General features: G+C 45.4%; 2 protein-coding genes, 2 long non-coding RNA genes, 1 other non-coding gene and 2 pseudogenes across 10 annotated transcripts; 3 read left to right on the plus strand and 4 right to left on the minus strand.

Moving 5' to 3' along the window:
• The first annotated feature begins 56,007 nt into the window (after nucleotides 1-56,007).
• On the plus strand, nucleotides 56,008-188,456 carry SLC35F3 (solute carrier family 35 member F3). The gene is made up of 7 exons (XM_027962132.3): nucleotides 56,008-56,196; nucleotides 78,850-79,174; nucleotides 170,509-170,728; nucleotides 177,553-177,678; nucleotides 180,256-180,448; nucleotides 181,946-182,035; nucleotides 186,975-188,456. The coding sequence occupies exons 1-7, from the start codon at nucleotides 56,121-56,123 to the stop codon at nucleotides 187,208-187,210; spliced, it is 1,266 nt and encodes a 421-aa protein (XP_027817933.1). The 5' UTR covers nucleotides 56,008-56,120; the 3' UTR covers nucleotides 187,211-188,456.
• Nucleotides 62,421-62,492, plus strand: TRNAG-UCC (transfer RNA glycine (anticodon UCC)). The gene has a single exon. It is a non-coding gene; the product is annotated as a tRNA-Gly (tRNA).
• On the minus strand, nucleotides 114,566-115,457 carry LOC105604913 (zinc finger protein 42 homolog; annotated as a pseudogene).
• Nucleotides 161,261-165,899, minus strand: LOC121817946 (dnaJ homolog subfamily B member 13-like; annotated as a pseudogene).
• Nucleotides 178,260-203,579, minus strand: LOC121817952 (uncharacterized). Of its 2 annotated transcripts, XR_009598556.1 has the most exons (6): nucleotides 203,463-203,579; nucleotides 192,068-200,062; nucleotides 180,837-191,715; nucleotides 180,179-180,518; nucleotides 179,128-179,263; nucleotides 178,260-178,593 (listed from the first exon to the last, which is right to left on the minus strand). It is a non-coding gene; the product is annotated as an uncharacterized LOC121817952 (long non-coding RNA). The 2 variants fall into 2 exon arrangements; XR_006058034.2 differs by having other exon boundaries at nucleotides 180,837-200,062.
• Nucleotides 203,580-209,732: 6,153 nt separating this feature from the next.
• Nucleotides 209,733-221,429, minus strand: LOC132658651 (uncharacterized). The gene is made up of 2 exons (XR_009598561.1): nucleotides 221,363-221,429; nucleotides 209,733-217,456 (listed from the first exon to the last, which is right to left on the minus strand). It is a non-coding gene; the product is annotated as an uncharacterized LOC132658651 (long non-coding RNA).
• A 5-nt stretch (nucleotides 221,430-221,434) lies between these two features.
• Nucleotides 221,435-230,273, plus strand: LOC101113195 (cytochrome c oxidase assembly factor 6 homolog). 5 transcript variants are annotated; one of them, XM_012104987.4, is made up of 4 exons: nucleotides 221,490-221,637; nucleotides 221,794-221,971; nucleotides 222,299-222,458; nucleotides 229,978-230,273. In XM_012104987.4, the coding sequence occupies exons 2-4, from the start codon at nucleotides 221,967-221,969 to the stop codon at nucleotides 230,071-230,073; spliced, it is 261 nt and encodes an 86-aa protein (XP_011960377.1). In that variant the 5' UTR covers nucleotides 221,490-221,637; nucleotides 221,794-221,966; the 3' UTR covers nucleotides 230,074-230,273. The 5 variants fall into 5 exon arrangements, with proteins under 5 accessions (XP_042096749.1, XP_011960377.1, XP_042096747.1 ...); XM_042240813.1 differs by having other exon boundaries at nucleotides 221,490-221,532; XM_042240815.1 differs by lacking the exons at nucleotides 221,490-221,637; nucleotides 221,794-221,971 and adding an exon at nucleotides 221,435-221,480.
• Nucleotides 230,274-233,039: the final 2,766 nt, after the last annotated feature.

A 233,039-nucleotide genomic window follows, 5' to 3' on the forward strand; every position in this document is an offset into this window, starting at 1 on the left:
AATGGCAAGCCTCAGGCAGAGGAATGTGCTAATTTCTTTCTTCCTTCAATCTGCAGGTGGACAGGGTTGTGGACAAAGGCACTTTAGCTCACTGGTCAGGCAGAAGGGCAGGATTCTCTGCCGTTATGTATGATTATAATAACAAAAGCAATGGAAAGCAAGTCAAAGAAACAGTTGCAGCATGGAATAAGAATTGACTTCTCCCTGCACTACTCACACCTCTGCAGGAGAACCAGTCACTGTGGTGGTGGCGAAGTGCTTCTCTCTTCCATTCAGTTCTGCCCATTAAAATTTCACTGTGTTGTGCAGGACCCTTGAGTGGGCACAGGCTTCTGGTTAATAAAGGCTGTAGCTAAACAGGCAGTCTTAAACAAAACAAAACAAAACAACTATTTGGCTGCACCACATGGGATCTTCTTTGCAGCCCAAGGGCTCTAGAGCCCAGGCTCAGTAGTTGTGGCCCCATGCCATTTGGGGTCCTCCCAGACCAGGGATCAAACCTATGTCCCTTGCATTGAAGGGTGGGTTTTTTAACCACTGGACCACAGGGGAAGTCCCAACCAGGAACTTTTTTAAAATTATTATTAATTTTTTAATTGAAGGATAATTGCTTTACAGAATTTTGGTGTTTTCTCTCAAACCTCAACATGAATCAGCCGTAGGTATACATATATCCCCTCCCTTTTGAACCTCCCTCCCGTCTCCCTCCCCATCCCACCCCTCTAGGTTGATACAGAGCCCCTGTTTGAGTTTCCTGAGCCACACAGCAAATTCCCATTGGCTCCCTATTTTACATATGGTAATATAAGTTTCCATGTTACTCTTTCCATGCATCTCACCCTCTCCTCCCCTCTCCCCATGTCTGTAAGTCTGTTCTCTATGTCTGTTTCTCCACTGCTGCCCTGTGAATAAATTCTTCAGTACCGTTTTTCTAGATTCTGTATATATGTGTTAGAATACGGTATTTATCTTTCTCTTTCTGACTCACTTCACTTTGTATAATAGGTTCTAGGTCACTTTCACTTTTCACTTTCATGCATTGGAGAAGGAAGTGGCGACCTACTCCAGTGTTCTTGCCTGGAGAACCCCAGGGACGGGGGAGCCTGTTGGGCTGCCATCTGTGGGGTCACACAGAGCGGACATGACTGAGGCAACTTAGCAGCAGCAGCAGCAGCAGGTTCATCCGCTTCATTAGAACTGACTCAAATGCATTCCTTTTTATGGCTGCGTAATATTCCATTGTGTATACTTACCACAGCTTCTTTATCCATTCATCTGTCAATGGACATCTAGGTTGCTTCCATGTGCAAACAGGCACTTTTAGAACCAGAAGGTGTGAAGAGGTTTGCGAGTCTCTTTAATGACCTAGCCTGCAGCATGCTCTTTGGGAGCTTGCCTGGCTCCAGAAGGTGCTCAGAGAAACTATTGAACATTCTCATGTCTGCATTTTATATTCTTTCAGTTGAGCAGCTCATGTGCTTTGAGGAGTTGGCAGATTCTTGACTGTAATCAATCCATGAATATAAATGAGGTGCTAGCTTGGACAGTTTGGTAATGACGTTGATTGTGTCAGTAGCTGCCAGAAAGATAATGGTGATAAACTCCAGTTTTTGAGTGGCTTAGGCAGTCTAGAATCACAGCTTCATCCAGATTAATTTTTCTGTGACACACAGGATCTTGTCAGTCTTGGTTCTGCTGCTGCTGCTAAGTCGCTTCAGTCATATCCGACTCTGTGCGACCCCATAGACGGCAGCCCACCAGGCTCCCCCGTCCCTGGGATTCTCCAGGCAAGAACACTGGAGTGGGTTACCATTTCCTTCTCCAATGCATGAAAGTGAAAAGTGGAAGTGAAGTCGCTCAGTTGTGTCCGCCTCTTCGCTACCCCATGGACTGCGGCCTACCAGGCTCCTCTGTCCATGGGATTTTCCAGGCAAGAGTACTGGAGTGGGGTGCCATCGCCTTCTCTGGTCTTGGTTCTAAACTACGGCAAATACTGTTAAACAGCACTGAATTGCAGTCAGTGCAGTGTCATTTCTCTTCTCCTCCAGACAGCAGAACTGTAGACCACTGTCTCTTCTTGTGAGCCAAAAAATGTCAGCATTAGAATGGACCAGGAGAGTGGGAAGGACACAATTAACTAAGACACACCAGTGCCACCACCAGCCCTGATGAGAGAAAAAGCATGAATCTGTTAGAAAGACAGATGTCGAAATTCTAAATAAATGACTGGCAAATCTAACCCAGAAGTATATTAAAAAGAGCAATGTAGCATCAATCAGTAGGGCTAATCCAAACCCTAACCCTATCATTTCATATTAGGAAAGCTGTTCATGATCTATTCAGTACTAATGTATTATCAGTGAGCTATTAACATGTATTAACATGAGCTATTCAATACTTATGTATTAACAATGAATATCCATAGGATTCTCTTCTTAGATGCTTAAAAAGCATTCAGTGTAAGAACTGACTCCCGATTTTAACTCAAACGGTTCTCAGTAAACTAGAAATTAACAGATACCTCTTCCCTCCAGCAAAAATGTATGTCTGAGACCCAAGGCCCATACTGGGGGCATTTCTATTCCTACTGAAGTAAAAAGCAGTCAAGGACACCCACTAGGATTGTCCTTATTTACTGTTATCCTGAAAACTCTGACCAGTATAGATAGGACACAGAAGTAAGAGCAAGGCGTTGGACAGGAAGCTGAAAGACTATAATTTGTGGACGGTAATGACTTCCCAGGTGGTGGTAGTGGTAAAGTGAAAAAGTGAAAGTCTCTCAGTCCTGCCCAATTCTTTGCGACCCCATGGACTGTAGCCTGCCAGCTCCTCTCTCCATGGGGAGTCTCCAGGACAGAATACTGGAGTGGGTTGCACACCCTCCTCCAGGGGATCTTCTCAACTCAGGGATCAAATCCCTGCCTACCAGTGCAGGAGATATAAGAGGCACAGATTTGGTCCCTGGGTCGGGAAGATCCCCTGGAGGAGGAAATGGTAATCCACCCCAGCATTTTTGCCTGGAAAATTCCATGGACAGAGGAGCCTGCCAGGCTACAGTCCGTGGGATTGCAAAGCGTTGGGCATGACTGAGCATGCAGGTGCGTGAGTGCCTGCACGCACACACACACACACAATGAATCTCTACCTGGAAAAGCCAAGGGAATCAATAAAATCTGTTAGTGTATAAGGGTAGCTCAGCTGGTAAAGAATCTGTCTGGAATGCAGGAGACCCCGGTTTGATTCCTGGGCCAGGAAGTTCCCCTGGAGAAGGGCATGACAACCTACTCCAGTATTCTTGCCTGGAGAATCCCCATGGACAGAGGAGCCTTGTGGGCTACTGTACATGGCGTCACAAAGAGTCAGACACGACTGAGTGACTAAGCACACAACAGCATGATAGGCAGTGTAGTAATAAATATAGCTGATGGTGACATAAGAAATTTGAAAAAAATAAAATGTTTTCCTACTTACTAAAAATAACCAGTAGGAAAGACATTAATTCTCAATCCTATTCAAAGTAGACACATGTAAAATGTTTAAAATAAACTAAATCAGAAGAATGTAAGATCTATGACAAAACACGAATAAATAGGAAGTTTCTCACCCTTGTGTATCTGAAAGTGGGGTCCAGCTGCTCACCACTCAAAAGCCAATAAAGAGTCAAGGTTGGTGGGAAGGAAAATTTGGTTTATTTTGGCTGCTGGCAATTGAGGTGGGGGGAGAGCAGACCCCTGACCAAAGGCCAACTCCCCCTCCTTCCTGAGAGTCAGCGGGCAAGAGCTTTTATAGGTGTGGGGTGGGCTGGGTTAGGTGCAGAAACAGCGCAGTCAGCCTCGACAAGTCATCCTGAGATTGGCCATATGGTGGTCTGACGGGCGTCATCTTGATTGTTTTAGGTGCAGTTAATCCTTAGTTCCACGGTTGATTTGTTTCCTTTCCTTTGAAGCCAGTTCTTGGAATTGAGGCAGCTGATGTCATGGCTACAGTCTGGTGGTCATGTAGTTAACTTCTTCCACCTGGCAGGGGTTTCAGTATCTACAAGACAACTCACAGGAGATGGCTTAGAATATTACCTGTAGCCCTCGAGGAGGAGCTAAAGTCCTTAGCTTTGCTAATGACTGAACTGTTAATTTGGTCTCTTGGATGGTTTTCCTTTGTTTCTGCATGTCCTCATTTCTCTGATTAAACTAAGTGTTTGGCTAAAGTTTTTCCACAGACAGAAGTCAGTCCGAGGATATGGTGGCGGGGCAAGGATGCAAGAGTCCTGCTCAGTTTCACTTGCGTTGCAAAATTCCATATTATACAGATGCTTACCAGAGTTAGTCTGATTTAAATAGTGCTTAATTTATGGATTATCATTGGGTTTTTGCAGGGAGGAGCCTGAAAAACTATCAAAATTCACTTGAAAGCAAAAACAGAAGATAGTCAAGAAACTTTCAAGAGGGGAAAATGCTAAGGAGATATTTGCCTTAACGACTTTTCAAATATCTTTTATAAAATACCGCAATTAAAATATTGTGGTATTGTCTGAACATACATATTTTAATAGGATGGAAGATAGATTCATGAACAGGTCAGAATTAAAATAATGATAACAATTACTGAAAAAATGCTAAGAAATGGATGGATTTTTATTCAGAAATGAAAGAGAATTGTATTTCATTTGTTGTTGTTTAGTTGCTCTGTCGTGTCTGACTCTTTTGCGACCCTGTGGATTGTAGCCTGCCAGGCTCCTCTGTCCATGGGATTTCCCAGGCAAGAATACTGGAGTGGGTTGCCATCCCCTACTGCAGGAGATCTTGTCTTCTCCAGGGAAGGTCTTCTTCCTGACCCAGGGATCAAATCTGCGTCTCCTGCATTAGCAGGCAGATTCTTTGCCAGTGAGTTAATAACTCCAGGCCTTAGCAAAAGGGACCAGGGATGCGAGTGCAGGAAAGTCACGGAGATCAGATAGGCCCCGTGCAGCTTTCTGGGAGGATAGCAAGTGATAAGGCTCCAAGCCCTGTGTAATGAGCCAGGTCTGCTGGCCTGAGGCTCCTTCCACGTATTTCCCTGTGGAACCCGGCGTGTGAAGATGGCTTCCTCTGGCCATGTTTGTGCTAATTAAGAGTGAGGTGTCCCACATGTTGCTTCTCTTGGATGTCCATGTAGTGCTGAGTGTAGTAATACCTTGAGAAGGTAAGTAGTCATCAGAACGGTGACCTAGGGCTCGTGCTGAGCGTCTGTAAATTCCAGGTCCCCATCACAGCTGTCCTACCTGTTTGCAGACAGTTTTGCTCCTTGGAGATTCCTCTGCCTTGCAGGTTGCTTTTGATGCCTTTGCCCCCGAAGATTGTCTTTATTTCTAAGGCTTCACAACATTTTGAACTTTCCTCAGTTTTTTTTTACCCGGCAGTATTCAATATTTCTATCACAAATTGCCCTGTATAATTGGGTGCTGATGCAAATATATTTGTTCTCTCCTACACAGCGAGGGGGGTTGGGAAAGTGGTGCATCTCTTAGCTGCTGGACGATGCTGATGCTCGGGAGGAAGTGGAGAAAAGCCAGGGGCTCAGGGTTGGTTGCAGGCAGGATGGGGAAGGAAGACCAGAAGGAGACCTCCTGCAGGGCAGGGCCTGCTCCTCCGAGGCAGCGGGGTGAGGGTGAAAATGTGGCTTGGGGATGTGTGCGGGGAGCTGGATGCCTACTGCTCTGGTGATGGCGATGGGCAAGGAAAGCACAGAGACCAGTGAGAGGGATGTGCTTGCAATTCCTGGAGGAAGGGTAGCCTGGAGCCTCCGTCCATTCCGTATGAAACCCCCTCATCTTGATAGATTTCCCAGAGGAACTTCTTTCTATAGGGGAGGAGACCAAGAGCAGATTAGATTTTTCAGCTAACCCATCAAACATGCTGGACATATTTTTAAATGCAAGTCCTTTTCTCTCCCAAACCACCTCTGAACTGAACTCTGATTCTCCTCCAGCTCTGCCAGCCCTTCCTCCTGAGAGGGTCTCTTCCTCCTGAGAGGGTCCCAGTGTCCTCTAAATCACTCATCTTTTCTTTGCTCAGCACCCAGGAGGGGAAGAGCTTATTCAGAAACTGTCAGCTTCTCTCAATTTTAAAAATCAAAGTAATATTCCTTCAGAAAAGAAAGAGGAAAAAGATCTCTCCTATATAATGCATAAGAAAAAAAGGCTGACTAAAATGCAGGAGAAACTGTATAGAGAAGCGATCTCATTGGTAGAAACGTTCCTCTCTCTCTCCCCTCCCCTGTTTCTTTTTGTCTGTCCCTCATCCCTCCTTCCATCTCCCCTCCACCCCCAGCTGTGAGTGACAGCTGAGCTGCTCACCACCGCTGTTGCCCCAGGCACAGTCATTAGAACCCTGGTCATGCAGCTTACCCCAACAGTTCGACTTTAAATACAGGTGCCCAGGCTTTTCCAGTTGTCATTTTGCCTTCTTGTTCAGCAGAAGACAGGGTTGCTTCATTCCTGCCAGCCCATCCCTGGTGGCAGAGATGAAGAAAGAATCCTTCTATCTGAATGGGACATCCAGTGGGCCAGTTCCCTTTTGCCCTCTGTAGGAACATCACCAGCTTATTGCTGGCACTTTTCTCAAGCACAATTGTGTTTAGCATCCCCGAGACACTGAGAAAGATATTTTGCTGACATTTTGCACGAGAAACTATGATATTTTAAGACAGTCTTTTCTTTATTTTACAAAAATAACATCGTATAAAAAGTAGCAATGTCTTTCTGAAAAGGGCTCCTAATTTAAAAAATGAAAACAATCATAACTCCATCATATTGTCTGTAAAGAGAAGAGCATCTGAGCTGTTGATAGAACCCCTCTGTGAGAAGCTGTGGCCCTCAGATACAACAACTAGGACGGCCTCCTGAGAGAGTTGCTGGCTTCATTTCGTGGCCAGCATATCTCTAGCCTCAATTGAAAAAAAAAAAGTCCTTATTTTTTAGAGCAGTTTTAGGCTCACAGTGAAATTAAGAGGGATTACAGCGAGTTCCTACATACCTTCTGTTCCCCATCATCACCTAAAGTGATGGCTTACCTTAGGTTCACTATTGGTATTGTATATTCCGTGAGCTTGGACCAATGTGTGATGGTGCGTGTCTGCCATGATTGTGCCATAAGGAAGCCTTGATTTTAATACAAGGGAAAATAAGAAAGTCCATCTCCACAGCCAGCGGTTGCCCCGGCAGGGAGGGGTGCGGCGTCTTGGGTGGGATGGTGTGTGCCTATCACTCGTGGTTGGAGGCTTCTGTTCAGCAGGACAGGCTGGGATGGGGCCCAGGAATCTGAAGGGAGGATTAGGGGGGCCCTGAGGCCACAGTTCCTGAGCTTCTGTGACCCTCCAGGTTCCTCAGGGCAGAAGGGAGCAGGGGAAGCCCCTCTGACCTTGAGCAGCAGAGCATCGTGTCAACGGCAGTTAGATCTGGGACTCTTGAACGATTTTGGATGAGGTGAGGCCTCTTGGCTCACACTAAGGCATTTTAAGGTCTTCTTTTAAAAATGCTTCATCTTGAGGTTCCTTTCTGAATTTGCATTTCTTCAGTGCTGTTGGTTTCATGGGATTAAAAAAATATCCCTAGGGGTCTTCCCTGGCTAGCCAGTGGTTAAGACTTTGAGTTTCACCTGCAAGAGGCACAAATTTGATTCCCAGTCCAGGAGCTAACATCCCACAGGCTGTGCAGTACAGCCAAAAATAACAGAAGAAGAAATATCCCCAGACAAGCAGCAAAAATGTAAGAACTGCCTGGCTCCCCAGTCCAGTTGCATGCCCAAGGGAGACAGGATTTTAAAGGATTTTTCACCTCCCCTTACTGATGTCGGCTGCCCCTAGCCCATAGGAGGATCACTTAGGATTCTAGGTCACTCGGGGGTCCACCTAGAGATGGAGAGATGGTTCCTGTCCCCGGGAGTCGGACCCATTGCAGGGGCCCCATCAGGACCACATACCATTGCGACTAGAGGATTCCTCATCGTCCTCTCCCTCCACCTCAGACCCCGAGCACATTCCTGCCACTCTGCCAGCTGTTAGCTGCAACTATGGCTAGAATCACGATGAAAATAATAACTAATACTTTAGAGCTTCCTGTCTGGAGCTTTTTATGTGTCATCCCATCTCATGACATCCTCACAGCACTTCTCGGAGAAAAGTGTGACTGGCATCGATGTTTTTCACGTGAGCCCTGAGGCTCAGAGAGGCAAAGGAAGTGCCCAAGGTTCCCATAGCTTGCAAGGGCTGGAGCCCTTGTGGGAAGACACACAACCTCCAGGGAGCCCCTCAAGAATGCAGATAAACAAGTACCATAAAGAGGTGCTGTCCATATCCATGTGTGGGGTGTGGGTGAGTTTCTCCAGAACAGAACTATTTTGACACTTTTTTTTAACTTTGCTTGCAAGGGCTCTTTGTTTTGGTGTGCAGGGCTTTCTCTAATTGCAGCTCGAGGGCTCTAGAGTTTGAGGGCTCAGAAGTTGTGGCCCGTGGGCTTTCTAGTTGTGGCGCTTGGTCTTAGTTGCTCCGAGGCATGGGATCTTAGTTCCCTGACCAGGGATTCAACCCACGTCCCCAGCATTGACAGGTGGATTCTTAACCACTGGAACCACCAGAGAAGTCCCCCGACACAGACCTATTTTGATCCCTCTTGGCGTTCAGCTCCAGACTTCTCATGTCAGGAATAGTACTTGTAGTGGAGTCTTGCAACTACAGAATGCCTTTAGCTTTTCAGAATGCTTTCACGTCCATTATAAAATAATAACCGTTTGAAGCAGGTCGGGCTGCCATCTGCAGCCCCCTTCCATATCCAGCAGAGGGGAAATGATGACTGAATATACCCCTTTTGCCAGGAAATCACATCGTTTATTTCCCTCCCACACACTACTCGGTGAGGTGGATGTCATTGATCAGATGAAAAATGTGGGGCATGTTAAGGCTAATTTGGCTAAGGTTCCCCAAAGGAGCTGACCTGCTGCCCAGCCCATGTTCTGTCCCCTAGTCCAGAGGACCACAGACTTTTTCTGGAAATGGTCAGTATTTTAAGACTTTGTGGGCCATGTGGTTCCAGCTCTGCCATTGCAGCCCAGAGAGCAGCCGCTGACAGTAGCTAAGCAAGAAGGTATGGCCGTGTCTGATGAAGCTGTACTGACCAAGACAAATGGCAAGCCAGACCCCGGTCCACACAGCTGTTTGGAGACAAGAACCGCTGATATAGCTGAACTTCCCTCAGGCCGTCCTAAAGCCATAGCCCCAGGGCCCTGCGCCTTAGGGCCAGGATATGACTTTCAGACGAGCTAAAGGTTTGTTGCACCTTGGTGTCACCGAGCTTTTCAGAGAACCGGAGGTGGCCAGGGCGCTCCCTCTTGGTCCCTGCAAGTCACCCCACACGACCCAGCCAGGCTGCAGTCACCTCTCCAGGGACCTCAAGAGCCCTGTGTCCTAGTTTCCCATAATGAATGAGGTGGAGGTGCCGGGCTGTGGCTCTGCCCGTCCTGGAAGTATTGGTGTCATCCTGGCCACCGTGCCTCGGCATTCCAAGTGGACAGGACCGCTGGCCAGAAGGTCACCGTTATTTACAGCAGTGGCTCTCAATGACTCTTGGCGTGTGGAACACAGCGTCTGTGATTCCATTGCTGACTACCTGCCCAGAAATGCAGGGTGAAGGTTCAGGGCTGCAGTTCACCATTCCTGGTGGATGGTGAGGCTGGAACGGCTGTAGGGCGAGACTTTGGGGTCTCAGGAATCTGACCCACCCCTGGGGACTCTTTCCGATCAGATGACTTGAGGCTGGAGCAGACACACAGCCAAACCCCCCACCCCTGCCTGTTGAGGGGCTCAGGTGTGGTCCATACGGAGGAGGGGCACGACTGCCCACCTGCCTTCACTGGCCCAGGGGTCAGGGCTGTGGGTACTATACCTGCACACTTAGCATCAGGACCAGGGTTGGGTTTCTGGATGCCTTAAGCATAAAGGAAATTCTGATCGAAGACCAGAGGTGGTTCTTGGAATCCACAGAAGTATGAGACAGCCAGTCTAGGAGGGGAAATCAGGACCGCCATGATGCGTGACCCTCAGCGCAATGGCCGCCTTCAGGAACCCAGCCCCACAACTCCTGGTCTGTGTGTCTCGGCCGGTGTTCCAGTCCCCAGCAGTAGGAAGTCAGCTGGCCTGGCTGTGGTCAGGTGTCTCTCCTGGATCAGCAGCTAGAGCTGGTACTGATGTCCCTGTAGACAAGCCCCCAGGGGAGGCCCTTCCCCAGGAGGCATGGCTGCCTTTGGAGGGCTCCTTTCCTGCTGTGTCAGAGCTGTGGTCAGGGGGCTGGGCTCTCAGCCCAGCTCTGTAGCCAGTTAGTGATGTCGCCTTGGAACAACTGTCCTCCCGCTCAGTGTTCCCATCAGGGCCTCTGGGCTCTGGCATTTGGTAGCCGAAGGGGCACTGATCTCTGCCTGGAAGCTTTGTTGGACCCCCAAGTATTCCTGGCTATGACTGGCTGAGAGTAATGCCCTGGAAAGAGGCATCCATCCTTCTCCCTGATACCTTGATAACCACAGGAACCACAGTCCCACTGCAGGAGTCAGCCACCCACCAGCTTCACGGAAAGTCCAGGCTCAGAGGCCGCTAGCCTTTGGTCCAGCGGATAACTGCAGAGCCCCACACATACCCAGTAAGGAGAGTGAAGTGTCCCTGAGAGACACCTTGTGTGACATACGTTATCACTTTCTGTCATCAGCCTGTATATGTCTTCTCCAGCCCCGCCCTCAGTCTCTGTGATGGCTAATTTTTGTGTCTACTTGGCTAGGCATATTACTCAGGTCAAACACCAGTCTAGATGTTGCTATGACTTAAAAAAAAATTATTGATATACAGTTGATCGATAATGTATTAGTTTCAGGTGTACAGCAAACTAATTTAATTATGTGTATATTTTTATATACATGCATCAGTTCAGTTCAGTTCAGTCGCTCAGTCATGTCTTACTCTTTGCAACCCCATGAACCACAGCACACCAGGCCTCCCTGCCCAACACCAACTCCCAGAGTTTACCCAAACCCATGTCCATTGTGTTGGTGATGCATCCAACCATCTCCTCCTCTGTCGTCCCCTTCTCCTCCTGCCTTTAATCTTTCCCAGCATCAGGGTCTTTTCAAATGAGTCAGCCCTTCACATCAGGTGGCCAAAGTATTGGAGTTTCAGCTTCAACATCAGTCCTTCCAATGAACACCCAGGACTGATCTCCTTTAGGATGGACTGGTTAGAACTCCTTGCAGTCCAAGGGACTCTCAAGAGTCTCCAGCACCACAGCTCAAAAGCATCAATTCTTTGCGCTCAGCTTTCTTTATAGTCCAACTCTCACATCCATACGTGACTACTGGATGCATACATACATATATATATATATTCTTTTTCAGGTTATTTTCCTTTATAGGTTATTACAAGACATTGAATATAGTTCCCTGTGCTATACAGTAAGTCCTTATTATTTGCCTGTTTTATATAGAGAGGTGTGTATATGTTAACCCCAAACTCTTAATTTAAACCTCCCCCATCTCTTCCTCTTTGGTAACCATAACTTTGTTTTTTATGTCTGGGAGTCTGTTTCTGTTTTGTAAATAAGTTCATTTGTATCCTTTTTTAAGATTTGACATATAAATGATATTATATGATATTTGTCTTTCTCTGACTTTACTTAGTATGATAATTCTAGGTCCATCCATGTTCCTATAAATGGCATTATTTCATTCTTTTTATGGCTGAGTAATATTCCATTTTGTATATGGACTACATCTTTATCCATTCATCTGTTGATGGACACTTAGGTTCTTTCCATGTCTTGGCTGTTATAAATAGTGCTGCTATGAACATTGGGGTGCATATATTTTTCCAAATTACAGTTTTCTCCGGATATTTGCCCAGGAGTGGGATTGCTGGATCATATGGTAACTGTGTTTTTAGTTTGTAAAGGAATCTCCATACGTTAAAGTTCTTTTTAGATGAGATTAACATTTAAATCAATAGACTTGGGGAAGAGCAGATCACCCTCCATGACATGGGTGGGCCCTATTAAACCGACTGAAGGGCTTAAGAGAAAAAAAACTGACCTCCTCCAGGAAAGTGGGGATTCTGCCTCCAGGCTGCCTTTAGACTCAAACTGTAGCACCAGCTTTCCCCGGTTGGCCGGCCTGCAGATTTTGGATGGGCCAGCCTCCACAATCACATGGCCCAGTTCTTTAAAATACCTCTGGACAAATGTGAAGCCCTGTGTTTCAGGCCCTGTACTGGGGACATCACCCGCATCCCCATCTCATTTCCTCCTCACCGGAGCCTTGTGAAGCCGGTGGCCTGCTCCGTTACTGAGGAGGACACTGAGGCTTCCAGAGGATAAACCATGTGCTGGGAAGGGAAGTTGTTCAGGCTCAAGCTTAATAAAACTGATGCCTAAAGCAAAGCTGTTTCTCCCTCACCATGCCGCCTTCCAAGTAGGGACTGAAGCCCAGGGACGAGCACAAAGGTGAAATTTCAGCCAGTGCAGATCATGCATTTTGGCCAGTGGTCCATAGGAGGCTTCCTGGTAGTTAAGCCACCAGCTGTCAGGCAAACCCCGGGGTATAACGTGTCCATTCCCACAAACCCAGCCCCAGGTAGACAGCAGACCCCTCTCAGGCATCCACCCCTTCCTGGGCATAGAGACAAAAGTTCAGGCTCCCTTGGCATCCCCCATGCTCTCGCTGTAGCCCTGTGCATGTCCTGGCCCCCAGGAGCCCCAGAATCCAGCTTCAGAGTTGCAGGATCCACAGCACGTACAGACCAAAAGCTGCGGAGGCATCTGGGCAGAGTTCAAGGAAGTGTATTTACAGCAAGTACTTACACTGTCAGTAAAGCATCACTTCCTTTCCTCCCAAGTCATTCTGACGCGGCCCTGCCGTGGGGACAGTTGCCCTCTGAGGATCTTGGCAAGCCAAACACGCCCTTGCTGGGTGATGCCAAGAGACAATTAAGAAATTTAATTTGCACATTCATGCTTAGCTCACTTCGGAGATCCTTCTGTACATCCTGTGATAATGTAAGTGGGTTAAGTATCTCACAGCTTCAAGACTCCTCATTTTGCACAGTGGTTCTCAAACTGTGGCCCTGGTACCAGCAGCATCAGCATCTCCTGGGAGCTTGGTGGAAACACCCATTCCCAGTCCTCTCTTCCGACATCCTGAGTCAGAAACCTCCGGGATGGGGCCCAGGAATCCGAGTTGCAGTGTGCCTTCCAGGCGACTCTGATGGATGCCTCCCCAACATAGCCATGTGTGGTGCTCATGGGACCACTGAGGGACATCTGGAGAGTAGTAACGCCTCAGCCCTGGCCTCAGAGGTCCTGCTTTCTTGATCTGGGGGGCACCTGGGCACAGCAGCCGTTCTCAGACTAGGCGATGTCTGTGAAATCACCTGGAAAACCTATTGTTCAGTTGCGAAGTCCTGTCCAACTATTTGCCACCCTGTGGACTTCAGCATGCCAGGCTTCCCTGTCCTTCACTGTCTCCCGGAGTTTGCTCAGATTCATGTCCGTTCAGTCGGTGATGCCATCCAACCATCTCATCCTCCGTCACCTCTTCTCCTATAATGCATGTCTGTTCCATGGCTGGACCCTCAGGGATTCTGATTCTGTGCAGCAGGGCTTGTCCCAGGAATCTGCATTCAGAATACACTCCCTAGATGATTTTTGACATGGGTGGTCTGCCAATCTTAATCTGAGAAACACAGGCTCCAAACACCCAGCTTGGGATTTCCCTAGTGGTCCAGTGGTTAAGAATCCATCTCCCAATGCAAGGGACGTGGCTCAATCCATGTTTGGGGAACGAAGAGTACACATGCCACAGGGTGACTAAGCCGTCGAGCCACGCCGTGAGAGAAGCCCCCACGCTGCCATGGAGACCCAGACCAGCCAAAAAAAAAAAAAAAGGCACCCAGCTGTGCTTATCGCCACTCTGATTCATAGAATACAGAACACGGATATATTCATTTCCTAGGGCTGCTGTAACAAACAGCACAAATCTGGTGGCTTAAAACAAGAGGAGTTTGGGGTTTCACAATTCCAGAGGCCAGAAGTGAGCAGACAGAGTGTTGTTAGGGCCACATTCTCTTCAGAGTCTTTAGAGGAGGATTCTTGCTTATTTCTTCCTGTCTCTGGCCACTCCAGGAGGTCCTTGACTTCCAGCCATGAAACTAGTCTCTGCCTCAGCCGAATCCCCCGTATCTCTCCCTCCGTGCGTCTCTGTGTCTCTCCTCCTCATCTTATAAAGATGCCACGATGGTTGGATTAGGGGTCTCCTGGCTCCAGCGTGATCTTAACTAATTGGCAACTTCAAGAACCCTATTTCTAAATCAAGTCACTTTTTTTTGTTTTTCTTTTGGGCTTCCCAGATGGCTCAGTGGTAAAGAATCTGCCTGCCAATGCAGGAGACTTAAGAGATGCAGGTTCAATCCCTGGGATGGGAAGATCCCCTGAAGGAGGGCATGACAGCCCTCTCCAGTATTCTTGCCTGGAGAATCCCACAGACAGAGGAGCCTGGTGGGCTACAGTCCATGGGGGTGCAAAGATTTGGATGTGAGTGAGCACACACTCATAACTAAATATGTATATTATATATTATATAAATATGTATATATATATAAATATGTATGTTATACATATATATTTTTTTCTTATTCATATTCTTTTCCTGTCTAGGTTATTACAGAATATTGAGTAGAGTCCCCTGCACTGTCAATAAGTCCTTGTTGATTATCTATTTAAGATATAACAGCGTGTATCTGTTAATCCCAAACTCCTAATTTACCCACTCCCTTTCCCCTTCGGTAACCATAGGTTTGTTTGTGAGGTCTGTGAGTCTGTTTATGTTTTGTAAATAAATCCACTTTATCATCTTTTAGATTCTACATGTAAGTGATATCATGTGATGCGTGCCCTTCTCTTTCTGACTTACTTCACTTAGGATGGGAATCATCTAGGTCCATGCTATAAATGGCATTGTTTCATTTTTAATAGCTAAGGAGTGTTCCAGTATGTATGTCCCACATGCTCTTGATCCATTGCTCTGTTGATGGACGTTTAGGTTGTTTCCATGTCTTGGCTATCGTGAATAGTGCCGCTATGAACCTAGAATGCATGTATCCTTTTGAATTGGAGTTTTGTCTGGATATATGCCCATGAGTAGGATTTCTGGATCACATGGCAACTCCAGTTTTAGTTTTTTAAGGAACCTCCATACTGTCCTCCATCGTCTTCTATCAAGTCACATGTTGAGATGCTGAGGGTTAAGATGTCAACATCTCTTTCTGGGGGACACAGTTCAGCCCCAACCATGGGCCAGGTCTGGGGGAACTCCGAATGCTCAGGTGCAGGAGGGAGTGGGAGAGGTGGGTGGAGTCTGAATGCTCCAGATTAAACGCGATTCGTCCCTGCCTCCTGCCCAGGGCAGGGCCAAGAAAGCAGGCACTGGGCCGTCTGCACCCGGCTCTTCTGCCACCTCTCCAGCCCCGTTTGCTCCGTGTGAAATCTCTTGGCACTTATCTCCTCTCTGCAGAGCAGATAGCCCCGCCAGGCAAGAGAACAAAATGACACAGAGATCTTGTCTGGGTTGGCTTTTCTTGAACAACCCCAGGGCACTCAGGTGTCCAGGTCATCCATGAGTGCAAGTTTGCAACTGACAGTGGCCTGTGTCCTGACCTTTCAGCTAGATCCTGATCAGAAATATCAGGATGTCTTGCACTGCAGTCCCACCTATCATTCTCTAACGATTTATTTGAGATCATGAAGACTCACAGGATGTTGTGGAAATGGGATGAAGAGGACCCACGTGCCGCATGTGTACCGTGAGCTGAGGAGTCTAATGTCTAGCTTATCAAAGAGTGGAAATTCCAGTTCATCATCACATCAAGGCTAGGGGAGTGGCTTCAACAGAAGCTGTGAACTTCTGTTCCCAACTTCAAAGCTCATGAATGAGAATCATGAAAATATCAAACATCTTCATGCTACCATTACCCGCCAGGCATGGTTCTGGCAGTGTATGTGTGTATATGCTCAGTCATGTCTGGCTCCATGGACTGTACCCCACCAGGGACTGTACCTTGTCCATGGGATTCTCCAGGCAAGAATACTGGAGACGGCTGGCATGCCCTCCAGGGAATCTTCCCAATGCAGAGGTTGAACCCATGTCTCCTGCACTGCGGGCAGATTCTTTACTGCTGAGCTATCAGGGAAGCCCATTGCTCACCGTAGGGCCAAATTGGGAAGGGTGGGATATTTGATATTACTCCAAACGCAGTCATCATGAGGATTAGAAAGTCCTTGGGAACTTTCAGGATAAGACTTGGAATTTTTAAGTACATTTTGCCTTGACCAGGCTGGGCCCTGGTGGCTCAGAGGTTAAAGCATCTGCCTCCAATGAGGGAGACCCGGGTTCAATCCCTGGGTCGGGAAGATCCCCTGGAAAAGGAAATGGCAATCCACTCCAGTGTTCTTGCCTGGAGAATCCTATGGATGGAGAAGCCTAGTAGGTTACAGTCCACGGGGTGGCAAAGAGTGGGACACAACTGAGCGGCTTCACCTTGCCTTGTCCAAGGGCCATTCTGACCATAGTCCCTGCCTTTAGGAGCTGTGCAGCCACCTGCTAGGCCATTAGGACTCTTTCTGTGAAAAACAAGGGCTTCCTCTTCACCCTGACAGATTCATCACATCTGAGAGTAAGAAGATGGGCTTGTGAGTGGTTTCTCCCCCTGGACCCTGAGCGAGGTGCCTGTGGGCACTGAAGAAGGGGAACTTCCCTTCTGTTCTCATATCTACTGCTGGCATCTATAACCTTCCTGCCAAGTAGCACAGGGCTCTCCAGGTAATTAGAATGAGAGGCCTCTTCCAGACATTGCTGGACTGGGTGGGGCTGGGGTGAGGCTTAGCCAGCAGAGGCTGGGTGGGTGCAGCCTTGTCTGTGACGACCTCAGACGGAATAGAACTAAGGCCATGGTTTCAGTGAATAGAAGAATTTTAGGGAATGTTCCAATTAGGCTGCAGGTCCATATTCTTGACCCTTATCTTGATGAAGCTGACAGATGGGAACTTGAAAGTGTCTTAATGTGAAGAAAAAAAAAAGACATAAGTTTTAAAAATCAAACCTTAATTACTGGGACAGCAGGCTTGATTCAAATGCTCAGTTAATATCCATTTTCTTATCAGCACTGAATTGGAACACATCCAAGGAAGAATAAGTTATAAGCCCAGGGACATGGCATTAACACTTAAAATTTGACCAATTATGTTAAAAATAACTTCACAATTCAAGTTGAATTAAAGAAGAGGATAAGGGGAGGGGTATGTAGCAATGTGAAGCATGCCAGTTATCTGAGACAGATTGCAAAGCCTCTTTGACTTCAGCAGTGGAATTCAGGAGTACTTCCGTAGAATTAATAGCTGGAAGAGGCGTTGAGTGTGCGGGTTCAGTTACTCCCCTGGCGCAGGTGCAACCTGGGTGACTGCAAAGAGGTCCTGTGCTGCTGTTGCCATGGTGCCATGTTGCCATGGGAAGATGCCCTGTCCCTGTGCTGGCGATCTCCTTGTGGCACCAACTCTGTACGTCTGTGACAAGGATGTGGGACCAGTCAAGGGGGGTGCCTGGGGCCCCTGTTTACCCTGAGCTTATGCCAAGGGCAAGCAGAAGACTTCTGTCAAGATCCAAGACCCAGTGGAGGGCTTTCCTGATGGCTCAGTGGCATAGATTCTGTGTGCAAATGCAGGAGACATGGGTTAGATCCCTGATCCAGGATGACCCCACTTGCCTTGGAGTAACTGACTGAGTCTGTTCTCTCAAGCCTGGAAGCCGCAACTGCTGAAGCCCACACAGCCCAGAGCCCATGCTCCGCAACAGGAGAAGACACTGTAGTGAGAAGCCCGACACCGCGGCTGGAGAGCGGCCCCCAATCACCAAAGCTAGAGAAAGCACTCTCAACAGTGAAGACCCAGCACAGACGAAAATAAATCAAGATGTTTAATTATTTTAAAAAGACCCAGTGGAGGTGGAGTCCCTACAGGACTGCTAGGCCCCCCAACCCCGCTTCTTTAGTGTATGTCAACCTGACCTTGTATCAGTGGATCAAAAAATGGGCAGTTGGAGGAATTCCCTGATGGTCCAGTGATTGAGACTCCATGCCAAGGGCCCAGCTTCAGTCCCTGGTCAGGGAACTAAAACTCCTCAAGCTGCACAGTGCAGCCAAAAATACAAAATAAAACCAACAAAACAGTCATTTCAGCCACTTTGGATGCATAATAGTTTATAAAATATACGTATTTATATATAATGCATGGTGCATTATAATAGCTACTATTTATTGAGCACCTGCTATATGCCAAACATTGTTTATATTGATGTATTACAGACCCTATCTTTTTAAAACTTTATTTTATTGAAGTATAGTTGATTTATACTGTTGTGTTAATTTCTGCTGTACATCACAGTGATTCAGATATATATATATTTATTTTTTCATATTGTTTTCCATTATGGTTTATCCTAAGACACTGAATACAGTTCCCTGTGCTATACAGTAGGACCTTGTGGTTTATCCATCCTACATATAATAGTTTGCATTTGCTACCCCAAACTCCCAATCCATCAGTCCTCCTCCTCCCCTCCCCCATGGCAACTGTAAGTCTGTTCTCTAAGAACATTGTTAGTCACTAAGTCGTGTCTGACTCTTTGTGACCCCATGAACTGTAGCCCACCAGGCTCCTCTGTCCAAGAGATTTTCCAGGCAAGAATACTGGAGTGGGTTGCCATTCCCTCCTCCAGGGGATCTTCCCTACCCAGGGAATGATCCTGCGTTTCCTCCACCTCCTGCACTGCTGGAGGATTCTTTACTGCTGAGCTATAAGACATCCTCTTATTTAATCACTCCGATGTCTCTAGGAGAGAGGTGGTTATGGTCTTCATTTTTCACATGAGGAACCTGGAATTCAGAGCATCAGCCACCTGCCTGAGGCCAAGTACCAGGTGCTGAATCAGATTCCACTCCACTGCGTGCATGTATATGAATGTCTTAGCAGATGCAAAAGCTCAGACCTCCCAGTCAGAGGCCCTGTAGAAACCCTATCACTGAGGAAAGCTCAAAATGTCTGCAACCTGAAGGCTGTACGTTCTCCTTGATGAGCAGGAAGTTCTGGAAGATGTTTGTAGGAAACGTCATCCTTGATAACCTGTCAACGTGATTCAGGGAACAGCCCGATACCTGCCCAGCAAGAGCAACGTCCTCACCTGAGCCACATGGGGAAAGCTTTCACTATCAGGGACCATCAGGCAGAGAATGAGGGGGAGAAAGCTGAGATTCTTGTTCAAAAAATATTTCAGTCCCAATGGGAACTGAGAGAGATCTTATCACCTGATGGACCAGCACATTTGGAGGTGGATTTTGCTTCTGCTCACCATCCTGTATTTTGTTTTTGAGTGCGTGCTTAGTCATGTCCGACTCTTTACGACCCCATGGACTGTAGCCTGCCAGCCTCCTCTATGGGATTCTCCAGGCCAGAACACTGGAGTGGGTTGCCATTTCCTCCTCAGGGGATCTTTCTGACCCATGGATTGAACCTGCGTCTCCTGCAGTGACAGGCAGATCCTTTACCGCTGAGCCACCTGGAGATCTCTTGTGAATTTCAGAATTTTCTTGGGCTCAGAAATGGGCCTACAGCTTCTGTATCTCAAGTGGAGATGTCACCATCGTTACCCTGTCCGATAAACTTTTTTCATTTCTATGCCTCTCATTTCTATATATTATTTTATTCAGATTTCTAATCAAGGAAGTTCCAGCAGTATCTACCCTGGGAAAATCCCCTTCAGTTTAATCAAAAAGAACACTCTGTATTAGCTATTTTATTCTCTCATCATGTTTAGAAGAAGGAGGACAATTAGTTTCCATTCTTATCTGCTGGCTGTGTGCGTGCTCAGTTGTGTCCGACTTTTTGCGATCTCATGGACTGTAGCTCCCCAGGTTTCTCTGTCCATGGAATTTTCCAGGCAAGAATATTGGATTGGGTTGCCATTTCCTCCTCCAGGGGATCTTTCTGACCCAGGGATCAAATCTGCATCTCCTATGTCTCCTGCACTGGCAGGTGGATTCTTTCCCACTGCCCCACCTGGGAAGCCATTCTTAAAAACCATCTTAATTTCCTCTTGTGCATTACAGGCAGGAAGAAACGTTCTTTTACCTTTGGGTGAAGAAAAGGAGACAGGGCAGGAGGAAGTCGGTAATTAGGGCCGCTCTGCAAGCCTGTTTATGTCATCCTGTCTTGGAAGAAAAGCTGAGTGCGTATCAGTTGGTTAGAAGGGAAGTCTGGGTAAGCCGGTGGTCTGAAACGCTGTCTCTGGATTCTAGGTGGCAAGAAGGCACGGCCAGAAACTCAGTGGTCCCCAGCACGGCCAGGTCAGGGCAAAGGGAAAAACCCCAGGACCAGCGCGGGAGTGTAGGAAAACAGGGATCAGACCCAGACACACACCACGTCCTCTTTTTATTCCCAGAGCAGCCTCTTCCTTCCTTCCTGTTTGAAGTCTCTCCCTCCCTTCACATCTGCCAGGCTCCTCTCTCCCAAGCGCAGCCCTGAGCCCATCCTTACCCTTCAAAGGATTCAGCCTTCAAAGGGCTTCCCAATAGCATGTGCTGGGTACCCATCCCCCATCCACCCCAGCCCTATTAGCCAGAGAGGTTAGAGGGGCTCAGAAGCAAAGTCTGACCCTTTTCTGTGACGTCGATGAATCTCCTTCCTGAAATGTGCTGAAGTTCTCCATGAGGCCCGTTCCACCAGGAGGCTCTGAGGACTTTATGTACACTTCTGCTTTGCCCACTCCAGTATTCTCGGGCTTCCTTTGTAGCTCAGCCGTTAAAGAATCTGCCTGCAATGCAGGAGGCCTGGGTTTGATTCCTGGGTTGGGAAGATCCCCCTGGAGAAGGGAAATGCTACCCACTCCCCACTCCAGTATTCTGGCCTAGAGAATTCTATGGACTGTGTAGTCCATGGGGTCACAAAGAGTCGGACACGACTGAATGACTTTCACTTCTGCTTTGGACGGTAGGTTTGTAGTCTTTGCCAAACGAGGGAGAGTTTCATGGCCGTTGCTGATGGCTAGTGATCAGCGTTTGAAGTAGATCATTTTTTTTTTTTTGAAGTAGATCATTTTTTAAACAGAATTGTTTTTTTTGGCTGAGCTGAATCTTCACTGCTGCACAGACTGCTCCCTAGCTGTGGCAAGCGGGGTCTGCTCTTGAGTTGAGGGACGCAGGCTCCTCGTTGTGGTGACTTCTCTTGTTGCGACAGCGCAGGCTCCAGGACACGCTGGCTTCAGTAGCTGTGGTTCTCGGGCCCTAAAGCCCAGGGTCAGTAGTCATGGTGCACAGTCTTAGCTGCCTGGCAGCACGTGGGGATCTTCCTGGATCAGGGATGGAACCCAGGACTCCTGCATTGGCGGGCGGATTCTTTACCAGTGAGCCAACAAGGGAAGCCTGAAGTTAGTTCATTTTTGAGAAAAGGAAGCTGGTCCATCTCTTCCTAGAGTGTCTGGATGCTACTCTCTTCTATGGAAAAGCCAGTTTCCAAGCAGGCATAAAGAGAAGATCTTTGCGATCTTTGTTGTGATGATGAGAAGAGAGTCAGTCCCAGGAAACCCGGGTTCCATTTGGGAAACCGGCAGCCCCCTCCTTGGCCATAAGTGTGCTGAATAAGTTGGTCCTTCAGGCCTTCCCAGTTTCCACTGTTTTGAGAGAACAGCATCCCCATCAGAACAGACTGGAAAGTCCTTTCAGAAAGTCAGCCTGCATCAGAGCCCTGTGCACTCTGATGGCTCCCAGAAGAGCACCCAGCCGGGGAGCTGACAGGGAGCCCCTGAGCGGCCTTGTCTGTCCCAAACCATCTCCTTCAGAACCACTACTGCTCAGCCTGGGCACCTGTGAGAAGCTCAGACTTCTGGGCCCACCCCAGATGTACTGAATTAGAGCATCTGCAGGAGGTCATCAGGAACCTGCTTTAAAAATTCTCTCCAAACAGACCCATGGTTGCTAGCGGGGAGGGGAACGGGGGAGGGAAGGATTGGGAGTTTAGGATTAGCAGATGTAAACTATTATATATAGCATGGATAAATAGCAAGGTCCAACTGTATAGCACAGGGAACTATATTCAATATCCTGTAACAAACCTTAGTGGAAATGAATATGAAAATGAATATATATATATGTGTGTGTGTGTGTGTATGTATAACTGAATCACTTTGCTGAACAGGAGAAATTAACACAAAATTGTAAATCAAGTATACTTCTCTCCGGGTTCTTGTTATAGTCTCTAAACCCTGATAATTACTGTTTCAGGGGTTCTAAGTAAGCTTTTCCGCATACCAGAATGGCTCCATAGCTGAAATTCTGTCTTTGGAGGATTACCCTTGGGGATCTTGCATGTTGGTTTGAATTTGGATCTTCTGAGTCTTCAGGTTGAGTCAGAAGTGCTGCTAGAGGGGAAGCCCTTTCAGACCAGGTCCTAATGACGCATCAGCCTCCACAGTGCCTGTGATATTCATGGTCTGGTACAGATTTTCTCTCTTGCAAGTCATACTATCACAACTGCAGTGGTTCCAGTTATGTTTTCTCTTGCAGTTCTCACAGCTAAAGCAAAAATCAGTTCATGGCTAATTTATAGCCACACATCATTCAAGGCACACTTTATTCATCAGACTTAACTCTTTCCAGAAACTAAATCCAGGCCCTGAGAATACTAAAATACCATTCTGGCAGCCTGTTTCAAAACAGGAATTCCAGCAGTGTTTGAGCAGTGCTAACATTTTAGTAATAAGAGGACCATCCCCCAGTGTCTTACAGAGTCACCTGAAAGGCGCTGGTCATTTGGATGAGCTTTTTCCAGTGTGTATAGTGACAGTCCACTGTGCACTTGGGATGCTTGTCACATGAAGCCTCCAGGTTCAGTGGGGAGAGGCAGTACCCAGCCCCCACCCCGGCACCCAAGCCCCCGCCCCTGACATCTGCGACTGCGGGCGTCAGAATCAACTCTTACTAGAATTGCACTTGGAATCAAACCTTATGATTTTTTAATGATAACTGACTGTTTTCAAGCAGCCTTCATATTGTTTCTATCATTGAACTTCACAGCAACCCTTTAAGATAGGAGAGTTGTCATTTTCTGTTTTTTAAATAGATTTTTATTTTAGAACAATCTTAAGCTCAGAGCAAAATTGAACAAAAAGCAGAGTTCCTATCTACTCCCTCCCCGACACATGTCGAACCTCCCCCATTATCAACATCCCCACCAGAGTGATACACTTGTTCCAGTCAGTGAGTCCATACTGGCACACCGTAATCACCCAAAGTCCATCATTTACCTTGAGGTTCACTCTTGATGTTTGACATCCTGTTTAGACATTTGGACAAGTGTCCAATGACGTGTGTCTGCCATGTTAACATGCTGGCGTGAAGGTGCCCTGTATTCCACCTGTTCATTCTTCCTTCCCACAAACCGGCGGCAACCACTGATCTTTTCACTGCTCCACAATTTTTGCGTTTTTTGGAATGCCCTACAGCTGAACTTCCATCTCCTTTTGATGGACCTGGAAACTGATGCCCAGAGATGTGTGTGACATGGTTAAGAACCTCAGTCTCAGGACTCCTAGACCCACACTCCCTCCATGAACCGCTGCCTGTGCATTGCCTCAACTGTGATGACCTCAGACTCGAGTAGAATAGAACTAAGGCGATGGTTTCAGTGAGTAGAATTTTAGGGAATGTTCCAATTAGGCTGCAGGTCCATATTTTTTATTCTTATCTTGATGAAGCTGACAGATGGGAGCTTGAACGTATCTTAATGTGAAGAAAAATACAGACAATGTTTTAAAAATCAAACCTTAATTATTGGGACAGCAAGCTTAACTCAAATGCTCGGAAATGCTCAATTCTTACCCACTTTCTTATCAGCACTGAGTTGGAACACGTCCAAGGATGAATAAGTTTTTATGAGTCCAGGGACAAGGTATTAACACTTAAATTTTGACCAATTGTGTTAAAAATCACTTCACAATTCAAGTGCAATTAAAGAGAATAAGGGGAGGGATAGATAGCAGTGTGAAGCCTGCCAGCTGTCTGAGACAGACTGCAAAGCCTCTTTGACTTCAGCAGTGGAATTCAGAAATACTTAAAGGATGAATAGCTGGAAGAGGCATTGTGTGAGCGTGCTCAGTCACTTCAGCTGGGTCTGGCTCTGTGCGATCCTACGATCCCACCAGGCTCCTCTTTCCATGGGATTCTCCAGGCAAGAATACTGGAGTGGGCTGCCATCCCTCCTTCAAGGGATCTTCCCGACCCAGGGATTGAACCCGTGTCTCTTATGTCTCCTGCATTGGCAGGCGGGTTCTTACCACTAGCACCACCTGGGAAACCCAGAAGAGGCATTGTTGGAGCACAAAGGAAACACATACATCATTTTACTGGATGACATGAAATTCCCCTCCATAGTAGTGAGGAGGTGAAGCAGATTCTGAAAACTTGGATAGGGGGAGCCTGGATCATCCGAGTGTGAGTCTTCACTTCAAAGAACAGAAAGAAGCAACCCTGAAGAAAAGTGAACATGTGGGGGGCCAGCCAATGTATTTCATAGTATAAATTTACTTTTTTCCTCTTTCTTCCTTATTTTTTAAATTATGAAAGTATGATACCACATTTACAGGAGACTTGGAAAATACAGAACAAAAGTTACATATAGTTACCTATAGTTCTACTATATATTACAATTATTAAGTAGATAAATTAAGATTTTTTATTTGGAGTTTCAGTATCAAGCTCTCAAAAATTAATAGGCATACAGAAAAGTAGAAGGGTATAGTGGTCCTGAAAAGCACCATTAACCAATTAAGATTTGTATAGTATTCACACAACAATAGTATAAGTTTGAAGCCATTCACAATACACTGCAGATGGTGACCGCAGCCATGAAATTCAAAGATGCTTGCTCCTTGGAAGAAAAGCTGTGACAAACCTAGACAGCATATGAAAAAGCAGAGACATCACCTTTCAGACAAAAGTCCATATAGTTAAAGCTCTTGTCTTTCCAGTAGTCATGTGCAGATGTGAGAATTGGACCATAAAGAAGACTGAGGGCTGAAGAATTGATGCTTTTGAGCTGTGGTGTTGGAGAAGACTCTTGGGGTTCCCTTGGACAGCAAGAAGATCAAACCAGTCAATCCTAAAGGAAATCAACCCTGAATATTCATTGGAAGGACTGATGCTGAAGCTGAAGCCCCAATACTTTCGCCACCTGATGCGAAGAGCCGACTCATTGGAAAAGACCCTGATGCTGGGGGAGATTGAGGGCAGAAGGAGAAGGGGGCAACAGAGGATGAGATGGCTGGATAGCATCATCAACTCAATGAACATGAGCGTGAGCAAACTCCAGCAGATAGTGAAGGACAGTGGAGCCTGGCATGCTGCAGTCCGTGGGGTCGCAAAGAGTCGGACACGTCTTAACAAGTAAGCAGCAGCAGATGTGCACCTCAGGTGTGTACTGAGTTGCATGGCACAGATGAACCTAACTGCAGGGCCAATGAGATGCTGACACAGAAAACAGATATATGGCTGGGGGTGCGGGGCTTGAGAAGAGGCGGGAAGGGGAGGGGGGGATGAACTGGAACTTAGGATTGACATACATACGCTACCATGTGTAAATAAATAGCTAGTGGGAAGCTGGGCGGGGAGTTGAGCTCAGTGCTCTGCGATGACCTAGAGGGATGGGATGGAGGTGGGGTGGGAGGGAGGAACAGGAGAGAGGGGATATATGTATACATACAGCTGATTCACTTCATTGTGCACTGGAAACTAACAACGCTGATTCACTTCATTGTACACTGGAACTAACAACATTGTACATTGTTGTACGTTTATAGAACTTCCCTGGTGGCTCAGACGGTAAAGCGTCTGCCTACAATGCGGGAAACCCGGGTTCAATCCCTGGGTCGGGAAGATCTCCTGGAGAAGGAAATGGCAACCCACTCCAGTATTCTTGCCTGGAAAACCCCATGGGTGGAGGAGCCTGGTGGGCTACAGTCCATGGGATTGCAAAGAGTCGGACACGACTGAGCAACTTCACTTTCACTTTGTACGTTTACAGCATTGTAAAGCAACTGAAATGCTAAGTCATTTCAGTTGTGTCCAACTCTTGGCAACCCCATGGACCACAGCCCACTAGGCTCCTCTGTCCGTGGGATTTTCCAAGCAAGAATACTGAAGTGAGTTGCCATGCCCTCTTCCAGGGGATCTTACCGACCCAGGGATGGAACCCTTATCTCTTATGTCTCCTGTATTGTCAGATGGATTCTTTACTGCTGGCACCACGTGGAAAGTCCCAAAGCAACTATACTCCAATTAAAAAAAAAAAAAAAAAGATGGGATGATGGCTCCTTTCACTCTGTTACTGATGCTTTTATCCCTCTCTTGGCTTGAGCCACTCATGGAGTCCTGCTGGTTTTCATTTCCACTCTCTGGGAAACAAGACTTTCAACAAAGCCTCCTGTTTACATACTGTAGGCTCGGGGGCCATGTGACACTGTCTGGAGACAGCATTCGCCAAGAGGTCCCCATTAAGAGATGAACGGAGGCCCTGGGGTAGGGTCACACAGTCCACTCAGCTGCCTGCAAGGCTGCCCATTCATACTCCTGGTTTGTTGTAAAGCATCCTTCAAGCAGGGGATGGTCTCGTCCTGCTGAAGTCACCCTCGTATGGTATTGACCAAGTCCTGGGTTTGGCTGCCATGGCTAAGTGACTTTGAATCGACCAGCATTCCTTTATATGACGTGGTCAGCAGAGAGTCAGTGTAGGGATGGTGCCAGGTCTCAGGGGAGCTGGTTGTGCAGCAAGTTCCAAGCCATTGGCTGATTCAGCCCCCTACTCTGAGAAGTGGGAAAAGCAAGGTACCCTCTCCTGGTGCCGCTTCCTCCTCCCAGTCTTTCCAGATTCTCTCTGTGGGCCAGCCTGGCACCTGTTCGATCTGAGAGAACCTGAACCCGGAGACTTGCTTTGTCCTGTGGTAGGTACAGAGGGTAGACATGCCATCAGGATCACTGGTGACAATTATGATTCTTCCCCATCAGCCTGTTCACGTATATGCTGCTCTGTTGACATAACTTACATCTGGTGAGTCTGCCATTTCAGCCATTATTTTCAGTAACTGCGGAAATAGTGACTCAGTGTGTGCAAAGTGCTGGGCTAGGCGTTTGGTGAACATGCCTCACCTAATCCTCATGGCACCCTTTTCGAGGTCATAATCTCTGTTATTATCATGATAATAGGCACCGTGGCAGGGGGCCCAGGGGCAAGCCTGGCACTTGAGAAACAGAGGCTGTGCCTCTTCCCTTTCTCTCAGCTCCTGCTATGCTCTCTGCTCTCTGGCCTGGCTCCTGTTCTTCCTTCTCTCTGGTTCCTGCTTCCTCCTCTTAGCTACTCCAGCTTTCCTACCCTTCCCCGTGTGGCCAGCTCTCCTGGCTCTGGACTCCAGGGAAATTGATCTGATACACACAGCAACTCCTCTATCAGAAGGGGAAAATCAACCTTGTGTCTCTAGTTTCTCGACTCTGGAGCTCTTGTCACTATCCAGAGGCACCTCTTTAGGGGCCCCAGTTATCACCTGCTGACCCCACCTGTGTGAAAGGTTTTTACATCAGATGCCGTACCTAAAGCTTCGGTAGGTAAACAGAGAACCAGCCAGGCTCGCCCATACAAGCACAGGGTTATCAGAAGGTGACTCAGGAGGGGAAGAGAGAGGATCCCAGACACAGAAAGTGAGGATGAGCAGCTTCTGGATACACAGAGGGTCAACGAGACCTGTTCAGGGCTTAGGAATAGACGTGAGCCCTTCCATAAGAAATACTGGGCATCTCCAGACTCTCTCTGTGATAGGGAGTGACTTTATTTCCCCAGGGCATCCCAATCCCAGAATGTTCCAATTCTGGTGACTTTTACCCCATTTCCCTGTTTCCTACCATGCCCAGCTCTGCAGAAGAGCAGTTAGAAAGACAGACAACAGGGAGCTCCCTAGCAGCCCAATGGTTAGAACTCCGTGCTTCCACTGCAAGGGGCATAGGTTCCATCCCTGACTGATCCCACATGCCTCGCAGCACAGCCAAAAGAAAAAAAGAAAAAGGCAACAGGCGTGTCTGCACATTTGGAAAGAGCATATTTGCCCGGAACCACATAAGCAACCTTCCAGCCAGGTGCCTGATGAGCTGGAGACACTCCTTTCTGAGCAGGGGATAAAACAACAGCTCAGCATTCCTGCTTCTTAAAGCTGCACGAGGCTCTCAGCAGGGCAAGGAAGACCAACCACAAGGAAGTGGACCAGTGGGAAGGGAAGTAGCCAGAGATCGCACGTGGCCAGAACCCTTCCATTCTTTGCTGCTTCCTCCATCCTGTGGCTGTCCTGGCCAGGCCTTCCCAGGAGCATTTGCCAAGATGGCCTTTGTCAAAGAACTCAGAAACCATCCTGGTCCCCCACTCCTTCCCTCCAGCCTCCCCCAGCCACAGAACGATTCTGACTATCACACCAGAAATTAACCTCTTGCCTCACTGCCATCCCATTCCCCCTGTACAATGTCTTGATTCAAATTTGGCTTTATTCTACCCACTTTCCCCCACTTCTGGCTCCCAGCATGGCCCCAGCAAGGGGCAGAAGGAAATAAAGGAAAATTTTAATAATCCAGATTTATCAAGGCCTTGAAACCACGTGGGCTCGGTTCCTAGCTGAGAAACTTGTCAGTGTTATCTGAAACCCTGTCCCAGGCTTGAAGTCTTCAGAATGTCTGTCAAATAAGACGTAATGCTCAACTTTAGGTGGTGTATTTTTTTTCAGTCAACGAGTAAATGCTCAGTGAACAGTCACTGAATCAAGGAATAAATGAGAGAAGGAGGAACAGCCTGGTGTGGGTCACGAGGTGGTGCAGGGAGAATGGAAGGCATTTGCTCCCCTATGGAGAATCCCGGGGTGGAGGGTGACAACTCAGTGGAGCCTGGGCTGTGCCTGCCCCAGAGAGCACTGACGTCCTCTAGAGCATCTGCAGAGAAGCTTCAGAATCTTCATTGGCCTGGACTTCATATCATTGATTCCAGGAGTGAGAAGAACCAGATCGGGTTGTAATATGAGTGTATTTGCAGTAAGCTGTTGTGATGAAAGACCAACAAGAAAAACACAGACAGCTGAACAACACCCACGTTTTTTTATTCTGAAAAGATTAAGTGTGTTTACTCCTGTGATATCCCGTACACACCAAGGTCATCATTAACACTGAGCTGTTAGGAATGCCCTCCAGGTTTTCCCCTCACCTGTAGCACACTGTAAATATAAACAGAAGGATGTGTTGACACGTGAATACCAACTCACACCCCAGAGGCTCTGGAGAGACTTTTTGGTAGATTGTTAAACCTAGTGAGTATCAACTCTGGTAGCTCAGCTATCTCAGAGGAAAAAGAAAGGAAATATCTAGAACAGCCCTCAACCGATGTTTTCATGTCTCAATTAAGACCTTTTACTCAAGTAAGAAATGAATTCCTATGAAGGTGTTTTGCTCATTTTCCTGTTGATTACCTGGATGAAGTGTTTCTTTTTAAAGATGAAACTGTTGCCAGGAAACTGATGGATGGGATTGCACTCCAGTCTCATAGGTGCTTTGGAGCTGCTCTTAGCATCCCCCTTCTGAGCAAATGTATATTTTAACTTCATTTTTGGCTGGACTGGGTCTTCATTTCTATGTGAGGGCTTCCTCTAGTTGTGAGCGGGAGCTCCTCTCGAGCGCTTGGGCTCCTCATTGCAATGGCTTGTCTTACCATGGAGCATGGGCTCTGGCGTGGAGACTTCAGTAGCTGCAGCACGCCACCTCTGGAGTGGGCTCAGTACTTGTGGCACATAGCCTTAGTTGCCTCAAAGCATGTGGGATCTTACCAGACCAGAGATAGAACCCGTGTCCCCTGAATTGGCAGGAGGATTCTTAACCACACAGGACCAGCAGGGAGGCCCTGAGCAAATATTTTGAAAAAGCACATACCAGAAATCCTAATAGTTGAAGCTACACTAGAATGAGTTTCCATATAGATGTCAAAGTACTGGACTTCACTTGTCTGTACCATTGCAGTCAGCCAGCCCAGGGGGGTTAACAGCTGGTGGAAAACTGGGGCCATGTGGACATCAGAGTCTGAGGATCACAGTGAGCAGTGTAGAGTCCGTGTTTTAGCTGACTCACCATCCCTTTACTGATATGTACTCAAACCTTTCTCTGATGGCTCAGATGATAAAGAATCTGCCCACCATGCGGGAGACTGGAGTTCGACCCCTGGACTGGGAAGATCCCCTGGAGAAGGGAATGGCTACCCGCTCCAGTATTCTTGCTGGAGAATTCCGTGGACAGAAGAGCCTGATGAGGTTGCAAAGAGTTGGACAAGACTGAGCAAGGAATTGCATTGCACGTAGACAGTGGTACTGTAATCCTTGAACTGGATGGTCTAGAATTGTATGTCACTCATGTGCGCTTAAACACACCTAGCAGTATGCAGAAGCTGGCTCATGCAAGCTCACTAGGGGCAATTGTACACATCTCCTTCCAGTTCCATGTTCAGTGACTTCACATTGATAACCTGAAATGGACCATAGAGTTGGGATTTCTGGATAATAATATTAACAGTCTGTCAGTTACACAGAAGGTTCAACACAGAAACACAGGATAATCACTCTGTGTTGAGCCTTCTGTGTAACTGACAGACTTTTCTAGTAGTGGCTGCACATTTTCCAGTGCTTCCAGCAGTGTAGGAGGTTTTCCTCTCAGTTTCTCCACATCCTCTCCAATCCTTGTTGTTGTCTGACATTTTGGTTCTAGCCATCCAAATGAGTGTGAAGTAGTACCTCGTTGCGGTTTTGATTTGCATTTCCGTGAGGTCTGTTGATGCTGTGATTATGCTGTGAAGGTGCTGCACTCAATATGTCAGCAAATTTGGGAAACTCAGCAGTGGCTACAGGACTGGAAAAGGTCACAGGATTGGATTTCATTCCAATCCCAAAGAAAAGCAATGCCAAAGAATGCTCAAACTACCACACAGTTGCACTCATCTCACATGCTAGCAAAGTAATGCTCAAAATTCTCCGAGCTAGGCTTCAACAGTACGTGAACCAAGAACTTCCAGATTTAGAAGTTCAAGCTAGATTTAGAAAAGGCAGAGGAATCAGAGATCAAATTGCCAACATGCTTTGGATCATAGGAAAAGCAGAAGAATTCCAGAAAAACATCTATTTCTGCTTTGTTAGCTATGTCAAAGCTTTTGACTGTGTGGATCACAACAAACTGGAAAGTTCTGAAAGAGATGGGAATACCAGACCGCCTTATGTGCCTCCTGAGAAATCTGTATGCAGGTCAAGAAGCAACAGTTAGAACCGGAAATGGAACAACAGACTGGTTCCAAATTGGGAAAGGAGTATGTCAAGGCTGTATATTGTCACCCTGCTTACTCAACTTATATGCAAAGTACATCTTGCAAAATGCCGGGCTAGATGAAGCACAAGCTGGAATCAAGATTGCCAGGAGAAATATCAACAAACTCAGATGTGCAGATGACACCACCCTTATGGCAGAAAGCGAAGAGGATCTAAAGAACCTCTTGATGAAAGTGAAAGAGGAGCGTGAAAAAGCTGGCTTAAAATTCAACATTCAAAAAACTAAGATCATTGCATCTGGTCCCATCACTTCACGGCAAATAGATGGGGAAACAATGGGAAGAGTGACACACTTTATTTTCTTGGGCTCCAAAATCACTGCAGATGGTGACTGCAGCGATGAAATTAAGACACTTGCTCCTTGGAAGAAAAGCTATGCCCAACCTAGACAGCATATTAAAAAGCAAAGACATTACTTTGCCACCAAAGTCCCGTCTAGTCAAAACTATGGTTCTTCCAGTAGTCATGTATGGATGTGAGATTTGGACTATAAAGAAAGTTGAGCGCCAAAGAACTGATATTGGAGAAGACTCTTGAGGATCCCTTGGACAGCAAAGAGATCCACCCGGTCCATCCTAAAGGAAATCAGTCCATTCATTGGAAGGACTGATGCTGAAGCTGAAGCCCCAGTACTTTGGCCACCTGATGCAAAGAACTGACTCCTTGGAAAAGACCCTGACTCTGGGAAAGATTGAAGACAAGAGGAGAAGGGGACAACAGAGGATGAGATGGGTGGATGGCATCACTGACTCGATGGACATGAGTGTGAGCATGCTCCGGGAGTTGGTGATGGACAGGGAAGCCTGGTGTGCTGCAGTCCATGGGGTCACAAAGGCAGACACGACTGAGCGACTGAACTGACCTGAGGTCTGTGGATGCTGTGCATCTTCTCATGTTGCTTTCATTGGCCGTTTGTATATCTTTTTTGGAGAAATGGATATTCAGATCTTTTGCCCTTCTTTCTTTTTTCTTTTTAAAGATCTCATTGTTTTGAAGCAGTTTTAGGTTTATAACAGAACTGAGAGTAAGGTACACGTATTTTTTACACACCCTCAACCCTGATACATAAATAGTCTCCACTATCAACATCACTTATCAAGGTGGCCCATGTTTTACCAAGAATGAACCTACACGGACACATCATAATCACTCAAAGTCCATAGTTTACTTTCCGACTCACTCTTGGTACCGTACGTTCTATGGGTTTGGACCAATGCATATACCCATGTCCATCATTATAGTATGATCGTATCTTTACTGCCTTAATATTCCTCTGTACTCTGTATATTTATTTATCCCTGCTTCTAACAAACCCTGTCTCTGGCAACCACTGATCTTTTTTACCATCTCCAAGTTTTGCCTTTTCCATAATATCATATAGTTGGAATACTACCATAGGCCTTGTCACATCAGATCTTTCACTTACTAAGGTGCATTTAAGGTGCATTTTATGTCTTTTCATGGCTTGACAACTCATTTCTTTTAGCACAGAATAATATTCCTTTGTCTGTGAAGTCAAAGGGAAAGTTGCTCAGTCAGGTCCAACTCTTTGTGACCCCATGGACTATAGCCTGCCAGGCTCTTCTATCCATGGAATTCTCCAGGCCAGAATACTGGAGTGAATAGCCTATCCCTTCTCCAGCGGATCTTCCCAACCCAGGAATCGAACCGAGGTCTCCTGCACTGCAGGTGGATTCTTTACCAGCTGAGCTACCAGGTAGTCCATTGTCTGGATGGACCACAATTTATAGACCCATTCACCTATAGAAATATATGTTGGTTGGCAATTATGAATTGCTATCAGTTCAGTTCAGTTGCTCAGTCATGTCCAACACTTTGCAACCCCATGGACTGCAGCATGCCAGGCCTCCCTGTCCATCACCAACTCCCAGAGTTCACTCAAACTCATGATCATTGAGTCAGTGATGCCATCCAACCTCCTGCTTTCAATCTTTCCTAGCATCAGGGTCTTTTCAAATGAGTCAGCTCTTCGCATGAGGTGGCCAAAGTACTGGAGTTTCAGCTTTAGCATCATTCCTTCCAAAGAACACCCAGGACCGATCTCCTTTAGGATGGACTGGTTGGATCTCCTTGCAGTCCAAGGGACTCTCAAGAGTCTTCTCCAACACCACAGTTCAAAAGCATCAATTCTTCGGCACTCACCATTCTTTATAGTCCAACTCCCATATCCATACATGACCGCTGGAAAAACCATAGCCTTGACCTGACGGACCTTTGTTGACAAAGGAATGTCTTTTTCTTTTTAATATTCTGTCTATGTTGGTCATAACTTTCCTTCCAAGGAGTAAATGCCTTTTAATTTCATGGCTGCAATCACCATCTGCAGTGATTTTGGAGCCCAAAAAAATAAAGTCAGCCACTGTTTCCACTGTTTCCCCATGTATTTGCCACAAAGTGATGGGACCAGATGCCATGATCTTAGTTTTCTGAATGTTGAGCTTTAAGCCAACTTTTTCACTCTCCTCTTTCACTTTCATCAAGAGGCTCTTTAGTTCCTCTTCACTTTCTGCCATAAGGGTGGTGTCATTTGCATATCTGAAGTTATTGATATTTCTCCTGGAAATTTGATTCCAGCTTGTGCTTCATCCAGCCCAGTGTTTCTCATGATGTACTCTGCATATAAGTTAAATAAGCAGGATAACAATATACAGCCTTGACGTACTCCTTTCCCTATTTGGAACCAGTCTGTTGTTCCATGTCCAGTTCTAGCTGTTGCTTCCTGACCTGCATACAGGTTTCTCAAGAAGCAAGTCAGGTGGTCTGGTATTCCCATCTCTTTCAGAATTTTCCACAGTTTATTGTGATCCACACAGTCAAAGGCTTTGGCATAGTCAATAAAGCAGAAATATGTTTTTTCTGGAACTCTCTTGCTTTTTACATGATCCAGCGGATGTTGGCAATTTGATCTCTGGTTCTTCTGCCTTTTCTAAACCAGCTTGAACATCTGGAAGTTGATGGTTCACGTACTGCTGAAGCCTGGCTTGCAGAATTTTGAGCATTACTTTACCAGCGTGTGAGATGAATGCAATCGTATGGTAATTTGAGGATTCATTGGCATTGCCTTTCTTTGGGATTGGAATGAAAACTGACCTTTTCCAGTCCTGTGGCCACTGCTGAGTTTTTCAAATTTGCTGACATATTGAGTGCAGCACTTTCACAGCATCATGTTTCAGGATTTGAAATAGCTCAACCAGAATTCCATCACCTCCACTAGCTTTGGTCTAGGGATGCTTTCTAAGGCTCACTTGACTTCACATTCCAAAATGTCTGGCTCTAAATGAATGATCCCACCATTGTGATTATCTGGGTCGTGAAGATCTTTTTTGTACAATTCTTCTGCGTATTCTTGCCACCTCTTCTTAATATCTTCTGCTTCTGTTAGGTCCAGACCATGGCTATTAACTGCTATAAACATCTATGTGCAGGTTTTAGTGTGGGCATAAGTTTTCAACTTCTTTTGGTAAATACCAAGAAGCATAATAGTTGGATCTTATGGTAAGAATATGCTCAGTTTTGAATGAAACTGCCTCCCAAAGTGGTGTACCATTTTGCATTCCCCAAAACAATATGCGTTCCTGTTGTTCCACATCCTTGCCTGTATTTCGTGTTGTCAGTGTTCCAGATTTTGGCTGTCCTAATATGTGTGTATAGTGATATTTCATTGTCTTAATTTGCGTTTCCCTGATGACATACGATGTGGAGCATCTATTCATATGCTTATTTGCTGTCTGTGTATCTTTTTGGTTGGTGATGTCTTCTTTGGCCCATTTTTAAATCACCGATGCCTATTTTTTAGTGGAGTTGTCTTTTATTATTGAGTCATCAGAGTTCTTTATATATTTTGGATACTCATGCTCAGTTGCTTTGATCATGTCTGACTCTTTGTGACGCCATGGACTGGAGCCCTCCAGGTTCCTCTGTCCATGGGATTCTCCGGGCAAGAATACTGGAGTGGGTTGCCATGCCCTCCTCCAGGGGATCTTCGTGTCCCAGAGATTGAACCCGTCTCTTACTTCCCCTGCATTGGCAGGTGGGTTTTTTACTACTAGCGCCACCTGGGAAGCCCCTATATTTTGGATACAAGTCCCTAGTCAGATATGTGGTCTGGGCATATTTTCTCCCCTTTCATTTGTTATCTTTTTGGTTTCTTAATGGTGAGAAGCATATGAGTTTGCTCTTTTTCCTTTGCCTATCTTTCTGACAAAAAGCCTTAACAGATGCTCTGATTCAGAAGTTCCCTACTTTTCTGGCACCAGGGACCAGTTTCGTAGAAGACAGTTTTTCCATGGATGGAGGGTGGGTATGGTTTTCAGGATGACTCAAGCACATTACATTTATTGTGCTCTTTATGTCTATATTATTACATCGGCCCCACCTCAGACCATCAGGCATTAGATCCCTGAGGCTGAGGACTCTTGCAGTCTAATTTATCTGATTTCCCCTTGTGAAACCCCCTCTCCCAGACAGCTTTCATGTGGAGCTAGGAAGCACTCACATTGTCTTTTTTCTTAAGACCGAATTTTTTTTTTTCCTAGAGGCACAACTTCCTTTTCTAAAAACAAGTCACTTTAAAGATGTTCTAATTTACCTGAATCTTGTCCAAAGTTTAAAACTGAAGTCCAAAAAAGAGTAGCCTCTTTATTTTACCTCCAGAGGAGTCTCTGAAATGCAGGCGGGTCCCATCCATCTCAAATGCTCTCGGCTTCCTAGCAGCAGCTGCAAGACAGACCTCATCATTCTGGCCGTTTGCACTTCTACTGGTATATTTAGGTTGTTTCTATTGAGTGTTCCCAGAATAGCCATAGGCTTTGGTTTCTCTGCATCCCTTTGAGCTTTATTCCTTCCTGGTCCAAATTAAGAGTGATGTACTAGGCGATTTCCAAAACCCTTTCCACCTCGGAGGGTCTGTGTTCTTAATCACTGTCCATGCTCTCCTTTGCCTGGGCACACAGTGTCATCTGTAAGCCATACTCAGTGTAAGCAGGACTGAACTGTTGCCAAAATGCAGAAGAGGTCCCAGCTGTGAATCGGATTAGGCTCAAGCCCTCTGAATCCCAGTGCAATTCTATCATGCTCAATAGCTAAGTCGTGTCTGACTCTTTGTGACCCTATGGACTGCAGCCCACCGGGGTTCTCAGTCTATGGGCTTCTCCAGGCAAGAATACTGGAGAGGGTTGCCATGCCCTCTTCCAGGGGATCTTCCCCACCCAGGGATCGAACCTGCGCCTCTTAGGTCTACCTGCATTGGCAGGCGGGTTCTCTACCACTAAGGCCACCTGGGACTGTTCAAATTCATAGAGAAGTTTCCTACAAATGTATATTTGGATGAAGACAAATTATGTTTACATATATCCTTTCTTGGCAGGGTTGTGGGCAAATATTTTGCAATGAAAGTGACTTTTTTATCACAGTTTATGCTAATGCCTTAAGTTACCTTTTTTGGGTTTTTTGGGGGGGTTTTTTGCTTGTTATTTCCAGTTAGCTTTGAGGATAGTTGACTTGAACCCTCTGTGGTTTATTTTTCCCATCTTATGAATGATTCGAATAATGCTTCCAGGACCACAAATGAAGTGTACCTTAAATTCTGAGAATGCCACTACTGGGGACAGATTTTCCAGTTCCAGTCATCATGTCTGAGATGTTTTAGGCTGTTACTCATCCCAAATTAGAATTCTGCTATCAACAGAGTGTTTGATGCCAGCTCACTTTAAATAAGCAGTCAAGGTTAAAACAAAAATCAATGAGTGGCTCTTGTATTTCCCATAACCTGGACCCCAAACAGAACTGCACCAGGCTTGATTCTCACTGCCAAAAGTGGAGAATTCAATACTTGAATGCAAGTGTCTATGATGGTTTCCTTTTTTATTATTTTTACTTTTTTTAATTAAAAAATTCTATTGAAGTATCACTGGTTTACAGTGTTGGGTTAGTTTCTGCTGGACAGCAGAGTGATTCATATAAATTTTTTTTCATTCTTTTCCATTATGGTTTATCCCAGGATACTGAATATATTAATAGTTCCCTGTGCTATGCTGTAAGACCTTGCTGTGTATCCATCCTATATATAATAGTTTACATCTGCTAATCCCAAACTCCCACTGCTTTCCTCTTCCATCCGTCTCCTTCTTGGCAACCACCGTCTATTCTCTATGTCTGTGAGCCTGTTTCTGTTTTTTAGATAAGCTCATTTGTGTTTCATCTTAGGTTACAAATATAAGCGCTATCCTATGGCGTCTTTCTCCTTCTGACTTATTCATTTCGTGTAATCATCTCGAAAGTCATCCATGTAGCTGCAGATGGCATTATTTCATCCTTTTGGGGGCTGAGTAGTATTCCACTGTATGTATGTGCCATACTTTCGTATCCACTGATCTGTCGCTGAACATTTAGGTTGTTTCCCTGTCTTGGCTGTTGTAAATAGTGCTTCTGTGAACACGGGGGTGTATGTATCTTTTCGAATTACGGTTTTGTGTAATGATCCCCTTTTGATACTGTTTTTTTGTTTCCATTTTTATAGTTTTACAAGAAGAGTGGGTTTAAAGGAGGGGTAGAGTGGAGATGGAAAGGGGCATGTTTTAGACAGCGTCCAAGAGAGAAAGAAAGCTTGAGAGAAAGGGGGATATTGAATCGTGTCACATTTTGTACATTTGAGCTTTTAGGAAGCAGAGAGAATGGATCAGGCCAAATAAAGCCAAGCTGGGAAGTATTTTAACAAGCAATAGGTAATGGGTATGGTGATGGACAGGGAGGCCTGGCGTGCTGCGATTCATGGGGTCACAAAGAGTCAGACACGACTGAGCGACTGAACTGAACTGAACTGAATGGGTACTTTGGCCACCTCATGCGAAGAGCTGACTCATTGGAAAAGACTCTGATGCTGGGAGGGATTGGGGGCAGGAGGAAAAGGGGAAGACAGAGGATGAGATGGCTGAATGGCATCACTGACTCGATGGACATGAGTTTGAGTGAACTCCGGGAGTTGGTGATGGACAGGGAGGCCTGGCGTGCTGCGATTCATGGGGTTGCAAAGAGTCGGACATGACTGAGTGACTGAACTGAACTGAACTGAACTGAACTGAATGGGTATACACAAATCCATTAATAAAAACTGTGTCTAATAATAACTTTTGCCCCTTTCCCTGAAGCTGAGGTGATGGGGCAGCAGGGAACCCAGCCAGGTGCAAGGAGACAGCCATCTTCCTATCCAAGACAGAACGATTAGCCTTTCCATTAGCCTTCCAGCCGGCCCATTAGCCTTTTCACTCTTGTATACTCAAGGGTGGGCTTCCCTGGTGGCCCAGACAGTAAAGAATCATCTGCAATGCCTGAGACCTGGATTTGATCCCTGGGTTGAGAAGATCCCCTGGAGAAGGAAATGGCAACCCACTCCAGTATTCTTACCTGGGAAATCCCATGGACAGAGGAGCCTGGCGGCTACAGTCCTTGGGGTTGAAAAAGAGTCCAACACGACTTAGAGACTAAACAGCATCAGTACTCAAGGGGGAAATCTAAACCTACATTGAAGCAGGAATAAAAAGATGAGGCGGAGAGAGGATGAGGAAGGATTTCACTAACGTTGGAGCAAAGGCAGGAGCAGTCAGTCTAGGCAACTGGTCGCTGCTGAGCCCAGGGATGTGTGTTTGTCGCTTAGTTGCGTCCAGCTCTTTGGGACCCCGTGGACTGTAGCCCTCCAGGCTCCTCTGTCCTTGAAATTTTCTAGGCAAGAATACTGGAGTGGGTACCATTTCCTTCTCCAGGGGGTCTTCTCTACCCAGTGACTGAGCCCATGCCCCCGGCATCTCCTGCGTTGGTTCTTTACCACTAGCGCCACCTGGCAAGTCCCCAGGAAAGTACCATTCAGGTCAGAGGGGTTCAGTGTCTCTCACCAGCTCAAGAGCTTCCAAGGTCTGCAGTCCTTCTCGCCTGCAGGAAGAAGTCAGTGCTGTTCTTAAAGCACCTTTCTCATCCTCCCTTCTCTTTGCTCATTACTAGTATTATCTGAAAATTTACACAGTAAGGATACAAAAAGGATGTGAGAAAGCAAAATATTTAGAATACAGAGAATGGAACTGTATATTTATTTTTGATGTTATAATAGACACTTCTACAAAGACAGAGGAACAATGGACCTCTTAAAAGCATGGACCTAAAAGTGTTTTCTATAAAAAGAATAGAAATTGTCTAAATATTTTGAAAGAAAAACCAGCCACACCATTATTTTATGCTCTCCTGCGCATGAAGACTTTTCCTGTTTTTGTTAGCATTTTATCTGTTTACAAGAGACACATTTTTAGACCCTGAAGATTATTCTTAAGTATCAAAATTGATTTCAACCCCACCCCATCCTCTACTGAACTGAACTTCTAAAAGCAGACAAAGTTCTCCTTTAGAGAAGTCTGGAGGAGAAAGGGAATGAATCACTATTTTTATTTTTGGTGGTGAGAGGAAGAAAGAGGGGTAGCCTCTTCAGTTTTTTATCCAGTGTGATAAACTGTGTACATTGTTTTTTCTCCAGCACGTTCCCTATCTTATTGAATAACTTGCTTCATCAAGTGTGTTTTACACAGCTCTTTTGTGTAAATACACCGTACTTTATTTCCTGTTTCCCTGTGGTTGAACACTTAGGTTGTTTTCAACTTTTTGCTGATTAAGAATAAAACCTGGATGAACATCCTTGTAATATATCTCTATTCACACCAGATGATTTCTTGGGAAGAATTCTTTTTTTTTGGGGGGGGGGGAAGAATTCTTAAAAATGGAAATAGTGGGTAACAGACCAAAAAAATTTTTATTTTGTAGGAATTTTAATAGATACTGCTAGCTTTCAGAAAGGGTCTATTTTTGCTCCCACCAGCAGTATATTGATTCAAAGATAATCATCTTAAAAGCAAAATGGGGATTGACAAAAATCCAAGAAGAAAATTTGACTAGGTAATTTCAAAGGTTCCCGTTAACTAGCAAATTATGATTGTGTTGACATGCTGTGGCCAACCTAAACCAAACCTGGTGGTCTCACGAAGGAGTGCCCTGGACTGGTCACTAACCCATTGCCTCAAGCGTGCCCTTAAAACACTGAGAAGCTCATCTTTGTCAAAATGACAAGGAGTTACTTGTTTGAATATAGTTTTGGAATCTGGAAGACAGAAATACTCTAATACCAAGGAGCTAATTTTAGGAACAACCATTTAGGGGCTTCCCTAGTGGCTCAGATGGTAAAGAATCTGCCTGCCGTGCGGGAGACCCAGGTTCTGTCCCTGGGTCAGGAAGATCCTCTGGAGAAGGAAATGGCTACCCACTCAGTATTATTGCCTGAAGAATTCCATGGACAGAGGAGCCTGGCGGGCTACAGTCCAGGGGTCACAAAGAGTCGGACACGACTGAGCGACTAACACTGATGTGAGCACTGAACTCTCCAAACCCCACTGGAGCTTTAGGGACACCTCGAGGCTTGTCCCCTTACTCTACATTCACCGGTCATTTGGGAGAGAAAGGCTAACTGACTGCCTCAATCAGGAGTAGCAGAATGTAACCTCGAGACCTCTGGCCTCTTCTCACTTTTATCCAAAATCAATGGTAACATCTCTTTCAGCCTCCAAGCAAACAAGAGACTTGGTCTTAAGCAGGATTTTGGTTTGATGCTTTAAAAAAATGAGGTGTGTTCCTCATGTCTGATTAAATTGGGGAACATCTTTGTACCTTTGCCCTGCACCAGCTCCTCTGGTGAGCCCTGCAACCAGATCCCCACGTGCTCAGCACAAGCCAGTAGAAATCTCATGCAAAACAAGAAAGAAAAGGACAATTCTCACTGCTTTTTTGGGGGAAGACACAGTTGTTTCTTTGGGGCACTTTAGACTTTTTGGCCAGTGGGTCCCTTGGTAGTGATCTCTGATGGGCAGAGTGATCACGCTCCCTAGGGGAGCTGGCAGAGCTCCAGAGGACTTTGTCAGCTGTGCTCTGAGATGTGGCCTCGGTGTGTCATCCCACGGAGTGTCGCTGGTCAGAACTCACTGTCACGGAGCAGGAAGCACACCCCCAGAAACAGAATGTGCTCTTCATGAAAGACTTCCAGCGATTGGAAAGAGAGTTCCAGAAGCAGTAAGGGCAGAGCCACGCTCTGGTCCCTTCCCTGCCAGGGCCCCATCAGGGCCCCGCTTTCTGTGAAACCGGAGACCGAGGTGGCAGAAACAGCCAGAAGCCAGGATGGGACATTAGGGCTTCTTTTTTATTTTTTCTATCGTATTTCATATTTAGTTTTCTGCCTGGGCTGAGGACATCCTTTATTTTTTATTTTTAGTATCTATTCATTTATTTATTTTATTTTTTTGGCTGGCCAAGGGGCAAGGGGGTCTTCGCTGTGGCCCAAGGACTTTCTCTAGTTGCAGGGAGTAGGGCTGCTCTTCGTTGCAATGCGCAGGCTTCTCATTGCAACAGCTTCTCTGGGGCACAGTCTCTAAGGTGTGCAGGCTTCGGTAAGGGCAGCGTGGGGGCTCAGTAGTTTTGGCTGCCGGGCTCTAGAGTGCTGGCCCAGTAGTTGTGCATGCAGGGTTAGTTGCTGCTGAGCATGTGGGATCTTCCTGGACAGGGATGGAACCCCTGTATCCTGCACAGATTCTTGAACTTTGGACTACCAAGGAAGCCCCTTGAGGGTTTCTAAAGAGAGACAGCAACCTGGCCAAGAGCGAAGCCCTCTGCTGGGAGCAAAGTGGTCTCTTCTTTGGATGGAAGGAGAGGACCCCAATACCCAGAGGAAAGTTCATCCTTGGTGGGAGGAAAGAGCCAGACCAAGACTTCAGAAAAGCCAGTCAGCGAGGAGGAGGATTTTAGGCACGGGAATTCCAGGGTCAGGTCAGCAGCGACACTTCCCAGGAGTTTTGCTTGGTGGGGTGGATGGTGGACCTGGAGCTGTGGGTTGAGGAAAGGGCAGGTAAAGGTGCTATGTGGGTGAGGGGCGTGTAACAGCTAGGACTGGGAAAATGTGGGGGGGGGGGGGGGGGAAGGAGGCATGACCCCCCTGTGCCATCCCTACAGGGAAATGCAGACTCTGTGATTCTTGGAGGCCCCTGTTACTTTCATGATATATGGAGGGGCAGGACTCAGCCAGGCTTCAGGAGAGCTGAGCTGGTTCCTGGATCCCCCAGCCTACGTGAGGGATCAAGAAGAGCCAGGTCCTCAGGAGAGGAAAGAAGTCACTGGGCATCAATGCTGCCCTGAAGAGCTCACAGGGCATTTGTGTTGCCTAAGATTCCTTGGACGAATGGGTGAGACTTCCCCTGGTGGCTCAGACTGTAATGAATCTGCCTGCAATGCAGGAGACCCTGGGTTGATCCCTGGGACAGGAAGATTACCCAGAGAAGGGAATGGCAACCCACTCCAATATGCTTGCCTGGAGAATTCCATGGACAAAAGGAACCTGGTGGGATACAGTCCATGGGGTCCCCGACTCAGGCATGACTAAGTGACTAACACACACTTTTCCTGATTCCTGAAGAAACTGTTTCTGGGGCTGGTTCAGGACACCCATCCTGACAGAACTTGCCTCTTGCAGTCCTGCTGAATCTGCTTCTCCGCAGTGAGTCTCTAGTCCATCTCAAGCTGGCAAGTTCCAGCTCTTTCTGCTCTGGTGATTCTTCATTCCTTCCCTCCATGAGGCTTCCAGAGGCTCTGTCTGTGGGCAAGATCTCTCTATCAGGGCCTTCACAGCCCAACAGGGTAGGAGGAGAAGGCGGTGACAGAGGATGAGACAGTTGGATGGCATCATCGACTCAATGGGCATGAGTTTGAGCAAGCTCCCGGAGATAGTGAAGGACAATGAAGCCTGGTGTGCTACAGACCATGGGGTCGCAAAGAGGTGGACACAAATGAGCGACTGAACAACAACAAGGAAGCTGAAAAGAGTATAAAAATAGCTGCAAGATAGGGCAGAGAGGATCACAGCCTACAATGATACAAAGGGTGTTAAGAGCAGCTCCTGATTAGTCTGAGACATCAGAACTTCAGAACCTCTATCAGCCTCTCTTGGAGCCTGGTCCTCCCTGAACAGGATCTTGCCTGTGGGTCCTGACTGACACTTAGTAACTCAAGAGTGGAGAAATTTGGAACTTCGTTGATGGCTCTGTGGTTAAGACTCTGAACTTCCAATGCAGGGGCCAAGGGTTCCATCCCTGGTTGGGGAACTAAGATCCCACAAAAATGGCAAAAAGAATGAATGCATTAATTGCTGCATACTTGAGGAAAAAAAGTGTGGGTGGCTCCTTCCCAAATCCACACATTTTTCCTCTTTTAAGCTGAGTCTTAAGGCCAGTCCCCTTGTTTCACCCTTGGAAGCAAACACCACCAAGGGAGTCTGCCCAGGATATTGATGGGGATCTGATGTAGGTCAGTCTCCTGGTCCCCACCCTTCAGGGGAGGAAGATCAGAGGGATCCGGCAGGAGGCCAGCTGTGGTCGATGAATCATCCGGAAAACGGCAGGCGGCTATTTCTGAGCCAAACGCCACCCGATCTGCCTCCTCACCTTGAGTCCAGTGTCCTGGTCTCCAGAGCGCTCCCTCTGAGCTGGAGCCAGTGAGGGGCAGAGAGCCCAGGCAAAAGCCAGCCAGCACCTTAGTCACTCCTGTTACCTCGTGGGCGGAAGGCATGGTCTGGGAGAAGGGCAAAGCCAACAGTTCTATAAAAGCTCTAAACTCTGGGTCTGTGGATACCCGCTCCCTCCCTTCCTCCCTCCCTCCTGCCTTCCTCGTTCCTTTCTGCCTGCTTTGAGCACCTGCTTTGTAAACCATATACTGTATCCAGCCCTGGAGATACAACAAACCAGGGGTGGCCCTTCCCCATGAAAGAACCTAGAGGGAGAGACTGAAAATAGTGCCTGGCATGTGCTGAGCGCCTGCCATTTGCCACACACTGTTACAGCTACTCACCGTGCATCAGCTCCTTTGTTCTTCACAACAGCACCATAAGGTATCTGCTCGTTTGATCTCACTTTTAGGATGAAATGGCTGAGCATGGAGAGACTGAACAACTCACCCTAATGAAACCATATATATAAGCAGGGCCCCCTTCCATACTGGCTCACAGTATTGGGAGGTCCTTGTGAAGCTGGTACATCCATTTCCCAAGGCGGAGGAGAACCATCATTTCTTTTTTTTTCTTATTGGGGTTCAGTTCAGTTCAGTTCAGTCGCTCAGTTGTGTCCGACCCTGAGACACCATGAACCGCAGCACGCCAGGCCTCCCTGTCCATCACCAACTCCAGGAGTCTACCCAAACCCATGTCCATTGAGTCGGTCATGCCATCTAACCATCTCATCCTCTGTCGTCCTCTTCTCCTCCTGCCTTCAATCTTTCCCAGCATCAGGGTCTTTTCCAATGAGTCAGCTCTTTGCATCAGGTGGTCAGAGTACTGGAGTTTCATCTTCAACATCAGTCCTACCAAGAGCAGCCAAGACTGATCTCCTTTAGGATGGACTGGTTGGATCTCCTTGCAGTCCAAGGGACTCTCAAGAGTCTTCTCCAACACCACAGCCCAAAAGCATCAATTCTTCGGCACTCACCTTTCTTTATAGTCCAACTCCCACATCCATACATGACCACTGGAAAAACCATAGCCTCAACTAGACGGAACTTTCTTGGCAAAGTAATGTCTTTGCTTTTTAATATTCTGTCTATGTTGGTCATAACTTTCCTTCCAAGGAGTAAACGCCTTTGAATTTCATGGCTGCAGTCACCATCTGCAGTGATTTTGGAGCCCCAAAAAATAAAGTCAGCCACTGTTTCCACTGTTTCCCATCTATTTCCCATGAAGTGATGGGACCAGATGCCATGATCTTCGTTTCCTGAATGTTGAGCTTTAAGCCAACTTTTTCACTCTCCTCTTTCACTTTCATCAAGAGGCTCTTTAGTTCTTCTTCACTTTCTGCCATAAGGGTGGTGTCATCTGCATATCTGAGGTGATTGATATTTCTCCCGGCAATCTTGATTCCAGCTTGTGTTTCTTAGAGTCCAGCGTTTCTCATGATGTACTCTGCATATAAGTTAAATAAGCAGGGTGACAATATACAGCCTTGACGTCCTCCTTTTCCTATTTGGAACCAGTCTGTTGTTCCATGTCCAGTTCTAACTGTTGCTTCCTGACCTGCGTACAGGTTTCTCAAGAGGCATGTCAGGTGGTCTGGTATTCCCATCTCTTTCAGAATTTTCCACAGTTTATTGTGATCCACACAGTCAAAGGCTTTGGCATAGTCGATAAAGCAGAAATAGATGTTTTTCTGGAACTCTCTTGCTTTTTTGATGATCCAGTGGATGTTGGCAATTTGATCTCTTGTTCCTCTAACCATTTTGTGATAGTTTTAGGTGAACGGCAAAGGGACTTAGCTATACATATACACTTACCCATGTTCCCTTAAATCCCCCTCCTGTCCAGGCTGGAGAACCATCATTTCTTGAATACCTGTTGGGGGCTAGACATGGTGTGGTCCTTCTACATGCCTCATCTGTGCTGATACTCAGTTAGGACTCTGAAGTCCCAGGAGGGGGAACCCCAGGCTACTCCAGGTGTCCACCTAGGAGCCCCTGCCCCCAGCCATGCTGCTTTTCGAGGATGTCTGCCCCCTGTTGTCTGCCACTGAGCAAGGACAAGCTCTTGACTGGGATCCATAGAGGAAGCTACCACACATCCTGTTGCAGCCTCTGTGCACCCTCCATTGCTCGTCATGATCCCAGCTCGGGGCTCGGCATGACGACCGGGCCAGCTGGTGTCTAGTGGTCACGGAGCAGGCAAGGAGATGCCTGGACGAATGTGTCTGGAAGCCCACTGGTGACATCCAGTGATCCTGCTTCTTGGTGTCCTGCCCAGAGTTATCCAACCTTGACATTCCTCCTTAGAGAAAGAGGAGAAATCCTAGCGGGACACCAGTGAGCCCAGGTTTGTTGGTAATACACCTCACCGAAGCAGAGAAGGGAGAAGTGAAGACAGAGAAGGCTGCCCTGCACCTGCGCTTGAAGTTCCTGACAAAGGTTGTCAGTTATTCCCGCCAGATCAGGGCAATGAGCTGCCCGGTGCATGAGGGTTAATTTCTTTTAATCATTAGATTTTTTCTCCTTTGCAATGGTTGCTCCTCTCTGAAAGCTTCTGAATCCTGTAGACTGACTTATTTGGGTAAGAGTTCATTTCTGGTTCCTGGAGCTACTTTAAGTGATAATTTTGAAACTTGCATAACCACAGGAATAATCTGTTACTCTTCCTCCTTAATACTGTAAAGGACACAGTGTTAAATATTTCAGAGTGAATTAATTGAAGTGGTCTGTTTTCTATCTGTTGAAAATCTTGACTGGATTTAAAATTTTTATTATTTATCTTGAACAGATTAAGTAAATGTTTTTGCATAAAAAGAATGTTATTGTTAACAATATTTTTCAAATCACATGGATTATGACCCATGAGTGAAGTATAATCAAACCAACTTAGTTGATCACAATCAGTGGGTTTTTTTTTTTTTTTGCAATGAAAGAACAGAATATAACAAAATGAATAGGAAAAGAATAGCCAAAACATGATAAAAGGTATATTTTATTAAATATTAAAATCAGTTATATATATTTGTCTATGTAAAACATATGCCTAATTTTTAAAATGATATGTAATTTACAAATAGTTGATTCTTCTTTTGTATTATACAACTTTATGAATTTTGACAAATGTAAATGTACTTCTAGCTTCGTCCAAAAAGTGAGAAAACTACTTATAGCAAAAATCTGCTTAACTAAGTGGAGATATTCACAAAGAATAAGATTCATTTAAGATCTTTGGAGACACTGACATTGTTGTACCTAAAAAGATAATTTCACACACCACTGATTTTAAAGCCAAACAGCACCTTGGAGACTCTCCAGTCAATGGTTTTCAAAACTTTCTTTTTGCAGTGACAACGGTTTTTATAAGCCAGATCTACCATGGAACGCCAACAAGTAAGGTAGAGTTGCTTTGCACAGAGACCAGGAAGCAGTTTGAAAACCCTCTTGTGCCCAGATTAGGAAACTGAGGACAAAAGTGTCTGAGTGGCCACTCAAGGTTGGTCACTCCAGCTGGCAGGGCTGGAGTTCAGACTCAAGCTCTTGGCCGTTGTTCAAGGTCTTTTCCATGCTGTCTTGCATGGAAGCTCAAGAGAGTCATAAGTACAATTTAACCCCACAAAAGAGATTGGATGCCTCAGTTGAACTATCCTGTGAAAGTGTTTGTCGCTTCAGTCGTGTCTGATGCTTTACGAGCCCACGGACTGCAGCACGCTAGGCAACTGTGTCCTTGGAATTCTTCAGGCAAGAATACTGGAGTGAGTTGCCATTCCCTTCCAGGAGATCTTTCCAGCCCAGGGATTGAATCCAGGTCTCCTGCATTGCAGGTGGATTCTTTACCATCTGAGCCACCAGGGAGGCCCTATATGTATCCACATACCAGCAGAGAGGAAGGAATAGGCCAGTGACCCCTGTGGATGGCAGAATCGTGAGTCTGCTCAGGAAGTCAGGTTAGGATATTTGGGCAGCATGAGTTATTTAGGGAAGCTGAAGCCTGAATGTAAGCCCAGAGCTGGGAGCTCCATGCCAGGAGGAAGTGTGGTAGGCCTCCAGAATTTGAGAAATCAGCCAGGCCCTACATAGCATTTACTTCGGGGTGATTCACCCCCAGCTTATCTGCCTCTTTCTTCCTAACAGGCCATGAGCAGACCCCTACCTGTGGGCTGGAACTGAAATATAGCCACTTGGTGGTAGGAGAAGCCAGCTGTTTCATCTCCTTCCTTTCCTGGGACCCCTCTTTCACTTTTTTCTCTTTGGTTATGCAAGTGGGAAGTGGGGCGATAGCAAGAAGGCTGTTAGGGGCAGGTCAGGGAGTATACAAATCGGGTTTGTGGTGTGTAAATTCTGCATCGAAGGCTTGTTACCCTCGTATCTATTCACTGAACTTACTTCGAACACACAGAGACCATCTACTTCCTTTTTTTCCCAGCTTTACACATTTATTCACATTGCTTGAAGTATTCTATTACATAAACACATGGCAGTTTGCTTCTCTGTCGATAGACTTGGGTCATTTATAGTTCGTGGCTACACGGATCTCTAATACTATGGACACTTTTCTATGCGTCTCCTGATGTTGTTGCTGTTGTTGATGTTCAGTCCCTAAGTCATGCCTGACTGTTTGTGACCCCATGGACTATAGCACACTAGGCTCCTCTGTCCTCCACTGTCTCCGGAGTGAATGAATTTGCTCAGATTCATGTCCGTTGAGTCAATGATGCTACCTAAACATCTCATTCTATGCCATCCCCTTACCCTTCTGCTTGAAGTCTTTCCCAGCATCAGGGTCTTTTCCAGTGAGTCGGCTCTTCACATCAGGTGGCCAAAGTATTGGAGCTTCAGCTTCAGCATCAGTCCTTCCAATGAATATTCAGGGTTGATTTCCTCTAGGATTGACTGGTGTGATCTCTTTGCATTCCAAGAGACTCTCGAGAATCTTCTCCAACACCACAGTTCAAAAGCACCTATATATTTCCCTAGGGGGAACCTGCTGTCCAACACAGGGAACTCAGCTTGGTGCTCCGTGATAACCTAGAGGAGTGGGATGGGAGGGGTTGGGAGGAGATTCAAGAGGGAGGAGATATATGTATACACATAACTGATTTACTTCATTGTACAGCAGTAATTCACACAGCAACACGGTAAAGCAATCATACTGCAATTAAAAAATAAAAGGAGAAACACGGAAGAAAACAAAACCAAAATAGAGCAGAGAAGCTAAGCTATCTATTCTCTGTGAGTACACCATACCAGCTTGCCACAAACTGCCATTAAATATCCCACGTCCTCAACTGCATTGAGGGAAACAGAAAAACAAACGAGAGTGGGGTCAGAGCCAAAGAACACGCTTCTGTCAGACCAGTGGCCATCGGATGTCGAGCTGACGAAACGCTTGACTTTGATGAGTGAACCTTACATTTTTAGAAGATGGCAAGGAAGATCTGTTAATGAATACAACCTGGAAAATGTCATCCCAGATCTGCTTTCGGATTAATCTCTGTAATACTAAATTTAAGACAGTTGGATGCCCAATAATATCGTTCAGTTATTGGCTCCCACTCATACTCTCCAAAGGGACTTCCCAGGTGGCTCAATGGTAAAGAGTTTGCAATGCAGGAGACCCAGGTTCAAGACCCAAGGATTTTCCCCTGGGTGGGGAAAATCCCCTGGAGAAGGGAATGGCTACCCAGTCTGGTGTTGTTGCCTGGAGAACCCCATGGATAGAGGAGCCTGCCGGGCTACAGTCCTTGGTGCTGCAAGAGTCAGACATGACTTAGTGACTAAACAACAACATACCCTCCAAAAAAGAGGAGAGGTCAAGTGACCCATCCTCTGTCCTGGATATTTTTTATACAGAGTTGTTTCCACTGATATTTCAAGGATCATGTCTCTTTTTTGTTGTTGTTGAAAGAATTATTAGCACTTTTTTTTTTTTTTTGGTAATTTGAGATTTGGGTGTTGAGTGGGAAACTTGGTGATTTTCTGGGTATCCCTGAATTAGATCATTATAGCCTAGCTCCAGCATAGAGTTTTAAATTGTTTGAATTTTTAAGATACTGGTTTATACTCATACACCAGTACACAGTTAACTTTCTAGAATACTTTTATGTATGTGAGGTGTTAAATATGCATCCCCATCACACCTTGGAGAAGGAAATGGCAACCCAGTCCAGTATTCTTGCCTGGAGAATCCCATGGACAAAGGAGCCTGGCAGGCTAAAGTTTCTGGGATTGAAAGGTTGTTGCTGAACAAAAAGAGGCCAGGATTCTTGGTCTCCGGAGGAGAAGAATTCAATCCGGGGTCAGAGACGAGGCTTGATCGCTCAGAGCTTTTGTGTAATAAAGTTTTACTAAAGTACAAAGGAGACAGAGAAAGCTTCTGACATAGACATCAGAAAGCCGCAGAAAGAGTTACCCCCCTGCTAGTCTTCAGCGGGATGTTATATAGTCACTAGCAGTCTGTTAATGAAAGAAAGGAATGTCCCCTCACGCATAAGATGCATTTTGGGATAATCTTGGCACCAGATGATTCATCCCAGGCCATAAATTGATTAACTTGAATCTTGTAGAAGGGCAGATTACCATACAAATAGTTTTGTTTACATAGATTAGGGGAACAATATCTGAGTATAACATACTGGTTTGTCAAGTAAATTCTGAGCCATTAAGCAGAACCAACTTGAAGACAGAGTTTGGGGTAAATGCATAGTACATTAACATAGCTTAAGACAAATATTTCCATAAGAAAAATGTATTGGTGAACTCAAGGTTTGAGAATAGTTAACTTCAGGTGAAACCAGGTATCATTATGGCAACACAGTATTTTAAGAGAAACCTCCTTTTAAATTTGTATAGAGAAGGAAAAAATATCGCTCGTTTGTTTCCTCCTGCTGCTTAAGAGAGAGAAAAATGTCTGACACTTGCAGGCTATTTCCTCCATTTGGAGACCCCTGGCCTTCCTGCCTGTTACCCTCAGGATCACACAGAGTTTACATGACTGAAGCGACTTAGCCTGCATGCGTCACACCTACTCCCAAAAAGCTGTGCACTGAGGAGTATCAGTGTTCCTATGGAGAGTAGCAGGGCCTCCTGATTTGAAAAGAAGTGGAGGGGGCTTCCCTGGTGTCTGGTGCTTAAGAATCCAAGCTTCCACTGCAGAGGGCATGGATTCCATCCCTGGCCAGGGAACTAAGATTCTGCAAGCTGGTGGTGTGGCAAAATAAATAAATACACGTAATATTTTTAAAAGGAGTGGAGGAAGCTTGTTTTTTATGTGAAACACAACGTGAGGAAGCGCACAGGCTGATAGAGTTGAATAGAGAAAAGCACTCAGTGTTAAAGCTAAGGGGAAGAAGTCGAGCACCGATACCACACCACCTCTTCGATAAGCAGAGATCGAAAGCCGCAAGGAGCTGATGACCTCTTGGGTATCAAAGCGGCCTAGAGTGAAATTAATGGCAAGGGTATTCAGTAATGTTTAATTATCTATCATCAAAAAAGCAAGAGAGTTCCAGAAAAACATCCATTTCTGCTTTATCGACTATGCCAAAGCCTTTGACTGTGTGGATCATAATAAACTGTGGAAAATTCTGAAAGAGATGGGAATACCAGACCACCTGACCTGCCTCTTGAGAAACCTGTATGCAGGTCAGGAAGCAACAGTTAGAACTGGACATGGAACAACAGACTGGTTCCAAATAGGAAAAAGAGTATGTCAAGGCTGTATATTGTCACCCTGCTTATTTAACTTATATGCAGAGTATATCATGATAAATGGTGGGCTGGCTGAAACACAAGCTGGAATCAAGGTTGCCAGGAGAAATATCAATCACCTCAGATATGCAGATGACACCACCCTTATGGCAGAAAGTGAACTAAAGAGCTTCTTGATGAAAGTGAAAGAGGAGAGTGAAAAAGTTGGCTTAAAGCTCAACATTCAGAAAATGAAGATCATGGCATCTGGTCCCATCACTTCATGGGAAATAGATGGGAAACAGTGGAAACCATGAGAGACTTTATTTTGGGGGGCTTCAAAATCACTGCAGATGGTGACTGCAGCCATGAAATTCAAAGGTGTTTACTCCTTGGAAGGAAAGTTATGACCAACCTAGACAGCATATTCAAAAGCAGAGACATTCCTTTGCCAACAAAGGTCCATCTAGTCAAGGCTATGGTTTTCCAGTAGTCATGTAGGAATGTGAGAGTTGGACTATAAAGAAAGCTGAGTGCCGAAGAATCGATGCTTTTGAGCTGTGGTGTTGGAGAAGACTCTTGAGAGTCCCTTGGACTGCAAGGAGATCCAACCAGTCCATCCTAAAGGAGATCAGTCCTGGGTGTTCATTGGAAGGTCTGATGCTAAAGCTGAAATTCCAATACTTTGGCCACCTGATGCGAAGAGCTGACTCATTGGAAAAGACCCTGCTGCTGGGAAAGATTAAGGGCAGGAGGAGAAGGGGACGACAGAGGATGAGATGGTTGGATGGCATCACCGACTCAATGGACATGACTTTGGGTAGGCTCCAGGAGTTGGTGTTGGACAGGGAGGGCTAGTGTGCTGCAGTCCATGGGGTCGCAAAGAGTTGGACACAACTGAGCAACTGAACTGAACTGAGTTATATATTTGAATTATACTTAAGATTGCAATAAATAGAAAGTAGTTACCTAAAAGGGCTTCCCAGGTGGCGCTAGGGGTAAAGAACCTGCTTGCCAGTACAGAAGTCATAACAGATGTAGGTCCTATCCCTGGGTCATGAAAGATCCCCTGGAGGAGGGCATGGCAACCCGCTCCAGTATTCTTACCTGGAGAATCCCATGGACAGAGGAGCCTGGTGGGCTACCGTCCATAGGATCACAAAGTGTTGGACATGACTGAAGCGACTTCGTGTGCACACAAGCACAGATAACTAAAGAATCAGCTAGGCAGACGCTTGTTGGACATTTCGGTTGTGACCTGTGCAGCACAATGCGTTTGGCAGTCCAGACAAGCATGAGCATGACGAGCTCTTCTAAAACCACAGTGAAATGAAAGGAAATGGATTACAGATTGCTGTGTCTCCCACCTCAGCTGGAATACTTACGTGGAATTTTTACATTTTATAACATAAGAGAATAGCATAGCAGTTGTAGGTATAGGCTTTTTATTTGTTCAGAGTTGCTCAAGGGAGAAGGCAATGTCACCCCACTCCAGTACTCTTGCCTGGAAAATCCCACGGACGGAAGAGCCTGGTGGGCTGCAGTTCATGAGGTCCCTAGGAGTTGGACACGACTAAGCGACTTCACTTTCACTTTTCACTTTCATGCATTGGAGAAGGAAATGGCAACCCACTCCAGTGTTCTTGCCTGGAGAATCCCAGGGACGGGGGAGCCTGGTGGGCTGCCGTCTATGGGGTCGCACAGAGTCGGACACGACTGAAGTGATTTAGCAGCAGCAGCAGCTCAAGGGAAAAAATGGAGACACTGATGTAGAGAACGGATTTGTGGACACAGTGGCGAAAGTGTGGGACACATGGAGAATGTATCGCCATAGGTACAGTACCATGTGCAAAATAGATGGCTGGAGAGAATTTGCTGTCTAATACGGGGAGCCAAGCCTGATGCTCTAGGATGACCTGGGGGAGGGGGGTTGCAGGGAGGGGAGGGACTCTCAAGAGGGAGAGGATATGTATATAAAGGCTGATTCAAGTTGTTGTATGGCAGAAACCAACATAACATTGTAAAGCAATTTTCCTCCATTAAAAAATAAATAGAAAAATAAATAAATCCCTGCTCAGCTGGTTTGTATATTACCTGGGACATTTTAGTTCATTTCTCTTAGCCTCAGTTTCCCCATTTGTAAAACTAAGTAACAACAAATTTGCAGAGCTTTTGCGAGTAGAAAATGAAGTGATTTATGTAACACACAGCACAGTACTTGATACATAGTGCTCGTAAAGTGGGTAAGTTATGATGTGATGTTTATTTTATTTAGTTATTGTGTATATGGCAAATGTTGATTGAGGAAACAACACATGGGAATATTATGTTGAAAGGTCTTCTTTAATAGATGAGATTTTTCGAGTTTTTGGTTTGCTTTTTGTTTGTTTGTGCTTAATTTTTACAAAGAAGGGAATGGTTTATTGACTTACTGTGGTGTCATCTCTCTGAGAAGGCAATGGCACCCCACTCCAGTACTCCTGCCTGGAAAATCCCATGGACGGAGGAGCCTGGTGGGCTGCAGTCCATGGGGTCGCTGAGGGTCGGACACGACTGAGCGATTTCACTTTCACTTTTCACTTTCATGCATTGGAGAAGGAAATGGCAACCCACTCCAGTGTTCTTGCCTGGAGGATCCCAGGGACGGGGGAGCCTGGTAGGCTGCCATCTACGGGGTCACACAGAGTTGGACATGACTGAAGCGACTTAGCAGCAGCAGCATCTCTAGAGTCCTGGGGACAAGGTCCGAGTAAGAGGCTCATAGTGTGAAGGCCACCACTAGAGGGCCTTTCCTTTGCTAGAGCAATGAGGCAGCGACCCTGGGAAGCCCTGGCTTTTTGGAGACCCAGCAGTCATACTGTTCATTTCAGGAGTTGAGGGCAAGCAAATAACAAGAACCTTCCAAAAGCAACTGGTAGGAACCACTTCCACCAGAGATCTGGGAGCATGCAGATGGATGTCACCAGAGACACCTGGTAGGTTCCAGGCTAGGGAAACAGGATTGCTATAAGACCCCTCTCCACCTCTGCCATGCCACTGAGTTACCCTTATGGGGGATAAAAATGACATCGTAGAGTGGAACATCCACTTTGTGACAGGAAACCAGGTAGAGTGGGAGGTAAGGGCTTAACAATAACAACGAAACCTGCCTGGAAGCAGCACGGAGCCTTCAGATTCCCAGCGGAGACTGGGAGCAAAACCGATGGCTGCGTGAATGAGATGCCCATAAAGCCCTTCGAGTTCCTGGACCACACAAGTCCTGTGCGTCCTTTCCACAAGGATGATGGCTGGGCACCTGTGATGGTGCCTATCATGAGATAAACGTCCTGGGGACCGGGTAGTCACTCAGGGATCGCCCAGCCAGTGATGCAAGGGGTGTGTCATTACTTTTAATCAAGCATCACTGGCCAGTAGCTTACAGGCGGGTCAGAGTAGAAGCAGTGAGACCAGGGCTTGCAGAGGCAAAAGCTGCGGCAGAAACCTAGAATCTGGGCCGAAATGAAGCTTTCCCTGCTTCCCAGGCAGTCGAACCTCTCAGGACTGGGGCACCAGGACAGGCGCAGAAGTCCCACGCCTTTGTTTTCTGGAGGCAGCCTTGCTTCTCTGGACTTGGCACCGTCCTCAAGAGGAAAAAGAGCTGTCCAGGGGATCAGGCAGAATGACGTGCCCCCAGACTTCCAAAGAAGTTAATGCCAGCCTGGGAAAGCTTTGCCTTTTTTGACTCCTCTCGTAAACCAATACTTCAGGATTTTGCGCAGGGAGGAGGCTGACTCCCCATCCGAAGTCAGTAGCTCCCTGTTTAAACTTGTGAACCTCTGAGGCTAAGTTCTCAGGGCCTCGCCTTCCGTGCGCTGGTTTCAGCAAAGGACAGGGGCCGCCGGGGAGCTGCGGGCAGGCCCCCCGCCCGGACCGGAGGCAACCCTCGGGGCCGAGCTCCGAGGGAGGAAGCCGGGCTGCGGGGCTGGGCGGGCGGCCCGGGGCGGGGGCGGAGCAGGTGAGCCCGCGGGGTGGGAGCGGGGAGTGCACTTGTCCGTGACGTTGGAGTTTGCGGCAACCTCGGAACGGGAGGCTGTGCGCGCGGGTGCGGAGTGGGTGCGCTGCCGGCGACGATGCGCTCCGCGGGGCGGCCGCCGCAGTGAGCCCTGCGCGGCGACGGGAGCCCGGCCGGCGGCCCCGGGAGGCAGGGCCGGGGCGGCCAGCAGCTCGCGCTCCTCCCCGGAGGAGGCCAACGGGCCCGCGAGGCGCGCTCCAGCCGGCCCCAGGATGTAGGCGATCGGCAGCGGCGCTCCTGCAGGCTGACGGCTCATCATGAAGAAGCACTCGGCCCGGGTGGCCCCGCTCAGCGCCTGCAACAGTCCGGTCCTGACCCTCACCAAAGTGGAAGGTAACGGACGGGGGCGGCGGGGCCTGGAGCGGGGATCCTCGCACCCTGTTACCTGTGCCCCTGGGGCAGCGCCGCGCGCCTCCGGAGGTGGCGGCTCGGTTGCCCGGCTGCCCCGAGAGGCTCCGGGCTGCCCACCCGGCTGCCTCCTGTCCAGCACTTCAGCTCCTTCGAGGCCTGTCCGGAGTCCCCTGGGTTGGGAGCGTCACCCTCCCTCACCCCATCCCGCCCCCGGGCAGACCAGAGACACAGCTCAGAGAGGGCTGGCTGCCGCAGGCGGAGACATCCCGCCCAGCGCTCTGAGCCTTCCCCAGCCCGCAAGCCAAGCGATGCCCCGCTCCGTGGCAGGCCCAGCAGGTGAGCGAAAAGCCACCGGAAAACGTTTCTTTCCCCCTACTCAGGGGATCTGAAGCAGAGACCATAGCAGCTCGGGAGAGCAACCTTACTCAGACCCAGCGGACACTCAGCTGGAGTAAAGAGGACCTTGCCTTTCTATGGGGGAAGGAGGAACAACAGAGGGAGTCAGCCTCAGCCCCCAGCTCCTCCTCCCGGGAGGCCACGGTGGACTGGCTGAGTCTCCTTAGCCAGGTGAGGGCGGCGGAGGGACCGTCAGTGGGTTGAGGAAAGCAGACCCCTCCTTCTAGACTAAGGATCCCCGTGCAAACCTGGCTTCCCCTGTGACTGGAGCTTGGAGCTGGGACCTCTATGTGATGGTTTCTGAGGACCCTGTATTCCCTCCCGAGCTCTTATTCCTTACAAGGAGAGAGAGAATTTGAGAGGGAGAGGAGGCTGGCAGGGCACCTGCCAGTCATCCTGGTACCGTTGCCCCCATACTAGAGAGGAGGCCTCTGAGGCCCAGAAGGGTGGATGGACTTGTCCAAGACCTACAATGGGAAGTGGAGAAGCAGGAATGGAATCTCAGCTGTTGGAACCAAAAGCCATGCTTTTCAGAACATCACTTTGCACTAACCTGCAACTCAACAATTTCTTATATTCTATATATTTCTTAATACTTAACTATTTCTCCTTTCCTACCTTTAGAAGACTGTTGGGATTTTTTGTTTGTTTGTTTTATTCCTGCACATGGCTGTCTCTCCCATCCCCCATCCCAATTTTAGGAAAGACTTGGTATGAGTGAGCCACACCTCTGGGGTGGGGGTGGAAAAAAGTGAACGTGTTAGTCGCTCCATCGTGTCCTACTCTTTGCGACCCAATGGCCTGTAGCCCGCCACACTCCTCTGTCCATAGGATTCTCCAGTCAAGAATACTGGAGTGGGTAGCCATTCACCATTGCATATTCAAGCCTTCCTGAGGATCTTGCCCAAAGGTATAAGCAAGTAGGGGAGGGGAAGAGTTGGATAGTTGTGTCCCTTGGGGAAGCTGGAAGTGTCTTCTCGTTCATGGGGTCTTCATGGGAAGTGGCTCTGTCTTCACTGATTAAGTCAAATCGGTCAACCCTGCTCTCTAGTTGTGGGGTACCTCCCCCAGGCAGCTCCCAGCCCACCTTGGGCAGGACACCTCCCAGGGGGCACTCGGAACCAGGCTGGGCATGAATGGTGAGGCCTCCAGAGCTGGGCACTGTGACCTCATAGGTACTGCAGAGGGCAAGGGTGACTTGCCAGGCACAGGCCCCCCTCCAGCCAGGCCTAGGGTTGGCCTCCAAGGAGTGAAAATGGGGATTCCCTCCCCCAAGTCCCTTAGGGCTACGACCAGGTGAGCCTTGAGCCTACTCTTCACATGGATGACCTAGCAGAGCCCAGGTTTGGTTTCTTAATTAACATTTGCACATAAATGTCTGTGGATAATGGGAAGTGTATTAAACTAAGAATCAGACAGCTCAGGGGATTAGACTCCCCCCCTTGCAGTGTATAAATCATAAACACTGAGCCTCGGTTTCCTCAGTTGTAGAACAGAACTAACAATCTACCTCAGGGGACTTTGGCAAATGAATGCAGTCAGGTCAGTAGGTAGGTAGGTGACAATACCTGGCACATGCCTGGCACACAGTAGGTGCTTAATAAATGTCTGGCAATCCTCCGGTCACAGACTGTCTCACACCTTTGGTGAACCTTCTTGCTGCTCTCAAAAAGAGTACCTGTGTGGGGCATCTAGATGTTTTTGGAAGTATCTGGAAGCATCTGAAGAGTTCCAGTGATACCAGAAGACCTCCAGTTGCCTTTTTGTATAGGATACCTGTGTGAGTATCAGAAAAAGTCTGCAGGGCAGAGCTAATTAAACCTGCCCTGGGTGTGCTAGACTTTCATGTAGCTCTTTCTGTCTGTCTGCTTTTCTTCCCTTGGTATTTGTGTTCAGTTTGGTTTGGGGTCTATTTTTTGAAACCATTTGCATCTGTGTGCTTGTTTTGGAAGTGTTGAATCATTTTGTTTTGCCTTGGATGCACAAGATAAGGTGGTCCCCCTACTGTGGCTGTCTCTGTGTGGATGGCAGACAGGCTCCAGCGATGGAAGGCAGCTAGCAAAGAATATTTATTAGCTTGTGTGGTATGTCTTCTAAGGGGAGGCAAGAAAGCCCCAGCATGTGGTACATATAAAACCAAAATAGAAAATACAACTCTTGGTGGAACTCAAGCACAGGATGGTGGACAAGATGACTTCATTTACTCAACAAATACCTCCTCTGAGCCTGCTCTGTGTCCCTGGAAGTGAGAATAGGAGCAATGAGACTTCATTCTTTGAAGGAAGTTTCAGCTGAGTGGGAAAGAGACCCATAGAAATGAATAGGCAATCCAGTGCAAGGTAGTAAATTCTGGTTCAGAACTGAGGACAGAGAATTGCAGGGACACTGATAACTGGATAATCTGAGGAGGGGAAGGGGAAAGATCCTGAGGAGGAGGAAGAGGCCTTCCTGAGGAGGAGGAGGAGGAGATGGGGAGGCCTTCCTGAGGAGGAAGAGGAGGACTTCCTGAAGAGGAGAAGGGGGAGGAGGAGGAGGAGGCTTTCCTGAGGAGGGGGAGGAGGAGGCCTTCCTGAGGAGGAAGAAGAGGCCTTCCTGAGGAGGAGAAGGGGGAGAAGGAGGGGGAGGAGGGGGAGGAGGGGGAGGAGGCCTTCCTAAAGAGGAGGAAGAGGCCTTCCTGAGGAGGAGGAGGGGGGGGAGGGGGAGGCCTTCCTGAGGAGGAGGAGGAGGCCTTCCTGAGGAGAAAGAAAAGAAGGAGAGGGAGGCCTTCCTGAGGAGGAAGAGGAGGCCTTCCTGAGGAGGAGGCCTTCCTAAAGAGGAGGAGGGGGAGGAGGAAGCCTTCCTGGGAAAGAAGATGAGGAGGAGGAGGTCTGCCTGAGGAGGAGGAGGAGGCCTTCCTGAGGGGGAGATTTTTCTGTGGAGGAAGTCTTCTGAGGTAGAGTCCTTGCTATTGAAGTGAGAAACCCTGTCAGGCAGGGAGGGAGGGGAGGCTGGTCCAGGCAGACGGAAGGGTAAGTGCACAGGTCCTGCCAGAAAGCATGAGAAGGGGACTGCGCCTGGGCTCTGGGAGAGGCCTGGGCTCCGGGGGAGGTTGCGTCTTGAAAAGGGGCTTCCAGCCCGGCTGATGGCATCTGTCCTGTCTGACGGCACGCCTTGTTTTTTTTCATCTTCCTTTCCTGGCGTTCCCCCTGGACTCAGACACTGAATATTGATCAGCAACGCATCTTTACTTGGATTGTCTGTATTCACAACCAACTAATTCATGTTCAATAAAATTGCATTCAGTAGGAATTAATGGCTGAGAACAGGACAATAAATTCCCCCAGGAGGCCGCCATGGCCTGTGGACTGTATGTGGACTGGGTTTGGGGCCCACCTCTCCTGCTGAAGCAAGTGACTTTGGCTTGATGATTAAAGCTCTCTGGGAATCAGTTCTTTCAAATGGAAATGAGGGTGATGATCTGTCTCTAATAATAATGAGAGTAACAGTTTCCTGCTAATGAGTGTTATCGATAGGTTGCAGGCACTTTGCTGGGGGAGGTGGCTACATAATCTCTTTGCCTTCTAAAAGAAGCAAGCATTATTACTGCAGTTTACAGTTGAGGAAACTGAGGCATCTGGGATTCACTCATAGAAGCTATGCAATGAGAAATCAAGGGTACTGTCAACTCCCTGGTAGTCCAGTGCTTTAAGAATCTGTGAATCCGCAGAAGGCCTGGATTCAATCCCTGGTCAGGGAACTAAAATCCTGTAAACTGCAGCATGGCCAATAAAAAGTTTTAGATAAAATTCTATTAGAAAGAAAAGGAAGAAGCAAGGGTGCCAGGCTACACAGGCATAGTTGCCTGGCACTTTGTGCGTGCTCAGTACCTATCTGCTCCCATCACAGTGTGGCTTGGGGGTCTGGACCACTGCTATGGCTCACAGGGCCCACTGCTGTTGCCGTCACTGCTGCCTCTGCTTCAGGGCGGCCAGCCTGTCTCAGCCTCCCCCAGCCTCGATCTGGCTCCTTTGTTTATTCATTTATGACTTTGTTAGGTGTTTGTTGCGGCCGGGGCTTCTTGCTGTGGTGTGTTGCCCCGAGGCCTGTGGGATCCTAGTTCTCCACCCAGGGATCGAACCCATGTCTCCTGCCTTGGAAGGTGGATTCTTAACCTCTAGACCACGAGGGAAGTCCCTCTGTTTTTTGTTTTTTAAAAGATGGTTTGATTTATTTTACTTTTTGGCTGTGCTGAGTCTTTGTTGATTCTAAGGGTTTTTCCTTCTTGCGATATCCGGGCTTCTTATTGCAGTGACTTCTCTGGTTGTGGAGCCCAGGCTTCAGGGCATGTGGCTTAAGTGGTTGTGTCTCCTGGGTCCTGGAGCCCAGTCTTCATAGTTGTGGTGCACGGGCCTTGTTACTCCGTGGCATGTCTGATCTTCCCAGATCAGGGATCGAACCTGCATTGGCAAGCTGATTTTTTATCACTGAGCCACCAGGGAAGCCACCTGCTTTGCTTTTTTTAAAGGAATAAGACTGTTATTCGGGGACATGCAGCCCTGAGGGTCAACCTTAGAAACCTCTTGTCTTGAGAAGTATACTGCCAAAGGGTTCCCGTGCCCAAAATGTTTCCTAGGTTGCATCGCTCTAGGCCTAAAACCTCAAGGACAAAAATCACTCCTGAATTGATCCAGTGTGTTACCTAATATGTGCAAGAGAAGGAACCAGATATTACTGGAGATGCTAAGAGGAGCCAGTTATAATCCTTGACCCAAACAGGTGAGAAATGTCGCAAAGAAAGATTGCATGTTGGAAGGTAACTTTTCTCTTTGGTCGTGCCTCCTGCACATGAGATCTTAGTCCCTCCACTGGGGATGGAACCTGGGCCCTCTACATTGGAAGTAGTCCAGTCTTAACCGCTGGACTGCCGGGGAAATCCCTGAAGCTCGCTTTTGGCGGGGACACAGATGGCCGCTCTTGTCGCTCTTACCCTTGCTTTGTCAAAATGACGTAATCTAACAGGACACTGTTTCCTGCTGAGCCTGGATGTGGTCTCAGAACCTTTCTCATCACTGAACTCCAGGTGATGGCTATGTTTCCTTTCACACTGGTCTTCTGGGAGCATGATCGCAGCATCGTGGTAGAGGCCACGCCCCTGCCCTCTGCTGTCCTCGTGTGCTGTGCGTAGTTGCTCAGTTATGTCCAGCTCTTTGCGGCCCCCATGGACTGTAGCCTGCCAGGCTCCTCTGTCCATGGGGATTCTCCAGGCAAGAATACTGGACTGGGTTGCCATGCCCTCCTCCAGGGAATCTTCCCAACCCAGGGATCAAACCCAGGTCTCCTGCACTGTAGGCGAATTATTTACTATATGAGCCGCTAGTGAAACCCTGGTGTCATAGGTGAAAGGCAAGAACATGGGGTTCCAGGCAGAGGCGGCCCTATGGACCAAGATGCAGAGTTAGGAGAGGGTAGCATTTGGCAGAGACCTGTGGGAGTCTGGTGGGGACAGAGCTTACGTAGAAGTCAGAGGAAGAAGGTCCAAAGTCAAGGCTGGCCCCAGGCAAACTTGGAGGGCCTCTCGAATTCTGGGCCTGGGAGAGTAGACGGAAACTAGTAGGAAGAGGGAGGTGTGGAAGAGAAGGGAGACTGAGTCTGGGATACATGGCTATGATGTTCAGAATGAACCATGAAGGTGATTTCACCAATCACAGTAAATATTTATAAAGGAATTAGACTAGAATCAAAAACAGTCAAGTATATCACAGGCTGAGCTGAAGTAGGAGGGCAGAGAGGGAGTCATCCAAGAGGACTCTAAAGATGAAGATGCTTTAAATTCCCTGGCAGTCCAGTGGTTAGGACTCTGCACTTCCACTTCAGAGGCACAGGTTCAATTCCTGGTCAGGGAACTACGATCCTGAAAGTTGAGTGACATGGCTCCCCCTAAAAAAATTAAATAAAAACAAATAAAGATTAAGATGTCATTGGCAGTCACAGCTAGGGAGACAGGGGACGCGTCAAATTTAGATGAGACAAGAGTGAGGCCTTGGCAGCACCTTTGAGTGCAGGTGTTTGCGCGTAGGAGGCAAGGACCTGGGAGAAAGAGGTGGTGACGGCCCAGTGACAAGTCAGGTGGGAGGTGGCATTGTGGGGACGGACGGGCTGGCCCAGAAGCCTGCTGGTCGCAGACATTGGGGAGATGGAAGAGGCAGAACCCAGATCAAAGGGCATCGTGGAAATCCCAGGAAGAAAACCAAGAATGAGAAATCGTGCTGCAGTATCAAACAGGGCCAAAGGAAGCAGGTTTGGTTTTGTCTTTTGACCTCACTGTTCAGTTTGTGGAACTAGAACCCTCATCCTTGACAGTGAGAACACAGAGTCCTAACCTCTGGACCCCAGGACAGTTTTATAGAAACAATTTTGCTGGTCCACAAACCAGATTGCAAGGGGTGAGTGTTTGGCAAAGAAGAAAAGCAGAGGCCAGTAAAGGTGCTGGTCAGTAAGAGAGGGGAGGGGAGTTAGGTTCTCTTTAGGGGAAAGGGGAGAGACTTGGGGAGATCGGGTCAAAGTGTTAGTCATTCACTTGTGTCCGACTCTTTGCAATGCCATGGACTGATGATAGCCCGCCAGGCTCCTTTGTCCATGAAATTCTTGAGGCAAGAATACTGGAGTGGGTAGCCATTCCCTTCTGCAGGGCATCTTCCCAGGCCAGGGATCGAACCTGCATCTCCTGGTTGGCAAGCAGATTTGTTATCACTGAGTCACCTGGGAAGCCCTAGGGAGAGCTGATGTTTCTGTAAATCGGAGGAAGGAGTTTAGTGCCGGGGCAGGTCTGGAGTTGCCCCAGGAGAGTGTGATTAAGGCAGAAAAGACTGGAGGCAGAGGGGCTTGGGAGGACAGACCAGGCCAGAGAAGGGATGGTTAGCCTGGCAAGAAGGGAAGAGATGAGATCAAAGACCTCAGAAATGTCGGCTGCTGGGGAGGGAAGCCGAGGATCTGAGCTGATGACTTGGATCTTCTCTGTAATGTACGAAGTGGCACCATCTGCCAGAAATGATGGATGGAGATGAAGGCTCGCAGAGGTGAGAAAGAGTTCGGAGGAGCTGTGTGGGAGAGCCCAGGAGAGATATAACTCTTAAAAGCCTTTTTGGCAAGTGATCTATTCTCACTGGTTAAGACACCATGTCACTGAAGGGGAGTGTGGAGGAAGAACACCCTGTGGGCACAGGATGCTGGCATTTCATGTCCTGCTTCCCTACTAGCTAATTCTCACCTCCTGGAACCTGGGCTTCTCTTTTCTGAAAAGAAAGGGGATTAAAGTCGAGCTTCCTTGGCTGCTTCAGCAGAAAGAGTCTATGAGTCTAGTAAGTAGCTTACTCATTAGCAGGGACTGGTTTATCTAATGAAATCTCTTTACTGTCAGAGAGCAAGACTGAGGGAACAAGACCCAGGGCAAGCCAGAAATTTGATGTGTGTGTGTGTGTGTGTGCGCGCACATGTATATAAGTGTGGATGTGTGTGTGTGTGTGTGTGTGCGTGTGTCTTCATGCATGCTCAGTCCTGTCTGACTGTTTTGTGACCCCATGGACTGTAGCCCGCCAAGCTCCTCTGTCATGGATTCTCCAGGCGAGAAGACTGGTGTGGGTTGTCATTTCCTCCTCCAGGGGATCTTCCTGACCCAGGGATCGAACCCGAGTCACCTGTGCCTCCTGAACTGGCATGTGGATTCTTTACAACTGCACCACCTGGGAAGCCCCACATGTGTGTGTATATGTGTGCTTGTGTGTGTGTGTGTTCTTGCGTGTGTGTGCGTGCTTGTATTTATGTATATGTGTGTACGTGTGCGTGTGTGTTTTTCAGGGGTGGGATTTGGCATCTGGGCAGGAAGAAGAAGAAAAGTTAAATGAGTACTTAGATTCTATGAATCTTCAGCAGCAGCAAAGCAATGGACTCCAGACAATAGCCCCCCGTGATGGGGGTACAGAAAGAGGTCTAGAAAGACCCCAAAGAGGAGTGTGCAAATTTCCAGCTTTGCCTGGAGCTGGCCTGGGTGTTTCCACAACAAAGCCTCTCTGCCTGGGATGTGCTCAGCCTATCACCCTCAGCCCAGGCAGAGGGGTGGAGCGAAGCCAACGAGGACTTTTGATACCTTAAGCTGACCGCACTTGGGTCCTTGAGCAAGCACCCTCAGTCCTGCCTTAGAGATGGACGTTATATGACTCTGCTGAGAACCAGATATTCTAGAAGACAGTGCTCTTTGTGCATCAAGATGAGTTGTGTAACCACCTAGGCCACCAGTTAAAATATCGCCCTGTCTCCCTGCGCCCCGTTGGAGGGGGAGACTCCATGTGCCCCTTCTTTCCTGGGGGGCTGCGCTACACACAGTCTGCCTTCCTGTAACCCCCGTCTCCCTGTGAGGCACGACAGCCTGACTCCCACCACACAGACTTGGGAGAAGAGGAGTGTGTACATAAGTTGGTATTTGTGTGTGGGTCCCAGCAGTGCAGGAGTATCCCCTGATCTTTCTGGGGTGAGTGCCTGCTGTGCTGTGAACAGAAGCATGATGTGCCTGGGCAGGCAGTGGAACTCTGGAGGCTAACAGGCCACGACTGGCAGGTGCGGGGATTAAAACTGATCCCTTCGAGCCCAGGTGTCTTCAGACCACGGATCCAAACAGGCCCTTGCTCCCCTCCCAAGGTGGCCTCTTCCCTCCCCCAAGGCGCTAGGGCATTATCTCAAGTTTACCCGTATCCACTCACCTTCTCAGAAGTCATGTTTGCTTTGAGCTGTGAACATTCCAGAATTATTTTAATTCCACTGCAAGAGGCAGTGTGGTTTGGATATTGGGAGATATTTGGGGACCTCTAAGGATGTGAGGAGTGGGGCAGAAAAGCCAGTCTGTTCTCAGAGGTGGTGATGATGGCCAGGGAGCAGGCCAGATTTGGGGCTGATTCAGACCAGCACTGCGGCCAGGTGGAACTTCCAGTGAAGTTCCTTCTGCCAACTGGCTCCACCTCCTTTTAAAAAGCAGCCTTCCTTCACCTCCCAATTCTGTATCCACACCAGGGAAATAATTTTGTTTTTTAAAAACAACTTTGCAGATGCCATGTTGTCATCCATCTCTGCATGTTAATCTCCAGGAATTACAGTAAGTTCAGTTCAGTCGCTCAGTCGTGTCCGACTCTTTGCCACCCCATGAATCGCAGCACGCCAGGCCTCCCTGTCCATCACCAACTCCCGGAGTTCACTCAGACTCACATCCATCGAGTCCGTGATGCCATCCAGCCATCTCATCCTCTGTCATCCCCTTTACCTCCTGCCCCCAATCCCTCCCAGCATCAGAGTCTTTTCCAATGAGTCAACTCTTCGCATGAGGTGGCCAAAGTACTGGAGTTTCAGCTTCAGCATCATTCCTTCCAAAGAAATCCCAGGGCTGATCTCCTTCAGAATGGACTGGTTGGATCTCCTTGCAGTCCAAGGGACTCTCAAGAGTCTTCTCTGACACCACAGTTCAAAAGCATCAATTCTTCGGCGCTTAGCTTTCTTCACAGTCCAACTCTCGCATCCATACATGACCACTGGAAAAACCATAGCCTTGACTAGACGGACCTTTGTTGGCAAAATAATGTCTCTGCTTTTGAATATGCTATCTAGGTTGGTCATAACTTTTCTTCCAAGGAGTAAGCGTCTTTTAATTTCATGGCTGCAGTCACCATCTGAAGTGATTTTGGAGCCCCCAGAAATAAAGTCTGACACTGTTTCCACTGTTTCCCCATTTATTTGCCATGAAGTGATGGGACCAGATGCCATGATCTTAGTTTTCTGAATGTTGAGCTTTAAGCCAACTTTTTCACTCTCTCACTTTCATCAAGAGGCTTTTTAGTTCCTCTTCACTTTCTGCCGTAAGACTGGTGTCATCTGCATATCTGAGGTTATTGAGATTTCTCCTGGCAATTTTGATTCCAGCTTGTGCTTCTTCCAGCCCAGCATTTCTCATGATGTACTGTGCATGTAAGTTAAATAAGCAGGGTGACAATATACAGCCTTGACGTACTCCTTTTCCTGTTTGGAACCAGTCTGTTGTGCCATGTCCAGTTCTAACTGTTGCTTCCTGACCTGCATACAGATTTCTCAAGGGCAGGGCAGGTGGTCTGGTATTCCCATCTCTTTCAGAATTTTCCACAGTTTATTGTGATCCACACAATCAAAGGCTTTGGCATAGTCAATAAAGCAGAAATGGATGTTTTTCTGGAACTCTCTAGCTTTTTCCATGATCCAGTGGATATTGGCAATTTGATCTCTGGTTCCTCTGCCTTTTCTAAAACCAGCTTGAACATCTGGAAGTTCACGGTTCATGTACTGCTGAAGCCTGGCTTGGAGAATTTTGAGCATTACTTTACTAGCATGTGAGATGAGTGCAACTGTGTGGTAGTTTGAGAATTCTTTGGCATTGCCTTTCTTTGGGATTGGAATGAAAACTGCCCTTTTCCAGTCCTGTGGCCACTGATGAGTTTTCCAAATTTGCTGGCATATTGAGTGCAGCACTTTCACAGCATCATCTTTCAGGATTTGAAATAGCTCAACTGGAATTCCATCACCTCCACTAGTTTTGTTCATAGTGATGCTTTCTAAGGCCCGCTAGACATTGAATTACAGCAAAGGCTTAAGCAATTCAGAGAAGTACCTGGTATTTCTAATGTAGTCATCCATGACAGTTATTTCTTTCTTTTTTAAAAAAAATAAATCTTGTATTTTAGAATTGTTGTTGTTTAGTCGCTAAGTCATGTCTGACTCTTTTGCGACCCCATGGACTATAGCCTGCTAGGCTCCTCTCTCCAGGGATTTTTCAGGCAAGAACACTGGAGTGGGTTTCCATTTCCTTCTCCAGGAGACCTTCCCAACCCAGGGATCAAACACATGTCTCCTGCATTGCAGGTGGATTTTTTACCACTGAGCCACCAGGGATGCCCTATTTTAGAATAGTTTAGATTTACAGAAAAGTTGCAGAGATAGTACAGAGAGTTCTTAAATACTTCACATCCAATTTCTTCTATTATTAACATCTTCTATTGGTATGGTACATTTATCACAATTAATGAGCTAACATTGGTGTGTTATTATTAACTAAAATTCATTTTTATTCAGATTTCTTTGGTTCTTACCTCCCATCTTTTTCTGTTCTAGGATGCTGTCTAGCATGCCATATCACATGCCTCCTCAGTCTTCTCTTGGTTACGATGTGGCGGCATTTCTTCTAAGAGGTTATCACAATAAATACTCATCCACAACTTGTCACCACTTCCTGCACAGGGACAGTGCTCGGTCTATGCCTCACACCTTCACAAACACAGTGCACTCCCTGCTGTAACACGGTCAGGCCAGTCTGCTCAGGCTGCCATGACAAAGTGCCACCGCCTGGATGATTTCATAGACTATTTTCTCACTGTTCTGCAGGCTGGAAGTCCAAGACCAGTTTCAGTTTTAGTTCAGTCACTCAGTCGTGTCCGACTCTTTGCAACCCCATGGACCACAGCACACCAGGCCTCCCTGTCCATCACCAACTCCCAGAGTCTACCCAAACCCATGTCCATTGAGTCGGTGATGCCATCCAACCATCTCATCCTCTGTCGTCCCCTTCTCCTCCCGCCTTCAATCTTTCCCAGCATCAGGGTCTTTTCTAATGAGTCGATTTTTGCATCAGCTGGCCAAAGTATTGGAGTTTCAGCTTCAACATCAGTCCTTCCAGTGAACACCCAGGACTGATCTCCTTTAGGATGGACTGGTTAGATCTCCTTGCAGTCCATGGGACTCTCAAGAGTCTTCTCCAACACCACAGTTCAAAAGCATCGATTCTTTGGCGCTCAGCTTTCTTCACAGTCCAACTCTCACATCCATACATGACCACCGGAAAAACCGTAGCCTTGACTAGACAGAACTTTGTTGGCAAAGTAATGTCTCTGCTTTTCAATATGCTGTCTAGGTTGGAGAAGGAAATGGCAACCCACTCCAGTGTTCTTGCCTGGAGAATCCCAGAGACGGGGGAGCCTGGTGGGCTGTCATCTCTGGGGTTGCACAGAGTCGGACATGACTGAAGTGACTTAGCAGGTTGGTCATAAGTTTCCTTCCAAGCAGTAAGCGTCTTTTAATTTCATGGCTGCAATCACCAAGATCAAGTTGTAGGCCAAGTTGGCTTCTGGTGGAGGAGCTCTTCCTGGCTTATAGACAGCCACTTCTTTGCTGAGTCCTCATGCAGCTCCTCTCTATATGCACAGGAAGAGCTCCCTGCTGTCTCTCTTCCCATAATGCCACCAACCCTATCAGATCAGGGCCCACCCTTATGACCTTAGAGGCTTCAACTGCAAATGCAGCCGTTGGAGGTTACAGTCGTAATGTATAAATTGAAGGAGGACATAGACATTCAGCTCACAAAAGTCTTCATTTCATATTGGTGAACCCCAACCCAGAGTTCCATACACACTCAGGATGCTCCGAATTTAAAAATAGAGTCTGTCCTTTTGAAAACTTGAAGCCCCTCTTTAGTCATAGGCAGATGTGACCAGGGTGGTCAGCACCGATCACTTCCAAAGGGAAGAATAAGGAGGCTGTCCATTCCTCTGGATGCTTTGGGGCCAGATGGATGCTTGGAACTGCATTCAGCCCCTCACTACTCTGTGACCTTGGGAGACTAACTGTGAGGCCCTCAGCTGTCCCACAAAGGAAAAAAATATTTTGCCAACATTAAGGCAAGTTTTGGAAAAAGCTGTGTAATCTCCTGGCAGAGCGCATATACACTTGTGTTTAACTGTCACTTGGGGAATTCCCTAGGGGTCCAGTGGTTAGGACTTCATGTTTTCACTGCCAAGGACCTGGGTTCAATTCCCTGGTTGGGGAACTAAGATCCTGCAAGCAGTGCAATTGCATGACCACTCAGTCTGAAATAAATTTGAAAACAAAAACAAAAACAACTCATCACCTGCCCTTTGCTTCCCCGTGCCCTCTTCTTCTCCCTTACTCAGGGCCAGCTTTAATTATCTGTGGAGTCCATCTTTCCTGGGGCCCTTTGCCAGACAGGAGTGTGACTGATCCTTCATCATGCATGAATAATGGGAATACTTTCTGACCCAAAGGCCAGGAATACAAACAGAAGTTTGACAAGTGCAGGATATGTGACATCAGGATTGCTTTGGGGACACCCAGGGCCTGGGGTGGCTTTACACATGTGGCAGCCTTTTCTTCCCTTCCCGCGAAACCATGTCTTAAAAGAAACAGTCACACGTAAATTCACTGAGCAAGTATTTAATGAGCAGATGAAGTAAACAAAACCTGAACTGCATTTTTGGGAGATGAATTACACTTGCAAATGGCCATAAACAAAAGCTTTCTTCCAAGCTCCTGATTTTATAAAAGCGGTTTCTTTGGGTAACCAGGCCCTGAAAGGATATATGTGTCAGTGATCAGCAAATGGGGAAATCGCTCATCAAGCCCTATTCCCAGGGCAATCCAGAAAAAGAAAAGGGTGGGGGCTCTGTTCCCAGAGCAGCCATCAATTGTGTCTTGTGTGGGTCAGTTGGAGACATTGACCCATCTACGACGTGGATACTGTAAACCCCAACACTTGGACAGACAAGCTCCCCTAGGAAAGGGTGTGTGTCTACCTTTTGCCTCACAGCTAGCTAGCAGCAGCTAAGTTGCTTCAGTCGTGTCTGACTCTGTGCGACCCCATAGACGGCAGCCCACCAGGCTCCCCCGTCCCTTGGATTCTCTAGGCAAGATCACTGGAGTGTGTTGCCATTTCCTTCTCCAATGCATGAAAGTGAAAAGTGAAAGGGAAGTCGCTCAGTCTCGTCCAACCCTTAGCAACCCCATGGACTGCAGCCTACCAGGCTCCTCCGTCCACGGGAGTTTCCAGGCAAGAGTACTGGAATGGGTTGCCATTGCCTTCTCCTTATGCCTTACAGTACGTGTCAATAAATTGGCTAAAACTTGAGTCCATCTAACAGAAACAAAAACATATCTGTACAAAGACTTAAAGTAAGTCCCCAACATACAAACAAGTTCTGTTCTGAGAGCGTGTTCTTAAGTCTGATTTTTTCCTAAGTTCAACAAAGTAAGCCCAGGTACCCAACTAACATAATCTGCTATATTATACTGTACTGTAATAGGCTTACAATACTTTTCACACAAACAATACATAAAAACAAACAAAACATTTTAACTTTGCAGCACAGTACCCTGAAAAGCACAGTAGTACAGTATAACAGCTGGCATACAGGGTCTGGCATCAAGTGAACAGGCAAGAGTTACTGCCTGGAGGAGGGGGTGGAGATGGGAGACGGTGGAGCTGAAGGATCATCAGCAGTAGGAGACGGGGGGCAAGCTGCAGTGTTCTCACTCCTGACATTGATGGAACACACGTTCACATCTTTGAAAGTTTACAACTTGCAGGTTCATTGTAGGGGACTTACTGTATATATGAGTGTTCATAGCAGCGTAATTCACAGTAGCCAAAGAACTGGAAACTGTACCCTTGTCCATCAACTGATAACTGGATAAGCAAAATTTAGACGAGCCATATGCCCTACTATCCAGCTATAAAAAGAATGAACTCCTGCCGCATGCCAGAAGTGCCATGGAGGAACCTCAGATACATTATGCTGAGTGAAAAGGTGCAAAAGCTGACAAATTTATATGAAAAAACCAGAGTAGGCAAATCTCTAGTGATAGAAGATTTGTGGTTGCCTGGGATGGGGGCAGGGGCCTGGGGAGTGACTTCAGAGCACACACGAGGACCCATTTTGAGATGGTGGAAGTATTCTAAGACTGGATGGGGTGATAGATTCACGATTCTGTAGATTTACTAAGAATTGTGAATTGCACTTCTGAAACAAGTGAATTTTGCAGTTAGGAAAATTAGTCCTCAAAAAAAAAGCTTTGAAAAATTAACCATGTAGGTCTTACTGATGGAGGTGTCATGGGCGGTCTCTTCTCCTGTTCTCTTCAGGATGATAACCCCTCCACTTCCAGGAGGCTGGGACCAGGCCAGCCTGTGGGTTATCCTTGAGCCCAGCTCTGAGTCCCTTATCCCTAAGACAGTGACTCTTGCACTTTCTAAGTGCAGAACTTCCTGGCTACTTCTTCAGAGAAACAGTCAACAAGCATCTGCTTTTTCTAGGGGACCTCAGAAAAGAAGTATTTGTGTTCTGCCTCTCTCTTTTTGGCTGTGCTGGGTCTTTGTTACAGCGCATGGACATTTCTCTAGTTGTAGAACACGGACTCTAGAGCCCGCGGGCTCAGTAGTTGTCAAGCAGAAGGCCAGTGGGATCTTAGTCCCCTGACCAGGGATTGAACCCACATCCCCTACATTGGAAGGTGGATTCTTAACCACTGCACCACTAGAGAAGTCACCGTTTGTGTTCTCTCAGAGGCTTGGAGGAGCCATTTTATGGGAATTTGAACTCGACAGTGAGTGATTTTCCAATTGTTCTTGCTTTCTTGTTGGAGAAATGACTTTCACTAACTAAACCCATAAAGGCCCTCAATTCATAATTTTCTCAGCAAAAAACAATAGACACCTCATGGGACAGAGGACTTGCCTAGGTCCCAGAATGAGTTAGCCACTGAACCAGACCTCCAAGAGTTTCCTTCTGCTAGGTAGGAACACAGCCTCTAGGCACTGCTTGAGTGAAGAGTGCAAATTTTTCTAGATCCCTTTTAAGAGAGAAGTATCAGATGTGATTTTGCAGGTAGGACTAATGTATGGTTCCAGCAAATTGCATGACATGGAACACTGGCTCAAACAGTAAAGAGCCCACCTGCAATGCAGGAGACCTGGGTTCAGTCCGTGAGTTGAGAAGATCCCCTGGAGAAGGGACTGGCAACCCACTCTGTTAATTGATTATAATATATAATATTATAATAATTATTGGCTTCCCAGGTGATGTTAGTGGTAAAGAACCTACCTATTAGTGCAGGAGACTGAAGAGACATGGGTTCGACCCCTGGGTCAGGGAGACCCCTGGAGGAGGGCATGGCAACCCACTCCGGGATTCTTACCTAGAGAATCCCATGGACAGAGGGGCCTGAAAGGCTACGGTCTGTAGCATCACAAAGAGGCAGACACAACTGAAGCAAGTTAGCATGGATGAACACAGCTCAGGATGGAAGTTTACACACAGGTATGGTTATATCTTAGCGTGCCGTGGAATATGCATTGTGTGTAGGAGAACACTCTTCCTACACACACAGGTACTTTTCTCCAAAATGCTCAGTGGAAGCAGCTCCAGGGATGGTAATTGGGAAACGCCCACCTGTCCCCCAGCTGTTTGGAGTGAATCAAGTGGTGTACACAGGACGTGTAGAGACAACACAGCCAAAGGGTGATGCATGACGCCACAAAGACCACATCTGTCAGTACAACCATGCGGTCAGAATATATCATCTCCTTTGCACTGAGCCCAGAACCCTTGGCTCAAGTGCAAGGTTAGGATGGGCAACTCAAGATCATAAACAGAGGGCTTGTTAGTGGGAAGGGGGTCTTGGCGAGTGAGGATGACATAAAGAGTATTTTAGTTGGGTCGTCACGGTCAGAGGAGCTGAGATGGGACGCAGCATGAGGCTCAATCAGCCCTGATTTCTTTGTGACACTCTGCAGTGCCTCTTTCAGGGGTGATAAGGAGTGACCACAAATGCTTGGTTACTTGTGTTGCTGTGACCACGAAGGCACTGGTACGGAGGAGTCGCTTGTAATTTAGGAGGGGAGAGAAAATAAACCAGAATTTCTTGCACAGGAGTATACAAGAGGATTTTGAAAGGGGCAACTGGCCCCCTCGGTGTCATTCTTCCTTTCTGAAATCTGGCATCAGTTGGACAGCTGCTGAAAATGACCTTGAGAACGGTAGCATGGGATGGGACGTGTTTGCTGCCTTTCAGATATGGGAGCATAAACACATCTGCTGACCAAATTCATTATGTCATTCTATTTTTATTCTTTAATTTTATCTGTTTGTTATGGACACTGGGGCATGTATAATGTATGTTTACTTCCTAGAAAAAGCAAGTTCCAAAATCTGAATTTGCTAACGTCTCTTCTGCTAGCCTGGCAACTTCTCCTGCTGTGTATCTGGCCAGAGCAAGACTGGGCATTGCAGTGGCGCAAGGCAGTGGGGGGTTTCAGAGCTCACCATCTTCCTCACCACTCTTGGGGCAGACCAGGTCCTGATCCTGATCTTCACTTCTCTTGTCCTTCATCCTGTCTATCCTGCAATACCCAAGCCAAGCTTCTGCCTCCTCTGATCTTGCTGGGATCACGGCCACACTGGTGTCACTGTCTTCAGAGTTTGCCTCGCAGTCAAAATTTCTCCATTCGTAATTGTTCTGTAGTTCTTTCATAGATCTCTTTTGTCACTCCCAGATAGACTGTAAGTTCCTGAAGAGCAGGATGCAGCCACGTTTTATATTTATTTATTGACCGCCAAAGTTCTTGGCACAGGGCGGACGCTTCATCGTAACTTCCTAGCAGATTGAAACACTCCTAGGATGTTGCAGTATATGCAGCCCTGTGAGATTTAGAAACACGTGCTCTTATGCATCCGGTTAGATGACTGCTGGCCAAAAATACAGTAGAACCCCAGTTTTGTTGTGTGTGAATGTGTGTGTGTTGTGCAAAGATACAAATTTTGCTGGGGAAAATGCGGCAAAATGTCCAGTGATATCTCTAGGTACTAAGATTCGAATATGCAGTGCACTGTTTTTGTTTATACTATGAAATACTTTTGTAATGATTCTGTAAAGAATATTTTTAGTTTACAGGAGGTAGGTCTAGTTTAAAAGAAGTATTAGGAATGAGTGAGGTAATGAAATTGGTGAGTGATTTATCACTATATGAGACTCTAGGCCATGAAATGGAAAGTTTGCAATGCATTGGATTTGAGTCCCTCTCATTCTTTATGGTCTATTCCAGTGTTTCCAAAAGTACGTTCTAGGGGACCCCAGTCCTACCACAGGTATTATGTTGAAATAATATGGGAAGCATTCTGCAGCTGCCTTTTGGAAATCCACTACGTCTATTAGTCATGTAGCAAAAGAATCTGCTTCCCAAACTTCTGATCCTGGGATCCTTCTTTCTGATAATACTGTACCTGTTAATTGCATTATACTTAGGGAAACATAGTTCTATCTTATTGTTTAATAATAGAGTGCAGAATGTCTTTATTTTGCTTGTGTATTATCAATATGCCCTGGTCAAATGAGCCAAGAGGTTAAAAAGTTGGATATAATTTCTTTAATCCAAATATATAAAGACATTTAAATAGTCCAGTCTTTTAAAAGAGAGATTTAATTTTACACTTTTTATGAGCTCAATTTGTTTTGTTTGTTTGGCTGTTTGTTTTTTTTTTCCCCCCTTGCGGCATGTGGGATCTTTCCCATCCAGGGATTGAACCTGCATCTTGTCCACTGGAAGGCAGAATCTTACCCACTGGACCACCAGGAAGTCCTAACAGTACAATATGACATGATTTGGTGATTTTTCCCTCATTGTAACACTGCATAGCATCAGTCATCGCTTCATTCTTCAAGTTTTCAAACTTAATTGGCAAAACTGGATGAACATGTTAGGAGCCTGAATGTTTTTGCAGCCTCCTCTAGGTTCTATTCTTAAATGGCCAGTTAATACTGTGAAACTGCATTTCCTTTCTATGTGGACATTTTTCCTTTCATCTCCATAATTATCTTCTTGGTATGAGTTTCTGATAGTTGATGCTGGTGGTCAAGGTATCTCCCAGCCCTAACACTGCTTGAACACTCAGCAGTCACGGGTTGCAGAGGCTCACCCCAAATGTCAGGGAGTTAGTGTATACACTGAAACCTGTGTGCTTCTGTCTGAAAATGGAAGTTGTAAGGATTCACTGTGAACAAAGACACGATGACCTAGCGGAAGGGTATTAGGCAGAAGGAGAGGGATCTTCCTTGCTTTTGCGCCCTCTGCTTCTCCCCTCTCTGCAGCCCATGCCAGAAACACACAACTTGTTGGAAGCTCAGAGATGGTCAAGCATGTGGTTTTCCAAGTGCTTTCTGACTCAGATATATGCACACATGAAAAGGAAGAGGAGGAGGGAGAATAAATATTAAAAAAGCAGGCACAGAAGCACAATATGTTTACTAGATGGTGTCAAGGATTTGGGGTCAGTAAAAGACATTGTCTCTCCTTGGCCAGCCACAAAGGGTTTGGATTACCCTTGTCTAAAAGCGATATAACCCAGGACTTCCGTGGCAATCCAGTGATTGGACTCTGTGCTTTCACTGCTGAGGACCTGGATTCGATCTCTCGTCAGGAAATTAAGATCCCACAGGCTGCGTGGTGTGGCAAAAAAACACAAAAGAGAGATACAGCCAGACTTAGCAATTAATGCTAGGATTAGCTAACACCTATATAATAGGTCAGGAAGATCCCCAGGAGAAGGAAATGGCAGCCCACTCCAGTATTCTTGCCTGGGAAATCCCATGGATGGAGGAGCCTGGCAGGCTACAGTCCATGGGGGTCACAAAGAGTCGGACATGATTTAGCAACTAAATAATAACAACATATAATAGGCTACCTTGAATCAGGATTTTGCCTCATAGAATTATTATATTTCTGGGACTTTCCCTTGGTCCAGTGGCTAAGACATCACACTCCCAATTCAGGGACCTGGGTTCAATCCTTGCTGCTGCAACTAGAGATCTCACATGCTATGTTGAAAGCTACCAAGATCTTGAGTGCCACAACTAGGATCTGGCATGGCCAAATAAGTAAATAAATATTTTAAAAAGAATTATTATATTTCAGACAGTATAATATATAAAACTTGGTTTCATAGTATTCAGTTCAGTTCAGTTCAGTTGCTCAGTCGTGTCCGACTCTTTGCAACCCCATGAATCGCAGCACGCCAGGCCTCCCTGTCCATCACCAACTCCTGGAGTTCACTCAGACTCATGTCCATTGAGTCAGTGACGCCATCCAGCCATCTCATCCTCTGTCATCCCCTTCTCCTCCTGCCCCCAATCCCTCCCAGCATCAGAGTCTTTTCCAATGAGTCAACTCTTCGCATGAGGTGGCCAAAGTACTGGAGTTTCAGCTTTAGCAACATTCCTTCCAAAGAAATCCCAGGGTTGATCTCCTTTAGGATGGACTGGTTGGATCTCCTTGCAGTCCAAGCGACTCTCAAGAGTCTTCTCCAACACCACAGTTCAAAAGCATCAACTCTTTGGTGCTCAGCCTTCTTCACAGTCCAACTCTCACATCCATACATGACCACAGGAAAACCATAGCCTTGACTAGACGGACCCTAGTGGGCAAAGTAATGTCTCTGCTTTTGAATATGCTGTCTAGGTTGGTCATAACTTTCCTTCCAAGGAGTAAGCGTCTTTTAATTTCATGGCTGCAATCACCATCTGCTGTGATTTTGGAGCCCCCAAAAATAAAGTCTGACATTGCTTCCACTGTTTCCCCATCTATTTCCCATGAAGTGATGGGACCAGATGCCATGATCTTCGTTTTCTGAATGTTGAGCCTTAAGCCAACTTTTTCACTCTCCACTTTCACTTTCATCAGGAGGCTTGTTAGTTCCTCTTCACTTTCTGCCATAAGGATGGTGTCATCTGTGTATCTGAGGTTATTGATATTTCTCCCGGCAATCTTGATTCCAGCTTGTGTTTCTTCCAGTCCAGCGTTTCTCATGATGTACTCTGCATAGAAGTTAAATAAGCAGGGTGACATAGTATTAGAGCTATTGAAATTGCAATTAAGTTTAAACAGCTTCCATAGAGTACCATTTGACCCCAATATACTTTGTACCCATCTCCTGTACCACTGCAGGGTCTGCCGTCTTTCAGCTGAGTGCCTGGCTGATCATATAAAAGGCAAGTAGGCCATCTCTTGGAAATTCGCCCCCACCCATGGTCACACCTTACACAAGTTACAGTTCTGTTTAAATTTCCAGCTGACTGACTTGCACACAATCATGAATGGAAACCAAACAGTGGAAGAGAATGCCTTTTCCATTTTCTCATGGTCTGTGGGAACAGTGCTGCTGCATAGCCACGCTCTGAGCTGCAGCCTGGCTTCCAGAAGTCACACGGTCCTCCAGCCGATCATCAGAGGGCTTTTAGAGCACCAGCTGCCAGAGGCTGTGGTTTTTAAGTAACACTTCACAGTGGGACTGACGGCCATCAGCTAGGAGTCAGTAAGAGCAAATAGAGGAGTAAAAGGGTTGTTGTTCAGTGTCTCCTGCTGTATCTCTTTGCGACCCCATGGACTGCAGCATGCCAGGCTTCCCTGTCCTTCACCATCTCCCAGAGTTTGCTCAAACTCATGTCCATTGAGTCAGTGATGCCATCCAACCATCTCATCCTCTTTCGTCCCCTTCTCCTCTTGCCCTCAGTCTTCCCTAGCATCAGGGTCTTTTCCAATGAGTGACAGATACCTATTTCTTTTTTTTTAGCCACACCCCACAGTCATGTGGGATCTTAGTTCTTGACCAGGGATCAAAGCCACATCCCCTACATTGGAAGGGCAGCGTCTTAGCCACTGGATCACCAGGGAGGTTCCAGGACAATCTGTTTTTGCTCTCCATGCATGCTTTGCTCTTGGCATCCATGCCCTTAAGTGCCAGGCAAGGAGGAGCTTCTGTCACTGTAACAGGAGCTTCTAGAGGTCAAGGCCTATGACCTTCTCAGGAGGGAATCCCTAGCCCCTAGCACTGCCCACCGCGGGAGTTGCACATCAATCCCTGTGAGCTGAAATACTAGTGAAATATTTGGAAAAATATTTCAGCCACTCTGGGTTCTGGAGAAATGTTTCCACTTCTCCAGACATGCACAGAGATCACCTGCTGAAATACACATTCTGATGCCAGGGTTCCTGAGATTCCGCATTGCCAGCAAGCTGGGGATGGTGCTGATGCTGCCAGCCCACTCCTGAACCATCTTTTGGGGTTCAAGCTTCTAGAGGATTCTAGAGGAGGAGTAGGACACGACTTGGCGATCAAACAATAGCAATTCTAGAGGACCAGAAAACCAGAGGCGATGTCTTCAAGTTTTGTTTCAGGAAGCTGTCTCCAGGCCCCCATTCCCCCCACCCGCCCCCCAACTCTCCTCCCCAGGGTGGCGATGACAATGGCGGTGGGGGAGTCACTTGCCCTCTTGGCATCCCTCCCACCCCAACCCCGTTCGGCCTGGCCGCATGAAGGTGTGGAGGCCCCAGTTAACCTCTCCCTTCTCTGCCACCAGGGGAGGAGCGCCCCCGGGACTCCCCGGGCCCGGCGGAGGCCCAGGCGCCGGCGGGGACCGAGGCCGGTGGGAGATCGAGCCGCCGCTGCTGGAGATGCTCCCGCGCGCAGCTCAAGAAGATCTGCTGGGGTGTGGCGGTGGTGCTGTGCGTGTGCGCCTCCTGGGCGGGTGCCACGCAGCTCGCCAAGCTGACCTTCAGAAAGTTCGATGCTCCCTTCACCCTGACGTGGTTTGCCACCAACTGGAACTTTTTATTCTTCCCCTTGTACTACGCGGGGCACATCTGCAAGTCAGCGGAGAAGCAGTCAGTGAAGCAGAGATACAGGTAGGCACCTCCCCTGGGATGCTGGCTCCGCAGGGGGCTGCTCTCCGGACGCTGATGCTGCTGGGTGGGTGATGAGATGGGCCAGCAGACACCGTAGGGAGAAGTCACCGTGTCACTCGTTGTCTTAGAGAGGTTCCAGGACCGGAATTCTTTCCTTTCAGAAGTGGTGAACACCCTTCCTCCGCCTCTAGCTCTTCACCCCAGGAATTCCTTTCTAGTAGGCGGGAGAAGGCAGCAGCTTCCAGAGATGGGCTGTGCTAAGTCCCCAGAAAGGGTAGAAACGGGAAAACTGTATGGCTCTGTCATCCTCCTCAGACTGGGCTGATAGGCCCATGGAGCCAGGTGAGCTGGCTCCTCCCTGTAACTTAGCTTCTCGACCCGCGGGTGCGCATGGCAAACACTTGATTGCTCATTTCCTCTCCGCACAAGACATTTCCTCTTTTGATTACGTGGTTGGAGCCGGGTGTCTGAATATCTGGCAGTGTTGCCATCAAAGTCAAAGCATTGTCTGAACTTTGTTGACTGTATTTACGCATGCATATTTTCTCATTGAAATGACCTCCCTTTAAAAGAGGCCAGAAGTCCAGATGCCAGCCCTCTGCCACAATGTATAGCAGGGTGCCCCAAACTCCTCCAGAGTCAGATGCTTAGTGTTGGCCCTGGGTTATCAACTATGCCCATCCCTAGTTCTCATGGTCACCCAAAGCTGAGGTCCTCTGTGACTATGTCAAGGACCTTACTATTGGCCCAAATCAGATCTACTCAGGAAAAAAAAAAAAAACAGGAAAGAATATTGGTCAAGGTGACCAGGTGGGCCTGGGGAATTTCTCTTTCATCAGCCTCAGAGGTGGAAAAAAATCTGGAAGTTGAGGGTTGTTCACTCCTTCACCACTGCCTTCTTTCCACCCCACCCCCTTACTTCCACGCCACCAAACCCCCTGTACAGTCACCTTGTCCCATTTACCATCTGGTTCAAACTTCAGCCCCGGTCTGAAAAAGTTGCAAGGTAGCCAAAAAACATCATTGAATTCAAGGCGTAAAGAGGTTTTAGGAATGAAGGTTACATGCTGATCAGAATTTTTTTCTGAGATTCTACCATTTTGTCAATGTCAAATTCAACTTGGAGGTGTGAGGCGCCAAAGTTTTTGAATGTTCAGAGATAATTTGGACTGGCTCCTTTAAAAGGCCAAGTGGTAAGTCAGAGCACTCGTTCTAGAGGAAGGAGCACTGGTGAGCTTTCAGTGACCAGCATCCCTTAGTGGAAAGGACTGGGAGCGAGTTCCGGAGACAGGCACGTGGCAGCCTGGAGCCCAGAACCGGAGCCCAGGCCTGGGGCATTGTCAGTGTTGACTGAAATCAGTGGCTTCATGGCCCAGCCAGAAATCACTCGAGAGGCACTTAATGTACCTCTTCTGAACAGCAGCTAAAAGCAGACTGAAACAGATTGGTTTAGAAACTTTAACAGAGCCCCAGATTGTCCCAAAGTCAAGAGAGAAATAATGGCCTGCTTTTAGTCGCAGAGAAAAGCAAATATTCAGTAAATAATGCATTAATAGTAAAGTCGCCCTGAGTGTATTCAGTTTGTAATTAGGAGTTTGCCTTTCTTTAAACAGAGTAGGATAGTATGCTGCTGCCTCTCGCAAAATGGGTGTATGTGCCCTTTCTTCATGGAGAATTGCTGGAGGGAAGATGAAATGGTCTTTCTCTGATTTGTTCAAACATGTGGACTCAAAGAGGGCTTCCCTGAGAGGCAACACCAGCTACTGCCCTAAGCACGTGTCTTTAACATGACGCTCACCTTGGGACAAGACTGGCATCACTGGCCATTTAGTGCAGGCCCAGCACCATTAATTAACTGTGCTGAAAACAACACAGGAGGAACCAGGCTCAGTTGGTTAAAAGGTCTACGGGGAAAAAAAAAATGCAAGATCATTGAAGCAGATTAAACATAGAAAGATGTCACACCTTGATTTCAGCTTATGGTCTGCCTGTTAAAAATATTTGGGAAAAATCAGGAGAGAATCATAGTGATGATTATGTCAGCTGAAGAACAGTGGAGGGCAAGGGGCAAAACCATAACTTGATTAGAGAAGCCAGGTAAAATCTTGCCCAATTTCTGTGCTAAAGCTGAGCTCACCACTTAAAAAAAAAAAAATCTTTCTGGTTATAAATTGTGTTCTGCTTGTGTCTAAACAGAGCTGCTGATTTTACCAGTCGATGATTGGGCATGCCAGTTAATCTAGGCACCACTGGAGGAGTGAAAGAATATTCTTTCTCAGAAAAGGGAGAGGAAAATGTTAACACCACAGACTTTACCTAGAAACTCATGACTACGTCACTTCTCAAACTGGGAGTTCTTTTTTTACTGGCTGTTTTTTTAAAATTATTAACATTTAGTTGATGTACAATATTATATAAGTTTTAGGTGTGCAGGCTAGTAATTCACAGTTTTTAGAGGCTATACTCCATTTATAGTTAATATAAAATATTGGCTGTTTCCCCACATTATACTGTATATCCATGTAGTTTGTTTTATACCTAATAGTGAGGCCAAATCAGGCCTCCATACCCCAACACCAAATTAAATCTCAGAGGCAGAGTTTTGGGTGAAGTAGAAAAAAATAGCTTTATTGCTTTGCCAGGTGAAGAGGACCACAGCAGACTAATGCCCTCGGAACTGTGTGTCCTGACCTGGAGGGCGGGGTGAGGAGTTTCATCTTAATGATTCAGAGAGGATGTGATCAGCTCACGGACATTCTTCTGATGGGTTGGTGGTGAGGAAAGTGGGAGTCAGCTTCATCAGCCTCTGTTGTTCCAATGGGTCTGGGGTCTACCTGCTTGTGGGCAGCACGCAGTTAACTTCTCCCACCTGGTGGGGGTTTCAGTATCTGCAGAATGGCTCAATCTTATTTTTCTGTGCCTCCCTGGAGGGGAACCAGGACCCTGCCCCAAGGCTGCACTCTTGTTTCTTGCCTGTTCCTTCCTCATCTCCAAATCCCCTCCCTTCCCTGATTAGCATCTATTTGAACCTGCTCTTTGGAACTCAGGGAAGGTCATGGAGGCTGAATGAAGCCTGTTTCCTGGAATCAAAAACTGGGGGTGTTGACTTAAAAAATAGTGACAACCTAAAAGTTGAGAGTTACGTTTTATTCAGTGGGGATTTTTAGGACTTCAGGGCTGGGAGACAGCATCTCAAGTAACCTGAGAGAACTGCTCCTAGGAGTCGGGGTGGGGGGTGGGAGTGGGATGGAGGCGGGTGTGGGTAGTGTCAGGTTATATAGAAGTTTGCAACTAAGGGCAAGTAATCGGAACATCAAAAGTATTTTTGTGAATTAAAGAAAACCAGATATCCCAAGTTAAGGAATTTAGCACTTTTCTACAAGATGCAAGAGTCTGGGCTCACTGAAATCATTCCTTTCACACGCATCTCAGCTACCCTAGGGGCCATATCCTGGGTTTCTTCACGTCGTGAGTTCCTCAGTGCTCACCACGGGGAGGGGCTGCAGCCTAGCGGCTGCCAGATTGTGCAGGCATTCCTCTCCTTCCCGAGTGCCCCAGAGGGCTGGAATCACTGGTAACTGTGACATCCTTGTTTACTGCTATACAGGAAATACTCCATTTCTCAGGGGATATAGAAAAGCTTTTGTGCCAGGAGCCCCACTGGGTCCTTTTTGGTATCAGTAATTTGTACATTTTAATCCCCTATCACGTTGGGAGTTCTTTAAACAGATATTAGGGTTCCCAGAAATCAAGGCAAACTGAAATCGCATCTTCCATGTTTGTACTTTTATTGAAATGAATGGAAAATCTGGAGTCAACTGAACAGTTGTATCTGGGTGAAAGTTTCAGCAGGAAGCTGGGGAGAGAAGGAAAAAGGTGAAGCTGGCCAGATAAGCCAACATTTCTAGTGGTTTTCAGGAAACAATCAGGTAGAAGTTTCTTTCCTTTTCAACCTCCCCGCTGAGGCTAGTTCCCCAACACGAGGCTAGAAAAGTCAGCCAAAGCACGGGGAGGAAATCATATATTGCCTCAAACTCCAAGCTGCTCAAACTCTGAGTCTCTGGGATCTTGTTGATGGGCCGAGGATGATTCCGTAGGTCTGGATGGACGTGAGGTTCTGCTTTCTTAATGAGCTCCCAGGAGTTGCTGGTGCTGCTGGCCCACGGGCTGCCCTTGGACTGCCAAGGCCCTGGAGGTCTTGAATCTCAGTTACACAGGTTTTAAAATGCTGCTGACCTGCTGAAATGTGGGAAGCAGGGCTCACCATACCATATCGATTGGCAGGTGACTCTCTTTGGGCCCCAAGGATGTTTGAGTCTGATCTGCTGCCACTTGCGAGGAAGAGGAGGCTCCTTGGGCAAGTCTTTTAAGCTCCAGGAGCCTCAGATGCTCGTTTGTAAACAGAGGGTGATGACACATGTACCGTTTAGCACAAAAGATTGTTGTGTGATCAAATGAGACACCATGCCCTAAAGGCTGTGAAATGCCATAAAAATGCCAGGAACTATCACTGTGTTGTGATATCCTCTATGTTGTACAAGGCAGCTAATAAAGTAAGCATGGGCTGCCTTGTACCCCATTGAGGATATCACAATACAGTGATAGTTCCTGGCATTTTTATGGCATTTCACAGCCTTTAGGATGAGTTGGCCTATTTAAACTGCAGGAGTGGATCTGCCAGGACTGCCCACCCCTGCAGAGTCATGCAGGTATTATACCTTGCAGAAATCAACTTGCAGGGACTTCCCTGGTGGTGCATTGGTGAAGACTGCACTTCCAATGCATTAGGCATGGGTTTGATCTCTGGTTGGGGAACTAAGATCCCACATGACTCACAATGCAACCAAAATAAATAAATAAAAAGAAATCAGCATGCAGGTCTGCTGACTGCACAAGGCATTCTAGAATGATCAGGCCTTCCTGATATCAGGCATTGTTCTCAAGAATTGGAGTGTGGGTGTGAAAACCTCCCAAACCCAGCTGTCCTGAATTTTCAGCCTCAAGCCTGTGGTCTCCGCAGTAACCTGCTATAAAAACTTCCTTCTTTCCCCAGATCATCAACATCCCCACCCTCACCGTCCCTGTTTCTCACTGACAGCCGGCCACAGAGATGCCCTGAGGTGCTCAGTACTCAGGGAGGCTTCTGACCAGAGGGATGCATGTGGGTGCTGTGGAAACTGCAGGCGTGACCTGAGAGGGGGTTCAGCTCCCAGGAGTCCGTGTGAAGCCGGGCGCCAGAGGGAGGCACGCAGGGGAAACTATGTCAGGTTCATGACCCTGGAAAGACTGTCGTGGGCAGGCATGGTGATGACATACAGCCTTCTAGCTTCTCTGACCCTGAGACACGTGGACAGTGTCTCTGATCCCAGAGGCCGCCAGGGCAAGCAGGAATCAGCCAGAGCAGATCTGGGGCACTCGCGACCTTATCAGGTCTTTCAGGAATTTCTTCCAGTGGTGACCTCTTTTCATGAGCCAGCGCTAGAACCTTCTGCTAACATGGGGCTGCCAGAAAAGGGAACGGTGCTGTGGGGACCAGTGTTTCCTTCTGCCTTTCGTAGTTTCAGCCTTCTGGAAGACAGCCAGTTGACTCTGCTTCAGAAACACTCACAGACGTTCTGAGCCAGGAAAGGCGAGAACACGGTTTTCATGCCTCTTGTCTGTCTTCTGTCCCGAGGGGCCAGGTGTGTGCTCCTGGCTGGACAGACTTACGTGGGATCCACAAGGGGTCTTGCAGCTGTAACGTTCGAAGTCTAATGAGCAGGGCGTCCCAAGCTGGAGGCCTGTGCCTTCTGGAAATGGTGACTGCACATCTTCCCAGGGACACAATTATCCATGTCCCTGTCCTCAAGGAGCTCACATCCCTGGAAGAGTCCAATAGACAAATGGATGAGGGTAGGCACAGGGGCCCCAGGGGAGAGGCCCAGGTGCTTGGGTCCTGGGGCAGATGGGGGGTTTCTTGGAGGAAATGACCAAGGAGCAGTCTCTTAGAAGATGAGCAGTTGGACCTGTAGGTGCTGAATCCTGGGGGGTATGGGAATGCACTAAGGCTGGCGGAGAGCCTGGTGCCTGAGAAGCTCTGATCCTGTGTGGGAGGTGAGTGGGGGAGGTCAGGAGGAGGGGAGGGCAGTGGGGGCAGACTGTGTGACTCCAGTGCATGCAGAGAGGTTTAGTTATGGTGTGAATGTTGGGAGAGGGTGGGGATGGCAGAAAAGTCATCAGATTGGATCTTTAGCAATACAGTAAGTCTCCCACATAGGAACCTTCCAGTTGCAAACTTTCAAAGATGAGAACATGCCTAGCTATTGTGCTGTACTACTGTATTTTTCAAGGTACTGTACTGTAAGATTTAAAATGTTGTCTTTATTTTCTCTCTCTGTGTGTGTGTGTGTGTGTGTGTGTGTGTGTGTGTGTGTGTGTGTGTGAAAGTAAAGGTTGCTCAGTCATGTCCGACTCTTTGCGAGGCCGTGGACTATACAGTCCATGGGATTCTCCAGGCCAGAATACTGGAGTGGGTAGCTGTTCCCTTCTCCAGGGGATCTTCCCGACCCAGGGATTGAACCCAGGTCTCCTGTATTGCAGGTGGATTCTTTACCAGCTGAACCCCCAGGGAAGCCCTGGTGTAAAGAGGTTTATTTGTTACTTCTGTGAGAGTCTTGTATTATTTGGGTACCTAGGCTAATTTTGTTGGGCTTATGAACAAACTGGACTTAGAAACGCACTGTCGTAACAGAACTTGTTCATACGTAGCGGGGCTTACTCTACCACTATCCCTCTGTCAAGGATAGGACTGAGGGCAAGTGGAGGCCAGGCCTGTTGAACAAGCACAAGTCCAATGTCTGTGTGTCAAGGATTTGACTGAAAAAAATACACAGCATAAGAACTGAGAATTATATTTTATTCAGCAGACATACTAAGAACTTAAGCCTGGGATACAGCCTCTCAGTGCTAAAGAATTACTCTGAAGATGTATGAGAGGAGCCAGAATATATAGGAGTTTTTGCAACCAAGACCAGATAGTCAGAATATCCAAAGATTGCCTTCATGCTTAGTTGCTCAGTCATGTCCTCTCTTTGCAACCCTATGGACTGTAGCCCGCCAGGCTCTTCTGACCATGGGATTTCCTAGGCAAGAATACTGGAATGGGTTGCCATTTCCTACTCCAAGGGTTCTTCCTAACCCAGGGATCAAACCCGTGTCCCTTGCATTAGCAGACAGATTCTTTACCACTGTGCCACCTGGAAAGCCCATTAAAAGATTACTGTTAATTAAAGAAAACCATATATCTCAGAGTTAAGGAATTTAGCCCTTTCCTATGTATGGCAAGATGTAAGAGTCTGGGCTCTTTGAAATCATCCCTTTGATGCAGCTCAGCTACCTGGGGCCAGTATCCTGTGCTTTCCCATCCTGAGTCCCTTCGGGGTGCAGGGTTGAGGGTGGCTTGGTGACGGGTATCCTGTTTGTTTCCATCCTGAGTCCCCTCCGTGCTCACTGTTGGGTGGCTCTAATGCGACAGCTTGACGGTTGAAACATCCTTTGTTTACTGACATGGCAGGTGACATTTTTCATCCACGAGGCATGCGGGCATGTGTCAGTGACACAGATGTTGTTCCAGAACTTAGGAGCTCACATCCAAGTGGGAGAGATGCCCATATGAAAAACAGAACGGGGTGTAAGGAGGAGAAGGCAGGGCAGACTGTCTGGGCTGCAGCTTGAGTACAAGGACAGGCTTCAGTTGACAGCAAGACTAACCAATCAGACAGTTAATGGACTTACTGTACCACTAGCCATGGGGAAACCATTAGGCGTTGGGTCAAGGGACTGGGGCTTTATTCCCCAGGCAGTGGGAGCCTCTGACAGTTTTTGAGTCCAGGGCTAATCCAATCAGAGCTGCTTTCAAAATTAAGAGTCCGAGTGCTAATTATATAATGGCACAGAACACGTGCCCATCTCATATCAGAGGCAGAATGATTCAGTATTACGGTTTTTGTTTGTTTGTTTGGAGTGCAGACCTTGAAGGCCGGGTCTTTTGCTGTGAATTGTCAGCTTCTCCTTCAGCTGAAAGCAAACTGTTAACATTGGTGAAAAGCATTTCAGTGGTTATTTTCTTGTCTAACTCTGGCATTCTGGAAATTGGAAGGGTATCTTCTCTCCGGGAAACACTGATATGTGTTTTTCAGGCCCATGGTGAACATGAAGGCGTGGCCAAGGTCGCCCCAATTAGCGATGCCCCAGCACGCCCAGCCCTCCTGGCACAGGTTGGGCCTCCCACCTGGTGGGAGCTGATGGGCCTCCTTGCTCGCTTTTGCTTCCCTGAGCCCTGAACGTGCCGTGACCCATTACTGCCACCAACAGTTCTCTCCAGAGGGTGAGGGCACTCGAAACAGAGCCACAGGGACCCCTCCATTCCAGGAACACAGAGACAGCCCTTCACTCATGACACAAAATCCGCCAAGGGACTGCTGTGTGTCAGGCACTGTTCTGGCTGCTCTGGAAATAGCGGTGACCTAAGCAAATGAAAAGCCCGGCCTTTGTGGAGCTTACCTCTTTGTTGGGAAGCAAACAAACAAAATAGAATAAGTCAGATGATGCTGAGTGCTCTGGAGAAAGATGGCGCAGGGCTGGAGTAGGAGTGCTGGGTGCAGAGGCATTGACGTCAGGCTGGGGGCCTGTGTGTCTGGGGCTTGTGGTTACTCCAGCATCTCCCTACCCCATCCAGACCCAGACGCCTGGGTTAGCCCCGGTCACTCGCTGACTCGGTCATGCTTTATTCATTCCTGCAGTGATGCACACTTGTGACTGTTCACTCTGACCATGCACTGTAGGGTGGTTCTGGGGAGGGGCGGTTCTGAGCACTTTGCTGCCCCTCAGATGTCTGTCTAAAGCCCCAGAGATGAAGCCATCTTTGCAGCCCAGGATACTGGAGTCCAGTGGCGAGGGAGTCTGACCAGATTGACCTCTATGGGGTCCAACAGTCCTATGTGACCACCAGCTCCAGGGCCGGGGATGGAGGAGAGGGCAGGATATCCTGCAAGCAGTCATCTTTGGGGGGCTTTCCTGGTGGCTCAGCAGTAAGGACTACACCTGCAATGCAGGAGACATGGGTTTGATCCCTGGGTGGGGAAGATCCCCTGGAGGAGATCTCAGCGACCCGCTCCAGTATTCTTCCCTGGGAAATCCCGTGGACAGAGGAGCATGGCGGGCTCCAGTACATTGGGTCACGAGTCCGACACTACTTAGCAACTAAACAGAAGTACAACAGTCATCCTTTTGCCATCCGTCTTCCTCCTAACTTGAAGCAGTCTTATTTCCAATAAGTTTCCCATCTTATTTCTAAGGATAAGTTTCCCATCTAAGAATTATCCACCCAAAAGCAACATGCTGCCTCCAGAGCCCTTGCAGTTGATGTTGTGGTTGTTGTTTGTTTTTTGTGATTGGTTTGGAGAAAATGGGCACAATATTTGGTAACTGTGGTTCTTCATTTAGCCTGTGTCTTCTGCTTGGTGGCAAATAACAGTAATTGTGCATAAATATCTTTAAGGGGGAAAGGGTAGGAATAAATCAGGAGGTTGGAATTAACAAATATACACTTTTATATATAAAATAGATAACCAACAAGGACCTACTATATAGCACAGGGAACTCTACTCAATATTTGGTAATAACCTATATGGGAAAAGAATCTGAAAAAGAAATATGTGTGTGTGTGTGTGTGTAACTCAGTAACTGTGCTGTACACCTAAAACTAACACGATGTTGTAATTCAACTATACTTCAGTTGGGGCTTCCCCGGTGGCTCAGTAGTAAAGAATCTGCCAGCATTGCAGTAGACATGGATTTGATTCCTGGGTCGGGAAGAGCCCCTGGAGGAGGGCATGGCAACCCACTCTAGTATTCTTGCCTGGAGAACTCCATGGACAGGGGAGCCTGGCAGGCTGCAGTCCATAGGATTGCAAAGGGTTGGACACGACTGAAACAGCTGAGCATGCATGCACATACTTCAATCAAAATAAAACATTTTTAAAAATAATCTTCATACCAGGAGACGTTGGTCAGGTTTGCTGCTGAGGCAGAGCTCCTTCCCCCTACAGACACACACACATAGTCAAGTGAGCGTCAGAACCTATGGTGTAGGCACAGGACAGTCCATAGTCAATGCTCTGAATCTAAGATGTCATGGTGGTCCCACTGTCAGCAGAGGCAGGAATGAGATGGGGGCGGCTGGAAAAGGCTTAGACAGTCTCTGCATGTTTTAAGACAGCATCAGAAACATTCAGGGCTGTGTCGGTGGAGAAATGAAACACAGAGCGTCATCCCTGTGCCCCCCGGGTTGTGACGCTGACCTCATGCCTTTATGCCACGTCCCCGCCGCCAGATCCCGGCTGCTCTGTCCTGCCATCGTGGCATTTGTAGTTTAGCTCACTTTGTTTCCCCGCGGGTGTCACTTCCACCCCACTTTCACATCTCGGTTCAACAGCTGCCAGCCTCATTGCGGAGGAGTTGAGTGACAGCCAGGCACGTGCAAAGTGGAGTCCAGAACATCCAAGAGTGACTTTTCAGCTTTCACTAAGGCAAACAGGATATCCTGTATTAGCTTCTGACCGCCCCTGTTCTCATGTACTTCAGTCACTGTTCAACCCCCAGTTACCTGAGGTCTCTGCTCATCCTTGAACAGATATCAAGAGTTTGTCTTTGCAGTGCAGTTGTTTTTCGGGAGGTTATGCCCTTGTAATTTCAGAGCTTGTCTAATTCAGCCGCAGCTGTGTGGTTTTTCTCAGGCAGTTTCATTGAAATTTTTCCAAAGGTTGACTCCAGTGTTCATATTTGTGGACTTGAAGAATGCTGGCCACTGAAATAATTGCCATAAGTGGGTGATTATGGCTCTTTGATGGCCAAGTTACCCCAGGCTGGGTTTATTAATAAGAGATATCGTAACAGCATTAGCACAAAGCACCAGGGTCACTGTGAATATTTGCAAGATCAGTATTAAAGGCATAAGAGGTGGAGAGCAGGGAATCTCCAGGTCCCAGAGGGAGATCTTCCAAGCAGTGGGTCTTGAGGGGCAGTTAACATTGTATGTCTTCCCTGTGGCTCAAGCAGTAAAGAATCTGCCTGCAATGCAGGCAATCCGGGTTTGATCCCTGGGTCGGAAAGGTCCTCTGGAGAAGGAAATGGCAATCCACTCCAGTATTCTTACCTGGAGAATCCCATAGACAGAGGAACCTGGCAGGGTACAGTCTGTGGGATCGCAAAGAATCGGACACAACTGAGTGACTAACACTACTGCTAACGTTGTACAGGTCAGGTGATGGGAAAAATCTCCTGTGCATTGCGTGAGGGAAGGTGCAAAGAGGTATAAGCAGGTGTGTGGGGGTTGCAGGAAGAGGGGACACTGCTAGAAGCCACCAGGAGGCACAGACCCTGCCATCCCACCAGCTCATGTCAAGCCATTTCTTACTTTCCATGTGCTTCCTAATCAAAGAATCAAGACTAACAAGCCAGCTCACAGGTGTGTTAGAATTTTAACATCTTACCACATTTAGGAAAAAAGATACCTGCATGGAGATCTCAAAGATGAAAAAGGAACTTTGACGATTCTTTAACCCAAATCATCCATACTAGTCAGAGCGGCCACAGATGCTCAGAGGAAGGGTGTGAGACCTTTGTTGGCTTCAATCCCAGACCTCTCCAGAAATGCTGCTGCTGCTAAGTCGCTTCAGTCGTGTCCGACTCTGTGCAACCCCACAGACGGGGGCCCACCAGGCTCCCCCGTCCCTGGGATTCTCCAGACAAGAACACTGGAGTGGGTTGCCATTTCCTTCTCCAATGCATGAAAGTGAAAAGTGAAAGTGAAGTCTCAAATGCTAGCAGGGCATAAATGGTCGATACTGTTTCCTCATAGGAAGGAATGTGGAGGCAGCACCGGACAGGATAGATGATGCGGGGGGACGGCGGAGAGGATGCTACCAGCCTATCTTGGAGCACTGGGATAAAATGATAAGAACGTGGCTTGCCATTAGTCAGCTGATGTTTGAAACCCAGCTTTGCCTTTATTTGGCTATATTGCCATGATTTAGTAAACCAAAAGCTCTAAGCCTCGCTCCTTAGCTATAAAATGGAAACCCTAATTCCTACTTCTGAGGGTTGCAATTGACAGTTCCCTTATTCCAGGCTCTCCTAGTTTCTGCAGAGATCTGGTGTTTGAACTGAACACAATTAAATATGCTAGTGTCTATAAAACCTCAAACCTCACCTGGTCCAGAGGTTTCTGACCCATCTTTGGTTGACTCCAAATGTGAATTTCCAAACTCACACAAATCCTGCCTCCTGCTCTCTGCAGATCGTAATATGATGGTGATGGTGATGATGGTAGTGATGGTGGTGATAATGGTGATGGTGATGGTGAGATGAAGGTGATGGTGATAATAGTGATGGCGATAAGGATGGTGATAATGAGGATGATAGTGATGGTGATGATAATAATGGTCATGACGATGGTGGTGATGGTGATGACGACGATGATGGTGATGTGTTGGAAAACATGCCAACCACACATTGACTGAGTCTTTCTCCTCCTGAGGATTCAGATAAGTCGTGTAGCCAGTGGGGAGCCCATGGCAGAGAGGACAGCTCCATGTCTTGTTATTATTTTGGCCTGTTGGGAAAGAGGCATTTCTTGGCAGAAGTGAGCTTTGAGACAAGTTTGCCAGGAAAGGGGCAGAGAACTCATGTGGTCCATGCCACGGTCATGTCATCTAGAGTGATCTGAGGGTAAGACAAAAATGCAAGGTGATTCATATGTCTCGGCGGCGGTGTCCTGTCAAACTCTTGATGTTATTTTTGGTTCATTGAAGCTAAAAAAGGAAAGGGGGTGGAAATGCTGGTGCTGTGCGGATTGCTAAAGCGCCACCCTGCTCCACCCTCTTTCTTCTGCAGGCAGCACCCTAGCCTTGATGCATGCGACGCAGAGCTGAATTGGAATGGCCACCCCTGACCCTGGGCACAGACATTGTAATGCCTTGCAAATCGCTCACCTCGCTTCCTTCCCCATGTAGTATTTGCACACCTACTAGTGTGATCCTTGCACCAGGCCCCAAGGATGCAGAGAGGAGCATGGCAGAGGGAGGGAATCCCAGGCACTGAAGTCCATCTGGCTCGGGTCTCAAATCCACTGTTTACAAAGCCACATGATGAATCGCCACTACCCAGTGGTGACTTAAATGGGAAGGAAATCTTTAACAAAAAGGGGTTATATGGGTACATATACCTGACTCACATTGTTGTACAGAAGAAACTACCAAACATTGTAAAGCACTGTACTCCAGAAAAAGTTTTTAAGAATAGTAATATGAAAATCATATGACTAAAAAAATTCTGCATGACTCCGAAGTTTCATTTCTGTTCAGTGATCTGATATTGAACAATGGGCCAATAATGCCTATTTCCACAGGCTGGCTGTAGGATCAGGGTACTTGTTTGACCTTGACTGTTGATTGGGACTGAATTAACAGCGGTCACAGCTCCTCTCACTACTAGAACAATTATTGCTGGGGTGGTGGTGGTTAATTTACATTCTCTACCTTAACAGCCTTACTGCACGTGCCATGCTTCTCTGAGCTATTTCACTTCTAACTGAGTCCCAGAGCAAAAAACTTTTGTGTGCATTCATTATCTCCTATATTATTTCATTATATGACATTCACTCCTCAGTTAGGAAATTGGGAACTTATGGGAAAAGCAATCACTGGAAATTGTTATGCCTGATTTTTTTGTGGTTCTAAACTTTATTTCTGTTATTTTTATATTCTTTTCCATTATTGTTTATCACAGGATATTGAATATAGTCCCCTGTGCTGTACAGTAGGACCTTGTTGTTTATGCATCTTAAATATAATAGCTTACATTTGCTAACCTAAGTCTCCCATTCCATCCCTCCCTCAGCCCCTTCCTCTTTGTATTATGCCTAATTTTTATTTTTTTTTTATTTTTTTTTAGTTTTTTATTTTTTAAATTTTAAAATCTTTAATTCTTACATGCATTCCCAAACATGAACCCCCCTCCCACCTCCCTCCCATAACATCTTTCTGGGTCATCCCCATGCACCAGCCCCAAGCATGCTGTATCCTGCGTCAGACATAGACTGGCGATTCAATTCACATGATAGTATACATGTTAGAATGTCATTCTCCCAAATCATCCCACCCTCTCCCTCTCCCTCTGAGTCCAAAAGTCCATTATACACATCTGTGTCTCTTTCCCTGTCTTGCATACAGGGTCGTCATTGCCATCTTCCTAAATTCCATATATATGTGTTAGTATACTGTATTGGTGTTTTTCTTTCTGGCTTACTTCACTCTGTATAATCGGCTCCAGTTTCATCCATCTCATCAGAACTGATTCAAATGAATTCTTTTTAACGGCTGAGTAATACTCCATTGTGTATATGTACCACAGCTTTCTTATCCATTCATCTGCTGATGGACATCTAGGTTGTTTCCATGTCCTGGCTATTATAAACAGTGCTGCGATGAACATTGGGGTACATGTGTCTCTTTCAATTCTGGTTTCCTCGGTGTGTATGCCCAGAAGTGGGATTGCTGGGTCATAAGGTAGTTCTATTTGCAATTTTTTAAGGAATCTCCACACTGTTCTCCATAGTGGCTGTACTAGTTTGCATTCCCACCAACAGTGTAGGAGGGTTCCCTTTCTCCACACCCTCTCCAGCATTTATTGCTTACAGATTTTTGGATCGCAGCCATTCTGACTGGTGTGAAGTGGTACCTCATTGTGGTTTTGATTTGCATTTCTCTAATAATGAGTGATGTTGAGCATCTTTTCATGTGTTTGTTAGCCATCCGTATGTCTTCTTTGGAGAAATGTCTATTTAGTTCTTTGGCCCATTTTTTGATTGGGTCTTTTATTTTTCTGGAGTTGAGCTGCATAAGTTGCTTGTATATTTTTGAGATTAGTTGTTTGTCAGTTGCTTCATTTGCTATTATTTTCTCCCATTCAGAAGGCTGTCTTTTCACCTTGCTTATATTTTCCTTTGTTGTGCAGAGGCTTTTAATTTTAATTAGATCCCATTTGTTTATTTTTGCTTTTATTTCCAGAATTCTGGGAGGTGGATCATAGAGGATCCTGCTGTGATTTATGTCTGAGAGTGTTTTGCCTATGTTCTCCTCTAGGAGTTTTATAGTTTCTGATCTTACATTTAGATCTTTAATCCATTTTGAGTTTATTTTTGTGTGCGGTGTTAGAAAGTGATCTAGTTTCATTCTTTTACAAGTGGTTGACCAGTTTTCCCAGCACCACTTGTTAAAGAGATTGTCTTTACTCCATTGTATATTCTTGCCTCCTTTGTCAAAGATAAGGTGTCCATATGTGTGTGGATTTATCTCTGGGCTTTCTATTTTGTTCCATTGATCTATATGTCTGTCTTTGTGCCAGTACCATACTGTCTTGATGACTGTGGCTTTGTAGTAGAGCCTGAAGTCAGGCAAGTTGATTCCTCCAGTTCCATTCTTCTTTCTCAAGATTGCTTTGGCTATTCGAGGTTTTTTGTATTTCCATACAAATCTTGAAATTATTTGTTCTAGTTCTGTGAAAAACGTGCCTGGTAGCTTGATAGGGATTGCATTGAATTTGTAAATTGCTTTGGGTAGTGTACTCATTTTCACTATATTGATTCTTCCGATCCATGAACATGGTATATTTCTCCATCTATTAGTGTCCTCTTTGATTTCTTTCATCAGTGTTTTATAGTTTTCTATATATAGGTCTTTAGTTTCTTTAGGTAGATATATTCCTAAGTATTTTATTCTTTTCGTTGCAATGGTGAATGGAATTGTTTCCTTAATTTCTTTTCTACTTTCTCATTATTCGTGTATAGGAATGCAAGGGATTTCTGTGTGTTGATTTTATATCCTGCAACTTTACTATATTCATTGATTAGCTCTAGTAATTTTCTGGTGGAGTCTTTAGGGTTTTCCATGTAGAGGATCATGTCATCTGCAAAGAGTGAGAGTTTTACTTCTTCTTTTCCAATTTGGATTCCTTTTATTTCTTTTTCTGCTCTGATTGCTGTGGCCAAAACTTCCAGAACTCTGTTGAATAGTAGCGGTGAAAGTGGACACCCTTGTCTTGTTCCTGACTTTAGGGGAAATGCTTTCAATTTTTCACCATTGAGGATAATGTTTGCTGTGGGTTTGTCATAGATAGCTTTTATTATGTTGAGGTATGTTCCTTCTATTCCTGCTTTCTGGAGAGTTTTTATCATAAATGGATGTTGAATTTTGTCAAAGGCCTTCTCTGCATCTATTGAGATAATCATATGGTTTTTATTTTTCAATTTGTTAATGTGGTGAATTACATTGATTGATTTGCGGATATTGAAGAATCCTTGCATCCCTGGGATAAAGCCCACTTGGTCATGGTGTATGATCTTTTTAATGTGTTGTTGGATTCTGATTGCTAGAATTTTGTTGAGGATTTTTGCATCTATGTTCATCAGAGATATTGGCCTGTAGTTTTCTTTTTTTGTGACATCTTTGTCAGGTTTTGGTATTAGGGTGATGGTGGCCTCATAGAATGAGTTTGGAAGTTTACCTTCCTCTGCAATTTCTGGAAGAGTTTGAGTAGGATAGGTGTTAGCTCTTCTCGAAATTTTTGGTAGAATTCAGCTGTGAAGCCATCTGGACCTGGGCTTTTGTTTGCTGGAAGATTTCTGATTACAGTATCAATTTCCGTGCTTGTGATGGGTCTGTTAAGATTTTCTATTTCTTTTATGCCTAATTTTTAAAGCAAAATCAAACCATATTCTCTTATATAGCCAGGGTCTATGCTGAGCACGTCCTGGAGTCAGCCTCCCCACTCCACCAAAACACTTATTTTTGGCCATGCCGGGAGGCTTGTGGGAATCTTAGTTCCCTGACCAGGGATTGAACCTGGGCCTTTGGCAGTGAAAGTGCAGCGTCCTACCACTGGACCACCGGTTCAGTTCAGTTGCTCAGTTGTGTCCAACTCTTTGTGACCTCATGGACTGCAGCACACCAGGCCTCCCTGTCCATCACCAACTCCTGGAGTCACCCATACTCATGTCCATTGAGTCGGTGATGCCATCCAACCATCTCATCCTCTGTCATCCCCTTCTCTTCCCATCCTCAATCTTTCCCAGCATCAGGGTCTTTTCAAATGAGTCAGCTCTTCACATCAGGTGGCCAAAGTATTGGAGTTTCAGCTTCAAATCAGTCCTTCCAATGAGCACCCAGGACTGATCGCCTTTAGAATGGATTGGTTGGATCTCCTTGCAGTCCAAGGGACTCTCAAGAGTCTTCTCCAACACCACAGTTCAAAAGCATTAATTCTTCATCACTCAGCACCAGGGAAAGTCCCAAAACACGTTTTGTCTACTTCAAGGATGAACCAGAGCAGACCAGGCCCCCTTGGGCCAATGTTCCCCTCCACTCACCACCCAGGTCTGTCTGGGCCTGTCGTGCTTGGGTGCATGGCAGGGCTGGGAGCGGAGGGGGGTGAGTCCCCAGCTGGGGGTCCCTGAGAAACTTCAGGTGCCTTCCCCAGTGTGGACCCCTTTGTTCTAAGAGAGGCTCCAGCGGTTGGTGGGTCTCTGGTACCTCAGAGCCCTTGAACCTGGCTCTGCCGAGGTCTTTGTCATTGAAAGTACATCTTGGTTTAGTGGCCACACTTCATAGCATTTAGTTGAGTTTGTCACAAAAGATGACAAATCTAACTGCCTTTTTTGGATGTTTGTACAAATTCTATTCTCGTGCTTCCTGGACCTTTTAAAATAGAATTATAGTCATTTCATTTACCTCCTCAGCTGTTTTAAAAAACAAAATGATTTATGTACTTACTGTACCATTTCAGAGCACATCAGGATCCTTTCACGCTTTTCTTTTCTAAGTGCCTGACTTTATGACACTTACGTTGAATGAGTTACTCTCTACCATACATACATAATTAATTTATAGTGTAAACGAAATTAAAAGCACTGGAAACTAAAGCTCCCTCATTGCAGGAATATCTCATGAGGACCATTCTATGGAATATTTTCTTGTGCATTTCTCTAGGTTGTGGGGGGCGGGGGGTGGAAATGCAAGTGAATTTTTTCAGTGATGAACTTTAGATGCTCCAAGAGGATGGAGACCGGCTTGTAAATATTTTGTTATGGATTAGTGTTGAGGCAGGAGGATTGGGTCTTTTCGGTGTTTTGTTGGTTGTCTTTCAAACGTTTGGTTTTATGAAAGTTAGGTGAAAGTTGGTGTGTTTAAGCCCAGCTTGGAGAGAACCCTTGTTTCTTGGTGAAGGTGTTTTCTCCTTCACCTAGAGAAGGAGATGGAATAGAGAGCAGATGGAATTGACAAGGCAGACTGAGGGGCATGTGCACACGTGCATTTTACAGGATCCTTCTGGGGGACTTGTGAGGCTTTGTACATCTTCCTTGGAGAGGAGGGACGGAGCCTCGTAAGCTTCCCGGCCATGTCCCCAGCTCTCCAGGGGAACCAAGTCCCTGGCAATTCATAGTCACTGGCACCGTGAAGCACTTTCAGATTATCCTGCAGCAGAGATAGGGACATCCATCACGAGGTCCCTGCTCTTCCTACCACACTATGGGATTGTTGCCTGAAGAAGTATCTGGCTAGGAACTATATCTCCCAGCCTCCCTCTGCATCTACATTGGGCCAAGGGACTTCCCCCAAAGGTGGTCAACAAAGGTAACTCAAGGGCGAGCAAACATTTCCCACCTTCTTCCCTGCCCCACTGCCTGCCTGCACAGGATTCCCATGTTCTTAAAGATGGAAGAGCCTCTGGTTCCCAAACATGACAAGTTTTTAAGTAAATTGAGGTTAAAACAAAACAAAAGACTACCTAAGAAGAGCTGTCTCTACTCACTGTCTTCTTTATTCTTCCTGAGTTCATTCTTGAACCCACTGCTTTTCATCCTCACCACTACTTGCAAATCCACCACTTGGTGAAAGTGGATCATGGCAAAACCGCGAGGGATCTCCACACCACCGATGGTAGTGATCAAAATCAGCCTTCATCTTGTACAGCCTGGATGGAACGGCACCAGTATCCTGCGGTCCTTTTTGAAATGCCAAGGGCAGAAACAGCATGATGTGCATACCTTTTTGGCAAGGCAAATAGGAGAATCACCAAGTGGTAAAATTCCACCTGTCTTCCAACACCACGGATCAGTACTGAACTTCTCTTGTGCTCAGCCACTGAATCAGTGGGGTTGACACAGCCGCTGATATGCTCAATAGTACAGTCCTCATGTTTCTACCCCAGCCTGTAGAGCTGAAGTCCACCTGAAAGCCTGTGTCATCCACCACATGCATTTCAGCATCCTCACTACCCAAAAGCTTCCGTGGAGTTGTATTTTTATTCTGAATACACCAAGCCCCCTATATATGAACAGTTTCCATTCCGAGAGCACATTCATAAATCCAATTTGTTCGTAATTCCCGCAACGTTAGCCTAGGTACCTAACTAACAAATCGGCTGTATAGTTCAGTTCGGTTCAGTTCAGTCGCTCAGTCATGTCCGACTCTTTGCAACCCCATGAATTGCAGCATGCCAGGCCTCCCTGTCCATCACCAACTCCTGGAGTTCACACAAACTCATATCCATCAAGTCAGTAATGCCACCCAGGCATCTCATCCTCTGTTGTCCCCTTCTCCTCCTGGCCCCAATCCCTCCCAGCATCAGAGTCTTTTCTAATGAGTCAACTCTTCGCATCAGGTGGCCAAAGTATTGGAGTTTCAGCTTTAGCATCAGTCCTTCCAATGAACACCCAGGACTGATATCCTTTAGAATGGACTGGTTGGATCTCCTTGCAGTCCAAGGGACTCTCAGGAGTCTTCTCCAACACCACAGTTCAAAAGCATCAATTCTTTGGCGCTTGGCCTTCTTCACAGTCCAACTCTCACATCCATACATGACCACTGGAAAAACTGTAGCCTTGACTAGACAGACCTTTGTTGGCAAAGTAATGTCTCTGCTTTTGAATATGCTGTCTAGGTTGGTCATAACTTTCCTTCCAAGGAGTAAGCGTCTTTTAATTTCATGGCTGCAATCACCATCTGCTGTGATTTTGGAGCCCCAAAATATAAAGTCTGACACTGTTTCCACTGTTTCCCATCTATTTCCCATGAAGTGATGGGACCAGATGCCATGATCTTCGTTTTCTGAATGTTGAGCTTTAAGCCAACTTTTTCACTCTCTTCTTTCACTTTCATCAAGAGGCTTTTTAGTTCCTCTTCACTTTCTGCCATTATACTGTAATAGGTATATAATACTTTCACACAGATAGTACATAGAAAGCAAACACAAAAAGTAAACAGTTTTAATCTTATGGTAGAGTACCTTGAAAAGCACATAGTGCGGTACAATAGCTGGCGCTCCTTAGTACTGCCGGCTACATCACTGCTGCTTTTAGGCTTGCTTCCACGCATCTTGGACTTGAAATAAAGATCCTGTACTGCTTTACTCGACCTGTACAGTGAAGCACACAAAAGCACAGCTGCTTGTAGAGGATGCGTGCACGTGACGATGTGTGCCAGACACGTGAACTAACTTATCTGATTGGACTTGAGAACACATGTTCCTGTCTTTGAAAGTTTGCAACTTGAAGGTTTGTCCGTAGGGGACTTACTGTATAATAGAAATTGTAAAAGCATACCTGGACAGAAGATGGCAGTCCTTAAACACAAGGAGGGGGGTCTCACCTGCAGATCCCCAGCACCTAACTCAGCCCCTGGCACAGAGCACACACTGGGTGCTGGTAGGAGAAGAGGACAGGAGGAGGAAGGAGTTACCAGTGGGCAGTGTCAGCTTGTCATTTGGCATGTACGCTGTCACAGCTGATGCTGAGACCCGCTCTCAGAGGGCACTGGCCCCAGGGGGTGCGGGGAAGCCGGCTCTGAGAGAGACAAGAGACCCTCTGTCCTTACAACAAGCCATGCCCCTTCCAGCCAGAATGACTGACTGACCCTATTCTGAAAGAGCTCTTTAAGGATGAAACAGTTTCAGAAAAAGCAGGGCTTGATTATCAGATATGTTTTGGAAGTTAGGTCTGAAATTAGGACACTCCAGTTCAGGGGATGCCCTTTAGCTGTCTGATTAAAGCCAGAGAAAAAACCCATCCTCATGAAAGTTCAGTGTGGCATTTTGGTTAGGATTTCACATTCTTCTTTTTCTTTTTTCTTTTTTTGGTTGATATTCTTAAGTCTCTTTTATTTATTTTTTAAAATATAAATTTATTTTAATTGGAGGTTAATTACTTTACAATATTGTATTGGTTTTGCCATACATCAACATGAATCCAGCAAAAGAGACACAGATGTATAGGATTTCACATTCTTTTAAAACTACATGCTTATCGCACCCCAGAATGGAGGAGTTTAGAAGATTTGTGCATTCAGGGTCTTAAAGGCCCGGCAGACATTCTAACCTGCTGTGAGAGTTGAGACTTTATAGCTGTTTCAGTTACAGTCGCTGTTTAACAAGCTGCCCCTAACTGCCTGGTGTCAGCACCCCTCTGCTATGGTCTGCGGGTGAGGAATTCCAGCTGAGCACCAGGAGTGGATGTTCCGCGCTCTGTGATGTCAGCAGCGTGCACTGGGAAGATGTGCTGGGTAACTCAGCAGCTGGGGCTGCAATCCTCTGGGGGTCTCCCAGTGTGTGGTGGTTGAGGCTGGCTGTCACCTGTTACCTCCACTGCAGCTGTCGACCTGCACACCTACACCTGCCCGGCGTCTGCAGGTAGCCTGGGCTTCCTTACAGCGTGGTGGCCCAGGGGAGTCAGACTGCTCCCACGGTGGCTAGGAGCCCTAATGTGCAGTGCCCCAGGGGAACGGGGCCTCGTTCCTTTTAGGACCTGGTCTCTGAAGCCACCGGGGATGTTTTCACTGCCCCTTTTTTCTGTCACAAGCCCACCCAGTTTCTTTTTATTGCTTGTGGTTTTGGTTGCATAGGTTTTGTTGCTGCGTGTGGGCTTTCTCTAGTTGCAGCGAGCAGGGGCTACCCTCTAGGCTTCTCCTTGCAGTGGCTTTTCTTGTTGCTGAGCACAAGCTCTAGGGTACATGGGCTCAGTACTTGTGGTCCAGGGGCTTAGTTGCTCTGCGGCATGTGGGATCTTCCTGGACCAGAGAGGGAACCCCGTATCCCCTGCATTGACAGGCAGATTCTTAACCACTGGACCACCAGGGGAATCCCCATGCAGTTTCAAAGGGAACATAGACCCCACCTCTCAACTGGAGGATGGTGAGGTCCCTGGAGGAAGAGTGCCTAGAATGGAAGGTTTTGTTGCCACCACCTTTGAAGAATACACAACATCTGAAGCCAGTGTGGTGTGTGGAGGAGGGTGGTAGACACCCCTCTGTCAGAAAGAGCTGTGTCCGGGCTACCAAAGGCAGGCCGGAGCCTTGGGTGGGAGGCAGAGGGCCTGGTTCTGGAGGAGGATTCCATCAGGGAAGCAGCGGAGCCTCAAGGCACTTCTCTCCCCTGACCTGGGGAGACATCAGAGTCCCAACGCCCTCCTGACACTGGTGGACATGACCTGACCAGCCATCCAGCCCATCTGGGCATCTGTGGGGTCTCCAGGTCAGATTCTGCTCCAGCTTCACCCCAGGCGTCTGCCACTGCCTCTGCCGTCTTCCTTCTTTGAGAATCAAAGCCTTTATCAGTAAAGCAGAAAACAATATCAACCTGGGTAGAGAGGGCTAACAAAAGTGATAATAACTGATTCAGTGAATGTCAAACTACTCCAAAACTGCTCAGTTACAGGAACAAACACATTGTGTTTACGGTCCGGGTATCACCTTGATGTCTTTTTCTGTACTGATTTTTCCCTTTCTAAAGATGTGAATTATTTTTATGCAAATAATGTAAGGATTGCAGTATTACAGGTCCCTGACAGCACAGGAATTTATAACTCAAGTCACGTCCTTTGATGCACTGGACCTGGCATTAACAAAAAACCCCACAGAAGATCAAAACAGCCATGTGCTGGATTAAAGCATGAATAGGAAATTGATCCCAGAAGCCTTAGGGATGGCAGAGCAGAGTATCCTCGCGGCTCTGTGGACTGAGAGCTGGGAGTCTCTCTTAGCTGCCCGGTATGTTCAAGTCAGGTGGTACAGGTGAGGGATAAGGCCAGACCATGTGCTGACCCAGGGGCCAGGGGGACACAGGAGAGGTGACAGACACCGCAGGATGTGGTAGTCTCGAAAGAGGGAAAACCACGGCTGAGTCCAAGACCTGGGAGTTCACGGGGCTGGAAACCAAAGTGTGGAACCAGATGGGATGAGGCGCAGGCAGTAAGCAGTTAGGGGCGTGGGTTTAGTGGGTGTTGAGTGCTGGGAAAAGAAGAGAGAAGGATGGGGCGGGGGGAGGGGGAAAGAAATATAATAGTTCTTTTACAATAGTAATATTTATTTCCATTTAAGCTTTGGCACATCTTTTTTTTCTGGCCACACTATGAGGCATGCAGGATCTTGGTTCCCTGACCAGGAATCGAACCCGAGCCCCCTGCAGTGGAATCATAGAGTCCTAACCACTGGACCACCTAGGAAGTCCCATAACAATGGTTTTAAACTTCGTTGTTTGATAGATTAGTTAGTTGGTTGGCTGGCTAATTGATTGGGCAATTGGGCAGGTGATTGGTTGGCTAGTTAGTTTTTGGTTTGGAGGTATTTAGCATAGAAATACTTTCTTCTAATTAAAAAAAAGATCACTCAGGTAAATGCTAGATGATAGAAAAAAAGGTTCAAGAATCGCTGCTCCACTATCCCACATCTCAGTCCATAGGTGATGTTGACACTTCAGCCCAGGAAGATAATGGATATCATAGGTGTCCCCAGCAGAGGGACTCAGGCAGATCTGGTGCTTATTGTCTTGAGTCTGTGTCCCCCGGAATGTGTTCCCCAGATGTGAGGGGTGCAGAGTGTTCATTAGGCTTCTGTGGGCAGATCCATTGGTGAAATGCATGGTGTTTAAGGCCAGTAATTCTTGGTCTTGAAGTGTTAACACACACTGGAACCTTACAGGTGACATGGAATATGGGCTGTCTCCCACCACAGGCCTTTTTCTACTGAACGTAACACATGTGCTAATATTCTGGGAGGTATGTTTTTGAAGATAATTTTTAAAATAATTATTCCAAATAGAAGAAAAAGAAATAGATTGAATTCTTAACAAAAGAGAGATGCAGTACGTGGCAGTTGGGAGAAAAGAGGAGAGCATTTGGCTGAGACAGAAGGAAGCAGAGGCGGAGAGCAGAGCAGCTGGGCCGTGGTCCCCAGCAGAGGGAGGCCAGAGACGGATCCCGCTTTGTAGAGGTGACAGTGCCAGCCAACTCCAGCGGAAACACAAGAGCAGTTGGATATTCTTGACCATCATTGGATGCTTCGTTAAGCTAGACTTTGGTCCTCTGATAAATCTTTGACCTTCTTTAGAAATATTTCATTGCTCAAGAGGTAAAGGAGATAACTAGGAATGGTGTTACCTGACCAATAAGGAAAAGCAACTTGCTGCTGCTGCTGCTAAGTCGCTTCAGTCATGTCCGACTCTGTGTGACCCCATAGACGGCAGCCCACCAGGCTCCCCTATCCCTGGGATTCTCTAGGCAAGGACACTGGAGTGGGTTGCCATTTCCTTCTCCAATGCATGAAAGTGAAAAGTGAAAGTGAAGTCGCTCAGTCATGTCCGATTCTTAGCGACCTCATGGACTGCAGCCTACCAGGCTCCTCCATCCATGGAATTTTCCAGGCAAGAGTACTGGAGTGGGGTGCCATTGCCTTCTCCAAAAGCAACTTAGTGAGTGACAATTTCAGGGACACAAGAGAAAGTGGGACTTCCCTGGCAGTCCAGTGGTTAAGACTCTGCACTTCCACTGCGGGGGCTTGGGTTCCATCTCTGGTCAGGGAACTAACATTCCACATTCTGTGTGGGATGGCCAAAAAGAAATTTTTTTTTAAACAGTGTAATATTAACAATATATATATAAATAAAATCTTAAAAAGAGAAAGTGACCATGTCATCCTAAAGTTTGTGAAAGGGAAACACGTATTTATAGACGTGGAGAGACCTTAAAATGAGAGATCCTCTGGGTTGGACCCTTTGGCACTGTGGGCTAGTATTGGGAATAACAACCAGATGGAAGCTATATGGAGGAAAGGAGCCCATTTACAAGCTCCACCAAAACAAGCTGAAATCCCTAGTAATAAACATAACAACTTTTATAGTACCTCTATGAAGAAGACTTCAAAACTCTGGAGACTCAACAACATAAAAATGTCAGTCCTCCCTACGTTAATTTCTGAGTGTAATGGTATCCAAATTAAAGCACCAAAAGGTTTGTTTTAGAAAATGGACCAAAAAATCCCACTAAGGGGAACTCGCTGTTCTAGAGGTGAAAACCTGATAGGAGGCCATGTTTTGGAGGAATTAAAGCAGGGTGATGCTGCCACACGATTAGAGGACTGAGCAAGCCTTGGAACATCACAAGTAGACCTGGATACATGAAGAGTGTTAGTATGTGATAAATGTGCTGTTTCGTGTCAGAGAAGGAAAGATGAACCACTTAATAAGTGATGTTGGGACAATTGGGAAGCCATCTAGGAAAAAAAATAAATTTGACTACTCTAAGCCTAGATAAACTCCAAATGGAATTTAATTGTAAAACTTAAAATATTATGAGTGCTGGATAAAATATGAGGTAATCCTTTTATTGGCTTTCCAGATGGCTCAGTGGTAAAGAATCTGCCTGCGATGCCGGAGACCCGGGTTCAATCCCTGGGTCAGAAAAATTACATGAAGAAGGAAATGGCTACACACTTCAGTATCCTTGCCTGGGAAATCCCATGGACAGAGGAGCCTGGCTGGCTACAGTCCATGGGGTCGCAAAGAGTTGGAGACAACTCAGCAACTAAACAAAAGCAACAGTAAATCTTTTTATAACTTTTATTGTTCTTCTCACTTTGATTCAAAGTCTAGAAATCATCAAAGAAAAGTTGAACAAATTATAAATAAAACTACATTAAAAAAAAAGTTTAAAGACTGCTGTTTGGCAAAAAAAAATAATAATCACCATAAACAAAGTGAGAAAAACAAACTGACAAGTTGGGGGAAATGGTTGCAATTCATTTAATAGACCAAAGAGTTAAGTTCTCTAATAAATAGCTTTTATAAATCAATATAAAAATGACCAACAACTCAATAGGAAAATGTACAAAAGATGTAAGAAGTAGTTCATAGGACAGGAAATTAAAATAGCTTATGAATGAATGAAAAATTGTGAGAGAAAAGCAAATAATTAAAACTGGTACCTTTTTTTTACCTAATTGATAATATGCTGTGTTGGTAAAACTGTAAGAAACAGGTACGTTACTACTTTGCTGGTGAGATGTAAATTAATAAACCTTACTTAGGGCAATTTTTGTAGGAGTACCTACCACAATCACAAATGCATATCCACTTTGACCTAGGACTTCACCTCTCGTAATTTATGTTACAAGATATACAAGAAGGCCTGGATCATGAAGTATAAACAAGGTAGCTTTGCAGCATTGTTTGTAATTAACTAAAGATTAGAGACAGTCTCAAATATTCATCAGTTAGAGGCTGGCTAATGAGTTTAGGGTACAGGCTTACAGTGGATGCTACTCAGCTGTCAATAGAGGATACTTGCAGCCAGTGTCAGCTAAAACCACTTCCCATCCCATTTGGACCCATCTTCCACCTTTCTGACCTCAGTTCCCATCCTCTACTCTTATACATTCCATAAAATACCAGTAAAATCATGAATATAAAAATCACAAGTGTTGAATGAACAAGACACTTAAGTTTTCACAGATACTAGCCCTACTTCTCTCTGCCAACGTGCTGAGAACAGCTATGACTCATGCCGTAAAGATGGAGCAGTTTAATGGTACCCCATGTAAGGGAAGGCAGGCGGTATTCTGACATGCTGTGGTGGGAGGATAGATTGATACAATAGTTTTGGGGGTCAATTTGACAATGTCTATTAAAGTTTTAAATGCCCATTAACCCACCTATTTCTACTTCGAGAAATTTATCTGTCGACATCTGTGTATATAAGGATGCTCACTGTTTGCCTTACGCTTAGCCTCAGGTTTTTGGGTCCATGTTGAATGGCAGTCAGAAACCAGGTTCTAATGACTGCTTCTGTCGGAGGCTCCTCTTCTTATCTTCAATGCAGGCTTGTCTGTGGCTGTTACTACCACCACATGACTATTTTATAGCAATAGAAGAAATATCGACCACTGGTCAGTCAGTAAAAAAGAAGGACCCCACAGATAGCAACCAAAGCCTGTTACCCCAAATGCAATCATGACTTCTTTCAGACCATGGCCTAGAACATTAGTTTTCCAGTGATGATAATTGAATGCCCAGAGCGTTAAACTCATCTCATGAACATAGCCAAGAGTGTATTCTCATCATGAGTGTATTCTGTTTAACCTAAATAACCAAAGAAATTTTCTAAAGTAAAATTAACTGAAAAACATAGATTTTTACTTAAAGAAAAAAAAGAAACAGGCAAAAAGTAAAAGGCTAGCAGAGACAGGGAAGCATGGAGCACATGGTGGTTTCAGAATATTACCCGCCCGCCCTTGGAGGTTAATTTTCCTCCCCTTAAGTATGGGTTGGACGTAATGATTCATACTGCTAAGTGAAAGAAATGATTCCTACAGCTGATACTGTGATTCCAACTCTATGAGGTTCTGTGAAAGTCAAAACTATAGGCAGAGTGAAAACAGGTCAGTGATAGAGGGGGAGCCGCTGTTGTTGCGGTGTTTTTGCTCAGACATATCCAACTTTTTTGCAACCCCATGGATTGTAGCCCGCCAGACTCCTCTGTGGGATTTCCCAGGCAAGCATACTGGAGAGAGTTGCCATTTCCTTCTCCAGTAGATCTTCCTGACCCAGGGATTGTTTGCTCTGACTCTACGAAATAATTTGAGAATTTGTGCGTTAACAAAGAATGCATGTACGGTGATTATATAAGAGGTTAAACATTGCTAACATTTGGGAAAGCCTGGTAAGGCCTATAAAGGAAACTGTTTGTCCTATCTTTGCAACTTTTCTCTAAATCTAAAATTAGTTCAAAATAAAGTGGTTAAAAAAAAAAAAGTACATCTTGGACTTCCCAGGTGGCACTAGTGGTAGAGAAGCCGCCTGCCAATGCAGGAGACATAAGAGATGTGGGTTCAATCCCTGGGTTGGGAAGATCCCCTGGAGGAGGGCATGGCAACCCACTCCAGTATTCTTGCCTGGAGAATCCCATGGACGGAGGAGCCTGGTGGACTACAATCCATGGGGTCACAAAGAGTCGGACACGACTGAAGCGACTTAGCACACAGCATGAAAAAGCCCTAGCCCAGTGGCTGGTATGGGGTTGGGCTTTCGGGTCTGGGTCTTCCTACAGGAGAAGGAAACAGCTCCACTTCCTTCCAGGGTCCTCAGGGCGTCCTCGGCATCTGATTCTGGCAGAATCAGGACCCGAGTATACCAAATGAAGCCTCTTTCCTGCCCATCCCATCAGCATGTTTCCTGTGGGTAAACTGACCTGCAGCAGCTTCTAGATGACACGAGGCTGGTTCCAGAATGAGGTTCTGCTTGTGGCCTCAGGGCAGATACCAAGACCCAGGGCTCTGTTCCCCACCTTCTCCTTCTCGCTTCCCCCCTGACACAGGCCCCAGATGGTGGTTCCTGGAACTCCATCTGCCTTAGGGAAACAGGACTGTTTGTGTTGTAACATTCAGTTAGCCAGAGAGAGATGAGTTTTTGTTAGGCAAACAGCTAGTTGACTAATGGATTTGGCCTTGGAACAAGAGCAGGCTGCGTACGTGTCTAGGTTGTTAGAGTTCTGGGTTACGGTTCGTATTTGGAGCAGGTGTGCCTGTGGTCACGGGGCTCTGCATTTGGTTACCTTGCTAATGGGATCAGACACATACACACAGGATTGCTGATGAAAGGGAAGAGTTGCTATGTACAGTAACTCAGATGATTGACCCTGGTAACCCGGCTGCACCAGCTGCTGTGGGGATCAGAGATGCTCTGAGAAAGGGGCTTGCAAAGGCAGAGGAAACCCTGGGAGTCAATGGTGGGAGTTGGGAAAGATTCCATTCTGATGAGAGTGAGGGCTAGGGATGTTTAAAAGGGAAATTTTTAAAAGAAGGATGTCCAAGAGAGCTGGAAGAACTTTAAAGGGAAGCAGACATTTCTAGTGAGAACTTTAACTCTTAGAAAGAATAGTTTCCTATGCAAAAAAAGTTCTCTCTTCTGCCTCCTTTGTGAAATGTTAAGTAAAATTTATCCTGCTTCCCAGGTGGTGTAGTAGTAAAGAATCCGCCGCCAATGCAGGAGATTTAGGAGACATGAGTTCGATCCCTGGGTCAGGAAAATTCCCTGGAAGAGGAAGTGGCAACCCACTCCAGTATTCTTGCCTGGAAAATCCCATGGACAGAGGGACCTGGCGGGCTACAGTCCATAGGGTCACAAAGAGTCGGACGTGACTGTTGCGACTTGGCACATCCTGCTTAATCCTCTGTTCTGGGCTCTGTTGCTCTGGGAAGGGGCAAGAATCCAGAGCTTGAGGTGAGCCTTGGACCCAACATTAACCTTGGGGACACGTACCCCACCCTCAGATCAGGAGCTTCCATCCTGATAGCCCTAGGCGGCTCAGGGGCTCAGCGATGAAGTGAGGATTGGTTAGGTTGACGACATTAAAATTAAGAGTATCTTGGGACTTCCCTGGGATTCCACTGGTTAAGAATCCTTCTTCCAGTGCAGGGGGCACAGGTTCGATCCCTGGTTGGGGAACTAAGACCCCACCATATGCTACATGTTATGCCAAAAAAGAAAAAAAAATTAAGAATATCTTTCAGAAAAAGACACCATACACTGGGAGAAAAGATTAGCAGCGCATATTACTGACAAAGAGTTAATATCCTGAGGGCCACCAGCTATGATCCTCTCTGAGCTCTCTCCCAGCCCAGCGAGCCCAGCTCTGTCTCCTCAAGAACCTCACTCCAGCAGCTGCCTTCACTGCCTCCTGCTCATCACTGTGACCTCTTGTTAGAACATTCCCATCAGCTAACCATAATATAGCAGCTCCAAGAATTTGCGAAATCCCCTTGCCCCAGGGCCGCCTCATTAATCTCTGAATAGAGAGAAGCTCACCCGCAGAGCAGTCTTTACTGGTTGTCTCCCTTTCTGTCTTAACCCCACAGTCACCGAGGGGCCCTGATCAGAGCAGACGTGCCAAGTCCAGAGTCACTGTCACTTCCGGTCTCCCCTCACGTGGCCACACCCCCTTCTGGAGACACTGTCTTCCCCCGACTCCTGGGACCCCACACTCTCTGTGTCAGCCCCCAGTCCTCCCTGGCTCTTCTCCGTCCTCCTCCCTGACCTCTGAACTGTCCAGGGCCTCCAAGCCCTGCCCTCTGCCTTTGGTTCTGCCTCCCGATTCTGCGCCTCTGCTCTTGGTTTCTCTCCTTTCTAGAGGTCTGTCTGCCTGTATCTGCAGAGCTCAGTCAGGTCTCCACTCAGATGTCCCTCTTCCAGTGAGGCCTTTCCTAATCCTAGAGCTCAGCACTCACTGTCTCTGTCTCTGCTCTCTTTCCTCCACAGTACTTAAGAGCAGCTAGTCCACTCTTTATTTACATGAGTGTTTGCTTGTGTCCTCTCTCTTTTAGGATGTATGTTGACTTTGCTAACTGTCATCACCCAGAACCTAGAATAGTACCTTGCAGAGAATACGCATTTGATTTGTATATTGGGGGATCAGGTGTGGGGGCTGTTTATTTTGCCTTCAAGTTTGAAAGATGTTTTTACTGGATATAGAATTTTTATCTTTCAGTATCTTAAAGATGTCTCTCCAGGGACTTCCCTGGTCGTCCAGTGGTTAAGACTCTACAGCTCTACCCACAGGGGGCACAGGTTCTATCCCTGGTCAGGGAACTAAGATCCTGTATGCTGTACCAGATGGCCAAAAAGAAAAACAAACCAACATGAGGTCTGTCAAAGTTAGACAGACCTTTGTTTGAGGCTCAAGCTCCACTACGTATGAGCTATCCTAATTTGGCAGTTTATTTAATCTCTCCAAGTCATAGTCTTTTCATTGGTAACTTGAGTGGAAGCCAAATTTCAGAAAGTACTGACTTCAGGTACTTCAGGAAGTACTGACTTCAGAGGGTAAGATATCAAGGTCAAAGTTAGGTTTCTAAAGCACTTTGCAAGGAGTAAACCACGCAACAAATTGCAAGGAGTGAACCACGCAACAAATGCCAGTCCCTTGCTCCCCTTTACAGTACAGCTAGGCAAAGCAGAGTGGGGAAAAAACATGGAAATTCCATGTCCTCAGAGGAGATCACTCCCTCACTGGTCTATTTCCAGAAAAGTACCAAAAAAAAAGTCTCTCCATTATCTTCTGGTTTGCATAGTTTCTGAAGAAGCCTGATGTAATTTCTGTCTGTATTGTTTCTCTCTTTTTACATTTTTATTGGAATATAGTTGATTTGCAGGCTTCCCAGGTGGTACTACTGGTAAAGAACCTGCCCGCCAGTGCAGGATATGCAAGAAACTCAGGTTTGATCCCTGGATGGGGAAGTGGGGAAGAGCCCCTGGAGGAGAGCATGGCAACCTGCTCCAGTATTCTTGCCTGGGGAATCCCGTGGACAGAGGAGCCTGGAGGGCGGTGGTCCGTGGGGCAGCAAAGATTCGGATACGACTGAAGCAACTGAGCACGCACGCAGGGATAGTGGGTTTGCAGTGTTGTGTTGCTTTTTTTAAATTGTAGTAAAATATCCGTGACATCAGGTTTACCATCTTAACCATTTTTGACTGTATGATTCAGTGGTATTAAGTACTTGACTCTGTTGTACAACCATCACCACCATCCATCTCCAAAACTATTTCGTCTTCCCAAACTAAAACTCTGTCTGCATTAAGTAACAATATCCCTCTTCCCCTCCCCTCAGGCCCCTGGGAGCCACTGCTCTACTCTCTGTTTCTATGTATTCGACTGTTCTAGAGACCTCGTACAGCATTTGTCCTTTTGTGACTGGTATTTCTCTTAGAATTATGCCTCCTATGTCACTTATATTATGCCACCTAGCTCTATGCATAATAGTGCTCGAGATCCATCACTCTGTGTCCTATGTCAGGATCTCCTCCCTTTTTAAAGTTGACATATTCCATTTTGTGTTGACACCACCTTTTGTTTATCTATTACTCCATTAATGGACACTTGGATTGCATCCATGTCTTGGCTTTTGTGAATACGGCTGTTCTGAACATGGCTGTGCAGATACCTCCTGGAGTCTCTGTCTCAGTTCTTTCTTGTATGCCCAGAAGTGGAATGGCTGAATCAGATGATAACTCTGCTCTGGATCTGTTGCCGCATTGCAGCGGCCACACTGATTTACATCCCACAAAAGTGCACAAGGGCTCCAGTTCCTTCACACCCTCATCAGTGTTTATTTTCAGTGTTTAATTTTTTTTTTTTAATTTTAGCCCTTGTAATGGATGTAAGGCGATATCTCATTACAGTTTTGGTTTGCATTGCTCTAATGATTATTGATTTTGAACATCTTTTCATATGCTTGTTGGCCATCTTTTTTCACCTTTGGAGAAACATCTATTCAAGTCCTTTGCTTGTTTTTTAATCAGGTTATTTGGTCTTTTTGTTGTTGCTGTTGAGCTGTAGGAGTTTTGTTAATACATTCTGGACATTAACCCACTATCATCAAATAAATGATTTGCAAATATTGTTTCCCATTCTGTAGTGGTCTTTCATGCTATGGATGGTGTCCTTTGACCTCAGAGGTTTTAAATTTTGATGTAATCCAATTTATCTGCATTCGCTTTTGTTAACACTTTTGGTGCCACATCCAAGAAATCGTTGCCCAATCCAACATCATGAGGCTGTTTTTACTCCTAAGTTTTCTTCTAAGGGTGGTATAGTTCTAGGTCTTATGTTTAAGTCTTTCATCCATTTTGCATTCATTTTTGGATACAGTGCGAGGTAAGGATCCATATTCATTCTTTTCATGTTGCTTACCGTCATTGGTTGTTGAAGAAACTGTCATTTTCCCCACTGAATGGTCTTGGCAACCTCGTTGAAAATCGCTGGATTATATACATGAGGATTTATTTCTGGGCTGTCTGCTCTATTTCATTGTTTTGTTTGTCTTATGCCACTACCATACTGTTTTGATTATTGTAGCTTTGTACTATATTCTGACATCAAGAATCAATTCTGCTCTTCTTTTTCAAGATAGCTTTGGCTATTTGGCATCTGTTAAGATTCTGTATTAATGTTACAGTGGATTTTTTTATATTTCTGGGTACCTAGTTTGTAATCAAATTTTAAGGTGTTTAAATATCTTGCTGATTATTAAAAAATATAATAGAAAAATGGGCAAAGGGTTTAACCTGCATGCCATGGACGAGAAAACCTGCTGGCCAGTAAATATATGAAATGCTCAACTTCCTTTAGTGATCTAGGAACTTTACATGAAGACCTATGGGAGATGCCTTTTGTGCCCATCAGGCTGGCAAAAATTAACAAATCACGCAGTGCCATGTGCAATATCTAGAGCTTATACTCACTGGTGGAAAGCTAAGTTGGGACTATCCCTTTTAAAAACAGTTCATAGCAACTGCAAAGTCTGTAATAACAAAATACCAGAAAACAACCCAAATACCCGTGTGTGTGTGTGTGTGTGTGTGTGTGTGTGTGTGTGTGTGTTGTTCACTCAGTTGTGTCCAACTCCTTGCAACCCCATAAACTGTAGCCCAGCAGGATTCTCTCTGTCCATGAGATTTCCCAGGCAAGAATACTGGAGTGGAGAGCCATTTCCTTCTCCAGAGGTCTTCCTGAACCAGGGATTGAACCCAGGTCTCCTGCATTGCAGGCAGATTCTTTACCTCCTGAGCCACCAGGGAAGCCCAAATACCCGTGAAGCAACACGGAAGTAATTTGTGTTATACACACACAATAGAATGCCATAGAGCGGTGACAATGAATGAAACTCAGCAGTAGGCATCTCTAAGGATGACTTTCTGGAACATAGGTTAGGAGAAAAAGGAAAAAAGCAAGTCACAGAAGAAGGTAATCAGTGTAATTCCACTGATGCAAAGTTTAAAGCATACAAAGTTAAACTACGTATTGATTAGTGGTGTATATATGTAGTATATATACTATAAAGAAATATGTAGGGAAGATAAGCCCAGGATAGCAGTACTTTACTGGGGGAAAGGAGGAAAAAGAAGGACATATTGTCTTAGTTCTTTTGGGGTGGGATTATTTCCTTTTATTTTAAATTATCTAAAATGGATTCAAATGGATTGATTCTATCAAATAACCATTGACACTATCAAATAACCATATCACTGTAAATGGTTACAGTGGTACAGTCATAAAAAGTAAAATGATTAAATGTCATATTTAACTTAAAGTTCAGCTACTCACTCATTTATTGACAATTCAATGCAAAATTTACATTCTCTCGGATTATGTATGTATGCTCTATCATGGCTGACCCTTTGCAACCCCATGAGTATAGCCCACCAGGCTCCTCTGTCTGTGGGTTTTCCCAAGCAAGAATACTGGAGTGGGTTGCCATTTCCTACTCCAAGGGATCTTCCCGACCTGGGGTTTGAACTCGAGTCTCGTACATTGACAGGCGGATTCTTTGCCACTGTGCCACCTGGAATTATCACATGTATTAAGAAGTATATTCCTAAAAGGAAAAAGCTAAACAATTGGAAACTACAACTCAACCAGCAAAGTTAATTTCATTTTTATAGTATGAGACATTAACGCCCATATCCAAAAATACAATTCATAATAACTAGAGATTCTGCTTTTGAAGTAAGTTCATTACTCACCTTACTATTAGAAGCACACTGTAATTTCATACACAGAGTTCTAAAATATTATCACAGACTATAGGAGCATCTTAGTAACATTTAAAAATATATACAAGGTACTATATTGATTTAAAAATTATTTCCTGAAACAATAATCAGTGAGGCATATGAGGCATATTTGTCCCCAGTCACTCTTTTGTTAATATGCTTATCCTGTTTAAGGGTTTCCCTGGTACCTCAGACGGCAAAGAATCCACCTGCAGTGCAGGAGACACGGGTTCAATCCCTGAGTCTGGAAGATCCCCGACAGGAGGGCCTGGCAATGCACTCCAGTACTCTTGCCTGGAGAATCCCATGGACAGAGGAGTCTGGCGGGCTACAGTTCATGGGAGTTGCAAAGAGTTGAACACAACTGAGCAACTAAGCACATCTAACAGGATGTTATCCTGTTGGAGGATTATTTTCCATCTTCTTTCACTGACTCACTTTAGCTTTTGCATGAGTTAAGAGGTGAACTTAACTCATGTTATTTGATTGAATAAACTTACAACAGCCTTCAAACAGACACACAAAAGGTTTCTCCCCAGTACATATGTACACAAGTTGGACAGGGAAAAATGTTTTCTGGGACCGTTCAAGAGTACATGTAAATGGCTTCACTTCAGTATGAACCAGAAAATGGCTCTTTAGTTTTGTGCTCCCCTTGAAGGCTTTCCCACATTCTGCACATCCATGATCTCAGGGACTGTGAACCCAGAGATGCTTTCCCAGGAATGCTCTATTCTTGAACTCTCTTATGTATCCATTGTGAAGACAATTATTTTTCTGGAGCATCGTATTCTTTATTTGTGCTTGGCTTCATTCTAGTACGTTCTGTGAGCTGTTTAGGATCTGGAAATTCAGTGCTGGGTATTCCTCCGGGAGGAAGCTTCTTGCCTGTTTTGTACTCAGAAAACTCAAGAAGTGGATTCTGCCCAACAATCTGTTGAGGAAATTCTTGTTTTGCCTTTTTAATTTTTTTGCATGTATTCCAAGGAACATTCAAGAATTGAGCTTGCCATAAGAACCTGTTGAGAAAGCTCTTGTTCCAGTCCTTCTTTCAGACAAAGGACTTAAGAAGTGAGTCTTCTTCCGTGATAGGTTCAGGAAACTCACTTCTTATTATGCATTCTATGTAAGAGTAAGAGAAGGAATCCTCTTCAGCAACCTGAACACTAGCCTCATAGAACACATCCTCATCACATAAGGGCCACGTTGTCTCCGGAGGTTCCTGCTGGGCTGGCGGTACCTTGTCCCCCCTGACGGCTCTTCTACCCAGGCCTTTCTGCCCAAGTGTCTTTTCACTTTTCTTCAATCTCTGGTTCATGGCATCCCGCTGGCTCCCTCTTATAAGGTTTGCACCAGGTTAGAGCAATCACTTCCAGGCAGGAGCTCTCTGTCTGAGTTGTCTTCAGCTAGCACCCATGCTCCTGTGATGCACTGTATCTCCTATTCCTGTTCCTGTCAATGATAAGACATAGAAGAAACCACTAGTTGTGCTCCTGACAGAGAGCTGAAATCAACCCCGCTTTACCTGGAAATGTTCTAGATCTTAAGCTGATTGTTGAGCATCCTTTTGTTTTGCTTGATATATGGTGTAAATGTTTGCTTCTTCACATCTAATGTTAAATTACTTAATGCTTTAAAGAACTAGAATCCAGCTGTTAAAAAAAATGGATAGAGCTATATACCAGACAGGGCTTCCCAGGTGACACTAGTTAGTAAAGAACCTGCTTGTCAGTGTAGGAGACATAAGAGACACAGGTTCAGTCCCTGGGTCAGGAAGATTGCCTGGAGGAGGACATGGCAACCCACTCCAGTATTCTTGCCTGGAGAACCCCAGGGACAGAGGAGCCTGGCAGGCTACCATCCATAGTGTTGCAGAGTCGGACACGACTGAAGCGACTTAGCACCCACACGTTTGACAGAACTGTTCCCTGGTATAAAACTGTGAACAGGAGTAGTCCGATTCTCCTACCCTGCCTATAACTGGTTTGCGCTCTCTTAGAGGAGATCCTCAAAGTCGTGATCTCTGAGAGGCAACATTTGGAGAGGATCCTACAAAGTGGGAGGAAACCAGAATGGAACAGAATATATCCACCAGATCCACCAGGTGGCACGTTCTTCAGTGACCCCGTAGTCCAGTGCGGGGCTGGCCCAGGCTGACTACACAGAATTCTCTCTTTTTTTAACTTGTTATTTTATATTGGAGTGTAGCCGATTAACAATGTTGTCATTGTTTCAGGTAGACAGCGAAAGGACTTAGCCATATATATGCATGTATCCATTCTCCCCCAAACTCCCATCCAGGCTGCCACATGACATCGAGCAGAGTTCCCTGTGCTACACAGTAGGTCCTTGTTGGTTTTACATTTTAAATATAGCAGTGTGTACAAGTCGATCCCAAACTCCCTAACTATCTCTTCCCATCATCCTTCCCTGCTGGCAACCATAAGCTCGTTCTCTAAGTCTGAGAGCCTGTTCCTCTTTTGTATCTCCCCTTCTTTATCTGGCTTTCTTCACTCAGGATGAGTCTCTAGGCCCATCCGTGTTGCTGCAGACCACTCTGCCTCGAGTCCCTCCAGCCTTTTTTGTCCCAACCCTCATTCATCTCCCCAGGCCTGCCATGCTGCCCTTGGCATTCCTGGCACAGTCTGGTAAGCGGCAGAGCATAGCATCCCTAACCTTCACTTCTTGAAGTGTAAAACCCTATGCCCATTTTCACGTATGCTCTAGGACAAATTGAGTAACAAGTGCTGTCTTGGTATTTTAAATCCCAATTAATGTGCTTGGGCGCTCAGTCACTTCAGTCCTATCTGACTCTGCGACCCCATGGACTGTAGCCCACCAGGCTCCTCTGTCCATGGGATTCTCCAGGCAAGAATGCTGGAGTGGGTTGCCATGCCCTCCTTCAGGGGATCTTCCCCACCCAGGGACTGATCCCCCATCTCCTGTGCCTCCTGCATTGCAGGCGGATTCTTCATGCCTGAGCCACCAGGGAAGCGCAATTAACGTGTAAGACCTCCCAATGAATGCCTTTATTTGTACGTATGGACATGTTTCAGTTCCTTTTGGTTGTGCAGACTTTGGGGCACCCCTCAACTCATACCGATCCAAGAAACCATCTCACAGGCCTTGTGCTTCTGCCACTGAGTCAGAAAACCACCCTCAGGAGGAGGCTTCCTTGGCATTCCAGCAGCAAGGCTCAGATGGCAGGACAGTTTATTTGGAAGCAATAGCCTATGTACTCTTTGGTTTCTTTATACCATTGAAATTTTATTGCGAAATTTAAAATTTAATGAAGTTCAAATCATAAACTTCCTAACATAGTAGGAAACTAGCTGTAAATTTAAAGATGGGGAGAAATATGAGTTGATTTAATCCATTGAGTGACTCTGGTATTCACCACCAAAAGATATTCTTTTTTGTTTGTTTGTTTGTTTGCCTTTGCTGGGTCTTTGGTATGGTACACAGGCCTTCTCTAGTTGGGGCATGCAGGCTTCTCTTGTGGCAAAGCTCTTCTCTTTGAGCTTAGGCTCAGGAGTTGTTGCACGTGAGCTTAGCTGCTCCATGGCACATGGGATCCTCCCAGACCAAGCATTGTCTCCTGCATTGACAGGCAGACTCTCAACCACTGGACCACCAGTGAAGCCTGCTGGGGTAGATTTTTGATCTGAGCTTCTCTCTCCTATTGGGCAGAAGTCCTGGACAGACACAGGGCTGAGAGGCAACTTCTATTTACTACCATGTACAGAGCACCAACATGGTGGCTCCGACCGGGAAAGAATAGGTGAAGGCTCTGCCTGCAATACGGGAGACCAGCTTCCATCCCTGGGTAGGGCAGATCCCCTGGAGAAGGGAATGGCAGCCCACTCCAGCATTCTTGCATGGAGAATTCCACGGACAGAGGAGCCTGGTGGGCTGCAGTCCATGTGGTCACAGAGAGTTTGACACAACTGAGTGACTAACACTTTCATAGACCACCAACAGTTGATGAGTTATTCTTTATTCTTTACAGATAGTTTAAAAAAAAAGTTCTTGAAATACTTGGGGAAATCTTGTGAAGACAATCAGTATAGAAACTAAAAACATCTAGAGTCTGGTCTTGATGAATAGATTCATTCCTAGAATTATTAGTAAATAATAACCTTCTCTGAATCAGAGCTTCTTTCTTTTGCAACATAGAAATCATACTTCCTTCTTTTTTTATATTCTAAAGGTGTGTGAGAGGTCCTTTGAGACCCATAAAAATGCTATAAAATTTAAAGCGTATTCTTTCAAATAAAGTCTGACTAACTCAAAATTCTCATTCAGTAGAGATTTGAGTCTCAAGCTCTATCATAGCATTAATAGACTTTGCTTGCAAAGAAAGAGTAAAATATCACCAATGAATTGATCTGATGTCATCATCCCAGTGAATAGTGATAATGCCTTGACCTTCAATTAATTTGGGGATTGAGCTCTCCTTAATAAACATGTTTGGACCACAAGCAAAGAGAGGGTGAAACCCATTATAGTTAAAGATCATGGGCTGGTCCTCTTATTGGAATATTCTGAAACTGTGTATACTTGCCAGAGTATGAAAAGTAGGATGGCAAAGGAGCAGTGGGGGACTTCCCTGGTGGAACAGTGGTTCAGAATCCACCCGCCAATGCAGGGGACATGGGTTCGATCCTTGGGCTGGGAGCTAAAATCCCACATGCCACAGGGCACCTAAGCCCATGTGCCACAGCTGCTGAGCCTGTGTGCCCTGGAGCCTATGCTCTGCAAGAAGGGAAGCCACCACCGCAAGCAGCCTGTGTGTTACAGCAAAGACCCAGCACAGCCAAACATAGATAAAAATTTTTAAAAAAAGAGCAGTGGATCTCTATCAATGAAACTTTTTTTAAGAAGATAGGAAATAGGACATAAGGGTTCTAGAAGCAGAATGACTCATGTCAGCCATGGACCGCAGGATCGGGAGGGTTAAGAAGTTGCACATCAAGGACATCTTTAACATTTCCTTTTCATACCTTGGCTTCCTTGGTGGCCCAGACTGTTAAGGATCTGCCTGCAGTGCAGGAGACCCAGGTTCCATCCCTGTATCGGGCAGATTCCCTGGAGAAGGGAATGACAACCCACTCTAGTATTCTTGCCTACAGAGTTCTATGGAGAGAAGAGCCTGGCGGGCTACAGTCCATGGGGTCGGAAGGAGTCAGACACAACTGAGCAACTAACACTTTCAGAGTGGCTAACACTTTCGCTCCAAAATCACTGCAGATGGTGATTGCAGCCATGAAATTAAAAGACGCTTACTCCTTGGAAGAAAAGTTATGACCAACCTAGATAGCATATTCAAAAGCAGAGACATTACTTTGCTGACTAAGGTCCGTCTAGTCAAGACTATGGTTTTTCCTGTGGTCATGTATGGATGGGAGAGTTGGACTGTGAAGAAGGCTGAGCGCTGAAGAATTGATGCTTTTGAACTATGGTGTTAGAGAAGACTCTTGAGAGTCCCTTGGACTGCAAGGAGATCCAACCAGTCCATTCTGAAGGAGATCAGCCCTGGGATTTCTTTGGAAGGACTGATGCTGAAGCTGAAATTCCAGTACTTTGGCCACCTCATGCGAAGAGTTGACTCATTGGAAAAGACTCTGATGCTGGGAGGGATTGAGGGCAGGAGGAGAAGGGGACAACAGAGGATGAGATGGCTGGATGGCATCACTGACTCGATGGACATGAATCTGAGTGAACTCCGGGAGTTGGTGATGGACAGGGAGGCCTGGCGCGCTGCGATTCATGGGGTCGCAAAGAGTCGGGCACGACTGAGCGACTGAACTGAACTGAACTGAACACTTTCTCTTTAGCATACCCAGCTGCTGGAGCACTCTTCGACCTGTGGCCTCTTTATTTGTGGTCCTCCCTTGCATCTGAATCTGTCCTGAGACAGCAGGAAGGTGGGCTGAGCGTGTGGTGCAAGCATTGGCCGATCCAATCACCGTCGATGGACCGTGAAGGAAGTCAGGAGATGGATGTAAAGTCGGACTTGGTGCTCTTAAGAACTCTTCCACCCCCTGAGAGTGTGTGTCCTGCGACTTCATCAGAGCTTTATTGCTTTTTCTGAAGATGTGTAAAAGCAGTGTCAAATCTTCTTAAATCCCACCTGTTTTCCTATCCTCCCCCCACCTCCGTTGTCATGGTGACCACTGCTGTGTAGATTTGCTTTCCCAATGAAACATTGCCTAGTTCCACATGCTGTCTTGGTGAGACCTGATTGCCTGCCCCTGTCGTTTTGCTTGCCTAGTGGCTGCCTCTCATTCTACTGGTTTGGACGGTAAAGACACCCCTAGTGAGTCACGGGGATCAGCATGGTATGAGAAGTGTCAGATGGATTTTGAAGTCTTCAGAATGTAACGGAAAGTAGGGTCTGGCTGCTTGCTGCTCAAAAAGCTGGAAAATTTGCTTTATTTTGGACACTGGCAGCCATGGATGGGGAGAGGACAGACTCCAGTTCAAAGGCCGGCTCCCCCACTCCAACAATCAGTGGGCTACAGCTAGACACAGCATACTCAGCTCTTGACAGTCGTCTTGGAATGGGTCATCCGTGACCTGACCAGCATCATCTTGATCATTTGAAGTACAGTTAACCTGCAGTTCCAGGGTTGATTTGTTTCCTTGTTTTTTGAGGCCAGTTCTCAGAACTGTAGTTTATGTCGTCTACAGTCTGGGCATCATGTAGTTAGCTTCCTCACCTGATGGGATTTCAGCATCTGCAGAACAGTTCACAGGACATGGCTCAGAATATTTTCTGTTGCCCTTGAGAAGGAACAAGAGGACCCTGACTATGCTTAATGACTAAAGTGTTACCGTTTGGTCTCTTGGACTATTTTCAGGCTTCCCTGGTTCCTCAGCTGGTAAAGAATCCACCTGCAATGCAGGAGACCTGGGTTCGATCCCTGGTTTGGGAAGATCCCCTGGAGAAGGGAATGGCTGCCCACTGCAGTATTCTGACCTGGAGAATTCCATGGACTGTATAGTCTGTGGGGTGACAAAGAGTCGGACATGACTGAGCAACTTTCACTCCTACTTGACTGTTTTCCTTTGTTTCTGCATTTTCTCACTTCTCTGATTAAACTTATCTTTGGCTATATTTTCCCACAGACAAAAGGCAGACAGAGGACATGAGGGAATGGGCAGGATCCTGCTCCTTTTCAATAGGATGGCGGCAGCCCCTGGAATTCATTAACAGGAAGGGTCTGCGCCTAGACCCCATGGTGTGAAGTGACTGTGGAGTCAGCATTTACCAGACACGCTCTTCCTTCAGCGTCTTCTCTGCCCCTCCATCTATTGTGTAATCATGTGAACATAATGTTACCATCTGATGCCTCCTTTCTGGAGCCCCACCGATACTGGCTCACTCTGGTTGTCCTGTCTTTCTATCTGTAGGTGAAAGTCCCTCCTTCAATGTGTTAATTTTTTAAGCTGAAATATACCCTGGTGGTCTACTTTTACCAGATGGTAAAGAATTGGCCTGCAGTGTGGGAGACATGAGTTCATTCCCTGGGTAGGAAAGATGCCCTGGAGAAGGGCATGGCTACCCACTCCAGTATTGTTGCCTGGAGAATCATGGACAGAGGAGCCTGGCGGACTGCAGTCCATGGGGTCGCAGAGTCAGACACGACTGAGCGACTCTTTCACTGTCACTTTTATAGTTAATTTACGATGTTTCAGGTGTGTAGAAAGTGGTTTGGTTTTACATATATATATTGTATGTATATGTATTTGTTATAACTAGAGAGAGAGTGTACACACACATACACACACACACATATATATATAGTGTTCTTTTTCAAGTTCTTTTCCATTGTAGGTTATTACAAGATATTGAATATAGTTCCCTTTGCTGTATCTGTTGTTGTTTATCTGCTTTATATTTATTAATGTGTATCTGTTAATCCCAAATTCCTAATTTATCCCTCCCACCCTTTCCCCTTTGGGAACTGCAAGTTTATCTTCCATGTCTGTGAATCTATTTCTGTTCATAAATGTGTTCATTCACGTCATTTCTTAGATTCCACATGTAAGTGATATCATGTGTTTGTCTTTCTCTGACATCTCACTAAGCCTGATATTCCCTACGTCCAGCCATGTTGCTGCCAATGGCTGTGTTTCACTCTTTTCGTGGCTGAGTAATATTCCGCTGTAGACACGTGCCATATCGTGCTTATCCATTCGTCTGTCGATGGACGTTTAGGTTGCGTCCATGTCTTGGCTATTGTGAGCTGTGCTGCTGTGAACATTGGGTGCATGTTTCTTTTCAAATTAGAGTTTTCATCTTTCCCAGGTATATGCCCAAGAGTGACATCAATGCACTGATTTTTATTGGACTCACTCCCAAAACCAAACATCTGACTTCTGATATGTCTTTACACATTTTTTGTACCCTTTGCATAGGTGGTTGCGTATCAAAGTGTGAGGGTCTGGAATCAGGTAGGAATGGGTCTGGGGGATAAAAGAACCTGTGGGACCTTGGTGAAGGATGGCAAACTGATGAAATGAAATCTGGAGCTGCTGGAGATATGGGGAAAATAAATAGCAGTCTGGGGATTTCCCCCTAGCCCAGGGGTGCCAGGAAACAGCTCTGGGGGGTTTCCAAGTCAAAAGTGTAGACTGATGGGTAGGACAGTTTTTGAACCTTTCTTTCTCATCACATACCACTTAGTGACATTGGTGTACCAAGTAGGCCACTCTCTAGGACATAGTATTTTGGTTAAAATTTTATTTGTTTACATTTAAGTGTATATATAAATTCCCCTACACACAAACGTTCAAGTTGCAAATTTTCAAAGATGCAAATGTATGTTCAGATGTCCAGTCGCATAAGTTAGTCCACACGTCTGTCGTACTTTGTCACGCGTGTGCTTCCTCTACCAATGATGGTGCTTCTGGGTATTTTTCTGTGCAGCACTGCACAGGGTACAGTAGTAAGCATCTTTAGTTCTAGCCCAGGGTGTCTGAAAGCAAGCCTAAAAGCAGCAATGATGTAGCTGGTACGACTGTACTTTTCAAGGTACTGTACTGTAAGATTTAAAACGTTTTCTTTTTTTTGTTTTTGCTTTTTATGTATTATTTGTGTGGAAAGTATTATAAACCTAATTCAGTAATTACTATATAGCTGACTGTGTTAGTTGGGTACCTAGGCTAACTTTGTTGTACTTACGAACAAGCTGGACTTATAAATGTGCTCTTGGAATGAACCTCATTGGTATGTAGGGGACTTGCTGTAGAGATGAAATAAGCAACTTATGAACTAGCTCAACACTTAGACTAGTTGGCAGTAAAATTCTGATTGTTTTCAGGGGAATATTTTTTTCTAGTTAAAAGTATCTTGTTGGAATTTGGGTCCTGTTATGAGAGGCAAAAATCTTAATAAAGGCTTAATATGAGCTATGACACATAGAGGCATGGGTGGAGGAATCAGGAAAATGGGAATAGATACAAAAAAAGACATGGTCTGGTATTTCTGGGGAAATTATGTTTCATTTGGAACAACTACACATGACATGTTAAAAAAGAACCCAGGAAGCGTCACAAGAGACAGCACATGATCAGCTGCCGAGTGAGGGAGCTAGGCAGTCATTTCAGGAGAGGGAACATGGGTGTGAACACGCCCAGGTGGAGGCGCGGGACCTCGGGGCCCCCTGCTGACTGCAGTGCCGCCCTGCTCTAAACATCTCCTAACCAGCGGTGAACAGCTACCCCAGCAGAGGCAGGTGTGATGGTGCAGACAATGTTCTCAGAGGAGGAGGAGCTCCCTGGCCAGTGGCTTCGCCTCAAGTCATCATCTATCCTGTCGTCACAGACGCTCACCGTCAGCGCTGCAGATGGAAGACCGAGAATTCTGCATTTCACATCTCCTTATTTTAGTAAGATTCCAATTGCATTTCCCTGCACTTCTCATTTTATGTCATCCCTAGCTAAGGGGACACAGATGCTTTTTTCGATATTGTGCAGAGACAGAAGGATGTTTAAAATGCCTATGAAAATTAAATGTATATATGTGTACACATACCTAGGTACATGGACACATATATAGGTATATGTAGATGGTAGATAGGTGGGAGGATGGATGGACAGTCAGATGGACTGATACACGTGGTACGTATTTATCTGAGTATGTGTATATACATTTATGGGCTTCCCTGGTGGCTCAGATGATAAAGAATCTGTCTGCAATGTGGGAGACCTGGGTTTGATACCTGGATTGAGAAGATCCCCTGGAGCATGGCAACCCCCTCCAGTATTCTTGCCTGGAATCCCTTGTCCATGGACAAGTATCCCTTGTCCATGGGGTCCCCAAGAGTCGGGCACCACTGAGCACAGACAGCGTATACATTTATCTATGTGAGTGTGCTCAGTGCAACCCCACGGACTATATCCCGCCAGGCTCCTCTGTCCATGGGTTTTCCCAGGCAAGAATACTGGAGTGGGTTGCCATTTCCTTCTCCAGGGCATCTTCCCGACCCAGGGATCAAACCCACATCTTCCGTGTCTCCTGCATTGGCAGGCACATTCTTTACTGCTGAAGCACCAGGGAAGCCCCAGAGATAGAGATATATACACACAGAAGATGATGTTGATAAGTAACACTGGTTCAGCCTTTGCTGCATTCAGTAGGTGCCACATACTCTTCTCAGCACTGTGCCTCTACTACATATTATGAGCCTAGTCCCCTAGGCCCCTGCTAGGGGAGAAGTGACGAGATTGTCCTCATTTTCCATGTGAGGCTGAGGCCCTGGCAGGTTTCACCACTCACCTGCCCAAGACGCACAGCTACGAAATGAAGAGTCAGGATCTCCTTGGAGGCCTCAGCTCAGAACCCAAGCTTACGTAGGAATTGCCTCCCTGAAGCAGCGCTGGGGGAGGTGGCTCCTGGGAGAGGTCACGGTCACTGACTTAGCATTTTTTCACTCCTTCTTCACAGCTGATGAGTGGAATATTTTTATTCATCAGGAGTCGGTGACAATCCACATACAGATGGTCTAAGTCTCTTCTACCTCAGAAGCACTGAAACACAGTGTGTATTCAAGGTTCTCTGGCACGACCTGGCCTTGGACTGGCGCTGAGCCCTCCAGGCCTTTTTTCATCTACCCTGAGACACGACCCCCAGAATCTGCATGCTCAGAGCAGGGCCTCAGGGCAGAGGAGACAGTGGGTGCTGGGGTCCTGGGGGTGGTGCCAGGAGCCCCCCAGCACCTCTGTGGATCCGTGTCCACCTTGCCTGAGGGACATTACACGTAGATTCTGACGTCACAGCCTACAGTATATGCCCTCTAAACAACCCAGTGGGCACCTCCATGAAGGCAGGGCCCCTTCCTGTTGACCTAAATACTCATTAGGTCCTAGCCCAGGGCCTGAGTTGGGAGAACCCGAACCCTAACCTGAGATGGGAGATCACTAGAAACACAGTGGGCATGTGCGCAGGACCAGGTGGAAAGAACCCTAGGTCACATCAGTGGCAACTCTCCTCCTGGTAGAATCTTTCTTGAGACAGGTCACTTTCTGTGGCTCTGTTTCTATTTTATAATGATCTGCAGACCGGGAGGAAACAAAAAAAGGATCACGCAGAATAGTAGGTAGGAATTACGCTTGAATTAAAAATGAAAAATGAGGACAAATCTTGACTTGGATGTTAGTGGCTCCAGCTCAGGCCTTGTTATAAATAATACTTGGTGCCCACAGAGGCCGACATCTGGCCGTTTACCACCAACAACCATGGTGAAGGCAGGTAGGGAGTACCGAGGGGCCCACGTGGACAGCCAGGGCAGCTTCAGGGCGTCTTTCCACCAGGGACTTAAAATAGCCATTTCTCAGTTGCTTGGGAGGAAAAGGAGAAAGGCTAGAGGCATTCTGATAGGGACTGTGCCTCCGTCTCTGACATCACCTGGGAGGAGGGTGGAAGGCCTTTACAAAATCCATTGTCATACACAGTCCAACAAGAGGTACCTCAGTCCCACTGATGGGATGCCATGGCTGGGAGGGTTCAAATAAGGGGGCATAACCACAGTACTTGTGCATGTTGGGGGTGGTATCGTCTTAGGAAAGAGGAGGTAACTAAGCATAAACTTGAAAGTGATCCCTTGTTATAAAAAAAGTCCTGTTCAGCGCAGTAATGTATCCCACATAGTGGCCTTATACCACCCCTGGATCCGGAACTTGGTCCAAACGCCACCCACCACGGCTGCAGAGGGAGGAAGAGACAAAAGAGCCTGGGTTGGGGATTTTCTTTTCTTCCTACTAAATATGTATCTATCTGGCTGCACCGGATCTTTCTTGCGGCACGTGGGATGGACTTAGTTGAGATGTGGGGTATCTAGTTCTCTGACCAGAGGTGGAACCCTGGCCCCTGCATTGGAAGCGTGAAGTCTTAGCCGCTGGACCACCAGGGACGTCCCTGGCTTGGGGCCTTTCTTTCCCCTGATCTTTCCTGGCTTTTCTGTAATCCTGAGCAAATCACTCAGTCCTCCTTTTATCCAGCTGCTGCATCTGCAAAGTGGGAGGAGATTCTTAACACCTGCCTTGTTTCTTTTCTGCTTTATCCTGTGATCGTTGATTTATTCAACCACTTCTTTGTTCTCCCTGCCCCCAGTTTTATTAAGATATTATTGACACATAACTTACTCATTTCTTCAGCAAACATTATTGAGGATTTAAGTTGTACCAAGACCTGTCCGAACCACACACGCACATCCATATACAGGGGCACACACACGCACATTCGTGTACAGGGGCACACACGCGCACACATGTATGTGCAAGCATATGTGCCATATGTAAAGACATGTGTGTGCACATACGGTAAACCCACTAATGCAGTTTCAAGTGATGCGGGTCTGCCTAAGAAAATTATTTTAAAAGACTCCGGTGTGATGCGAAGCGCAAAAGTGAGTAAGACCAAAGCAGTGAGATGTGATGGGGAGCCAGGGATGGAAGTGAGGGAAAGAACATTGCCGCGACAGCTGTGGGAAGGAGCTCGGGTTTCTTCTTTCATTTTGATTATTAATTGGTCTGTTTGTTCATTGTTTGCCTGCCCACTTGAGTGTCGGCTCTAGGAGGGCCTTTGTCTATCTGGTCGCTACTTTATCTCCACCGACTAGAGTAATTCCTGCCGTGTGATAGGTGCTAATTTTGCTATTGTTTAATGCATAAATGAATGTACAATGTATACGTGTTGGTATACTATCAAGGTATACATATTACTTGATGGCTTGCTTTTTTCGCTTAATGCTAATGTCTTATGGATCTTGCTTTTTATTATTCAGTTTTTATTGCAGTATTCTTTACAATGTTGTGTTAGCTTCTTCTGCACAGCAAAAGGAGTGAGCCATTTGTATACATATACCCCCTCCCTTTAGGATTTCCTTCCCATTCAGGTCACCACCGTGCATTAAGTCGCGTTCTCCGTGATGTTCTCATCAGTTGTCTGTTTTATACATACTATCAATAGTGCATGGGCATCCCAGGTGGCGCTAGTGGTAAAAAGCCAGTGCAGGAGATGTAAAAGATGCTGGTTCCATCCCTGCAGAGACACAGGTTTGATCCCTGCGTCGGGAAGATCCCCTGAAGGAGGGCGTGGCAATCCCCTGCCGTATTCTTGCCTGGAGAATCCCATGGACAGAGGAGCCTGGTGGGCTATGGTCCATAGGATTGCAGAGAGTCGAACACAATTGAAGTGTATATGGAGCTCACATTTTATTAGAGCTTTGGTTGTGGGGCGGGGGGGGTGCCGACATGAAGCTGTGGGGAGGGGAGGGGTTGCGGAGCTCTGTGTGACCTTGTCAGCCTTTCATAGCATGTTACTTTAGAGACCCTATCTCCAATCCCATTCCCTGTTTTAATGATGGGGAAATAAAATCCAAGGCACTCCTGGGAGCCACCAGCCTCCACACTCCCACCAGGGTTCTTTCACTGCACACTCCTTTGCTCCTGTGGGAATGGCTGGTTCATCCCCACTCCTACCCCACGCTCATCCAGCCAGCAGCCAGTCTGCTCTCCCCTGCTTCGGTTCCCTCCACCCCTACGGCCACCAGCTTCCCCGCTGGAGAGCCCCTCACCAAGGGTGCCCCGTGCTGCTCCCCCCAGTGGACCCAGCCCATCTTCCCGCCAGGGTAAACGGAGGCCTCTCAGCCAGCTGCATTGCCCACACAGGCGTTAAGTGGCAGAGAGTTCTCTGTCATTGCCCTGCCCCAGCAGCTGCTCCAGCTCCCCCCTCCCCTGTTCCCGGAATCCCTCTCCAGGGGAATCTGGAGGTGCTGACAAAGCCACTCAGCTCCTGGGGTGACCCGGGCAAAAAGAGGAAACTGGCAAAGTGATGGCAGTCCTGCAGGCATGTTTCTGGAAAGTCTTTAGGAACCTCATGCTTTTCGAGGAAACGCTTTGGGGGCGCTTGTCCTTTTGAGGAAGTGGGAGGGTCTCAAAATATGACAAGTGGTCCACCTGCAGCACATCGCTTGGGAGCTTGTTAAGACGCAGAGTCTGAGAACCGGCTTCCGCAAACCACAAATAAGGCAGAGTTCCCATACCACCACCGAAGATTATGCCTGCCACAGGGAGAATCCAAGATCCTGCATGCAGCAGCTGAGACCCAGTGCAGCCGAAAAAAAACTTAAATAAAAGCAGCGACAAAATATGATTCCCAACAAAAGCCCCAGATCTTGAAGGGTATGTGATTCTGTTCATCATGGTCCTTGTGGCCTCCGCTGTGAGTCGCAGGGATGGTCACAGTAGGTGTGGAGAGATGCTAGTGCGTCTAGAAGAGTGATGGGAATTCTGCACTGGAGGGACAGGATCTCTGTGTGGCCTGGGGTCTATTTGCTGCCCCTTGAAATTTTGCACGAAGAGGGATGGTGATGCGTCTAGAATATGCACTTTGAAGGTCCCCAAGCAGCGCTGTCAGGAGAACTCCCTGCCGTGGAGGATATGCCCTGACTGCCCTGTCCAGCAAGTCCCCCACCCAGCACCCATTTGCTGACTACTGCATGCTTGGAGTGTGGCTAATTTGACCGATATACTGGATGTTTAGTTTTCTTTCACTGTATTAATTGATATTAAAAAAAATAAAACTTGTGGTTTAGCCATATTGTACAATCTAGCTTTAGGAGGAATTTAAAATGCTTAACTTGAAAAGGTTAGAAGAAGGGTATCTCTTCAGTGTTTTCAAATATGTTGAGATGCTGTCATGGACAAGGCTGGTTACACTTTTACTATTTTTAAAGTTGCTTTGGAGGGCAAAATTAGATGTCTTCAAGAAGGCTGGACATGACTTTTGATGACTGTGAATATAGTGAAGACAGTGGAGTCTGATTTCTTTTTTCAATATTTTTCATTTTTATTGAAGTATGGTGGATTTATAATGTGTTCATTTCAGGTGTACAGCAAGGTGATTCATTTATATATATATTCATTTATATATATGAGTATATTTAAATATATTCATTTTTATATATTTAAACATTATATATATATATATGGCTTCCCCAGTGGTTCAACTGGTAAAGAACCTTCTTGCCAGAGCAGGAAATACAAGAGACGTGGGTTCAATCCCTGGGTCAGGAAGATCCCCTGGAGAAGGAAATGGCTACCCGCTCCAGTATTCTTGCCTGGAAACTTCCACGAAGAGAGGATTCTGGCGGGCTACAGTCCATGGGGTCACAGAGTCGGACATGACTGGGTGCGCACAATGTATGTCTATCCGTGTGTGTGTGTGTATTCCTTTTCATATTTTCTCCATTATGGTTTATCACAAGGTATTGAATATAGTTCCCTATGCTATACAGTAGGACCTTGTTATTTATTTTATTTAGTAACTTGTGTCTGCTAATCCTGGAGCCTAATTTCTTGAGTTCAAGTCCTGCTCCACTACTTTATAGACCGTGGCTCCCATAAACAAGAGCTGTGAATGTTAACACTATGTTGTTGCTACACAAAGACACAATAAAGATGGAGTGTCTCAGTCCTGGAGCTGTGCAGCAATGGCTCGGCCTTCCCCTCGGCTCCCAGAGCTTCTGGAACTCCAGCAAGTGCTGCTGGAGGTGAAAGAGGGTAGGATGAGAGACAGGTCACCCCAGATGTCCCTTAAGAACAGTGATACTTATAGCTGAAAAGGTCTGAGAGCAGCCACAGGTGGGGACCTATCCAGGTGGAATTCTTCGAGGTGAGAGCAGGTGCCAGCAGAGAAGAGTCCAGGGGGCAGATGTGCAGAAACAGAGGAGTAACTCAGGATTGTTGGTGCCTCCAGTGAAAGAGATCCCGGGATCTTGACAGGCAAATCCACAGATAGCAATTTGAGCAAACTCCGGAAGATGGTGAAGGACAGGGGAACTGGCTTGCTGCAGTCCACTGGGTCACACAGAGTCTGGCACCACTTAGCAACTGAACAACAGATAGCGCTAAACCAAGGCCAGAAAGCTATAGGAAGAAACCAGGTCCTACTATATAGTGCAGAACTATGTTCAGTGGGCTGTCCATGTGTTCAGCTGCTAAGTCATGTCTGACACTGCAACCCCATGGACCCCATGGGAGCATGCCAGGCTCCCCTGTCCTCCACTATTTCCCAGAGTTTGCTCAAATTCATGTCCATTGAGTCAGTGGTGCTGTCTAACCATCTCATCCTCTGCCACCTTTTTCTCCTTTTGCCCTCAATCTTTCCCAGCATCAGAGTCAGCTCTTCACACCAGGTGGCCAAAGTACTGGAGCTTCAGCATCAGTCCTTCCGATGAATATTCAGTGTTGATTTCCTTTAGGGTTGGCTGGTTTGATCTCCGTGCAGTCCAAGGGACTAAGAGTCTTCTCCAGCACCACAATTCAAAAGCATCAGTTCTTCGGTGCTCAGACTTCTTTATGGTCCAACTCTCACATCCGGACATGACTTTCTACCATTAGAGAGGTGTCATCTGCATATACTATATCCACTATCCTGTGATAAATGCGAAGGAATGTATGTGTGCATAGCTGAGTCACCTTGCTGCACAGCAGAAATTAGTCCAATGTAAATCAACTATACTTCAATACTTTCTTTAAAACAAAACAAAACAAAGACATAGGAGAGTAATTTGGACCTGTATTCCCAGGACTGGGGATCCAAAAAGAAAGTCACCTGCTTTCTCAACGATCGAGGAATTAAAGAAGATGCCTCTTATGTGATACGGAGAAGATGGCGGTAAAGATGAACCAACAGGAAGAATAGACCCTGCCTAAGATGTGGTCAAAGGAGGAGCATAAAACTAGGGACTTTCGGAAGAGATTTTCAGTGAAGTTAAGTTAATTTGTGTTGCATGACATGTACCATGTACCCAAATCTGTACATGTCCCAGGTAACAAATCTGTTTGGTAGAGAGCTGGTGCACTTAAATACATGGGGATTTCAAAGGCATTTTTAATAGCCACCTGTGGGTCTCCATACTGCAGTCAGGGCTGGGTAGTGCAGCAGAAAACAGAAGAAGAAAGCCCTCTATTCCAGGATCTTGGTCTCTGTAGGAGGACTGTCTTGTCCCTGTGGATGAGGGTCGTGGTGGGGCCAGTGGGCAGAAAAGTCAGCAAAGCAGGGATGAGACTCCTTCCCGTCTGGTTTGGAGGCTTTTTGAAGCACAGTTTCAAGTGTTGTCTGATTAGGGAGCTTTAGAGCAAGGGCGGCTCACCCAGCAGCTTCGTTCTGTCTTGTTGTGATTTTGTAGAGAGAAGAGAAGGTTGGGTGAGACACTGAATGTGGAGGCAAGGACTTTGTGCTTTAACCAGAATCTTTAGGCAAAGGGCAGGTCCCTTACACCCATAGGACTTCTCAGCTGAATTTACGTCAGTCCTGCATAAGTAGATTGGAGAAGGAAATGGCAACCCACTCCAGTGTTCTTGCCTGGAGAATCCCAGGGACGGGGGAGCCTGGTGGGCTGCCGTCTATGGGGTCTCACAGAGTCGGACACGACTGAAGCAACTTAGTAGCAGTAATAGCAGCAAGTACGAAGTGTCTACACTTAGGGCCCTTTGATACCCTTCTAAATTACTGTCTTTGGCCTGGGTTTGTGTTCTTGCCTGAAGCCTTATAAATGCTGATCTCACTTTTCTAAAGAGGAAAACAACAGAGGGTCTCTTCTCATCCTCCCGAAGCCCCTTCATTGCAGATACCTCTTATTCTTTTCATCAAGTGATCGTGGCCTCCTAAAACAGACAGTGGTAGACCCTGGCTAGGAATTAGGACAAACAAGATTTATGCTTCTAAAGTGGGTTTCTGGAAGGCAGAGACACTGAAGCCTGAGAGCAGGAGTAGCTGAGAAAAGAGTTATCAACTCTAGAAGGTGGATGCTACATCATTTAGGAGAGAGGGAACCAGAGCTAGAATGTTATTGTTTGAGTATCTTTCTCCCAAGATAACTTTATGCAGACTTGCTTAAACTCACGTGGTTTTTAAAAATATTTATTTATGTATCTGGTTGCATCGGGTCTTAATTGTAGCAGGCAAGACCTTTGTTGCCGCACCCGGGCTTCCCTAGTTGCAGCTCACAGGCTTCTTTCTAGTTGCGGTGCATGGACTTAGATGACTCATGGCATGTGGGATCTTAGTTCCCTGCCCAGGGATCAAACCCACATCCCCCGCACTGGAAAGCAGATTCTTAACCACTGGACCACCAGCAAAGTCCTGACTCTTGTGGTTTTTAAAAAAGAAATGGGAAGACAGAGAGGAGAGGAGTAAGGGGCTTCCAGCTTTCAAGTCCCTGTTAGGCTGCGGACCTGAGAACCAGGTGGACAGGCGGGGCCAGCAGGTCCCAGCAGAGTGGTGGTGGGGCACCCAGAGACCACAGGCAGGGCAGGATGGGGAACAGAGCATAGGGTCAGGAAGGCCAGGAGCCCAACACGGAAGTGCCGGTGGGCAGGAGATGGGGGAAATAGCCAGGCTACTCGGGGAGTGGGCCTGGGGTCAGCTTCCCCTACAGGCTAGGTCTAGAACAGGAAAAAAAAGTTGTGGCCAAAGACGGTCTCCTGATTGAGAACAACAGACTAAAAATTCTAATTTGGGAATTAGTTCCACTTACAGCTGTGTTACCAGAAGTTGGCTTTGCTCCATTATGTAAGTAAGCAATGGATGTGTATCTTGCAGCGCGTGAGTTAAGGCTTCCCTGGATTTGCTGGCATGTCGGGCACCACTACCCAGGTCATCCTTGCTTTATTAACCGTGTCCGGCAACAGGCCCATTAACTGGCCTGGTGATTCTTGTGGCTGGAGAGGTCTGCTCCTCACCCAGCTCTGATCACCAGGGGCAGGAAGAGCCCCACCTTTATCCACCAGGGGCCACTTTCCTTAATAGAACATCTTAGCATCTCAGTGGCAAAGAATCTTCATTTTTCCTGTGTACTGTTTAAAAAACACATTTATTTATTTATTTGACTGCTCCAGGTCTTGGTTGCAGCATGTGGGATCTATTTCCCCGACCAGGGATCAGACCCGGGCCCCCTGCATTGGGAGTGTGGCATCTTAGACACTGGACCACCAGCGAAGTTCCTTCCCATGTACTCTCAGTGGAGATGGTTCCTGCTTCATTTTCAGCTCAAGGCTTCACCCCAAATGAGGATGCCCACTACATCGCTGTGGGTACCAAATGGACTCCCTCCTAGACAGCCCACACTTTATCTCCTTGTTCCTATTCACCACCTACTTTCAGATGTCTGAGCATGTTTGCAGGACGGAGGGGCTATAATTAGAATAAGCTGATGGCTGTGTTTTAACCCTTCTACTGAGATTTCATCCTTAAATGAACTGAAACTCGCTTTGCTCGTCTGTTTATTGGAGGCCAGTGGAGAGGAGACTAACTTGGGATGCCCCGAGGCCAGGAAGTCACAGCACAGTATTCACTGAGCCCTGGTGCTTTCTGAGAAGGGAGGGGGTGGAACGGGGAAATAGCTGGGTAGTACTGGATTAGACAGACAGGAAGCAGGGTGGCTGGACCCTAGACAGCCTGGCGAACTCTCCCTAGGCCAGGACAGTCACTTGACTTTGCTTGTTATTATCAACAGCCCCATTTCTCAAACAACTCCCCAGTTGCCAGCAGGGTGCCGAGCACGCATACCTACTGTATGTCATTTCTATTGCATAGTCATCCTAGGAGGTAAGTATTATGGCCATATCCTCTTTAAAGATGAGCCTCAGAGAGGTTGACTAACTTGTCAGGTATCACAGGCAGGATCTGAACCCAAAGTGCCTCCAGATGTGGCCTTGCTGGAATTTGCCCAGCAGTCCAGTGTCTGGGACTCAGCGCTTCCACTGCAGAGGGCACAGGTTCAATCCCTGGGCGGGGAGCTAAGATCCTGCGTGCCACGTGGTGTGGCCAGGAAAACACAGATGCTGCCTCGCTGACAGCATCCTCATCCTGTCTGCTCTGGCTGGGTCCTGGGACCTCCAGATGATTGCCTGTAGCTTCAGCATCAGCAACTGTGGTCAGTACCAAATGTCCTCCTGAAGGCAGCAGTCAGCGTGGGGACAGCAAGCGCTTTTCCAGGCAACTGTGTCCTTACTTGAGTTTAATCGGCTGAGTTGTGTACCCCTAAAGTACATATGCTGAAATCCTAAACCTCCAGAACTTCAGAATGTGACTTTTTTTTTTGAGACGTGGCTTTGAAAGAGGTGTGTGTGTGTGTGTGTGTGATAGTCACTCAGTCATGTCCCACTCTTTTGCGACTCCATGGACTGTAGTCGGCCAGACTCCTCTGTCTCTGGGATTTTCCAGGCACGAATACTAGAGTGCGTTGCCATTCTGTTCTCTAGGGGATCTTCCCACCCAGTGATCGAACCTGGGTCTCCTGCATTGCAGGCAGGTTCTTTACGGTCTCAGCCACCAGGGAAGCCCTTGAAAGAGTTCAAAGATTAAGTTCAAATGAGGATGGTCTAATCCAATCTGACCAGTGGAAGAGGACATTAGGACACAGACACACAGAGAAAAGCCCCGTGAGGACACAGGGGAGAGACAGCCAGCTGAGGAGAGAGGCCTCAGAAGGAGCCAGCCCTGCTACTACCTTGATCTTGGATTTCCAGTTCCCGGAACTCTGAGGACATACACATCTGTTGTCTCAGCCACCCAGCCAGTGGTGCCGTGTTACAGCAGAGGCTTCTGTTTCCTCTTCATCCCCATTCGCAAAGAAGAGGAAGGACATAGGGTTAATCTGCATCAATCTTTGGAAAAACAGAGATTCAATGAAGTGTTAAAACAGACTCTTTTAATGCTTCTGACCCAAAAAATAGGTGGTAGTTTAATCATAACAACAGTTTAAAATAGGATCTTTAGACTTGTATCAAAGAATCTGTATATATAAACAAAGCAGGAAGCTCAGTTTTTCTCTTGAACTGGAAACAGGTCCATGATAAGTGATCGCATATCCCATGCCGCCAAGGGGACCTTTGAAATGGTTCGACCTTTCACTTGAAAGGAGAAGCCCTATGTTATCAGCTCCTGGGAATCCATCATCTCCAGCTTGTGTGAAGATCTCTGTGTATTTTGTCTCAGGATTACAACACATTGTGAAGGCCCAGCCAACCACTTCCTCATCTATTACGCATCATGTCAAATTACTGTCAGAGCGGCCGCCCTGCCCAAGGAGCGAGGAGCAGGCTGGGACCGCCTGCTGCAGCTGAGCCAGGCTCTTTGCCCTTTTTCCGGAGCATCTATTTGTCCTGGTGCAGGGTGGACAGGAAGATCCCAGCCTCACAGCCCTGTGGAGCCAGCTGCCAGACACTACAAAGGGTCCTCCCAACGCCTTTTGACATTGTGGTGCCAGGATGCACACAGCCACTCTCTAAAGGAAAGAAGCAGCCCTAAATCCTTCACCAGGCAGTCTCTGCTATGCTCAGTTCTGGGGGAGGTGGGAGGGGGGTGGAGATCAAAGGGCCCACCACACTGATGCACGTGTGTGCGGATTAAGTTCTTTGGTTGTGTCCAACTCTTTGTGACCCTGTGGACTGTAGCCCACCAGGCTCCTCTGTCCATGGGATTCTCTAGGCAAGAATACTGGAGTGGGGTGTCAAGCCCTCCTCCAGGGGATCTTCCCAACTCAGGGACTGAACCTGCGTCTCTTACGTTCCCTGCACTGGCGGGCAGATTCTTTACCACGAATGCCATCTTGGGAGGCCCTGATGCATAGTCCCTGATATTAACCAGGACTGCAGCCTCAGATGTTCATCTGGTCCATAAGCCTGACAAGTTCTACTGGGCCTTTAATTCATGATTCGGGTGGGATAGGAGCTGGTGGTTCTCTCACCCCTGCCCCTCTCCAATGTCTAGAACAGAGCCTTCCCAGGGCCCCTCCTGTCAGAGGACTGACTCCACAGCCCTCTCCCATCAGGCTGGCCCATGCCCGAGTGCACATGACTACAAGCCAAACCTGGATTTTGCAGGAACTCTTTTGAACAAATGATCTCTTTCTTAAGCTTCATCCAGCAAATATTCTTAAAACACAAAGGACAGGTATTTTCTGCTAATTACTGTCATTTTCTCACAAGTAATCAACAATTTCACAATTCGTGCCTAATTAGCAGCCAGGAGTTTAGGTCCACTTGAAGCTTCCTTGAAAACACTGGGGAGGACGTCCCTGCAGTCCAGTGGTTAAGAATCTGCCTGCCAGTTCAGGGAGCATGGGTTCAGTCCCGGTCTGGGAAGATTTCACATGCCACAGGTCAAACAGCCCATGTGCCACAGCTGCTGAGCCCACATGCCCAGAGTCCATGCTCCGCAACAAGAAAAGCCACTGCGTGAGAGCCCCGTGCACCACAAGAAAGGGTAGTCCCCGCTGGCTGCAATCAGAGGAAGCGCACGCCCAGCAACAAAGACTCGGTACAGCCAAAAATAAATTAAAAAAAATTAAGACAAAAAAGCACTGGCGAAAACAAAATAGTACTAGGGGTCAGAAGAAAACTAGGTTGGACTAGCTGTCCCTTAGAGAAATCCTAATAATGGTGAGAATGAATGGATTCCATACTGTGGGCCACCACTGAAACAAACTCTGGAACGTGGGCTTAGTCCAGTGGATATGTTTATCAGTGATTTTGGTAAAATCATGAAAGTTACATTCGTTAAAATTGTAAATGACTCAAACTCTAGGAGGATTAATGATGTCTTGGGGGCTTCCATGGTGGCTCAGATGGTAAACAATCTGCTTGCAATGCAGGAGACCTGGGTTTGATACCTGGATCGGGAAGATCCCCTGGAGGAGGGCATGGCAACCCACTTCCGTATTCTTATCTGGAGAATCCCCATGGACACAGTCCTGTGGGGTCGCAAAGAGTCGGACATGTCCAAGTGAGTAAACACAGCACAGCACATGGTGAAACCAGGACCCAAAAAGATCTGGCTGGCTAGAAAGCAGGGCCAGATTCAATAAGAAATGTAATAGGAGTATGTCTAAAGTGTCCACATAAATCCACAAAACAAGGAGCAAGCTGGACAGAGGGGAGGCGTAGCTCGACAACCACACATATGTGAAAAGGACTTCCGTTGACTATGACTGTAAAATGAGTTATTTGCATGGTGAGGCCATCAAAGAATTTTGTTTAATCTTGCCTGGCAAATCCCATGGACGGAGGAGCCTGGTGGGCTGCAGTCCATGGGGTCGCTAAGAGTCAGACACGACTGAGCGACTTCCCTTTCACTTTTCACTTTCATGCATTGGAGAAGGAAATGGCAACCCACTCCAGTGTTCTTGTCTGGAGAACCCCAGGGACGGGGGAGCCTGGTGGGCTGCTGTCTATGGGGTCACACAGAGTCAGACACGACTGAAGCGACTTAGCAGCAGCAGCAGCAGCAGCAGGTTATATGATGAACTGCAATAATTTGAATTTAGGAACTGACAGTTTTGTCCCTTTCTGCAGTGATCAGGTTATACTAGTAATGTTGTATGCGGCCATACTTTGAGAAAGACAAGAATGAGACTTCCCTGGCGGTCCAGTGGCTAAGACTCACCACTCCCAATGCAGGGGGCCAAGATTCCATCCCTGGTCCGGGAGCTAGATCCCACATGCTACAAGTAAGAGTCTGCATGCTTCAAGAAGGCAACTAAGACCCAGCACAGCCAAATATATAAATAATAATAGTAATACGAGGTAAGGTTCATTGAGTGCTTACTTTGTACAGGCACTAATCATAAGTACCTTATACAAAGCAGTTCATTTAACAGCCGTGTGAGGTGGATATTACTGCTGTTTCCGTTTCACAGATGATGAAGCTGAGGCACAGGAGCAGGGAGTCTGTGGAGCTGGCCCAGGTAACCATCCTACACAGTGCTCGGACTCAGGCTCTTGAGCTCGTGTTTTTAACCACATTTTTTACTTGGTTGCCAGCATCACTGAAGGGTGTTGCAATGTCATGAAAACTTTTGCCCAAGGATATGAGACTTCAAAATCTGAATGGGATTATTTGCTTTGACTCCAAGCTTAAATTCCACTTCCTTCATTTGGGTTGACTGTGGGTTGAAAGACAGTGGCCTCGATGTTGAGGATGGTGTTGGGCAAGCCTTTGTTACCCAGATGGTCAAGGGCAGTGTCTGCACCACAGCGTCGACTCCCCACCTCCAAACCAGGGCACCGCCCCCATGGAAACAACGCGGTGAATCTCACAGCCTTAGGAGACTGAGATCGTTGAATGCAATCTAGAAACTGGCAGAACTTTAATCAAATGCTCAAAATATAAATCATTATACATTTAGTTCTTTAAAAAAAAAAAACACTTATGATTCTTGCAGTGTAGCAGCGATTAGTAAAAGTTTCTGAAATGCAGTCAGACTAGTCCTTGTGTCTACTGTGATTTAGTACAAAATGCTAAGGCCGTTTTTAGTTTATTCTGTTGACAACTTGAGAGATTAGACTCAAGCCTCAAAGTATTTTCTTTAAATTGAAGTCTGTCCTTTTATTTATTTTGTATTAATTAGTTTGTAATAATGGGATAGTTGTGTCACAATGCTGGGTTAGCTTTTACTGCATAGAAAAGTGAATGGGCCGTACGTATACATCTGTCCACTCCGTTTGGACTCCTTCCCGTTTAGGTCACCGCAGCGCAGTAAGTGGAGCTCCTGTGCCATGCGGTATATCCCCACTAGTTGTCTATTCTATGCATAGGATCAATAGTGTGTATAAGTCAATCCCAATCTCCCAGTTCCCCCAACCCCACTCCTTTCCCACCTTGGTAACCATACATTTTTTCTGTATGTCTGTGTCTCTATTCCTCCTTTGCATATAGGGTTATCGATACCATTTTTCTAGACTCCACATATATACGTTAATAGATGGTATTTGTTTTTTCTCTTTCTGACTTACTTCCCTCTGTATGAGCATCTCTGGGTCCATCCATGTCTCTACAGATGACCCAGTGTCATCCCTTTTTGTGGCTGAGTAATATTCCATTGTGTCTATGTATCCCATCTTTTTTATCCGTTTGTCTATTGGTAAACATTTAGGTTACTTCCAAAGTCCATCCTTTCAAAAGGAAAGAATGGAAAGGGTGACGAGGGTAATATATAAGGTATTTCTACCATGGCAGCTGCTTTGGTGATTACTGAACTATTTTCTCTCATTTAGCTACTACCTTAATCCTCCAAGGTTGCCCATTTTCCTGATGAAGAAATTAAGGATCCCAAAGGTTCCACAAGTTATTTAGGACCCCGCCAGTATAAGCAGTGAAGCAGTGTTTCATCTTTATCTCTCTGGCTTCAAAAGTTACTGTTTCATACCCTGACCCACGCTGCCTGCTGATCAAGGCTCTAGGGTTAGGGTTAACCGAAGGCCGTGGTTTCGTTGACCATAACTGTGGTGCTGCCCATTTCAGATGTGATCGCTCCCTCTGAAGCTCACCAGAAGCCTCTGGCTTCCCCAGTTGTTTGGCCAGAGAATTATAAGCATCACAGTACAACTCAGAGGGAAAATGGGGAAGGAGAAAATGTATGTATGATGAGCACAATTCTATAAGTCAGACGTGGTGCCCAGAACCTTGAAATGCTAATTAACTGGTGTCCAGTGAATGATATTGTATTAAGCTTCCCTGGGAGAGGACTGCCCTCTCTGGGGTCCTATGCTGTGCTTAGTTGCTCAGTCATGTCTGATTCTTTGTGACCCTGTGGACTGCAGCTCACTAGGCTCTCCTGTCCATGGGGATTCTCCAGGCAAGAATACTGGAGTGGGTTGCCATGCCCTCCTCCAGCGCATCTTCCCAACCCAGGGAGCAAACCCAGGTCGCCCGCTTTGCAGGCGGATTCTTTACCATCTGAGCCACCAGGAAGCCCTAGGGGGCCTTTGTCGTCAGATCTTCCAGTCAATATGCAGACCAAGTTGATGGGAGAAATGTCAAGATATAGTCTTGAACTTCACATGTTCTACTAAGGAAGAATAGACTCTTCACCAGAGATTCAAAAAAGGCACGGGATTACTATAGCTGTTGTGGGCAAGGGCCAAGAGCCAGCTTGAGTCACATGCCTGACCCTCTGCCTTCCCCTTCCCCTTCCCCACCCCCTCCCCTGCCGCCTGCCCACACACACACTAATCACTGGGACCAGAAAGGCACCTGCAATTCAATCCAGATGGCTGGAGGTCACTTCTCAAAAGCAGAATTGCACACAGATCACCAGCAGAACTTGTTCTCTGCAGATTCTGGTCTCAAGGTGACGCTCTGGAGTGAAGTCTGAGATTCTGCATTCTTAACAGTCTCCCAGCCGATGCTGATGCTTCTGGTCCCTGGACCACTCCACGAGGACCTTAGCTAGAGCTTGCACCTTGGCTAGGGGTCCACCAGGAAGAGGAGCAGTTTCCCCCAAAAAATAGAGAGGGTTAGCACAGAGCTGGCCACTTAAAGGGACTTTTGTAGTTAGAGAAACCACCATCATTTGTGTTCATCCCAATCAAGGTGTTCTTGCATTCAGAAGGCAAAAAAAACTACAGTTGGTACCTGGTGTTTTCCAAATACATGTAAAGGCAAAAGGCAAAACCATCAGGAGCTGGTGAAGGTCCTTGATGTACGGAGGACAGAAAAGAAGCACTGAGCTCTGAGGTGGGATAAGAGTCACAGGGGAGCATGAGGTTGAGAGGCAGAGAGCAATGCTCGGCTGTCCTGGCTCCAGGGAAACCATAGCTCGGATACACGCGTCTGGGCTTGGCTGCATGTCTGACAGCTTGGGCTTGTATGTTTCAGGATGAAGTGGGCAGAGATTCGTAAGGCCTTGATTTAATTTGACTTCCTGTAAGTGTGGTTCTGATGCCTGTTAACTGCCTATTGTGCTGAGTTTTGACCACTTGGCACATTTAGACCCATGACAGGCCATAGTAACAGTTGAAGCAATTGATCTCTTCCGGGTTTGGCTGAGGACAGCTGAAAAACCATTTGGCTTCTCACCTGTGGCCCTCTACAGGCCAGTGGGGTCACCGTTCTGGGCTTTCATACAGAACATGGGGAAGATTCTGTCTCCCTAAGTCATCTGCTCTCTGAAATGTTACCAAGAAATGATTAAAATAATTGTGATGCTTGATGGAGAATTCTGGGAGGCTAGAATACACCTAGAATCCTGACGCTCCCAAATCCCTGCCTTGGATGGAAAAGGGCCCTGCAAGCTTGCACTGTGGGGCCCGGGCCCACACTGGGCTGGTGTCTTTTTTTTTTTTTTTTAATTGAAGTACGGTTGCTTTACAATGTTGTGCTAATTTCTGCTGTATAGCAAAATTATTTTAGTTATGAATATATATATACATTCTTCTATATTCTTTTCCATTATGGTTTATCATAGGATATTGAGTATAGCTCTCTGTACTGTACAGTAGGGCCTGTTGTCTTCACAGGCTCAGAGTGAGGGGCCATGGCTGGTTGGGTGGCCCCTGTGAACAGAGGGGAAGCCGCAGAGCAGGCTCAACCTCTCTTCCTGCTGCTGCACAGACCAGAGCCCTGGGTCCAGCCTCTGCTCCAGGGCGTAGATGTCTAAGCCATTAGAATATGAATTAGCACTGCACAGAGGCACACTGGTAAAGAATCCACTTGCCAGTGCAGGAGGCTCAAGAGATGCGGGTTTGGTCCCTGGGTCTGAAAGATCCCCTGGAGAAGGAAATGGCAACCCACTCCAGTATTCGTAACTGGAGAATTCCATGGACAGAGGAACCTGGTGAGTTACAGTCTAGGGGGTCGAAAAGAGTTGGACATGACTGAGCAAGGACGAAACGCACCAGAATATGAATCACATATTCATAGATGATTGACTGTAAATGGATCTTGAACTGATCCTGCATTTCATAGATGAAAAAACTGAGGCCTGGAGACATACAGCTAATTCACTGTTAGACTGAAGACTCTTACATTCATTATCAGATTCCCTGAAAGGGCACTTAAGCGAGATCTTGCTTCCGGATACCTCTGCTGCCCCCAGGCAGATGGGGTCACTTTACTTTGGAAGCCTCCACTTTCCTAGAAAACATAGACAGCCTCTCTCACAACCACTTGGATGTTCTGGATATTTGTAGATTCTGGGTGAACAGAAAGAATATGGGAAATAGGAAGGCCCATCAGGAAGCTCCTGGAGTAAACAGGACCCCTGAGAACAACACTTCCTGGGGTGCAGGCCAAAGTCTAGGATGGGATGAAATGAGAGCAGGAATTCAGGTAAACCCTGAAGTTCTCACTACGCCAGAGAAACACCCCAAAGTAAAGGCAGCTCTCGCTCAGCCGTTTTCTTTGTTACTACTTTTTTTTTTTTAACTTTTTATTTTGTATTGGGATATAGCCAATTAGCAAACAATGTTGTGACAGTTTCAGGTGAACAGCAAAGGGACTCAGCCACACATATATACATGCATTCTACCCCAAACTCCCATCCAGGCTGCCACACAGCTTTGAGTTCTATGTGCTATTCAGTAGGTCCTTGTTGGTTATCCATTTTAGATACAGCAGTGTATACATGTCAATCCCATACTCCCTAGCTAACCCCTCCCCAGACAACCATAAGTTCATTTTCTAAGTCTTTGAGTCTCTGTTTTGTAAGTACATTCATTTGTATCATTTCTTTTTAGATTCCACGTGTAGGGGATGTCATACGATGTTTCCCCTTCTCTGTCTGACTTACTTCGCTCAGTATGACACTCTCCAGGTCCATCTATATTGTCTCTCAGCCATTTTTGAATCCTTGAACCTCAAGGAATCACCAGAGTCTTCTTCAAGGTGTACAGTGCGTTTCTACAGTCAATAGTCAGGACCAAGCCGTATGTATTTCAACAATTCCTCAGGTCCAATCTATTTCTAAAGGAGCTGTTGGTTTGTGCCATGGAAATCCATCCAACTCTGAAAAAGTCAATGCTGTTCATTTGGACAGAGGCAGTTCTAGCTGTGTGTGTAAGGGAGAGAGAGAGAGAGGAAAACTGCCTGCTAAAATCAGCGGACACATATCCACACACCAGTCTCCTGGTACCAGCCTTGAAAAGCTTTACAGTTAATGTAAACCAATCCCATCCAAAATGGCACATTATGAAACTGACCTTGTCCAAAACCCTTCTGTCCTCGAGATACAACAGAATTTCATCCTTTGTAAAACTGTTCTCCTTAGTAACAACCCTGACTTTTAAGCCCCCATTGAGTTTGTGGCATCTTTGTTGAACGCATGTAAGAATTAAAGATTTTAAAATTTAAAAAATATATATATATTAAAAATATATAGAGAGAGAAAAATAAAAAAAAATAAAAATAAAAAAATAAACTCCCAGTTCGAGATCAGGAAAACACAGACTGGGTCATCTGTCACTGAATTGTAAAAATCTTTAAACTCTGCAGTTTGAAGGAAGCTATTTTTTAAAAGCAAAAAAACCCATTGACAAGTCAGAGGTAGAGCCTTTAGGATAACTTCCCTGAATTTTTCTTTCTGAAGACAAAGCACGCCCTTGCTTTTAAATAGTTTGGGCACAGCTCCTGAAATTAGCAAAGAGCATTGCCCACACGTCTGCATAATTAGTTGCAGGGAATATACCCTTAATCCACATACCCGTTTCTACAAAATGCAGAGAAGCAGATTTCTTACGGTCAGCACTCCACGCAGGCCCCTCCCACAGTCACTGAGCAGGAAGTGGCAAGGGAACCGCTGCAACAGGCTGGGCTTGGTTTTCTCATTCTGTCCGGGCCAGCTGAGTGGGTGGTAAAAATAAGCCAGTTTACCTGGTACATCGGCCACCGCGAAGGTGTCACCAAAATAAATGCAGAGAATGGGGGAGTGAATTGGGAGCCCCTAGTTAAACTGAGCCCTGCTACTAACCAGCTTTGCAACCCTGGACAGAACTCATCACTTCTGTGCCTGAGGTTTCCTACCTTTACAAAAGAAAGTCAGATTTCCAACGTCCTTGCCAGCATAGACAGTCCAGTTTTAGAATATCCATTTGCTAAACTTTCTAGCAGCATAAACGTGCTAATGTTGCCAAATATGCTTAAATATCAAGAACTGAGTTGTGGTCATTTATTCACCAGTGTATTTTGAGTCGGGCACTATCCTAGGCCCTGACAGATGCAAACGTGACTAGTGAGAGTGAAAGTCGCTCAGTTGTGTCCGACTCTTTGCGACCCCATGGACTTAGTTCATGGAATTCTCCAGGCCAGAATACTGGAGTGGGTAGCCTTTCCCTTTTCCAGGGGATCTTCCCGACCCAGGAATCGAACCCAGGTCTCCCACATTGTCGGTGGATTCTTTACCAGCTGAGCCACCAGGGAAGCCAGGTTCCTTCATCTAGGAAGAAAGCAGCAGTCAGTTGGGAGAGGTGGTGGGGGTTTAGTCGCTAAGTTGTGTCCAGCTCTTGCAATCCGTGGACTGTAGCCTGCCAGGCTCCTCTGTCCATGGGATTCTCCAGGGAAGCATACTGGAGCAAGCTGCCAGTTCCTTCGCCAGGGGATCTTTGAAACAGAATTTAAAAACCTTGGGGAGATATGAGGGAGCTGACACAGGATTTTGTGGGGCAGATTTGCAGGGTGCTGGGCGGGGCTGGAGGTGGAAGAGGAAGCCTCGGGTGAGAAGGTGCCTGGCAGCTCTGGAGAGGGGATAGCAGTGGCAGGATGTCTCTGAATTTCTGAAGCCCATAAGAACCAAGTTCAATGCAGTACAGAGAAATGCCTTGATTCTTGACAAGGCAGGACCCTGCCTCTGAGCTCTGCTGTCTTGGCCAGGTCTTAGGTATGACTTCCTGCAGCCATCTTTCAAAGACACGCCATCAGGACAAGATATTGTTTATACTCCTCTGAGAAAGATCCAGGACATCAGCATCAGAAGATACAACAGGAGCAACAAAGGGGCTAAAGTCAAGCTAAAGGTCTTTTGAAATTCCATAGCATAATATAATGGTCCCATTACACCATTGTTGCATCTCTGTGGACAGATCTGTGAAGCGTCTGTCTGCAACAGCTCACCGTACATTGCATTAGTTCCTTCAGAGCTCGGACACTGGAGATTGCCATTCTGGCCACTGACCAAATGCCATTGCCTTTCATTGTGACAGAAGCAGAGAGCGCCCCAGTCATTGGTCCCCCGGTCTCAAGCCTTGGACTTTCCAGATGAGAGACGGACAGGGCCAGAGGGAGAGATGCTCACCCAAGGCCTTCAGGAAATTCCATTAGATTTGGGGAGTATCTGCAAGTTGTCTCTCCACATGGATAGAATCCTAGGTCCCTGAAATGTGGTGTGGAAGAACAGAAGTGAGCACACAGGTTCCACTGTTGAACAAGGCTTTTTTCTTGTTGAACAGTTTTTATAAACTTCTTCTTTGAGATGAACTAAATGGGCCCTCTCCGAAGCCCCAGACAAACAGCCACCCACTGGGAAGAAAGCCAGTCCAGCCAGCAGGTGAATGCAGGCGTCGGTTACAGCCGCGGGGCCCAGCTCAGGAGTCTAGCAGGCACCATCAGATCCATATCACCCCATCCTCATGAAGTTTAAGTCTCACCTTCTTTTTGATGACCAAGGAAAAGTCCACAGATCTGCCACGGCTTCTCCACTGTGATAAAAGTGCTGTTGAGTCAAGTGTTATAAAAATATATTTCTGGTTTAAGTCTTGACAGCTTAGTGAGACTCAAAATGAATCTTTACTGAAAGGCAGAGAAATAGATGCAAAAGCTCAGGGGCTTCCCTGGTGGTCCAGTGGTGGAGAATCCACCTGCCAGTGCCGGGGACACGTAGATAGATACATAGACCAGGGTTCGATCCCTGGTTCTGGCAGATCTCACACGCCTCGGAGCAACTAACCTCATGCGCCAAAACTACTGAGCTTGTGCGCTAGAGCCTGTGAGCTGCAACTGCTGAAGCCTGGGTGCCCTAGAACCTCTGCTCTGCAGCAAGACAAGCCGCTGCAGGGAGAAGCTCACATGCCACCACCAGGGAGTAGCCGCCGCTCGCCACAACCAGAGAAAGCCCGCGCACAGCAGTGAAGACCCAGTGCAGCCAAAAATCCATAAATAAATCATTAGAAATTCTAAAACGCTCAGCAGCTGTTATTTTCTGAGACCCGTTTATCAAGGGCCGGGTGCTGTGTCCCTCAGCTTCACAGCAGGATGCGCTTCATTAATGCAGTACACAGACTCTTCCTGAAGCGCTGGTCCTATCTCAGGGCTAACAGCTCTCTTTAGAGCCCATCTCCAGCTTGTCTCCTACCAGCTCAGGAGAGGCATCCTATGCTACAGCAGATGGTCCTGTGATGTCTTCCTGCTACAGGAAACCACGTGTCCAATCTCACTGGGTTAAGTGGACCACAAGCCAAGGTTCCCAGAGCAGCTCTTCTGGGCACAGATGATTTGAATAAACTCCTAAAACAGGCAGAGTGGTTTCTGATATTGAGAGGCTGTTTCAGACTGGGAGGAAATGCTCACCAATTCTGGGGGTCTGTCCTTCCTAAGTGGCCAGAGGACTTTAGCTGGTACTTTAGTCTCCGCATATAAGTGGAAGCTGTGGGATCTTGCCCAACCAGGAATTGAACCCAGGTCTCCTGCACTCCAGGAAGAGTATTTACCATCTGAGCCGTCAGGGGAACCCATCATTCAGTGTATTAGAACCCAATTTTGATGCTGGTGATAGCTGGTAGAAATCAACCTTGTGGCCTGAACTATTCCTGTACTTCTTCGTTCATATCCTCAATGTGATACCAGACGGACTTAGGGCTTTTCATGAAATGCACATGAGGTGAGGGTCTACCCTCCTGCTCTTGCCTGGCAGGGCAGGGATGATGGCTCCTCTGGGAGATGTCTGTTATTTGGGGAGAGCTGGCAAAGAAATAAGTTGTTGTATTTTTGAATACCACCCTGTCTTTACTGCTTCTGTCTTCGCCTTTGGAGGGGACACAGAATTGCTTCACAGTGACCAGCAGTTTGGCCAGGAGCCCTGTGGACAGGGGGGCAGTCTCCCAGCACTTTACAGACACTCATGCTGTTGGATTATGCATGTGAAACCCGGTGAACCCTAAACAGTGAACAGATCCCTGTGGAGGAGGCTGTGAAATTCCTAGTTAGTGGGACACATATCCAATCTGTGCTTCTTAAATGTTCCCTCTCCAAGACGTGGTTAAGGCTGGTTCACTCCTAGGGGAAGATCTCTCAGAATTCTTTGTACACAATGAATGCCTTTCGTTTCTCTCAGACCCTTTCCAAGAGTCCTCACCACTCACATCTTGGAAGACCTATCTTTTTCTGCCTCTAACTATCTCAGGCATGTGTTTTAGGAACAGATCAATAGCAAGATGGATGATAGATTGGTAGGTAGATACATGATATATAGATAGATACAGCTGCATGCAATTATAGACAGACTCAATTTCTGGACTTACAGCTAACAGAACACTGTACTAGTTGCTCCGAAAAACTACAGTGTAGAAAACCAAATTAATACTTCAATATTTTTGTCGTGCTATAAAAGGTTAATCTTTTAAATTGTTTAAGCAAATCTTTATAAATTGATTCTAAAGATACTTGGCTAAACCTGGATCTGCTGTGGAATGTGTAACATTAAAACACACTCCTGGGAAATGCAAACACATTTTAACCTACTTATGAGCCATGGTGGCTCATAGTAAAACCCATTTTACTTAAAACTTCCCCAAAGATGTCTTAAAATGTTCAAACTAAACTAAAGCCTAATTCATAAGTTTGGTTAGATGGTCTTTACTGCTTCTGTCAGCTTAAAGCTCTAAGTGAAGGCAAATGCAAAAAAAAAAAAAAGTGGGGGGCCGATGGTGGGAAATAAACATTTACCCAATAGTTCGCGACTTGTAGTGGATGCTACTCTGACTCTTGCCTGGTAGAAAGGATTTATTTTCTTTCTCTTTAAAATATTTATTTATTTACTTACTTCAGTTAAGTCACTCAGTCGTGTTCGACTCTTTGTGACCCCATGAATCGCAACACACCAGGCCTCCCTGTCCATCACCAACTCCCGGAGTTCACTCAGACTCACATCCATCAAGTCGGTGATGCCATCCAGCCATCTCATCTTCTGTCATTCCTTTCTCCCGCCTTCAATCTTTCCCAGCGTCAGGGTCTTTTCCAATGATCAGTTCTTCGCATCAGGTGGCCAAAGTATTGGAGCTCCTCCAACACCACAGTTCAAAAGCAACAATTCTTCTGCACTCAGCTTTCTTTATAGTCCAACCCTAACATCCATACATGACTACTGGAAAAACCATTGCTTTGACTATACGGACCTTTGTTGGCAAAGTAATTTCTCTGCTTTTTAATATGCTGTCTAGGTTGGTCATAACTTTTCTTCCAAGGAGCAAGTGTCTTTTAATTTCATGGCTGAAGTCACCATCGGCAGTGATTTTAGAGCCCCCACAAATAAAGTCTGTCACTGTTTTCCACTGTTTCCCCACCTATTTGCCATGAAGTGATGGGACTGGATGCCATAACTTAGTTTTCTGAATGTTGAGCTTTAAGCCAACTTTTTCACTCTCCTCTTTCACTTTCATCACAGGGCTCTTTAGTTCTTCTTCACTTTCTGCCATAAGGGTGGTGTTAGCTGCATATCTGAGCTTACTGATATTTCTCCCGGCAGTCTTGATTCCAGCTTGTGTTTCTTCCAGCCCAGCATTTCACATGATGTACTCTGCATAGAAGTTAAATAAGCAGGGTGACAATATACAGCCTTGACGCACTCCTTTTCCTATTTGGAACCAGTCTGTTGTTCCACGTCCAGTTCTAACTGTTGCTTCCTGACCTGCATACAGGTTTCTCAAGAGGCAGGTCAGGTGGTCTGGTATTCGCATCTCTTTCAGAATTTTCCACAGTTTATTGTGATCTACACAGTCAAAGGCTTTAGCGTAGTCAATAAAGCAGAAGTAGATGTTTTTCTGGAACTCTCTTGCTTTTTCAATCAATGATCCAGCAGATGTTGGCAATTTCATCTGTGGTTCCTCTCCCCTTTCTAAATCCAGCTTGAATGTCTGGAATTTCACAGTTCACATACTGTTGAAGCCTGACTTGGAGAATTTTGAGCATTACTTTGCTAGCTTGTGAGATGAGTGCAATTGTATGGTAGTTTGAGAATTCTTTGGCATTGCCTTTCTTTGGGATTGGAATGAAAACTGACTTTTCCAGTCCTGTGGCCACTGATGAATTTTCCAAATTTGCTGGCATGTTGAATGCAGCACTTTCACAGCATCATCTTTTAGGATTTGAAAATTAGAGATACCAAGGGAACATTCCATGCAAAGATGAGCACAATAAAGGACAGGAATGGTATGGACCTAACAGAAGCAGAAGATATTAAGAAGAGGTGGCAAGAATACACAGAAGAACTATTAAAAAAGATCTTCATGACCTAGATAATCACAATGGTATGATCACTCACCTAGAGCCAGACACCATGGAATGCAAAGTCAAGTGGGCCTTAGGAAGCATCACTACGAACAAAGCTAGTAGAAGTGATGAAATTCCAGCTGAGCTATTTCAAATCCTAAAAGAGAATGCTGTGAAGGTGCTGCATGCAATATGCCAGCAAATTTGGAAAACTCGGCAGTGGGCTACTGTCCATGGGGTCACAAAGAGTCTGACATAACTGAGGGACTAACACACACACACATGGGATCTTAGTTTCCCAACCAGCGATTGAACCATATTCTTTGCACTGTAAGGCAGAGTCTTAAGCACTGAACCACCAGGGAAGTCCCTAAAAGGTTTTATTTCTAATCTCAGAATTTTAAAGTTGAAAAACATTCAAGTTTATGAAGTCCAACTCCCCTCCTAATGCTGGAGTGAATATCTTTTACAACCAGTTTTTATCTGCTCATTGATAGGCTGAATCAAGATGCCGAGTGGCACAAGGCTCTATGAATAAGCTGTGCGTCTTAGCTATTCTGCCGCTGATCTTTCAACAAAGTCCTTCAATATGTGCTGAAGTCTAAAGAACCACCCCTTGGATGTGAAATGAGCATCCAAATACAACTCCCTCCACCCCAGAGGTTGTAACCTAATTCTCTCCATGGCACCTGTTTTCTTTATGATACAGACATGTGCTAATCATGGGAGTTGGTAAAGAATTTTAAGCTAACACTTGGGTCATCATTAAACTTGCAAGCATTCTATTACAAATTTTTCAGGAAATTTTTCTAAAATGTATATAAAACTGTAAGAAGGAAGGTATTTGTCACCTTTTTATTATAATAGGGGAAAATGGATGTAATATAGTGTCTAATAATAGGGGGATACTCACTTCCCTGGTGGCTCAGACGGTAAAACGTCCGCCTGCAGTGCAGGAAACATGGGTTCGATCCCTGGGTCAGGAAAATCCCCTGGAGAAGGAAATGGCAACCCACTCCAGTACTCTTGCCTGGAAAATTCCATGGATGGAGGAGCCTGGTGGGCTATAGTCCATGGGGTCACAAAAAGTTGGACACTAGTGAGTGACTTCACTTCACTTCAATGGGGGAATAGCTGAAACTCTCACAATATAATTCATCAGCCTTAAATCTATGCAGAATATAGCAAAATATCCGTGCAGGTATCCATGCAGAATACCAGTGGCCCAGAGCTACATAGCTGAAACAAAAAATAATTCAGTAAGTAGAAAACCACGTAACATCAAGGGAACATTCTTAGGAGATGTCATCAGTTTAAAAGCCTGATATGGGCTGGCGTTGGAGAAGGAAATGGCAACCCACTCCAGTGTTCTTGCTTGGAGAATCCCAGGGTTGGCAGAGCCTGGTGGGCTGTCATCTGTGGGGTTGCACAGAGTCGGACACGACTGAAGTGACTTAGCATGGGCTGGCATGACACAGTAATCACACCCATGTAGACACATTTCTCAGGGGAGGACCTGAAGGATTATCTCAGTCTGTTGGAAATTTATCCTGTATCTCTGTGCCTCTGCCTTCCCCAAACCCCCCATTACTGCACTATTGATTCACCAGTTTGATTTTTCAGAAACTATTTTCTGATTTTCTTATTCCTTTTACTGTCTTCCTAGCCAGAACCCACACATTTAACTGTCTTTTGTGTATCTAAATGTACTTAAATGACATTTTCTCTCTCTCTCTCTCTCTCTCTCTCTCTCTCTCTCTCTCTTTTTTTGCCATGCTGTGTGGCATGTGGGATTTTAGTTCCCCAACGAGGGATTGAACCCATGAACCATGTGGTGGAAGCGTAGAGTCTTAACCACTGAATCACCCGGGAGGTCCCATTAAATGACAATTTATATTAACAGGCCTTAAGACCTATGAAAGGAAGGAGATGAAAGTGTATAGCTGTGGTTACAGTTCTAATTTTGCCATGCCTATATTTCCAATCATGATTTTTATTTTCAGTAAGTATAGTTGGTATTTGCAGCAGAAAGGAAGCCCAAATTAATCATTTCATTTAATTATAATTTTTATTTCATACATTAGGCAATCTCTCTTTTTTAATCTATTGACCTGCTGCTGCTGCTGCTAAGTCCCTTCAGTCGTGTCCGACTCTGTGTGACCCCATAGATGGTAGCCCACCAGGCTCCTCCGTCCCTGGGACTCTCCAGGCAAGAACACTGGAGTGGGTTGCCATTTCCTTCTCCAGTGCATGAAAGTGAAAAGTGAAAGTGAAGTCGCTCAGTCATGCCAACTCTTAACGACTCCATGGACTGCAGCCTACCAGGCTCCTCTGTCCATGGGATTTTCCAGGCAAGAGTACTGGAGTGGGTTGCATTTCCTCCTCCAATCTATTGACCTACTCAAATCTATATATTTTTGATCTTCTACTATGTGTGTATGTGTGTTTCCCTGAAATTGGATAACATATTTTATCACCATCAATATATAGTAACATGAATGCAAGCTTATTTAATACAGACTGTGCACAGGGATGAAGTGAAGTGAACTGAAAGTCACTCAGTCGTGTCCGACTCTTAAATTGCAAGCGAATTCTTTACTAGCTGAACCACAAGGAGGGCGGGGGTGAACAGGGGTGGTTGGGATCAAAAACATTGTCTGGTGGAATTATTCCAATGACTCTGATAAGAAAGAACCTAGTACAGAGATCTGAGCCACAAGTACAAAAGCACACCAGAGCCTCTCAATATAGACAGATCCGAGAAGAAAATCGGTAGTCTTCTTCCTAGCGCTCAACACTGGATTTACTCCTAGGGATCTAAGCTATGTCCTGAGCTCCCTGCCCTGGCACTGAGTTGCATCCCCCTGGCACCACACTGCACTCAATGTGGGGGATCTCTGCCTGGTATCAGCTGGGGGTATCCTGCGTGTCCTCCCAGACATAACACATCACCATGTTTTTAATGGAAAATAGTAAAATGACAGAATTAAAACTAAATGGAGCATTAATTACACTAAATGTAAATAAATTAAAGTCTTGATTAAAAGATTCGTGGAAGGATGAACTGGCACAACTAATTTTGAAAACCATTATTCGTATGTGCATGTATCTATGTGAATGTATATTACGTCACCTCAGTCTTGTCTGACTCTTTGCAGCCCTGTGGACTGTAGCCTGCCTGGCTTCTTCGTCCATGGGATTCTCCAGGCAAGAACACTGAACTGGGTTGCCATGCCCTCCTCCAGGGGATCTTCCCGACCAAGGGATCGAACCACATCTCTTATGTCTCCTCCATTGACAAGTGGGTTCTTTACCTCTAGCACCATCTGGGAGGCGTGTATCTATATACAGTATATAGATATCCTCGGAAACTTCATTTCCACTCTGTGATATATATCCAACATAAATGCATACAGATGTGCACCAAATATATGTAAACGTTCATAGCAACACTGCTCATAATCCACACCACTCAATGTCTTTCAGCTATAGGATGAATAAATAGTGGTACATTCATAAAGTTAGATGCTACATGGGAAGTGAATTACTGGTCCTTACAACAATATGGATACGCTCTCTCAGACATAATACTGAGTAAAAGAAACCAGACACTAAAGAGTACATAATGTATGGTTCCAACTTTATTAAGATGAAAAAAATAAATATGGAGATAGAACTCTCTATACTGACTGTATAATACTTAAGGGGGTAGACAATGACCAGCAGAGGGCTCAGGGGAAGTTTCTGGGGTGTGAGTATATATTCTGTATCTTGGTAGAGATATGTGTTTTACTTTATAAAAATTAAACTGTGTGTTTTTGTGCACTTAAATATATGTTATATATTTTTAAGGATTTTTCTAAAAAAAAGTAAAACATTTTATTTACAATATTGTCAAAAAGAATAAAGTATTTAGGAGTAAACATAACTAAGGAAGTGAAAGACTTACATGTAGGAAACTACAAAATATACCAGAAAAAAATTAAAGAAGACACAAACAAATGGAAAGACATCCAGTGTTCATGGATGGAAGACTTAATGTTGATAAGATATCACTGATGCCCAAAGCTATCTACAAATTTAATGCAATCCCTCTCAAAATCCCAACAGCATGTTTTCTCGGAAATAAGAAAATCTACTCTAAAATTTATACGGAATCTCAAGGGATACAAAATAGCTAAAACAATCTTGAAAAACGAGAACCAGGTTGGAGGTCTCACATTTCCTGATTACAAAACTTATAAAGCATAGTCATTAAAATTGGCTTGAAATGTGGTACTGGCATGAAGATAGACATATACACCAACAGAATAGAATGGGGAACCTAGAAATAAACCCTCACATATGTGGTCAACAATGTTTGCACAGGTGCCAAGACCATCCAATGGGAAAAGGACAGTCTTTTCTACAAATACTGCTAGGAAAGCTGACTATTGACATGCAAAAGAAAGAAGGTAGATCCTAACTTTTTACACTATACAAAAATTAATTCAAAATGAATCAAATTTCCAAGAGGTAGCACTATAAAACTCTTCGAAGAAAGCACAAAGGCCTTTTTTGGCATTATATTTGGAAATGATTTCTTGGGTATGACACTGAAAATACAGGCAACAAAAGTAAAAATCAGATGCCGTCGAAATTAAACATTCTTTTCCATCAAAGGGCACAGTCAACAGAATGAAAAGGCAATCTATGTAATGGAAAAAAATTGCAAATCATTTATCTGATAAGGGGTTAATATCCAGAATATATGAACTCCTACAACTAAACAACAAAAATAAACAATGAAAAAATGGGTCAAGGGCTTGAATAGACATTCTCCAAAGAAGAGCAAACAAGCTTATGAACAGGTGCTCAACAGCACTAATTATGACGGAAATGCAAATCAAAAGCACAATGAGGTGTCACCTTATATCCAACCAGCGTTGACAAGGATGTGAAAAAATGGAGCCTCTGTGCGCTTTTGGTGGAATGTAAAATGGTGTGGCCACTAGGCAAAACGCGTCATAATTCCTCAAAAAAAAAGTAGAATTATAGTGTCCAACAATTCTACTTCTGAGTTGTTGTTTTTGTTCAGTTGCTAAGTTGTGTCTGACTTTTTGTGATCCCAGGGACTGCAGCACACCAGGCTTCCCTATCTTTCACTATATGTCCTGGAGTTTGCTCAAATTCATGTCCATTGAGTTAGTGACATTATACAACCATCTCATCCTCTGCCGCCCCCTTCTCCTTTTGCCTTCAATCTTTCCCAGCACCAGGGTCTTTCCCAATGAGTTGGCTCTTTGCATCATGTGGGCAAAATATTGGAACTTGAGCCTGAACTTCAGCATCAGCCCTTCCAATGAGTATTCAGGGTGGATTTCCTTTAGGATTGACTGGTTTGATCTCCTTGCTGTCCAGGGGACTCTCAAGAGTCTTCTCCAGCACCACAGTCCAAAAGCATCAATTCTTTGGCACGCAGATTTCTTTACAGTCCAACTTCTGGGTTATATACCGCTTTGGGGTATATGTAAAAAAGCACTGAAGTCAGGGTCTCAAAGAGGTATTTGTATATCGATGTCCGTAGCAGCGTTATTCACAATAGCCAAGAGGTGGAAGCAACCGAAGTGTCCATCAATAGATGAGTGGATAAACAGCGTGTGATATATATACACACAAAGGAATATTTTTTTACACAAAGGAATATTATTCAGCCTTAAAATTTTGACACATGCCACAACATGGATCAACCTTGAGGACATTACGCTGAGTGAAATAAGCCGGTTATAGAAGGACCAATACTGTATGACCCCGCTTACTTGACGTGCCTATTAATACAATAGGCAGTTCACAGAGACAGAAAGTAGAACGGCAGTTGCCAGCAGCTGTAGGAGACGGAATGAGTAGTGGTCATTTAGAGTACAACATTTCCGTTTTGGAAGATAAAAAGGGTTCTAGAGATTGGTTAGCTAATAATGTGAATGTTTTTAATGCCACTGAACTAAATAATTAAACATGGTTAAGATGGGGAACTTCCCTGATGGTCCGTGGCTAAGATTTCGCACTCCCAATGCAGGGGACTCGGGGTCAGTCCCTGTTCAGGGAACTTGATCCCACATGCTACAACTAGGACCTGCTGCAGCCAAATAAATACTTTTTTAAAGAATCTAGTGCATAGATGTGATCAAAATTCAATGAGGGGAAAAAATTCATATGGGGAAAAAAGAGGGGAAATGGTAAAGATGGTACCTTTTGTTATCTGGATTTTACCATGATTTTTAATTTTTTTTAAAGAAATAAAGCAAACAGAGGAGGGAGAGAGACAGACAGACAGACAGTATAAACCTTGGGATCCAAACTTAGCTGCACCTGAGAATCATTTGGAAATTTTTAAATACAGCACAGTCTCATTTTAATGCAAATTTGCAGTAACAAAATACAGGTATGACTAATGTTTCATTTATGCATAAAATTTCAAATAATGTGACTCCCTTGAGATTTTAACAGTTAAACAAGAATCACAGTTTCAACTCGGAGGGAACTATAAATGCCAGGTGGCAGTGTTAACATGAGCTGCAAACAGAAACACAGTGCTACTGTGGGAAGTGCATCAAGAAATATACATTTTGCCTTATGGAATGCTGTCAGAAATGTCACTCTCATTAAACTGCACCATTCTCGACTGAATCCTAGGCCCCTCGAGGAACAGTATGATTGGATATGTTTAGAGACGAATCCAGTTCAGTTCAGTTCAGTCACTCAGTCGTGTCCAACTCTTTGCAACCCCATGAATCGCAGCACGCCAGGCCTCCCTGTCCCATCACCATCTCCGGGAGTTCACTCAGACTCACATCCATCGAGTCCATGATTCCATCCAGCCATCTCATCCTCTGTCGTCCCCTTCTCCTCTTGCCCCCAATCCCTCCCAGCATCAGAGTCTTTTCCAATGAGTCAACTCTTCACATGAGGTGGCCAAAGTACTGGAATTTCAGCTTTAGCATCATTCCTTCCAAAGAAATCCCAGGGCTGATCTCCTTCAGAATGGACTGGTTGGATCTCCTTGCAGTCCAAGGGACTCTCAAGAGTCTTCTCCAACACCACAGTTCAAGAGCATCAACTCTTTGGTGCTCAGCCTTCTTCACAGTCCAACTCTCACATCCATACATGACCACAGGAAACACCATAGCCTTGACTAGACGGACCTTAGATGAATCCAAGCAATTTGTATTTTGAAAAGCTCCCTGAGATTTCTAAGACTGATGGTGTGTGCATCAGTGCTTGAAAACCAGTGGAGTGGGTTGCCATTTCCTTCTCCAGGGAATCTTCCCGACCCAGGAATCAAACCCAGGTCACCCACATTGTAGACAGATGCTTTACCGTCTGAGCTACCAGGGAAGTCCCCAGAAAGGAATAAACACATTCATTCTGTTAGAAAAAAAATTATTTACACATATTATGGGCTAAGTTCTAGGGATATAAAATGAAGCAGAAATATAATGACCACATGGATCTTGCATTCTAGTGAAGAAGTCAGGTGATTAAATAAGCAGTTACAATAAAGGATCCTACACCTATGATGAGGCTTCCAGGTCATTGGAAGCATACGTGAGGCACTTCATTGAAGAGGATGTATGAGCTGATACCCAGTGGTTGGAAAGAAACCACCTAAAGAAGGAGGAAGAGTATTTTGAGGGAATAGAGAATCCAATGAGACCCAGAGCAGAATAAAGAGCATCGAAGCCAAGTGACTGAAACGTGTTCAAAGTGGCTTAAATTCCGAGTAGCGAAGGAGAAGTGATGGGTAAAGCTCTGGGATGGGCAGAGGCCAGTTCAGGATGGACCTGGTAAGCCTGTGGGGAGCTTGGCCCTCATCCTAAACGAAAGTGAGGGAAAAGAAGGATCTCTCTCTGATTGTAGCATGGAGTATGGAATGGGTTAAATTGGAGGAGAGGCAACTGTGAAGGGAAGCTCCCAGCAGCCGTGGTCCAGTTGAGAAGGAACAGAGGCAAGTGTGGTCACAACGATAAGAAACTTAGGAGAAATAAACCTTGGTGAGGAATTAGATGTGAAAGGGGAGAAGGAGATGGTAAGAGCGACTCCCAAGTGTCTAGCAACTGTGGTACCTGTTGGCCTTCCCTGGTGGCTCGGAGGATAAAGCGTCTGCCTGCAATACAGGAGACCCAGGTTCGATCCCTGGGTTGGGAAGATCCCCTGGAGAAGGAAATGGCAACCCATTCCAGTATTCTTGCCTGGAGAATCCCATGGACAGAGAATCCCATGGACAGAGGAGCCTGGCGGGCTACAGTCCCCGGGATGGCAAAGAGTCAGACATGACCGAGCGACTTCACTCTTTCATGTTCACTTTCTTTATGGTGACTATACAGTGGAAGTGACAAACAGAGTCAAGGGATTGGATCTGATAAGAGTACCTGAAGAACTAGGGACAGAGGTTCATGACATTGTACAGGAGGCAGTAATCAAGACCATCCCCCAAAAAAGGAAATGCAAAAAGGCAAAATGGTTGTCTGAGAAGGCCTTACAAATAGCTGAGAAAAGAAGAGAAGTGAAAGACGCAGGAGAAAAGAAAAGATAAGCCCATTTGAATGCAAAGTTCCAAAGAATAGCAAGGAGAGATAACAAAGCCTTCCTCAGCAATCAATGCAAAGAAATAAATGAAAACAATACAATGGAAAAGTCTAGTGATCTCTTCAAGAAACTTAGAGATACCAAGGGAACATTTCATGCAAAGATGGGCTCGATAAAGGACAGAAATGGTATGGACCTGACAGAAGCAGAAGATATTAAGAAGAGGTGGCAAGAATACACAGAAGAGCTATACAAAAAAGATCTTTATGACCTAGCTAACCATGATGGTGTGCTCACTTACCTAGAGCCAGACGTCCTGGAATGGGAAGTCAAGTGGGCCTTAGGAAGCATCACTATGAACAAACCTAGTGGAGGTGATGGAATTCCAGTTGAGCTATTTCAAATCCTGAAAGATGATGCTGTGAAAGTGCTGCACTCAATATGCCAGCAAATTTGGAAAACTCAGCAGTGGCCACAGGACTGGACAAGGTCAGTTTTCATTCCAATCCCAAAGAAAGGCAATGCCAAAGAATGTTAAAACTACCGTACAATTACACTCATCTCACAAGCTAGCAAAGTAATGCTCAAAATTTTCCAAGCTAGGCTTTAACAGTATGTGAACAGAGAACTTCCAGATGTTCAAGCTGGATTTAGAAAAGGCAGAGGAAGAAGAGATCAAATTGCCAACCAGAAAAACATCTACTTTTGCTTTATTGACTACACCAAAGCTTTTGACTATGTGGATCATAATAAACTGTGGAAAAATTTTAAAGATATGGGAATACCAGACCACCTGACCTGCCTCCTGAGAAATCTGTATGCAGGTCAAGAAGCAACAGTTAGAATTGAACATAGGACAACAGATGGGTTCCAAACCAAGAAAGGAGTACATCAAGGCTGTATATTGTCACCCTGCTTATTTAACTTCTATGCAGAGTACATCATGTGAAATGCTGGACTGGATGAAGCAAAAGCTGGATTCAGGATTGCCAGGAGAAATATCAATAACCTCAGATATGCAGATGACACCATCCTTATGGCAGAAAGCGAAGAAGAACTAAAGAGCCTCATGATGAAAGTGAAAGTGGAGAGTGAAAAGTTGACTTAAAACTCAACATTCAGAAAACTAACATCATGGCATCCAGTCCCATCACTTTATGGCAAATAGGTGGGGAAACAGTGGAAACAGTGACAGACTTTATTTTTGGGGGATCCAAAATCACTGCAGATGGTGACTGCAGCCAGGAAATTAAAAGACGCTTACTCCTTGGGAGAAAAGCTCTGGCCAACCTAAACAGCACATTAAAAAGCAGAGACATTACTTTACCAACAATGGTCTGTCTAGTCAAAGCTATGGTTTTTCCAGTAGTCATGTATGGATGTGAGAGTTGGACTATAAAGAAAACAGAGCACTGAAGAATTGATGCTTTTGAACTGTGGTGTTAAAGAAGACTCTTGAGAGTCCCTTGGACTTGAAGAAGATCCAAGCAGTCCATCCTAAAGGAAATCAGTCCTGAATATTCACTGGAAGGACTGATGCTGAAGCTGAAACTCCAATACTTGGGCCACCTGATGCGAAGCACCAACTCATTTGAAAAGACCCCGATTTGGGGAAAGATTGAAGGGTGAAGAAGAAGGGGATAACAAGGATGAGATGGTTGGATGGCATCACCGGTGTGATGGACATGAGTTTGAGCAAGCTCTGGGAGTTGGTGATGGACAGGGAGGCCTAGCATGCTGCAGTCCTTGGGGTTGCAAAGAGTCGGACATGACTAAGCGACTGAACTGAACTGACTATGGTGATTGAGCATTGTGGGGAAAGATGGGCATTCATTAGGAAAGGCTGAATATTCAGTTTCTGGTGTCCAGAATGCAGATGGTACCAGACTGGAGAAGTTTCTCCACTAGACAGTGACTGGCTGGCCTTTGAAACCTTGATTGTAGATGAGATTGCCTCAGTCATTGTTTGCAGGGTAATAAGAGAGTGGACTAGAAGAGAACCCTGGAAGATACCAAGGATGCCTTGGGAGGGTCTGGATAGGTGGGAGGAAGCCCAGAGGAGTGTGCTGAGTTGGAAGTCAAAAAGGGTGTTTCAGGGAGGAACAGTCAGTGATGGTTTCCAAAAGTAAGATCCAGACCTGAAAGTGCCTATTGGATTTAACAACAGAAAGTCGCTGGTAACTGATCTAGGGGTTTGGGTGAGTGGTGGGAGCAGACATTGAATCAGGGTGAGCTGAGGGTGAGAGAGGTGGTCATGGGGGACGTGAGTGCCAGGACTCTTCCAAAAGCTTGGCTCTGAAAGGGGGCTAGAGAGAGGAAAAGGGGTTGATGAGATGCTTGCTCTTGCTTTGGGTGGGGGCGAGCATTTTGTTAGCATTAAGCTTGGTGAGGCTTAGACATGTTTAATGGTGATGGAAAGGATCCAGAAGAGAAAGGGGGTCTTTGGGAGTGTTCACTGAGGAGTGAGCCCAGGCTGCAGTTCAGTCAAACTTGAACTGGAGAGCATCACTTAATCTGTCTGAGTTACAGCATCTGTTTTTAAAAAGAAAAAAAAAAAACACTTTATTTCTTTAAATATAAAGGGACAGAGAGGCCTGGCGTGCTGCAGTCCATGGGGCCGCAGAGTCGAGCATGACTTAGCGACGGAACAACAACAAAAACGTCATTGTGTCAGTTTAAGAGTTCCATGCCATCCCATCCTCATGTCATGTCTGTGCAGTGGGCTGGCTCCACCGCACACCCTGAGGCTGAGCTGGTCAGGCCCAGCTGGGCTTCACCTCCCCTGCTCCAGGCCCCAGCCCACCAGAGTCATGTCAGCAATGCCTGGAGTAGCATCTCCTTCTGCTGGGGTGTGAGACAGGTAGGGAACTGGCTGGTGCAGAAAATGAAGACATCCCCCTTCTTGATGGGGTTCTCTGGCAACACCATCCCCTTACCTGGCACCTTCTTGTAGTCCTTGGGGTGGACAGTGTTACTGGTGGGGATGTTGAGCAGAGAGTCACCTAGGGTCTTCACCTCCATGGAGTAGTGGGTCAGAGCCTTGCTCAAGGAGATGGACATCACAAAGAAGAGGCTGCTGTTCTCCCTGCGGAAGCAAGGGTGCAGTTTCTCCTTTATGATGAAGATGATGTCAGCTGAGATGATGTTGGGATTCTGGTCCCCTTCCTTCTCAAAGGTGATACGTGTGCCCTGCCTTCAACCAGGCTTTACGTCATCCGTGAGGATCTCGTCCCTGATGGTAAAGGAGTACCCATCCTCATTCAGCACTCTTTTAGGAGCTCTAAATTTTCTGAGTTCAGTCAAAGAATAGGGTAGGTTTTCTCTCTATCTATTGTTTTCAAACTGCACCCCTCAAAGCCATCTCAGGGCACTAATCGTGGCAGCTTCAGCCACAGCAACCTCTCATGTGTTTTTAAACGGTTTTTAGTTTTTAGCAACTTAATACTGATACATGTACATATCTTGGAAAAGCAAAATAACAGTAAAAGAAGCATCGTAAAAATAGCAACTCCTGCTCCACACCTGCTCACTCTCAGTCACGCCCAGTTCTTATGGATATTTATGACAGTTAGATGCACTGATTTCTGTTAGACCCCATCCCCTCTTCACCTGAGTCTGTTCTCTCGTAATGCTATCCCAGTTTTTGGCTAATTATAAGTGGACAAATTTAACTCATCGACTGTCTCCTTTTACCAGGAACTCCCGTTTCTCCTGCCAGCAGTATTTGCCTCTTTTTGTTGCCTTTGCCTTGATTTCCATTAATGCTTGCTATTTTCTGAAAATGTTCCACCACCTCAGAAACCTGTCAGCGTGTTCCCTGTGCTGATTTAACGAGGAGCCTCCCCTCCCAGGGCCTCTGTGGCTCCCTGGTCTGCCACCCCAGGACCAGTGCCCAGTCCTGCCTATGTTGGAGCCTGTGCCCGGCTGCCGTCTTCCTCTTGCTTGGTTTACACCCTGGTTTTAATGTAACCCATCCTCCTGTAGCTTGCAAGACTGTGTTTCGAGCACTGCCTAACTGAGGATATGTCTATTTCACTCTCATATTTGATGGATGGATGGTTGGCTGATTTTAGAACTCTGACTTGAAAAATATTTTCCTTGAAAAATTGTTAAGGCCACTATTGCCTGGCTTCTGTTTTTATTGTTGAGATGTCTGATGCTATTATGATTTTCTATCCTTTAGCCCCAGGGCTTCCCTGATGGCTCAGTTGGTAAAGAATCCTCCTTTAATGCAGGAGACCCCGGTTCAATTCCTGGGTTGAGAAGTTCCTCTAGAGAAGGGATAGGCTACCCACTCCAGTCTTCTTGGGCTTCCCTTGTGGCTCAGCTGGTAAAGAATTCACCTTCAATGTGGGAGACCTGGGTTCGATCCCTGGGTTGGGAAGATCTCCTGGAGAAGGGAATAGCTACCCACTCCAGTATTCTGGAATGCTGTATTAGTTTCAGGCATATGGGCTTCCCAGGAGGCACAGTGGTAAAGAATCCAGCTCCCAGTGCAGGAGACACAAGAGACTCTGGTTCTATCCCTAGGTCTGGAAGATCCCCTGGAGAAGGAAATGGCAACCCACTCCAGTATTCTTGCCTAGAATATTCCATGGACAGAGGAGCCTGGTGGGCTACAGTCCATGGGGTCTCAAAGAGTCAGACACGACTGAGCAACTAACCGCATCCTTTGGCCAGTTTTATTTTTCTAGGGAGCCTTAAGTCTTATCTTTATCCCTTTTTTGCCACGAGTATATGCCTTATCATGGTTTTTCATTCATTTTGCTTGGTACTTGATCAGCCTTTTCATTATGAAGACTCACATCCTATAGTTCCAAAACACTTTCCTGAATTATTTATTTTGTAATTTCCTCCATTTCATCTTTTCCATTTTCTCTTTCTAATGTTCTTTTCAGTTCAATATTAGACCTTCTAGCTTGACCTTCTCATTTTATCTTTTTTTTTCTTTGTTCTTCTCTCTCACTCTCTCCCCCTCCTTGAGATTAATCAACTTTATATTCTAACCCTTCTGTTACTTTTTTAAATGTGGCTACTCTATATTTAATTTGAAAAATTACTGCCATTTTTATAACCATTTATTATTGTGTCATGGATGCAATTCTTCTCTCCTCTCTCTAAGGATGTTGCCGCCTCCCTAACCCGACCTGTATAAATCCTAACTATCCTTCAGTTTTGTTGTTGTTGTTATTCAGTTGCTAAGTCATGTCCAGCTCTTTGCAACTCCCTGGACTATAGCCTTCCAGGCTCTTCTATGCATGGGATTTCCCAGGAAAGAATACTGGAGTGGGAAATCCTTATCCAGGGGATCTCCCCAGCCCAGGGATCAAACCTACATCTCCTGCTTGGTAGGCAGATTCATGATCACTGAACCACCTGGAATGCCAACTATCCTTCAAGGTTCAACTCAAAACCTTATCTTTTATTAGACCTTCTCCAATCAGTCCAACTCTTGCCACTAGATAGGAATTTTATAGCATTATTATATTCCACACTACTTAATAGGTAATTTTATTTAAACTTGCATTACTTCCTTTTGAGGAATCAGTCTTATCTCCCCAATTTTGCCATAATCTTTCAAAAAGAGGGACTATTTACTTGTTTTGCATCAGCTACAGTGCCTTGTCTAGAGTTGTGACTATAACAAGTGATAAACAGGTGCTCATTGATTTGAACGAAATGATAAGCCATGCGTATCCCACCAGACCAACCTATCCCAGTGAGAGTTCTTTAAAGGGCCCCAAGAACATAAGTATTTTTAAAATTATGTAAGTGTAGAACTTACAGATTTTTATAGCTTTCCCTGTCTTTCACGGTGTTTCAGTTCAGTTCAGTCGCTCAGTCATGTCCGACTCTTTGCGACCCCATGGACTGTAGCACTCCAGGCCTCCCTGTCCATCACCAACTCCCAGAGTTCACACAAACTCATGTCCATTGAGTCAGTGATGCCATCCAGCCATCTCATTCTCTGTCGTCCCCTTCTCCCCCCACCTTCAGTCTTTCCCAGCATCAGGGTCTTTTCCAATGAGTCAGCTCTTCACATCAGATGGCCAAAATACTGGAGTTTCAGCTTTAACATCAGTCCTTCCAATGAATACCCAGGACTGATCTCCTTTAGAATGGACTGGTTGGATCTCCGTGCAGTCCCAGGGACTCTCAAGAGTCTTCTCCAACACCACAGTTCAAAAGCATCAATTCTTCTGCACTCAGCTTTCTTTATAGTCCAACTCTCATATCCATACCTGACCACTGGAAAAACCACAGCCTTGACTAGACAGACCTTTGTTGACAAAGTAATGTCTCTGCTTTTGAATATGCTGTCTAGGTTGGTCATAACTTTCCTTCCAAGGAGTAAGCATCTTTTAATTTCATGGCTGCAGTCACCATCTGCAGTGATTTTGGAGCCCAAAAAAATGAAGTCAGCCACTGTTTCCCCATCTATTTCCCATGAAGTGATGGGACCAGATGCCATGATCTTAGTTTTCTGAATGTTGTTTCAGCTACACCTACTTCAGCAGTGATATTTTAGTGAATTCCTTTTATTAAGTGTTCCCTGAAGCTCTCAACATAAATTTCGTAGGAAAAGCACAACTTTCTTTTCTCAGTCATATTTCATTGATTTAGGAAATATTTAATTGAATTATGCACTTGAAACAACCAGGAACAATGGACACAAGCAGGGTTGGAAGCAAACACATTGAAATCTTTCCCAACATGATTCAGGGTGGTAGGACCTGAAGGGCTTGGGTGTTCTAGGAAGTAACTTGCCAGCTTCAGGCCTTTGTCCTGCCAGGAATGAATGGTGTTAGACTGTCGTGTCAGCCAAGTGGAAGCAGTCAAGAGAGTGTCTACTATCCTCTCTTCTTGGTGTACCAAGGAGAGGTCTTGGGCAGAAATGGATTTGTGCTCATCATCTGTCTTGGGTCCCTTTCCTATCAAGGGTGTATGTGGGTCATGTACCCAAGCCAGCTGACATGGCTTAGTACATAGTCTGAAAACAACTCAGGTTTACTGACTCAGGGACCAATCATCTTAGGCTCATTAGAACCAAAATCTACCCACCTGATCTGTAATCCCCCGACCATGAATCCTCAGAGGGCCAACAGAGCTCTGCTGGGCCTAGAAATCATGCCTTTTCCATCTCTGGGATGTAGTCGCACTCTGAGTGTGTGCTTAGTCATGTCTGACTCTTTGCAACTCCATTGACTATAGCCCAGAAGTCTTCTCTGTCCTTGGGATATTTCTGGCAAGAATACTGGAGTGTGTTGCTCTTTCCTACTCCAGGGAATCTTCCCAACCCAGGGATCGAACCGGCATCTCTTGCACCTCCGGCGCTAGCAGGCAGATTCTTTACCAGCGCGCCATCTGGGCCTTCTCTCCTCCCTACTTCTGATCGGCAACCTGCACTGCTCGTTACCCGGCCATACTTGCTCCCCACCTGCCACTGAGACAGACACTGCACTTCGGATGAGCTGAACATCGGTTCTCAACGAGGAGATGTCTGAGTTGTCTTTGTATGGCCCTTTCCACAACATGAATCATTTTTTATAACAGTCAAGGGAAACTTGGAAATCCTCCTTGTGTTGCATTCCCTTTGGAAGGCTAACCTCTAAGTTTAATTTCAAGGTGTGTGTGCTCAGTTGCGTCCACTTCTTTGCAAGCCCACGGACTGTATCTTGCCAGGCTCCTCTGTCCATAGAATTTCCAGGCAAGAATATTGGGATGGGTTGCCATTTCCTCTTCCAGGGGATCTTCCTGACCCAGGGATCGAACCAGCAGCTCTTGCATCTCCTGTGTTAGGAGGCAGATTCTTTACCAGTGTGCCACCTGGGAAGCCCACTGATATTAATGACATTAAATACTTGTCTTTCCTACTGATTATACTCAAGGGACTGATATCACTGTTTTGTGAGCCTTCATGATCACAAACATGAAGGAAGCTGCCCTTGGTCACCATCCCCGAAGAAAGGAGGTGGTTGTTCAATCACTCAGTCATGTCCAACTCTATGCACTCCCATGCCTACCTCACACCAGGCTTCCCTGTCCTTCACTGTCTCCTGGAGTTTGCTCATATTCATGTCCATTGAGTTGGTGATGCTCTCTAACCCATCTCATCCTCTGCCGCCCTCTTCTCCTTTTGCCTTCAGTCTTTCTCACATCAGAGTCTTTTTCAATGACTCAACTCTTTGCATCAGGTGGCCAAAGTACTGGAGCTTCAGCTTCAGCATCAGTCCTTCCAATGAATCTTCAGGGTTGATTTCCTTTAGAATTGACTGGTTTATCTCCTTGCAGTGCAAGGGACCCTCAAGAGTCTTCTCCAGCACCTCAGTTCAAAAGCATCAATTCTTCGGTGCTCAGCCTCCTTCATGGCCCAACACTCACATTGGTTCAAGACTACTGGAAAACCCATAGTTTTGATTATATAGATCTTTGTCAGCAGAGTGATGTCTTTGCTTTTTGTCATAGCTTTCCTTTCAGGAAACAAAGGTCTTTTAATTTCATGGCTGCAGTCACCGTCTGCAGTGATTTTGGAGCCCAAGAAAATAAAATCTGTCACTGATTCCACTTTTTCCCCTTTTATTTTTCATGAAGTGATGGGACTGGATGCCGTGATCTTAGTGTTTTGAATGTTGAGTTTTAAGTCAACTTCTTCACTCTCTTTCACTCTTATCAAGAGGCTCTTTAGTTCCTGTTCACTTTCTGCCATAAGGGTGGTGTCATCTGCCTATCTGAAGTGTTTGATATTTCTGCCAGCAATCTTGATTCCAACTTGTGCTTTATCCAGTCCAGCATTTCACATAATGTACTCTGCATATAAGTTAAATAAATAGGGTGACAATATGGGAGATATCTCAATAACCTCAGATATGCAGATGACACCACCCTTATGGCAGAAAGTGAAGAAAAACTAGAGAGCCTCTTGATGAAAGTGAAAGGGGAGAGTGAAAAATTTGGCTTAAAGTTCAACATTCAGAAAACTAAGATCATAGCATCTGGTCCCATCACTTCATGGCAAATAGATGGGGAAACAGTGGAAACAGTGTCAGACTTTATTTTGGGGGGCTCCAAAATCACTGCAGATGGTGATTGCAGCCATGAAATTAAAAGACGCCTACTCCTTGGAAGGAAAGTTATGGCCAACCTAGACAGCATATTAAAAAGCAAAGACATTACTTTGTCAACAAAGGTCCATCTAGTCAAGGCTATGGTTTTTCCAGTGGTCATGTATGAATGTGAGAGTTGGACTGTGAAGAAAGCTGAGTGCCAAAGAATTGATGCTTTTGAACTGTGGTGTTGGAGAAGACTCTTGAGAGTCCCTTGGACTGCAAGGAGATCCAACCAGTCCATCCTAAAGGAGATCAGTCCTGGGTATTCATTGAAAGGACTGATGCTGAAGCTGAAACTCTAACACTTTGGCCACCTCATGTGAAGAGTTGACTTTGGAAAAGACACTGATGCTGGGAGGGATTAGGGGCAGGAGGAGAAGGGGACGACAGAGGATGAGATGGCTGGATGGCATCACCGACTCGATGGACATGAGTTTGTGTGAACTCCGGGAGTTGATGATGGACAGGGAGGCCTGGCGTGCTGTGATTCATGGGGTCACAAAGAGTCGGACACAACTGAGTGACTGAACTGAACTGATACAGCCTTGACGTACTCCTTTCCCAATTTGGAACCAGTCTGTTGTTCCATGTCTGGTTCTAACTGTTGCTTCTTGACCTGCATACACATTTCTCAAGAGACAGGTAAGGTGGTCTGGTATTCCCATCTCTTTAAAAATTTTCCACAGTTTATTATGATCCATACAGTCAAAGGCTTTAGCATAATGAATGAAGCAGATGTTTTCCTGAAATTCCCTTGCTTTCTCTGTAATCCAATGGATGTTGGCAATTTGATCTCTGGTTTCTCTGCCTTTTCTAAACCCAGCTTGTTCATCTGGAAGTTCTCTTTTCACATTCTGCTGAAGGCTAGCTTGAAGGATTTTGAGCATAACCTTACTAGCATGTGAAATGAGCACAATTGTCCTTTAATTTGAGCATTCTTTGTCACTGCCTGTCTTTGGAATTGGAATGAAAACTGACTTTTCCAGTCCTGTGGTCACTGCTAAGTTTTCCAAATTTGCTGGCATATTGAGTGCAGCACTTTAACGCATCACCTTTTAGGATTTGAAATAGCTCAGCTGGAATTACCATCACCTCCACTGGCTTTGTCTGTAGTGATGTTTCCTAAGGCCCACTTGACTTTGAACTCCAGAATGTCTGGCTGGCTCTAGGTGAGTGACCACACCATCATAGTTCTCTGGGTTATTAAGATCTTTTTTGTATAGTTCTGTGTATTCCTGCCATCTCTTCTTAACCTCTTCTGCCTCTGTTAAGTCCTTACCATTTCTGCTCTGTATCGTACCCATTCTTGCATGGAATATTCCTTTGGTATCTCTAATTTTCTTGAAGAGATCTCTAGTCTTTCCCATTCTGTTGTTTTCTTCTATTTCTTTGCATTGTTCATTGAAGAAGGCCTTCTTATCTTTCCTTGCTCTTCTCTGGAGAGAAGGAAGACTCCTTTGCAAATAGGGGCTGGAGAAAAGTGCATGAAAAGTGCAGCTGAACTATTGTATGAAAATTAAAGGGCAAACAGAAATATCAAGTCAGTTAGATGAAAGTTCCGTTTATAGAAAGCCAAAATGGAGTCAATTCAATTGAATCAGTTTCTTGGTAAATTTAGTGATTTGACTGTTTTTCCTGTTGCTGGTTTAGAAGCAGCATAGAGTTCAGCAAACAGCGATGAGTTTTCCGTTTCTTCTATGGATGTAGTGAACAAAGGCAAGTTGCATTTTAGATTGATGGAAAGAACAATCAAATTAAATTTGCAATTGCAGCCACTCCCCTTTGACTTGTTTTCATTGCTCTCCTTGATTGTGGCATTTTCGTGTTATTAATAGGTGGCTCGGGCTGCGGCTGTTCTCCACCTTGGTGTATTTGCCTTGTTCTAGTTCCATCTTTTTTCCCCTGCTCACTTGCTGGTGTCTGGGCCACACTGGGCCCTGCTGTGAGCTTGGGCTGTGACGGCTATGGCAGCATGTCCTCTCACGTCCCTCTCCTTGGCTGGCTCATCCAGCCCAGCAGAACGATGCTTTCCGCTCCTGGGCAGGGCAGCGGGCAGCTGTCTGCAGAGCCAGCCACTTAGTCCTCTGTTCACAGCCTCTGCCCCCCCGCCTCCTCCCCTCCATCCTCTTCTGCCTGAGCAAGGTTGACTTTCTTTTTCTCAAGCAGTTTTTCAAATACAAGTGATCCTTCCCCTAGATTCTGGAAAGGTGATGTTGGAAAACGTTTGTCTGCAGGTGTTTCTTCAGCTCCTTCTCTCTTAAGCCGCTGAGCTCTTGGATCTGCTCATCCTTCTTGTGATCACCTCTCAGATGACGTGGGGACAGGACCTTCCACATGTGAAATGACCAGCTGAAAAGGCCCTCATGGAGAAAATGTAGTTAACACCACTGATAAAATAGTCAAAATGTATTAGATGTGCCCAAGAAATGAATGCCACGGCCTGATCCCAGAGACAACTTCATTTGGAGGCAAATTTTTAAAAAATATGTTTTGGGGGTTCTCTTTGAGTGTCCAGGCCCCTGAGAAGAAAGGCCTAGAGACTTCCTGGTCTAGAGACTGCCTTCTTTTACTAACCAAGTAGCAGAATCCCTTAGGTGGTCACCGTGGAACTGGGGCTTCTTTAGATCAAATGGTCCCACCATGACCTTCTCCAAAACCAACCATTCCATACCCAACACGGACCAAAGGAATAATCCACAGTGGCCAATCCCTGTGCTGAGAGCCTCGTGCAGTGCTTTCTTCAGTGGACTAGATTGAAGGGCTTTGGTAGAAAGACGTTGCTAAAATATAATAAAAAATGAAAGGACTCCACCCCTTCCTGCGTCTGCTAAAAACAAACAAACAGAAAAAAACTGGGTAGAGGGGGATAAAAATGATCTGTCTCAACCCAAGAAGATAATAACACTGCCTCTCTTTCCTTGTTTTAGGGAGTGCTGTCGATTTTTTGGAGACAATGGCTTGACTTTGAAGGTGTTTTTTACCAAGGCAGCACCCTTTGGTGTTCTTTGGACTCTCACAAACTACCTGTACTTACATGCAATAAAGAAAATAAACACTACGGATGTCTCCGTATTGTTCTGCTGCAACAAAGCTTTTGTGTTCTTGCTCTCATGGATCGTTCTCAGGGACAGGTTCATGGGAGTGAGGGTAAGTTCCTTATTCTCTGTCTTCCTCCCTCACTCAGTCATGCCAGCCAAAACCTGCCCATCGGCTTGCTTAACTCCATGTGCTGGACCGTTCAGCCTAAGCTGCTAACCACTCTCCTTCTGATTTGCAGCAGAAAAGGAGCCCAGCCAAGGGCCAGGCTCTTGGGGTGCTTTGCAAACCTTCTTGCTTGCGAACCATTCCAGACAAGCGTTCATTAAAGCACCTTTCATTTCAAGCATTTCAACAAGCATTCCCTAAAGTGTGTGCCAGTTGGGGTCCCCCCTTAGGGAAGGGGTGATGTATTCAGCCTGCCTCTCACAGTCCCTGCAGCCCAGAGCCCTCAGCTAACACTGCCATAACACTGGTATCTAAAACTAAATGTCCTCATCCACGTGGACATGCCCTCTTGGTGGGCCATTTATATGGACAGTGTATTCAATGCCTGAGTGGGCCAGACACACTTAGAAAGTGAAAGTCGCTTAGCCATGTCCAGCTCTTTGTGTCCCCTTGGACTGTAGCCCCCCAGGCTCCTCTGTCCATGGGGATTCTCCAGGCAAGGATACTGGAATGGGTTGCCATGCCTTTCTCCAGGGGATCTTCCCAACCCAGGGATCGAACCCAGGTCTCCTGCACTGCAGGTGGATTCTTTACCAGCTGAGCCACCAGGGAAGCCCAGTTCAAATTCTGAACACACTTAAGATCCACTAAAGCTCAGTTCAAATTTTGGAGGGGCAGTTTCACTTGCTTCAACCCCAGAGGAAGGGAGAATGAAATGATACCCCCTGAATTACCTCTTGTTGTCACCTCTGAGACTGAGTAAATTCCCTTAAAATAGAGTCAAACTTAGCTAGTCATATTTTAGAACAATTATGTGAAATATGATAAATGCAGTATGAAACATGAGCCTACAGATAGAGGAGTCCACCCAGGATGTAAGGAACAGACGACATTTAGCCTTGGAAAATGGCAACCCACTCCAGTATTCTTGTCTGGACAATTCCATGGATAGAGGAGCCTGGCAGGCTACAGTCCATGGGGTTGCAGTCAGACACGACTAAGGAACTGAGCAGGCAGGCCTTGGGACAGAATCCTGTTGCCTTCTGCTTGTCGCCCTCTGGTGGCCAGAAGCTACCACTGCCGGACTATCACTTTGTCGCAAACAGAGACAGAAAGGATTTGAGCAGGCTAGATCTCTGCTAGTCAGAATGCATCGCTTACTCCTTCCTGCACCCTCAGAACATATAGGAAGGCCAGGAAGCTGAGTCTTTTTGGACAGCAGTCCCATTAGAGGGAACCCCGCTGGCACCCAGCAAAGGGGCAGATTCCAGGCTCTCTACTTGTGTCCTTGGCTCACTGTCCTGGGAACAATGACATCACCTTCAGGGTGGCTTCACGCCCACCTCGTTACTCAAACAGCAGTGGGGACGTGAGTCAACTGCTGAGTTGTATTTTTAGCTTGCAGTAGGGGGAAAATTTGTTTTGAGGCTTCGTGTTAATTTTGGAATAAGAACTCAGCTCACTGTGCTACCACCCAGAAAAGCTTTGAGCAAATAAACTATAGAATACATCTCCACAAGAGGTACAGCCAGCAGCAATCTGTCCAACAGCCTGCCTGACTGGATACTGAAGGCTCAGATGTGCTGAGGCCCATGGTGGCTTTCTTTTGAGGCCAAGAGCCAAGAAAAATGCCTGGCGGAGCACTCTCGGGGCATGGCTCTGAAAGTCCAAGGCAGATTCTGGATGGGAACATTACTGGGGAAAGATGCTGCAAGGTTCATTGTGCATCGTGCGGAAGAAAACGTTTTTGAGGTTAAGAGAAGGAGGTGTGAAAATGCTGACTCACAGAGAGCAGAGTGACACACCCAGATCTCTCTCCCATTGCCATGCAAGACCCCCCTCACGTCCCTGAGCCGTGATTCGGCCCTGCCGTCCTGGGCACTGGCTTGGTCTGCACTGACCACTGCACACGGAGCAGATTTTCATACCGAGGCCTTCGGCACGAGGCCAGCACTAAAATAAAGGTCCAGGAGCCGGTGTTGGGGATGGAATTTACCAACCTGTAAAGCACCGTGCAGTTCTAAGTCTCTCTGATAATCGTCACCCCTCCTAGAAGTGACGTGTCCTCTAAGATCGTCCCACTCCAAGTCAAGGTGGGGCACCCTCTTCTTATCGTCAGAAGTTCAGAGAGCTTGAAAAAAATATGGAAGGTGCCAGCAGCTGGGCAGAGTGACAGGGGTCACCCTGGGGAAACAGATGGAGATCTGAGCCCAGGATGAGGCCTAACACACACGCTTCTCTGAGACTTCTCTTGGACTGCTAGTTTAGCTGACCACCGCCTGCTGGGTCATCGCCAGAGACTAAAGGGGACTGACACTCATTTCCATCCTGATGGCTGAGCACACTGGCCTGAGAGTCACCCAGACACAGAGAACAGATGTTTGTGGAGCAGGCCACATAGAGGGCCTGCATTATTAAGGCCATGACTGAGATCACAAGAGTTTGTGGTTCCTGGAAAACAGCAGCAGGTCTGCGTCAGGTGGACAGACCAGGAAGAGCAAATGTTTATCTTCAAATGCTGGGGAGGTTGTGGCCACACATGGCGTCAGAGGCTAGTGTTTGAGAGGAGCCCAATCTGGCCCCCATGTCACCCCCTGACTCTGCTTTTCACATGTGTCCTGGCTTTCCAGGCTCGGGGGTCATAACGCAACAAGGAGGTGGTAAATCCCAGAGTTGAGGGACAAGGGTTTGGGTCCACTCTCATAAGCTGTTGTATGTTAAACTAGTTACTTAATGTCTCTGAGCCTTAATGACCTCATTTTAAAATACAGTTGTTGGCGACTTCCTTGGCAGTCTGGTGGTTAAGACTCCACCCTTCCAACGCAGGGGGTACAAGTTCAATCCCTGGTCAGGGTACTAGGAACCCACATGCATGGGGTGAGGCCAAAAAATAAAATAGAACGTTAGGACTCATCTTATAGAATAGTTGTAAGAATAAAATAAAGTGATGCATGCCTGACACATGAAACCCCATAAATGTTATCTTCTCTCACTGTTGTTATTCTTCTTATTCCTTCTCAAGTAGAGGAGTCTGATGGACCAGCCCACTTCTTTGCGTGATAGTGTCAGAGGCGGACAGACACTTAGGAAGGCAGCTGGGGGCAGCAAAAGCAGCGGGAGAATGAGAGCAAGTAGAATTCTGGAGAAGGAGAGATGGCCCCTCCTAAGCCAGAGGCCACCCAGCTGTGGCAGCAGCTGGATAAAGGCCATCCCACCCCCAGTCCGCATCTCAGAGGGGAGGGCAGATGGCATTCTCAGCTGTTCAGAACCACCCACTCCAGCTAGAGCGTCAAACCAGGAGGAGTGGAGAAGCAGCAAGGAGGGCAGCTAAGGGATCATCCAAGTGGCCTCAAACCCCAGCAGCATGGTCCTGGGGAGCCTGGGCCTTTTTCAAGAGCAAGTCCTGCCTCAGTCTGACCCCAGCTGATGTTTTCCATAATTCACCCCCTTGCAGCCTTTGGTTCAGTGCCAGCCCTGAACGGTAACCCCTAGTGCTGACCTCGACTCCACCTTCTGTTGGGGAGGCTGTCCCCCACCACCCGAGCACAGCTGGGGAAGGGCACAGGGCACACAGAGTGTGGGGGAGCGTGGGGTGGGGGGCTTAGGGCCCTGATGCCTTTCCAGCCTCTGAAACAAGCGGGGTGAGCTAGAGGGTCTGCTAATTCCTCCGGACTCTCTTGGCATCGGTGAGGGCAGTGCAGGACTTGGGAGGGAAAGGGCTGAGGGAAATATCCGTAAAAATTAGCCTGTCCTTTCCCTTTTTTAAACTTCTCCAAACTGTACAAATCTAAAACCCATCACAAACGAGGCTCTGCTTGGCAGAGGGCACGCAGCCCATCACATTTCTAGCGGGAGTGGGAAGCAGTGCTGGTCTGAGAGGCTTGCAGCCTCCTGCCTCGTGCCTTCCGTGGTGCCCCTTTCCTCTCGGCCTGACGTCTGATGGGGAGCAGTGTGCCCGTGGGGGGTACAGGTGCATCAGGGAGCTGCTGGAGCCCTGAATCCAGAGCCCTGGGGTGGGGCAGGCTATAACCACACAGGCAAGACCATCATCCAGAGGTTAAACGGTAGCATGCTGGCCTCGGGGTCTCCCACGTCCATGCTTCTTCCTCTTCGGCTCATTTTTCCCAGAGTAGAGATGGCGGTTCCCCTCCTCTTGGTCTCAAAGCCACTGTCAGCCATTTGTCTGGATCCCCAAGTCTTTGTTCAGTGTGACACACTGGGGATGCAACAGGAGAGGGTGAGAAAGCAGGGGTGAGGGGAAGTAGGGATATCCATTTCATTCCATCCTGATACAGCATTCTCCCCCGGGAGGCTGGGATCTAGAAAATGAGGACTATGTGAAACCACAGAACACGCAGGACCAGCCTTACTGGAGAGTTCCTCTTACAACAGGAAACGGGCTGGGAAACATTTCCACATGTAAACCAAAAGCCAGATATTTCAGAGTATAAAATGTGAACTCCACACTTATTTTTTTTAAAGAGATCTGGCATCGTCAAAGGAATTTCAGGCTTGGGGAAGGATGCTCAGGTCTTCCTCTGAGATCCGTAGTGTATGTTTCAACTCTGCTCTGCTTTCAGGGATATCAGACGCAAGGAAAACCACCAGCTTCCCCTCTGGCATGGAGGTCAGAGCCCAGGTTCAGGGTCGGGAGTCCCAGGGAGCTGCCGATGCCCAGACAGTATGCCCTGGAATCGAGTTGCTTAAACCTGTGACTCATGGAGAGGACCTCCAAGAGGAGAGGCTCTGGATGTGAGCAGCTGGGGGGTGAGCACTGTCCGCAGTGCCATCTGCCAGAATGAGCTCGCTGGTCTGGACTTGGCAAATGTTGACCGGGAAGCCAGTGGCCACCCACGCTCTCTATTTCTTGCCCCTCCCCTCAGCTCTTCTGCACAGCACAGCTCAGATGGAAGCTTTTAGCTCTTTATGATTTGATCAATAGAGAAAGGAGAATGAGGAGGTCCGAAATCTGCCCTCTAGATCTTCAGAGAAGAATAACCCTGGTTCCCCTTCACTTCCTTAAATTTCATCTTTATGTTTGGAAAGACTCAGGTGCCTTTGGAGATGTGCCATGTCACCTGGAGTGGAGCTGTGTTCTTCCCCGCCCACCCCATTTCCTTCGTTTTCTAGTTGGTTCTCTGTTTACCCAGCTGCCTAGCCAGGTCCAGCTGCCCCGGGCTGCATTTTTGTACTGTGCAGGCCCTCTGGAGCAAAGCCTGCCCTGCCTGCTTTCACTTATCCCCGTTCTCCTGGGGGGGAAGGTCCCTTACTCTTCCTGTTCCTCTTCTTCTTTCTCAATGAAGAGCCGTACACAGTACATGTAGTGTTTGAATGTAAAACATACGCATTACGTGATGATGAGTGATAAAAAGTGAAGCAGGAAACCTGAAAGAGCTGGTAGACAGAGCAGGGCTGGTACTTCTCCAAGAAAGGATGACCACCTGCCCTCTCAGGGGCTCCTGTGTGAGGGTGCGTGTGTCTTTACACTGCCTGGGGAATGCACTACAGCTCAAACTGCTGAGCCCTGACACAGTGCCTTTCACCAACCTAAACACAACATGGTTCAACCCTACACGAAACCTCACTTCAGATATCCGAGTAGAAATGGCAATGGCTTCAGAGGTGAATCCTACTTTCTATTTATATATAGAAACACTGACTTTGCACTTAAACCTGAAATGTGTATCCCAGCTCTATGACTTTCAGCAAGTTACTGAGATTAAGTGCCCATGTCTATAAAATGAAATAAACTGAAATATCTACCTAGTCTGAGGATTAAATGAGAAAGTACACAGAAAACACTTATCCCCTGATCACTCGGTAAATGTTAGCCACCCGATATTTTTGCAGAGAGCACGGGTCATTTGAACAGTCTGTAAGAGAGAGAGAACTCCAGGAAATCCAGTTGTCAGAACTTGCTCCGCCCACGTTTGTCCTGCCTCCAGCAGCCCCTCCCACTTGCCGCCCAGCGACCTTTAAGTCGCTCCAGGACCACCTCCGGTTAGAACGGGTACTTACCCAGCGCTAAAGCATTCCTCCCTTAGGAAATGTTATCCCAAGTAAGTTTCTCTCCTGTGCAGTCTGACGATTTGACTTTGCACAACAGGAATGTGGAAAGATTCCGCCTGAGGGGTTTGGAGAACAGCGCTGGGGGCGGGGCGGGGGCGGGAGCAGGAGGGCGGGCCGGGGGAGGGGCGGCTGGAGTGGGGGGCCCTCCAGTAGCTGGGGAGAGGAACTGCAGGGCCAGGGTTAGGGCATCGTATGTAGCCCTGATGGGCCAGTGACGCATGCCCGTCCAGAAGGTTCTACTGCTGGTGTATAAGAGAGGGCCACGATCCGTGGTCGTGGTCACTGTGTTGAGATGTGAAATACATAAAAGCAGGACCCTGAGAGGCACCTCCGGAGAGTTGGGAAGGAACTAAGAGGGGGTCGTGAACCGGCCATAGTCATGACCGAAGAACCTGTCGTTGCGACTGTGACCACCCCCTCCGGCGGGCCTTCCCCGACATGACGCCGAGTCACGCCTCTGCCCCTTGCCGTGAACCACTTCCGGGCCTTGGGTCACGCCGGGCTTTGCCGAGGGCCCCCTTCCGAGCAGGGACAAACATTGAGACAGGAGAGCAGCCTTTGCGTGGTCTCCGAAGGGCTGAAAGGGGGCCCCGCCGCCCTCCCCGGCACCCTCGCAGACACGCCTCCCCCTGTCGGCACGTGGGGGCCCCTCCGATTTCCCGCCGCTGCTCTGACCGCAGTGTCTTCCTTCCGCCCAGATCGTGGCCGCCATCCTCGCCATCGCTGGGATCGTGATGATGACCTACGCGGATGGCTTCCACAGCCACTCCGTCATCGGCATAGCCCTGGTGGTGGGCTCGGCATCCATGTCCGCCCTCTACAAGGTAGGCGCGGGGAGCGGGCCCTCTGGGCTCTCCTGGCCTGGCCGGCTCGGTGCTCTGAGGGCGCCTTGGATGGAGCTGGTGCTCGAAGAAGAGCGCCGGGCACAGCGAGCCTGACGCTGCCGGGGACGTGCAGCAGCTCTTGGCTCTGGCTTTCCAGACCTTTCCATCGATGGCCATACATTTGCAGCATTTGGGATAAAAGGGGTGGAAGGATAGGTGGATCGACTGAATCCAGTGAGTGACTTCCTTGTTTGGCCCGACAAGGGAGAATTGGGCTTCCCGGGTGATGCTAGTAATAAAGAACCAGCCTGCCAGTGCAGGAGAGATGAGAGATGTGGGTTGGATCCCTGGGTGGGGAAGATCCCCTGGAGGAGGGGGTAGCAACCCACTCCAGTATTCTTGCCTTATCCCATGGACAGAGGAGCTTGGCGGGCTACATTCCATGGGGTCACAAAAAGTCTGACAGGTCTAAGGAGACTTAGCACCCCTGCACAGAGAAGGATCAGGGGCCCTAACTGCCTGCTTCTGTGTTTGGTCAGATAATTTCCCATCAGATTGGAAATGAAAATTGGAATATCTCCTGCAGCTTTGAAGTCTTTTATCACATGGTTTTTGAGGCCACCAGGACTCAACATGAATCCATGTGCGTTTCAAGTATTGCTTTAGACTGAATAAATAAAAGCACAATTACTATCATATGGAATTATAAAATATTTTTGACAAAATGCTGGGAACCATTGGAGGTGTGTGTGTGCCAACTGCTTGTCTCGAGAAGACAATTATTTCCCCCACACTTATCTCTCACCCTCTCTGCTCCATCACACTTCTCAATGCTCTCCCGCTTTGCTTCCCCTTCTCTTCGGATCCTTAGTCAAGAATGCAAATATTTTCTGGTCTCCATGTTGGGAAACTGACCTGGAAGATTCAATGAAAAGTTACATTTTAGCTTTGAGTCTTAACGGCCCTTTGTGGATCCAGATAGTCAGACAGAGAAAATAAACGACTGTAGAAAGTTCTAAGAAAAGAAACTTTTCCAGCATGGGGAGGAACACATTTATGCATTTGTAAAATGAAATGACTATACCTTTTTTTTTTGGCCTTGGCCTGAGGCTTGTGATATCTTAGTTCCCTGACCAGGGATCGAACTTGTACCCCCCCTGCATTGGAAGCTCAGAGTCTTAACCACTGGACCACCAGGGAAATCCCAACTGTACCTTCTTATCCTTCATCAGCTCCCTGCCCTTTGCCCTCAGAGAAACACAGCCCATGAGGAATACATCTCACCCAGAGGATGTGATAGTCTAGCCCCATTCGTGACTCCAGAGCCACTGCCCAAATACAGAAAATACTTAAATACTCTGCTCTCTTCAGTGAGCTGCATGCTAATGGGAAGCAAAGTGGATAGATACTCCATCCACCACGAATACAAATATTCTGATTTAGACTTACATTTCCAACTCCTCCACTGGCTGATCTTCATCCAGACAGGCTGGTGGGCAGAAGGGTAAAAGGACTTGACTTCATTTCCCTTTGCATGCTTCCTGCCCAGAAATGTCCAGAGATACCCCAAAGAGGTGGGAAATGACTGCAAGAGGAAGAAGGAGGAGCAGAGCAGAGGCTGACACTGGGCCGTCAGCTCTGTAACTGTGAACAATGTAGTAAACTCGGAGGCTGGATGGGGCTTGCTTCCCCTGGGAGCTCTGCTTCCCCTGGGAGCTCAGCTTCCCGCCTTCTCCAGCCACCTTTGTCCCTTTCCTGGCTTTTCATGCATCTGAGATGTGTACACACAGGGGCAAGAAATCCATCGGCAGTGTTCCACTGAAACCCCATGCCATGTCTGGAATGTGGGTGGTGGACTGGAGCAGAGGTAAGCTGTGAGTGTTGTAAAACCTCTCCATTTGGTTTATAGGGAATGTCTTTGTAGCCAGGATGTGATAGTCCCTTTTTGCGGGGTGGGGCAGTGGTTTTCAAACTGTTCAGGGTTGAATGTTAGAGATTTCCGAAAGGAAAGTGTAATTGTGGCTTGCGTCAATCAAGTCTGACTCTTTGCAACACTATGGACTGTAGCCCTCCAGGCTCCTCTGTCCATGGGATTCTCCAGGCATGAATACTGGAGTGGGTTGCCATGCCCTCCTCCTGGGGATCTTCCCAGCCTGGGGATCAAACCCGGGTCTCTTAGGTCTCCTGTACAGCAGGCGGGTTCTTTACCACTAGCACCACTTGGAAGCCCATGCAATCATGGCAGATACTTCTAATTTAAGTGGCTTTCTCATCTTCAATGCCATGAGGCTGCGATGTGGTGTCATATATACAACACAGAGGATTCAAGTGTGGTGTGAAAACCCATGATTCCTGAAAATGCTCTCTGTGTACCTGAGGAGTAACCCTCCATCGCCACATTACTGAGCATGGAGGAACCCTACTGCCCTTCACTGAAGGCCACGTGAGGTGGAATTTGCCATCACACGGCTGTCTGCCCCGTGGTCCAGCCCCAGCTTACCAAGCGCACTCGCTTCTCCGTGGCAAGTTGGAGTCCAAGGCGAACTGTCACCCCTCCTCCTCTGCTCTCTCCGGCAGGTCCTGTTCAAGCTCCTCCTGGGCAGTGCTAAGTTTGGAGAAGCCGCCTTATTTCTTTCCATTCTGGGTGTGTTTAACATCCTCTTCATCACCTGTATTCCTGTCATCCTCTACTTTACCAAAGTGGAATACTGGAGCTCTTTTGATGACATTCCATGGGGAAACCTTTGTGGATTTTCAGTCCTCTTATTGAGTAAGTGGCGACTACCCTGCCAGAATGCCCAGAAAGCAGGGACTGACAGTGGGATCCGGAAACCCATGCCCTGAAGGAGAAAACCAAGCCTATTATTAGCCCTAAGTTCTCCATGGTTTTCTAGGTCATTGTGTCGCACAAAGGAAGCCTTTGTGATGATGACACTAGCTCTAATTCCAGGACTGCGGTCTGCTGCTCTGAACAGTGATCTAGTGGCCAAGGGTAATAATAGTACATTACTTCTAGGGCTGACATGTCCAACTCTTTGCGACCCCATGGACTGCAGCACACCAGGCTTCCCTGTCCTTCACTATCTCCCCAAGTTTGTGCAAACTCATGTCCATTGAGCCAGTGATGCCATCCAACCATCTCATCCTCTGTCACCCACCTCTTCTCCTGCCCTCCATCCTTCCCAGAATCAGGGTCTTTTCCAGTGAGTTGGTTCTCCACATCTGGTCGCCAAAGTATTGGCTTCAGCTTCAGCATCAGTCCTTCCATTGAATATAGGGCTGGTTAGAAATTGGTAGATTAATACTATAATAGGGAAGAAACTTTTGTATTCTATTACAAGTTTATCACTAAAAGGATGATGCCTACAAGCTTAAATTATACATAATGCTCCCCAAGTAATGTGCATTAAGCGAAAATACCTTTGTGTAGCTCACAGGAAATAACCTGACTAGACCTGCTTGTGAATGACTGTAGAGAGGAAGAAATTAACACATCCTCTCTGGAGACTGATGGGAACCAGGAAGTGTTTGACTCTACTCTCTCCCCTTTTAGTATAAAAGGAGCCTGAATTCTAACCCAGATTGGATGGTTCTTTGGGACGTGAACTCACGATCTTCTCAGTTTGGCAGCTTTATGAATAAAGTTGTTATTCCTTCCTCCAGAAACTGACCTTTCAATTATTGGCCTGTCGTGCCGCAAGCAGTACAAGCTTAGAGTTGGTTAACGATCCACACAGAGCTCTTAGAACACTGCCTGATGGTGTTCAGTAAACATTATCACTATTAGTGCCATCATCAGCATTGCTTCATTATCATCACCATCCTCATCATGAGCAATTGCTGCAAGGCTGGTCCTCGACAGGGAAGCATCCAAGGAGGAGCCTCACCCATTTCTATCTAAAATGTGCATCCCAAAGCTCCTGATCATAGTCGTCCCAGAATCACTGCCAGCAGCAGAAAAAAGCAAAGTTAGGCAGATAAGTAGGATAGTCCCATCCTCTTTTCTAGTGCCTTCTCACTTAGCTTTTTAAAATTTCTTTCTTCTTCTTCAGAGCTCAGGGAAGAGAGGAGACGTAAGTAATCAGGACGTTTGGCCTTAATCCCCAGTCCTGGAGCCCTTGCAGGAACCCAAGTCCCGTGAGTCAGAATAAAGAGCAAACCCCCCAGACTCCAGCCTCCTCAGAGAAGCTGGGGTTGGATAGGCCAGAAAGGATGGAAAGTCAGAGCTGGTCATGCATAACACCGATCTTTTTATTCTTTATTTCAGCATTCAATATTGTATTAAATTTTGGAATTGCTGTTACATATCCAACTCTGATGTCTCTTGGAATCGTCCTCAGCGTACCTGTGAATGCAGGTAAACTTCTGTGGCTCTCTGCGTCTGTTTGTAAACACACACATGCAAGCACACACGTGCACACACGTACTCACATATATTCTTGCTTACCTGGGACAGTGTTCAGGTTTAACCTCCTGTATAGAAAGAAACCACTTGGGTAAAATGTTGACGTTTGTGATACATGCAATATTTTCTTCAGAATGGGTTGATTTTCACATTTAACACCAAGGTCCAGGAAGTCTAAAATCATCTTTATTTGAGCCAGCGTGGAGATCAGAGATGAATATCGTTAATATTATTAATAAGTAGAGACGAATAGGTAGCAGGGAAAAGCTTTCTAGTTTTCATAAGGAGCTTTCTAGAAGAGAATGTTAGCTCAGGGTAAGGCAGGCATGAGATAGAGACATGTCCACAACTAGAGAAGTGTCGACATTGCTCCCGGAGTCCCAGAAGAGAGCCCCACTGCTCAGGACCCCACTCTGTTTTTCACTGGGGTCTCACCAGCACACTTAGTCGGTTCTTCTGAAGCGTGCCATCAGTTGCCCCTCACCTCCTTCCCTTTCCTGGCTCCTGCTGCTATGAACTTTGGGTTTTCCTCCCAGAATCTCCCTGAGTTATACCCAACCTCCCTGTAGAATCTGTTTGTGAGTCACTTCCCAGAGCACTCACCCCCATGACCTTGGCACAGCTCCTGCCAAAGCCATCTCCTGACCTGCCCACTTCTGGGTCATTAGAGGACTAGGCTCCCAGGGAATGGCAACCCCATATCCTGTTCAGTCTGGTGATAAGCCTGGAAGCATAGGTAAGACCACAGTCAACTTCCAGAGCTTCCTTGCGTTGCATTCCACACGGTCTATATATGTCTTACCCTGGTCCCAGACTCCTTGGGCCCGGCACCTGCCCAGAGGGAGGGTGACCAGTCCCCTCTCATAACCTCTGTGGGCCCTTACTTATCCCCTAAAAATGAAGGTTGTCCCTGAGTCATCACCTTGGTTCATAGGAGGACCACATGAAATGATTTATGAGGCAGAACTTCCAAAGGCAAGAAGCCCCTAAACAGCTGGAGAGCTGGTAGAAAAGTGGTCCAGCCTGTCTGTGTCCTCACACCACAGGCTTCAGAAAAATAACTCATCAACATACCCCCACTGCATCTTAGTGTTTTCTTTATAGTCACAGAGCAGTCTTGTTTCAGGGAGGCATATTCCAGGTGACCCTTGTATAGAAGCTACTTGAACTGTATCATACAGCCAGTGTGTGAGAGGTTAATCAGAATCCTCTGCAATGTAAGAAGGTCAGCAGTGTATCAGAGGAAGCAATGACAGTCAGTTCTCCAGGGGAGGAGGAGCAGAGGAGTCAGTGGTTCTCTGACCTGTCAGAGCAGAGTCCTTGCTGGGCTTTCTGACACTCTCTCTAGCATAGCTCATGGGACTGGCTGACTGGCTCTGATGGCTCACTGTAAAGAATCCGCCTGCCATGCAGGAGACCTGGGTTTGGAAGATCCTGGGTCAGGAAGATCCTCTGGAGGAGGAAATGACAACTCACTCCAGTATTCTTGCCTGGAGAATTCTATAGACAGAGGAGCCTAGTGGGCTTCAGTCCATGGGGTCGCAAGGAGTCGGACATGACTGAGCAACTAACACTTTCACTTTCTTTCATTTGTAAATTAACAGGCTATTGTGCCGGATCTGCCGGTATTAAAAACTAAAGTGTTTCTGAATTTGAGGGAGATAAAAGAGGTGCTTTAATTCCACAAAAGAACTGCTAACAAAATGTTTTTCTCAGGTTTGCCTTTTACCTCTCTGCCCAGCCTCTGGATGGAGGCGAGAAGTGCAGGAAGAAGGGGACGGGGCAAGAGGACTGGAGGAACAGGAAGGGGGATGACAGAGCAGCCCCCTCGTGGGGCAGACGAGGCGGGGTAGGGGGCGCAGAGGGAGGAATAGCACGCAGGCTTCAAAAGCTGCACGTGCAAGTCAGAAGAAACTCTTTCACAAACTGAGTTTTTCAGAAAAGCAATCTGATTCTCCCTTGTGTGGAGTTCAGTTCAGTTCAGTCGCTCAGTCGTGTCCAACTCTTTGCGACCCCATGGACTGCAGCACGCCAGGCGTCCCTGTCCATCACCAACTCCCGGAGTTCACTCAAACTCATGTCCATTGAGTTGGTGATGCCATCCAATCATCTCATCCTCTGTTGTCTCCTCTTCCTGCCTTCAATCTTTCCCAGCATCAGGGTCTTTTCTAAGGAGTCAATTCTTTGCATCAGATGGCCAAAGTATTGGAGTTTCAGCTTCAGCATCAGTCCTTCCAATGAATATTCAGGACTGATCTCCTTTAGGATGGACTGGTTGGATCTCCTTGCAGTCCAAGGGACTCTTAAGAGCCTTCTCCAACACAACAGTTCAAAAGCATCAATTCTTCTTTATGCTCAGCTTTCTCTATGGATTCACATCCATTCATGACTACTGGAAAAATGATAGCTTTGACTAGATGGACCTTTGTCAGCAAAGTAATGTCTCTGCTTTTTAATATGCTGTCTAGGTTAGTCAGAACTCCTAGGTTGTCATGGAGCAAGTGTCTTTTTATTTCATGGCTGCAGTCACCATCTGCAGTGATTTTGGAGCCCAAGAAACTAAACTCTCTGTTTCCATTGTTTCCCCACCTGTTTGCCATGAGGTGATGGGACCAGATGCCATGATCTTAGTTTTTTGAATGCTGAGTTTTAAGCCAGCTTTTTTCACTCTCTTCTTTCACTTTCATCAAGAGGCTCTTTGCTTTCTGCCATAGGGGTGGTATCCTTGGCATGTCTGAGATTATTGATATTTCTCCCAGCAATGTTGATTAAAGCTTGTGCTTCATCCAGCCCAGCATTTTGCATGATGTACTCAGCATATAAGTTAAATAAGCAGGGTGACAGTATATAACCTTGATGTACTCCTTTCTCAATTTGCAACCAGTCTGTTGTTCCATGTCTGGTTCTAACTGTTGCTTCTTGACCTGCATATAGGTTTCTCAGGAGGCAGGTAAGCTAGTCTGGTATTCCCTTCTCTTTAAGAATTTTCCACAACAGTGATCCACACAGTCAAAGGCTTCAGCGTAGTCAATAAAGCAAGTGAGATGAGTGCAATTGTGCGGTAGTTTGAGCATTCTTTGGCATTGCCTTTCTTTGGGATTGGAATGAAAACTGACTTTTTCCAGTCCTGTGGCCACTGCTGAGTTTCCAAATTTGCTGGCATATCGAGTGCAGCATTTTCACAGCATCATCTTTCAGGATTTGAAATAGTTCAGCTGGAATTCCATCACCTCCACTAGCTTTGTTCATAGTGATGCTTCCTAAGGCCCACTTGATTTTGCATTCCAGGATATCTGGCTCTAGGTGAATGACCACACCATCGTGGTTATCTGGTCATTAAAATCTTTTTTGTACAGTTCTTCTGTGTATTCTTGCCACCTCTTAGTAATATCTTCTGCTTCTGTTAGGTCCTTACCATTTCTGTCCCTTATCAAGCCCATCTTTGCATGAAACGTTCCCTTGGTATCTCTAATTTTCTTGACGAGATCTCTAGTGTTTCCCATTCTATTGTTTTCATTGATTTATTTGCATTGGAAAATATGCAAAAATTGCATTGGAAATATGCTAAGGAAGGCTTTCTTATCTCTCCTTGCTATTCTTTGGAACTCTACATTCAGATGGGTGTATCTTTCCTTTCCTCCTTTGCCTTTCACTTCTCTTCTTTTCTCAGCTATTTGTAAGGCCTCCTCAGACAACCATTTTATGTGGAGGCCTGCCTCCAAATTTGCTTTGATTTAGTTAAGAAAAGAGAAAAATAAAGCAGAAAAAGGAAAAGAAAACCAACTTTGGAACACTTTTGATCTTTAGTTATGAAAAGAATGATGATCCAGATTTGTATTAACTGATGTGAATCCTGTTCTTATTTTGTTCCCTCACCTCATCTGTCAGAAGTGAGCTTCTGGCCTTTAATAAATGTTCATAATCAGCGATGATATAGGTGGCATTAGAGCCTCATGCTAATAATACCCTGGAGTGGAGTAAAGGTTTGTATCTATTACTTTCAAAGAACCAGGTTGAGTTTGGTCTTTAGAACATAAAACTATGGGACCTCCCTGGCCATCCAGTGGTTAAGACTCTGCACTTCCAGTGCAGGGGCCACGGGTTTGATCCCTGGTTGGGGAGCTGGGATCCCACATGCCGTGGGGTGCAGCCAGAAATATAAAAATGAATAAAATCTTTTTAAAATGTGAAAAGCACCAAGAATAGAAAGAAGGCAGTAACATTTTAATTGTCCTGGCACCCCAGAGGTGGCCACAATCAATTTTGGTATATACTGGATTGGCTGAAAGTTCACTGGGGTTTTTCCAGGAGAGCGTGTGAGAAACCCGAATGAACTTTTTGACCAACCAGTATATATACAGGGCTTCCCAGGTAGCATTAGTGGTTAAAAAAAAAAAAACCCGCCTGCCAATGCAGGGGATGCAAGAAACACGGGTTAGATCCCTGGGTCAGGAAGATCCCCTGAAGTAGGAAGTGGCAATCCACTCCAGCATTCTTGCCTGGAGGATTCCATGGATAGAGGAGCTTGGACAGTTACAGTCCAGGGGCGGCAAAGAGTCAGACACGCTGAGCAACTGAGCAACTGAGCACACACACGTCTCTAAGTGCCCCTTGGGTTTGGTTTCGTCTCTCAGCCAAACCGATGTCCGAACTAAGGCGCCAGGTCAAGTCAGTTTGGGAAAGTGAAACATGGTGCAAGGCCTCCCGCCAGGCAGCGTTTCTAAAGCTAAGGGGGGTTTGCTGGAGGCAGCTCTGCCTGCCTGGTCAAGGGAGCACAGAGTCCAACCCGCAGAAAGGGCTGCCCCAGGCCCTGGCATGGCGGGGGTCCCCCACCTCCTGATTGCCCAGGCCTGTCGGCCCCTGGGTAACTTCCGTTCTCTGTCTCCTGCAGTGGTTGATCACTACACCAGTAAGATCGTTTTCAACAGCGTCCGGGTAATTGCCATCATCATCATCGGCCTGGGCTTCCTCCTCCTCCTCCTGCCTGAGGAGTGGGACGTCTGGTTGATTAAGCTGCTCACTCGCCTCAAAGTGAGGAAGAAGGAGGAGGCAGCTGAGGGTGGAGCGGACCTGGGCTTGGGGCTTCAGAGCAAGAGCAGAAGGGCCCGGCCCTCCTTCGCCCGCTGACCATCTGCCCTAGGACTCTGTGGCAACCGCTCACGAGGGGGGTTCGGAATCTCTTCCTGGCAGGGGGAACCTCAGTGAGGTGTACATACCTGTACAGTTTTGGTAATCTGCGGTAAGTTATATGGTATTTATTGGCATGTCCAACTTGCTTGCACTTTTTTCACATCAGATCTTTCACTCAAGGGTACTGATTCAATACGGGAGAGAAAAGAAGAACCTCTCCGCTCTTTTTACATGAATGTAAAGCAGCTTAAAATGATTGCCTAGATTGCTTGAGATGACAGGTGTTCTCGACATGGCAGGGCAGATGTTTCAAATCTTTGCAACTGAAACTTACATTGCACACTGTGATTATTTCTCAGCGATGGTAGGTCATATTTTGTTTTATACCAGAGCTGCACTCTTAATTTTAAGGGATTTCAATGAACCAAAAGATCACTCTGAGTTAACTGGGATAAATGGATTTCTGGATGGGTGGGTAGACGGGATGTGAAGAGCTGGAGCAGAAAAGGAAAATGGACTTGGAAAACCATCGACTGTGGCTAACCTGGGGGTGGTGATTAGAGGAGGACAGGCCAAGCTGGGTAACAGAAAGGGGAAGCTAAGTCTTAGCCCCAGCTGGCTTGCCCTCACATGTCTGTGTAAGATCGTGCAAGAGAAATTACAGTGCCTTCTACAGAACTTTTGTCTTTACCTATGTGAAGCGAGGTGACATTATAAGTCACTGGCGCCGTCTTATCATTTAGATGTAGAAATCTTTAGAAACAAACAAAATACTATATTTGTCTGTATGTACAAAAATGGCAAAGCTGATGACCAGTGTCACACAACGCAGGTCATGGTGTGTATATGAGGCAGAGTCCACAGAAGATGAATCGCTGGTTGCTTTTACTTCCTAAGACCGAAAAATTATTTACTGAATCTGCAAACCTTTTTATGAAACTTTTAAGCACCAGGCTGTTTACTTCCACATTATAGGTCTGCCAGAAAATTCTATCTGTGATAGATCTGTAAAGAGGGATGAGGGGGTTAGAGTTTACTATTTTTAAAGTTTACATTGTTACATATCGAAATGGAAACCTTATTTTGAAATGTTGTCATAACCCAATGGTGCACTCTGTAACCATGGAGTCTTTTGTTTCCTAGGGGAAAGGAGTACTCATGACCTAAACTTTTTAGCAAATTATTATTCTCAGTTTCCATTACCTGTTTGGCCAAACAGATGAATAAACTATTTAAAAAAGAAGCATTTTGTGCTGTCTTGGTGGCAACTTTGTTCCTTTCCCACTAGGTAGATCTGACTTTCTGGCTTCCTCACCTGATATTCTTCTCCCAGCAAGCCGCATCCTCCTGCACCCTCAAGGCACAGAAAGCCATCTTGCCACTTCAAGGAAAGAAAGTTCTTAATGCAGACAGAATTGCTTTCACAACTTCCCTGGTGGCTCAGACGGTAAAAAAAATCTGCCTGCAATGCAGAAGACCTGGGTCCCATCCCTGGGTTGGGAAGATCCCCTGGAGAAGGGCATGGCAGCCCACTCCATTATTCTTGCCTGGAGAATTCCGTGAACAGAGGAGCCTGATGGGCTGGAGTCCATGGGATCACAAAGAGTCAGACACAACTGAATGACTAACACACTTTGCTTTCACAAAAGTGAAATGCAGGGCAAAGGTCCAGCCCTGGAAGGAAATGTCTCGAGGCAGGGTTTCCTCCTATCCTCCTCCCCAACCTGCCCCTCTCCTGGGGGCACCTGCCTTCCCCCTTGTGCATCTCTGGTATGGCTTCTGCCTCCCTGTCCTGTGCAACCCAGTCCCTCGGCTTCCTTGCACTTGAGCCTCAGAGTGGCAGCCTCAGTCCCTAAATTGACCTGGTCTTTTCAGCTTTGCTCCCACACCTGACTTCTGCCTGGCTCTAGAAGGAATTTAATGTAACGTGTGTATCACTGTTCCAGGCCGCTGCAGCCAGGGGCTCTGAGGTCTTACATCTCTCATCCTCCAGCCACAGAAGGCCATGTTCTCTAAGAGGGCATGTGAACCGTGAGGCAGGCTTGGACTTGAGACCTTTTGCTGAAGTGCCTGCACCTGGACAAACCTCTCCTCCAGGAAAAAAAAAAAAAAACAACCAACCACTGTATGGGGCTAAAAATAACTGTGCACATGCACAGTTAGGGCAAAATTATGGACAGAGGATACAAAGTAAACCAAAAAACCCAACTGCCATTTTTGAAGAGCCTGAAGCAAAAGTACATGTCAGGAGGAAAAGCAGGGTACTGCATATGACCCCTCACACAGCACCTCCTAGTTCAATTCCGTTCAGTCGCTCAGTCGTGTCTATCTCTTTGTGACCCCATGGACTGCAACATGCCAGGCCTCCCTGTCCATCACCAACTCCTGGAGCTTGCACAAACTCATGTCCATTGAGTCGATGATGCCATCCAATCATCTCATCCTCTGTCGTCTCCTTCTCCTCCTGCCTTCAATCTTTCCCAGCATCAGGGTCTTTTCCAAGGAGTCAGTTCTTTGCATCAGGTGGCCAAAGTATTGGAGTTTCAGCTTCAGCATCAGTCCTTCCAGTGAACATTCAGGACTGACTTCCTCTAGGGTTGACTGGTTGGATCTCCTCGCAGTCCAAGGGTGCAGTTCAAACTCTGCCTAGGGGCTGGGCAAACCATCGAAGCCTCTCCTCTGGCCCGACCCCTGGACATACTCCTTCCTTCACCCCGTGTAAGGAACAAGCTTGCCCAACCTCAGGGAGCCAACAAGCTCCCTGCTTCCCTTGGCTGCATCAGGGGCCCTGGTAAAAGCCTTGTCTGAATTTCTTGCCTGGCCTCTAGTCGATTTCTATTGATTAAGGAGGCTAAAAACTCTGGTTGGTATCAAATGGAGAGGAGATGACAGCCTCTTTGGAATATTGTCCCACCACCCACACATACAGCATCTACACCAGGGTCCCCGACCTCAAGATTCTACTGCCTGATGATCTGAAGTGGAGCTGCTATAATAATAACTGAAATAAAGTGCACAATAAATGTAATGCTTGAATCATTCTGAAACCATCCTCCTTCCCCAGTCCATGGAAAAATTGTCTTCCAAGAAATCAGTCCCTGGTGCCAAAAGAGTTGGGGACCGCCGGTACATGGGGTCAGAACCTGGAGCATGTCGCCGTCTAGGACAGGGCTGCCTGCCCGAGCTGCCCCTGTGTGCTGTGAGCCCCTAGGAGTCACCTCCATGACTTTCTGGGCTCCCAACCCCTCCAGTTACACAGCCAAGCATTTCCTGTGTAAGCCGTAATGTGAAACACTGGGAAACCATACACGACAGGTTTCCCTTACTCTTCCATGGGCATAACAGACTATGAAGACCCAAAAGATGCGAGAGTAGGGACTCAAAGAGATATTTGTAAACCTATCATCAGAGCCGCATTATTCACAGTCGCTAAGGGGTAGAAGCAACCCAGGTGTCCATCAATGGATGAATGGCTAAACATGGTAAATACATGTAGTGGAGTAGTATTCAGCCTTCAAAAGGGAATGAAATTCTGATACAGGTTACAAGTTGGATGAACTTTGAAGACATTATACTAATGAAAAAAGCCAGTCACATGGGACAAATGTTAACTGATTTCACTAATATGAGGTACCTAGCATAGTCAGACTCAGAGACAGAAAGGAGAATGGTGGTTATTAGGGACCGGGAATGAGGAGTCATTGTTCAATGGGTACAGAATTTCAGCTTTGTAAGATTATAAAAAAGTTCTGGAGGTTGAAGGTGATAATGGTTGTACTACAGTGTGAATGTACTTAATGCCACTGAACTGTGCACTTAGAAATGGTCCAAAGGGTACATTTTATATGATGTATAATTTACTCCAGTAAGAAGAAGACTATGAAGATTAATATATGTGAAATTAAGAGGTTAAAACTTTCAGGAGAGGTTAATGTTTCTTCCAGAACATTATAAACATGAGTTGGGGTGGGGGTTGGAGGATTTGAGAGATTTTTTTTTTTTCTAGAAAGAATACAAACTACAACTTTTCCCACCCCCTCCACCCCTACCACGCAGATTTCAAGAACTGGGATGAGCTGTGACAAACCAAGGAAGGATCCATGAACAGAAACTCTTGGGAAGGGGTTCTTCCTGATGGAACCGTGGGGTGGCTTTGGGAAACAGGCTCCATTTTTGCTCTCACTGAGGGATTGTCTGCCCTCTAGAGGACAGGCTGGAAAGAACTAAAGAATTCTACCTTCGCTCCTTAAAGGAATATAAAAGTAAGAGGAAGATGGAAGGTACAAAGAGGATATGGGGCCTCTGCCTCTCCAGCCCATCCCTCTCAGAATGTGGACATAGGAATCCAGCTGGAGCGCAGGTCCGGAGCTCCTCCTTACTTGGGCTGTCACGGATAAAGAGAATGCAGAGACAGGAAGTTGTAGTTAGAGACCTACCTCCATAGAACAAGGGTGTTTCCAGATCTAGCCAAGGATACATGGCATGGAGTTCTTTATCTTCAGCTTTGAATATAAATGATTTATCCTAAGATTAGAATGTAGCTGTAGTTGTACAATCTTACAAATATGCCAACATTTCATAAATTGTATACTTCAAACAGGTAATTTTATGATATGTGAATTATGTCTCAGTCGAGTGGTTTATGAAATGGTTGCCTCACAAAATGATTTAAAATTTCTTTGCCAAAATCTTACAAGTATAAAGGACATTTGTGGGGCGGTTGGCTTGGGTTTGGCTGCCCAGCGTCTGATCCTTGTTGGAAGCAGCATTTTGCTATTGTTGCAGGAGCTGAAGGGAGCAGAGTCTCCATCTCAGATGCCAGCATCCGGTGGAGAGGGCGAGGTATGAACTGACCTTGGCCAGTGGGCTGCAGTCTCCCAGGGCTTGGCCAGACCCCAAGGAACAGCCCGAGAATGGCTTGCTGACCGGTCAGTCCCCAAGTCTCTGCCGTTCCTTCTTTTTCCAAACAGGTCCTTTGGATACATGCAGTCTCAAAGAGCCTTCCAAAAAATTCTCTCCTGTTTAAGACAGCAAGATGCAATTCTGTTGCTTGAGTTCAAGAACTCTGAATAACATGTGGGAGAAAAGTAGAATATTCAAAGAAAAATTGGACTTTTATTTGGGGGTTGTTTGTTTCTTTTGACTCTGGTACTCACATTTCTTGAATCTGGGCTCATTACGGCCAAGCAGGACTCCTTGGTCAAACTGCTTTAAAGGATGGATGAGAATGATTCATAAGAAATACACCCACAATATATAAACAAAGAGGGTTTTAAAGTTTTTCACAGCACTTAAAATACATTTTAAAAGTTTTTAAAGAATAGTATTTGTCTTACATATTTTTTATGTATTTTAGCATTGTCAAAATCTTGAAAAAGTCATTTTCTTGAGTTAGAATAGTGGTAAACTTCAGCTAAGGCAACAAAAAGTGTGGTTACTGGAATCATAACAAATGAAATCTTATGAATGAATGTATTATGATGTATTGTAAATTTTAACTGTCAACAACAAAAAAAATGTGAATTTTTTTCTCATAGGTTTTCTGTAAAAAATGAGGAATACCCATGCAGCCACAAGCCAGCAAGAAGTGCATGTGTACTCCAGCAGCAGTGGCAGTGCTAGCAGTGGCCTCTGCCACAGGACAGTGAGCCCAGAGGGAACCCCAGGCCCAGCAATCTCACTAAGGGCTAGAGGGAGCCTCCAGGCACTTCCTGTCTGAGAGTGACAGGCACCCAGAAGCAAGGACTCTTTGAAATAAGAAAAAAATTAGAAGAACTTAAAAAAAAAAAAAATCTCCTGATGGAAATTTCAGGAGTTCCCAGTGTTTATACCCCATCTATTAATAGTAACTCCACAAGAGACCTGCTGGCCCCCTAATATTTTTTAGGAATCTATGCTATGCTAATGACGTAGGGAATCTCAGAGGCTAGGGACAGACAAGAGTTAAAGGCTTGTGTCCACATACAGCAGTGCCTATAAGGGGAAAATCTGGGTATAAATAAAGAAATGCTTTTGTCATATCACTGTGGTGGTCTTTTTCAACATATACATGATACATTATCAGGGATTAGAGTTTGATGTTTTTTATGCCCCTGACCACTCTTTCTGTGGTACCTTCATTTATGGGAACTGCAAACTCAGTTACACCAAGGAGATGTACCTACATTCACTCCTCACTCTCCCTGTTAGCTGATTTCAGCCCGTTAGTGAGAAAACTCCATGTATGATGTACCTTCCTTTGTAATCTGGAGTGTGCAGAGTGAGCAGTCTTGTGGGGACGCTGACAGCCCGGCACTTATCAAGGATTCTGCAAAATATCTATACCGTGTGGATAGCCCTGCTGAATGGTACTGCTTGAGATGTTGGATTTCCTCAGGAACCTCATGTGTGAGTGTCTGTGCAAGCATTTGCCACATTTACTGTGGGCTTTTGATTAGCACATCTTTCCAACGAATTAGGCTATTTCTATTTTTTTACTTTGTTTATGTAAAATATTCATGCAAACTAATCACTACATAATAATCACTAATTTTTAAAATGATACCGTTTAGATTAGACTTATTCACCTGGGCTTCCCTGGTAGCACAGAGGTAAAGAACCTGCCTGCCAATGCAGGAGACACAAGAGAGGTGGATGTGATCCCCAGGTTGGGAAGATTCCCTGGAGCAGGAAATGGCAACCCACTCCAGTATTCTTGCCTGGAAAATTCCATGAACAGACGAGCCTGGTGGCTTACAGTCCATGGGATCACAAAGAGGCGGACGTGACTGAGCACATACTTGTCTACCTACAGCCTGATGACTTTCTTTAATCTTTTATTGCACGCAATCACCATTTAGGGTGGATCTGGTGTCTTTCTCTAAAGCTTAATTTTTTTAAATGCAGTCTTACCATTAGCACTGATTTAAAGTCCAGAGCACATTTGGACATTTAGCTGCCCCCAGGTCTGGCTTACCTGACGGTATTATTGCATCAAAAGCATTAACACATTACTTTGGCCTGGATTTTCTTCTATTTTCCAACATTTGATTTCCTGTCTCTTTTTAGTAGAGGAAAAAAAAATGCTAAGTTACTGTTCAGCAGTCTCAGCTACCTATTCTCTCAGATCCTTTATTGTCTCTTGCTAATGAGTATTGAGTGAAATGAAATTCTAGTGAATTCTAGGCTTTTTTCTGTTGTATTTTGCTTGGTGTTTCTATAAAAATTTAGAGAATAACCCATGTTCTGCCATCTTTTCCCATGCAGGACAAATGCTGCTAGGATTTCAGATGCCAAGAGGCCACTTAAAGAAAATCTGACCAGGACTTCTGAGTAGAAGATGAATGAAAAGATTTTGAGGTCAGGGACAATGAGCAGGCCATCTGCTTCTTAAATGTCAACTGCTAAAATCAATCATAATACATAAACTGCAATGAAACCTGGTCCCCAGGGTTGTCAAGGATATGTTTGTGAAAGTAACTTATAACTTGCAGAATGTTCTATGGCTTTATTAAGTAATTATCAAGGGACTTTCACAAGACCATATGGCTGGGAGGGGCCAAGCAGATTGCCTTGTCCCCCAGGACTTGCCTGTGGGGAGACTGCTCAGAGAGAAAGGCTTTTAGGACAGACTTCTCTGCTGAGTGATTCTGTCTATCGACCTTTTGGAAGAAAAGTCTCCTGAGACTTTCAAAGACTTCAATAAGCATGAAAGCTCTGTAGGCTAAACATTTTCTACATAAGTTTCCTTCTGATATTGCTTTTTAATTAAAGTCAATGATAGGGTTTTTTTTTTTTTTTTTTGTCTTATCTGCAAATACAGTCACTCCACCTAACAATAGTAGAATACATGTTCTTCCCCAATGCACATGGTCCATTCTCCAGGACAGACCATATACTAGGCCACAAAAAAGTCTCCATAAATTGAAAAGATTGAAATTGTACAAACCATCCTTTCTGACCACAGTGGAATGAAACGAGAAATCAATAACAGAAGGAAACTTGAAAACTCACAAATTTGTGGGAATTAAACAACACATGCCCAAACAACCAATGCATGAAAAAAGAGATCACAAAGGAAATCAGCAAACACTTAGAAACAAATAAAAACAAAAAACACCATACCAGAACTCTTGGAATGCTGCGAAGGCAATGCTCAGAGGGAAATTTATAGCTGCACATTCATTCATTTAAAAAAGAAAGAGATCTCAAGTCAATAACCTCACTTTAGTCAGCAGGGGACAATATAAAAAAGGGAAACTAAACCCAAAGCCAATAGAAGGAAGGAATAATAAGATTACAATGAAAATAAGTAAAATTGGTATCTGTTGTTTAGTCGCTAAGTTGTGACTGACTCTCTTGCAAGCCCCTGAACTTCAGCACAAGCTCCTCTATCCGTGGAATTTCCCAGGCAAGAATATTGGAATGGGTTGCCATTTCCTTCTCTGGGGGATATTCCTGACCCAGGAATCAAACCTGCATCTCCTGCATTGGCAGGTGGATTCTTTACGACTGGGGCACCAGGGAAGCAATAAATAAAATAGAGAATATAAAAACAATAGAATCAACAAAACCAAAAATTGGTGGTGTGTTTTTTAAGATCAATATTTTTAACAGATTTTTAGCTAGATTGACAAAGACAAAAAAGAGAGAGGAAACTCAACTAAAATCAGAAATGACAGGGTGGAAAATTACTACTGACCTTCAGTTCAGTTCAGTTCAGTTCAGTCGCTCAGTCATGTCTGACTCCTCGAGACCCCATGAACCGCAGCACACCAGGCCTCCCTGTCCATCACCAACTCCCAGAGTTCACTCAAACTCATGTCCATCAAGTCGGTGATGCCATCCAGCCATCTCATCCTCTGTCGTCCCCTTCTCCTCCTGCCCCCAATCCCTCCCATTGTCAGGGTCTTTTCAAATGAGTCAACTCTTTGCATGAGGTGGCCAAAGTACTGGAGTTTCAGCTTCAGCATCATTCCTTCCAAAGAAATCCCAGGGCTGATCTCCTTGCAGTCCAAGGGACTCTCAAGAGTCTTCTCCAACACCACAGTTCAAAAGCATCAATTATTTGGTGCTCAGCCTTCTTCACAGTCCAGCTCTCGCGTCCATACATGACTACTGGAAAAACCATAGCCTTGACTAGATGGCCCTTAGTCAACAAAGTAATGTCTCTGCTTTTGAATATGCTATCTAGGTTGATCATAACTTTCCTTCCAAGGAGTAAGCGTCTTTTAATTTCATGGCTGCAATCACCATCTGCAGTGATTTTGGAGCCCCCCAAAATAAAGTCTGACACTGTTTCCACTGTTTCCCCATATATTTCCCATGAAGTGATGGGACCAGAAGCCATGATCTTAGTTTTCTGAATGTTGAGCTTTAAGCCAACTTTTTCACTCTCCTCTTTCACTTTCATCAAGAGGCTTTTTAGTTCCTCTTCACTTTCTGCCATAAGAGTGGTGTCATCTGCGTATCTGAGGTTCTTGATATTTCTCCTGGCCATCTTCATTCCAGCTTGTGCTTCTTCCAGCCCAGTGTTTCTCATGATGTACTCTGCATAGAAGTTAAATAAGCAGGGTGACAATATACAGCCTTGACGTCCTCCTTTTCCTATTTGGAACCAGTTTGTTGTTCCATGTCCAGTTCGAACTGTTGCTTCCTGAGCTGAATATAGGTTTCTCAAGAGGCAGGTCAGGTGCTCTGGTATTCCCATCTCTTTCAGAATTTTCCACAGTTTATTGTGATCCACACAGTCAAAGGCTTTGGCATAGTCAATAAAGCAGAAATAGATGTTTTTCTGGAATTAGCTTGTTTTTTCCATGATCCAGCAGATGTTGGCAATTTGATTTCTGGTTCCTCTGCCTTTTCTAAAACCAGCTTGAACATCTGGAAGTTCACAGTTCACGTATTGCTGAAGCCTGGCTTGGAGAATTTTGAGCATTACTTTACTAGCGTGTGAGATGAGTGCAATTGTGCGGTAGTTTGAGCATTCTTTGGCATTGCCTTTCTTTGGAATTGGAATGACAACTGACCTTTTCCAGTCCTGTGGCCACTGCTGAGTTTTCCAAAGTTGCTGGCATATTGAGTGCAGCACTTTCACAGCAGCATCTTTCAGGATTTGAAATAGCTCAATTGGAATTCCATCACCTCCACTAGCTTTGTTCGTAGTGATGCTTTCTAAGGCCCACTTGACTTCACATTCCAGGATGTCTGGCTCTAGGTGAGTGATCACACCATCGTGATTATCTGGGTCATGAAGATCTTTTTTGTACAGTTCTTTTGTGTATTCTTGCCACCTCTTCTTAATATCTTCTGCTTCTGGTAGGTCCATACCATTTCTGTCCTTTATCGAGCCCATCTTTGCATGAAATGTTCCCTTGGTTTCTCTGATTTTCTTGAAGAGATCTCTAATCTTTCCCATTCTCTCATTTTCCTCTATTTCTTTGCATTGATTGCTGAGGGAGGCTTTCTTATCTCTCCTTGCTATTCTTTGGCACTCTGCATTCAGACACTTATATCTTTCCTTTTCTCCTTTGCTTTTTGCTTCTGTTCTTTTCACAGCTATTTGTAAGGCTCCTCATACAGCCATTTTGCTTTTTTGCATTTCTTGTCCATGGGGATGGTCTTGATGCCTGTCTCCTGGTACAATGTCACGAACCTCCATCCATAGTTCATCAGGCACTCTATCAGATCTAGTCCCATAAATCTATTTACTGTATAATCCATAAGGGATTTGATTGAGGTCATACCTGAATGGTCTAGTGGTTTTCCCTACTTTCTTCAACTTAAGTCTGAATTATTTGGCAATAAGGAGTTCATGATCTGAACACAGTCAGCTCCCGGTCGTGCTTTTGCAGACTGTATAGAGCTTCTCCATCTTTGGCTGCAAAGAATATAATCAGTCTGATTTCAGTGTTGACCATCTGGTGATGTCCATGTGTAGTCTTCTCTTGTGTTGTTGGAAGAGGGTGTTTGCTATGACCAGTGCATTTTCTTGGCAAAATTCTATTAGCCTTTGCCCTGCTTCATTCCTCATTCCAAGGCCAAATTTGCCTGTTACTCCAGGTGTTTCTTGACTTCCTACTTTTGCATTCCAGTCCCCTATAATGAAAAGGACATCTTTTGGGGGTGTTAGTTCTAAAAGGTCTTATAGGTCTTCATAGAACAATTCACCTTCAGCTTCTTCGGCATTACTGGTTGGGGCATAGGCTTGGATTACCGTGATATTGAATGGTTTGCCTTGGAAACGAACAGAGATCATTCTGTCGTTTTTGAGATTGCATCCAAGTACTGCATTTCGGACTCTTTTGTTGACCATGATGGCTACTCCATTTCTCCTAAGGGATTCCTGCTCACAGTAGTAGATATAATGGTCATCTGAGTTAAATTCACCCATTCCAGTCCATTTTAGTTCACTGATTCCTAGAATGTCGACGTTCACTCTTGCCATCTCCTGTTTGACCACTTCCAATTTGCCTTGACTTATGGACCTGACATTCCAGGTTCCTATGCAATATTGCTCTTTACAGCATCGGACCTTGCTTCTATCACCAGTCACATCCACAGCTGGGTATTGTTTTTGCTTTGGCTCCATCCTTTCATTCTTTCTGGAGTTATTTCTCCACTGATCTCCAGGAGCATATTGGGCACCTACTGACCTGGGGAGTTCATCTTTCAGTGTCCTACATTTTGCCTTTTCATACTGTTCATGGGGTTCTCAAGGCAAGAATACTGAAGTGGTTTGCCATTCCATTCTCCAGTGGACCACATTCTGTCAGACCTTTCCACCATGACCTCTCTGTCTTGGGTGGACTCACACGACATGGCTTAGTTTCATTGAGTTAGACAAGGCTGTGGTCCGTGTGATCAGATTCAGAAATAAAAAAAATTATAAGAAAATATTACGAACAATTGTGTACCAATAAATAAATTAGATAACCAACCATATGCAAAAGAATAAAGATCAAACCCTACCTTATAACATGTATAAATATTAATTCAAAATATATTCAGTTCAGTTCAGTTCAGTCACTTAGTTGTGTCCGACTCTGCGACCCCATGAACTGCAGCATGCCAGGCCTCCCTGTCCATCACCAACTCCCGGAGTTTACCCAAACTAATGTCCATTGAGTCAGTGATGCCATCCAACCATCTCATTCTCTGTCGTCCCCTTCTCCTCCTGCCCTCAATCTTTCCCAGCATCAGGGTGTTTTCAAATAAGTCAGATCTTCACATGAGGTCGCCAAAGTATTGGAGTTTCAGCTTCAGCATCAGTCCTTCCAATGAACACGCAGGACTGATCTCCTTTAGGATGGACTGGTTGGATCTTCTTGCAGTCCAAGGAACTCTCAAGAGTCTTCTCCAACACCACAGTTCAAAAGTATCAATTCTTTGGTGCTCAGCTTTCTTCACAGTCCAACTCTCACATCCATACATGACTACTGGGAAAACCATAGCCTTGACTAGATGGACCATTGTTGACAAAGTAATGTCTCTGCTTTTTAATATGCTCTCTAAGCTGGTCATAACTCTCCTTCTAAGAAGTAAGCACCTTTTAATTTCATGGCTGCAATCACCAACTGCAGTGATTTTGGAGCCCCCCCCAAAATAAAATCAGCCACTGTCTCCACCGTTTCTCCATCTATTCCCATGAAGTGATGGGACCGGATGCCATGATCTTCGTTTTCTGAATGTAGAGCTTTAAGCCAACTTTCTCACTCTTCTCTTTCACTTTCATCAAGAAACTCTTTAGTTCTTCTTCACTTTCTGCCATAAGGGTGGTGTCATCTGCATATCTGAGGTTATTGATAGTTCTCCTGGCAATCTTGATTCCAGCTTGTGCTTCATCCAGCCTAGCATTTCTCATGATGTACTCTGCATAGAAGTTAAATAAGCAGGTTAGAAGCCTAAATATAAGAGCAAAATCCTTAGTACTCTTAGAGTAAAAGACACATTCCTATAAACACACAATTACCTTCACCAACTCAAAAAGGAATAGAAAATCTCAACAGAGATTGAATTGAGTAATAAAAATCCTCTCAGCAAAGAAAAGCCCAGGACAAGAATGGCTTCATAGTTGTGGTCTACCAAACATTTGACAAATACCGATCTTTATCAAGCTCTTCCTATAAATAGACAAAATGAGAACACATCTTAACTTTTTCTATGAGGCCAGCATTACTCTGATATCAAAGTCAGATAAAGATATCACAATAATACATCAATATCCCCTGTGATATTCATTCAAAAATCCTCACAAAATACTAGTGAACCAAGTCCAACAATACATTAAAAGGATTATACACTATGAACAAGTGAGATTGACCTTTGGAATACAAGGATAATTCAACAGAAGAAAAACAATCAATGTGATATATCACATTAATAGAACAAAGGAGGAAAATTCACATGATCATCCCAATTGATGCAGAGAAAGAATTTCACAAAATCTAACACCCTTCAGTTCAGTTCATTCTCTCAGTCATGTCTGACTCTTTGCGACCCCATGAATCGCAGCACGCCAGGCCTCCCTATCCATCACCATCTCCAGGAGTTCACCCAGACTCACATCCGTCGAGTCAGTGATGCCATCCAGCCATCTCATCCTAGTCATCCCCTTCTCCTCCTGCCCTCAATCTCTCCCAGCATCAGAGTCTTTCCAATGAATCAACTCTTCTCATGAGGTGGCCAAAGTACTGGAGCTTCAGCTTTAGCATCATTCCTTCCAAAGAAATCCCAGGACTGATCTCCTTCAGAATGGACTGGTTGGATCTCCTTGCAGTCCAAGGGACTCTCAAGAGTCTTCTCCAACACCACAGTTCAAAAGGATCAATTCTTCAGTGCTCAGCCTTCACAGTCCAACTCTCACATCCATACATAACCACAGGAAAAACCATAGCCTTGACTAGATGGACCTTAGTTGGCAAAGTAATGTCTCTGCTTTTCAATACACTATCCAGGTTGGTCATAACTTTTCTTCCAAGGAGTAAGCATCTTTTACTTTCATGGCTGCAGTCACCATCTGCAGTGATTTTGGAGCCAAAAAAAATACAGTCTGACACTGTTTCTACTGTTTCCCCATCTATTTCCCATGAAGTGATGGGACCAGATGCCATGATCTTTGTTTTCTGAATGTTGAGCTTTAAGCCAACTTTTTCACTCTCCTCTTTCACTTTCATCAAGAGGCTTTTTAGCTCCTCTTCACTTTCTGCCATAAGGGTGGTGTCATCCTTACATGATTTAAAAAAAAACACTAAGAAAACTAGGGATAGAAAGAAACTTCCTCATTATAATGAAGGTTATTTATGAAAAACTCATGGCTAACATCATGCTCAATGGTGAAAGACTGAAAACTTTCTTCCTAAGATCAGGAATAAGACAAGGATAAATGGCTTTGTCACTGCTATTCAACATTGTAATGGAATTTCAAGCCAAAGCAACTGGACAAAAAAAAAGAAAAGATGTATAAATTGGAAAGGAAAAACTAAAACTATCTCTATTTTTAGATGACATGATCCTACATACAGAAAATTCTAAAGAATTCACAGAAGAGGTACTAGAGCTAATAAATGAATTCAACAAAGTTACAGGGTACAAGATCAACACACAGAAATCAACTGTGTTCTGATTTCTGCAATTTAAAAACCCATGAGAGAAATCTAGAAAGCAATTCCATCTACCAATGACACCAATAAAAAATAAAATATGTAGAAGTAAATTTAACCAAGGATGTGAAAGACTTGTACGTTGAAAACTATAAACACTGCCCCCAAAAGTTAAACACACCTAAGTAAATGGAGGGATGTCATATGTCCATGGACTGCAAGACTCAACATTGTTTAAGGTGTCAGTACTATCCCAAGTGATATATGGATTCAAGCCAATTCTTATCAAAACTGCAACAGCCTTTATTTTTTTCAGATTTGAAAAAACTAATCTTCAAATTCTCATGGAATTTCAAAAGACCCAAATAGCCAAAACAATCTTGAAGAACAAAATCAGAAGACTCACACTTCCTGATTTTAAAACTTGCTTCAAAGCTATAATTAAAACAGTGTGGTACTGGCATGAGGATTGACATATAGACCAATGGAATAGCAATGAGATCCATAAATAAACCCAAATATTTATGATCAATTAATTTTTGACAAGGATGCCAAGCACATTTAATTGGGCAAAGATCAGTCTCTTTATCAAATAGTCCTGGGACAACAAGCAAAAAATTAATTTCAAACCCTATCTTATGCCATACACAAAAATTAGCTCAGAATGGATCAGAAGCCTCAATATATGAGCAAAAAAAAACTTAAAAAATGAGAGTAAATCTTCATGACTTGAATTTGGCAACGATAGCAAAAGTATTAGACACAAAATATATAGTAAGTATATACATATTATATATATATATATATATATATATATATATAACTATATATAGTAATATAGTAAGTTGAACTTCATCAAAATCAAAAATTTTGTGCACCAAAGTGCATAATCAAGAAAGTAAAAAATACAACCTACAGAATTGGAGAGAAAAATCTTTTTCTTGACCATTCTGCACAACATGAGAGATCTAGTACCCCGATCAGGGTTCAAACCAGCACCCTTTGTGGTGGATGCAGAGGGCCAAAAGTAGGGACATTAGTTAGTTCTAGTCCCAAAAGTAGATTGGCGATTATTAGGGCCCAGAAGGGAAAGAAGGAAATTGAGGAGTTATTGCTTAATAGGTACAGAGTTTTTGTTTGGAGTGAAAAGTTTTAGAAATACTGGTGATGATGGTTACAGAACAAGTCGAATGTAATTAATGACACTGATTTGCTCAGATAAAATTGTAAATTTTATGTTATATTTATTTTACCACTTTAAAAAAAGCACTGAGCTATGGATGGAGCCAGAAAATAGAATCTGGTAAGTGATATACAGGTCATATATCCAGGGAACAGATGGGGTGGGACTAGAACTGACTAATGGCCCAGAAAAGAAAGAGTCCAAGGAGACTTCAGAGAGGAGATACCACTTAAGTGGGCATTTTCAAGGTAAATAAAGTGGGAGAGGACTACGAAAACAGAGGGAAGAGCAGTATTTATGGAAGAAGATAATGTTAGAGAGGCAGGGCATAATCATGAGTATTAATCCACCTTTACCTGATGGTACATAAACTGTGACCAGAAGGAGCTTATGCAAAAAACACCAAAAGGGGGATGTCCCTTCTTCACCAAGCACCATGATGGAACTCTAGGCGGGAGCAGACAGCAGACATCTGCTAAAAACTTACAAAGAGTGGAGCCGGGGGCCATCACAAGCTGTCAGAGCAGGAAAGGCAGACTGGTCCTAGAATCCCATCTGGGGCTGTTACATGGGCGCTGTGCTCATAAAAGTAGCTAATGGACTTGAGAGTGGCCGCTTTCAACACAGAAATGTGACTAGATCAATTGAGCAAGCATAGAATCGATAAGGAGGGCAGCTCCCTGGCCAAAGTCTGGCAGAGAGAGTTCTGTGAGGACTTCTGATGGAAAGTCAATAAGCAGAAAATTCAACTAAAAATAGAAACACTTTTAACTTTTATGGGAACTCGGAAGTGTCTACTACACGGATGATTTTACTAACATTAGAATTAATAATAGATGTTTGCAGGAAGCAGTGCATACTTCCAAACAACTCAACCATAGGGAATCTTGAGACTCTTTTAGGCTTTTACCAAGTTATTTAATACTTCACTTTTGATGAAGAAATTGATTCTAAAAAATTCTGTGTGTATGAAAGCTCACATTTACTCTTTGATCTGTACTCGTCTGTGACTCTCATGTATGAATCTAGGAACTGTTCTAAACATTTACTAATAAAACTGGAAACTAAAGTGATTCTTCATCATTTATGGTGTTTTGATATAGTGCATTACTTTTGACATTGTGTGCTCAGTTGCTTCTGTTGTGTCTGGTTCTTATGACCCTATGGACTGTAGCCCGCCAGGGTCCTCTGTCCATGGGATTTTCCAGGCAAGAATATTGGAGTGGATTGCCATTTCTTTCTCCAGGGCAGCTTCCTGACCCAGGGATTGAACCCAGGTCTCCTGAACTGCAGGCAGATTCTTTACCAACTTAGCCAAGCATTACTTTTGAGGGTCTATTAATTAAATTCTATATTTGATACAGTTCCAGCTTTACAGCAGCAACAAGAAATAGCAGCAATCACTATATTCATTGTTTTACAGTTTCTGTCTGGTCTACACCGGGCCTCTGAGCACCCCCTACAGTGAGAAAGCAGGAAAGATTATTCAGATCTGTTTTGGGAACATGTCTACAGCTATTACAACATGTCTCACTCACTACCTTGGTTACTGAAAAACTCTTCTGAGGCAAAGCACATCATCTCCAGAAAGGCCTTTTTGAAATTCAAAGTCAGAATCTGCAAAAAGTGATCCCCTGAGCTCATGAAATGAAAGTGAAAGTCACTCGTCCTGTCTGACTCTTTGTGACCCCATGGGACTCTTCAGGCCAGAATACTGGAGTAGGTAGGGCTTTCCCTTCTCCAGGGGATCTTCCCAACCCAGGGATCAAACCCAGGTCTCGCACATAGGAGGTGGATTCTTTACCAGCTGAGCCACAAGGGAAGCCCAAGAATGCTGGAGTGGGTAGCCTATCCCTTCTCCATTGGATCTTCCAGACCCAGGAATCCAACGGGGGTCTCCTGCATTGCATGCAGATTCTTTACCAACTGAACTATCAGGAAAGCCAACTGTCAGTAGATTCTATATATTTGTTTTAATACTGAGCATTTTATATGATTCCACTTTCTCTTCTTTCCTAGCATATCAACTAACCCAACCACTTTCAGATAACACTGTACCATGTCACACGTAGTGTGAGTACATTATAATAAGATAATCCTAATTTTATTTATATATAAGCATGCATAAACATGGGCTTCCCAGGTGGTGCAATGGTAAAGAATCCACCTGCCAATGCAAGAGATGCAAGAGATGTGGGTTCCATCGTTGGGTCAGGAAGATCCCCTGGAGTAGGAAATGGCAACCCACTCCAGTCTTCTCGCCTGGAAAATTCCAGAGGAGCCTGGAGGGCTACAGTGCATGGGGTTGCAAAGAGTCGGACACAACTGAGCGACTGAGCACGCACACATACATAAACATATATAGATACATACACATAAAAAGATACATAAGCATACATAATTCCATGCCTTGTTATTATTTTAATAAATGTATCCATTAGATCAATTAGAAATAAGAAAAATAAAAGTTTTATTTTACTTTCACTGATTGCTTTTCCAAAGCTCTTCCTTTCTTTATGTAGATCTAAGTCTCTGACCTTTTTTTTTTTCTTCTCTCTAAAGAATTTCTTTACTTATTGCTTGCAAGTCAGATTCAACTGGCAACAAATTCCCTTCATTTTTGTCTCTTTATATCTCCATTTTTGAAGGATAATTTTGTGGGATACAAAATTCTAGATTGGTGGGGGTTTTCTCTCAACACTTTAAATGTTTCAGTCCTTCTATTGCCCACATGGTTTCTGAGCAAAACAGAAATGATTACAGAAACACAAACTGCCCAGACATAGACACCTTTCCTTAGGGACCCATAGACCCTCTGAACCTTCTGGACTGTGGCACTCTGCAGGCTTCTGGCTCCCGCTCCCCTCCCTCCAGTGGTCACTTCGTTCCTGGCTCTTGACTTGACCCACACATTTTCAGCTTAACATGTAGTGGTCATCCTTCTGCCCCCATCCTGATTCACGGTTCTAAGACTGTTCCTGAGCGCTGCCAACATTTTGATTTCCCACCATAAGACGAATCTATTCATTTTTGGCCAGTGTGTTCCCCTTTGAATCATGGCCAGAGACACAGGATTCAAGCTTATTAGTCTCTGTAGGTCTGAGGATGTGGAGAGGTCTAATCAGGTCCCAGACTGAGGGATCTGCTGTTATTGGCAAGGTAAGTGACAATTTACACCCTGCAGGTGAAGCCTTTCCCACTATAGTCACACTTTGCAGCAATTCTTTAAGCATTCGACAGTCAGAGCTCGTATAGAATGATCATTGTTTCACATCTGGAAGCACAAAAATTGTTCTCTCATCTGGACAGTGCAACCTATTTTACATTAGCTTTTAGTACTCACAGTATTTATTTTACTTATGGTCAAGAAGGTCCCTAAGATTTAGTTAGACGTTCATTCCATCCTATTCTCCTGAAATCATTTTGTTTTGAACACAAATAGGATTTCACATTTATCATTTATTTGTTCTACAAATACTTTAAAAATGTAATCTGCATAATTGAACCAGCTCTTATCTTTAAATTTTTTTTTAAAAAATTATGATTTAGGCTGTGGCATGCAGCATGCAGGATCATAGTTCCCCCGCCATGGATCACACCTGTGTCCCCTGCATTGAGAGCACAATATCTGAACCACTGGATGTCCAGGGAAGTCCCTGAACCAGCTCCTATCTTTAAGAAACTTAGAAGTTAAAAAGAGGACTGACCAAGGTGACCAAGACCCCTAATATAAGGCAGTGTGAGACAGTTGACTCTCGGGCTGACTTCCTGCTGTTTAGATCTGGACGGATTGGGAACTATTTCAATAAAGAAATAGCTTTTTGAGTTGAGTCTAACAGGATGAATAGGATTTTCAGAAAGAAGTGGATGACAATGCACTCTGGATGAATGAAAAAGCAGGAAGAAAGCAGAATGTTAAGGGCAGGATCTGGGGAAAGCAAATAGCTCAGATAAAGAGAGGTAGGGGAGGGGTAGAAGATAAAGTCAGAAAACGAGCTGTCCTAATGTGAGGGTCTTCAGCACCATTCTGGGGTATTAGGGCATTTGTTGGTCAGCAATAGGAAACCACTAAAAGTGATTAAGCAGGGGAATAGCGTGATTCTGTCTTGTTTATTGCAGCCCATCATCCTAGCCTGTTGGTATCCTTGAGTCTTTCATTAAAACTATGAGCTACTCCTCCATCCCCAGACCCCACATAGGTTTGACATCCTTGATTATGCTTCTCTAAATCAACTACAAAATACATAAAAATCATAACCATAGTCATAACTCTAAAAGTAACCTCCCATCAGGTTGAATACTCAGATTCTTTGGGCTAGGCTTATCCAACCATGTTAATACTCATATATAATGGCATCCAATTCACAGTTCTTGACAGTAATAGCAGATATTATTGATTGCCTATTTCAATACACATGATTTACCGTTCACTAGCCCTCTAAGATTAAGCTATTGAAACTTACTGTGCATTATTTTAAACTGCAAAGTCTTTCTTCCCCAGACACTAGAATCTCAACCTTGAACTGACTGTTCTTCAATCAATCTCTAAAGAAAATATGGATTTTGTCAAACAGATCCTTCATAAAACCTTTGATCCACTGTACTCCTTTAATATCTAATATAAAGAGTTGTACAATTCAAAGGACCAATTAGAAACTTCATTATTGCTTGTGTTTACTGAGGTTAACTGGAAAGTTTCAAGGCACAAAGGAATAATGAAATAGTTTTGACTTAGCCAAGAAGCATAATTTTTATCTAAGTAGGCCTGAATTTCCTGAAAATTTTAAAATAATCCAACAGTGCCAGTATGAACCCTTAGTTGCCTAGGTAATAAAGCAGGTTTCCATGGAAACCCATTGGTCTGTATCAAAGAAACACTTCGAATTTTAATAGGATGAAAGAGCATCATCTAAGAAAGACTAAATAGTTATTCCTACCTGAACTGTTCTTGGTGGTGATGGTCTTTTATGTCCATGTTTGTTAACAGCAGTGGTTGTTTTTTCAGAAAAACAAGCTTTAGATATGCAAATTATTGTAATAGCTAATACTGTTTCCTTTCCTCTATACACTACAAGGGAGCTTTAATCCCTATATGTGTTTTGACATTTATTGTAGAAAAGAAAAGATTTATTTCCTAATTTTGTTCTATGTTTGCATCAGATGTGATGAGTGAAGGTACAAAACTTCTCTTCCCAGTGTCTTACCACTGAGGTTAGCAACTGGGCCACAGCCAGGCTGTCATCCTACGACTTCTCTTTTAAGTACACGAGACTACGAGTGTAATGAAGGACTGGGGTCAGCTTCAGAATAGGCTTTCTGTCCACAGAAGAGTCCTCAGTGTGCTCTGCTTCCTGTTCAGGGGATGTTGAATGAAAGCTTGACATGGTATTGATGACTGTTCCTTAAAAGCTGACTGACAAGGGCATAGAGCATCAACTGAAGATTTCCTTGCTCCAATTCCCAGCAAACAGGCATAGAGAGGTGAGTGAATTGCCAAAAATTATGAAGCTAGTAAATGACAGATTCAGAGTTTGAACCTCTAAGCTCTATTACAAAAAATGTGGTAGGGCTTGTTTTGATACTCTGGAGTAGGGCCATTTGACTTGGTAGGAGTATCAAGGAGTAACTGAAGTAAGTAGTATTATTTCCTTATTTTACAGATGAGGAAACTCAGAGACAAGAAATAGAATAATTTATCTAACATCACACAACCAGCAAGAAGTAAGCTGTGATTTGAAGTGAGGCCACTTGGCTACTTCACACTAAGCCTTTATTCTATTGAGTGAGTGAAGTGAGTGAAGTTGTTCAGTCGTGTCCGACTCTTTGCGACGCCACGGACTGTAGCCTACCAAGCTCCTCTGTCCATGGGATTTTCCAGGCAACAGTACTGGAGTGGATTGCCATTTCCTTCTCCAGGGGATCTTCCTGACCCAGGGATCAAACCCGGGTCTCCCACCTTGTAGACAGGTGCTTTACCATCTGAGCCACCAGGGAAGTCTATTAGTTATCTCTATTTCTTCACCCCACTCCAGCTTGTATTCCCTTCATCCCCCTAACTTAATTTTATTTCGATTGTTGGTTAAATGAATAGTTGGTATTTACATTACCGTGGTCATACTAACCTTGTTCATTTGGCCTTCAATTTGCTATCTAAAGTCACTGGGCTTTAAGTGACAGGCTTTATAGTCAGCAAAGATGACTTGGCTTAAGGAGAGAAGTGAGCTGGAAAGTGAATTGAACGTCATTACCCGAGGATAGCAGGAATTGATCAAGGCTTACTCAGCGACCTTCCAAAAGGCAGAATGCTTTGAGGACTAAGGGCACCTTGTTTGGAAATAAGTTTTACTTTGATCATATTAGTCTGGGCATGAAGCTTTTTGTTAAATCAACGAGATCTAACAGTCTCCCTTCTTTTGCTGCCCTGCCCCTGCCCCTATGTCTCTTCTATTTTTATCTTCATATTTTAAGTAGCGTGCATGTACTGCCATATTGGAGAAGGAAACGACAACCCACTTCAGTATTCCTGCCTGGGAAATCCCATGGACAGAGGAGCCTGGTGGGCTAGTCCACAGGGTCGCACGGGTTGGACATGACTTAAGTGACTAAACCACCACCACCACTACTGGCATTTTAAACTCTAAGTCAAGTTTAGAGAATATAGATTTGAGAGAGAGTATAGACTTAAGTTGGACATCCCTGAAGTGACTTAGCACTTAGCACTCCCCACCACATCGATGTTACTACAATAACATAATAAATCCTCACTAAGTATTTACTTTGTGTAGAATATTTTTACCAGTACATTTTATATGCTTAAACTGTACATGGACACACAAACACACACTCACTTTATCCTTACAATAACTGAGGTCGAAGTACCTGGCAGTCCAGTGGTTGGGAATTTGCGCTTTCATAGCTGAGGGTTTGAGCTGTTTTTGGTTGGGGAACTAAGATCCTGCAAGTCAAGAAGCATGGCCAGGAAACAAAACAAAAGCCAGTTACTGAGGTAAGTGGTATTATTTCCTTATTTTACAGATGAGGAAACCCAGAGATAAAAAATAGAATAATTTACCTAACATCACACAGCCAGTAAGAAGTAAGCTGTGGCCATAAAAAGAAACGCATTTGAGTTAGTTCTGATGAGGTGGATGAAACCCTAGAACCTATTACACAGAGTAAAGTGAGTCAGAAAGAGAAAGATAAATATTGTATTCTAATGCACATATACGGAATCTAGAAAAATGGTTCTGAAGAATTTATTTGCAGGGCAGCAATGGAGAAACAGAGATAGAGAATAGACTTACGGACATGGGGAGAGGGGAAGAGAGGGTGAGATGTATGGAGAGAGTAACATGCAAACTTACATTACCATATGTTAAATAGAGAGGCAGGTGGAATTTGCTGTGTGACTCACGGAAACTCAAACAGGGGCTCTGTATCAACCTAGAGGAGTGGGATGGGGAGGAAGATGGGAGGGAGAGAGGGGATATATGTATACCTATGGCTGATTCATGTTGAGGTTTGACAGAAAACAAGAAAATTCTGTAAAGGAATTATCCTTCAATAAAAAAAAATTAAAAAAAAAAAAGCAGCTGTGATTTGAAGTGAAGCCACTTGGCTACTTCACACTAAGCCTTTATTCTATCAGCTCTCTATTTCCTCTCCCCACCTTGCTTGTATTCCCCTCATCCCCCTGACTTTATTTTGATGGTTGGTTAAATGAATAGTTGGTATTTACATTTTCGTGGTTATACCAACCTTGTTCATTGCTCAACCATGTAATGTACTACTTACATATTTCTTTACTATTTTCTCCTCCCTTTTTACTGAGGCTTACTACTGGCCCTTTTGGGGAGTCTAAATTTCAAACTATCTTTTTTTCTCTAATGCACTGATGTTTCTGCCATATGCATATTAACAGTTATATTTATTTCCTGAAAATACCTGCCTTCCTTTTGGTATGAACCCATTGGTTGCTCTGCCTCTTGAGAAACCTATATGCAAGTCAGAAAGCAACAGTTGGAACTGGACATGGAACAACAGACTGGTTCCAAATAGGAAAAGGAGGACGTCAAGGCTGTATACTGTCACCCTGATTATTTAACTTATATGCAGAGTACATCATGAGAAACGCTGGACTGGAAGAAGCACAAGCTGGAATCAAGATTGCCAGGAGAAATATCGATAACCTCAGATATGCAGATGACACCACTCTTATGGCAGAAAGTGAAGAGGAACTCAAAAGCCTCTTGATGAAAGTGAAAGAAGACAGTGAAAAAGTTGGCTTAAAACTCAACATTCAGAAAACTAAGATCATGGCATCTGGGAAATATATGGGGAAACAGTGGAAACAGTGTCAGACTATTTTTTGGGGCTCCAAAATCACTGCAGATGGTGATTGCAGCAATGAAATTAAAAGACGTTTACTCCTTGGAAAGGGCTTCCCTGGTGGCCCAGAAGTTAAAGCGTCTACCTGCAATGCGGGAGACCTGGGTTCAATCCCTGGGTCAGGAAGATCCCCTGGAGAAGGAAATGGCAACCCACTCCACTATTCTTGCCTGGAGAATCCCATGGATGGAGGAGACTTGTGGGCTACAGTCCACAGGGTTGCAAAGAGTTGGATACGACTGAGCGACTTCACTTTCACTCCTTGGAAGGAAAGTTATGACCCACCTAGATAGCATATTAAAAAGCAGAGACATTACTTTGCCAACAAAGGTCCGTCTAGTCAAGGCTATTGTTTTCCAGTGGTCATGTATGGATGTGAGAGTTGGACTGTGAAGAAAGCTGAGCACCGAAGAATTGATGCTTTTGAACTGTGGTGTTGGAGAAGACTCTTGAGAGTCCCTTGGACTGCAAGGAGATCCAACCAGTCCATTCTAAAGGAGATCAGCCCTGGGTGTTCTTTGGAAGGAATGATGCTAAATCTGAAACTCCAGTACTTTGGCCACCTCATGTGAAGAGTGGACTCATTGGAAAAGACTCTGATGCTGAGAGGGATTGGGGGCAGGAGAAGGGGACGACAGAGGATGAAATGGCTGGATGGCATCACCGACTTGATGGATGTGAGTTTGAGTGAACTCTGGGAGTTGGTGATGGACAGGAGGCCTGGTGTGCTGCGATTCATGGGGTCGCAGAGAGTCGGACACGACTGAGCGACTGAACTGAACTGAACGGATTGGCTGCTCTCTGCAAAGATATCATTGTGACATTTCTCTTTCTGCCAGAGATCCTCCTTCCTGGATCCTATGTCATGTCTTCCATTTAATTTCTTGTTCTGGGGAAAGGTGTTCTCCATAGCTTCTTTACAGAATATATGAGAGGTTTTTTTTTTAAAAAAAAAATCTGAAAATGTCTCTATCCTCCCTTCATATTTGATTGAGTTTTTTTTAAAACTGGCTCTCAAATTCTAAGCTGCAAATAATATTTCCGCAGAACTGTGAGGACATTGGATTTGTTGCCATCTGGCTTCTGATACCACTCTTGAGAAATACAAAGCTGTTCTGATTGCCAATAATTTGTAAATTGTCATTATTTTTCTAGAAGTTCCAGGGGCTTCTCTGGTGTTTCGAACTTTCCCAATAACATGCTTCAATTTGAGTCTCTTCCACAACTTTTGCTGGGCACACAGTGAGCCATTTCAAGCTGGTTTTGTGTCCTTTGGTTCTGGGAAATTTCCTCCCCTCTCTTTTCTTTCTTAAACTTTTAGTAGGATACTGGATTTAATGGACAGATCCACTAATTTTCTTCCTCTTATATTCCGTCTTATTCTTGTTTTTCTTTCAGGAAGAGTCTATCAAATCCTTCTTATTTCTTCAGCTGCATGTAACAAAGACCTGAAGTCATATCTTCAACAAGACAAGAGTTGAAATATCTCTCTTATGCAAAAGTCCAGAGGTAGGCTGCCCAGCATTGGCAGAACACCTCTACTCTATGAAGGGGTCTTGTCAGGCTCCTTTTAGGCCCAAATTTGCATTATGGATCACACCAGTTATCTTTTTAGGAAAGTTTCCACAGTTGCAAAAACATACTTTTACTAATATGTCAAGAGATATTCGCAAAAACATACTTTTACTAACATGTCAAGAGATATTCTCATAGCTATTTCTATATCTGAGCTGGAGTATCCACTCTGCCACATATTTAATGGGTTTCCCTGTTGGCTCAAATGGTAAAGAATCTGCCTAGGTTGCAGGGGACTTGGGTCCAGAAGATTCCCTGGCGAAGGGAATCGCTACCCACTCCAGAATTCTTGCCTGGAGAATTCCATAGACAGAGGAGCCTGGTCCATCGAATTGCAAAGAGTTTGACATGACTAAGCTACTAACATTTAATGTATGTCTTAAACAATTCGAACTGTCTGTCATCCGTAACTCTACTGTCTAATACAGTAGCTACTATCTACACGTGGCCACTGAGCATTTGAAATGTGGTTAGTCCAGATTAAGATGTGTTTTAAGTTAAAATACACACTGGGGACTACCCTGGTGGCCTGGTGATTAGGACTCCAAGCTTCCACTGCAGGGGGCAAGTTCAATCCTTGGTTGGGGAACTAAGATCACATATGCTGCATGGTGAGACCAAAAAATAAAAAAATAATTTTTAAAATCTCCCCCCAAAATACATACTGGATTTAGAAGACTTAGTATGAAAAAGGAAAAGCAGAATACCTTATTCATATTTTAGGCTGATTACAGGATGAAGTGACAATATTTTAAATATACTAAGTTAAAGGAACTGTATTATTATAATTAATTTTACCTGTTTCAAATGGACTTTTTTCTTATTGCTACTAAAAAGTTTTAAATTATATATGTGGCTTGCCTTACATTTCTATTGGATAATTTAGTTCTATAAAATGGGGGTAACAGAGGGCTTACTTCAATGGATAAAAGGATTGAGATCATAAGTGTAAAATGTTTAGCCCAGTGCCTAAGAGTAGTCAGTAATGTAGTATTTCACTGACTCCATTTTTGTTCCTGCATTTCCACACCTTGGACAAACACATCCTACAGATGCCAGACCTCAGTCATAACAGTTGTCACTACCTGTGTGTGCATATACATAAAAAACATTAGCATCCAAATTTGCAGAGTTGAGGGTCCGAGGCCTAGAAAATCTAGGAGGTCAGAAGGGAGCACTGTTGACCTCTAAGAATCAAACTGTTAAAGGGAGCTAGGTAGTGGAAGGTCACTGATGTATTTAAGAAACATTCCTAAAATAGGAGTGAAGAATAGGCTCCTTGTACCTAATTATAAAGTTGGCTGGATTGTTTTCAGCTCTTCAGTGGATCTGGAAAGACAGGAAGAGGGAAGGGGAGAAGATAAGGTAAGAGGATTTGCTTAAAGTGCCCAAAGTGACTGAATCAGAAAGAGATTCTGAGGACTGAAGTTAAAATGTAAAGAAGTTTCAGGAACACCTGCTTTTCCTTCTTCTGTATTGCTGTGATATGATTTTTTAAAACTTCATCCTTTTATGTTTAAATAGGTTTCAGTCAGTTTAAGATAAGAATCTTAAGTAATGAAAAAGCATTGTGCTATAGTTTAATTCACAGTGCTTTTCCCTTTCTTAAGTGGGCTCCCCTAATAGCTGGGCTTTGCTGGTAGCTCAGCTGGTAAAGAATCTGGCTACAATGCGGGAGACCCTGGTTTGATTCCTGGGTCAGCAAGATACCCTAGAAAAGGGATAGGCTACCCACTCCAGTATTCTTGCCTGGAAAATTCCATGAACAGAGAGGAGCCTGGCAGACTACAGTCCATGGGGTTGCAAAGAGTCAGACACTAAGCAACTTTCATCTTCTTTTCTTAGGGGTACATAAAACAATGGGGCAAATTATAATTAACACATCTTAGATTTAATGGAACATGGCTGGATGGCATCACTGACTCGAAGGACGTGAATCTGAGTGAACTCTGGGAGTTGGTGATGGACAGGGAAGCCTGGCGTGCTGCGATTCATGGGATTGCAAAGAGTCGGACACGACTGAGTGACTGAACTGAACTGAAGGTTTCTAAGTTCAAGATCAAGTGACCTCTAAAATAGAGTAATATTAAAAACTAATATTTATCTTCACTTTTTCTAGAGCATTTATCTAACACACTATATTCAGAATTTTTTTTAATGTTTACTGCTTATTGTCTCTCTGCTAGATTTCACATTCCACAAAACAGGAATTTTCATCTATATTGTCTTCTGATGTCTCCCAAGCCCCTAAAACAGTGCCCAGCACACAGTAAGTCCTCAGTCAACATTTGGTGAGTGAGTGAATAAATGAATGAAATCTTTGCATGTGCTATTCTAAGTGCTTTGTTTAGAATATTCCATTTAACTTTCACAAGAAACCTAAGTAGATATTCTAATCATCCACATGTTCAGTTGAGGAAACCCATGTGTATATAAGTTCAGTAACCTGTCCAAGGTCCGTAGCTTGACATTACTGGCAGGAAGAGGGGGTAGGACTCAAGCCTAGTCACACTCTTATCCACTGAACTTCTGACACTGCCTGTGTTTCCTTTCTTGATTTAATTCCTATTCCAGGCTCCCACTGTAGTTGGTGCATGCCTTTACCATAGCTCTTAATACTCTTTATTAGAGGGCAGTATGGCTTATGTTCTCCACAAGACTGAGCTTCCCAAGATCTATCCTTATTTATCTTTGTATCCCCAAGGCCAACCATGGTGCCTGGCACTGTGCTGGTACTTAATACCTGTGAAGTAATCTGGCTATGTAAATACAGGGCAAGGAGTGTGAAAGAAGAGTCAACAGTTTTCCAACTAGAGGCCAAAGGACTTACAGAACTGATGAAAAGAACAGCTTCTAAGCAGAAGTTTTTCTGGAGAAAGAAGACTATGTGTTCCAATTTTAACCTTACTGGAGTGATGGAAGAACAAACAGATGGAGATAAACCATAGAGACTTGGAAAGAGAGAACTGGCACAAAGGTTCTTTCAGGACTAAAACACAGACTTGCAAGTCTTTCTGGGAAAAAAAAAAAGGCAAACTAGAGCTACAATCAGCTCACCATGGAAAACAGAATGCAAAGAAAAGAAAAGAAAAAAAAGGCAACATCTTGGAGCATCATCATGTCGTGAAGTTGCTCAGTCGTGTCTGACTCTTTGCGACCCCATGGACTGTAGCCTACCAGGCTCCTCCCTCCATGGGATTCTCCAGGCAAGAGAACTGGAGTGGGTTGCCATTTCCTTCTCCAGGGAATCTTCCCTACCCAGGGATTAAACCCAGGTCTCCTGCATTCCAGGCGGGCGCTTTAACATCTGAGCCACCAGGGAAGCCCCTACCTACAGTTCAGTTCAGTTGCTCAGTCATGTCCGACTCTTTGCGACACCATGAATCGCAGCACACCAGGCCTCCCTGTCCATCACCAACTCCCGGAGTTCACCCAGACTCACATCCATCAAGTCAGTGATGCCATCCAGCCATCTCATCCTCGGTCGTCCCCTTCTCCTCCTGCCCCCAATCCCTCCCAGCATCAAAGTCTTTTCCAATGAGTCAACTCTTCGCATGAGGTGGCCAAAGTACTGGAGTTTCAGATTTAGCATCATTCCTTCCAAAAGAAATCCCAGGGCTGATCTCCTTCAGAATGGACTGGTTGGATCTCCTTGCAGTACAAGCGACTCTCAGGAGTCTTCTCCAACACCACAGTTCAAAAGCATCAATTCTTCAGCGCTGAGCCTTCTTCACAGTCCAACTCTCACATCCATACCTGACCACAGGAAAAACCATAGCCTTGACTAGACGGACCTTAGTCGGCAAAGTAATGTCTCTGCTTTTGAATATACTATCTAGGTTGGTCATAACTTTCCTCCCAAGGAGTAAGCGTCTTTTAATTTCATGGCTGCAGTCACCATCTGCAGTGATTTTGGAGATAAAAAAATAAAGTCTGACACTGTTTCCACTGTTTTCCCATCTATTTGTCAGGAAGTGATAGGACCAGATGCCATGATCTTAGTTTTCTGAATGTTGAGCTGTAAGCCAACTTCTTCACTCTCCTCTTTCACTTTCATCAAGAGGCTTTTGAGTTCCTCTTCACTTTCTGCCATAAGGGTGGTGTCATCTGCATATCTGAAGTTATTGATATTTCTCCCAGCAATCTTGATTCTAGCTTGTGTTTCTTCCAGTCCAGCATTTCTCATGATGTACTCCGCATATAAGTTAAATAATCAGGGTGACAATATACAGCCTTGATGTACTCCTTTTCCTATTTGGAACCAGGGTGTTGCTCCATGTCCAGTTCTAACTGTTGCTTCCTGACCTGCATACAGATTTCGCAAGAGGCAGGTTAGGTGTCTGGTATTCCCATCTCTTTCAGAATTTTCCACGATTTATTGTGATCCACACAGTCAAAGGCTTTGGCATAGTCAATAAAGCAGAAATAGATGTTTTTCTGGAACTCTCTTGCTTTTTCCATGATCCAGCGAATGTTGGCGATTTGATCTCTGGTTCCTCTGCCTACAGTTAGGCATAGCTATAGTTAACAGGAGGAAGAAGACAAGGATTCAGCACAAAGATCTAAAAGAATTTCAAAGGATCTCTGCAACAACACTGAAGTCAAAGGAATCTTTCTTGTTTGTGTCCCTGAGTAGGTGTCTGTGATGACTGCTTTGTAAAACAGTACAGATTATAAATACAAGTCTGTGGGCAGCAACAGAAAAACAACACATAGGTTTTCAGTGCTACTGGATCTGTCTGGCCCTGCCCACCACTGGTTTGGGGAGCTACTTAGTTCAGACTGGAGAACACCCACACGAAGCTTCTCTCGATGACAATACAACATGCCTTCTACCTCTTCACCCTGACGTCTCTTCGCCTCCTCTCTTCTTCAAACATAGGTTGGAGATTACACTCCCTTTGGGTCAAAACAGCACATCTGAAATCATTTTATGGCACCCATATTCTTTTACTTGCCCACAGTCTTCAAAATTTTTGTAGTGAATATGGCCTCTGCAGTTCTTATCCTGCAGTATTGTTTTTATGATTTACCATACCAACACCTCAAAATTTCTCTCTTCTAGTTGTTTTTGCTCTTGGCTAGACCGCAGAGCTTCTTAAGAATAAGCAGGGGTGGGGCAAAGGGCATTATTGCAATTCATTGAACCTTGTCTGTGCACCAGGCATGGACTTCCCAATGTGTTGCAACTGGTAAAGAATCTGCCTGCCCATGCAGGAGACAGAGGAGACCCAGGTTCAATCCCTGGGTTGGGAAGATCTGGAGGAAATGGCAGTCTACTCCAGTATTCTTGCCTGGAAGATTCCATGGACAGAGGAGCCTGGTGGGCTGCAGTCTACGGGGTAGCAAAGGGTCAGACACGACTGAGCATATGCACGTGCACTGTGCCCCAGGCACACCAGCAGGAATTGCTTAGCTGCCCAAGCGGCAGTTAGCACTAGAGACCACTGACTTTTGACCTAGAAGAGCACGTAAGATGGTAAATTCACATAAGCTGGTGAAAACTTAGTAATCACACTATAAATATTCTGAATTACCATTATTTTTACCTTTCTATGACTCAAATGTACTAAAGATGACCTTTATCTGGCCAAATAACTATTTAAAAATTATATATGATATATATTCATTCTTACAGAAGAGTGTATAAGATATTTTGTACAGTTCAAAGAATAAGTATGAAACAACATCCAGTTTTAGAAACAGAACATTGTCAGCACTTCAGAAGCCCTCCCTGGTCATATCCTGTATCTCTTAACAGTTTTTCTGTTTAATGTATGTATCCAAAACAGTAGAGTTGAGTTTTGCATTTTTGAACCTGATGTAAGTGAAACGCATTTAGTCTTTCGTCGATTTGGCTCCTTTACTCAGCACGGAGATTCATCATGTTATTATAGACGGCTATAATGGCTGTCAATTTTCACTGGTGCATTATATTTCACTATGTGACCACATCTCAATTTACCCATCCTATTGTTGATATGTTTGGATTGTTTGTTGTTTTTAGCTATTACAAAGATGCATATGTAAGAGCTTCTGAAAAGAATTGCTGTCATAGTAAATGTGTATCTTCAACTTTACTAAAGTCACAGTTTTCCAAAGTGGTTGTCTCAATTTACACTACCATTAATTAGTGTTCAAGGATTCTCTTTGCTTCATCCTGCTTGAAAGTTTATTACTGTCGGACTTAAATATTCTTTGGTCTGGTGGGTGCCTACTAGTATGGCACTGTGATTTTCACGTTCATTTCTGTGGCTACTAATATGGATGTGCATATTTTCTACTGTCATTTATATTTTCTCATAGGTGCTATGCCTACTTAAGCCATTTGCCTATTTTTAGTATTAGGTCATCTGTTTCTTGCTGATTTGTACGTGTCTATATATTTTGGCTACTAATTCCCCATTATATGCTTTGCAAACTTCTCCCATATTGTGACTTTTCCACTCACTTTATGGTGGTATTTAGTAAACAAATGTCCTTAATTTTAATGTAGTTGAATTTATCGCTCTTTTCCTTTATGGCTAAACAAAAGTTATTCTCAAACCTAAAGTCTTAAAATCACCCTTCCATATAGGTCCTAATTTACCTGAAATACTTGGGAGTCAGATGTGTTCTGGAATATAGACTTTTTTGGATGTTGGAAAGGTACCACAGGACATGCAATGTACGCTATATGAGAAGAAATGGGCCAGTACCTATGATCAAAAATACCAATATTTCCACAGCAAAACATATCATCAGCTAAGTGATATATAAGTGATTATCATGTCACTAAGTCACATTTTTTTTTTTCACCAAATGAGTTTCAAAGAGTTGGGTTTTCAAAGTTTGGAGACTCTGTAATTAGTACAAAAGTTATGGTAGCCTTATATAATAAAAAATGGAACTTTTCGAAGTTTGGAGGAATTAACTGGTGGATACATGGACCTGGAATTTGTGTGTGAGTTCTTTAATACCGATTCAAATTATATACTGGTTTGGGGCTATTCATATTTTCTTCTCTTGAGTGAGCTAGTTGTTTTTCTTGAGATTTGCAAAATCATCTAAATTATATTTGCATTAAGTTGTTTATAAGATATTCTCTTTTGATTTCTAAAATACAGTTTCATTACTTGTATAAGTTGTTAATATCTTTCCTTTTATTGCCCAATCCTATTAAATTTTTGTCAATGTTATTAGTCTTTTCCCCCTAAAAAAATCAACTTTGGATTTTAAAAATCTACTGTATGAAGTGACGTGCTAGTGCACCGGCTCTGAACAAAACAAAACACTATCTTGTTTGCTTTCCACAGTGTGAAGATTCCCATCAGAGGCAATTTCAAGCTAGCAGTATGATACTATTGATTATGGAATTGGGAAGAGGTGTGCACAGCTGGCTCTCAGGACAGGCAGTGTCTGAGATACCACTCTTATTTCTCATTTCATTTCTGCTTTTAGCATTATTTCCCTCCTACTTTCCTTAATTTTGCTCTCCTTTTTTTAATTTCTGGAAAGGGGAAGTTTAGCTAAAGATCTTTCAGCCTCTTTTCTAGTATACTTACTTAAGATTGTAAATTTTCAACAAATAAAAAGATTGTAAATTTTCCTTTAAGTACTTCATTAGCTTTATTCTACAGGTGTTCCTATTGTATTTTATTGTTTGGCTCAAAGTATTTTCTCATTACTACCATTATGATTGGCTATGGGTTATATGGGCTTATTTTTATAATTCTTTATTGATTTCTAGCTTAACTAGAACATGTGCTTAAAAAACACATGCCGAATGACCTTTAAAATTTGTTGAGAGTCACTTTACAGCTAGGTATGTGGTTAATGTTGGTAGTATGTTCCCTTTCCAAAAAACCTATGCTTTGACTTCGGTTGTTTTTCTGAGAGTATTCACTAGGTCAAATCATTTTATTCAGATTTTCGTTATCGTTTCTGATTTTCCTTTGCTTGTCTTAACAGTCACTGGGGAAGGCTTGTTAAAAATCAAGAAGAAAGCCGCAAGAGTTCAAACAAGGAAAAGGTATGGATGATGTTAAGAGATGTAACCGGATCAAACCTGAATCAGGAAACCGGGAGTTTGGTACCCTGGATTCTCAGTTTAGTCACTTATTTGCCATGTGTCCCGGGGCGTCACCGCCTCTTTCTGGGGGCCATTCCTTTTTTTCTTTTAATCTAAGAAGCGAGGAGTTAAGCCCTCACAGCTCTTTGAGGTTTCGTCCCTCTCTCGCCTCAGGTGCCAACTTCCACAAGAAGTCGCCGTTTCCGGCAGGGCTCGCACATGAAATCTTCCGGCCGGCGCTTGGCGCAATGTGTATAAAAACTCAGATTCACGAAAGGAGCACAGTTCGTTAAAATTACGAAAAACTGTAGGGCGACAGACACTGAGATATTAATAACACCAAGGCCACTGAGGAGTGACCGGATCCCACTCACTTTTCACCTCCACGACCCCTAGGACCCGCCGCCCTAGACGAAGCAGGCCCGGAAGTCACTCCGACACAGAAGAGAAGGGAGCCGGAAGTCCCGCCCTCCTGGAACAGACCGGTAGCCCGTAAGGGTCATTCCAAGGCCAGCGAATTCGCTACGTGAATTGTTTCCTTGAGGTGGTGGGGTCTACGTGACTTGCCCAAGCGGGCCAGGAGACAGTGCGGCGCCAACTCGGTCCCACGCCCTTCTTGAAGGGAACCTGGTTCTGGGCGGGCGGAGAGGTGGGCTTGCTGGCGGGGCCGAGTGGGGCGCGCCCTAGAGGCTATGGAGCCGGGAGGTAGCTGACTCTCCGCGAGCCTCGGGCGTCTCTTCTGCCAGACGAAGTAGCACTCCTTGTCCTGCCTGGTGATTTTGCCTTCCTGCATTTATTTGTACAGCACTTTGGTTCGAACAGCAACCCTGTGAAATGGGCAGTGCTACCCTCGTTTTACCGATGGGGAAATAGTCTCGAGAGTACACGCGCTGGCTTAAGTGACAGACCATGTGGGAGCCAGGAATCTAACAGCGGCTTTCTGAGACCAAGCTGCTACGTCAGCAGCGGAGCAATTACATGGAGTAAGGGATAAGCTTCCCCTGCATGCATTGGAGAAGGAAACGGCAACCCACTCCAGTGTTCTTGCCTGGAGAATCCCAGGGACGGGGGAGCCTGGTGGACTGTCGTCTGTGGGGTCGCACAGAATCGGACACGACTGAAGTGACTTAGCAGTAGCAGCAGCGAGTGCTCTTATGATAACGTTCCTGTAGAACTGATTAGTTGTGCTCGCATCATTAAAATCCGGAGGCAAAGAGGGGGTCAGAGGGAATGACAATATCTTTTTCTTTGGCTTGCCTTCTCTGGTTAATTATAAGTCCTTTGTTAATATCACATATTTTGGTTGACAGCTTGAGCCCGCTAGGAATGGCAGCCCCATCTATGAAAGAAAGGCAGGCTTGCTGGGGAGCCCGCGATGAGTACTGGAAGTGTTTAGATGAGAACACAGAGGACGCTTCTAAGTGCAAGAAGTTAAGAAGCTCATTTGAATCAAGCTGTCCCCAACAGTGGGTAAGTTACACTTGGACATATTGCTGATCACTGGCAAAATACATAGAGCTTATAGTGAGTGGTGAGCTATGAAATGAAGCACCCTCTGAAGTGTGTCAAGTCAACAGTTTCTGTGAGCAGCAGAGAAAACCTTGTCCAGTAATCCAGGCTTGTTTTATGTACGTATCGCACAGACCTTTGGAAAATGTCACCTGACTCTTTAAAGTTCCTTGAAAAACAAACTGGGGTCTGAACTCAAGACTGCTGTGAAAAATAACCAAAAAATTCCAACCCCCTAAATTGGTAGATTTTTGCAGGCTCTTCTACTTTTAAAAAAAGATTTGTTTGGCTGTCCTGGGTCTTAGTTGCGGCATGTGGGATCTTTATTTGTGGCACGTGGGATCTAGTTCCATGTTGTTGTTGTTTAGTTGTTCAGGTGTTTCCAGCTCTTAGAAGGAAATGGCAGCCCACTCCAGTACTCTTGCCTGGAGAATCCCATGGACAGAGGAGCCTGGCAGGCTACAGTCCATGGGACTGCAGAGAGTCCAACAAGACTTCACTTTCACTTTCTTATTTACAAGCCCATGGATTGTAGCCCTCCAGGCTCTTCTATCCATGGAATTTTCCTCCTCCAGGAGATCTTCCCTACTCAGGGATCAAACCTACATCTCTGCATCTCCTGCACTGCAGGAAGATTCTGTACCTCTGAGTCACAAGGAAGCCCTCTAGTTCCCTGACCAGGGATCAAACCCAGGTCCCCTGTGTTGGGAGCACAGAGTCTTAGCCATTGGATCACCAGGGAAATCCCTTTCCAGGATCTTCTGAAGGGATAGTATTTAATCTTGGGCAAGAGTTGGCAGATTCATTGTCCTAGAGCTGCTGTCAGAAATAAAGCTTTCCCTGTTGGCTGCTCAAAATCATGTGGTCATATACCTGAAACACAAAGGAGCTTAGGGAGTAGAAGAAACAGAATGATCGCATGGTGGATTCTGCCACCAGCCACTCCAGACGCCTCGCTGACACATGCTCATGCTCTGTAGGGCCTGTCCTTCAAATGCGAAGGGGTGGAAAAGGCACCTACCATCACCAGGCTCAGTAAGTATTTGATGCTCTTCACTAACACCCTTTGAGTTGGGTGTTGTTGCTGTCAGTTTCTGGAGCAGACAGCAGAAGCCCAGAGCATTGCAATAACTTGCTTACTCTGTATTGGTCAGTGAGTGGCAGAACCATAGTTCTAAGTCAGGTCTAGCTGGCTGCTGTGAGGTTTGAACTTTGATTTCTCACCATCATGCTCCTCCAAACTTTACCAAGCAGTTTGAGAACAGATCATTTTAGAGATGAAGTGGATTTACGACCTTCACCTTTTCACACCTCAAATTTTTAGATGAAGAACCTGAGGCTTGAAGACCACAAGAAGGCTGTGATGGAGGGTAGGGATGAAGGCACTGAAGAGACAATTGCCTTAGATGGACTCTGTGTGTGTAAAAGCAGCGCAGTGTAACCTGTCCCATGGGATTACTATGACAATCAGATGTCTGACTTGACATATAAACTGAAAAGTGATAAATCAGGGGCTTGGTGATTGGGTTAGATAATGACTTAGGCAAGTATTATACATCTCTGGTTTTCCCATTAGATAGACGCACAGAGACTTAACTCCTAGTTTACAAAGTAGGTGGAAAATGGGGGAGTTTGGGCCAACATCAAATTCCTTCAAGGCCTGGATACTGTTCCTGCCTATGCGCCAGGCCCTTTCTCACTCTCTGCTCACTGGCTCTGTGGTCACTTAGAAACAGGGATGTACGATGGGAGTGATGAAGCCCTTTGAGCTGAGTGTTGGCAGGTTCCATCTCCCCCCTTCCCTACCCCACATTTTTCCAGGAGAACCTCTTCACCCTGAGACCTGTCTTTTGACAGCCTGGCCAGGATTTTCCACTCCAGGTTTACATGTCAGAATCATGTGGAAATATTTTTTAAAAAAAAGATAGCTATGTCTCAGACCTCATCTCAGATCCGCAAACTTCTGGAAGCTTCTCTTAAAAGGGCTCTGGCTCAACAGGTGATTCTGGTGGATAACCACAGCTGGAATCACTGTCTTAGTCCCTTTGAAAAGTTACACTTCAGTCTTTTTTTTTTTTCTCCTCTTTCTCCCCACCAAAACACACTGCTTTTTCTCTATCCTAATGGCTAATGGACCTTCCCATCTCCCTGATTTCAGGGCAGGTTCTGTTCTCAGCATCATAAAGGGATTTTACTGTCAGCCAGTGCTTGTTTATTGACGTCTCCTCCACTCATACGTAGGCCGGGTGCCATGGCGTGCAGGCCCACCCTCTCGCCAGGTTCCCGCATGCTAGTCACAGCTAACATGTATTAGTGCAGGCTCTGGGCACTTCAGGTGCATCGTCTCTATAATTTATTCCTCACGGTAGCTCTGTTACCCCATTTTACTTCTGAGGGCACAGGTCATGTGCAGAGCCTGGATTCAGGCTCAGTAGTCTTGAGTCCAGACCTCATGCTCTTCTCTGATCCACATCCTTCTTTTTGTCCCTGTCATGCAAGAAAAGAACCTGTGGATTAGGCTGTGCAAATCTCATGTTCTAGAAACTTAGTCATAATGCAAGTTTATTTAAATACAAAAGCATTACCTCCTTGGTGGGCTTCCTTTGTGGCTCAGCTGGTAAAGAATCCACCTGCAATGTTGGAGACCTGGGTTCGATCCCTGGGTTGGGAAGATCCCCTGAAGAAGAGAAAGGTTACCCACTCCAGTATTCTGGTCTGAAGAATTCCATGGACTGTATAGTCCATGGGGTCGCAAAGAGTCGGAGACAACTGAGCGACTTTGACTTCACCTCCCTGGTGGCGTTCTTCCTTCATAATTCACTCCCCTAGTTTTCCTGGTCTCCAGCAGCCATAGCTTTTTGGCAGGCTTTCGTGTGTCTGTTAAATCATACCCTATAGAGTTCCCTTCTATGCTGCTTAACTTTCCCAACCCAGTCTTACCTGCAGCCATGGCTTGAAGTACCACTTAGGTGTTGAGGTCCAAATCTACATCCTCTCTAACTCCAGAGCTTCCTATTTGGATGTTCTCAAGGACCAACCTTGACCTCTGCATATACACGAATGAATTCTTCCTCATCTTGTATCCAACAGGCCCTCCTCACCTGCTCCCCTCCTCAGGCAAAGATGCTAATATCAACACAGCCCCAGAGATGAGTGTCAGGCTCCACAGTGGGAATTGTTGGAGGGCTGTTCTCAGGAGTGAAGCAGGGTGACACAACACCCCTGCAGTAGGGTCGGGTCCAGTGTGCTTAAGGAACAGCAAGGAGGAAACAGAAGTTAGGGTGTGAGGCACTGAGAAGCCGGGGACAGTGGCTTTTCCTCTGAGTGAAAAGCTTTGGGTTCAGGGTAAGGAGACAAGTGAGGGTATGAGGGGGATGATGGTCAATGAAAAGGTGGTGTGATCAATGGATTGTTGGCATCAGGGTCTTAGAAAGTGAAAAGGGAGCATTTGGAGAATGGAAATGCTCAGAATTGGGGTTATGGCGTGGCTATGTTTGTTGGTAAGGACGAGGACTAGGCTTTGATTCTGGCAGTGAGGTAGGTTGGAGGAAAAGATCAGTTAAGAAAGAGGTCAAGGAGCTGAGAGGCCAGGGTGTTGAAAGGGTCAACCACATGGCTACTGAAACCATCTGAGTTATGACATGAGTGTTGTTAGAGAACATGACGGCAACCTGAAAAGTTATAGGTGGCTCCAAGGAGAAAGGGGTGTGGCCAAAGTAGTCAAAGTAGCTTCTGCTGCATTTGACAGGGACGCGCACCCATGGAAAACCTTTGTCTTCTGTAGACTCGGTCCACGATCGAGCTGTCTTTTCTAGCCTGTGCGCTCAGGTTTTTGCTCCCTTTTCACCTTTGCTTTCTACTCGAGACTTGTTGAAGTCTTACCCAATTGCCTTAGAATAAAAATGAAAGATATTTCCAGAGATGTGTATGAGAAGGTGGAGAGGGTGACAAGGAGGGAAGTGATGGGGTATCCTCTGAGTGCATTTTATGCGAGATGCTGTGTTTGCATTTGCTTTAATTTTCATTTAGTCTTATGAGGTGCCTTTGTATCTCTTTTATATAATAGGAACTGAGGCTCGGAGAGGTGAGATACTTTGTTCAAGATCAGTTAACGAGTAAAGTGGTGGGGAGAGGATTAGCATGGAGTTGCTCTGATTCCAGAATTTGTATTCTTTCACTTAGCTGAAGTCACAGACGAATAGTAAAGATAAAAGTACAACCAAATAGAGATTTACAGTGAATGCTTCTATTGTAAAACACTATAAAAACAAATTTGTTATGTAATATGTAGGCCATAAAACTAATATGTCATCACAAAACCAAATTACTCTTACCTCCCTCTTTGCTTTGGGCTTCCCTGGTGGCTCAGTGGTAAAGAATTTGCCTGGCAAGCAGGAGGCGTGGGTTTGATCCCTAGCTTGGGATGATCCCCTGGAAAAGGAAATGGCAAACCACTCCAGTATTCGTACCTGAGAAATCCCATGGACAGAGGAGTCTGGTGGGCTACAGTCCGTGAGGTTACAAAGAGTCAGACACAACTTAGCGACTGAGCAAGCATGCTCACCCCCTTGCTTAACCCTTTCATCAGTTTGCCTTGTATTATGGTCCTACTTAAAGCTTCCTATTGGCTCTTTAACCTAGGAAGGAGCAGGGATCAGGTCTGTCATTCTAGCATCATCCAATGCAGTTTTCCACAAACAGAGCAACTGGACAGCTATATCTATCAATTTGGATGGCATCACCAACTCAATGGAGATGAGTTTGAGCAAACTCCAGGAGATAGTGAAGGACAGGGAAGCCTGGCATGCTACAGTCCATGGGGTTGCAAAGAGTTGGACATGACCTAGTGACTGAACAACAACAATGTCAACTTTGGATATTGTCTTTTCACTGTCAACCTTTGAAATGTCTCAGAAATTCCAGTGTTTTGGTATTCATGCTACTATACTGCATCTCATTTAATGGCTTAAGGACGCTGGCATTGTATGTATACAGTGCTTTTCAAGGAATGCCTGCTGATTTGTTAGCCTTTTTGGACATTAGCCTCATGGAGGTGCACATGTTGAGGGCCTTCCACTGTTAACTGAATCAGGTGGTAAAGACTAGAGAGAAGAGATTTTCAAGCAGAGTATGGTATATGAAAGGCATGGAAGCAAGATGTGTGAGAAATCAGCACACTGGGGAAATGGGGTAGCTCTGGGTGGCTAGCATTTCAGGGGTTGGTGGTACACCCAGAGGATAGGTGGGCAGAGATTTAGTTTTGAATAACCTCATTTGCCTTACAAACAAGGAGTTTGGATGTTCTTGAAGGCAATAAGGATACCTTGAAAGATCTTTAAACAAGCAGTGACATGATCAAATTGAGATTTCCAAAACATACTTGGCAGTGGTATGACAGGTGGATTGAAGGTAGAGAGACCAGTTATAGAGCTGTTACAGCAATCCAAGTGAGAAATGATGTGGGCCTGTATTGTAGCGATCAAGATGGGGAAGGAGATCGGAGCATTTGGGTGGATAGTGATGCAGTCACTGAAATATGGGACAGAGGAAGAAAAACATGTCTGTAGAGAAGTAAGTTCTAGACAAGTTGGGAGTGAAATCTAAGTAGGACCATTAAATGGAATTATCCCTTAGGCAGTTGACAATGTAACAGGAGAAATGCAAAGATCTATTGATTTGCCACAGAAATGTTGAGGACATTGTCTACTTCTTCATCTGATATTCTTTACATATGACATCCGTCCCAGCTCAGTCAGCCGAAGGCCGCCAGAGGTATGGAGTCTGACAGTGAGATTTATTAGCATGCTGTGAGCCCATGCGTTGGAGTTGCTGTGGGCATGTCACCAAGTGGAAAGGAGTTATCAGAGGGCTTGGGGAAGGGTAGGGTTTAGGTGAAATTGAAAAAGTGATGCTTTGATGGGCTCTGTGTATAAGCAGGCCTACAACTCCAGACTGAGAAGTGGACCCAGGGTCCTATTTCCTACAAAGATAAATGCTGACTGTCATAGGCTCAAAAGTCCCTTACTTGAAGTCCCGCACCTGAGCTCCAGTCAGGACTACTTCTTTGTGTCAAAGTGCCAGTCAGATCCCCCAGGTAAAAGTGGGGGATATTTTTTACCAAAGTAACTTCAAAGAGCAAATTTCTGATAGTTTGATTTTCGAGAACAGTTTTTTGGTGAATAAGAAAGTGGTAGTCACTCAAAGGGGTTTCTTAGGACAGTCTTTGCCTGCAGTACGTCCTCTGGAGGAACGTTAACGTCTTTGATCCCAGCTTGAGACAGGGCAGAGCAGATTTTTACGTTCTCAGTCTAAGCTCATTTTTACTTACTTGGGCTCCACTGAAATATTCAACAATTAAATCCTAAGAAAAGGTTTTCTATTCTGATAGTGAAAAGGTGTGTCGTATCCTGCCTTTGCCTTGTCTGCAGAACAGCTCAGATAAAGACACTGAAGATTTTGTGGCTGGCCTTGATTTTCTACTTCTGTGATTTTACTGTTTCAGGATATGGGGCTTTAAGATACTCCAGACTCCCTGTGGCAAGAGGAGGATGTAAATAGAAACAATAAAATGAAATCTTTGAGTTATTAAAGCTTTACCATCAGTTTCCTTATTCATAGTTCATACATATAATTTTTAATTATGTGTGTGTCTCCTTAAATGTATGTTTCTGGGTAAGATAAACTTAATAAAAATGTCGTGACTGATGGGGTATTCCCTGGTGGGCCAGTGGTTAAGACTCTGTACTTCCACTGCAGGGGGTGTGAGTTTGATTCCTGGTCAGGGAACTAAGATCCCATATGCCATGTAGTGCGGCCAAAAATAAATAGAAATATCATGGCTAGTAAATTATAAAGCTAATTGAACTCACAGTTGATAGGAAAAACTTGTATAGTGTCTTCAATCATGAAGTCTTGTGACCTGAGAGTTCTATGGACCCTCCTGGCACATTTTACATGTCTAAGCACAGATACCGGAGAAGGCAATGGCACCCCACTCCAATACTGTTGCCTGGAAAATCCCATGGACGGAGGAGCCTGGTGGGCTACAGTCCATGGGGTCGCGAAGAGTCGGACACGACTGAGCGACTTCACTTTCACTTTTCACTTTCATGCATTGGAGAAGGAAATGGCAACCCACTCCAGTGTTCTTGCCTGGAGAATCCCAGGGATGGGGGAGCCTGGTGGGTTGCCGTCTATGGGGTCGCACAGAGTCAGACACGACTGAAGCGACTTAGCAGCAGCAGCAGCAAGCACAGATACACTTCTTGAGAAAGGTGCACTGCATACTCAAATTCTCAGCAGGGTTCATAACCCAAGAAGGGTTAGAACTCACTGGTCTACACTCCCTTTAGAGACTCTAGAATGTAAACTACTTAGGCTACTTACATAATTTATATTGAATAATTAATTACATTTAAGTCTGTTCCTTGTGTTTAATCTATATAACTTACCCTTATTTCAAACCCTTTTTTCCCAACAGATAAAATATTTTGATAAAAGAAGAGACTACTTAAAATTCAAAGAAAAATTTGAAGCAGGAGATTTCCAGCCTTCGAAAATGACTGCACAGTCCTAGGCTGTTCCTGAATAGTTCAGAAAAGTTGAAATTACTTTTTCTGGACATTCAAAAATGCTTTGACTCTGGGACAATAGTAGTTTGAATGATGGCCGACACCAAAGCCTGTTTGATATATATGGTTCTTAATTTAAATGATCAAGTAACAAGATTCCATTATTCAAAGTATGAAGAATTGAAATAAAATGATATGAAATATGCTTAATTTAGTAAATATATATTTTAAGAAAAAATTAATTATAACAACGTGTACCTTTGTGCTGTTGGAGGGTGGGGAGTAGGCAAATGCTATTATAGAGATATATACTGAAAAAAGCAGATAGATTTCCATTGTCCTGGGAGTTAGCATTTTAATACAGCCTCCAAAAAATGAGGAAATGAAGGTTCAACTTCAGATATACAGGTAATATAATCAAGACCATCTACAAAAAATCCTTACAGCTAATACAGTTAACGATAAGACAGTGAATGGCTTTCCAGGTGGCTCGGGTAAAGAACCCTGCTGCCAGCGCAGGAGATGCGGATTTGATCCCTGAGTTGGCAAGATCCCCTGAAGAAGGAAACGGCTGCCCACTCCAGGATTGTTGCCTGGGAAATCTCATGGACAGAGGAGCCTGGTGGGCTGCAGTCCATGGGGTCGCAGAGCTAGACATGGCTTAGTTACTAAACAACAAGACAGGGAATGCTTTTTCCCTAAAATCAGTAACAAGGTAAAAAGGTCCCCACTTGTCCTATTCAACACTGTATTGAATTCCCAGCTACTGCAGTAAGACAAAAAAAAGCAGCCAAATGGGAAAGAAAGAAGAAATAAAACTGGCTCTATTCATGGACAATATGATTATCTCTACAGAATATACCAAAGAACCTTCCAAAAAAGCACCTAGAATCAGTAAGTGAATCTTAAGAAAGGTGGCAGGAAACAAGGTCACTATACAAAAGAAAATCATTTGTGTATACCAGCCATGAACAACTGGAATCTAAAATTTAAAATACACCATTTACAATGGCACTAAAAAAACAAAGGAATACTTAGGTATAAATCTAGCAGTATGGGTAGGACGTATATCCTCAGAACTATAAAACATTGAAATCAGAGAACAACTTAACTGGAGAGGTACTGTGTTCATGAATTAGAAGATTCACTGTTGCTAAGGAACTGTTAAATTCTCAGTTTATTCTATGAGTTCAAATTAACCCCAATAAAAATCTCAGGATTTTTGGTATATATTGACAAGCTGATTCTAAAATTTGTATGGAAAGGCAAAATAATTCTGAAAACAAAACTGGAAGGTTCATATTAAGTGATTTTAATGCTGTTGTAAAGCTCCAGTAATTAAAGATAATATGGTATTGGCAGGATAGACCCATGGTTACAGAACAGAAGAGAGTCCGGAAGTACAGCCACACAGACACAGTCAACTGAGTTTGGACAAGGAGTAAAGGGGCTGTCCATGCACAATAAAATGAACGCCAGTACAAACTGCACTTAATTAAAGAGATACAAAAAAACCTCAAAATAGAGCATAGACTTAAATGTCAACTATAAAACTAACAGAAGAAAGTATAGAGATCTACATGATTTTGGGTTTGGAAGTGAAATTTTAGATGATGACCTCAAAGGCACAATCCATAAGAGGAAATAAAGCTAAGTTGGACTTTATCAATATTAAAAATTTCTGCTCTGTGAAAGATACTATTAAGAGATGAAAAGATTAATTACAAACTGGGAGAGAGTATTTGCAAGTCATATATATATATCATAGAGAATTTGTATCCAGAATAATGAATGCTTATTTTAAAAAATCACTGATGTTAAAAAATGGGCAAATTGTTTTCATAAATTTATTCATAGTGTTATAAATAACATTATGAAGACACTTCCTATTATTTGTAGAGTAATGCAAACTAAAGCCATAACAGTAGATCACTACATACCTATTAGAATGGTTTAAAAACACTGATAGTACCAAGTGCTGACGAAGATGCAGGGAAGCAGAAACTGGTATTCACTGCTGGTGGAGAAGGAGGCTGCCTCTGAAGGGGTCACAAAGGAATTTTTAGGTGTGGAAGCTGCTTTCTCTGACATCATGGTGTGCCCTTGTCAGAACCCACGAGAGTTATACACTGTAGAGAGTGACATTAAAACCCAATAGGATTTGGGGAGAATTCTAGTTTGGAATAAAGACTGATAAATCAGTCTATTACAAATATGACATAAACTCACTGAAAGGAATGGGTAAGAAAGGAACTGGCCCACGTAACTTTGTCAGACATTGGAGGAGACTATGGAGTAGAATCAATACAGCATCCAGGATGCCAAAGCCAGTGCTCCTGGGACAGAAAAAGTATCAGTGGGAAACGGGAAACCTGGACAGATCAGAATCGTTTGTGTAGTGAACAGCACTGTTACCAATGTTAATTTCTTAGTTTTGATAAATGTCTGTGGTTATGTAAGATCCTATTAGAGGTATCTGGGTGAAGTGCATGTGTACTATCTTTGCAACTCTAATGCAAAACAAAAATTGTTTTAATAAAGCTGCAGAAAAACATATATACAGGGAACAGATTCTGAAATCTAAATATTATTTAAACGGACCCAGACAATGATTATGTTGCTGGAAGGTGATAGTTACCATTAAATAATAAAGTAATCCTAATAACAGAACCCTCAGAAGAACAGAAACAGAGTCAACCCTTGAGGGTTCCAGTCTTACTTTTGGCAACGATGAGCACAAGTCAGTCACCTCCTCTGAGTCCACGTAGACAACTCTAAGAATACAGACTACTATCTAATCATTATTTGAACCCTGAGCAAAGGTGACATAGGAAAATTTCCTAAAAACTTTATCTGAATGATTATGGCAAATAGATGGGGAAACAATGGAAACAGTGAGCGACTTTATTTTGGGGGGCTCCAAAATCACTGCAGATGGTGACTGCAGCCATGAAATTAAAAAATGCTTGCT

This window comes from Ovis aries, chromosome 25 (genome assembly GCF_016772045.2).
Source record: "Ovis aries strain OAR_USU_Benz2616 breed Rambouillet chromosome 25, ARS-UI_Ramb_v3.0, whole genome shotgun sequence".
Taxonomy (NCBI): Eukaryota; Metazoa; Chordata; class Mammalia; order Artiodactyla; family Bovidae; genus Ovis; species Ovis aries.

Coding starts and splice junctions, on each gene's coding strand:
- SLC35F3 (XM_027962132.3), top strand. CDS start 56,121: ATGAAGAAGCACTCGGCCCGGGTGGCCCCGCTCAGCGCCTGCAACAGT. Junction 79,175..170,508: donor TCAGTGAAGCAGAGATACAG/GTAGGCACCTCC, acceptor TCCTTGTTTTAG/GGAGTGCTGTCGATTTTTTG. Junction 170,729..177,552: donor ACAGGTTCATGGGAGTGAGG/GTAAGTTCCTTA, acceptor CCTTCCGCCCAG/ATCGTGGCCGCCATCCTCGC.
- LOC101113195 (XM_012104987.4), top strand. Junction 222,459..229,977: donor CAAGCTGTCCCCAACAGTGG/GTAAGTTACACT, acceptor TTTTCCCAACAG/ATAAAATATTTTGATAAAAG.